This window comes from Drosophila gunungcola, unplaced genomic scaffold (genome assembly GCF_025200985.1).
Source record: "Drosophila gunungcola strain Sukarami unplaced genomic scaffold, Dgunungcola_SK_2 000001F, whole genome shotgun sequence".
Lineage (NCBI taxonomy): Eukaryota > Metazoa > Arthropoda > Insecta > Diptera > Drosophilidae > Drosophila > Drosophila gunungcola.
The window spans coordinates 123,225-411,582 of NW_026453197.1; the positions used below are offsets into that span (position 1 = coordinate 123,225).

Consider the following 288,358-nt stretch of genomic DNA (forward strand, 5'->3'; position numbering starts at 1 on the left):
CCTGTAGCTCCTTCCGCCCAAGGATGTTTGGGGAGCTGTTCGTGGGGCGTGGGACACATAGCCCGCCAGCCATCGCCCTGACTGTATATTTTTGTTATCCATCGGAGGACAATTTTGTCAGCTGCATATGCAAACAATTACCGCAAAATAAAAGGTAAACAAAATTACTTCCGAGCAATTTCGCGTGCAAAAGCATGACGCACACCCAGGACCTCCTGTTTCCATTTAACCACTCCACCGTCACGCATCCCTAATGCATGTGTCTATATGGCAAATTATAACTTTTGCTTGTTTGTCGAAGAGTCCGCGGTGGAACGCTGAAATGGCGATGGAAAAAAAATTACTTCCTAGAAAAAAATAAAGGGAAAACAGCAAAAAAAAGGTTGTTAATCCTGTTCATAAAGTTTGAAACTATGGTAATACTTCAACGGTAGAAAAATAAAAGGTGAGAGTAGAAAAAAGCTGTATCTTACTTCAACTTAAATTTAAGTTAATTTATAAGTCAAAAGCTTTGCTTATGGATACTCAATTTAAAGCTATGAATTGAAATAAGGAGATTAAATTTAGAGTGCTGAAAGGGGTACTGCTGGTCTAAAAATTTGACAAAATCGAAATTTTTTTTAACATATTCTGAATGCTTAGACTCTTAAAAACATTATCCTTAAAAGATTTTTTAAAATTCGAATTGTTTTAGGAAATACAGACGATTTTGTGACGTGGTGTCCGAGCCGTTTCCTAAACGTTAAACGCATTTTTCTCGAAACTTCTTCTTTTTGAGGTGGTTGACATGATATTTAAATTTCTACTGAACCGTTTACTTTGAAATTTGGTACATATCTTGTGTATACTACCCTCTATCGCGACTTGCTCGGACTTGAACAAATTTTAATTTAAAGTACAATATATAAAAAACATTTTTTGTTTTCAAGTCGTTTTGTTACTTAAAATAAATTTTTTTTTAATGTGGTCAACCCAATAACGTCATCTTTACTAATGAAGATTTGTTTATTTTTTCCTACAAGGGCTGTAATCATGTCAACCAGGACGCAGCGATTGTTTTGAAGACCCCGATCTAGAGGCCTGTATCTCGGCGAATGTTGTATAACAAATAGAAAGGATTATAATTTAAGTCAAACATTTGCAACGCAGTGAAGGAGACATTACCGACCCTATAAAGTATATATATTCCTGATCAGCATCACAAGGAGAGTCAATCTAGCCATGTCCGTCTGTCCACCTGTCCGTCCGTCTGTCCGCCCGTTTCTACGAACACTAATCTCTCAGTTTTAAAGCTATCTGCACGAAACTTTCCCAAAAGTTGTATTTCTATTCCAGGTAGTACATAAGCCGGAACAAGCCGGATCGGACGCCTATAGCATATAGCTCCCTTAGGAACAATCAGAAAAAAATAAAAAAATTATAACTTTGCTGTTTTTTAATGTTTCTTGTAGTTCTTCGACATATTGTAATGGTTAAATATTTCAGAAATAAGGTTTAAATTTCATGAAAATCGGACGACTATATCATATAGCTCCCATGGAAACAATAAAAAAAATTAAAATATATAAGAAATGTAACTTTTCTATTTGGTAAATTTTTTTAAAAATTCTTTTTGGCTTATTAATTGACAGTTTAGAATTTCTGTACTAATTTTATTAATATCGGAAAACGGTATCAGATAGCTGCCATAGAAACTTTCGAATAATTGAGCTGCAAAATAATCATAGCTTCAATGTTTTTAAACGCAAGTAAATCATAATTTTAATGTTTTCAAGTATATTTAATTTTTGCAATAGCTGCAAGGGTATATGAACTTCGGCTTGCCAAAGTTTGCTTCCATTCTTTTTTTTTTGTCTTCTTAAAATGTAAATAAAAACCATATAAATAACTGTACATTAAAAATGTTTTTCATTACTTGTTAATCTATTTAAAAAAAAAATCGCTTAAGTTCAGACTTCTAGACCAGAACACCCCCTTAAACCCGATTTTAGTTAGGCTCGTACAAAATGTAAACCTTGTAAGCTCGTCCTCAATAATTTACTTATATTAAGTAAAAGACTTGTGATATTTTTTCATTTGTTTTCGATCTATAGTTGTGAACAATGCTTTTGCCTGAATCTTTATCGAATTATTCCTTGTACTCTTTATATAAAAATCCGACTCTCTCAAACTGCCCACGATTGACTTAACAGTTTGAAAGTGGTCAATCTGGCAATATTATGCCTTGCGTTTGATTTAAAGGACCTCATTTGGCTTGCCAGTAAGTTTAATAGCATTAAACAGTTCCAAGCAATTAATTTATCCACTTAACACGCAAACTTAAAGTGTAAATATTGGTTTCTTTTGCTCTGGTTTCTTACTCCTTCTCTCTCTCTCTCTGTCTTGTTTCTCTGTCTCTCAATTTTACTATCTTCCATCTCGCTCACCGCAACCGCAAAGTATGCAATTATTATATGAAAAGAAATCGAGTAGAGAAAGGTTGGAACGAGTTACTCGAGTATAATTTCAATGGTGCCGCAATCGACTTTAAAAAGCAGTTGAAAGTTTAATTTTTTTCTCGCACTTTTAATGGTTTTTGTTGTAGCTGTTGGCTTTTGGGGTCTTTAATTGGCCCACACTCGACGGGACTTCGGATGCAGCTCACAGTTGGGCGCCATTATTATTTCCCTTGCATACCAGAAGGCGTTACCGTTTACCTCAGTCACCCCTTTTCGCCTTTTTCGGTTCAGTTCGGTTTGGTTCGGGCCAGGCCAATAAAATGTCTGAGTTTTGTCTCCATCTCCATCGTCTGGCCCCCTCCGAAACCCACTGTGTGCATTTATTCTTATCGGCTCCGGGCGCTTTGCCTTAAGGCGTGAATGGCTTGAAAAGCAGTCGAATTGTAAGGGCGACTTAGGGGTACGGGTGCCGGGAAAACCGCTTATCAGGCAAATTTCTCGCCCTGTGTTGGCGCGTATTATTGAGAAATTAAGCGCACAGCGTGTGCATTCACACAAAACACGTAGGAAAAAGGGGTCCTTTCTTATTTTCCAGCCACAAAACGGAAGTTCCAAGCTTCGCTATTATGTATAACCAGGCAGCATCATCAGGTGGAGCTTGACAAAAGTTGAGGCAAAACTTTAAAGATAAAACTGGAGAATGGAAGCGAGGAAAGGAAGTGTTATGCACATAGATATACATATATATATATATATATATATATATATATATATGCTGTAAAGTGATGGTCAAAAGACTATCGAGAGTGTTCTTCACCGTATAAAGTTATAAAAAGTTGCAACGGCTTAAAATTATAGATTTGAATTAGAAATCATTTTTTACCAGATTAGTAATAACTTTCAATCAATGCCGATTTAATTTAAAATAAGATCAGAGGCTTTTAAACAATTTAAAAAATATCTCCACGCATTTAATCGTCAAAGCTTTTTCAATATTTGATCTGCGTAATTTAATAAGAGAGTTAAAAGTGGCACACCGAAATCAAGCTTCTGATAAAGTCTTATTGAATAGACCAACAGCAACAGTAGTTTAGCCAGCAATCATCGATTTCTCAGCTTATACATGACTATTCGATTAAATTAAAAGGCAATCAACTAAAAGGGACTACTGTGTTCATTTTAAAGGCTACTTGCGGCGACCACCGTTAAAGCGGTACGAGTCCAAACACGGTGGCAAGGCAAATAAGTCACTGGCACTTAACGAGCGGCGCTGAAAAAGGATTTGTATAAACGGTGGGCGGGGTCGTAACAGGCTCTACAAACATAATCACTAGGCTCAGCAATGGCCGTAGGTGGCAAGAGGAACAGGGACGAGTGCAACTCGAAGTGCATGCAGCCCAAAAGTATGCAACAATTTATGCATGTTTACAAAGGCAATTTCTGCAACACGACGGTGGGCAGGTATGGCTGGTTATAACGGCTATATGGCTATATGTCTGAGTCCTGGGAGCGGCACCAGCAAACAAATGACCAGTGCCCACTGGCCAGGACTTTTTGGGACGGCCAGGGTTTTTGGCACACCGCAGAGCATAGACAAACATTGATCACTTACAGGAAGCCACGGGGACTGGACTGCACTGGCAACTACTGGCCATGGCCATAAGCCAACTGGCCATTTTGTCAGCTGCGCTGAGTTGCAGCAGCCGTCGCATGTTAATATCTGCCCCGGCATCCCAGTATCCCTATCCCCATGGTCCTGTATCCTGCCGAATCCTGTATGCCTGTATGCCGGCATCCTGGCAGGTCGTCCGAATCGGGGGAATTGCTCTTGGCCGTGGTGCGTCTATTGGTCAATGGATTAAAGCCAAATGTCCGCGTGGGAGAAGTGCAAAGCCATTGGTGATAAAAACTGCCGCTTGACAAACGTTCTTTTCTAATTGTTTGTGGTAAATTTGTGTAGCCTTTGCTCAACATCACATAACTACTATGTGAGCCATGTGTCAAATTAGTTTTAGCTTGTTTAGCACATAAGGTAAGTTCATTTTCCATAAAAGAAAGCAGGGAGAAATAATTTGAAAAGCAATAATTTTAACACACAAAAAAAAAACTCAGTTCGAATGTTAAAAAATAACAATAAGTTAAATTTTCAATAACATAAATCTATTAATGTTTTATTTTGAGTCATTCTTTTGATTTTTAAAGTTTTAAGCTAACAAGCATCTTATTAAGGCGTATTTTATACTCAGTTGTTCAAGATTCATGTAACAAAAGTTTGATTTCTATAACTACTTTTTATTTCGATCCGCAATTTTTTTCTTTTATAAAATAGACATAGCCCTTTGATTATAAATTAAAACAAACCAATTAAGGAAACACTGAAGAAAGAAGTTAAGCTTTGGCACCTTTATAGAAGGTAAGAATGTAATTTAAGGCATTTTAAAAATTCAAAAGGTTTAACTTGAAGTTAAGTTCGGCCTTTATCATCTTACCTTAACTTTATAAATTTTCAAGATATGACAAAGCAAATCATCAGATTGATTTGTTTACCAAGTCACTACCTTGCAACGCAAATAGATCACTCAGTGGCGTGAGTCATCATCATTTGGCAGTCAGCTTTAATTAGTTTGGCAGCGAAAGCTAAAAACACCCTCTAACCCCCAATCGCGAAATCCAGGCAAACCGAATCGAACCACTTGCCCTCTCAATTCGGGCGATCTTGAACCAACAATTTCCGCTGCCAATAATATTGGCAAACATTTTGGCGCAGTGTCAATTAATTTGCCACACACTCGCTGCTCGCATTTCCTGCCACCGCGCTTAGCCCACTCGACAACAAAACTGGCAAAATGAAGTTGACGTTGGGTGTTTGGATGGTTGGATGGCTGGAATGGAATGGAATGGAGTTCCCGCGCGGTGGTTGTCAGGTGTTTGGCATTCGGGTGTTGATGTCACTTGACGCCTTCTGTCGTGGCTTTCAGTTGCCCCTTTGACCCCGTTCCCTCTAAACTTTCCCTCTCTAGTCAGCTCGCCAAACATCCCAGCAATTGCTATTTAGCTGATTGTGCGGTTTCGCCTTTAAACGTCTGCGATTTAGCCCCACCACCATCCGCATCCAAGCCATTCATCTAAATGTAAATGGCATAAAGTGCATGCACTTAATTAATTACAGTATTTTGTCTTGTCGCTTAAAGTGAATTAAATTGAGATGCTGCTGGGGTTATGCTTTTGGGGCGGAGCATTCAGGGATTAAGCAAATTAATTAATTGAAATACTATATTAATAAATCAACCAAAAACATAGAATTACAGAGGATGCCTTTTCTTACAAAAAATAAAAGTCATAAGCGAGTTGGTTAAAGTAAAAAATAGTTCTAAATTCATCAGCTTATAGGATTTTAGATTAATTTTTACGATTTAAGCAGTTTAAGGAGCAGTTAAATTTGTTGAAATTATAGCCAACCTTTTGCATTTTAATACTGCAATGAAAAACGTTCACCACACAGAGAAAATATTTTAAAGTCAAGTAGAAAAACTTCAGATTCGATTACCTATTTAATTTCAATTTAAAATTTGCGCAGAATGTAATAAAAGTTTGTTGAAAGGATACATGGAATGGATTTTATTCTGATCGAAGCAAAAGTGCTACATTAAATTCCACTCAATGTTGACTTTAATTAAAACTGCACTTTATTAAAGCGGTCCATTGTTTACCAAATATGCAATACATCTGAGCATGTCAATATGCAATCGCTTCAGCAAATTTACCCGGAAAAATATGAACATTTATATAAATGTATCTGTGTGTTTATTTATCTGCCAACTGTTAACTTCATATTGTATTTTATTTATTTAATTCGATTCGTTTTCATTAACTTAACTCTCGCTTTGCCATCTGTCTAACCGTGGTTGGTACATTATTTTATTTTATTTTGGTACTTTGGATTTTTCGCTTTACAACGTTGGCTTTACATCAAGGCGGGGACAGGGGGACAAAAAGGACCCCGCACAGTTATGCAAATGTAATTAGTTGCATGACCGAAACCATAGAGCAATATTTATGGCACAGACTGTGCCGAGAAGTGAAAGCGGCCTCTGGTTCAGCGTAAGTCCCCCCCTCATTTCTCCATTTCCCAATTCCCCTACTCTGAACTCCTCCTCCGGTCATATGCAACTGTTGTTGCCGGTCGAGAGTATCTGCGAGATACTTTTAATTTTTTACGATTTTTGTGGGCAAGAGAGCTTTATGTTACCCTTTTTTTCCAGATCCCCGTGCTTCTTTTCCCTTTTTTATTCGGTGCCGTTTAGAATATTTCTCTGGTCTGCCCTCCTTGTTTTTGTTAATTTTTTATGGTCCCAGGGTCCAGTGATGGGACGGGTTTTGGGAAGGCAAAGGGATTCGGTTTTATGGCGGAAATGGCAACGCTTGCCACAAAATAAAACAAAAGATATTTGCAGTGCGGTGTGCGACGATAAAGTAGACTAGGTCGAAATAAAGATAAAATAGGCGAACGTTTTGGCTGCCCCAACACCATCCGTCGTTCCTCGAATTCCTCTTGTAATTGCTGTGCAGCTGAAAATCTAACAAAAAACGAGGAGTGTTTAAATATTCTCCCTGCACTTTTGCCATGCCTTAAAAGAAAACTCTTTAACAAAAAAAATGGGAGGGGGTGGCAAGCCGAGGTAAAAGGAAAACAGTTGGAAAGGAAAGCAGCTGAAAACTTTTGCCAGCCATTTGCCGGTGAAAATTGAGATTTATGAGTGCACCAAGGTGGGAGTTAGAGAAAGGGAACGAGACGCACTCAAAGCCGGTCTGCATCTATTTTGCTGGGTTTGTTTTTGCCAAGTTGGAACTTGGCATATTTCTCCATTACGAACGGCGCTTGCAAATTGATTTGATTTGATTCGATTTTGAAGTCGATAAGCCCACTCTTCCGGCCCGTATTACCTTCCTCCCCCTTTTGGTTTCCTTTGGCTCAGTTCCCCATTTATCCTTTTGCATCCAATCCACAGACTTGGAAGCAACACCAAGGTGAGGGAATTCGTAACTTCTGCTGCCTTCGAGCAGTTGTAGTTCCCTATCAGGACCCCTTTTTTTCCACCTCCCAGTTGATTGGCAGACACAAAGTGAAAGAGTGGGTCCAAGTGAAAGATGGGGATAAGCCAACAGACAAACGATTATGTAAATATCTGGCATCTGGTCGACGAGAGTGGCTGGAAGAGATCTTTTCTTTCCAGGCATGTACAGATTGCTTTTATTAATTAAAAACGCTGTCCACTTTTATAACAGCAGAGCGAACAGCTCTGAGAGCCTCTGAGACATACATTAAAAATTGCATCAAGAATATACAAAAGGATGTGGAATGGCTTCTTATTAATATCTTAATTTACCTTTTTGAAAAGTACTTACATATCCATTTTATTATTTTTTTTAGATGTTTCTAACACAAAAAAGATATAAAGTTATACAAACACCCAGCGACCTTTAATAACTATGTTGGCCAACAAAAATCATCAATACCAATAATTTATCTTACAGCATTTTATTCAGAAATTAAAACTGACAAATTCTCATTTTATTTATCACTATCCTTTGATTTTGGAAATTTAAATAAGATTTTAAAGCATTTCTGAAGTATTTGAATATGAATATAAAAATACCATATTTTGAGTTTGGCATCGTTAACTTAAAGCAACTGCGCGAATCATTCGTAATATACACGCAATTAAATTTGCATTCTAATAAGCATTGCTTTTAATGTTCACTTTATATGAATTATCGCACACACATCACCTAACTGAAACATCCGTGTTATTTTATACATTTTAATTTGGCAAATTTGTTTTGGCACCTATCCCTGTCGCACCTTTGTTCCTCTCGCTCTTTCCCCTTTCGAAAAACCAACAATGAGCCATAGCTAAATACTAAAATGTGTTGCATACTTTTGTACGGCGAACGAAAAATAGGCGCCAGACCACAAAATTGCTGGGCACACACAAACAGCCGCACATGCATTCCAAGCAGTAACACCAACAAACATCTGCAAAACCAAAACCCAGAGCGGGAACATACGGGTTAAGGGGATACGCGGCTCGCGATAATTATGTATGAAGCAATTATTTTGCGTGTCCAGCAGCAACAACCGCGGGCGGGCATGGCGGCTATAACTGTTTTGTTTCCATGTTTAGGGTTATTTGAGTGTGCGCACAGTCGAACTTCGTTAAAAGGAATTTAACGACAATTCACTCAAATAACATATTAAAATGAGAAAAAAAATGGTGTCAAAGAAATCACCGGTAAAGGTGTCTAAGAGTATGCTGTGAAAAATAGAACATCGTCTTTTGGAATAAATCCATCGACTTTCTTATTTAAAATATATTGTTGCATACTTTTAAGCGCCTTTTTATTCCCTTGCAGAGCGTATAATTTGAGTCAGAAAATTGCAACGAAGTGAAGAAGACATTTCCGACCCTATAATGTATATATATTCTTGATCATCATCACAAAACTTTGCTGTTTTTTAATTTTTTTTTGTAGTTCTTCGACATTTAGTAATGGTTAAATATTTTAGAATTACGGTTTAAATATCATTAAAATCGGACGACTATAACATAAAGTTCCCATAAAAACAATAAAAATAAAAAAAAAATTTATTTTTTTAATTTAACTTTTTTATTTTGTAATTTTTTTTAAAAACTCATTTTAACTTATTAATAATTCGGAAAACGATATTATATAGCTGCCATAGGAACTATCGAATAACTGAGCTGCAAATCATCATAGCTTCAATGTTTTTAAACATAAACATAAAACATAAAAGTAAATCATAATTTTAATGTTTTCAAGAATATTTAATTTTTGCAATAGCTGCAAGGGTATATGAACTTCGGCTTGCCGAAGTTTGCTTCCTTTCTTGTGTAAATATATTTCACAATTCTCTAAGAGATTTTAGTGGCTTTTTTTATATTTGCATCGGGTTTTTGGTCTCAAATTAATCTAAAAACCTCAAATTACAAAAAAAAAAAAAACAAACAAACAAAAACAAAATAGATTCGAGGTGAAATATGTTTATGTCGTATCAATACTAATAGCAAAAGTCGCTCGTTGAATAAAAACATTTTTTCAGATGTTCCACAATAACAACTATTTTTTTAAGGGCATTTTTAAATACTCAGTGGATTCCAAATTTTTTTTACTTACTAAAAAATTATAGGTTTAGATGTTTGACTGTGCATTTGTGTAGCTAATGGTGTGAGTGTTGTTGCTGCCGTTACGTGAGACCCACACAAATTGAAACCGACGAGACTGGCAACAATTTCGCTCCTGCTGCTGGGCTTACTAACAACAATCGCAGCAACAACATCGCATATTGGTTAAATGCCTGACTGACGTCTATAATTATAAAGGGCGCAATGGGTGCAGCAAAAACAATAATAGCGTTGGTGGCAGGGTTAAAAAACAACAACATTTTGAGCAATATTTGAGCACGTTTGCCGCGTCCTTCGCTTATCCAATCCACTTTCAACTCACACTCTGTGATTTACACAGGTCAAAAAAATAAGTGGAAAATATATATAATTAAGTCGCCGGCCCCGAAAGTATGCAATACAAAAACACCCAAATGTGTATATCTGTTGGTTTGTATTTGCCTCTTCTTATAACGTGTTTTTTGTGTTTTTGCCCGATTTTTACATTCTTTATTTCTCTGAAGGATTTTGAAAAAAACAAGGAATGTAAATCAGAGTTTATTGGAATGGAATTTATGGATACAAATGCCCGCTGTTAAATCTTTCATTTAAATGTACATTTCTTTAGTTCAATTTATAATATTTTTATAACTTTTCTGTTCAAATTACAAATAAAAGAGTTATAGGGCTTTAATCCGATTAAACTTTTTTTACCCTTATTTTTGAAAACTTTTAATCAAAAAAACAAATTAGTTTTATTTAATTGTAATATGGGTCAGGTGCTCGACAGTAAGTTGTATTTAGGACTATTTCAAATATCTCTCAGCAATTCAAATGCATTTACGAGCAACTCCAGATTGCTTTCCGACATTTTTGCAATGCCAGACATTACAGAGGACAGGATCCACAGGACCACCTCTGGCCGGTAGCCGTTTAAATATGTAATGGGGCTGTGGGTCAGCTGGCAGCGCTCCCTGAGCTGCTCAGGGTCGAAGGTGAAAACACATGACCCGCTCACTCACACACACCAAACTAATTAAGCTATTTATTAGGTTTGAGGTTAAGTTCAACGGCAGTTAGTTGCAGTCATTTGGTGGTCAGATCCGAGTTTCCTAGTCCATTCAGGAGCTGGCCATGTCAGAATCTCAAAATGGGATGGAAGGGGATTTGGGCGAGAGATAAAAAGAACTGCAACGCGCTTTTGGCTTATAACTTTAACTTGGTTTGCTGTCCTTTGAGCAAAGTCCCCTCTGCGGTTGGCATAAGCCACAGCCGAGAAACCAGCACCATCCCAATTCCACCCGCAAAACCCTTCAACGCTACGTGCACTTCATTAAAGCCACATAAATCAAGTCAAGCGGAGCGAGAGGAAAAATATAACAACAGAAAGCCATCCATTGACAGCACTGGTTGATTTTTCCTCTGAACTACCTTTTTCTGGTTAGTTGTCGGGACTTTGCGGAGGTGTTGATAACCGCAAGGTAGTGCAAATTCAACCGGAAAATTTCACATGCACTCGATGCAATTAAATGATATTGCCATTTCAGTTTTATCGACTGCTGCAACTTGGAAATCCCAGTCGCATTTACCATTTCCTACATAATTGCTTTCATTGCAATTCGTTTACATGTTCCAACAAGCCATGAAGGATGCAATATCTGTTTTTTGTTTTATGGTATTAACATAAAATGGTTTATACCGAATTTAGTTCTGTGTGAAAAAATATTCTCCTATTATGTGGTTAATAGGTATTAAATCATTTGTCAAGCTTTCTCCATCTAACAAGGCACAACGTTTTAATAATCCTTGTAACATGGCGACAAACATGACACTCTTTATATCCATTACTAAGTCCCAAGTCTCTCTGATAAGAAATGCTAAATTCGTTACCAAAAATGTCCAAATAGAATAAAAGACAAAAATGTGTAACTGGACGAGATACGAAGTGGCCTACGGCCGGATTCACGCCATGTTGGTAGCATTTTTCAACATTGTTGGTCGTTTTTATATTTTTTTGGTTACGTTGCCCTTTTTCCTTAATCAGCCAATGTTACTACACTGCTAATATAATAATGGAAAGTTGTTTAACGTATTATAAATGTCTTTCAAAACCAACGGCTTTTTTAAAGAAGGACAAAAAGTGTCCTTTTGTACAGGCTATACTCCTTTTAAACTACGAGTAACGGGTACAAAAACGTATGGTACTTGAATAACTGAATAAATTTAAAAGCCAAACATTAAAAATAAAAATACTGAGGACTTTTATAAAACTTAATAATTAATATATACTTTTATGTTAAGGGAGCTCAACGAAAAAATAAATAGGTACTTCGTAAAATGGACTTCCAGATTGAAAACATATTTTATGCTATATATTGCATTATTTAAAACACCTTTGTAAATTATTTCAAGGTTCTATCTATTTCTGTATAAGCCCCATTTACATAACGTCATTTAAAATTAGAAGCATATTTATTAATTGGAAGCTAAGACATAAAATACATCTTCAAATTTTTGGTATTGCAGTGTCATTCCCTTTGTTCCTACCCTGATTTCGCATGTAAATCTTTTCGCATTAATCCATCTTCTTGTTATTGCTGCTTGGGCTCACATAATAAAAAAGAACGGAATCCTTATTCTAGGGCAGGCCTATCCATATATAGGGTATGTAAGTGTGTACTTCCATATATCCGCACATGTTTGGACGTGGGGCTTGTCCCGCATATGTCCGCGAACGGCCATGGGAAAATAAAATTTAATATTAATGCACTTAACACTTTTTTCACTTACGCTGTAAAATTTATACATTCAGCCAACGTGATACAATTTTTGTCATTTTTTTAAAGCTCTCACACTTCTGGTGCACATAATTGCAAATTGATTTTTTTAATGATCATGTTGGGTAGCTCTCCAGTTTTTTACGCCAATTAATGGAAGAGTCTGTTCGAACTAATGCTAGTGATTATTCATTAAATAATGGAAATTGTGTTAACTAGAAAAACCAATATTAATTTATTAAAATTGTTATTCTTATGCCGAGCTTTTTTGAATAGAAGAACAAAAAGGTGATAAAAGTCTTAACATTACTTTAAATTGCATCTATGATAATGCAATATTTGTGTATATTGGTAAAAGCAAAAGTTTCATTTTACACAGCATTCTTTGGGGCTCTTTTTTAAGAGATTTAAATCACAAGTGATTTATGCCTGATAAGCTTGTCGTAACATTGGGTATATTATAGTCTGAAAACTGGACGTCGTCATTATTTCCAGCTATTGTTTTTTTTTTTTGTTGTAGTTGTGGTGCTCATTAAGGCCTTTTGGGCAAGTGATTAACACAAGCTGTTGCATACCCTGGGCGAAGGTTGAGAACACCAACTCCCCCACCAACACACCAACATAACCCAGAACAACAGCAACAGTAAAAAAATTAAGTGTTGCTGCCTTTAGGCTAACCCATTTCGGGTTGGTAAAATCGCAGGCGTTGGTGCATGAAGGACCGGGCCACATTTACATGTAAAAGAAAATTGCCAAATGAGTGAGGGAGAGTAGGAAAAAATTCTGGGTGTGAAATGAGAAAATAGTTGGGCAACGCGAACAATAAATAGCCGTAAGGTACAAGCACTGATTTGCAATTATATGAAGATCTTGTTGAAGGGTCGTTGCAAAGTTTAATGTGAATTTAAGCAAACTTAAGTACCCCTTTTACAATTAAAAAAAAAATCCAGCTAACTTTTGTTGATTTACCTAGCATACTTACCGATATAAAAGGTAAATGAAAGACAAAGAGTTCTTGAGAATTATCATCTATTATCTATTTAATCGATGCATGTTAAGGGGCTTCTAAAAAATAACCAAAACATATTATTTATCGGTATTTAACTAAAACTAAGTTATTTTCTTAGGTTAAATGGTAAAGTTTAAAAAAGTTTCTGCACATATATGAAAATAAATGACCACAGGATTTATACGTTGACAAAAAGTTTTGTCTATAATCCAGACTCTTTCACGTTTTCATGTACCAAAAATAAAAAAAAACAATTTGGAGAACATAAGCCCAAAAAAAACAACAAGATCAACCTGAACTAAACCTGAGCTCCAACACGAACACCGGGCTTAAACTTTCAATTAAGACCGATATGTGCTTTCACTTCATCGCCTCAAATCACATTTGATGCGAGTTTAGTTTACTTTATTTTTCGCTCTTTTCGTAGTGAGCACTTTTCGCATTGTTACCACGAAAACGAAAATAACAACTACAATCCCGGAGCACTTAAATCCCCATGTAATTACAGGCATGAAGAGCAGTAGAAAAAGAAGGGAGGATGTGGCTTTCAATACTGTCTCTCATTGTTTGGACTCCCATCATATTTACCATTGGATTTCATCTGGATTTTTGTTGTTGTGCTCTTGATCTGCTGCGGTTGCAGCTTTGCCTGCCGTATTCTTGTCTTTTAACCAGCCTCCGCTTATTGCAAATATTTGTGCACTAAATACTGCTGTGCCTAAAACTATATTTCCCAGCCCTCGCCGAACTTCTTTCTTAGTCATTTTCATTGTGGTAATTGTCCAAGTTACGCACATTAATGTCTATGGGACAAGGACATGCCGTGACTTACGCCAATAACTATTGCAGCCAAGAGAATAGTACCCACTTTGGTGTCATGAAAAAACAGAATAATGCAAATAATTGTATATGTTTTTTGTCTTTACTAAAAAACAAAATTGAATTTTAGGAATATTACTTTGATCATTAGAAGTTAAATACAAACTCTGTGAAAGAATAATAAAGGAATGATAAGGCATTTTTGCAGTCTAATTTTTTTGACGATGATCAGTTCTTTCGTTTTGACGGGCAGCAGAGCGGCGGCAGAGGACTTCATAACCTTCATAACTTCTAAAATAATTTCTCGATTTAGAAAATTGTTACTCGTAAAGTAGAAGGGTATATTGTATTGGATGAAAAGTATCGAACAGGTATAAGGAAGCGTTTCCGGCCATATAAAGTATATATATTCTTGATCATGATCAATAGCCGAGTAGATCTAGCCATGACCGTCTGTATGAACGTCGATATCTCGGAAACTATAAAAGCTAAAGATTTGGGACTTGGCATTTTAGTAGTCCTAAGCAGCGCATGTTTGTTTCAAAACGGAGCCGCGTCCACTCTGACGACCACAAGTCGTGAAAGTATGTACTGTCACTCTGATACATGTTAAAATTTAACAACAAATTTTAAAAGCTTTTATTTTAGAAGTTATGGCGGCCCTGCCGCTGCTCAGCCACTGATCGACCGCTGTATTGCCGCTGCTAGCAGATGAGGGAGAGATAGTGAATTACGGAACTGTTAGCGGGGAGCAGGGGTGCTGCACTTAGCTTCTAGTGTTGGCGCCATCAAAACTTCGTTTGTTTTGTAAGGAAAATAGTTAGATTGAAATTTGTTGGCTGAGTAACGGGTTAAATGTTATTGATAATGGGTTTATTTTACCTTTTTTCAACTTGACCCTAACCTAGATACTTAAAAAATTGTGCACCTTTTACTTTACCTATATAAGTTTTACGGACTGACTTTAATAGCCTTTAATATAGTTGGTGTTAGAAATATACGATTGATAACATTCAAAAAAGGTTTCTTTCTTAAAGCATTTTAATTAAATGTTTAATTTTTTTCATGTTTTGATAAAAAAAATTTCACAATTTTTATTTACCTGAAATTTTTTTTTATAGTTCCTCTTAGGTAAATAACTAAACACGCGTGTCAGGATTTCGAAAACAATTTAAAAAAACCGACAAATTTCATAAATTAAATGAAATAAATTATCGGTCCGATCGACTTATTAATATTTATTTATTAAATTGATAAAATTATTTAAAATGTGACTAAATAAAAAGTTTTCGTCTTGTAAAAGAATGACCAATATGTTTAAAGGTAAAGGTCTAAGTTAAAGGTTTAGAAAACTATGCAATGAAAAATAAATAAATGCAAGAGTAGTAATATCGATCGGACTTACCGAATAAAATGCATACCTTTTATAACCCGAAATATTTTATTTAACAAAAACTGATATAATTTACAACACCAATTTAACCGCTAACACCAATTTAACCGCAGCTGTTTAACCACTTAACTTCCCCCACTCCCATATCTATGGCTTTCCTTTTCCGTTGTTGTCCTGGTTGTTCGGGTTCGGGGCGAGTCAGCAGTCAAGTGGCTGTCTGTCTCCACTCAAGTGTCAGCAGGACTCAGGACTGTCCTCTGCTCATCACACACACTAGCACTGACACACTCGCACACCCCACACACACCCAAACACACACATCAACAAAAGGGGAGGGACACAAGCTGGCAGCGATCCAAGTGGAAAGAGGACTTTGTTGGAGGACACTGCGTGTGCCATTTTCACTTCCACTTCCGCCCGTGCACACACACACACCACCACACACACATGCACGTAATGCATATTATACATACATATGCATGAGTCCTTCACAATGTTGTCTGAACGCGAGTCCTGCGACCAATCGTAAATATTCTTAGGCCCTGTTTTGCTGCTTGATCCCTGGCCTCGGCACCGTCGTCGTCCCCTCGTTTTTCACCCGCCCCTCGGGTAAGTTGTGTAATTTTCCGGCTTGAAAACTTATCTCGCTTTATTCTGCTCTGTTCCAGATTTCTTTGTTATTGGTGTAGTTTTTGTTCCACTTTTCTCTAGTTGTCCAAGTTTATGAGAGCTAGAGAGAGCACAGTGTAATAAGAAAAAAAAGTCAATTGCAAAGGCATGAATATATAACAATAAAAAATTGAAAACAATTGGTAAAAATAAAAAATTTAATTTAAAAAAACAAATATCAATTTTTCTTTCTTTAGTTCACTAGTTGTTTTTAAATACATCAGTTTCCAAAAAAAGTATTCTCCAAAGTAGCTCCTTTTTCTTACAGGGTTTCCCTTTCACCTGACACACGAAGAAAACGCTTCATTAATCCTATTTCCTCGAAATCACACGCTCAAACAGGAAATTTCCCTGAGAATAAACTTTCCCACAATCACCTTGTATTGCCTCTTAAATCTTTAAAGCGAAACTCTTGCACCAAACTCGCTTAAAAACTTACACTCGAAACTTCATCTGCTTTTGCCGAACAAAGAGCAAACACAACACCGAAAAGAAGATCTGGCGCAGGACATGTGGGGGCGTCTGATATGGGGAAAAACGTGGAAAACCTGCGGGAGTGTAAGTGGGTGGGTGGTGGAATGGGTCGAAACGGCCACTTGTAAGCAAACTCAAAGCGGGGACGGTCCCAGTTTCAAATATCAACGACGGCTTCGGTGAGTGCTTAAGCTCATCTATCAAAATATTTGTCGTAGCTTAAGCGACGAAAAGTATGTTAAAAGAAACTTAAAAAAATATTGCCAAAGCAACAACCAGAAAAGTACAACAACGGAGAAATTAAAATAAACCCCACAGAACTTGACAAACGGCCGCGAGTGCTATAAAAAAGAATAAATCGGATCCCGGGTGCAAAGGGTTAATTGAAGATTTATGTTGTTAACTACACACTTTTGGATTCCATTTAAATACTTTTTTAATGTACCTTTCTATTTGAGGCACACTTAAGGCTTAACAGTGATGCAGGCATAATAATATATATATTTTACAAGAAAATAAAATTAAATTCTTACTTCACTTCAAAGCAGTCGACAATAAATCATTAAAATAAACCCTGAATAAACACTTTAAAAATTAGCTATTTTTTATTTTGTAGTATCCAGTACAGACAATTGTCGCCAACTAGCATTCAATTTAAGGAATCTGATAAATTCTTCGAATAACCAAAAACTATTAAATTTTATTTTGTTAATATTTTCACAAAAACTCTAAAATCGTTTTTTTATGTATTTTCTTAGACGACCATTTCTTGAACTAATCAAAATGTGTTGTACTACTTAGCTTTTAGCCATGACTGAGCACTTAGCACTGACTTCAACCAAGACTTTGGTGTAGATCTTTGCTTATATGGATACTTGCACGCGTTGACAACCCCAATTTTTGTCCGCGCTTTTTTAAATTTTCTCGAATACTGCATTTTTTTAGCAATATATAACTGAGTTAATTTTGTAATCCAAATTAGTAATAATTTGAACGCTTCTAAATTCAACACCGAGAGTAATTGTTCCACTCAAACCGCTTATCTTTTTATAAACTTTAATTAAATCTAAGTGTCTGAAACTGATGTTCGTTAAAAATACACAGATAAAAAGTAACAACTATTCTGCTTATACTTACAAAGTCTTAATATAATGTAAATTAAAGATAAAAAGTAAAAGCTATTCTGGTTATACATAATTAAACTCATAAAGTTTTCAATTATTTTTTATTGGGTATTTGCTCTGCAAAGTTTGCTGTGGTATACCAACTTCAATAAAGCCATAGCATTGGAGATTTTCGCACTTATCCGAAAACATTCGCTCAGTTCATCGCACATTTTATATAATAATCCCATCCATCTCAACAATTGCCTGCGCACGGAATTCCAAATTAAAATTTCACATCTCTTCTTGAGTGCTCTGTCTGCGGATCCGAATTCAATTGAAATCATGCCTGCGGCTCATATCTTTCATTAGCATTTTTAATGCCTGTTTAACCTTTGTTTATGAACCCCATCAGTCGATTGTTTCCTGCTGAACTTTTTTTCTCAGCTTTCAGCAGGCTACGGGTCTTCCGTATTTGCAAGTTAGCTGTCATAATAAAATTATTTCTATTTATTCATTTTGTTTTCATCGACACAGGCGTTAACAGCTTTGGTAAGTGTAATATCTTAACATACAAAGAACGGGGTTATATTAATATATGTTTTATAATACTTAATTGTATAAATATATACTTCTAATTAATTATTTTTTTCGATTTTATTCTTTCTGAATCAACAATATGTTCTGTACAAATTTCAATCTCAGTAAAACTAAAGTTTGTTTTTTTTGAAAACAAATTAGCCACCATTTTTTGAGTTAAAATCATGTTGTTCACTTTAAAGTTCTCAAAAAAAAAATTAAATAACACTTGATGACCCCGAAAAATTCAACAGCCTTAAAGTGGATAATCGCAAAAAAAAATGCGTTTTGTTCGCCTTTATAACCCTACCCCTACACAAAAATTAAAAATGGTCACGGCCTCAATTTTCTTTATATTGGACTTTAAAATAAAATTATATTAAATTCTTAATAATATTTCAGAAATCAACATGAGTTTTACTTTGGTGCGAAAACATCTAACCCAGATGGGGGTCCTTAGGCACCAAACTACTTTGGATCGTACCTATATACCCATGGCCGGTCCGCCCCGTTTTCCTATGAGTACCGCCCAGCGTTTCATTATTGGCTGCGGATCGATGGCCATCATGATGATCATTCCCTTCTGGTGCCTCTTCAACATGCCCCGTTGGTCCAGGATGCATCTGGGACTTCCGCCCTTGGAGGAGGAGCTAAGGGAGGAGCCTCCGCCGTCGGAGGCCCAGGAGGAAAAGGAAAAGGACAATGACAAGAAGGACAAGGACAAGGAGAAGACTAAAAAAAAGTAGATCCTGGACCACACAAATCGCACTCTTTTAAACGGTGACTTCTGAGGAACTTTTTACTGGGGCTTCAACATAAAAAAATAATAAAAGCAACACTCTTTAATTAAATTCTAGAAAAATATATTGTCCCTTACATTATTCACTGGACTTGACAGGAAAATTGCAACAGCAATCACAACCATAAACTATTAAAGTTGCAATTTAAATCGATGAAAGCAGCTGGCAATTTTATTTTGAATATAAAATTTAAATTTTTAAGGAATTACTATTAATGTTTTTTTAAAATTAAAATTCACTTAATTGTGAACGCACGTTTTTTTCTAACCACTCCACTTGTGACTATCATAAATTGTCGCCCTCATCGAAAGTGAAAGTGAAGATGTCTTATTAAATCATTTCTGCTCAAGTTGTGATTTAGTCGACTTGATTTACTTTGCGCCCCACCAACAGATCCGCTTTGATGTCTGCCCACCAATTAAGGATCCGCACCAGCAGCGCAGACAATAAACCATCCATTGTCCACATCCAATTAGCTGGCTGAAACACCTCTGCTCCAAGCCAAACAGAGAGCTCCTGTGGAACTGCTCTTCAGAAAACCACAAGACCATTTTCCACGGCTGCCGTCTGGCCTGCCACAAATCAAAATGCTAGAAACAACATACATACGAGTACGAACATACGAAAAAAAAAACTAAACGGCGAGAAAAACCGAAAAACCGAAAACAAGCCGAGGAAACCCAAAAAGCAAAGTGCCAACTTTCATTAAAAGTATTTTGCGCTCATTGGCAATGCATTCAATTGTGGACTTTTTGGGTCTTTTGGAGTGGAGTCCCATGCCAAGTTTAAGCCTGTGACTTGACTTTGACCACCTCCTGTTGTCTATGGGCCTTGTATCGCATCCAATCCTCATGATCTACAACACACCCGTGACCTTCTTTGCCTTCACTGCCCAAGAGGAGCCTCGCGGTACACACAAAAAAAAGAGTTATGTTAGGCTTTAAATACTCAAAACTAAAATGTTGAGATAACATTGTTATCTTATTTACCTTACCCTAAAAGTACAGAATATAATTTTTTTATATTCGCAATTGTAAGCCAACATTACATGGGACAATTTATTATTTTATTAATTATTATAATTATTTTATTTGTTACAATACACATTTTGTATGACATCCATAAATTTCTGTGGAAAAACTCTGTAACACGAAGCAAACAAAGCTTAAAAATTTGAATTACCAAAATTGTGTGACTGTTTTATTAGAGAGCTTCTTTAAAAAATTTAGTTTTAGTATCAAGTTTCCTTTACTACAATTTTCATTTTAGCTGTTATCTACAATAATGTTATTTCACAGCATATAAAAGTCTGTGTAAAAAATATTTCTGAAACATTTAGTTATAATTATTTTTTATTTAAACTTTATAAAAATCATCATACGATCATCAGTAAAACTTTAAAATTATTTTCCGTGCACAGAGAGAGACTCGAAAGAAAATCCAGAAACGGCAAACACTCGCACACAAAATTTGAAAAAGTAAAACCGTCGAAGGAAAGTGAATTTCTTTTTAAGCAAATCAACTTGCCACGCCCCCCATCAGCCCCCTGCCCCCACTGGGCAGCTAGGCCTGGAGATTCACAGATTTTTTTTGGTGAAATTTCATGTGCCATTAAACTGGTTCTGTCAGGCACTGGACTGTCGATCGGATTTTCTGTTTAGTTTCGGTTTCTGTTTTACTTTTGGGCCTGTGCTTGTGTTTTTTGTTTACGTTCGGCGACTGCAACTCACTCCTTGCCGCAAAGTGTTTAAGATTCTGAAGCATCACAACTTTACCATATCAGTACAACAGAATTTGTTAGGATCTGAAAGGATCAGTTAATACAAACTGTCGATTTTGTACTATTTTTAAGTATCGGTACCGTACCCTCTAGTAGCCGAAACCAATTACAGGGTATCCTGAGCATGTGCAGAGTGTGAATGAGGATTGTGGCTTCAAGTTCCCTTTCGTCATCGCCCACATACTTAGTTTTCATTTTTTTTCACCCAGCCATTCAAGTGGTATTTCAGGCAGCCCGGGAAGCTGCCTCCTTGGACTTCTCGTGGGCGTTGCAAGATCTCTTATTTTTTGGAAGGAACGAGGATTGAGTGGCGGCAGACACTTGCCACACTTGCCACACGCTGCGTTGCGTCAGTTTAGTTTTAGTGTGTCAGAAGCCGCAAGAAGAAAGTTGCCCCGGGTACGAAATCCAGCCGTTTTGATCCGGTTTAGTGGTGGCTACAGGTTCGTTGTTCCTTCGATTGGCCTTTTTTTTTGCTTTCTGCCGCCACGAAAAATCGTCGTCCACTTTCGGTCGCAATTAATTATGCGGCGAGCAGCAGAAAATGAAAGTGCGCTCAGGTTGCAAGTCCAGATCTTGGGTTCTCACTCTCTCTTTCTCCGGCTCCAGCGCATCCAGCGGCGGTGTGGTCGCTTTTTTCGAAATCGCAACAAAATGTCGATTTTTTTCAATCATTAGACACAAGGCGACTTTATTCCTGGACACAGAGAAAAAATAACTCAAGCATTTGCAAGAACTAAAAAGTTTTTTAGTCTTAGGTTTATGGTTTTTCAACTCAAAGTCATATTTTTTAAATTATTTGTAGGTATACAAAATGTCTGGGTAAATATATTATATGTACATATAACATTTTTGAGATCTAATTTCTTTGTAATTAAACAAACCAATGCCTTTCGCATATTCGGAAGATAATACCAATAATAATATATTATTTTATCTATAAGTCATGTTTGTTTACTTATTTTTAGATAGTATTGGTACTATTAAATCACCGTACTAAAATCAAATACAACATTGTTTTCTCTAACAATTTCTAAAAACAAAATATAAACTTGTTGCCAAAAGCCCTGTCTTTAACATATTTTACAGAATTCCTGGTGGATTGACAAACTCCGGAACTTAATAATATATTTTAATTTACTTCTAATATCAACAAAACATACAGAAAATAAAGTCGTAAGAATCATTTTTGTTTAAGGGTGAAATATCGAAATCGAGGTACTTCGCCGTTTTTTCTGTGTATCTCGAAAAGTGAGAACATTCTGGCAAAGATCTTCATTATCATCAAACGAGAACGCCGATATCCATGGCCAGAACCATCTCCATCTCCTCCACTTCCACCGATGGCTTCCCATCGAGATGTCGTTGTCATCGTCGAACATAGCGGCCCATAAAGAGTTTGCTTTATGCCCGCCGACCGACTTGCAGGTGGTCACTTAGTTTATAGCCGGGCAACCGCAAGATCGCACACCGATCCGCGCTGATTTGTTGTCGCCATTCCCGCATCGAAGATTGCGGACTAAAGCCGGTCTAAAGAGTTCTCTGAGCGCTGCCACTAAAATATTAACCAGAAGGAAGGACCGAAGCCACGATTACTCAGACAGATCCAATGTCAATAAAGTAAATTAGAAATACTAGAAATAAAAATAAAATAGAGTTAAGTTAAAATATTTGTATTTTTATGTTAATATAAAAAGAAATTAAAGATAATAGGATTTAAGCATTTATATAATGTTTGAAAATCTAACAATTTTTAATTTATACTATCTCACATCCAGGGTAAAAACAAAGCCAGTATAAATATTAATTACAAGTACAATACATTTTTAATTTCTTTTCTCTTATATTATTTTTTTTGTTAATTTTTAATTTTGAAAACATACTTTTGAAACGAAGACTTAAAAACTACAGTTAAATCATATGTTATCATAAATGGGTATTAAACAATTAAAAAGTCAATTCTTTTCTTTTCCTTTATTTTCAGGAAAAGATTTTAGTACAAATAAAAAAATATTTTTTATTGATGAGCAATTCTTTATTGACAGAACTGCCTGTTATGCCATTCCGTTTTGACTCATCGCATTGAGGCCATAACTTTTATTACCCCAATTATGTCCGCCCACACTTTTTTGACCATTTCCAGTTTACCCAGCAGATTCGGAAGAGAGGAAACCTAACTTAAATTTATCGGGCTGTCAACACGCCAACCCCTTTGGGGGCTACCGATCGATTTGTTCCCATGAAAAACTCATTTCGTCTGTGCGCTAATAAAAATTAAGCGCCAGCCAATAAACGTCGTAGACAATTCTGTTAAATAAATAAGAGGAAAAGCCCCAGCCCCCCACTCAAAATGGCAATCGATCGACGGCGGCGACACGATCAGCGGTTTTTATTTGATCTATTTGGGAGTGAGACGCGGAGCCTGTGACCCCGTCAGCCGAAAATTGGAAAAAACAATACAAGCGATATGGAAAAACTGTGGCATGTTTACCCAACATCAAGTTGCCTCCGAGTTGGAGCTCATAATCGTTTAGGACGAAACGCGCCAAATGCGGAGACTGCGGGTCGGGGCGAAAAGTAACTCTAGACACAAATTATATTAATGGTCTTTTGTTGTGCTCTACTGAAGATCGGGAGGTGGATCAACTGGATTTCTTTTGAGGGTTTCTGGGGGAGTGGAGTGTGGCATTTTGTCTCTGCACGAATCACGTTTTAGAAATTGCATTGCACAAAGGAGGCAGCCGAAATGATCAAGCAACAACTACTAAATGTGCCCAGTCGGAGTTACAGATGAACACCGAACAAAAATTAAATACTTTTTAACTCTATCCGCCACATGGAACAATCTACTTTATACTCTAAAGCACGTCTCAGTTTATTTCTAATGTAAAAGAATTTTCTGCGAACTTAAAGATTTTTTATAACAAATTTAAAAAAAAAAATTGTTTGTCAAACTTTCGTTTTCTTGTGACGAACGCAATATGTATAAGTCTGTACTTGTAACGTAAGGATATGAATAAATGAAGTTAACTAAATGAAATAACTTAAATTCAGCATAGTTTTTATAATATTCTAATGTTCAATAATATTCAAATACCTTAATTTTAAAATCATAAACATTGCAAAATTTTATATAAATAATTCTTTGAGAAAGTTATACAAAATATAGCATTTGGAATACAAAATATTTTATTTTGAAATTTCATGTATGAAAAAGTAAGCAAAATAATTTTATGAAAAAAAAACTATTTTATCGGATTTGCGAGGAACACACAAATGACATTTATAAAAATAAAACTAAAACTAATTAGTTAGTTAGTCTTTTTATGGAGTGGAATAATAAAAGAATCTTTCCAGATAGTTATAAAAACTGATGTTGAGGTAGACACTTGAAACACGCACCCGTCCGGCCCTGGAGAGTATGCTGGTGTTGTGGTCTCCAAATCCCTTGGAAAAGATCTTTCTGTTATTACCGGGAAAAATACAATTTTACCCATTTAAATTGAAAGGGTAAACTGAATTCAGACAAGAATCCGCACTATAGGTAGTTTGGAAGAACTTGGCAAAGAAATCAGCGATTTCAGAGTCAGTAGACGTCTCAATTGAGTTTAATCGTACAGATGAAGGCAAGGCGGAGTTTTTTCGCTTGACATTTACAAATTTATAAAATTGATCATTTGAAAATTCGGCTTTACACCGGTTCAAATACATACAATAGCATAGACTGTTAAGAACATCAAATTAAAAATAAGTTGGCTTGCCCGACCTTTTGTACTTTTTGGTAGTGTTTGTTTTGAGGTTTTTAAGTCTTTGAAGCTCGCGTGTAAGCCACCGAAGCCCTTATGTCTTGGAGGAAGACTGTTTAAAACGTTTACGGATAAAGAAAATTTATTGTAATGATAGGTCCAAAAGTCCATCAACAAAATTATGACCAAGATATATATAATCAAATGATCCCTGTCAGAAATAGAGAAAGAACAGATTTAATAGCAGACAAATTATGTTCAAAGATTATAATTTCAGATCCAGGAGGGATATAAGAACAGGTTACCAAAATAAATTGTTCATGTAAGGAAACTTTTTTATTTAAAAAAAAAATATTTAATTAAATATTAAACAAAAAAAATGTATTTTAAATAAAATATTTTAATTTATCTTACTAATTTACATAAATGAAAATTAGGTTAAAAAATATGTTTTATTTTGTAATTTCATGTACAAATATAGTTGAATTTACCTTCGCATTATTCTTAATTGAAAATGTCTTTCATTTATTTTTTTACTATAATGTCAATAGTTCAACTTACAATATAAATATTTCAACCACATTCATTAATATGACACTTAATCCCAAAAGGTATTCTTTCATGATTCAAAAGCTATCAACTGCCAAAATTTTTCTGTCTGTACTTGAAGTCTTTGGCTTGAGTCGGAATTAGAGAGACAATCTCTTTGGCTGTCAGGGCTTTTTGCGCAAGTTCTGGATGTGAAGAGCTTTTGGGCAGGCAGGCTGAGCTTAAGTGGCACTTAGTTTTAATACACTGCCCTACCGTTTAAATGGGCCGCGCTGGCTCGCAGGCAAATTGGAGTTACCTGAAATAATTGCATGAACACAAATCAGAGCGCGCCGCATAGGAATCGTTCTGCAATTTCGGTGATTGTGATTGCGGCTCTTCCGCCGATTCCGAATCTTATTCCGATTCCTCCGCTTTCTCCGGAGGTCTCTTGTCACGTCTACTTGAGCACGGCCCCCGAGTCTTCACTCTTCCCCCAATTATAGTTTCTGATATTTTAAGCCCCGCTCAGAAGAATGCCTTATAGCGAGCGAAAATAATGCGTATTGTGATCATTGAAGTTGGCTCAAAGAAATTAGAAAATATTACTTACTTCCCATCAGAGACATTCTTTTTGTCATTGGCGTTTTCTGGGTTAGCTGGTGTGGTATTTGGCACTTGGGTCAATGTGCCACATGTGGCACATGATGATGGGTTCCCAAGCAGCTCTTAATTACAGGTGGTTAATGTTATAAAAGGGGAAACAGCACACAGAATTAATTCACCCTAGGATTAATAGTAGGCGAATTACTTTGATTTGCATTTGCAAATTAGCTCGCAACTGAGACTGTAATTAGGAATATAAATATAAGCCACATTAAACCCTGCACAAAATTCCCACAATCGTAAATACAAATCATAATGAAGACATGAAAAAAATTGATTACCCGAGAAGAGCACGTACGATAATCATAACTCCGCCGCCCTTTTCACACAGTTTTCCCCTCTTTTTTTCTCTTTATTCTTCTGGCCAACTGCTTTCAAAGGCCTAATTGCATCACGTTTTTAGAGCAGCTCCACAACTGTAGGGGCACAAACATGCCGACAGAATATTACACAATTGTGAAGTGCCAGGAGACAACGGAGCCAAAGAAAAGTAATGTCCATTAGTTGCACTGCCGTGATTTCCACACGTGAGTCGAGATCCCCGCCCCAAAGCCAAAGTCAGACCCTCTGTATCTACTATATCCGTATCTTACGGGTTGACGGAACGCCTGACTGGCAGGTTTTGTCCATTGGGTTTAATGAACGCCAAGTCGGTGGCTGTGACAATAATAACAATTTCTGAGCACATCCCAAATAGCAAACAATTTCAGTTCCCTTACCTTGAGAATAAGAGTCAGGAAAACTAAAAACACCTTTCTTAAACCTGAAATTAAAATGAAAATTATTATAAACTGAATCAAAATAGAATCAGTTTTAAAGTTGTTTAAACTGATATTATTTTAGACTTATAATCAAATAATTTAATAGTCAATTTATACCAGTATTAATAAACTTTTCCATACAATTTATGTCAAGCAGATATGAATGAATACCTTAACCCCCTAAAACCAGTTCCACTAAAATCAGAATTTATGGTTTAATTGGAGAAATAACATTCATTTTTCTAAACACCTTTCTTGAGCCCGAACTTACTTGGAAATTACCTTACTTTAAGAAAATGTTATGGGAATGGAAATAAAATTGTTCATTTTTCCAAACCTTACTTAAACCTGAAATTGAAATGCAATGAAAATGGTTAATTGAATTGTTCTATAACTATTTGTTAATTTGTTTTATAAAAATCCCAAAAATGTTCCAATTTCTAGTTGCCAACTACTTAGTTAAAATACCTTCTGAAAGGGCTTGAAGTGCAACTCTTTCGTCTGCGGATTTATGCAACTTCTGGGCAAAGTGTCAGGCGCATCGAAGCGTTGCATCCTCTACAGAAATTGCAGCACCATGTGGCAACCATCATACGCAATCTACAGCAGCCAAATTTGGCCAAAAAGCGATTTCATTTACCTGCGTTTGACACACATTTTCCGCGCCTCCCCATTTTCGTTGGGTAGAACAAAACTAAACGCTGGCATTTAGACGGTGGAGTAGATGCAACTCTGGCCAAAAACGGATGCACATTTCCGGTGTAATTTCTTTGGGGGAGAGGTTTGTTGCATGACAAACAATGCTCAGAATCCACGCCCACCTACTGACCAGCCAACGTTGAAAGTCCAGCGTCTATATGCATATAGGCAGATATATGTGTATAACGCTGAAGCCGAGGAGCTTGGCAAAGTGCCACCCGCGCGACAAACGTAATTGACCAAAAATGCAACGCTTGGTTGAACCTTCCCAATAGAACAGCAGTCGTCAACAAGCAGGGAATGAAGTCAGGGGAGAAATCAGAAAGGTGACGATTTCCAAATGACCTGTAACCAAAAATAACTATCCTACAAAATTGTGTTTTTTCAGCATTTAACCCAAATTTTACAAATCATGCGCCAAAAAAATTGTTTTAAGCTTTTGTTTAGGAAGTCGAGATTTTGTTTGTCTACAAAGTGTTATGTTATGTCTACAAAGTGTATACAAATAACCAAGACAATGTGATTTTTTTTAAATATGTTTGAAACACCGATTATTTTCAGTACAAATAGTACCAAACCCTGCCATTTTCTACTTTCATTTTGGTTCAGTGATTTTATTGTGTTAGCAATACTAAGCTTATAATTATAAAAATACATAAGTATAAAGATACCCAATTTTTTTTTTGTACTTCTTAAGATGATCTGTGTTCAAATTATACATTAATAGGAAATAAACATACCTTCTTAAAAAGGGTAATTTAATATTGACGACAAAGAAAATATAGAAATTTTTAAACTTTAAACGACAAATATAGTTTTTTTTTATTGCAAAATGTTTATTACTTTTTTACAAACGTATTAAACATTTACAATTACATTTAATTTTTTACAAAAGCACTCCCCATAAAAACTCCAGTTTTAATTGACTTATTTCTCAGCCTCTTGCTGACATGCATATATGCCCCAATTTGCGGGGCATCATAGCTCCACCTATTCGCATTTGTTTCTGGCATTGTTTTTCGCGTGCACATTTTTTTTGGCTCTGGCCCGTTGAGTTCTGTGAGTTATTGTGAGTGATTCATGGGAGTCAGGTTCGCATATTGTGCGGAGAACAAAGACCGATCCGATCCAGCTGCAATATCCGACAGCAGTGGGTTGAAGTTCGCCACCGGCTGTTGAACCCGCTATCTATGCCATCAGATCTGGCTGCCTATTTGGCCAATAACTATTACTTTTATCGGGTGTAAGCCAACGCAGTTGTTGGCTAATTAATTCATTAGCGATTGGATCATAAAGTTGCGACAATTGCCGCGACTTGCTTCTGCGATTTTAATGACAATATCTGCAATGCGATGCGATCCGAGGAGGTGTCGTCATTTTTTCTGGCCAGCTGGGACCAGCGGTACCCTAGCGGAGGACACACTTTTTATGGCTATTCGATGGCGATTACGTGGGCAGGCTCCTCTCCTCGGCCAATTAATTAAGTCTTTTTGTTTTATTTCATTTTATTTTTTGCCAACGGATAAAAACAAGTCGTTAAAGTTTACCGCAGATGCCGATGATGCTGTAATAATATTGTATGCAAATCTCTCCCCCATCCAGCGAGTCGGCATTGATATAAAGTTTCAATTTACGGCTCATATATCATAACTTGGTCGATGGGCGGGGTGCTGGGATGCTGGGCCGTACTTATGGGGCTTATTAACTCGTAAAAATGCGCCTGTCACTGATCTTTTAGTTACAAATGTTGTCGGATGCTGCGAGGTTTTCCAGAGACCTTGAATCGGCGATCGGTGAAATGCCATCCAGATCAGTAACATCCTGAGGAGGTTTGCAATTATTTTTAAATATATTTATTCGACTGTTTCTGTTTAATATGACATGTTGTTTAATTTGTTCATAAATAACCAAATTTTTTAAATTTAGTTTAACTAACACAATCTATTTAAGCAAAACTTTTACATTTTCCAATATTTTACCTTTTTATTATGTTAATTTTTCTTAAATAAAAAACTTTTTTACTGTTATTTATATTTTCAGGCGTATGAACATACACTTTTTTCTACAATTTTCAGTAAAATATTAATACATATCAATATTTAACATTTTTTAATACATTTTTAAGATGTCTTTATTAATTATTTTTAGCATATGGATATAAATATGAAGTATATGTGAACTGCACTATATATATATACAATTTATCTGTACTGCACTTTGTATCCTAAAAATAAAATCAAATTTTCCCAATTCAACAAGCTTTACTAATTGCCGGATACATTTGGTTTACAAGATTAAGCTAACATTTCAAAGTCGGACACCCAAATGAAATCAGTAGCTCTCATTAAATGCGACTCTAACTAACATTTTTATATGAAGGTATATTTTAAGATTTTACCATTTCCGCCCACTCAAAGAGTTTTTTATGAGCAAGTGCGCCACTTTTGACCTTAACACAAATTGCTCTCGAAAAATTACCAAAATTAAAATGAATACAGTAAATAAATCCAACCAGAGCATTGACAAAGGCATAAAGCAAAAGCAAACGTTTCTTATCAGCATAAAGCAAAGACAGCGAAAACCGGAGTCAAAATAAAAAGCCAGAGAGAGGAAAAGAAAGAGCGTAACAAAGAGAGCGAGTGAGAGAGTGGCAAACAGCTGAGCGCGACTTTCAATCGGAATGGCGAGCTACAGCTGGGAAAATATCGATGGCCCCCAATTCGATATTTAGAAATAGTATCGAATACAAAAAATTTTTTTTTTTTTATCTTTGGCAATATAAAATTACGGCATAAAACGGAAAAAAATTATTTTGTTTTCATTTTTAAATTATTGGCATATAACTTTGCTATAGCATAATCAAAACAACAAAAAGTAAACGTAGCCACTCCATAGCTAATTATAAAAATATATTATTGAAAGAATAGAAAAACATATCTATGTTGCCTTTGAGATCCGAAAGTTTCTGTAGAGAAAGGGCTACATGCTCACATTCTTTGATTATAAAGATGCTCTCCAGGCCGATACAAATTAACCAGTTGCCAACCATCCTCCTCGCAAAAAACGCCGTTGGCAAAAGATTTTAAGCTGGAATCGGTCGGTGCGCACTAAGATTAAAGGTAAATAATATTAAGATTTATTAAGAAATCGACATACGGATTCCTAAAACAATTACCTACCAAAACTACAAAGGATCTGTGTGATGAGGTGATATTGCATATATTGCTGAATCTCCCCTATCGCATCCACGGGACTTGTGCTTCTTATACTGGCAATATTTTGTCCATTTTTGACCGCTAACATTAATAGTTTGCCACACGAAAACTTGAATTTCTATTATCCAATTTTTGCTATGTACCACTATCGTTTACTATCGAAACTAAAACCTCGATAGTGCTTCGAAGCCCAAATATACCCTGTATCGATACTATCGTAAGTGGCCGACCCAGCTCTAAGCTTAAACAGAATTTTCAAAACAAAAAAAACTTTGACGGAATCGGACGTGAATGCACGTCGCTGAGATTTTCACCGATTTTTCTCGTTTTCCTCCGAATTTCGCGTGTGTTTTAGCAACAACAGCAACTGCGAAATACTGGCACAAAACAAATCGAAAAAAAATTTAAAAGGGAATATAGTTGGAGAAACACTTTTCCTGGCACTTTGCTATAAAAATATTAGCGCAAAACAAAACGAAAGAAGTGCGATTAACATAGAAAAACAAAGATTTAAAATTACAAAAAAGAGCAAATAAAATAAAATAAAGCAAAGTGCGCGACTACAGTGCTGTGAAATTACCAACAAAAGCTAACGGCAATTGCGAATGCCAAATCAAAAAGTGCACACAAAAACGTGACGCCAGTTTTTCAATATTCTCGAGCCGAAAATCATGTGTTTTTTGTTGTACCTATTATACATGTACCCTTGTGTTTTGTGTTAAATGTAGCTGACGAAAAAAACAAAATAATAAATTGTGTTCGGCGAAAATCTCTCGCCTTGTGTTTATTATAAAATTCCCTTTAACCCGTTTTACCGCACACACATTTAAATAAAACTCACGTAAATTGCAAAAAAAAAAGGAAGAAAAGCGCAAACAAAACTAAAAACAAATCGCGAAATTTGCCTAAAGAGGCGAAAAAATCAATTACATGTTGACCAGTGCCGGATTTGTAGTGGGATCGATAGCCACATAATGACAGAGCACCAGGCGGAGGAGCAGGCGGCCGCGCCCCCGATGAAGGTCAAGGCCTCGCCCAACACACCCACCCCAAACGCAAAGTTCAAGGACATTAAGGAGGAGGGATTCTTGTCCACCTCGCCGGATAGTGCCAATGGCGATGCCCAGCTGCAGCAGAAAATGTCAGCGGATCAGCTGGCCATTATTTCCTCGAATGGCCTCCATCCGGAAAAGCAGGTGGTCGGCGCCCGCCCACTGATCCTCCAGGCCTTCCATCAGTGCTCCTCTCCGGAACAGTGCGTCACACTGCACAACATCCTGGACTCGTTTAAGGCCCCCCTCTCGGAAGATCAGGCTTGGGCGTTGATCCATCAATTCGCTGGACTCTATCACCAGGTGGCCGTTCAGGCCCATACTTGTGCGGCGGACTACGAGGCCTCTTTACCCACCGGATTCGAATTGCACTTCCATCGCGACGGCAGCGTTCACTTCTCCGGCCAGGAGCAATTGCCCCAGAAGGAGGAGCGCTTAGTTCAGGAGCGGATCCCCCAAGTGCAGGACAAGATCGAGGATCAGCCGGATCACAGCGCCAGCAGCAGCAGCGATAGCAATGCCATCGTCATCAATAGAGGTACGTAGAAGATAACTACAAAACATTGAGCTCCATGAAAAATGAATGCACTTGTTCGGTCACAGTTAGTGGAAAACTATGAAATATGATCTGAGCATTTTGAAAGCTAATATTCTAGTCTTAAAAAATTGCAATATTGTAAATAAAACTGTCAGTGCAATCACCAAATATTTAAAAAAAATACAATCATTTTAGACAAGAAAGATTTCAAATGTGGTGTAGTTTTCAATTTTAGTAAATCCAACTATATTTTGGTTCCATTTATGTAAAAACATTCATTTAACTTTTAGAACATTTCGTGAAAATATAAAACTGTTTTAAAAACCAAAGTTCATATTTAAAACTCAAAAATAATAAAGACATATAAAAAATATTAATATCATGATTAAGCTTGCTTTAAGGGAACACAATTTTATGTTTCATAAAATGTGGTTTTTGTTTAGGGAAGAACAACATAATGAATTCTAGTAATTTGTACATTTAAACAAAGTAATACCTTTTTTTATAATTGTATTGTTATAATATTGCTCTTATCAGAACGATCGCCGCACATAACTAATAATCTTTATGATCTCTGAAAAAGCGGAAAAGTTTTATTGAACATTGAAATGAAAATAAAAACCATTCAACAAGTTATTTCGAATTGATTGCATGATGAACCAAACAACCCCAAATGACAGATTTGCTTCGGTATTACACATACTTTTTCAAATGAATAGTTTCAGTTGTTAGGTAAAACTATTTTCTTATTTTTCTTCAGTGGCTTCCTAAAAATATATAAATTTTTTCTCTTTTTATGTGTACGGCCTGTCAGAGGTCAGTTGGGTGTTGACTTTAGATGCGGAGCTGTAACCGTGATGAAAATTGGGGCTGTGATTAGCTGGGCCGGAAAACCGGTTGAAATGATTCCCCTCCGGCCAGGGCTTTGTCATTTCGGCAAACGCTTTCATTTTCAGTTAATAAGCCACAGTTAACTTATTTTTTTCGGCCTTTTATTTTTCGATCATTTGCCGTGATGTGCGTTTCCGTGTGCCATCCATCTGACTATTGGCATCGCCGTGGCCATCGGAATCCCAGCGCTTTCCAAACAAACAACCCACACTATCCAATGATGACCTCTGCATTTAAGTTATGCAGCCAGCTTTGATTGAGTTTTTTCTCCACTTCACTTCTGCCTTCTGTCTGATTGCGTGCTGGCTTGGGAAAGTGTAAACGGCGACTCCCATGAAGAAGGTCCCATCTCAGTACCCAGTCCCCAGCGTTTTTCACTTTCTTTTAAATCTCTGAATGCATGGGAAAAAAAGTCGGATCATTTTCTGCCAGAAGTTAGAAAAATTTTGAAAGTCGATAAAGATTCATATATAGTATATGTTTTTCTGTCGAATGTTTATATTAAATTTTTTTTTTTTAATGTTAGATTTTTCATGAGCAAAACACACAGTGAAACAGAGCTCGTTTTTTGTGCAAAAAGATGGTAAAAACATAACGATAAATAAACCCAAACATTTTAGTAGAAACTAGAAAAAATATATAATTTTTTTAACTACAAATTTTGTTTTCTGTTTTATGATAACAACTTGCTCTTTCGTTTCTTACCCCTTTTTTATAATTGATGAGGGGTATTTTTTGTCTCCAGATCTACGAAACTAGAGAACGTGTCTGAGTCTGCCTCGCAGCTAATTGTTTAATCATTCGTCTGGGGACCTGTCAAAATACTGGCCGGTAATCTATCGGCTTTTAGATAAGCCACGTTAATTGGAGAATGCTTTTGTGAGTGGGTAGTGAGATGGGGATCTTCTTTCTCCTAGGTGGCCCTTAATGTGACTCACACAGCTTTTGGCCTGTGGCATTTACTGCATTCTACTGCATTTTTATATGCCTTCCAAGTAATGATCTTTGTATGGGCCTCTCTATTTGGCCAGGCCAACTCTCTGTTTATAGTCGGCTTTTGTATCAGCAAGGCCAATTAGTTAGCTCTTATAAGCAATTAACCAGGTACATGGCTAATCTTAAGGGCACGTAGATACAGGAAGTTTGTTGGAAATATTAATTACATTGTGTATCTCTGAGGTGAAAGAACTAGAAAAAATAGTTTCTAAAGGTAGAAGAATGTGATATTGAAAATTTGTTCGTGTATCAGTTTTTTTTAAGGCCTTAAGGGAATGTGTTCCTAATTTCAAAAATCTACTCTTGAATGCTAAAACTCTTTCTTAAATACTTTGACATAAGTTCTTGGTTTCAAAACCTTTTAGCATTGTTATTAAAAGATACACGATGACCAAATCTTCAGCTCAATTCACACATAACCTTTGTTTATATTTATCATCGGGATTTTCTTCGGGGCAAACAGAGATCACCTTGTAACACCTTAATTGCTGCTAATTTAGCAGCTAAAATCCAAGCCATTAGGTGGAGATATCGAAAGGTTTAGCCCCGAGAACCTCGAGAACCGCCAGCAGCGGCAATTAGACTGCTCAAACAAGTTATTACAGATGGTAGATGATGGTAGATGCCAGCAGACCCTAGCACCTTCTAATGGTTTTCGTTTGTTGGCTGCTTCTGTTTTATCCGAAAAGAATCGGTCATACAGTGGAACATTTTTGCAGGTTACATTTTCGTTTGAGAGGGGGCTTTGAACTTGCCGCATCGATTTCGATTTCGGTCTTGATTTCAGTTGGTCTCGGGCTCGGAAAATCGCGCTCCATCGTCTCCTGACAACCGCATCGCCAGGCGCAGCGAATCATTGATTGTGTTGAATTCCGCTCCAGACCCTCCTAGCCCTCGGAACCCATCAAAAACCATTGGGACCATGGAATTGGAGACGTGGGAGATGGAGCTTTTGATGGGAAAACGTCGACGGCGCCGCCGGGTCGCCGCGCCCTCTGGCGCCTCGATTAGGCGCGCAGCAATTTCCACCAGCGTTTTCCACATTTTCACGGGCTCCCCCAATAAAATTGGCGCTTGAAACTGTCAACACACAAACTCGCCATTACGTTTTTCATCAGGCTCTCAGAAAATTCGGCAAACGGATGCACAGCCGGTGTTTGTGGTTATTGAATATTTTTCCACTGGAAAATTCCGCCCACATATTGTCGAATGGAACCTTTTCCTCAAGGTCGTGGGTCATGCGCACTTGGCGAAAATCGGAAAACTCAGAATATGGAAAATGGAAAGGGACCAATTGTTGTGGTAGGTTCTCTCATTCCCAAGCAGCTGTTGATTGTGTTTTACCAACTTTTTTGTTGAGTTTTCTTTGAGATTCATCGCATTTAATCTGGTTCTTCCGTTTTCAAACACATTTCACCCGAATTAATCAAAGAGATCTGAAAGAAAGCTAGAAAAAATCCCTTAATGGGGCTCGAATCATCCGCTTGGGTGATGATATTTCATTTTCATGTCTATGACTTTCTTGTTTTCTCTGACAAAACAAACAACCGGCCGCTCAACTGGTTTAATGTTTAAATAATTACACTAAAACTTACCCCAACAACAGGCAACGCAAAATGCCCCGAAACTAGAAACCCAAACAAAATTATAACGAAACTAAAGCTCAGCAACAAATTGGTTCGCTTTTTGCTGTTCGCTGTTTGAGGGAAAAAAAAACGCTTGATGGTAGTATCTTTAATTGATCGGTGGGGAAATTGTGGCTAATTTTTGGTAAGCCCATGCTTATCTCTTTGTCTAGTAAAAGCTTCGGGTGGAGTCTAAATGAAGAGTTACCAAATGATAATTGTAATAAGCCGCCTATTAACTAAGCCAGTTCAATTGGCGCATTAAGCTATTAAACTTAAGTGTATTTTCAGATGTAGGACTTTTGAAAAAACCTATAATTTATAATAAGGTCAACGATTTCTTGCTAATTTAATTTTTGTATTTAACATTTAATATTTCTTGTTTTCTTTTAAATTATTTTAATGTTCTTATAAATTTTTTAAATATATGTTTTTGTACCCTTGCTTAGGGTATTATAATTTCAGTGAGAAGTTTGCAACGCAGTGAAGGAGACGTTTCCGACCCTATAAAGTATATATATTCTTGATCAGCGTGACCAGAGAGCCGATCTAGTCATCTGTCAGTCTGTCCGTCTGTCCGTCTTCGTAAACTAGTCCCTCAGTTATAAATCTATCTCCTTGAAACCAAAAGTTGTCTTTCTATTGCAGGTAGTACATAAGTCGAAACGAGCCGGATTGGACGACTATATCATATAGCTCCCATAGGAACAATCGCAAAAATAAATGAAAAAAATTATAACCTTGCTGTTTTCAATTTTTTTTTAGTTTTTCTTAACTTATATTGACTTGTAAGCCATTCGAAATTTCTTAAGTCTTGGACCATATGTTATGTTTATTTCAAATTAGGTAGCTGCCTGAAATGCATTTATTATAAACTTGCTGCAATAGTTTATGCTTTTTTTTGTAGGGGACCAACCACATGCTTTTGGTTTTCCGTGTTGGCTTATATATATATATTTTTTTTGACACATCATACCCAAATTTAATTGCCAGCTATTGTTGACGCTCCAGTTTTTGGGACACAATTAATATAATAATTTTTTCATAATGACAACAAATGACATAAGCACGACGACGAACCTGAACCAAATTTCCGAGACCCATATGCGGTGGGTTATTTATTTTTTTTTTGGTTTTGGTTTTTGGGCCTCTCCTAAACTTGTCCACCTGTGCAGTTTGCATTCGAGTTACGAAATCCGCTGACCATTGGCTGCATTTTGAAATGGAAATACTTTGTGTCGCCGTCGGACAACAGAGTCTCAACGCAAGTTCCCCCGAGACTTGTTGTTTGAAAGTGAGTCGCAGGCCCAATAAATCACAAGATAATCCAAATTGTGGCTCGCTTTTCCCTCCGTTGTTTGGATCACACTTGTGGGGTACATTGATCTGACGTATTGGGGCCTTACCTTTTCGAGTGACCCTGAACCGTTTGTTTACGCGTCAAATTATAAATACATTTTGATGCTATTAAACGCAATCGAAAACGGCAGAAATCGTTAAGTAAATGCGCCTTCGATAGAGCCACTTTTTGTACTCCTATCTTATCGTTTTGCCAGCATATAAACCCATATATATGTCATGCCGGGCGGTAATGCATGTGCTAAAGTATATATTCCAAATGTGTGTCGAGTGGCAGCCACATAAACAACTTGGACTCGGAGGGTAGACAAGCAAACTTGCTAAAAGGTTTGTTAACCCGTGTTTCCGACGAATGTGAGGAGTAGAAATCTACTCCATGGGAACTTGACTCTCGGATATGCGATAAAGCCAACATAACTTGAAAGAAAGTGTTGCCGTTTGATAAGCTCTACCTTTTGATATATTTGATATGGTTCTATTTGTGGAAGTTTATTTAAGCAAAACAGTCTTGTTACGGGGGGTCGGTTTCTAAACCGTATACATTAAAAAGTGTTAAAGAACTGTTTAGGTAGACTTAAGTGTTTATTTGATTGCGTGATTTAATTTCTATTTATAGGAAAATGAGAAGTAACAAAAAAGGGTACTTGACCCTAGGTGTTACCAATTTTTGTCCCATATATATGCGACTGCTTATTACAGATTTAGGTAAATCCCAAACTAAATCTTATTTTAACTTTTTGGTCGTTATATATAAGTTTACATTAATTCTCAATTTTAAATGTAACTGTTACTGTAAAATGTATTCTGCGAAAGATCACAGACTTGTTAAAGGTCGTCTTCGGCTTTGATCATTTGTTTGTTTTGTTTTATAAACCTTTTTGTTATTGCTAAATAAATCTAGTAAGGCATTGTAAATCATTTTTTGTTTATCGTCAATTCAAACAAACCACCAGGGCGAGCAGCTAAGATTTTAAAATCTAATTCTGTTTTCGGAAACCCACATACATTACTTATTTTTTTTGCACCTTCTGTTGCAATCGCTTAACCGTTTAATTTATGTATTCGTGAGTACATTCATCTTCAGCCGCCGATCCAATTTCGCTTGACACATTTACTGGGGGGCGTGGGCGTCTCTGGTTGGGGTAATTCACCTTGATGGCGATTTTCCACGGGGCCGCGATGACTGCGCAGGCGCAACTAAACTGTAATCGAGACTCTCGCTTTCTACGCGGCTTGATACCGCGCCTTGATGACTGTGAAATTAGATGGCAGTCTGCAGATTGGAGACTGAAGATTGAAGGCTGAAAAGCTGAAAAGCTGAAAGACTGCAGACTGCAGAGCGGTTTTATCGCTGTTATCATAACCGAGTAACCGAGCGACTGATTGACTGACTTCGACTACGACTCTGAATCGCTGCCAGAGTCAAACCTCTTTCACTTTGCATTTTGCCGGCACTGAAATTACAATATAAATTTATATACACGGCATATACGTATAGAAGAAACAATCTTTAATCAGCATTTACGCTTTCATCTTTCACATTTCTCAAAGAGTGGAAAACAACACCAACAACAGTGCCATAAACAACAATTGTTGTTGGTCCACAGCAAACAGTAACCTGTTGATGAGTTTGTCGAGATACAAAGATACTCAGATACAGAAACTCGGGGATAGCCGGCTATCTTGACGGGGTTTTTGGCCTGACTTTGGCTGCAAACTATTTTAATTTGGTGGCAAATTTGCATAGTCTGCATATCTTACGAATTTGTTCGCCTATTTGTCGTTTTTAATTTGGAATCACGAGCCATAAACATATAAAAGTTTTGCTATTTCTCTGGCGTGGACAACAGATGAAAGCAAGAGTGACATTAAAAGCGGTTCAGCACAAAGTTTGGAACCTTTGTGTCCACCCTATTGTTGAAAATTATTTTCCAGATCTTATGCAATGCTTGAACACATGATAGTGTAAAAGAATGGGGATCATGGATATTGTGGTTTTGGGGCTGATTTCGGAATGCCATTCACTTGATTGGAAATATGTTGGAAGGAATTGTTACTAAATTGTGGTCACAATCGAATTGTGTACGGTTTTTATTTTTGTGGGGAATATAAGTTGGTATTGTGGGTTTTCTTTTGATGTAAAATAGCTGCCATCAATTAAGTCCCAAAAAATATAGCCTGGGAACTTGGAAATATAGCTTTTGAGCTAATGATGTATGAAGTAACTTTATGGCATAAATTGTGGGAAAAATATTTACAGCTTCTGGAGATTAATGTTTCTTTTAACACAACAATTTTCCAGACTTGTGAGCTGTTTTACAAAAAATAGGATTTCTTATTCTTGTCAGTGCACCAATTCAAGGTCACGTTGACTAACATATCTTAAGTTAAATAAAAACCCCTTAAATTCGATTCTTTTTCTGTTATTACAAAATTTAGTTCCGCTCAACTATTAAGTAAGCGCTCCAAAAACCAACGCCTATAATTAAGTTAATTGCCATCTATCCATCATTTCCTGATTCATTATTCATCCGCGCTTATTAATTAAAGACTCGGCATGCACTTAAGTGTAACCAAAACAAAATCGAAATTAAGCAGAGGAAGGTAGGAAACTCATCAACAGCTCTTCGCCCGCATTTATTGATTGATAAATATTTTAAATATACTTAAAAATTTTGTAAGCCTCCATCGCCACGTGAAACGCATGCCAAAAAGACTCCGCGGTTGTAAATTATGGGTTAGAAACCAAGTTGAAAAGGCAGATTGAAAAATTTGGTCTTTAAAATGCCGACGATTTTTACATTTTAACGCCTCAACGGATTTCGCTTCATCTAATTAATTTTGCAAAAAAATCTGCATAGATATAGTATTTTTGCCTAGATTATTCATCATTTTCTATAAAATACATGTAAACAAAAAGCAGGCGAGTCAGTCTGCGGTTGCCGTTGACTTGCACATGACTTTCCTGACATTAGAAAGTAAATTGCCATAAGGCCACTTGGTCAACCATCAGAGCCATGCACTCCACCACCACCATCAGCACCACAAAAACCCACAGCAACATTTATAAAACTTTATTATATAGTTTTGTATTGAACCTGATGAAATGCAAGTGGAGGAGTACTGGGATGATGAGATTGCCTGCCGAGGCTGTGGAAGGCAAACAATTGAAAGTCAGGCCGGCAAAGTGCTTTGGCTTTATTATTATTAATTGGATTCGACGGGAGGAAAGTCCATTGTCTGACCCTGAGACTGGTTTCCCTGTACTTCGACTTTTTTTTCGCAATTTTTCAATCGGAAATGCAATTTTCTCTATTAAAATTCGAATGTCCACGCTTTCGAGCGGTTCCCTAACAATCTAATCTAATCGAAAATGAGTTCGCTAATTCCTTTTTTTTTTTAGCGACCAAAGTGCACAGCACCATGTGTATAGGAAAGTAGAATCCCATTCTCTTTGGAAACGAATGTCGAATAACCAATTAACCGACTCAAAATTGACGCATTGGTCGATCGGTGAATCATTTTGAGATAAGGCATTGTGATTTTCTTCCTTTGCGGTTATTGATTTTACACATACCCAAACGCACAGGAAAATAATCGAAATTGGACACATATAATATTAACCAGAATCAAGATGAGGAAACACATTTTTGTTATTTATTTCAACAAAAGTGGGAGCATTCACTTAGAGTTACCGAAGCTATTACCTATGTATATACATCCCATTTATTACTACCTTCTGCTAAATGGTTGGTGCATTATTTTTAATACTTATAATTTGGCTGTATTTACTTAAATGCAAAAATATAAAAAAAAACAATTATTGTTGTAAAAATGTTAAATTTAATTTAAGTAAATTTTTTGTTAGTTGTTTTTAAATGCTTATAAATATTTTGACGATTTATACATCAAAATGGATTTTATATACATATCTATTGATCAGTTGTTGAGATCGCTAATCTGAGCATATGGCAAATACATTTCAGCAGCTTTAAACCCTAATTATTCACAGATGTTTAGGGCGCTCTGCTGATCCTCAGTGAACTTTTAAATTGTAACGTTCGCAAACTAATTCAATAACGCTCAATCAAATACACATGTTCCCAGAGAAAAATCGTTACGGTTGTCTCATAAATCAAGCATTTATAAAATCCAAACTTGAGCAAAATTCTACAGCATTCGCAATGCGCACAGGCATTCTTTTCATTTGAAGCTCTTTGCTAAATGTCAATTAATTATTAACTGGAACCGCCTGCCTGCCTCGAAGCATACAATTTATTATTTAATTCATAAGTCGTGTCTCGTCCGCGTTGGAATTTCGGGCTGAATTTGCCTAAAACCCCACTCCTTTCTGCCTTCCCCCAGAAAGATACCTCCACTTGCATCATTTCCTGCGAAAGTGATGGACAAGCCAGCCAGAGACAAAAACATCATAATGATATCATGCTGGGCTTTTGAGCTCATCTCTTATTTTCGTGTGCAGCCATTTTTTGTAGTATTTTTTGGCTTTATTTCCGAAAACTGTGTTCTGGTTGTCTGACCCGCTAACTCCACTAACCTATGGTTAGGTCAAGAGTTTAATGCGGAACCAACACAATGGAGGAACCAAAAGAGTTAAGATCAAATGCCCATAATTCATGGGTTGTATGAATCACTCCGGGGTTGTATAGCTTCTTTCTCTCCGGTAGAAGTAATTCAATTACTACCTGAAGGTGAAGTGCGGAAAAGGTGTTTTTTTTTGTATGCGAGGAAGAACCAATTAGAGAATCATTAAGTAATTTTTTCAGAGTATATAAAATCTAACAAAACCATCTCTTAACAAGCTAAAAGCCAGAATCAACAGCGCCACAAAAGTTTTTGTGCTCCGGCGTCAACAGCTCCAATATAAAGAAACTAATTTTTCCCATTTCACTGGAACCAAATGACTTATCTAAAACTTTTAGTTTGCACAAACTTTTATGAAACCGCTACCTCTCGATTGCTATATCATTTATTAAGATCGGACTATTTTTTCCTGATTTCGAATATTGCGGCTATATAAAGTAGTCTCCTTGCGCACGCTTTCCGGTGCTCATCGTCACTATGTGGACGGCCGTCCACAGTGATTTAGTTTGCCGTATTGATTAATCAACAAATTATACATTTTTGTTTTAAGAGCACTACCTGAAATATTAAAAGCTCTAAAATAAGTGTAGAAGTAAACAACTACAACTGCCCTTATATAGCAAATCTGAATATTTTAGCATTAGACAGCGACAAGAAAGAAGAAATCACCAATTCAAAATATTTAAAATATTTATGAAAAAAGAAAACTGAATATTTTAGCATTAGACAGAGACAAGAAAGAAGAAATCACCAACTCAAAATATTTAAAACATTTATGAAAAAAGAATTATAAAATATTTGGTTGTTAAAAAAAAGTGAAAAAGGTATAAATATTAAAAGCTTACTGTGCAAGTGTTATCTGAACGCAAAAATCAAGTTGATTGCACTAATGTTCGACTCCCCTGGTGAAGTATTTATTGTGGGTATGGGTATTTAAAGTTTGGGTGTACCAACCGGTTGGTCAGTCACGCTTAATAAACTGCAAAGTGGAATTTCTGGGCCATGATATGGGGGGATTGGCACCCCCTTTTTGTCCCCTTTCTACCCCTATTTTCCATGGCTTTATTGTCGCAGCTTGTAATCAAAAGCCGGCCGGTCAGCAAATCAAACCGAAAACTGACTCGACTAGCGGCGCTGCTGAGTCAACTATTTTGTATTTTGTTGAAAATTGCATTTAATTGTTAAACAAAATGCCAGGCGCGTTTTGTGGCTTATATAGATATGAGTTATAATACAATTGCTCGAGTTGTCAATTGACAATTTTCCAGCCCGCACCTCCCAGTCACCAGTAAGTCACCTGTCCCAGTCCCGCTCCCAGTGTACCGCTCCCCGATCTGTCTGTCTGGACAACAAGTTTATGATTGCTGAACCCGTTTGCAAGTTTTGTTATTTGTTATTTCTGTTACAATTTCTGCCGTATTTTTTCTACTCTTTTTCCTCTTTTTTATGCTTTGGGTTTGGCCACCAAGTGCGGAAGTAACAGAGCCAAGAAAATAGAGATTCGAAATGTTTGCATATTTTAAAATGTAATTGGAAAGGTGAACAATTTCTGCTGTTGTTTGGCTTTCTGTTTAATTGCAATTGACTCGTTTATGATTTCCCGCTAACTGTAACCGAATTTATTGATTGCACTCGACGAAGTCTTTTATTAATTTACAATGTTTAATCTTCGTTTTGTTTGCTCAACAGCCTTCGACAACAACCATCATCATCATCATCACACGCCGCTAGTCGTTTCGCATAGAAAGGTGAGTTCTGCATGGATTAGACTTGATTTGATTTCTAGCATTTCACAGCTTTTTTTATTTGTGTACCCGAAGATTTAATGGATCGTAAAGCCTTTGGATATCGTTCACGTGTCCGTCGATGGGTTACTATTAAGGGCCCTTAGATTACAGATTAGAATTATTGGCCGTAAAGTTCACTCAAATGAGTTTATTTTGTTGGCATAATGCTGTCTTGTTACGGTTCCGGCTCAGACTTAAATTAAGCTATAATGATTTATGATAAAAGAAATGAGTTCTTGTCCAGCAAAGGCGATTTCAAAGAAGCGGAAAACTTGAAACAAGAACCGATAAATATCGTGTCATTAAACGCTTTGAGTGTCACTTAACTGCATTGCACTAATTAAAGCTCAGCTCACTGGTTTATAATAAGGTTTAGTAGTATTCTCAGGGAATGATTCAGTCTTAAAAAAAAATAAATAAATAAAAGTTCTAAATAAAATTGAAATTGCAAGATAAAATCAGTAGATGAGCTATAAATAGCAAAGGCTCTATAGAAAGCTTTACATTATAAGCACTTAGAAAAAACATACTTTTTAAAGCTTGTCATTATTTTGACAAGAAAGAAAGAAAGTAAATTACTATTGGAACTGAATGAATAAATTCGCAGATGAGCTATTAATAATAATAGCTGTATAGAAAGTACATGGGAAAAAATTACCCCAAAAGTTAATTATCATTGAGGCTATAAAAAATCGTCGTGTTTTATTCTGATGAGTTCTATTAGTTATACGTACTCCCCAGTCAGCGGATTTTCCTCGCTCTAGACTACTCCTCTCCTCTTTTCAATCAGCCCAAAAGAAAACCCCCACATGAACACCTATCTCGAAAGGCCCGAAGCTGACATCAAAATGAACAGGCCATAAAACAAAATGAGCTACAACAAGTAAGACAAGCTCCCTAGCATAATGTGTGAAAGTGTTGGCGGCCCAACAGCCACATCAACGATTTTATGGCAATTTTAGCAGATGTTCAACACACAGCCGCACATGCGAAAGTGTTTTTCTCTTAACGAAAAAAAAGCCCACGAAGAATGCACTTTAAGGTTTCAGTTCCCATAGGCCAGAAAAAGTAAAGAAACAACCGAAAAGCTACAGAAATCTTAAAAAGCGAGGCAAAATAGCCAAGGAAACGCGCAGGCGCATCGGTGGAGAATTCACATGATGATCGTTAGTAACCCTGTTTGGGGGCAGGCTTGAATCGCTGGCTAGGTAATTAAAACCAACTGCAGCAGCTAAAGCAGCAACAGGGCCAACTGCATTAGGCCCAAGAAGATCGTAACATGGAAGCGCCAAGTTTCTCCACGCCTGGAAATTTTTAATGTATCTTTTAGTTTGCCTCGTTGTTGTTATTTTCCCCTGCCATATAGATGCCGTTTTCAAGTAAGTGTTGCGGCCGTAGTGGGGTGTGTGTGAGAAATATGCATGTTTCACCGCTCAATGGAGGTCGCTCCTGAGATACCATAGCCATACTCATTCTCTACTATTCCCAACTCGCACAAGTCAATTCCATTGTCTTTGGAAATCATGAGAAGTTACTGAATGCATTCTTACCGCCTCGCTGGGGTTACCTTAAAATTCTAATAATTTACGGTCATATACAAGACCTTATTAAAGTCGGAGAGCACACATTCTTTCATAAATATGAAAAAAAAATATAAAAAAAATATGAAAAAAGTTGAGGAGAATTCTTCTTCTAGGTAAGGTTGCCGTTTGTGAAAAAATTGGGCTTCATTTGGAAAACAACTTGTTTTTATTAAAGACATTAAAATTATTACACTAGATATAAATATTTCAAATTTCATAATTCGTAATTTAAACATAAAAAACTTTGAAGAGGGTTGTGTATGTTTTTACAAAGAACAGTGTTGATAGGAAAAACAAAACAAAACATGAATTAAAAAAAAAAATTTATTGTAGTTTGCTTCTGACCAAGTACAAAATAGTTACGATTTTCTGTGGTGACTTTAATGTTTTCAATTGCTGTTACAATTTCAAAGATTAAATTAATTTTCTTATTTATTTCTATTGTATTTTTTATCTTTTATGCAAAATAATATTAAGTAAGACGCAATAAATACAGTCAATTTTTACCAATTAACTTCTGCCACCCCATCGTAAATCCCCCAAATTGCGATCCACTAAATCAAGGGGCACGTTAGCGGCTGAAACGAGCTGAAATTGGACTTTATTATACAACAATTGCAAAAATTACCCAAAGGGGGTGGTTTAGGTTGTCGCTGGTAAGGTCAGTCCTCCACATCGAAAAAGTGGGCGTTAAAAGTGCGACTGCAATGCGCAAAAATGTTCATTTGTTTGTTTAAAGCCCCCGACTACAATTTAAATTGAGTGGAAAAAACAAAAAACAATTGCCGGAGCCCAAAGACTTGAGATTTAAGAGTGACAGCGCGTGCAGTGACATTTTCCGCTTCAAACTGCACTTTAAGCATGTTTGACCTTTGTTTTGGGACCCGCGACTTGGGCCGCAGTCATTCCCATAGTAATAGCCATGGAGATATTTGCCCAAGTTGAGGTTATGCAATTGCCCAAAGGACCGACAAGCGATGCGGAACTTATGGCGCTTTGCTGCCTATCATATGACAAAGCAGACATCATCATTGGATATTATGCAAAGTACAAAAATTGATGATCACATATTCGCTAAGCGCGCTAAAGATAGAAAAGAGATATGTTTATGGCTACAAATTGCAGCTGGCAGGCAGCCCACTAACCGCAGAAGACTTCATCGCTTTTCCGGACTCGTGATCTGCAACTAACTGCTTGACTAGTAAAAAGACTAGCTGACTGACTAACTGACTGAATGACAGGCCGTCTGCCTTTCGGGGATGCGGACTAGGAAGTCGGTGGCAAATTTCTGCGGTCTAGCCCAGCCCACTAAGGTCGCCTAGAAATTTGTAATCCATATCCCAGATTGTGAGTCAATTTGTGATGCGCCTCGCCACACTCCACTGCGTGTGGGGGAAAATTGAGCAAAATGACTAAATCGAACCTTCAAAAGTACTACCTATCCCCATCCCATCCATCCATAAGATTAAATTTAAGGGCTTGGCCAGCTCTATTTGTTGCGCTTGCATTGCCATAAATAGCGGATCGTAGAGTTTGACGAGAACTTAAATTTTACAATGCATAGGGGGCATTTCTGTAATTGCTTTATGGGTTTCCGATATAATTTGGGTGCGCCATTTACCCGAGGGAATCCAAGTCGGTATCGGTGGCTTTGACGGCTTTTGAGACAGCCAAATAGGATTACTTCTCTTGACAGGCGGGTTTTCATATTTGATTTTGGCTCTCTAATTTCCTTTAATTGGGTTATAGGGGCCAGTTGCAAAATACTCAAAATAGGGCAGGGAATAATTAAGATGGATTTTGAGGAGTTAAGATCCCGGAAGACGAATTCGTAAGGTTGAATTTCATACTTTCTCAAGAAGCTCTAGTAATCATCATTGTAATTACTTTAAAGCACAAAACTGATGTCATAAAAAATATATTATTTGTTCCACAAATATTTTACTAGAAGACTTTGAGCAATAAAAGTATTGTTTTTAAATGTTACATGCAGCTATTAAATTTAATTGACTTAATTGAATATTCTTTGAAATTGTAGCTTTAGCTTTACGTGATACAATTAAACGTAGTTCTACTCAAACAACAAAACCCTGTAATTTAGTATACCACCCAAGGCTGTTATCTAGTGACTAATTAAACATCGCATAATTTAATTTCATTTATTTGCACAAGGCTGTGCAATTTTAATCTTCGTGTCTTTCAACCTCCATAGCTTATCTTCCCTGCTAAAGTCTAAATTCATTACACCAAACAAACAATTATTTCGTTATGAAACCACCTTTTGGTTGTCAGGGCTAAATGTCTCGTGCAAAGGGTTTTCATATCTCCAAAAAAATAGATAGAGCCGTGGCCTAAATTTTCATAGATATCGGATGACACACTGTGGGCCAGTGTAATGTAAATTGTAGCAGACTTCAAATTTATTTTCATTTGACCGGAAAATTGGGTAACGTCTGGCCATCGATAGGGATAAATATTTCACCAGTGAAGTCACAACCCGTTGATTGTTGAGTACTCCGAGCAAATATGAACTCCCAGAAGCGTGCACAATTATTTTCAGTAAATATTTTGCATGAAATGAGGCCCACAAATTCCCTTCTTTTCCGCCCCAAACTCTGAACCTATATCGCTGAAAAAAATAACAAAAACCAAACGAAATAAGTCATCGCTTTTTCAGAGCGTGAAGAGCTGGCCTACCTGTTCCATTTAACTGGCCCGCCCGTACTTTTATGGGTTCAGTTTGTCCCGGTGTAGTCGTACCTTATGCTGTAGTAGCAACAACAGCAGCAGCTACACCAGCAACACCAGCAACAAGCAACAGTTGTTGCCACTTCCACTTGCAACTTTAGGTTGTTGCTGCTGGTGCTGCTGCCGTTGGCTAGCTCCAAAAACAATGAGTCGCCTCTGGACTTGGTTGAGTGCCTCGCCGTTTGTTTTATGCTTCGTCTGGTTCTCTGGTTTTGGCTCTGGTTCTCTGACTCTGTCTATAGCTACGACTCTGGATCTTCTATAGCTACGCATTAATAATAGGCGAATAATGGTACAGTGAAGCAAGTCACTTTAAAAATTGTGTTCAAAACTTTTGCAAAATATTTTAGAATTCAAAAAATTTTAAATTTATTTGTTTTATAAGTTTCGGATCGAAAACTTTAAAAAGCAGCTTTAGTTACAAATAAAAGTACAAGATTTTCACAAGATCGAATACTTCTTTCCGATGTTTACCCTTCGTTTATAAATTAAATCACTATTGTAATAGGAGAAACTGTAACGCTAAGTACGTATATTTATCTTAATTTTTTATTTAATCTATGAGCGTATGTATGTAGTAAAATTGTGTAGTGTGAGATAAATGCTTTACTGTTTTTTTTTAATCTTTTGATATAATTAAAAAAAATATATCATATCAAATGTCAGAAACTGCATCCATCAATTATACTTTTATTTTTGTATCTCCACTGTGCCACTCGACGCCTGTTGGCTTTTCGCTTTGGTGACGGCGCAGGCACATCGCTCCTTCGGCCCATTGTTCTAGGGAATCAATCAATGGATGGCAGGCACAGCACCAGAACTGCCAAGAGAATGGCTATAGGTATGGGGATCGGATGGGGATTGGGGATGATGACCACGTTGATGACGATGACAACGCGCGCACGAAGTCAACATAACAGTGTCGATCAACTAAACGTTTTCGGGCCTGCGGATGAAGATGATGGCTGAACTGAAAAGGGAATGGAACTGGGAACGGGAATGGGATATGGGGGAAAGGTTTAAGAGGCAGCCAAGAGGCAAACCTCATGGCTCGGCGGAGCTGGAGCTACGGGATTGTCTTTGGCGCTGATTCTCTGGAGCAATTGTATTTACGAACGCCTGTTATTGCATGCACCGCCGTGCTTATACCTATACCTTTAGCATAATCACACTACGCGAAAAAAGCCATTCTTGAAATATACTACTTGCTGTTTAAATACCCCAGACTGTGTTCAGAATATTTTTAATAAATTTATTTTAAATTTAATATAAAAAAAAATTTGAATGACCTTAAAACATTTTTTTTTTTCGATTATATATTTGATGGCTTTTACGTTTAGATATAAAAAACCTACATTTGTTTTTTGTAAATATGCAAAGTTAATAGAAGTTCCTAAAAGATTTCTCAGAAGCAGATTTCTTTATATATTTTTTAAGTGCACTCCTTCAAACTTTAAACATTTGGGCGCCTAAACAAACATTCAATATTTGAATTGAATGCATGTCAATATTTGAAGCCTGCCGCCGTTGACCGCCCATCACCATCACCCCCTCCCACTCCCCCTTCCCCTTCTCCGATGACCGTTAGGCAAACAATGAAAAATTTAAGAACCCAAAATCCACGAGGAGTGATTCAAGTGCGGCCCCACACTCGAAATTAGAATAAATGCAGACAACTTGGACTAGCACTTGGGCTTCCTCTAAGGGAATGAAGCCATAATTCGGGGCTCTTTCGCTGGACAAACCAAACCCAACCCAGTGAATCCCATTTCTGGGCCTGCCAGTTTGTGGCAATGGACGTGATAAAGGACTCATTAAAACATCACTTCAATGGGCCGGCCCAGCAGCCTCCAAAGACGCAGTTGAGCTCCAGTCCCAGGCCACAGATACACACAAATGCCAGACACTCACTTGCTCAATTGCTCTGCCACTTTAAGGCCCCCAAACAAGACTCCAAAAGCGAACCAGTCTTTTTGTAATACCCTTTTTCCATTTTTTGGGGTAGAATGGATGGGCTAGAAAACTCAAGGGAAATTAGAAAGGGGTTCAGGTTTTTTAGGGTGCTTAATTTGGTCAAATACCCATTACAAGATATTTCAACAGCTAAATTACTAATCACAAATTGTTAAGATATAGGATCTTAGGTTACTGTGATGATCAGCGATGAACTCTGAAATGTAATTCTTAATGAATTTAATAGTGATCATAATAACCGCACTGCTTATAAATTACAAAAAATTTAGAACAAACCATGATATATTTTAAAATCGGTACTTAATAAAACTAATTGTTTTATACAGATTTAATTAAATAATCTTGAAAAAATGTCCTGATTTGTCAAAGCAATTAGTTAGGATCTGTCCATAAACCAATTTCTAATACATTTTCTTCGCCCTATTAATGAGTATCCGGAATTCGACAACTCCTTATTTTGAGCAAAATGGAAAGAAGACGCCAAACAAGTTGCTGGCTCACTTGGGAGAGTAACAGTTACTTTTCCTACATATATACACGGATATATATGTTCATCGTGTATAAATATATATATCTAATTTTTTTTTTGGGACCTGCCTGCATAGAGAAGGAGTCGGAGTTGCTGCTGCTGGCGTCCAGTTTGGAGCCCGTCATGGGAAAACGCTGGCAACTGGTTGCCAGTCACGAGTTGGTCCCGGCACCAGCCATTCTATTCTATTTGCCAGGCCCGACTTCTCTTAGTCAGGCTCGATTCATAAGCACACTTGCAATTTTGTGGCATTAGTGGTGTAGAGGTTGCTCTTACCGCTGCACAGGAAAAAATATGTTATCCTAGTTTTCGGAGGGTTAGAGAAATCTTCAGGTATATAGCAATAATATTTCAGGATGCTTGTTGTATTTAAAAAAAAAAACACTTTTAAAATCATAGATTAAATAAATTAGAAAAAACAAACACAAGATTAATACGTTACCAAAGATAATTCCTAAAATGAACTAGTTCTTAAATCGCATCTTCGATACAAATTATTTGTTTATCATACTTTTATTGCTTATTTTGGGAGGCAATGCAACTTCGTTTCCTTTTAGGTAGTTCTTGTTAGACAATTTTAAATAATTCTAAAATGTACAGATTTTTTTAGTTTGTTTTAAATATGTAATTAGACACTTATATTTCAATAAAAAACAATTCGTATGCCTCACTTGTACTGCCTTATATGGCACATGGTTTTGATGTCCCAACTGTTGTTTTTTATGCCACAGATAAGAACAATATTATAACGATGTATATATATTTTTTTCGACGTGTTTGCGGTCGTTTGATTTCGAGGGACCAGTTCAGTTCAGTTCAGTTGAGTTCTGCAGTCATGTGCGAGTATTTCAATTTCTGTTTTGGTCCGCCGGTGGTAATATGTACGGTACTTGAGCCAATTACCCAATTAAACGCCAGCGTTTTTTGCTATCTCACCGTCGAGATCGCCATCGCCATCACCATCACCATCGTATAATCACCACCCCTTTTAGATCCGCAGATGCCCAAATATTGATATATAGCATTTTGTAGGCTAAGGCCCCGTGGCCATTTCTTTGATTTGAGTCATGTTCTAGAGGCGTGTACAATTAGCGTTTTGTTTCGGGTTCCGTTATAATGCTGTTAGGGATTATGCTCCACCTCGCTCTTCAATATCCGAAAACTTGTTTATCGATTATTATCGATGCGTTGTTTGTCGGTCTGTTGTTGTGATTTTGTGACGCCTGGGTCTTAGGCTCTGAGTTCGATATTGATGGCCAATCTGCTGGTTCTTGCTGCTCATTGATTGCTGTAGGGCTTTGATCGCAATCTCCGATCTCTCCTTCTAAGCCTGTCTTTCAAAACGAGTGCTTGTGAGTGTAGTTGAAAAGCCTTTTCTAGGTGGCCTGGTCCAATCTTGGGACTCGAGAACTTACCGGAACTGCATTAAGCGTTTTGATTGAAGCATTTGCTATTAATGGATGGGTTGGGTAAATTGGGATTTGGCAAAAAAGGTTCCCAGGGATCCATGAGAGCACGAATGCGAGTTAAGCTCATTGATTGTCCACTGAGGAAAATGATCTATGATTAGTAAGCATTTTTCATTAAAATATGAATAGTTTTTTCAAGAATCTATTATCAAATTTTATCAAATTTTAAATTGTAAATCATAAAGCTAAAATAAAACAAAAAACTGGTGCCTCACTTACCTTTATTTTGACTATTTTACAGTGCTTTCTAAAAGGCTTGTGCAATTTTAATCACACCTCAAAAGTAAATTAAAAACAACAATTTTCCCTATTATTTGCAGGCAAAAAAATAAATATAAAAAACAAATGAAAATAGATTCTACATACACATTTATTCGCCTTCAATGATTCATGAATATATGAGTTGCTTCAAGGGTTTTCCTGGTATCGCTCTCAGTGCCCCACATTCTCAACTTAATTATTGTCCTATCAGTTCTCAACAGATCTTCATATTGGCCTCGTTCATCCATTTATTCAGACCAAAAGCCAGTCGTATATATTTATGGTATCAGCAACGAAAGAAACTAATGGGAAATTATTATTATTCACAAATTTAGCCGTTGCGAATCGTGTGAATTGCCGTTTTCTACTTGAACATAAACAATAATTGTAGCACCAGCATAGTAATATCTTGTACATAGTTATACATATATATATATTTATATATATAGAAAATTAACCCAGTTCGCACGTCTATGCCGAAACAAACAAAAGTTTCCTAGGCAAACGAGTCGGTGGCAACAAAAGACAAGAAAACGACGAAAGCAAACTCACCTGAGGCACAAGGCAACATGCACCTCAAAAAACAAAAAAGAAGGTGGAAAAAGGGGAAAGGTGGAAGGGCGGGGAATCAGCTGCCTGATAATCATGTCGACGGCTAATGGCAGGCGGTCTTAGCAAAATGTGCAAATATTATTTCAAGACAGTTACAAATACCCAACCGCACTTAAGACTATGCTCATATTCGCATTCACGTTCAGATTCTCATTCCCATTCACTTTCCACTATTTTTTAAGTGCGGAGACGACACCTTGTCTGATAAGCAGAGAACGCAATTATTAGATGACATGCAGCATGTGTGGCACACAGAAAAAAAAATAAAATTCTGCAGTATTGGTTTTAAAAGGTCGGGATGTGGATGTGTTATCAAAAATATATGTGGCTAGCTTAAAATATAAACTATTATTTGTTTATTTTTTTTATTAGCATGAAAAATTAACAAATTAAACCTGAAGCCAACACTAACTTTAAATGCTTAAAATGTTTACTCTAATGTTCTTAAAACGAAAAAAGTTCAAATTTATTTTACCGTGAGGGAAGTTTTTGAAATTACAAAGTAACTGGAATAACTCCTGGAACTTTTTACTGAACATTAATACGTTTAATCGAAGGCGGCAGTATTAAAACATTCTTATTAAATATTAAGACATTTTTACAATACAAAAAAAAAAGAAAAACAGCAGTTGAACTTAAAATTTTTAACTGACTTCAAGCGTGGAGACTATTTCCTATTTTTCCTGCTGTGTACCGTTCAGATTCATAATTCTCTCTTGGTTGTTCTACGCTCGTCTTGAATTTGGGTCAAAACATACATACTCATTGGCCTCCCCTGCCATCTCCTTATCACAAGTGAGATCCCCTTATGCCTCTGTCATCCAACTTGGACGCCTGGCAAAAGAAACTGGAAAATCTAAAATTGTATAACCTGCTCCCAGCCGGCCAATGTGGTTTCCTTCAACCCACTGGCCTGTGTATCTCGGTATCTGCGGCCATAAATTTCAGCCACTTTGATCTCGCCACATCGAATGTAAAGTGCTTAATGGGCCCGAAACAGTTGACCAGGCCGAGCAAACAATCAAAAATAGGAGAACGAGAAGCAAAAACCAAACCTTTTGTGTGGCATAAAAATTGCATTGTAATTTACAAAAATATTTCCAGTTCTCATTGTCTCTCTGCTGTCTTTTTATACATTTATTTTTCTTTTTTGTGTGAGCTGTGTTCCCCAGAGATTTTAATCGTTGTCGCCAGCGTCGCCTTGTCAACGTTGTTTAGCCCCCGATCCCTCCCTAGAAAAAAGAGTTCCGACCGTTTTATGCTGCTTTACATTGGCGTCGCATTTTTTGCCGATGTTGCTGCAGTGCTGCGATGTTGCTGCTGTGCTGTTGCTGTTGCTGCTGCCAACATTGATCACGACTGACCAGATAGGCGGGAGAAGTGGACAAGTCGCGAGAGCTACTTGTGTGCCGGCTGCCGATTGTCGTTTGCCTATATATATATATATCTCCTTCTATATATATACGTATTTATACACAGCATTCTTTCTATGGAAACAATTGCATAAAATGTGAATCCTGATAGCGACAGAAAAAAAGAGACTAGGAAATGCTCAAGTCAAGTGGGCAAACCACAGAAAACAGTAGGAGATCGCCGAAGACGACTGGCCACGAAGAAAAAGGAGTGGAGGGCAGATGGCCAGACAAGGAGTTTTTGATTCCCCCAGATGGTTAGCAGACAATGGGTACTCATAATGGAGGATGGCAAGAGGCCTGCACATAAATATAACAAACAGAAATTTGCGACTTGCAAGATAGCACATTATTCCGCTGAGAAAAGTGGTAATAAACTACCTCAACTGTTAGGAAACTGAAACCCCTTTTTTCTTAACAAAAAATATAAATAAAATTCAAGTTGAATTTTGTTTATGTTGGGAAACGTACATTTAATTTGTTTATACATTTAATTTCTTAAAAGGTCAGTTTGAGTAAATACCAAGACGTATTCTAAATTCTTAAATTAAAAAGTTCTTAAAGAAAATTATCTTTTAAAGGTACTGATTATTACACCGCCTTTTGTTATTCTATTTTTGTGCGTCCAAAAGAATTTTGAGCGCAAAGAATTTAAAAGTTTTTGTTGTGATTAAGGAAAACCAAAAACCAATTATTTGTAAATTTAATAATTGCTTCGCATAATATAATTGCTTGAGATTTTTACGTCCTATAGTTATTTGTTGATCAAAACATCAACCAACAATAACAAGACATATTAAAAATCACATTATTTATTATTCCTTAAATAATATAAGCGATATCATGTCCAGTCATTTTCATTACTCTTGTTTTACATAAAAATAATTTCCATGAGTGTTTAGCTTTACATAAGTTACCTTTAGATAATTTTACACAGAAATAAACTCGAGTACTTTGCGCTTGAGTGGACACTCGCCAATTGCAGCTGTGCCCCAAAGTGCAATCAAATATTCACACCTCAGCAGACAATCCTCCCCCTCCTTCGATTAATGTCGCCTGACTCAGAAGTTCTTGTTTAAAAAATAGTTTCCAAACTGACCCCAAAAAAGGCAAGGTAAAAAAATTAGTAGCCGATGAGAACCAACAGCTAGTATAGTGACTTTTCGAGCATGGAGTTGGGGCGAAAGGTTAAACTGAAAGATTGACAATGATGGGAGCGGGGGCGGGGGTGTGGTTTCGTGGGGACCCTTTGTTGGCCAAAAAGCGAATTGGAACTTTGGCAACTGCCTTATAATTGCCGCATTGCATGTCCGTGGTTTCAACTTTGATATTAGCCCGAGTTCAGGCCATGGGGAGTAGTTTCTTTTTCTTTTGGCGGTGAGAATATGCGGATTGGGAACAGGCGCACCCTCAACAAAGACAATCTCATTTATTCATACTGGATGTTTGCAAAGTGGGGACAACAACAAAAAAAATAGTTCGCCTTTGGCATATTACACTTTGCTTCATTTCAGTTTGCCATCCACAATGCACATTCCGAATCGAAAGATACTCGAAGCTCTCTTTTGGGTTTCCAGTTCTGTTCTCTCTGCTAATTGCATGAGAAAATTCACAAGACGGGACTTCAAGATGAAGATGGTTCCTGGTTAGAAGTTGCCTGATATCCACCTATATAGGCTGTAATTATGCTTTTAATTGCAAGTATGGTGATTAGTAGATGGGCTCTTTTTGAGGCTAGCATCTATTAATTTTTATAGACGTTAAAGAAAGTAAACTACTTCAAAAGAATAAAACTAATTTTGTTACGTGGGATTTTAAAGTCAGTTTTTTTCTGTTTAAAAACGAACCTGCTCCATTTTTTAAAACGTTGATGAGCGTGAATAATAATTATAATAATATTCAACTGATTGTTGAAATTCATCATTAAAAACTCAAAAAACCATTATTTGTTTTTAAGAAATAAAGTTTATTTCGTTAGATTTTTATTGATTCATAAAAACGTACTTTAATTGCCAATAAAAGTATATGCCTTAAAATATAAATTAACCCAATGATGTTTAATGATTTAGTTTATTATTAAATCAATATTTGGTGTATTTGGTATTTGTAAGTTTAAATGATTGATTTTTGGGTTTATTTACCATGTTTTATAATTGCCTGCATTAATTTGCTGTTCCGTGCCAGAGTATTATAAAATGGCATTAAATTTCCAATAAAATTTGGGTTTTAAATTACATTTTCACACAAAGTCTTTCAATTTTTTTCGCTAACTGAAGTTTTCCACTTCCTTCACCTTCACATAGTGTATTACCATCACCACCTCTTCCATAATTTTCCCATTAATTATATCTCTCAACCTTCAACGCCTGCAACTGCAACAGCAATCTGCCGTAGCAGCAACAGTGCAACAACCATTGCAGCTGCAATTCTTCGGCAGATGATGTAAGGGTCCTACTCCATGGAGGGGCAAAAAACGCTGGAAGCATTTAACTGACATTTGTTGTCAACCTCTTCAGTGGTGCACAGAGCCTCTGGTGGAAATGCCACTCGGCACTGCATTCAGTGCATCCACTGCTCAGCTGTCACAATGTTTTATCATTTAATTTCGACGATAAAAACAAATCTATGTGAACGTGTAGGGAAAATGTACCATGATGTGCATAAAGTGTGTGGGCGGCGACCCACACTCAGATTTGGATTGGAATCAAGATTGAGACGGAGATGAGCGGGTTCAGTGGCTGGGCTAAATATAACGCAACCGAATTATTATTTAACGACTTTGGCTTGGTTACTTTCGCTTTGGTGTTTTAACACCTTGTAGCTTTTTCGGATAGTGTTTTCGCCAACGCCAAAGTGAAAGTGAAACAACAGTTGACACTGCACTTGGTTGTTTGAAGTTGTTGCTGCTTGTTGTTGCACCTGAACTCTACAACTTCCCAAACACCAATAACATATATAGTATATATATATATATATATATATATATATATTTCTGCTTTTCTACGAAGCTCCGTCATGTTCAAACTCCAATTAGAGTTTCAGTTTAATGAACTGCTGCCTGAACAAGGTATATGAAATCCTCTCGTCTTGTCGATTTTTCAGGGCTTAAGGGGGTTGACTACATTACACGCTGCACATTTTTTTATGGCTCGTCGGCCTTAACCTTTGGCCCCCACATTCAATCGCATTTTGCTGTCGGCATTCCATGCCATTTTTCATCGCCTGGTAATTATTATATTTATTATTTTCCCGTGGGCTTTTTTATTATTGCAGATTATCAGCGAATTGGCGGAAATCGTCTACACCGCTTTGGACTACAACCTGCCGGAGGACGAAGAGTGCCAAATGTCACAGGAGCTGGAAAACCTATTTAACTTTATGACGATAGATGGTGAGAATAAAAATTATTATTATAATATCAGTAGCGCAAAAATGGCTTATAGTTTTGCCCTCATCTTATTTCTTATTTCTCTAAAATGTTCTACCCAAACTTATTTTGTGATTATAAAATGAAAAATATGCATAGACTGCATTTCTCACGATGACCTTGATTTAAGACAATTATCCATTTAATGATTTTGATTTTAGTAATTATCCGTTTTATTTTTGAACTTAAGCTAAATTTTCAATACAAATTAATTTCTACAATTGGATGTAAATATCTCAACAAAATGTATAAATTGTAAGTGATATAATAAATTATGAGGCTTAGTTTTGTTTTACTCTATGAGTTGTTATAATATTTTCTACAAATGCTGAAATGCTTATTTTCTTTGAGATTCAGATTAGTAAACTCTCGCTCAGAATAGCAATTGAGTCATTTGAAACCGGTCATCTCTTAATAAAGTCCCCCAATCGGGGCTTATTTGACTTCATTCTATCGGGGCCTTCCTTTCCTTTAAAAAAAAGGCCCCCGTTTATCGGTCAAACACAAGCGTCAACAAGATGAAGGTTATGTCGGACCGCGTGCCATGAATCACTTAAACCTTATGATAAATTAAACGAAGTTAAATTAAACTTTAAATTCCTATTTTTAAAAGTGGATTGAATATCGTTCATTGCAGAGACAGACGATGATTGCATTGACGAGGGCATCGACGAGGGCGACAAGCGCTGGGACGACGATTCCGAGGAGGAGCGCAACGATACCAAAGAACTAGAGCACATAATCGAGGTGGGTTTCCAATTCAAGCCGATTGTATCTGACATTTGCAATCTAGTCGTGTCATGATGTGCCAAAAAAAAAATAGCAGGCAAACAAAACAAACCAAAGCAAATTCGAACTCCCATTGAAGTGTGAGTCAGAGTTTTTCTTTATTTTTGTTTTGGGGGTGCGCCAAGATCTGACCTTTTGACCAGCTCCAATACGCTCCATTTGCCAGCTCTTATGACATGTAAATATATATAGAGCCAATGCATCGATATTCATCGGTGGGAAAACTGGTTTGGCTCACGTTACAGTTAACCAAAGCGAGCTTACACGGAAACACAATTTCTAAGTTTTTAAAACTGCGAAATGTTAATTCCCAATAGAGCAAAATAAAATTGGTTTGATTTCAAGAGATAAAAGTAGTCTCATTCATATTTGAATGAGTTTAAAAAAGTATAATATTGAAAAAAAAAATTATATTATCTTATATTTACTTTCTATTAAACTTTTAAATTTGTTTTACCAATTATACTTATAGTAATTATCAAAAATTAGTGGTTAAATCTACCAATACAAATGTATATTTAATAATATAAAGGGAAGGCCAAAAGTCTTAAAAAAACCCAAATTTTCTGTACTTTGTAAATGCTGGTAATTTAATTTTAAATAACATTAACAAATTAGTTTGACACATGAGTATCTTTTCGGACTGCAAAATAATAAGTTCCTTAGTACCTTATGCACATAATTCGATGACATAATGTTAGATTATAACATTTTATTACATATGGATCGTACACTGTCATGCAATCAGTTTTCTTTCTGTGCAGAAAAAAAAATAACTTGCAGATACTTGTTGTGCGCGTATCTATAACGCGGCTAACCGCAAACAAGCCGGATTCAGTCCGGGTTCTAGTCAGATACTAAGATTGCCGATGCCCGGCCGACCGACTGGAAAACAATTTCAATTGCGGCTCGATTGCATCGATATTAAATAACCGAAATAACCATAAAACCAAACGCTTTCGTAATCGTACGAAATCAGCCGCATATCTGTAAATCAGAAATCTGATTCGGAAACCGCCTTCAAACCGCTGCACTTGATTGCGCATCGGGAATTTTTCCGCGTTTTCAGGCAGAGCCAGTGCATCACCCATCCCGTTCGATCCCATCGAGATGGAGGATCCCCGATTTGGCAGTGGGGCGTGTGATAAACCTCACACCGTTGCTGATTGAGCTGAAGTCTTCGGTTCTGTTTGAGTGCTCTATGAGGGGCGGGGCTGGGTGGTTCTTCTCTAATGAGCCACTTTATAGAATTGACACATTGCTGTCAGGCAACAGTGAACACTGTGTGGACACCTGTCTTTTTTTCCACTTGCCTGACTTTTCTAGCACACCAACGAAAAGTGGAAAAGTATCTGCAACTAATATGGATAAATTAGCATTTTTCCAATGTCTGTGCTCTTACGGTTAGATAAGATTTGTTTTGGTGGAATAAATTGAGTTGGTCTATATACGAGATATGATTATCATGAATAAGAAGTGAAAGGAAATTGCCAAAGGCGCAAAACGTAATTAGCTTTGGTACGTAGAATTTATGTAAGCAGGATATCCGCAGATAGAAATAATCTTTTAATGAGTTCCCAGAATTTTTTGACTTCAAAAAAATGTAGTTAGCACAGGTATATAGACCTATTTATTTATAAAGTGATGATTACACATAGTGTTTTAGTTACCCAATTTTGCATTGGTTTGTTAAGACAACACACAAATATTTTAAAATATTTTACTAATGGTAATTTTAAATATAACCCTTTATAGACCTGCAGAAATCACATAAAAACCACCCTGCCGGAGAATCACTATAGAGCTGTTTGCAGAGCCCTCGTTACGGAGACCATAGAACTCCGTGTGTTTCTGCAACAGGTCCTGAACAATGGTAAGTACTCTTATCAAGACAACTAAGCAGACTGCCAACTAATTAATAACCTCAAATAGCAGGTGCCGAGAAGTTGATCAAGGCCTCAGAATCATCGACCACCACGCAACAAGAACTGGCGAAGCTGGGCTTCAACGACTGGGTAAGATTCTTCAAGAGTCCCCCCCTCCGTCCCCCACGCAAAACCCCAAGAAACTATAGTTATGTAATAGTGCTCCACTAATGGCCTACAGTGGCTAGCGACTCACGATTTGTTTGGCGCACCTCTTCGAGCCGCATTTTAACCAAAAACATATGTGCCATAAGCCATCATCATCATAATCATTATCGAAGAGATCACGAGCATTTGTGGCGGGGTTTTCCGCTCTGGGTTGGTACAAAAAAAAGTGAACTATTTCATGCATTGCCAAATGAAATTCACTTTTAATTTCAATAATTGGCCCGCGGTGGTCGCCTCTATTTTGGCCATCATCCTAATGAGTTCAACACCGCCGTTCCATATACACATAGTATATATTTTCTGCGAGGTATTTTAATGGGCGCATATATCATCTATAAAGTTTTGGCGCTTGCTGTGACCTTTAGCGAATATGTCGAGGCCGTCACAGGAGTTTGCCATCATCACATCGAGCCGCTATATCGCCGTCATCCAACCTCCGAAACTCATTGAGACACACACGCAAATTGGCCAGACACGCAAACCAAAATTCGCTCTTGTTTTTTGCTTCTGCTTTTTTCTTTACTTTTTTTGTGTCGTGAAAACTTATACTATAGATGGATTTTACCGTTCGAGGTGTGTTTGATTTTTTCAATCATATAGAAACCTAAAACCGTCAAAGAACAGTTGGCAAAATAGTTGATAATAAGGTATAATAGAGCGTAATGGTTGAGGGTTACTTAAATTCTTATGGTTTCAGATTTACATATTGGCATACCTTAAAAAATTAGTTCAGCTGGTTAGGTATCGATTCTGTTTTTACTCAGCAGATTTGGTTTAAAAAAAGCCAGGCAACTTTTATTTATTTATTAACAAATATAATTAATCATGAAGACTACAACTTTTAAAATTTAAATAAATATTATTATAAAGTAAATGAACACAATAAGATTTAAAAAAAATGATAACACATTAATTTTATATAAATATTTCCGTTAATTGTTCTGTTGTTAATTTGTTTGCTTAAATTATATTGCACAATTCCGGGAATGATTGTATTTATATGAACTGCTATTGATATAATTCAATCATTTTTGATATGTTATGGAGGGTCAACGGACTCTTCTAAAAATGTTATTTATTGGCTACCTAATGCTTCTAAAATATATAGTAATTTGTAGATCCTTTTAAATATATAACTCCACTGCACAAATATTTTTTGTACGCCTCACAGCCAATCGTTGCATGTCCGAAAAAAAACACGGCAAAAACAAGAAACCTTTGCGTGTGGAATAGACGACACATCATTATGCCATAATATTAGCTTATAGTGGAAGTGTACAGTATGAATACATTCAGATAATGAAATAGACCATAAATAATTTTCGCTTTGTATATATCTTAAACCCGTGAATTTGCATGTGCCAAAAGGCGGGGATTAAACAAAAAAAGGTGCAGCTACGGAATTGGCCAATTAATTGGCCAGACATATACAATATATCATATGTGCAAAGAAGAGTTGGTAAAAAGTCGAGTATGTTTATTTTGTGTCTGTTTTTTTGTTGTTGCTATTGCAAAACGTAATTTCAGGCCATTGTAGAGGGTTGATTAAAACCCGTCTTATCATTTTCTATTTCTTCGATAAGAATTCTCCGCCTCTGTTTGGTCTATTGTTTATAGGGAGAGTGTTTTCTTTTATTTCTTGTTCTCTTTTTTTGACTACTATGAAAGAAGTGTGTCTTTAGTCAGCGGTTTTTTCATGTTTTCTGCGAAGCCAACAGCCTTCAGAATGTCACACAGCCAACTGATTCTTAAAACACTTTTTTTTAGTGAGTTTACATTGTTTTTGTTTGGGTATAATTATGCTGGAATTGCGGAAATTCAACTGGTTCTGCTTTGGTGTTTATACATTTTCTTGATGGGTTTTGGACGTGTATTGCTGCTGTCGGGGGAAAAAAGGTTTTCCGAGGAAATCTTTCTTTTTCAGCAGACATTGAGTCTGTGTTTCGCTTAGCTGCATTTGATGATGTCGATGATTTGGTATGCTAATTTTTGTATCGAGACGATACCAATTTTGTACGCACATGGGCCAAAGTATTTCCACAGCAACTGAGATACATCCCAACTCTTGCGGAAGCTGCTGCCACTCAAAGGTGAGCTGATGTTGCTGCTGTATCTAATGTTGCTGTTGTTAGCGTAATTGAAGCGTGGCGCGGCATCTTATGTATGTGCAACATGGTGTCAAAACATGTGCTGCCATTGATGATTTCAGCTGGGGCTGAACTGAAATCGGACCCTAGATACTACTACTGTACACTCCACCTTCCGCCGCCGTTTTGCATGTTTAATGAGGTGTCTCAAAATGCATGGCCACCAATTGACGATGAACAGGAAGACGGCGCGAATGGAAAGTGAAATTGCGGATCACTGTTACATATTAGCCCCATTGTGTGCTAAATAGTCTTCCTGCCATCTCGCGCAGCTTTCAACACACATTACTCATACGCACGGTTAACGTGTCATGCCGATGGATTGGCCCCACACAGCGGGAGTCTAAATTATTGGCTAATTAATAAAATAATTGCAAATGTGAATTGCGCCTCCCACTCAATGCCGTAAACTCTTATTTCTTCCTGTTTTAAGCACGAACTGCAGCTGTGGAGGGCACTGCAAGTAGGTCCACAGTTCCAATGCATGTTTGTGATTGCCCTGTCCCCAATCTCCAACGATATGTCCCAAAAAACTGGTCTCTATTGACTAACCACACCTTTCCGAATCCACAGGCACGCTTCTGGGTGCAGGTGATCGACGAATTGCGGCGGGGTGTGAGGCTGAAGAAGAGCAACCACGAACGCACACCCATCGAATATGAACTGACACCCTACGAAATACTCATGGGCGACATTAGAGCCAAGTGAGTACAATCTTTTTGATCTATTATTGTGTTATCCAACAAAAGTTAAGTAAACATCACATAAAGCTGCATGAAAGTGACCAATATACACAATTATCAGTTATCATTTATATGTTATTACCTTATTATAGTTGCATGCAACTTTTTGAAAAATTTTTTTTTAATTTTTGCGGATGTAATAATTACGAATGTTTTTAATGTACATGTTAACGGCTAAAAATTGATTCAACTATATTTCTTAAAAATTACCTTTCTATTTTATGGTTTCCTATATAATACGATTTCTTTGCTTTTTATTTTAAATGTGTCATTCCTGATATAAAATTATAAACAAAAATATATTTATTTATAATCTTCTTTAAGGGATAGGTTAAGTAGATTTTGAGTTCTGATTTCCACGAACTTCCAAAAAGACGTTTTCGGAAAAATCGGTTTAAAGTTCTTCATAAGTGAACAATATGGTAGAAGGGCCGGTCGTTTAAAACGCTGTAACTCCGTTAGTTTTACTCGGATTGACTCGAAATTTCTACAGAATATTCTTAACATATGATTCAGACCAACCCCTTACTAAAGCCATTAAATAATTTTACTCACTTTGTGTTTTCAATTTAGTTGAAGTACTTTTTATTATTTTGAATTAATAATTAATTTAAAAAAAATTTGCTTGGAAATTAAATGTGAATAAAAAGGTTTATTTATTGCACAATTTAACTTTTAAATTAGAACATTTCCTAATGTTGCAAAAATGTTGGTCGTCTTAATTTATTTCTTTGTTATTTTAAAAACTATATATTTTTGTAGCCTACCATATTTTACCTTTTTCCAACGATAAATGAAAACAATGCTTAATCAGAAACCGCATCTAACCCTAATTTCTCTTCACAGAAAGTATCAATTGCGCAAGGTGATGGTAAACGGTGATATTCCGCCGCGCGTCAAGAAAGATGCCCACGCCATGATCTTGGAGTTCATCAGGTCACGGCCGCCGCTGAAGAAGGTGTGTAAGGCCCCCAATTCCAGTGCCACGGCAAATTCCAAATCCATCTGCACCGCCAGTTCCGAAAGCAACCTCAATTCCAACTGCAGTCCCCCACCATAAAAATCCCCATTTGCCGCTTGCACAGTGTGAAATATTGATCTTGTGGCTTTCCTTCCTGTCGATTCAATTTCATTTGTCTTGATCTCGTGACCATTTCTTCTTTTTTTGTACCAAAAGAATCAAATTGTTTTTCTTACTCAAAATAAAAATTATTGGTTCACCTTTCGTTTCTGTATCTGTATTTTCCCGGATCCAACAGGCAAGTGAACGCCAATTGGGACCGCCGCGCATGTGCGAACCGTCGCCGCGGGAGCAGCTGATGGAGTCCATCCGCAAAGGCAAGGAACTGAAGCAGATCACACCGCCGGAAGCGCCAACCCTGAGGCAAAGGAGTAAGTCATCACATTATTTATTAGCATATAATTATTATTTTATTAGCATACAAATTCCTACTCATAACTGGCAATATCTGATACATCCGGGCATGTATTATATTTGTGTTTTAGAACAACAAGAACATATTTATTGGCATATAATAACATAGTGTGGGTCGGATTTTATAAGAAATGTAAGTTGGTTTTATAATTACGAAACTTCATGATAGACCGAGAACATTTTAGTTTTATACTTTCGACTTTAAAAAACAATTTTTGTTGATTTTATAATTGCTAAACGTAATCAAAAATACAAAACCATATTTTAAATCTACATTAATCCAAGATTATATTTTCCATTTAAAGATAAAAATTCTAAACAATTGTTATAATTTTTTACAGTCCCTGATAAAAATATAACTAAATCCTAAACAAATTAACTAATGGGCTTCACTCTCATTGACTTTTCCCATGAAAAGCCAAGCCCATTGTCGAAGGGAAAACTTATGGATTATGCACAGTGCCAGCCAAAAATAGATGCCGCCTCTAATCTTTTGCGAGCGTTCATCGACTAAGTTTGGGTTCTGGTCTTGGGTTCCTTGTGTTGTCATCGTCGATTCCAAATTTTGAACGCCAGCCGCCCATAAATTGTGGTCGCACATGTGTGCTTATATAGACAACCGATGTCTCCTGCCGCCCAGAAATCTAGAGAAGTGCAGTGAAGGAGAGGTGCTGGGAAAAACTTGTTACTGGCAAGACTTTTTTCTGCACTTGTCGCTGGGGGAGCCCCATCGTCTGTCTGTTCGTCCGTCCGTCCTTCTCTTTCTCTGCCATGTTTGTTTGTTTGCTGGCCGGCCTGTTTGTATGTGTTTGCCGGCGCTGTGCTGTGCGCATGCTAACATAGATCAAAAACGGCAACATTTTCCAATCCCAACACGGAAAAAAATGAGTTCTAGTTAAACTAAAGTATTGGTGATAAATTTAAATAAGATTGATAATATTAAAAACAATACCTTATAAACAACAAAATATGTTGAATGTTTTTTAAAATATCAAACTTTAGGGCATAAATATTTTAATTAATATTTATAAAACTGTTAAAATAATAAGTATCAACACCAGGTTGGGATCATTCGTTTAATATACAAAGCATAAATTTTTTCCTGTGCAATCTGCATCCCGAATCCAAGATTGAAATCCCCAAACCGCTCTGTTGGAGGAAGCGTGCAAAATTGTGACACACAAAGATAGCGACAACGCGACGACAACAAAGACATTGCAACAACAGAAATAATACCAACCACATTTAAGCCAAGAAAATCCAAGAAAAACCAAGCACGACAACCTCATCTCAGACGAGGTTGTTGGCTATTGTTGGCTGTTTGGGTTGTTTTCTTTTCGGGGCCTCATGGCTGCAACTGCCAGCCAAAAATGAATTTTAATTCTTGGTAAAACTCATTGACGCGATTGATTATTGAGATGCATATTTACAACCGCCAAATTATATGACTTAAAAAAAGAGTAGATGGTAAGCGGGTTAAAAACAAAAAAAAAATGTTTCAAAATTATAAAAAAAAGTGCAGTACAGACAGCTTAATTAAATTTATAAATAATAATAATAAACAACTTTTAAAATAGATTTAAACAAATTCTAAAATGAATTCTAATTATTTATCTCGTTAGCCAACATCAAATTTTTCAACAACAACATTTTACATTTTACATGCACATTTTAAAGCCTATCTTTAAGGCAAAAGCTTAAGATTTGTGAAAATAAAAGCATACCTAGAGGATCTAATGCAGTGGTAAAAAAACATAGTAAATTCAAATATTTTGTACTCAATTTAAATTTTGTTCTCTTTGATTATTACAAAATTTAAAAATTTTGTATTTGACTATTTTTAGATTTTGATTTTAATATCTAAAAAGTTAATTAATTTCCATATTAAACTTAAAAAAATTCACTTAAAATAAATAGGAATTACTTTTAATGTTATGATTTCCACATCTATTTAAACATTTCAATACTAAATAATGAAATTTTTAATGCATTGTATTTATTATTACGATTAAATATTTAATTTAAATATAAAATTTTCAATTAAATAGTCAGTTATTTATTTTTACTATTCCATTTGTGTATCAGTGTGGATAAAATTTATAGTTTGTTCTTTTAAGAAAATTTAAATTGAACTCTTTTTTTAAAAAGGGAAATCATTAGTTTTTTTCCAACCTGACCCTGAACCGACCTCGACTTTCTTAGTTCTTGAAACTTTAATTGCCATATCCTCGAAGGATTTCATGCGCTTACTCATCTTCGAGTGGTGTGTGTCTTTGTTGTTGCGGGATCCTGCCGACGTCATCACCGAACGATGACGTATAAATCACCCACGCAACAACAGCGACGACGGTTAAGCAACTTTTTAGACGCTTTGAATGTCAAAACAAAACATTTGCGCTCTCTTTTTTGTGAGCGAAGCGCATGCGCGAACTGAGTCGAAAAGTGGGGAAGCTCGAGTTGACAGCTGCCACATTGCTCAGTTCCGTGTCGAGCTTCACTAGAGACGCCTCGTTGGCCCATGGGCTCTTCAGTTTTGTTATTCTATTCGGGCTAAGTGAAATTGAAAAACGAAAGCGGTGGCTATTAAATAAAATAAACAGAGTACTAGAAGAGCCAAAAAGTGACTTTCCCAAAGCTAAACCGCATTTAACGGAGCTGCAGGCTGGACAGAACCTTATCAACCCTCTCTGAAAAGAGAGAAAAGCGGTGACCCCACAGAGGGGTGGCTTCCCTTTTTTCCGCATTCGGTATCGATCCGAGTACCCCATGCAACCGTGTAGGAAAAGCGAAAAGTGAAACGCCAGTGGAAAATGTGCCAGGCTTAACCCATGGATGCCCGGCCAGCGAAACGCTCCACGGCGGCCGCCGTCTTCCGGTCGCATCATATGCCCAGGGAGTCGGATCTGGTGGACATTGGCAGCGATGCCTCACTGTACTGCGAGTCCAGTCAGACCACCAGTACCACTCCGAATCCCAATGCCAGTGCCGACCAGGATTTGGAGCAGCCACAGCCAACTCCTCGGGCGGCGCCGAGAGCATCGGCCTCCAATAATCCACCAACTCCCAAGCCCCGACAGGCCATCAAGTCATCAAAAGGTAGTCATCATCAGCATCTCAGACCCCCTCGAAAAGTACACAAAAGCCATTCCCCATTGTTGAATGTGCTCCACTTTGACCTGGTTTCGATTTCAGGTCTGCCCCAAAGTGGGCTAAGAAGTGGGTGGGGTTTCGTAGACCGTAGACCGAAGACCGCTTCCCCAAGGCAGTGTTTTGTGTTCAAGGAGCTACTCCGAGGCAACTGCGGTAATTGCCGTCATGATATGACTTCGATTTTAAGCTTCAAGTCATTAGAGCCATGAAGAAATATGGCCAAGAAAGAGTTTTAGATGTGGTGAAGGCTTAATACTCTTTGTTGTTGGCCAACATATGGAATGGCGTGTGGGAAATAAGTGGTTAAAGTTTAACTTACTTAAAAATAAATAATTAGAATTTGTAATTAACATTTAAAAGGAGTGTTAAAGTTATTTAAATGTAAAAAATGTAAGATAAACACTTTTTTTTATTATAGATTTTTAATTTTATCTAAAGTAATCACGAGTAATATGATTAGTATCTTACCCTTAGGCAAGTGTTATTTCAGATAACCAGTAAATAACAACAAATAAAACAATCCACAAACAATTAAGATAGCTTAATACATCTTCGACCTAATTAACCTTTTAAAAAATATTTTTTTTTTGCAAAATGCGTTAAATGCTAAAAAAAAAATAATAATTTGCTGAAGATTGAGTTAGATTAAAAAAAATTGTTCTTGTTTTTATCAACAATATATTTATATTTCAACAATTGTTAGTTCAATTTCTTATATTAATTAAGAGTGAATACATTTCTTTTAATTTTAAGTGTACGTTTTTGGTACATAATTTACTTTTTAAATTTTGAACTGGTCTAAAAAAGCACCACTCCAGTCTAGTATATATTTTTCTTGTCAAAGTCCAAGACAAACCAAATCGATAGAAACATTCGTGCTTGCCCCCGGTGGTCAGTAGTCGAATGGCCAGCTGGATCACGTAGCAGCTATTACAGAGGCCGTAAACCCATAAAGTTCAAGTCGAAAGACTTGCACGAAGGCGAAGCGAACTCTTCCGCTGCAGATATAAGTTCTCAGGCGTTGCACAAGCGGAGTGGGTTTTATAAGTAGAACCATTAAGTGCGTTGGGCTTAACGGCTTTAATGGAGTAACTAACTACCACAAAATGGAAAACAATGACTTCTTTTAACTTCGGTGGAAGCGAGAACCCAGTCATGTCACCTCTCATTGCGCAATGAGCGAGCAAAAAGGGTTTAAAAAAATCCGGTTTCATTACGAGTTATCCAGAGATATAGGTGCCTGCTCCATTGCCCCATGATATTCATTAGATAATCCAATCAAGCGCATTTTTCCCACCACTTTCGACTTATTGTTACACCGATCTGTTTTTCTTGCAGTGCTTCCAAATGCAAACTCCACGCTGTCACGATCCAGACAGCGGCTCATCAAAGTGGATTTCTCCAAGTTTCAGGTGGGTGCCATTGCATTAAATAACAGCCAAAGAAATCCTATTGACTTGCGTAATATATTCTAGGACGAAGATCTCTTCTACGATGAGTCCAGCATCAGCAGCTCCCACTCCACAGCGGCCACCCACCAGCACCACCATCAGCATCATCATCCTCACCATTCCGAGATGCATCGCTGCTCGCAGCCCAAGATGCCGCCATATCCATTCGGTGGCTACATGGTGCCCAGCCAGGCACGACAAGATTGCCGGGAGACGGCGTCGCTGATGCGGCCAAGACGCACAAGTGAGTATCCTATTCTACCAGAGTATTATGCAATATATATCTATAACCCACTCGGGCACTTTGGAGCACACGCCACTAGAGCACAAAGTACAAAAATCGGTTTTGATTTGTTTGTAATTCGAGAACCTTTTGGATGATGTTTTGGCTAAGCACCTTTCGGTTTTGGATTGGTTATTTTTACAAGTAATAATACTTTAAGGTCAATTACATAAAAACAAGTATCAAAAATAAAGAAAAAAAATCATTTTAAGAAAAAAATAGAACAACAAAATTGTCTTAGATATTTAAAATATTTAAAGGTCAAATTAAAAAAAAAATTTAGAAACTAAAATGTTTTTTTTCTGAAATATTAGCAATGAACAACTAAGTTTAAAAATATTAAACTGCCTTATTTTATTTTACCAATAAATAAATTTTGTAAAGCTTTCTCCAATTTATATAACTGTCCGCTTATTTTTTAAGCACTTGTAATTGTGTAATGCTTATTAGCTATAAACGAAACTATCTTTAATTTAGAAAACCGGTTTGCTTTATGCTCTAGCTTAAATGCCATGGCCAAAGCCATTGCCTTAAGTATCTCTCTAATTAATTTGGGTTTTTATTTGCAAACAGAAAGTTAAAAAACCGCAAGACAAACATAATCAAGTTCTACAGACTTAAAATTTTATTAAATGTCTTATGGTAATGAAACTAACTGTCTGTGATATGGTTTTAATTTTTATATTTATATTATTTTTATTTCTTACTTTTTTCCTTTCCTTCCACAACAAACTAAAAACAAAAACACAAACTTAATTTTGTCAAGGTATTTGATCGTTTTTCTGTGAACACACGCTGCTAGCTTATATCGATTAATACATTTTTATTATTTTGTTTGACGAAAGCGAAGCAATAACAAGATCGAGTGAATGATTTGTAACCAAAAACTCGCACTAAGAACAAAAAACCAGTAAAAAAAAATATTTGGTGTGGGCAGATCTAACAAACAGCAATTTAAAAAATTGGCGATCGGTTGAGGAGGCACTCAAGCACACAAAACAAGGCACACAAATATACATCAAATAATCTCGAAATATTTTGTAAAAACGAAAACAACCAAGTAAACCTAGAAATATAATAAAATCTACTGCAATTGCCTCTTAGTATTATTTTGTATGGCACTCCCAAGTAGTTTTTTCTTTGGTTCTAAATATAAAATTAAATTTCATTATTCGTATAAAAATAATGTATTTTCAACTTTGCCAAAAAATTACGCTTACAAAAAATAAAACAAACGAACAAAATAAAAATGCTGACTGAACTAATAATGAAACCTGATCAGTGGAGCCAGCAAGGCAGACGGCGCCTCCAGAAGAGCCATCCTTCACGGAGGACGAGTACCACAGGTTCTACGACACGGCCCTGGAATGTAAATATTTGCTAAGAGAATAAAACAAAAAAAAAATAAGATAATGCATTGCCATCTTGCATGATTGTCCCCCATATATTGGATCTCGAAATTGCATCAAGACGTCAGCCATAAAAGCATACACCACACATATATATAGCTTGCTTTTAAAATAAACATCTTACATTTGACATATACCTTTTCCCCTTTCTTTCACCTCCTTCACTGTCCACGTACTCGCATATAAAAAGAACTCATCCGCTCTGTTGACCCTGACTGACAGTCCTTTTCTCATCCTTTTCATTGACAGCCTACGACCTGGCCACTCAGTGCGAGTCGAGACGGGCTTCCCTGCGCCGCCACACCATTGTGGGATGCCAGAGCAACCTGGACGAGACGCACTCCATGCCGCCCACGCGGCCCGAATCGCGTCAATCGGACGACGTCAACAAGGAGGTAAGTCCCCCAGGACAATAGTGAGGATTTTATGGGGAATGGGTCGTTGTAACTTTTGTTTTATCCTTTACTAAATGAACACAAACATATCTGACTGTCATCCCTTGGGTTTTATTTCCTTAATTTTCTTTGAGGGGACAATATGCCTCAATATTTCAATGTCCCTTTAATAAATCATTGATGTCTCATGTATCCTTTTTATTTATTAAGTAATACATACTCTATGTCATAGGTTTTTGCAGTCAATATAAAAACTCACAAAATTATTGACAGATTTTAAATTATTTGGTAATTATTTTCCATTACTTTTTAATATACTGCTGGTAAATCTTGTTCTTAATTTAATTTCTGAGCTTGAGTAATTACATTTATCCAGATAAATTAATATTTAATATTCTGCATAATTTTTTTTAAAGACATTTATAATACTAAATCATAGGTTGTTTTAAATTAATAACTTAGTCGAGAAAACAATATTTAACCAACCCTGTAAACTGATTTAAAAATAAATTTTTTTTTAACAATTTGTAAATATATTACTGAAAAACCTTTTAAATAAATGTAATTGCAATAAATCAAATATATCTGCGCCCTAGGGTTTTATTTCATCTAAATTTTTTTGAGGCAACATGCTTGTATAATTCAATGTCCGCTAAATATAGGCCAATGTCTTTTATTTTTTTGAATTTTTTAAATTTTTCAAAGATTTTTTTAAAAATATGGATGAGCTTGAACCTAAAATTATTTTCTTAATTTAAGTATTTGCGTTTAATCAAATGTATTTCCTTCGCAGACGACCAAGAGAAGTCCTGCGGAGCTGACGCATTCCCATCCCTCAGACGAGGCCAATTCAACATCCTCGCTTGGGCCATGGAACAAGTCCTTCATGGATAAGCAGACCTGGATGGAACGGGGTGACGATCGCCTGTCCGTCACCCTTGCGGAGATCGTTCACATTCGTTCCGTCATGACCAAGGCGGAGCTGGAGGGCCTGCCGATGGACGTGCGCGTCAAGGAGGATGTTGAAAAGCGTCGCGTCTGTTTCTTGTGCCTCCGCACCCGCTTCTCGTTCTTCGGCCCGTGGGGCATCCAGTGCAAGCTGTGCCAGCGCACCGTCTGCGCCAAGTGCTACACCAAGGTTGGTTCTTTTATTCTCTCAATCTGGAGAATATTTGCTATATATTTTTTCTGGCCTTTCCCAGATGCGCATTCCCTCGGAGCACTTCCGCAACGTGCCACTCGTGCTGATCTCACCATCGCTGCTGTCCAGTCCGGCCAGCTCGAGCACCCCATCACCCTCCCATCACGCCCAGCAGGCGCACTCTTCGTCGACGGGGAACATTATGGATGACCAGTTCCCCAAGTCGCTGATCGAGCGTCTCCTGCGCTCCGAGTCGGAACGAAAGGTATCGATCTTGCAATAAAGCCTTCTCCTCACACATTACTAATAATCAATCCGTTTGCTCCAGACTCGCAGCACTGTGGGCAGTGCCCCATCCTCACCCAAACACCAAAGATCAAACATGAGCACGCCGGGGATCAGCGTGGGACCCGGAGCATCCTCCACCGCCTCCGGGGCCACTGGACAGGCTGTGGAGGCGTTGCACGACCAGGCGGCCATGTCGGCCTCCTATTCCGCGGCCATGCGACCTTCGGGCGTCCATCAGCACCAGAAGCAGCACTACAACAACGCCATGTCCCGTAGCATGGAGGGACCCCGCAGTCTGCCCGTGCACAGCCCAGCATATCGACCGCTCTCCAACAACAGCACGCTGGAGAGGAAGTGAGTTTCAGAACTTATATAATCTATACAAATAATTTTAAGCCAGTACATATTTTACGAATTACTGCTGAGTGGTTTTACAATTTCATAAATTTAATTTCCCTTTATTCTACACAAAAAACATACAAAATCCAAAATTACCTAAAAATTATCAAAATTACCTACATTTTAGGAATGATTACCTTGAAAGTGTCAGCATTAACTATAATGTCCTTACTTTATGGCCATGCAAGTCAATTTTTAACTAATTTTTCCCAAAACTAAAGTACATTTCGACAGATTTAAAGTAATTCTTCCTTAAATTTATATATTTATAATGTCATTTTGGATTTTTTTCTTACGTACAGTAGAATAAGTTTTATTCCAATATGTATACTTTATATAAATTTATTTAATCAGGATAAATTTCATAAAATATTGCTAAAGCGTTGGCAATTTTTTATATTGATCAAATTCATATTTATATAATATTATATTTTAGATATAATAATATTTAACTTTTATATAAATTTATTAAATCAGGATAAATTTCATAAAATATTGCTAAGGCGTTGGCAATTTCTTAGTTTTAGTCGGCATTATCTTTTGGCTTAACAGTTCGAAATTATTTTTGTCTTTTAAAAAAAAAAACCTCACATTTAGAGAGCGAATGTGTGTTCATTTGATTTCATGATAACTTCATTTGGCCATTTATAAACTAGAAACCTAACCTGATATTGAGAAACCTGCCCTAAGAGAAAGTTCCGCCTTGCGGGTCACATAGGATTTTTTTCGTAATTCTTTTTTCAAATCATGTCTTAAATGTATCTTTATCTTAAAAAAAGTTATTTTTGTTAATTTATTAATGTTTTTGACCCCGTGTACCTACAATTAATGTATAAACTTGTTTGACTAAAGAAACTATTAATGGATATTATCTATTAATGTCACTTGTTTAAAATTAATAAAAATATTTTTAAATTCAACAATACTGTTAATGCCCTGTAAAAGTGAGTTATTAAACTAAAATTCATCTTCCAGATCCCGCTTCTCGAGGGGCTTCAACCTGTTCTCCTCGGGCAGCCATCTGGCCCAGACGCAGGAGCAGAAGGAAAACCTGCGGGGCGAGCAGGTGACCGTGTGCAACGACTGCCAGGGATTGGTCAACGAAATCACCAGCTCCGTAAAGCAGAAGCGCAGCTCTGCCCGGAACCGCACCATTCAGAATCTCACCCTGGATTTGACGCCCGTCTGGAAGTAGGCGGGTAATCAATCGGAAAGAATCACACTGCAGTGCGTTTTTTGAAGACCGTGGGATGATGGCAACAGAGTTCCAACGACTGACTTTGCTCCATCGCTATATAATTAATATCATTGACTTGATGACTTTGATTGACTCATTAACGAGAACGGACATTATTTGATTACTGACCTGTTTGAACTGAACTGAACTGTTTGAACTTTTTCATTTTCAACGTAACTGTTGTAGGGCCTTCGAAACGCACTTGAATAATTAGCTATTTAGCATATGTATGGATTAGATCGACTGTTGTACACATTAAATAGAGAGCCTCAAGGAGCCTCGTTTGTAAATCATCATGTTAGTCTAGTTATTAAGCGAAGAAGAATACCGAGAATTCCTGGCTGAAGCTTTGTACATTTTCTGCCGGCTACAGAGAGATCCGCTTGAGCGCACCCCACCACATACTACTTATAAAGATGATAACTTACACGTCGCTATACATTATATTATCGCAATACGATGCCGTTGTTTGTAACTGTTTAATTTATGCGTAAATGTTGATTAAGTACACGTAATCATTACTCTTGTATCCGCGTATATCAAGTGCACATATATTCGATCTTAGTTGAATGCCCCGGCTCTTGCTCTCGTTAAAGCATGAGCGAAGTATCATTAATCAATATTCGCAATACAATCCCCAGTTCAGAGAATGGATTTCGGTTGTTGAACATAGTTAATCGAAAATGTGAAACTTTTGTGCTTGCGCAGATCTTTGTTTACCTTGTGAAGTTTTCGTTTTGTTCAAACCCCCATTAACTACAAAAACTACATGATAGCCTAATTTAATTTAAGTCGGCGTTGCAATGCGACCCAAACTATTCAGTTAATTCATTTAGTTTTAATTCTTGTGTAAGTGCGTCTATTTTGTAAGCGACTCTTTATAATTGTACAAGCTGATGATGCAAAGCAAACCAATAACAAAATCATTATTATATTATCTACTTGTAACTGCTACTATAGTTTTTCTAAACAGTTTTTGAAAGTTTTTGTTTCTCTTCTCTGTAATTGTAAATGCATTTAAGTACTTGTAATATTAAATTTTATGATTTTAAGTTCAATTCGCTTGCAATAATTTACCACACACCGAACACACAAAGAGATCGAAAACACACAAAACAGCAATAATAAAAGATAACAAACTAATTAAAGAAATGATGCTTTGGGTTTTACAAACTGATCTTTATTTTTAGCTTTCTTTTTAAGGAAACAAATGGATTCGTAGTCTTCTATGTAAAATAAATTAGAGTTCATCTCGTTATCTATGTAACAGACTATACATATTTTTTGGAGAATATTCTGTATCTTTTACGATTATTTTCGCAAACTACAAGAAAGCATATGTTATATAAGTAAGAGCTTAAAGCTAGGTCAACTAGATCTACCGAGTAACACTTAAGCTTGGTCTACACTGCCATTAAGGGACTCGGGTGGTGAAGGAGTTAGTCTCCACGCGACTTCTTATGACCATGTTTGTGGTCGTTTCCTCCGTGGCGCTTTCGATTGAATCGTTTGCCCTTGTTGCGGGTGAAATCGCGTCGCTTCTTCATGAACTCAATAGCCTTGTCGATGAACTCCTTCTCCTCCTCCTCGGTGGCCTTGCGCAGCGTCAAAGAGACCTCATCGTTGAACTTGAGCTGTAGATGTGGAGGGCAACACAAATGGTAATGGTTAATAATGATTTAAGATTTTAAAATGCTATGTGCTCTAATTAATGTATTCAAATACACAATTGAATTTATTCCTTGCATTCATAAATGCTGTGAAGGGCAAAGAAAACGGTAACATATTAGAATGTGTATTCTTTTTAATGCATTTGGGGCACACGCAATTGCTGTTAAAGGCAAAACAATTTTTATGGATACGTTATGGCGCGAGAAGTGATAAAATCTTTAAAACTTAGTTTATTGTTATATATTTATTTTGGGCACATAAAAGTATTGGTTTAACGACAAGCCATTCTTATAAAATGGCTTGTGACCTGCATGTTTGACTTATGGAGAAAAAATGGTAAGAAGTTTTAAGAGTTACATTTACTTTTAACTAGCTATATAAAAAAAAACACTTCTGTTTCACTTAAAAGAGAATGCTATACTTTTATATTTATATGATATAATGTTTGCTTGCTTTTACATTACTTTTTAGTTTACTTTTAACTAGTTGTATAAAAAAATTACTGTTCTGTTTCCCTTAAAAGCCCTGTTTTCTATGTCCCAAGAGGTTTAACAATTTGTATTTACATGTGCAGGAAAGAAATATAGTCCTTAATAGATACATTACATTCTGTTTACAATTAACTTGTTGCTTACTATAGAGAGGATACAAAATTACCTTTGCAAAATGGTAAGTTTAAAAATAAGTTTTTAATGTGTGGGAATTTTTGTTAAATGTGTATCTTAAAAATGCCATATGTAACCGAAATTAAAGAATTACTGACCCTACTATTATTGAAAGCCTAATTAAGGAACCTTGTAATCCCAGTTTTTGTAATCTCACCTTGCCCTCCTCACTCTTGGCGATGTACTTTTCGGCCGCATCGGCCTCTGTCAACCGCACGGAGCCCTTGGTTTCGCCCTTGGCGAACTCGATATAGGCCACCTCGAAGTCCTTGATCTTCTCGAATGCTTCGCGAATCTCCTCGCGGCTCGAGGTTTCTGGGGCACCCTCAAAGACCACAATGGCGTTCTTGGGCAGCTCGAAGGCGGGCTCCGGCTTGGCCTCCTTCTTGTTCTTGCGCTTCTCGTTCTTCTGGGCGTACTCCTCCTGCTTCTCCTTGAGATAGTCCACCTGCCACTTGCGCAGCAGCTCGCGATCATTGTAGGCCAACTTCTCCAGTTCGATGAAGGCCTTGGCCTGCTCCTTGGTCTCGAAGGTGAGGAAGATGCTGCCCTTGAACTTGTACGACTTGGTGGGCTTGTCGTAGTGCTTGCGCATGGTCAGGTTGACCACTTTCTCATGGTTGGCGGCGAAGTCGAGGAGCTCACTCATCGGCGAGTCGAGGGGGAAGCCCTTGGCATAAGCGGTGCGCTCCTGGATCTCCTTGCGCCGCTCCTCGTTGTGCTCCGGAATGGGACGCTCCGGATGGCGACGCAGACTGAGCTTATCTTCGCTAATCTCGACCAGGCCCTCCTCGGATTTGTTGAGGGCAGCCACAATCTCGGCAAGATCCGTCGACAGCGAGGCCAAGCGCTTGAAGGTAATCAGCACGGATAGTGGCACCCAGCCGTCTTCGTTCTTGCCGATCTGTTCGCGCAGGAATTTATCCCGATTGAGATTGGCATCGCCGAAATAGTACTCCACTTGTCGGATTATGGCGCGCTCCTGTTTTGAGAAGTCGTCGCCCGCGCCGCCGCCGCCGGATTCGGCTTCCTCGGCCGCCGGTGCCGGCTGTTGTTCCTCCTTGGCGTCGCCATTCTTGGACTCCGGCATATGTGGCTCCTCCTCCTGGACCTCCACACTCGGGGTTTCAGCAACTTCCGCCATTTTAGCTGTGAGTATTTCGCGCAGAAATGAAAATTAAACGTGCGGTGACTAAAACACGTGTGCGGTGGCAGAAACGAAATTACGGCGTTTCACAACACTGCGCGTAAAATGCTGTGGTAGAGATGCGCAAGCGGGAAACTGTGACTGCTACTATCGGCTCGGAAATATCTTGAAGTTATCTTGACTTCAGTTTAATTCTTCGCCGATTTTAATTTCTTTTAATTAAATTAATGGACTTATACAAATATTCCCAATTAATACATTTCAATGTTACCTTTTTCTTGAAATCCATTTCGTTTAGAACTTCAGAACTAACTAGCAACAGGCTAATTTTTTTTCTTAAAATATTTCGCAGTACTTTTTTTCGGTACTAATAGCCCCTTTCCACAGAGATCACTTCACCATGCGTTAAACGGAAGGTCCACAAGGTTTTACCGCTCCGAAAATTAACCAGTTAGTCCGCCGTTAAAATTTGACGGACTTTAATGTACTAATTTATGCGATAGTAAGTCGGTGTTTTTTCGGCGGAGGGTTGCGCCATCGTTTTTAACTTATGGACTTGGTGGAAATAGGGCATAAGCTGTTATGTGCTGTACGCGTTCTTAAATAATTTTTTCCCGTTTCCCAATCGTTTAGTTTTCCCTATGTCAGGGACTTTGGTTATATTACTAACTTCAAGTTAAGTTGGGGCCAAAAATATGTTTAATGCTTATCACATATTTAATGCTTAATTGTAGAATTAAAAAATATTTGTGTGCAATATTTTTATGAGTGATGATAAATTAAGAGTTAGTTTTAGAAGAAGTTAAGAATTTTCACAGAAATTGTACAAAAAATAGAGTGGAAATTAACATAAATGTGCAAAAACCCTAGTTAAATCGTCCACAGTGTGCAAGAACTGGAGTGAAAAGTTGACAGTGTGCATAAACTAGATTAAAAAGCTAACAGTTCGAGATCGTTAGAGATGGTAAGACATCGAAGATCCCTGCCGAACATCGATACGACCTATACTATGAAAACATCGAAACCGTCGATGCTGGCATCGATGTTCCTCCCATCTCTATTTCTATTTCTATTTTGGTCGTGCGCTGTGTTTTATTTATGTTTGCCATGGGTAAATACTGTTGTTAATTGTGCTGAAAAAGGTACACCTGGTAAACCTAAAAAGTGCTTTTGTCGATTGACCTATACAACAAACAATCGGCACCAAAGTAAACAAGTTTTTCGGAGTACTTGTGCGTGCATTTCGCATCGGCTAGAAAACAGAAAATCGGGCAATAAATAGTGAAAAGTGAGCTCTTTTTGGTATATTACTAATTGTGTACATAATAATAAGAGTGAAATAGCCACATAAGCAACGATTGTGAAGAAAAATTACTCACATATCTATTTTTGCACAACGAACGACAACGAACAACAACAAACGGAGCAACAAATGTTTGTTAAAACGAAGCGCAGCTGAAGGTGAGTTAACCAGGAAAAGGCGTTAAAATCCAATAGACAGCTTGGCTAGGAAATGGGAAAATGACTCAGGTTTTTGCATAACTATTGGTCTGGCCAAAGGTTCAGTGGCATCAGAAAATTAACCCCCACCGCACTGCGATGCGTCATCCAAATAGAGGCATCTATAGACATTCCCACTACATCACTTAACAGTGCGACCTCTTTAAGTCAAACTCTTAGGAAAGCTTTTCATTCCTAGAATAAAAATTTAAACCCTGCTGATGCCCAAGCAATTATTCTAAGTTGTTTTATTTACTAAAATTCTTATTTATTAAATGAATTTCCCTTAAATAGTTAGCTGGTTCCTAAATGTTAAGTTATATTAAAATGTTTCAACCTTTGCCAAAAAATTGATTGCTTCGTAAATAAAACCTTTGACTACACGAACTTTAGTCACCTATCCTTAAGTTGGTTTATTAATCGGTTAACTTAACAACTTTGACCAGACAAATTGGTTGTCTTTAAGTTTGTAAATTTTACCACGTAATTCTATTTTTGTTCCAATTAGTTTTATAAATTCAATTCTAGTTTAAAATATTTATTTTAAAATAAGGCAATAACAAGCTAAGGTTTTTATTTTATTGTGGTAGATAGTGGTTCAAGTTGCTTAATCTTGATTTTATGTTTTATTCGAATTTAAATTTCGTTCATCTCCAATGTTGATCCCAAAAAACATGATTAACGAACGACTCCAGAATTGTTCTTGTACGTTAAGTAGGAAGTTCTTCTGTATCTCAACACATTTCTTGTTCATCTTCCTTTTCCTCCGTGCATTTGGAAATTTGTTGCCGGTTTTTGGGGAAGTCTCCTATGCGCCGTCTCCAAGAGGTCGACAAGGTTCATGAGCCCGCCTGCATAATCCATTGGGTCAATATCAAAGGCTCCTACATGGCATCCATTTCCTTTCCTGTGGCAAGTGTTTGTTTGTTGCCTTCTTTTCGTCCAGTGCCATTCTTTGTGAAAACAAACTGCACTGCCGGTTTCGGGACCTGCCACCTGCCTTCAAACCCCAAAACCCCCCATTGGATCCACAAAACCAACAAGCATCTTTACCCAAACAATTTTGAACCGCTGCCAAGAGAATTTTTTATGAAAGGTGGAATGCAGATGCTTTCTTTACTTTATTCACAAATGAGGTCTTAGTTTTAGCTTAAGGCAAACACTAAGTTTATATAATATAATTTGTTACTCCAAAAACTACTGGGACAGATAGATTGTTTTTATATCTTCATAAAGCTATTCTACTTTGTTTTTTTTTTTAAATATATTTTGTTACATTTCAAAACTTTTAAATTAAAATATTAAACTTATTTGATTAAATTTAATTCAAAAATATTTTCAAATAATTCGAAACTGTGTACCTAAATTTTATGTGTACAATTAAATCGTATTCTCCTGCACTCGCTTCATTTCGGTTGCCTCGTTCTGCATTATTATTGTTATTGTTGCGCTTTAATGAAAGCGTTTCAGGAATATCTGTATGGCTATTTTCCCAAAACAAACCGCTGGCCGTCAATTCATGCGCCGGACTTTCATTCGTGGATGCTAAGGAACATCATTTGTTCATATTTCCGCTGTTGACCTCGTTTTTCGGTGTGTGCGTTATGAGAACTTCAGATCTCCTCCAGCTATGAACTCCCACTCGCTCACCTCTTTTGTGCGCCCACATCCACCGATCCACCGAAGACTTCCTCCTCCACCAAGAAGTATCTATAAATACTGGCGAAGCAATCAAATTATATTATGTCTATATATCTGAGGAAACGCATCTCAAGTGGTGGCAGTAGCCTGTAAATCTCGGTATTGACACATTGAAGGGGCATCGGCCGAGGTAGTAGTCCCTAAAAGCGATCCGGATCCGGCCGTGACAAGATAGAACTGCATAAATTTGGTTTGTCTTTGGCTCTGCCTTTGTTTGTCTTTTCCCTGACTTTGCGCCAAGCAAAACAAAAGCACAGCCACTCGATTTTCTCACATCTCTCGGCGTTGTTTACGTTTTCAGTTGCCCCACGAAAATAAACAGTCGGCAATTTAAGGTTTTCCCGTCCGATGCGACGTTTTCTTCGTCAAATTGCGCATTTCCGGAAGCCGTAGGACATTCATATGATTTCTGCCTTCAGCGAAAGATCTCTTATAACCAAGAGATCGCGTAAATTTAGCGAGCGTGGGCCCAGTGTATCTGAATCTGAATCTGTAGCTGTGTCTGTATCTGGGGTTGCACTATACTGCTGTGCGCGACGCCATGTGCAAGTTTAATGAATTAATTAAAATTTCTTGCGGTCGTGGCTTTTGATTCAATGGGGTATGTACATAGGTATATGCATGTGTGCATCTCTGTATCTGCATCTGCAAATCTGACCTCCACTTGCATTATTTGGAACACTGCAATCACAGCAGTGGCATCACCACCTACGGAAATTTGATTGCTGCCGGCCATGGACTTTTATGATTTCAGGGTCAGGCGAAGCGGTGAGGAAATGGCATAGATTTGGCTTGGCTTTTGCATTGTGATTGCAAAACGTATTTAAGCAGATATGTAATTCGATTAAAACTGTTGTACTAGATTATTCCATTTTGTAAGTTGAAGAATCCTATTATCTGAAAATGATATAGATTGGTTTCTTTACCAAAATGGATATAATTTTAAACCAAAAAATAAATCATATCTACATGAAAAGGTCTATAAATTAAAATAAAAATAAATCTTTGCATAAGATCTGAAAAGATATAAAATCTAAGCAACGTTGCCAAAGTCATAATCCTATTAAAACCAAAATTCCAAATTATTACTTAGATGACAACATGTGTATTATTTATTCTCGTAATCTGTGACAGAAGCCACATTCTATGGACATGTCTTATGAATCACAGGCGTATGGTATATAAACCAACAGGAAACTGAACGGAACAGGTGAAATTTTCAAAAATAATTCAGAAAGTGGTCTGACCAAGACCTACTAATATGCAGAAGTTCCCAATTGATGACCGAACCCGCAAACATGGAAGACTTCGCATCCAATAAGTATTCCGCATATATTTTGGCACAAATATTTTTATGGGTTTTTTCAAAACACAAAGCAAAAAGCATATAGAGGAACTTTTCTGCTGCTGCTGTCGCTTATTTCTCAATGAAATAAAATTAAGATACAACACGGTCCCCTGAAGTCCCCATTTTGGAAACGATGATGAAAAGGTTGTCCCCGGATCCATTTTTTTTGTCACATCTCTGTTGATTTTCGGTGAAAATATGCAATGTATCCGCTCGAAAACGTTCAGATATACTATGTGAAAATAAATTCCATTCTCTCACGATCCCGAGGAGAGTGGCACTTTCGGTTGCTGTGGAAAATTCGGCTGCCATTTGTCGCCAGTCTTTCTGTATTTTCCGCTTTTCTGTATTTTGTGTTCTGTCGTCTGGTCGACAGTTTCGCTGAAGCAATGAACGCGTGCGGTGCAACGTCTGAAAGCAGAAACGGCGGAAAACGGCAAATTTTCGATCAACAATTTATTGTTGAAAAAGTATATATCATTCTATATAACAGACTGTTTAGCGGGTAAATATATGTACTTCAGTGTCTGAGTGGCGAGTAGGCGACAATTTAAAGGCATTTTCTTTCGTGTGTGCAATCAAAACGTGACCTTGCCTCAGGGAAATTATTTTGGTCTAAATTCCTATGAAAATCGTCTGATTAATCTCAACAATTTTGGCGGTGTTTTCTCTCCCTATCTATGGAGCTGTAATATAATTATTCGGAAGGGCCACTATCGAATAGACAAATTTCCGTCTGCCATATGGGACTTTGCGAGTCGCCTAGATGTATATTTTCGGCGGTTTTTTATTTTTAGTAACCCAGCACAAAAAAAAAAGTGTTTTTGGCCAAAATAACAAACATGTTATTCATATTTTTGCTGTCACTCATTGCGGTAATAGCGCAAAAATGTGATTAATCTATTTATATATAGGTATATGGGTTCTACAAAGAATACAGAAAGTATATTTATTTTTTTGTCTTGTTTAGTGTAGTGTTTTTACCCTTTGAGATAAAGTTTTTTCACATGTGCTACTGGTATAATTTTTAATAAAATTAATAAACAATTTATTACTATGATACCGGTTTTTATCCCAATTCCAAAAATTAAATGACTTTTATTAATGACTCATTACTATTGATGAAGTCCATGTACCTTTTCCCCGTTTTTATTATTCGTCTATTTTCACGCTGTTGTCGCACATACACAAACGATAGTTTTCAGGGTGCTTTGGTACATTGAGAATTTATTGTAAGTGGCATTAACATTTTCCAATGTCGCTGTACAGTTCATGAGATTTCCGAAAATATTTTTTCATAACTGCTTCTTTTTTAAATGACTGATTTCATGAATCAAATGCACTTGCCTTCAGAATTTAGAAAAGCCCAACCCATTTCCGCCAACGAAAGTGTTTAACGATTACCATAAACATTCAACGATTTGCAATGTGTTGATCTCTTAAAGAATTGTTCGAACAACCCATAAAAACTGGCTCGTGAATATATTCAAACATGACATGGTCGTTGTTTATGATTTATATGTTGGCCTGTCCGGTTTTTCAAAATGTTTTTATGGCCCTAAGCGAAATGTTTTTTCTTTCGCAATAACTGAGTGATTTTTACCCAATTTTCGTAATGGCTTTTCCCTGCTTGTGTGACCTTGGCCATCGCACGAGTTTTCCAGTGGGCTAGAAAAGAAGGTCCAAAGGGGAGTCTCCGGTCTAAAGTGTCAAGAAACTTGCGCACGCCTTTCTCGACAGATGTTTTGAAAATAATTTCTTTTCCTGGGGGCCATATTTATTGCTTGCCTGGCAATTGCCAAAAAAAAGCTAGAGGAATTTCAAGCAGTCATCGCTGCAATAATGCGTAGGTGCTGTATTTAGAGAGATAGATAGATAGATATGTTGCTCACATATGCTATGCGTTCCATTGAGCAAATTGCCTGGCTGATATTTCAAGTTCAATACCTATTGCCTCGTTTCAGTTAAAGCAACCTAGTGCGGATCCGGAGCAGCCTTGAACAGCCCGACCATGGACCAGCCACTGGTGGTGCAGGCGGAGTACTCCTTCATGGGCAGCAACAACGACGAGTTGTGCTTCCAGAAGGGCGATCTCATCACCGTCACCCAGCGGGAGGATGGCGGCTGGTGGGAGGGAACGCTGAACGACAAGACTGGCTGGTTCCCCAGCAACTATGTCAACGAGTGCAAGGTGCAGCTACCTCTGGCGGAGACCATTCGGCCGCCGGAGGAGATCCAGGAGTACCGATCGGTGGTGCTCAAGGATCTGCTCGATTCGGAGCGAGCCCATGTGGCCGAGCTGCAGGGACTGCTCGAGAATTTCCTGGAGCCCATGCAACAGACTCAGATGTAGGCATTAGTGTATTAGCTGTTCTGTAATTTGAGTTCCTTACTGAATTTCTCCCCATGCAGTCTTAGCCAGGATGAGTACGCCCAGCTGATGTGCAACTTTGTGGAGATCGTGCGAACGCACGAGGATCTGCTCATACAGATCGAGGAGTGCAACGATCGAGTCGGCAAGCTATTCCTTACCAGCGCTCCCTTGATGAAAAAGGTCCACCAGGCCTACTGTGCTGCACATCCCAAGGCCATTGTCATATTGGACAAGTACAAGTGAGTCTTATCTTATGATTTTTGCACTGATAAAAGTAGTAGTAGTAGTATATCCAAGTACATATTTCATACTCAATTTAATTTTTTTCGCTTTGTTTTTCATTTATTGGCGTTTTTAGTTGCTTTAAATATGAAAATATTAAATTATTTCTCAGTAAAATAGTATAATTGCTATTTTTACCCAATATTTTCCACATTAGTAAAAAAATATAATTTTTATATGTAATTTAAATATCCGATATTACACTTTGGATTCAATAAGTTATTTATTCTTAATATTGCAAAACATAGTTCATTTTCATTGAAAGTTAAGGAATTGGTTTTTATATTTCGATTTAAAATTTGAATTCTATAAAAGAGTTCCGTTTTGTGTCATATTTTATTTCTTAACTATTCCATATCCTATTTATACATCCGTTTTATGTTTAATTTTTTGTTAAACCTAGCACAACCTAATTTGATAGATTGCTTGTTTTTGTTTTGTTTGCTTGCATTTATCGATTTCTAAGGAAAAATGTCTATTAATTATGATTTTCGGAATTGCAAAAACAGTTTATTTTGTTAATAATAATAAACAAAGAACGTTATTTGTTTTAAAAAGTAACTTAATACTTTGGCTTCTTTAAAATTATTTTTATTGACGATATAATCGCTTAGGCAAATCAAATTTGACTTAAGAGCACCTATCATTAAACTATTTTTAAACTTATTTATTTTTACCCCCAAGAGATGACTTGGAAAAGTACATGGAACGACAGGGAGCAGCTACTCCAGGCTTGCTTGTGCTCACTACGGGTCTATCGAAGCCCTTTCGCCGGCTGGACAAATACTCGGCTATGCTGCAGGAACTGGAGCGGCATATGGAGAGCAGTCATCCGGATCGCGGCGACACACAGCGGAGTGTGGCCGTATACAAGGACATAGCTGCCACCTGTTCGGCCACACGGCGCCAAAAGGAGCTGGAGCTGCAGGTGCTCACGGGGCCAGTGCGTGGATGGCAGGGCCAGGAGTTGAGCACCCTTGGCGACATCATCCATATGGGCAGCGTGGCAGTTGGAGCGGACCATCGCGATCGATACTTTGTGCTCTTCCCACAAACGCTGCTCTTCCTCAGCGTTAGTCAGCGGATGAGTGCATTTATCTACGAGGTATGAAACACAAGCATAATGAGGAAAAATCAATATAAATTATATTTACTTTAAACCACAGTGAACTTAGTTATTATCTCTTTAAATGCAGGGCAAACTTCCCTTGACCGGGATCATTGTGAATCGCCTGGAGGACACGGATGCCATTAAGAACGCATTCGAGATTAGCAGTCCTCTGATCGATCGCATTGTGGCTGTCTGCCAGGGTCCGAATGAGGCCAACAAATGGGTGGAGCTGCTCAACGCAAACAATCCCAGCCTGCCGATGGGCATCAAACGGCAACTGAGCAATCTGAGCAACTCCTCACTTGGTCACCTAAACGCCGCTCATGTAAGTAGTGTACTTTTATTTGAGTTACCCCTATTATCATTTCGTTTTGGCGACACTTTAAATCGTGAGCAGCTTAGTCAACATTTGGATTCACGGGGATACTGCACACGGTTCTCGCTCTGTGCCTACTACACGAGTCCTCCTGGTCAGGTGCGTCCACTCCGTCTGACTCTTCCACCCAGCAATTACCCGCCCACAGCTCCGTACGCCAATCTGAGTGCCCACTTTTCGAGGCTCGTGAAGGCGGGCGGATTGAGGAGTGCCATTGTGAAGATGCTGCTCTATCCGCAGGCTCGTCAGAGCATAGATCTCAAGCGGATTGCGCTGCGCAAGAAGCGCTGCCACAAGGCGTCCGCCAAGTTGAAGGATCTCAATGCCAACCAGGATTCGGGGCAGTCGGAACTAGAGCGGCAGGATGCCATCGAGTTGCCTACGGACTCGGAGAGCTACGATGATGACTTTGAGGATGATTTTTTGCATTCCTGCGACTCAGATCCGTTTGAATATGTGCAGTTTTACCAGAACCAGCGCAACGATTCCATGTGCAACTCCACGGGCACTTTTGTGGACCATGGCACGGCAGCCAGAAGGCACTGTTCCTCCATTAATCTCATCAAGCTGGATTCTGTGGACACGGACGAGGTATTGGCACACAACGAACTCAAAAAAGAGTCGCTAATTATAGGATCCAGGGCTCTGAGAGCCTTGGCTCGAAAGTCTACCACTAGGAATTCCAGCGTGCACACCTCTACGGCAACTCTGGAGTTGGGGCTGGGTGGCAGCATCACCAACTGTGTGGAGGAGGAACCGCCACTGAAGCATGTTCTGAAGCAACAGAGTTCCGATGCCAGTTCCATGTACGTGCCCAGGTTGGGCGGAGCCTTCACCGCCTGTGAGAACCTGGCCAGCATGCCCGATGATTTCAGCCGGGAGTCCAGTGTCCAAGAGCCACCCACTCCACTGCCAGCTTCGCCGACAGAACGGCACAGCATGCCCACCATATTCGTGGGCAATCGCTTTAATCAGAGCAAAAACACGGAGGTATATGTGCCTACGTGGCGCGATCGCCAAGAAATGCAGATGCAGAGCGTGGATGCAGAGCAGGAGGATGAGTTGCACTCCAGTTCCATGGATCTGCCGGCGGCCTGTCGCATTGCTCCGGATAAACTGCAGGCAGAGCTACTCTACAACTACGACGAGGTCTTGGCGAATCCTCCAGCGCTGCAGCGGGAGCTGACTCCCTTTCCGGGGCACAACCTCAACTCGGACAAAAGGGTTTCCCACAAAAGCGACAGTCCGTCGACGGGAAATGTCAAGGCGGATTCAAATCCCGCTGCAAGAAGCAGTTCCACCACAGAACTCTGCATCGATACTGCTTCTAAAAAGCGTAATCCACCGCCGGAGAGGAGTAGGGACTCCATTAGGCGGTGCATCAGCTATCAGTTCCTACAAATGTCCAATCGTCCGGATCCTCCACCACCGCCGCCGCGCAGGGATCCGGATCTCCACTTGGACACCAAGTGCCGCTGCTGCGAGAGCTCCCAGTGTCCCAGTCCGCGATCCAGTGACAGCGGAATGGCTGGCAGCTGCACTATAACCTCACCCGATCCTCCCAACCCGGAGTCTTACTTTCCCATGGAAGCTGTAGGCCAGGATATGCTGGATAACGTGGAGCCGGAGCGATTTGATGTGTGCGGAATGTTCAGGGAAAAGTTCCTTACCCCAGAGGCCACACAGGATGTTGTGGAACCACTGGAGGATGAGCAGCCTCAGCTGCCTGACGAACCCATAACACCCACCAACCGCAAGGAGGACTTCCACTGCATAAGCTCTGCCCAAGTGCAAGTGAACACGAGGAGTATATTCCTGCCCTCCAGCTCGAGCATGGATGAGACTAACAGGAGTGTCCCGTCCAACGATCTCCTGTTTAGCTCGAGTTCCACTGATCGACTGGGACCCCAGGCCACCTTCCGATCGGGAATGTATGCGCACTGGTGGAAGAAGGAGCGCCTGCCGCCGGAGGTGGTGCGCGGCATTGCACACGCCTACAACAAGAGCCTGCCCTCCAAGGACTCCAAGGACTCGGGATCGGTGTGCTCTAGCTGCTTCTGTTCGCTGGGGGCCAGCGGTTACAGCGAGGGTGCCCTGTACTGCTCGGTGTGCCAGAACTGCGCGGATTACTACAATGGCAGCACCACTAGCACCACCAATACGACGACCACAACATCATCCTCCAGCTGTCCATTGTGCAGCGAGGACGAGGGGATGATCGCCTCCATCCACGACTCCTCCTCACTCGACTGTCCCATTTGCACGGGCCGCGTTGCTTCCGGCGCCGAAGAAGGCAAGCAAACCGAAGAGTTGGGTCGCCGGCTAGGTGACCCAGGGGAATTCACTCAAATGGCTTCCCCGGTTCTCCTGTCCGGCGGCGTTTGTTCCGTGCACGTGTTCCGTTTGATTGTTTTGTAAATTCGTTTTGCTCTCTCATGTTTCTCACTCATGTCTCAACAAAAAAACCCTAATGCTCAGACCAACCAGCAACCATTTGGCCAAATGCAGCACGTCCAAAAAAGTCTCCATTCGCAACCACACAATGCTTCCTCATCAGCACATTGTTTGACTAACCCAGTGACCGATTATTGGGATCTCTTAATATCAAATAGAAATTTCTGCCAACAAGATAAGGTTTTAGAACTAGTATTCAGGGTAACATAATTTCTCTCAAAACAAAAGTGTTCTATATAAAAAGTTATTGTTTTAAAATTTTGTATAAAGTCTTGGTTTTGAAAGCCATCTTGATACCTTGAAAATTAGGCCTTAAATAGGAAGAAGATATAATTTGCAATAAATTTAGCTTAAAAAAATTTGGTCAAATTAATATGTGTAGTAGATTGAACGATGAGCTAACTTAAAATGTATTGTGAAGTTGCCAACTATACATACACTTACAAAATAACTGAAATTTAAACTATCTCGTTTTCTAATAAAGCAAGATAGATGTTCCCTGAACTTCAGAAATGTAGCTACCATCCTTTGTTTCTATGTTTGAGCTGAAATTTCATCTGTCTAAAAGCTAAACGAATTACAAAACATTTATCTAACGCTCAGCAACACACAAATTCGAAATGAGAATGTAAATTCGAAATCAAAAACCAAACAAACGCATTCAATTCGATTTGCTTGCTGCGCTTTGCTCGCTGCAGGAATTGCCTGAAGGACAACCTGCCTCCGCCTGCCGTTGTACGTTGTCCTTGCTGTTACTGATCCGCTGAGCCTGTTGACGGCGGACCACCCAGAGATTTTCTGATCACTTAACTATCTTTTAAGTTACTTAATAATGCTTATGTGCAGTAAGAATCCATATTAAAAAAGCTCTTTATGTCTGAAATTGCAGATGTCTCCGCCATCGAGCCACAGCCTGCTCCTGCCAACCGGCGGCCGTCCACCGGCCACGCCCAGCAGCATCCCGCCCAGCGGCAACAACAGCGGCGGCGGGAGCAACAGCCACCAGGGATCCCCGGCAACCAACTCGATGTCGCATCACAAACGGAGCCAATCGTTCAATCACCATCTCAGCTACAATCAGTACACGCCCACTCAGCCTCCACCACATCATCTGCATCCACAACAACCACCAAGTCTGCCAAGTCATCTGGGGGCAGCCGGCCCCAGATCAAGTTCAGTCCAGACACCAAGCAGCAAGACAGCAGCTCCAGTCCCGGCCTCATCCATGGACGCCAGTCCAGCAATTCAGGCAGCGGCAGCAGCAGCGGCGGCAGCGGCGGGAATGGGGGTGCCAAGCGCAAGGAAAGGAAGCACAAAGGGTGAGACATCGACCTCTTTAAGCCTTACAGAACCCGTGTCTTTAAATCAAGAAAATCGGAAACAAAAAATCAGATAAATCCCTAAAGTCAGCACCCCGGCTGTAGCAATCCAGTTACTCTTTAAACAAATTTGATATTCTTGTTCGCTCGCTGCAAACTATAAACTCTAAATCGCCATCTGATGAGAAAAACATACAAAAACACGACTGATTCTGTTTGACTTTAATTCCTAAATGTTGTCTGAAATAATTGTTCGATTTTGAAGATTTTTGTTGTGTCGATAAATATCGACCGCGCCAACATATACCGCCCAATAGAGTTTCGCGATTTGTAGTCGTTTGAGTAGACGTGGATTTTGAAATACATTTGCGATGAATGGGCATAACTGGAATCAGTATGCTTAATTACTAATCTGTAGCTTGTTTAGTTTTAAGAAAGGTATCAATGATTAATGCATATAAGTTATATTATTTAAAAGTACAAAATAATATATATATATGTAGATATATATTTAAATGTTGAAAAACGCTTCTTTCTTATACTTACATATTTCTCAAGGAAGAAACAGGTGTAAAAATTTTGTAAAATGTATTTTCTGTGTTTTGTTTTTATTTATAGTCCATTTTCGTAAATTTTGTTACTTAAGTTTTTTTTTTGAAAATTAGTTTTAAAGCGTACCCATAACCCGATTAAAAATATTTTTAGTCGGTTTCCATTTTTTTCATTCATATTTGTTCCACCTCTAACGCATGACTTTTATCTCCAGCTAACTGGACCATCAGCTGCCTGCGTCCCACCCCGCCTTTGCGGCCAAGTTTGTTGAATGCCACCAGTGGATCGGGGAACGGCAGCGGTGGCGGCAGCAGCTCCAGCAACGCCCTGGCCAGCTACTGTAGCGGGAGGAAGAACCAGCCCACCTACGAGGAGGACGCCCTGGTGCTCCGGGTGTTCGAGGCCTACTGTGCCGCCTACCAGAACAACGCCAGGAACACCATCCACTCGGGTAAGTGGCGCCGGCCATCCCAGATGTGCTTCATCTAGCTGTAAGGATTTCCATGTGCTCCCCGAACCAAGTTTGATTTTCATTTGCTGAAGAACAAAAGCTAAAAATTGTTAGCTAATCTGCTTATTTACCACACACTCACAAACACACAGCTGTACAATCCTCACACAAACACAGACTCACTTAAGAATCCAGGCGCTAAGAACAAACCATTTATCATTTTATTGGTTGGTTGCTTCACTATAATTTCATGATTTTTATTCATTCATAACAAGGCTCTGAAGTTGCACTAAACCAAGATAAATTTTCCAAATTTAACTGAAAATATTGTATTAGGCTAGTTAAACCATTAACTTTAAGCTTACAATGTAACCGATTACCAAATTATTTTTAAGAGAAACTATTGATTTTTAGTTGTATAAATTGGCAATTGATTTCGTTTTAAGATCCACAAACTCAACTCTGCAATTGGTGCTAAAGCAGCGCGCAAAGGAAAACCAAAGTTTTTTGCTTTACATAATGTCAATTATTTTGTACTATAATTATTTGTATTGACCAAAATGAATTTGAACTATTTTGTGTTTTACTTAAAATAAATACTGTTTTTGTTACCCCATTACCCATGTAAACTTTAGTTTAATTTATTCTTACCGCCGTTCGTTCCAACCCGCATTCCCATTCCTCGGACCAAAAACATGTTCATTTGGCTGATTTATTTTCATTAGCATTAAGCTTGCACATCCTGTACATATGTTGGATTTATGGTTGAAGGTTTTTTGTTAACCATTCCTGCACACTCATTCCACAGTCCTGATTCTACTCACACCTAATGGTATTAATTGGTTTAAAAATAGTCCATACACTTACTACTGGTAATGGTACTGGTGTCTTTTGTTGTAATCCTCTGGCCGCTTTCCCAACTCAGTGTCGTCCTCATCCTTGTAGGCAATACAATTCATTTATTCTGAATTCTTTCTTTATTCACCCTCTTTTCATATGATTGTTGTGATTGTCTCCTTGTTGGCGTTGTGATCTTTTCGCTTATAACCCTTATTTTCATTTGGTTCTGTGGTTTTGGTTCTTCATTCGTCCCTCCTGTTGTCGTGTTGTCGGTATTTCGTTTTTCCGTTTCTTCAAAACTCTTCATTTTTCTCTCTCTCTTTATTCCAATCCGACCTGATCCAAATCGATCTATATAGCCTTACAACCCTGGACTCCGTGTCTGCCCATCCGCGGCGGCAAGCTGAAAACGAGCAAAACCTTCTCGACCTCCAATCCACAGCTGCCTTTCATAGCCAATATCGGCATCTCACCCTACCTCAATCATCAGCAGCAGCAGCAGCAGCAACATCTGCAGCAGCAACACCTGCAGCAGCAGCAACAGCACACGCAGCAGCAAACTGGTCGTCAGCACTCCGCCGGCAGTTTGAACTCCTCGTTTATTTGGCGCGAGGCCAGTCCCAACAACTTTAACCTGTACTCCAGCTCGGTGTCTTCTTCGCTGAATGCCACGCCTGCGCAAAGATACTCCTTAACTGGAGCAGGAGCAGGGACAGGAGGATCACCCTCGATCAAGGACTATCAGAGGGCGCTGTCCGAAGAGAGGGCCACCAGGAAGTCCCTTAACCGCTTGAAGAGTGGTTTTGGTTCTGGCTACGATAACGTGTGCACCTCACCCCTGCTGCCCAGGAAGAACAAGCCTGCTCCGAAGTTGGTGGCCCAGCAGTCGTACCAGCGATCCCCGACCACCACCATAGTGAAGCCAAATCCGGCAGGACATCCGGGACTCTACGATCGGCGGTTGAACCGCTCCTTTGAAACCTCCACTTCGCATCGCTATGCAGGCTACGGAGCTGGTTACTTGATGAACTGTGGCGGAGCCCTGCGGACCAGCACGCTACAGAGGAGCACTCCTCAACTGGCTGGCGGGGAGCGTTCGGACGACAGCGACGTGGAACGGGAATTGCTGAGGAGCAATGGAGCTGCAACCTCAGCAAGTTTAGAACTCAATGCCGATGGCAGCAAGCGGCAGTCGGGCAGCTGGTGTTGCGGTAATTTTGTGATGAAACAGTGGCGCAAGATCAACCATCTTTGAGTCGGGGTTTTGGGGCATCTCATAATGCTGCCTTCATCAGTCATCCGCATCGCATCGCATCCGCATATCGCATCCGCATCCTGCTGCTCCAGCTACAGCTCCAGCTCCAAATACTGATACAGATATAGATGCTTTGCTTTGAATGCGCTCTGAGTGCAAGTCTTTATTGATTTTTAGTTGATTTTCTGGCTGCGCAAAGCTTTTGAATGCCCACGAGCCTTAGATTCTAGACCAGCGATCTATACTATAAATAATGTTGTAAGCGAATGACAAATAACATGTATTTGTTTTGATTGTCTTAGCCTTAAGCTGCGCCTTGATGTGTCTGCATTGAAATTCGCTCAGATGTCAGAAACTATATTTAAGACTTTTTAGGCAGCTGAGCGAATTACCTTGCGTCTAGAATTTGTGCTTAGCTTATATTGTTTTACCTCTAACTTAGCTTTACTTATTAATATGTAATTTGTGAAAAGACTTAGATGCTACTCGATAATTTGATAATAAGATGCTTACCACAGAAGTGGAATTTCGCAATTCGGAATTTTATAGACTTTAATTCAGCTTACAGAAGGCAGCCGAAACAGAAGGGCTTTAAATTTCCGTCCACGGCTTTAAAATTATATGTTTTTACTTGCCCATACGAATGTGGAACACAATTTTGCCATAGAATACACAGTCTAAACTGTTTACTAGAATATACCCGTACTTTTTATTGCATCTGTGTTTTCGGAGGACATCGACCTAGCGAGTTTTGTATTTAAATGTGCGTTACCTGCCAACTATCAAGCAATTAAATCAAAGAGTGTGCAATGTGTAATCAAAGAGTGCGCTATAAATGTTAGTCAAATAGCTAGATTCAGCAACTAAATCAAAGTAACCTACTGTTGTGCATTATTGACCCAAGAATAAACAAACTTATTTTGTAAGTGTTTTGTGAAAAACGTTGTCTAACCAAATGAAATACTATATACTCTACTATTAACCAGTTTATACGTTTGTACTGTAATTGAGTTGATTTTTGTCGACGAAAGAGAAAAAAGAGAGAGATAACTCAACGAATTGAAACGAACCATGAATAAAATCCTTTACAAGATGAATCTCCCTTTGTTTGTCTGTGTGGTTGTGTTTTGTTGTTAAATAATATAATAATAAGTGAAAATTATATACTTTTAAACCTTTAGGGTAGCGTAGAAATTTCAATAGCCCTAGAATGTTTTAGATAGACCCTTTTTATGTTTTCTTAGCAATGGCTTCGACTTATTAGTTACGCCTAAACATTTTACTATACTCGTCCACAGTCACATTTTGTACATATGCCATTAATCCACTCTGACCCCCTCATGATCTCTCACACACAACACTAACATATTCTGTTCTCTGTTCGATTTTCTTTTATCCACCGAAAAACATCAAAACAAATTGACAAGCAGGCCTAGAAAACGAGGACATGACCCCCACCCTGCGCCAACTGTGGACCGCCATCAGGCAGATGCAGCAGGATATGTCCCAGATAAAGCTCCAGATCAACGAGGAGCGCGCCCTGCGAGCCGATCTCCAGCAGCTGCTGATGCAGCACTTGGAGACGAGCAGCGTGAGCAGCGGGGCCAACACGCCCAAATGTTGACTATGCAAGTGAACCGGGTTCTGGAGGGGATTACCCGATCATCCGATCACCCAAACACCGAAACTTTACCCGCCGCCGCTGCTTTTAGCTTTAAACCTTTTTTTAGATACTTTACTTTGCATCTCCAAGGGGGGCAGTGGGTCAATTACCAAAAAATTATCTAGATATGGAATCGTATATGGATTGTATTTACCGAATTACTATATATGTGTATGTATATTTGTGAATGGACAATATGCCAATTGTGTGTTAAATTAATGAGCAGTCGATTCTAAATATTTTGTTTTCGTTTTTTTCTGTGCGATGCATTAAGGATGTTTGTGAAAATCTTGAAATTTACAAACAACAATTCTAATGTCAAAAAGTATTAAAGAAATAAGTTTACATTTTTGTCTGATTAACTATAAATAAAAATGTTTGTGTTGAAAAATGCTAAACTGTATTAACAACAAAACTTCTTGACAAAATTTAAAGATTGTTTTTAAATTTGTAAAGATTTGAGCAAGACATCCGTAATTAACCCATTTGATTTATTTATATTTTTTTATAACGGTTAGATTTAGACCCTATTGTAAACTTTTAGCACAACTTGCACTTTGCATAGATTTACGTATTTTAGTTTATAACTTATTTTAATGCAATTCTTAAAAGCTGCTTGTGTAAGTTATGAGAACAGTTAGTCCCAGTTTAGATCTATGTTTGAATGATAATTTAAAAATGGATAATGCAAAATTCTGAAAAAATGTGCCAATACTTTAGTAAGCTGCAACAAACAAAAACATCGCTCAAAAAAGTTGTATTTACGTATTATGTCTAGAACATTTATTGGATAATATATACACAAATGTAAAAGATTTAGAGGTTTTCATTGAGTTATTACGAGAACATTTTCGCGTAGCAACTGGCGATTGCATTCGGAACCCACATAAGCAGAACAGAACAGAAACCACTCTGGATCCTAAGAATGCCTAACGATTTAACGAGTCTAAAACAATGTATAACCGCTATCGCTTGTGTCTGACAATTTTGCTGAATAATTCGGAATGCCTGGGGATTTTTCTGCTCTGCTTCGTGCGACTTGAAAGAGGAAACCCATGTCGGACTGCAGGGGAACGTAATGAGATTGCAATCAGTCAGCGGGAAAAAGGCGGAGGCAGCAGCAGCGGCAGATGACGACAAATGAGCAACAAACCACGTCAAGAGCGAGCCACATTGTTGGCACAACAATTTCAGTGTGTCAGTAAGGATTTGAGAACAATGCAGGCTGACTTGGCCGGAATGTGTCACTTCCACTTCCTCCTGGTCGCTTTTGGGGCCGTGGAACAAACAGGGTGCGAACTAAACTTTGGACTTGCGGATGCGATGGCTTGCGGAAGTTTTCGCATGCAATCTCTCTTGCAACTTGGCAAAAAGGCACCTCCCACCTTCCCCTGCTTGTTGGCCAAAATTTATTGCAGCTGCTTTACTAAACGGTTAGATATTGTGGCACCTCAGCCCTGCGGCTTCACACTCCAATTTTAATCACAATCACTGGAGCGCTGCTCTTCGCCTGGCTTGTCTTTCATATTTTCTATCCATTAAATTATTAATAATTAGCTATTACTGGCTGCTTGGCAATTTATCAAGCAATACACGCGGAGAAAGAGGATGTTGGCGGCTTGGCTGGGGAGAGTCCCAAAGTATTAAAGCCTTTATGGCTATTTTTATTGCAAATTTATTCAACTGTATGGATATTTAGTTTCGTTCTATTTTCAGTGCAAGCATACCTGCTTGAGATAACCAGGGAAGATATAACACCTTGCATACATCTTGAAAAACAAAAGTGTATTTTAAGTTATTGAATAAAAATTTGATAATTTACATTTTTATGATAAACAACTGTTAAAATAAGGTCATGAAAATTATCTGAGCGGGAATGCCTTTAATGCCTTTTTATTTTATATCTTAATTGAGAGCAATTTTTTGAATTTAAGTATAAAAGCCTTTAAAAAATTGTATTAAAATGTAAGGGCCTCTTAACAAATTCGGATCGTTTTGAGATCATTTCTGATTGACCAATGGCAACTTTGTATGTAAAATAAAAAATGTAATCGTTTGAGCAAAAATCACACAAAATCTTTAGTAATATATCAGAATGGGTATAGAGTTCTCCCTTTTACATACTTCGCTTTAGTAATTTATTTATATATTTTTTATTTTAATTTACTCCTTGTGTATCGAGCTGATGCCCGTCCTTAGTCGGCCACTAAAATAATAGGCTTGAATGGCTAGGCAGGTAGGGAAAAATAAAACTGGCTCTGCACGAGAATTAACTCTCTTAGCCAGAGCCTCCTAAAGTAAAGTCTTAATTGGCCCACAGTCGCTCCACATAATCCATCTGGTTCGCGCACAGTTAACCCATTTTCAACACTAACCCATGGATGTTAGCATCCCAGTTCCATCTGCTGGTAACTCTGACCTGAAATTGAAATTATGGTGCAAGCCGCAATCTTTGCATTGGATATGTAGCAGTTGTGTTTTATGGCTTGTCTCATTTGGTTAACCATAGTTGTTAGTAGTTGAGCATATATTATTACATATTAATATATCCAAGCGTACTTGATGTTAATTGCGGGTTCTGTTAGCACATAAAAACTGGCAGTTTGAATTTGACTAAGGCTTTTACTTTTGTTTCACTTTACGGAGAAAATACCTTTCCATAAAGTTAGTCAACTATTATTAATTGCTGTAAACTATGGCTTGCAGCACCTTCGATTTTTTCAAGCATCCGTTCCAAGCTGGAATAAACTAATTACTTTAAGGCGGAGACAGTAAGCTTACAGCTAGATAATTTATCATGCTTAATTACTCGGTTGAATTCCTTCCGTTTATTGGGTATTCAACTAATTATTTCTTAGTATAATGATATACCTTTCCTAAAATTTTAAACGGAGTTCTTTGAATTCAAAACAAACCAAAGCACGAACTATTTAATCTTGATATTAATATTAAGTAGTAGATTAACTTTTACTGGTTCGCTTAGTAAATTATAGCTTGCTTTTAACTTACTTTTCTTTGCCAAGGTAATTAAATTACGGGTTTGGTCAACTGCACACAGAAAAATATTTATCTGCTTAAATTATATTAAACTATTTTAAATGATGTATTTATATTACATTGTTAAAAGGAAAATTTAAATTCCTAAGAAAAGCATATATATTTTGATTTCTAAAACTTTAAAGCCTGTTCCTTGATAACTATCAATAACGAGTTTTTTAACTTTGCCTGTAATTTCATAATTGTGTGGTCATTTTAACGGGATTATAGTTTTTACTTACCAAGTATTTATCTGGAGCTGCTTGTTTTACAGCCTCCTGATTATCAGCAGTAAGACTTCAGGCAGTCATTGCTCTTCATTGCTTGTGATTTGTGACCGAGATTGAATTTGAACATCTTAATGATGCTGTAAATGGCTAGAGACTCTTAAATGCACCATTCTTGCATGCAAAATGGCTAGAAGACATTAGCCATCAGCAGCCTAGAAACACTTTTCGAGGCTAGGCATACTGTGTGACCCACATTGGCCACCGCATATCCATCGTCGACAGCTCATCATCTCCGGTAATCGTAAATAGCGGTATGGAATCAGGAAAAGACAGAACGACCTATCATTGATACTCGTACTCTCATTTGCATGGGCATACGCAGCGTTGGCTGGCATCGATAGCTCAATTCGATCGGTACCCGTGCAATGCGATGCTTCTAACCCAATTCACGGGACCCGCTAAGTTTTTTCAATAGCTGATGCAGCTAGTCGATGGCTGCTTTAGTATATGCACACACTGAAAGAACAATCAACTTATCAAAAGTACAATATTTCGAAAATATATTCATTGCTGGTTCAAAGATGGTTAAAAATATTGTACAAAATGAAATATTAAAAGTGCTTCCTATTTAAATAATTATGATGAATTCTTGTATTTTTACGTTTTAAGAAAATTGGTTTCAAAATAGCAATTTGCTTTTTTTAAGTCTTTAAACTAATTTGTATGAAAAACAACCTAGATTTTAATATAGCTTAAAATTAAACAGCAATAGAGATATTTACATTGTTATATTCTTGAACATTTTAAAATAAATTATGCAAATAGGTTTAATTTTTTGACCTAGAGTGTAATTCTTTTATAAAAATCTTTTAAAACCAGTACAGCAATATTTGATTACTTTTTTTTATATTTTAAGGTGTTATCTTGCAAATCAATTTTACTTTTTTTTTGCTGTGTAATAATTCGTGGTAATATTTATAGGGCAAAACTATTAAAAAAGGTTTACCTGCCCACCGTGCTCTGACATTTGTCAGCAACAATTTGGTGTTTTTTTTTTGGCCCGAAGACATGCCACATTGGTTGTGGTGCGCTGGCTGAACGCTAACGGTCCATGTTCCATGTTCCATCTCCGGCATCATCGCAGGTGACCCTAATTACATTCAAAGCGAACGTGCCAGCTTCGGGACACATCGGGTATATTTATTATTGACTGGTGTTATTAATGCCCAACGAAAGTGCGGTTGACACCAACTTTCCGCACGCCAAAATTGAACAAATCAAGACAGTGCTGCAGCGTGGCGATTAGAAAATGTAAGCAAAAGAAAACATTCTTCATTTAAGGTGTTTATAATCAAATGACTTTAATTAATTTCATACATATATATGTATATGTATGTGTGCTTAAAATATATATACAAAATAATTTTTTTAAATGCTAAGTTAAATATTTAAATTAACTATTTAATCTTAAATATTAAACGCAATGAATATTAAATTTCTTGATTTATAATAAAATATTTTAATTAGTGTGGAAAATATTAGATAAAAAATTAAATTGCTTGATTTAATATTAAATTGTTTTAATTAGTGTAGAAAATATTAGATTAAAAATAGTTACTGTTTGATTAAAATTTATATTATGTTACAAATATTGTTTGGATCTTACCAATAAAAAGTAATTTACATTTTCACAATTTTGTAAGTAGACAAAAATATTAAAATAAGTAGAGTTAGTTTTTATTTTTTACAGCTTAATTATACAAATGTAATTGGTAATTCACAAGTAAAGACTGGAAATAAGTCATCACCACGGCGTCTATATGTGGGGCTTTCGAGCCGCTAGATAAATGATCGCGATGCAATTTGCTGCGCCTTTAATTGCACCTGTCTGCGCTAGCACGTCGAAAATTAAAAGCAAACAATGGAAACGTTGGAGGTGGCCATATCGCGGGTTTACAATGTATAATAACGGAATCTGTGCGTTGCGGGATGTGAAAAGCAAATGCGAAAAGTGCAACGGCAAATTGCTGTGCGCTAAGTAATCCCAATTCCCCTTTCCCGTCTTCATACTTTTCCACAACCACTCTATCGACAGCACTTTCATTTTCACGCTCACCCAACAACTCACTCGCTCACAATGGAGCTTATTAATCATATAATTATGTTGGGCTGTGTAGGGGCCTGATTAATGCGAGGTGTAGAATTAAGTTAGTAAAACGTTGGCAATGTCTGCTGTCTGTTGACGTCTGTGTTTCGTTCCCTTGGGCCCTCATATCATTTCTTTTTTATGGATCTTACGAGGTCTAGGGCTTTCTGGGTTCATGACTCTCGAAAATCGGACGCAGCGGGATGCGGCTTAAAGATTTGATAGTGAAATGGGCATTCTTTGTGGAGCATTGGGAGTGGGAGAGCTGATTTTGCCCTTGGTTAATGCAAAGTGAAAATTCTGGGAAAAGCTTCGCATGGGAAAAGTTCGAATTAGTATTCCTAAACAGTGGTTTTAAATAGTGGGATTCTCAAGTACGATTTCGTTGTAAAAGAGATTTCTTGTTAGATGAAGGAACAGCAAAGGTCTGCAATGAAATGATTTATTTGGGAATTTAAAGAACCCATTTAAAAAGATATAAATGGATGAGATAATTGAGGAAACTGACAAAAAAAATTTGAGTGTCTTGAGAAAAATTTGACTGATGCTTAAACCTTTGGACCCAGTCAGTAACGTGTCTTACAGACGTAATGATATTTGAATAAGTGTTTTCTTTATTTTTCTGCAGTTCTTATTCAATTGGACTAATTTACAGTCATCTGCTTAAAATTATTTTTGAATTTTGACCCTAAAATTCAGTTACTTGAATAATTTGAAAATAAAGGACATGCTACATGTCAGATATTGAAAGTTTAGGGAAGAATCTTAAGAGTTAAAAATATTAAGAGCGGTAAGTAATTTGTGTTTATTTGGACTAAAATTCCAAAGGGACATTTGAATGATTTTTAATAATTAAATATTGCAAAAGGTTTATTATTAGAATGACAAAACGTATTTTATATGTTACGAAACAAATTGGTATAATTTTAAAAGAAATTCCATAGAGTTGACATAATCGCTTTTCATTAGAAATTCACTTAAGTTGTAGATTTTGAATTCACTTGCCCATCACATTTAACTGAATCGAAATCATCCCGCTCGGATCTGCTCAAACTCATGCAATGTTAATTGTGCAGCTTTCGGTGATTATCTTTGAATGGCTCTCACAGAGACCCATTAGGTTATATGTATGTATAGCCGGCTTTATAGAAATCCGGCGAGTAGTGAGGAAAGCAACAAAGCGGCCCAAATGAGTTTCATCGGGCCGCAGATTTAATGGCCCAATCCCATTTAAGGTGGCTTACTACACTTTCGCCCTGCGCGCCCAATTCCGTTCATTTTCTTAGCTTTTTTCGCAATTATTGCGAGAAAGAGTTGGAAATTGCAAGCAAATAAAAATTAGTAAGACATGGCAAAATAAATAAATTAGGGAGAGAAGTGCGAGGTAGAAGCTCAAGTGGGCAGAGAGCAATTGTGTGGGAATCTGGAGCAGATTCAATGGGAAAATGACTTAATGCCGAGTGGAGGGTGTCAGGGAGCATGAAGCATGGAGCACGGCCACGAAATGGCACAGAGATCTCCCACCATTTTGCACGACTCTCGGCTACGGACTCCGGGGGCCCTGGATCCGCGGAAACTCCATAGCCAAGCGTCGGCAATAATATGCCGAAACTAACGGGTGTCGCATAAAAATCTGAATTAACTTAAGTACCCTCTCAGAAAATCACTTCTTGTTCCTTACTCCCTGTTTTTTAGTCATTTTCAGCCTCCACAACACCGAGAAAATTTGATCTTTCAGGAGTGAGTACCTTAGTTAGTTTTAAATAATTTAAACTATAAGCCTCAAGCAAAGAAACTAATTTCAAAATAAACAATATTTTTACTTCCCATGTAATTTGTATATAATGCAAAATTATTTTGAAAATATTTTATGTATTTATATTTGTATGAAATTTTACTGTTTATGCTTAAATGCACAATAAATTAAAAACTGAATTTATACATCTATTTTATTATGTTTCTTCAGTGTAGCTCTTCTCCACTCTGTTTTTTTGTCTATCTTTTGCTTTTGACAACGGTAAATTGAAATACGCAGTTGATTAGCAGGGGCGGGACCAGGGGGCGTGGCTAGTTAGTTTCTTCTGGCCATGACCGCCGTTGTTGTCACTCAGAATGGCCCAAAACGCACGCTGGAATTGGCCGGGCAGTTAGTTTCAAAGGTAAGCGCGTCAAGAACAGTTATGAGCTCCGAGCCAAAATGGAATGGCCATTCTGAGGAATGGGGAATGGGTATTGGGATTGGGATTGGGAATGGGTTGGCCATGACCAGGAATGGGCCAAGATGGGCTGCGGTGGGCTGGGATGAACCGCCTTGGGATGCCAGCCACTCGCAAAAACACAAGACGAGCACAAAAAGAGACTTTAAAAAGTGCTTAAAAATGCGCGATGGCCAAAAGCGATGCGATGCAAAGGAAAAGATCCGAAATGAAACTGGTATTTAAGCTGATTGCCTGGAGAATTTCATAAAAGCGGTGCTTTTACACATTCCAAGCTTTAAATCTTTAAATAAAATAAAAATGATTTACCAAAACAGCTGGAAAAGATTTGCAAAACTGGCCTTATTATAACACATTAACACACTAATGTAATAAATTAATTAATATTTTAAAGAATGATATAGTTTAAATTAAATGAAACTTAAACATAATATGTAAGCAATTTGGATTGTTTAAGAAAGGTTCAGTAAAAAACATACATCTTAGATTAAATAAAATAAAAAGGGAAGCAAATTTCGGCAAGCCGAAATTTATATACCCTCTAAGCTCTTGCAAAAATTAAATATTCTTGAAAACATTAAAATTATCATTTATCATTCCCTCTGCAAGGGAATAAAAATGTTTATTGTTTTGAAAAGTAAAAGTTTGTTGACTTAGGAGATTTAAACTTTTATTTTGAATATAGTCTTATTTCTTCCCCCAGTCGTGTATATCCCGCATAATCGAGGTTTAAAGGATATTTAAAGATGACAACAAAAAGGAGACGAGCTTACGCGTGTGACGCATTGCGGCAACGAGATTGCTATTTGGGATTGGATTGGGAATGGGCTGGTTACGGTTACAATAGTTGCAGTTGCAGATGTGGCTGCTGTTGGAGTTGTTGCGGCAACCGTTGCGCTTCGACTGCGGCCATGCATCAAGTTCGCTGCGAATTCTGTACGCCGCGGCGTCAGATACAAATACTGAACTTGATAGAGACATAACTTGCATGCAGCGATGCAGGAAGGCCAGCAACAGCAATGGACACAGCAGGTGCATATATCAAAGTGCACAAAGAGATTTTTATATATTTTGAGCATAGAATATATATTGTAAAATACCCCAAAGTGTTAAATTTCAAATACTAAAATATATTTTCTAACTTGTATGAAAATAACTTATGTACGAAAACATACAAAACTATATATACATCTTTTAGTGAGCCATATTATATTATATTTTCTCGCAGTGTGCAGCTATAACCACACTTGTGTCTGCAGTTTGTGGTTATAGCCTGGGCCTTTGGATCTGGGCCTGGCACTTCCACTTGTTATTCTACTTTGGTTCTCCTTTTGCGGTGCGTGAGGGGAATCTTGGCGAGAAATGGAAAAGAAAATTAACCAAACATCAGGTTTTTATTTACGCTAAATTATGTTCCAAGCATTTGTAGATACACTTTATAAGACACTGCATAATGGTTATAGTCATGCCATATTCACTGCGGCTTTGCAGAGTCTGGTCTGTCTCTCTTGAATTAAAAGGGCATTTTGCCGGTGATGTCATCAAAGTATCATAGACTTAAAGACCTGTTTCGAAAGAGTAGTTTCTGCACAATCCCATAACCATTCCGGGTTTATTCGCTTGAACTCAGTTGAACTTGTGGGAGCAGCAAGAGATCTCGGATTGTAAAAGTAATGTTTTCTTTTTTTTCTTAGGGTTAAGGGTTTTATTTCTTACATCAACTAGTTTCTCGGTATCTGCTCATATGAGGTTGCCAATCTATTTTTCAAACTAGAAGTGTGCTAAGTTCAGTAATACTTTTTGTCAAGTCAATCTGTAACTGCTAATTTTAAAACTTTCAGTGCTTCTTGACCTTTGTCACCTTGTTTATCTTTGAGGCTAGCCTTCTGTAAAAATATTAAACCACCGCCTTTAGTCTAACTAATAGTTGTTGGCAGCTATGAAGTTTAAGTGAACCAAAGGACTTTGAAGATGAGGAGAAAGTCACTAAATCCCGGGGCGATCTCGATACAGGGAGAAGAACTTGGCCACCTTCTGGCTGTACTCTGAATTCGATAGGATCTCTTGAAGGCCTCCGCAAAGGGCTTCTCCTCCAGAGTAAGCAAGCTAAGGGTGAGGCCAAAACCATTCTTCACCATGCCAAAAGCGTTACCGGGTTGATCTCCAAAAACTGGTAACGAAGGCATAGGTTTGCCATGATACTGAGCTTTCGTGATTCCTCCTTTTCCGGCATGATTGGAGAATAGCTTGAGATTGTCCAAGATGTCGTCCTGGGACAGCCAACGGGAATAGAGAATATTTTCCGAATTTCCGGCAGTTTTCTCCAGATCCTCCCATTTCCAAATGACCTTTTGTTTCAGTTTCGAAAGGACGTTGAACATCTTTTGCACTGTATCAGTGATATGGCTTTCCTGGACATTGGAACCTTGGCATTATTGGCATTTCCCAAAAAGTCATCCAGGTCCTTAGGCAGCACATCCGGTATCTGTATCCCTCCAATTTTAAAAGCTGCTGGAAGTATTGGGATGTATGGATCCTTGGCTGGCTCCATGGGAAGAAAAGAACACCAGTGATAAGTTCTTGAGGATTGCCGAGTACTCCGGCATGTTGAATCGTCCGCAAAGAGTTCCCTAATGAAAATAACATTTAGGAACTGGCATTTAAAAACAAAATATACTCACTTGTAAAACTTGGGATTCAACCTGTCTATTTGTCGCACGAAAATTACATAGAAAGACTATTAAGCTTTCCAAACGCTGTCGGAGGGACATGTGCCTATCCTTTTCTACAGGATCATGGGGATTTCCTATCAATAAGTTTAGCATCTGATTGGGTGGACCAGGGGCCAGAACAATGACAGGTGCATTCACCTTCTTAGCGATTCCCAACTGGTAGTCATTCATAAAGTATCCCGAGACTAGCAGGTCAAAATCATTGCCGTTGTTCAAGTAAATATCCTAACTTTCTGATCCTTCAGGGCATCTATCATCTTTCTTAACATTTAAGCAAACATGCTTATGCTATAAGTAAACCGTTTGCCACTTGTATTATTTTGTTTTGCCCCTATGCTGAGAGTTATCTGGATCAGGTTTATATTTTTGTGGGTCACTGTTGGCTCCAAAACTTTGCCAGCTGGCATAGAAATCATCAGATGTGAAGGACGAGGCTCGGAAATAGTCCAAGAATATTTGCACTTTGAATTTCATAAATAAAAGACGTAATAGCCAGGGCTAACAAAAAAATAAGACGGGGATTTTTAACCATTTTGAGCACAGAATTTCATTAGATTGCCAGCGAAAATTGGTCAGCAGGTCTTTATATTGATTTAGATAAGATTTACCCGCAAACTTTTCATGACACACTACTTAAGAAGGAGTATGTACTTTGTAGTGCTAGGTTGCGATAGATAGATTTATTTAGATAAGTATACTATTTATTGAACGTACTCTGTTAAAAAAAAAAGCGTAGAAAATCCAAATATTTTGTAATCAATTTAAATATTTTTTTTAACTTTAGTTATTTCAAACATTAATATATTAACATATGTTTAAATTTTCCATTTGACTATTTTCGGAATTGGTTTTAATATCTGAAAATTGTATTGAACTTTAATTCTATTTCTAATTCTATACCATTTAAATTCACCCATTTTGAGCTGAAAACAATTCCCCAATTTGACACCGATTTCTAGTCCCTCTGCTGGCCCAACAAAACCACACATAATTCATAATAATAATCATTCAAAAGTGCGACTGTCATTACCCCAGAAGTTGAGTTCGAAAACAAAACAGAAACGGCAGCGAACGGAGTCCGCAGATGATGGCTAAAAACAATGAGCCGCTTGTCGGCTGTTCCATTTTTCCATTTTGTGGTTCTGCCAGATCACGATTGCCCAAAAGATAACCCAGATTCTGTTTTGGGCCCAAACGGAGGAGGACCGTCATTTGGAAGCAATTTGCCGGCAGAATGCAGATCTGGGGATCTGACACGAATCTCGAGCTCAGGTCGCAAATAATTAGAAGTAAACCGGAGAAGGTGGCCCAATAATTACCCCTAGAAAACGCTCCCCAGCTGCGTTTTAACGTTAATAATACCCGGCCGGGCCAGAAAGAAAAATGATCTCGATATTTGGCCAGAAATGGAAACTTTCCCGAGGCAGTTTTACTTTCGTCTTCGTCTCGTCAGCTGCTCGCATTCTAATCCAAATCCAAGACAGCTCGGCGGCTCATTAACTGGTTCGGCTGGCTTCTTGGCCAAGATCGTTGGCCTCATTATGCACGGGTCCACGACTCCCCGGCGGTTCTCCACTGGTTCCCTGGAGTTTCCCCAATGGTGAATGCACCGCGTTATGCTCGGCCGCCATCTATAGATCTGGAGATCTCGCGGTCTGGAGAGTGCGTTCGAAAAGGGAAACGGAAGCCCAATCCCACCACAGATTTATGTATGCCACATGTTAATCAACGTCAAAACGCCACGGCCCACTGTGGGTGAAACTTGAAATTTGAGCAGCCGCCGGCGGTTGCGGTGGTGCAGCATGCTTGTAAAGGCCCATTGAAATGGGTGAAGGTGAAGGCAAAGGCTTGGACTTTGACTTGGATATGGTCGCCGATTCTTTAAGCTTTGCAGCAGCACTAACAAAAATTACTTAAAAATCTATCTTTGATCAAATATACATTTTTGGTTTTACTAAAAAAAGGGAACAAAAAATGGCTGAAATATGTCAAAATCCTGGTAAACAAAAAGGTGGAAATATATATTATCATAAAATAAAATACCAATTAACATAGAAAGCTTAATACGTCTTTGACAATTTTCTCAATAAAAAAATGGCTGATACCCAGTATTTTTTTCCTTACCCATTGACCATTTTGATTTGCCAATCAAATTAATTTGTGTATCTATTTATTGATTACAACTAACCAATTTTTATTCTTTGTAATTTTTGTATTTCAAAATATTATATTTGCTTATTTATTTTTTAAGTGCATTCTAGTTTGCAGATGAGAAAGTTTATTTATTTAGTATTTTGTTGTTTTCTATTTTGTTTGTTCGGCTTTTGCGCGCGCGATCTTAACGCTCACTTGGTTTTTGTGTTCTAATAATGCAAACAAAAGGCCAGACAAACCTTTTGTATCTGATGGCGATGATGATGATGAAAATCCCAACCTAATGGCTTTTCTATGCAAAATTCTGCGAGCCCCAAGTCCAGCACTTCAATCAAAAGTACAAAAAGAAGCACTTCGGAAGCGTTACCCTTGAGCTAGCAAGATTAACATTTTGCTTAAATATGATTACTTTCGAATGTTAAAAACGAGCCCCAATTATTGATGTTATATTTATATCGTCGCTTGATGAAATTAATCCGTAATGAATTTTAACATTACTAATGTCGAGAATAACAAAAAAATAAACAGAAAGTTTAATTTTTTTCATTTAATTTTTCGATTATTTATGGGAGCTATATGATATAGTCGTCCGACTTTGATGAAATTTAAACCGTAAATCGGAAATATGTAACTATTACTAAATGTCGAAGAACTAAACAAAAAATTGAAAAACAGCAAAGTTATAATTTTTTTCATTTATTTTTCCGATTGTTCCTATGGGAGCTATATGCTATAGTCGTCCGATTTTGATAAAATTTAAACCGTAAATCGGAAGTATTTAACCATTACTAAATGTCGAAGAACTAAACAAAAAATTGAAAAACAGCAAAGTTATAATTTTTTTTCATTTATTTTTCCGATTGTTCCTATGGGAGCTATATGCTATAGTCGTCCGATCCGGCTCGTTCCGACTTATATACTACCTGCAATAGAAAACAACTTTTGGGAAAGTTTCATGCAGATAGCTTTAAAACTGAGAGACTAGTTTGCATATAAACGGACGGACAGACGGACAGACGGACAGACGGACATGGCTAGATCGACTCTACTAGTGATGCTGATCAAGAATATTAAAAGAACGCCTTTCGCCGGGGTCTTACCGTGGGCACGTCACAACCAACTGGGTAGGGGGTTTTGGTTTTTGGATTTGGATTTGGATTCGGACTTGCACTTGGTATTTGACTGCGAGCCTCCTCTCCATGTTGGGCAACCTGGAACCTGCAACCGGCAACAATAACAAGTCGAGCCCCCCTTGACTGCAGTTTTATGTCTTGTGTCGGTTCTCCTGTTTCATGTTTTATTTGCCGGCTTCCGTTTGAGGCGGAGAACCTCTTAAAGTATAAGTGGGGAACCTTTAAGAACCTGGAGAATCTCGAACGTGCGGAGTTGACAACACTTTGTGTGCCACTTTCATGCAAATCGCCGTCTGACGAGCCAACGTCTTAACATAATTTCGTAATTCTGTTTTACGACCAGAAGCGGAAACACATTTAACATTCGTACTCTTGATGGAATCGTTAAGAACCTATTTCCTAAATTATCTTTCTGATGATGATGGCGGTAGAAATCTAAATTTTGGCAAGCTGCTGGAGCGGAAGTGGGAACTTGGCATCTATTTTTGATAACTCGACTATTGGCTGACTTTCTTTCCCAACTAAACTGAAGCTTGGGAAATACTTTTTAACGGAAATCAATCTAGGCTATGCATTTGTTTAACTTACTTCGCAGCTATAAATCTTTTTACTATCTTTTTATTATTAATAAAAAGCTGTCTGGTGTTGTAAATTTTTATAAGACCTGGTTTAGATTGTAGGCCAGCTAAAATTTTAAAGTAACTCATAAATTTAAAGTTATTTTTGAAAAATGTATATATATATATATATATAATGTATATATAAGGCTATATGGGTGCTTATTTTTTTTTAACACAATCCCTTAAAATCTACTGATGATAATAGGTAATAAAAAAATTTTAAAGAATAAAATAACTAATATGTGTAATATACTATTAAAATCGCATTGATTATCTGTTGATGAGTCTTTTTTATGTATGCCTATAAAATGTAGTAATAAGATAATAATGTCAAAACAGGTACTAAAGCTAACTCATTGTTTAAAATGTTGTTTTTAATTCATGTTATAAAATCAGTTGCATGTTCAGTTCAGTCATATATATATGTTATATATGTTCATTTGGTACGCATATATCTCACCTTTGAAACTTTGCCAAATAATACCCAGAAAATGTATTTTGTAGCTATAAATATATATTTTTTCTGGGATAAATAATTTATACAAAATTCGTAAGCCTAGAGGACTACATACTAATCCTGCTCTATGAGAACTTCCACTGTCCGCTCGTCCTCCCTCGTGATCCAAAACGCAATTGGAGTTAAAGCTTGGCCAGAGTCGAATTCGAGATTACAATTATGTAAATCGGATGATGCCAATCCCGCTGGTACCGTTGGGGTTTTGAGTTGGAAATCGCAGTTCCAGGATTTCGGGGGAAGTGGGGAGCGTGGCTATGCGCAGTCATCTTCAGCTAAATGGAGTTTTCTTTTTTATTTCCTTCGTTTTTGACATTCAGCAAGACAAGTGGGCATAGCGAGCTGGAAATCGGAGGACGGAGGCGGAACAGTCGGTGGAGTTTTGGGGGGCAGGAGGGAATAGGAGATGGGGCACCTACAAGGTGCACTGGTACTGCTGCTGCTGCAGAGCACGCGGCAGCGTTTTGTGCGGCAGGTGGGCGGCCAGCGAAGGGGCGGGGCTGCGGGGCGGTGAGCGGATTCGCTGGCGCTGCAGCAGAACGATGCAAATGCTGATGATTATCACAGATAGCGAAACGGTTACCAGCACGCTGCTCAGATGGGAGCCAATATAACGCAGAACGGCTGCACAGGAGAAAAAAATTATACAAAGAAAAATAAGAAAAAATAAGAACATTCAAAGATATAACAGAACATACTTATAGCTTTAAAGAAGCAGATTAGCAGTTACAAGTTTTTTGTACATATTTTCTTTGATATGTATGTTCTTAAGCACTAACAATTATAATTGCTATTATTAAAACAATGCGCCATTTTAATTAAATTGTTTGGCAGATTTAAATATTTTAAGACTTATGCTTTAAATATTTTATTGTAATATAGGAATATTGGATAACATTTTTGTTGTGTATTTGTATTGATTCTGATTAGTAAATATTTGTAGTAAAAATTTGGTCAAGGAAAATAATTAAAATAGTATAACTTATATTACCATCATCAAAAATAATTTGTGGACTTAAGACCTTTAAATATATATAACAATTCCACTAATTATTTTTCTTAAAAGGTTTGTCTAGATGAATAACTAAAAAATACAAAATTAACGTTCATCCTCAAAAAAACAGATTTAATATTTTCTTTCTCTGTGACCATACTGGCATTAAGGAATCACGATTGTCGCTGACAGGCCACTTACCTTCATCCTCGACGTTACCACCTGGTGGCGAGTCCACCTCCAGTGGCATCCAGGAGTCGTGGGTCTGGTCCACTACCAGTTTGGCGTACTTGGTGCCCACCACTGGCTCCAAATGATGACCCTCCTCCGCCGGCTCCTTGTCGAAGCTATTGACCTCGTTGAGGTTCAGAGCTCTGCCCTGACCTCTGGGCTGAGCAGCCAGCTCCGTGGTGGGCGGCTGGGTCTGCTCCACCACCGCCGCCTGTTCCACAGATCCAGAATCCAATTGGGAATCGGTCTGGGAGTCCGCTGGCTCTCGCAACACCAGCTCCGACTTGTTGACGTAGCGCATCTGGCGAAGCTCCCTGCCCAAACGCTGATCCTCGTCCGGCTCGAAGGGATCGTTGGGCTCGTAGGCGGCGGCCACTCCGTTCTTGCCGGGTACAGTGAAGCTTGCCCGGACCGTTTGCATGCCCGACTGATAGCTACAGACCACTACAAAGCTGAAATGAAAAAATTAATTTTGAAACATGATTTACTATTTGTTATATGCATTTTTGACTAAGTTTTACGTTTTTAACATATCAGAAATTGGGTGTAAAAGAAAGTATGTCCTTTTCTGTAGACAGGTTATTGCTATACATTTTGAAATTAAGTCATTTCTATTTAATCAAATATGTAGTGAAACAATGTTTTAACAATCTGTTCAATATGTTTTTAAACTAATTAGTTTTCTTACCGTCTTGTGCTGTGAGTGAAGATGCCCAGATTCTCCTGCACCGTGATAAAGGTCTCCACTGTATTGGTCTCTGGTTTAACCAAACTTCCACATTCTTTGTGATCGATCCTCATTGTGTACTTGTCCGCCGAATCACTTGCATCGCCCTTGATGCCACAATTTCCTCCATCCACGACAATACGTCCTCCAAAATATGGACCGGTCTCCACCTCGATCTCAGAGGCGTGTGGCAAGCACTGGGTGGCGTGAGCAGTGACTGAGACATTTTTAAAACAAATATTTAGAATATTGTGTACACCGCACTGGTGTTTAAACATTTTTTGAAGTGATATGCTAAAGTAATAATTTTTGACAAACTTAATAGAAGTTCCATTATACAAAATATTGTTTAGCATTTAAAATTCTTGACAATTCTTATAATAACGTATTAAAATTTTTCCTTTGATTCCATTTATACACTTTCAGTTTCCAAAAACCTGATAATCATTACAGTTAACAAATGTTTTTCTACAAATTATAATACCAAAACTTTTCGAATTAAAATTGAAATTGAATGTTTCCATCTCAGCCCCAATTATACAAAAATAGAAAGGAGAAAGTAAAGAAGCTTGATAAAAATAATAATTTGCATCTACTTACAGCCCTTAGTAGGTATGACAATGCTTTGACCAGGCAGGTGCCCCGCTCCACTCTCTATCTCATTTTCGTCGTGAAACTCGGCGCGGGCATTGGAACTTCGAGTACCGCCAGCCTGGAGGCGCCTCTGAGCCGCCGGACGAATGTGGAAACTGTATTTGGTGGCCATCCGCAAGTTGTCGACAGCGGCGGCAAAATGCTGCACCTGAGAGCTGCACTCAAAATAAAATGTTTTATATAAAATTACAGAGCAAAATTTCTTGTGTTAACATCGAGCAACTATTAGCTGATGTTGACACAACTCACAATATAAGTTTCTTAATTTTTTTCACCACTTGGGTCATTCTTTTAAGAACCGAAAACATTTTTTTAAAGTTTTTTAATAAGCCCGTAAACAAAAAAAGTGGATGTCAAAAAAGTTTCAGGCTAGGCAAATATGTGAAACATCCGTTTGGTTATATTCATATCTGTAAGATTATCGAAGAACTAAACAAAAAATTAAAAAACAGAAAAGTTATAATTTTTTTCATTTATTTTTCCGATTGTTCCTATGGGAGCTATATGCTATAGTCGTCCGATTTTGATGAAATTGAAACCGTAATTCTGAAATATTAAACCATTACTATATCTCGAAGAACTAAACAAAAAATTAAAAAACAGCAAAGTTATAATTTTTTTTTCATTTATTTTTCCGATTGTTCCTATGGGAGCTATATGCTATAGTCGTCCGATTTTGATGAAATTTAAACCGTAAATCGGAAATATTTTACCATTACTATATGTCGAAGAACTAAACAAAAAATTAAAAAACAGCAAAGTTATAATTTTTTTTCATTTATTTTTCCGATTGTTCCTATGGGAGCTATATGCTATAGTCGTCCGATCCGGCTCGTTCCGACTTATATACTACCTGCAATAGAAAGACAACTTTTGGGAAAGTTTCATGCAGATAGCTTTAAAACTGAGAGACTAGTTTGCATATAAAAATCGAAAGCAATTTCTACATGCCCAATTAAATAATTATACCCTTGCAGAGGGTAATATAATTTCAGTCAGATGTTTGCAACGCAGTGAAGGAGACGTTTCTACGCAAACTAGTCTCTCAGCTTTAAAGCTATCTGCAAGAAACTCTCCCAAAAGTTGTCTTTCTATTGCAGGTAGTACATAAGGCGGAACGAGCCGGATCGGACGACTATAGCATATAGTTCCCATAGGAAAAATTAATGAAAAAAAATTATAACTTTGCTGTTTTTTTTTTTTTTTTTAGTTCTTCGAAATATAGTAATGGTTAAATATTTCAGAGTTACGGTTTAAATTTCATCAAAATCAGACGAATATAACTTAAAGCTTCCATAGAAACAATAAAAAATTAAAAAAAAAAAACAAATTTTGAAAAAATGTAACTTTTTTATTTTGTAATATATTTTTTAAATTCTTTTCGACTTAATAATAATTTGATAGTTCAGAATTACGGTTTTAATTTTATTAAAATCGGATAACGATATCATATAGCTGGGATAGGAACTATCGAATAATTGAGCTGCAAATCATCAAAGCTTCAATGTTTTTGAACGTATGTATACGCAAGTTAATCGTTATTTTAATGTTTTCAAGAATATGCAATAGCTGCAAGCGTATATGAACTTCGGCTTGCCGAAGTTTGCTTCCTTTCTTGTTTTTTAGGACAAAGTATAACATTTTGAATCTTTTATTGAAAACCAAGTTCTTAGATGATGTTAAATTCAATGCAGGCCAATTTAAAATAATAAAGTCATTTTGTAGTTTTGTGTTGCAATCCCGTGGAGTTCCCTAAATGGCAGAACAACTTACCCTAAGGGATCGTGCTCCTCCTCCTGATCCTCCTGAGACTTTTCGGCAGTGGTGCCGTTCACCAATTTGACGCGACACCGCTGTGGGCCGTAGTTTTGCATCTCGCAGTAGAAGATCTGGAATGCCAGAGCCCGGGGCGGTTCCACATCGCCGCTCATATTTGTCGCGTTCACCTGGCCTGCTCTGGAGTTGGAGCTGCCGAAGTGGGAGCCGGAGTTGGGGCTCGAATCTGTGTCATGGGCCGTCGGCACGAATTCAACTTCCCAGGTCAGATTCACCGATTTGTAATTTGGTTCACCGGCAACGCCGCGTATCTCTATCGAAGGTTACAAAGGCATGAGTATGGGCAGCAAACGGGAAAACGGGGTTATAGCCAAGATTCGTGGCCATAGCACAGTGGCAATGGCAGTTGGAGTTGCAGTTTGAGGTGTTTCTTGCATGCAAATCAGCTACCACGGTTACTACAAGACTATACAAGTACTATAAGTGAGTTCGGGGGCAAGGAACTCGTTTCAGACACGCTTTTGGATTAGTTCTGTTTCATTCGTTCGGCTTGGTCGTTTTTGTGGCCACCACTTAGTGGCTGTGCCCACTGGCAGATCGGCAGAAGAAGATCTGAAGTGTGCTGCCAGTTGGAGTCCCCAGTTCGCCACTTCTCCAGCTGCGAGTGATGGGGGATCTGGCACAAAGTGTGACGAGAATTAGCCAAGGGGAGCTGGCAGTTAAGGTGGAATAAAAACTAGACCTGACTATGATGCTGGGCGGCTAATGGGATGGGGGGGATAACCCAGGAACTTGTGCTTCAAGCAGGAGCTTGAAATGCCTTTAAGAGCTTCAGTTGAACACACTAAAATGTAGCTTTAAATGCCGACTTGTTGGTTCATTGGAGTGCAGTAATGGTGCAATCTTCAAGGTCTCCCAGAACTTACCCCTTAAATGTGTAGCTTTAAATTCATACTTCAAATGATCATAATAAAATCAATAAGTATATATTAACTCTGTAATATTAATTTGTTACTAATTCCCTTCTGTTTATTTTACTTTAGTAGTATCCTTTAAAAACTAAATTTTTTCTTAAGCAAATTTTAATTATTGCAATCAAATCTAGTTAGTTAAGAAATCGAATTAACACACTAGTCATTTTACCTAACCTGGCCTGCATCAGTCCCTAAAAAATTTTATTAATACTTATTTTACCAAACTTCATAAAAAAAGTAAAAACTCAAAACAACACTTACAACTAATCATGTTTACTTATTTTTATTAGACTAAGTATATTTTTAGGAAAACAAGTTTTTGTCATGAGTCAATTCAAATTATAATAAATTAACTTCATACTACTTTCCCGAAAACAGTACTGGTAAGAAATTCATTTTTTTAATCTAACTTTCAAAGTTTTATCATAGTATATTGTTTTAAGGTGCAGTGTAATGGCTTTCTTCTATATATACTTGAAAATAATGTACCTGCCTCTATTTGGTAAATAAGTAATTACTTTAATTTTATAAGCAGGGGTTTCTTTAAGAGCTAATAAGCTAATCACTTTGAAGATTTCTAAACAGCATCAAATAAAATAGTAAAATGAGTTAAAGAACTCCCCTGGCGAGACTCCCAGCAATAAACCCCTGATCAATTACCCATTAATCTCGGCGCCGAGTCCTAGTAAATTTTCAGTTTTCCGTACACACTTAGCCCCGTTTTCCAGGCGATTTCCCAAGACAGCCAGCTTTGGTGACTTCTTCTGAGCCAGCAGAACCTTGCATAATCTGCAATTAGAAATGCCATTTGCCGCATCTCGGTGGTTTGAGTTGGCCATGTTGCCGATGCTGGCAATGTTTGCAGATGTTGCTGCTTCGTGTGGCTGTCTTTTCCATGCTTTTCCCATGTTGAAATCATTGACACCGATTTTGTGTGTGGCTGTGGATGGCCCGGCGGCAGCATTTTTAGGCGAATTTCGCACAGAGAACATGGAAAAGTGAAAATTCTGCAATGGCACAAATTCTGACATCGGGGCTACGGCGAGATGCCACTGCTGCTTTGCCAACAAAAAAAAAAAAAACGAAAAATGATTAGAAAATGCCACGGAAAATGACAGGCACTCCAATTGCAGCATCGCTGTGATTAATGGAAATATTGGTCTTGGGAAGCTTATCGATGACGGGGCACTAAATTTCGGATAGGCCATATATTTTGTGATCTGTCACTGCGATGTTATGCAAGAAAGGAAGGAAGTGGCTTAGAGATTCATTATTTTTCGATTGCAGCTGGGAAGTTCTGTAATAAAAGATCGGCCGTCAAATGGCCATTGCTCCCATCATTTGGCCAGATCAATCTTGATCTGTCACCGTTTGCCAAGGTAATTGCAGCGCTTTGGCTAATTCGATTAGAGAGAAAGAACCGGCCGAAACGTGTGTTTTGTGTCCAACACAATTACTGGCATTTTGCCCCGGCATAATGACACTTTTGCTCTCCATCGAAAATGGGCATCTGGGCAATTTCCGCTCTGCGGTTCTGGGCGTGCCAGCGCCCCCTTTTTAGCGGTCGAAAGGAAATGTCGGCATATTTCCAGCATGCCCACATGATTGGCACACAGTGCAGCAGAAAAAGCAGGACCGCCGGACAAGTTCGTTGTCTGAGTCTTTCGTTTGCCACCAAGGGCAGACGTAGCGAAAATACCTCAAGGAACATAACTAGGTTCAGGGAAAAAAGCGCTCCGATCGTGACCAAATGCAATTAGCCAGCCTTCAACTGACAAAGGCAAACAGGGAAATCGACACTTTTAGAAAATATGATTTTATATTCAATGTACAAAATCTAAAAGGTTTTTGATAAATTTAAATGCCTCTTGTACTAAATTTTGTGTGTTTGGGGCTGCTTTATATATCCATTAGTATTAATTAACAGACATCAATCTAAAATGTTGAGAATTTTAAACTTGAGATTTATAAATCACCAGCCTTATTATTATTTGCCTGCCATTTAAAAAAAAACTTTTTATTGTAACCAGAAGAAAAAGGAATGATATTGCTTTTAACCTAGCAGCAAGATTTATAATTTTAAATTTTTTTACTCTTTGACTTTTTATTGAAATCAAATTAAGATAGAGTTTTCAATATTGAACTTGATAGTTATCTGAGACTTTGTCTGATTACCTTGCTTTTTTTTACTAAGAATTTCAAAAATTATTTATTGTAAGGAGTTGAAAAAGGGTTGATTTTACTTTCCGTACTGAGATTTAAAATTTTAAATGTGTATTATACAAAAAAAAGTAGAATAATTTAAAATAGTCACTGAGATGACCCCTTTTCTATTTGCAATCAATTTTGATAAATATGGATATTTTTACCTTTATTACTCTATTATACTCCTTGATATTAACTGTTAGCATTTATTTTTATTTGTTTTCTGTGTAGCCTGCAACCCCAGACTTTAAGTAGCTGCATCTGCAACTCCAACTGGCCCTGCGACCGCCTGAAAATGTATTCCTTGGCTTATAGGACTCACCATATTTGCTGGCAGCCTTGGCATTGGCATTGTTGCTGCCAGCAGCAGATGTTGCTGCTGTCGCCATTGATGTTGCTGTTGCTTTTGGTGTTGCTGCTGCCGTTGCATTGTTTTCGCTGCTGTTCTTGGGCAAGCGGACTGGGGAGGCTGCCGGCAGCAACAGCAGCAGCAAACACAGCAGAAACATGTTGCAGCTGCCGTGGCCTGCCATTGATTTCGTTGACATTATTTTTTCGGTTGATTTATTTTAGTTTGCTATTTGTTCTCATCAAATGTGTGTCAGTCGGGAGTTATTGGGCGATTGGTCGTGAGGGAAAATGCAAGTGTTGCCAGGGGGTCACAAATAGTGGGTTGTTTTGGTTTTTTAGTAGTCTTTTAGTTAAAAATTTTTATTTCTTATATTTTTTCTCGTTTTTTGCTGGTCAGAATGTAAAGCTCTAAAAAAACAATTCTAGCTGATTGCCAAATTCAACTATTGTCCGCAAATAAATCGAATTTGTCACAGCACAAAAATCATAAATAGTCCAATTGCCGTTCAATTCTATAGCTCTGATTTCCAATTTTTCCGGCACACGAACCGCTTGCTTTAACCTGTGCCGCGCAACTGACTCGACGGGTTAAAGCCCGTCCAACATCTGGCAAAATCGGATCAGCTGTTGGCCATAAACGAAGTCGAAGTCTCAGCCAAAGACGAACCAATGCCAAGGCCGAAAAGAAAAGCTTTCGCCGGAGCTTTTGCTCTCTCTCTCTCTCTCTCTCTTTGGGGTGAAAATTTTGAAAATGGCTTTTCTTTTATCAGTGGTCGCTTATCAGTTGTCAAACAGCTCGGTGTTTTGTATTGTTTCGGAAAGGCTAAATTAAAAATCCATATGTCGGGCCTAGCTTTTTTCATAATTAAGGCGGCCAGGTTTCATACATTTCGTTGGCCTCGAGATCATCAGCTTTCCCTTTTTCTCCGAGCTCTTGTGGGCCATTGTCTTGTGGCTTTATTTTGCTTTCTTTGTTGTTGCTCTCCCCAGCTTGGCCGCTTTGATTAATGCTTAATCAGCAATATTATTGTTATTAGGTTTCTATAGCGGGCCAGGGTAACATTTTCATAAATTATTTGTCAGTCGCTTTGTGCCGAGCGCAGTAAATTATTAACTTGAACACTAAGTTTCTCTGCCACAAAAGATGCGTTAAAAAAAAATAAGATGTGAAGTGCGCAACGAGTGGCATAATGAGTATCTGTATCTATAAATAATTGTATAATTTATTGCATAATCGAGGGCTGTCATTGAAGGTAACTGGCTGACACCTAGCTTTTACAAATAAATGCGGCACCGGTTCAGTCAGTTTCTTAATTAAATTAAAAATAATAATTATAAAAGTTAGCAAAGCCTTTGTTTCTTACAGAAAGAAGTTGTGCATTTTGTACTTTGAATTTGTAACTTTAGAAAATAAAAGCTATCCAAATTTCAAAACGATAAATAATACTTTTTATTATTTCCTTTTTTTATACAATAGCAAAAATATACATTTTTTTTAAACATTTGTTTGTAAATATTACCTTATTTGTTTTATTTATAAACAAATTTGGTTTTTCAACCGTTTAATTTATTTTATTATTAAACAAGAAAGGAAGAAAACTTAGGCTAGCCTAAGTTTTTGAATTATATGAATTATCATATGATGCTATGATGACTTTCAACCCAACTATTCGATGGTTCCTATGGCAGCTATATACTAAACAATTTACAAACAAAAAAATTACAAACAAAAATTTAAAATTTACGGAAGGACATACGGACGGACAGACGGACATGGATAGATCGACTCTTCTAGTGATGCTGGTCAAAAATATATATACCTTATTGGAAATGACTACTTCACTGCAAGGGTATAATAAGCTTATTTAAAAATAAAATAAATTAAAAAATTCAAATAAAAAAAATTGTATATGTTAGCTTAAAAAAAAAGTAAATTGTGTAATTTTAAAACCATTTTGATTGTTTTCGTTGTCTTAAGTTTAATCGAAATTAATCAGGCTATTCTACCTAAAAATTTTATTTTGATTTGCCCTTTGAAAAACCCCAACAGTTAACATTTTTATTAGAAGTAATTTGCTGCTTATCGCCTAAGCTTTTGCCCCTTGATAAGGCTAACCATTTTATATGGCATAATTTCCATCGCTTCCGCTCCGAAAAAAAGTTACTAACCCAGTGACACGCATGGTAATTTCCTGTAATATATAAAATGCTCCTGTTCCCTGGCCACCCATTTATATGTTAATTAGATAGGTTAATATATGCGATGTGACATAAAGCCACCAAGTCTATTTTTAGCAGGTCAAGTCCAGAGTTTCATGAATTATTTGGTTCAATACAAGGTCCTGGCCACCTGTAACGTCAATGTTTCCAAGGGGAATACGAAAAACAAAATAATATTACAGGACTATACTTACCGAACATTAATAATGAAAGGCTACGCCCCAAAACAGAATGCCTCGAATCCATCAGGAATTGGAATCCCTCGACTTTCGTGCGCACTTGGCAACACATTCCACTAATTCTGCTAATTAAAAATTTAATGAGCCACTCCAAACTAAAAATACCGCCGACACGAAGCCCAAACAATTGGAACACCTGTTGGCCACGTTAAATCCTTTGACGTGTTTCCCATGGGGGAAGGATATCGTCTAACAACCCCAAAAAAGGGATTCCGGGCACAAATTAAAATGTGTTTTCTATCAAAGCAGTTAGTCTGCAGACCGCCCGGGAAAAGTGGGCGGTCAGCAGCTGCAGGCTGGCTATAAGACACCCGAAAATCAAAAGCGTTTTTCCCCACACTTTTCCATTTAGCTTATGCCTGAATGTAGGCAGCGAATGTCGTTTTTGTGCGGCGCATAATTGAGTGGCGGCCATCATTGTCGACGCCACAGTAAACGCAAACTGATTTGCATACCGCCACCAAGTCCAAGCCTCTGTCCTCATTCTCACTCTGGCTTTAACTTGGGCACCGGGCTCATGTCATTAGCAGTTTTCTAGGGGGCGGCGAAATTTACATGCCAACGCGTGACACACGCGGCGTATGCGCAGCGCTCTCCGTGGTGCGAGCGGCAAGTGCTGTTCCTTTGGCCTTATTCCGGTGAAATTTGTGCTTCCTGTTAAGGAAATTCTATCCGAAAATCGTTTTTCTTGCTCTTTATTCTTTTCACTGGGTAACAACATTTGGCCTTGGAGTTTTTACTTTCTTTTATGGTTTCTCAAGTTTACAAAACTTTTTTAATACCAAAAATAAATATCAATTATTAACAATTTTTTATCTTTATCTTAGATAAAACAATATTAACAATTTTTTAAAAGTTTTGAATTGGAATAATTATTGACAAGAACCCAGTACAAAAGTGAATCAATTCCGTAGACATCATAACTGGGAACTGAATTATTTCAAAATTCCATTTTTTACTTAGTTTACCTCATTGCAGCAAACAGAAATACAAAATTAAAACTTTATGTTTTGGCATTGCTAATACGAAAAAAAGGTTTTTGGCTGAATTAAACACACTTAAAATATAAATTCTGCTTAATAAAGAATAAACCGTATTCTTTTTTAGCTCTACATTTGATATCTGATACCATTTTCAAATATATTTTTCCAAAATTTTGGAAAAAAAAAGGACTACTTTTCCATGATAATTGGGTGCCCCTGAGTGAAAGTCCCATATGTCCCAATGTTCCATCAGCTAAGGGTTCCGCGGTATTGCTAAGAATACGATAAGCCTGTGTTAAAATTTTTTTTGGCTGTGTACCTGTGAATTTGGTGTAAAGTAAAAATAACCAAAAGTCGATGTTCAAATTGTGTATTTTCCGCAAAGACGATTTTTAAAAAATTGTTATTTCTAAAAAAAAGTTACCCAAATTAAAACTAAAGACATTTTTCTAGGCAAAAAAGTTTTATTTTTTCAAAAAAAATCTTAATCTTATTAAAGTCAACCATTATTTAAAAGAGTTTTTAAACTTTACCTGAAAGTGTTTAAATAAATAAACAACATTAAATAACTTATAGAAGTAGAGGTTTGGGTAACCTCTGCCATGATGTCACGGCGACTCTAATTCGAAATTAATCGATTAAAATACATTTTTGGCTTAGCGTATTTAAATTATAGTCTGAAATTTGTGTCGTCATACTACCCATTGTGTCATATATAATCATATCTTTAATCTTAATGATATCTTCAATTAGAGCCGTCAATTTTCGATTGGTGGACCTTTCTTAAATATATGTTTGACAGCACTGGTGTCGCCAGAGTCCTGTCTTTCCCTCGCCTCCTTTTCGGCCAGCTGGCAGTTGGTCGGGCTGCGATTGTTTGAGTTCCCCGCCTATGTCCTGCTGGCCCGCTGCCTGGATTACATGTCTGGGGCACATCAAACAAGCTTACTTACCAATGACCTCGCTAATGGCGAACACACAGCCACTCACATACACAAACACAGTCAAACACTCGCACACACGCACACATAAAATCGAAAAGGCAACTTTGTGTGCGTTCACCATGCTGTTGAGTTTACTTTGTAATTTTCGCTTATCTGATTTATTTTTATTTTCATTTTTGATTTTTTGTCAGCTGGCACACAATACAATCAGGGTAGCTTAAAATTGTTAGCAGTTTGAACAACTTTCGCCTTCCCTCTAAAACTCAATAATCAGAAGATGTAACTAAAAAGTATCTACAGACAGTAAATGCTTTTTTTTCGCAAATTCATAAGCAAACTTTATTTTTACTTATTTTTGAATGTGACTACAAATAAATAATTATATTTTTACATTTGTTTATATAAAATTTACTTTATTAAGAGGCCAACAAATTAAATTTTCAATTTTTCTATAGTTCTTTTTTTTGTAATTATGAAAACGATTTATCTCACATTTCATCAGGAATATGTTATGATTAGTAATTGAACATTTTAAAAATATTTTTAAAAAAATCACAAAAATGTAATTATTGGATATGAAAATTTTCAAAAAATTAAAAGCTTTCTTAAAGCGTTACCAACCTGCGCGTATGTTATGTTTGTCGAATTCTTTCTAAGAAATAAAAAATGCTGACGTAGTCTCCTTTCTGGATCCCGGCACAGTTAAAGTAATTGCCTAGCCACTGTCGCAGTCGTAATAAAAAAGCGCCTGATTGCGATGGCTTCCTTTTCTACCCACATTGGTATTTTAATGAACAGCCCGCTAATAACTCTGACAATATGTTTGATCATCATTTGGAGCACCCATGACGATTACTATTGACATCACTGTGCAGTGGCCCTTTACTTGCCCTTTTGGGGCAATAAAACAAGTGCACGTATGTGGCATTTCGATACTGTATTTATCTCATCATCATCATATAACCATTAACACATGCTCTAGGTAATTACAGTATACTAAGTTTAGTTAACTATTAATTAATTGGTCGAGCGCTGCTGCTTTGTGTATGGTTTCCGGGAATCCATCCATATTATCGCCAGTTGCGGGTGTTCTCTGCGCTTCAACGAAAGCAGCCCAAAAGTATGCTATTCAGCGTTTACATTATATTTAAATAATACTTGTGTGTGTGTGTGGGTGGGTGGTTGAGGGTGTTGATTGTGGGTGAAAGGTAAAGGTAAAGGTAACTACATATACATAACGAGGAGTATTTGTAAAAATAATAGTTACAAAACTTGTGGAATCAACGCAAATCAAATTTACATATCAAAGGAATTGTTTGTTACACAACTTAACAGTGAATTACGTGCTAAAGGTGATCACTAGACTGGTGCTTTAAAGCTGTGAGTATGTTCCAACAATTTTATTTCAAAATGTACCTTGAGTATTATAGATATGGCTGTAAAAGTCCCAAATGGGCTTAATTGTAAAATTTTTAAAAGTTTTCAGCCCGTATTTTTTGGTAAAAATTTGTATGAATTTTTCACTTGATCTTCCATAGATTAAGGTCTTAAAAGGATATTAAACAACGGACCTTGTTGCCCTTTATATTTTATGTATCTTTTTCTGTATTGGCATATTCATTATCTATTAAAAACAATGCATTTAAGCAATACGCTTAAACCGAAAGAAACGCAAAATAAATCATTAAGATAAATCAAATCCTCGCTGTCTCTGTACAAGTAATTTTTCCTCTTATAAATCGCATATATTTTCAATCAAACATTGTTTTGCCATACATTTCACGTTCATTTTTAGCACCAGCCTAATGAGTTTGACTTGCTACATTTTTGCTTCAGTGTGGGAGGAATTTTCTTTTTGTTCGTCGAGACCTGTGCAGGTTGGCCTCATTGTTGTTTAAGGTGTAAACTGGAATTTGCTTGCTATCAACTAAAACATTGACTAAATTTAATTGCACCTACTACTGCAGCCAACTCCCATGGCTTTCCATGTCCTCCCTCCCCCTTCGACTTTCTCCTAGCTGTGTGACTTGCACAATCGCAGGAGCAGAGGATAATGGAGATCCTCGTCGTACAAGGCGGAATCGGCCTTCAATTGGAGATGCCGCTGCCAGATGGTCTCGTTATACCGAGTGGCCAACTCCACCCGGAAGCCCCTGGCCACGCATTCGTCCTGGAAAACACTTAAGGTGCGTCCACGACGGGGGGCCATAATTAAGGCCGATCCCTCGGGGGCCAAATAGTACCATATGGTATCCACCAGGGCGGATCGGGCCTCATCGAAGAACAGCAATCGGCGCAGAGGATAAAGTCGAACTTGGCCTGTTCCGCCTGCGACCGGGCGCACTTCTCCTGCCATTTTAAAACCGAGCACTTGGTGTAGCAGCTCAGCTCGTTGAGGCAAACGGTTTTTCGCACATTCTCCACCGATATCTCATTGCCATCGGTCAGATGGACGGCATAGGGAGTGGCATATTTGGCCAGCATAAGCCCGGCCAAGGAGGTGAACCCGCCGCCCAGTTCCAGGATCCATTTGCCCCGGTAGGAGGCCACCTCGGAGAGAACTAGAGCGGTCAAGGCCTCCTCCGATGGCCAAACGCATATGTTGCCCGTGTTGTTGAAGCCCATCAAATCGCTGGCGGTCAGCTGACGCTCCATATGATGTATGTTCACCGAGTATTCGGAATCGTTCTCCAGCTGCATGCGGTACTTATACCAGTTCTCCGTCTTTCCCAAGCACTTAAGACTCACGTGATCCTCGAAGCTGTCCTGCCGGAGTAGATCGAAGCTCTTGAAGCGGCGCACAGAGGCAGTTTGCTCCTCGGTGAACTCATCGCTGGAGGAGGACACTGTCTCCTCGGAGTCCTTGCGCAGCACCTTGGCCAGGATCTTCCAGCGCTTCTGGGCGGTGTTCTGCAGGTTGGGCGTGGCCGGCGGTGTGGGCGGCATACAGGACTCCGTACTTTTGAGACCCAGATCCTCCAGTTCCGTGTGCTCCGGCATGTTGCGATTAATGTCCTTGTCGATTATGTCCTGCTTGTTGTTGTTGGTGATCACGGATGGCAAATCGCCGCCCAATCGAGCATCCAGCGTCATCTTTTTTTGCTCCTTGAGCGCATTCAGCGTATTGTCTATGTCGTATTGCAAAAGCAGCGATATGGTTGCCAGCTGTGCCACGCCCACTTCCGCTGACTGGTCGAGTTGAGTTTCCGTCGCCTTTTGTACTAACGCTACTGACATCTTACTTCAGGCCCAGTTTGTTTCACTTTCGCCTTCGCTTTCACTTCTCAAGTTTCCATTTTACGCCCTGCACGGAAAAAATACAGAACAGAGATTCAAAATTAGTCAAAGTTTTTAGAAAAGTTTTCATTCCGCTGTCTTTCGATTTTCCACGCCGCTTTGCGCCGCCCTCTTTCAGGCCCATTATTTTCCAATTATGAATTTTTAATGGCATTAAAAATGCAAATTATCCGACCATAAAAATAAAACAAATTATACGTAGCAGAAAAATCCAAAGAAAATCTCTGGCTACATTTGTGTCGACAAGAAGTCTATGAATATATGTAGACATGTGTAGATACCTACATATTTTATGAGTAACACATTTTGGAGAAAAATAATGGGTCGACTTTGTCTTACTGTTTTATTTTTCAGCAAATTTTATATCTTCAAAAAAACATCTCAAAAAGTCGTTCTTTTAACAGAAAAGAAAATCAAACAATTTATTTTAAAAAAAGAAGCAATTTTTTTTTTAATTTGTAATAAAACATATGTATCAGCTTAAAGAGGCTTATACTTGCAAATATATTTCATATTTAGAAAACAAATCTTTTCAATACGCTTTTAATAAAAATTGCAGTTAATAATTCAATCAAATATGTGCTAAATTAAACCAATCCCAGCGAGATCTGAAACAGATGCAAAAAGATTCGGAAAATACCCAGTAAATTTACGTATCAGCTGCCTTAGCCTTTATTGTTTTGATTGTTGCACATATTCACTCTGTATATTTTGAATTTCTGGCTGGACGTACGTATACATATAAATTCATCAAATTTAAGAAATTTTACAGCCCGTAAAGAAATGTTAATTGTGCTGACGTGAAAGCACAGACACAAGCAGATGGGAGATTTTCCAGCAGAAAGGCCAGCTCATTTCGTATTTCCCATTTTCCATTTCCCCTTTTCCACTTCCCACAGACATATGGAGTCTATCGTTGATAAGAGAGGGTGCTCAGTTCCGATTAAAGGTCTGTTTTTTTGCCACAAACCTGTCCATCTGATTGTGGGTGGTTTTTTTCGCTCGACCGATGACACCTGCTCTGGATTTTTTGGACCTCGTAATCACTGGCTGAGCAATGGAAATTCTAAAGAATTTATGTGTTTGCTCTCGGATTTGTTTTGTGGGGGTGATGGTTTTGCATAAAGAGTCTGGTGGGGTGAATATCCCAGCTTTGCGTAAATAAACACAATTCGTAAATATAAATTTATTGTACGAGAACCTAATTGATAAACAGCATTGTTGTGACAAATTGCTGCACTGTTTGCGCTTTAACTTATGTATCCGATTATAATTGCTAATAATTGTTAGCCATGCCAAGCCACATTAATAATAAGCGTTCATTTGGGTGCCACCGCAAATGCGTTATAATTACGCATCTAAACATTGACAGCTTGACAAGTTGATACACAGTTTGCAGGTGGACAAACATTCGGCATAAATATTTTAATTTTAATCAAAATGGCTTAAACAAATTTGTGTTTAAATCCTATTTAGATGGTGGTTTGTAATTAAGAAGCTTAAAGAAAACAAACTTCGGCAAGCCGAAGTTCATATACCCCTGCAGCTATTGCAAAAATTAAATATTCTTGAAAACATTAAAATTTTTAATTTCTTTTCATTTATGTTTAAAAACATTGAAGTTATGATGATTTGTAGCTCAGTTATTAGATAGTTTCTATGGCAGCTATATGATATCGTTTTCCGATTTTAATAAAATTAAAACCGTAATTATAAACTGTAATATTATTAAAAGGTCAAAAAAAAAAATTTTTTTTTAAATTACAAAAAAAAAAAGTTACAAATTTTTAAAATTTTAATTTTTTATATTTTTATTTTTTCCATGGGAGCTATATGATATAGTCGTCCGATTTTGATGAAATTTAAACCGTAGTTCTGAAATATTTAACCATTACTATATCTCGATGAACTAAAAAAAAATTAAAAAACAGCAAAGTTATATTTTTTTTATTTAATTTTCCCATTGTTCCTATGGGAGCTATATGCTATAGTCGGCCGATCCGGCTCGTTCAGACTTATATACTACCTGCAATAGGAAGACAACTTTTAGGAAAGTTTCATGCAGATAGCTTTAAAACTGAGAGACTAGATTGCGCAGAAACGGACAGATGGACATGGCTAGATCGACTCTGCTAGTCTGCTATGCTGATCAAGATTATATATACTTTATAGGGTCGGAAACGTCTCCTTCACTGCGTTGCAAACTTCTAACTGAAATTATAATACCCTCTGCAAGGGTATAAAGATTATTATCAGCAATAAAAATTGTCGTTTTTTATACATTTAATACCAGGTACTTTTATTTATTAAACCGTTTTTAAAATAAACTGTTTATTTAATCACTGAATTAATCTTAATAATTTAGACATCTTTTAGCCCAGTGTTTTTGTTACTTAAAACATAAAAGGTAATTTGTATGACTTTGATTGAATAAGTTATTTGTGATAATCTGCTTAGTTATTATTTCCATAAAACTGAAGCTAATTTAATATTTAAAACACCGAAAACCAACACCAGCTAATCTAAATTGACCCAATCTTACAGAAACCCAACTGAAGACGAAATTACAACTGAAATTGCCAATTCCTTGTCATTTCACTCAGTGTTCTCCATCAATTCCATATCAAATATTAACAACTTTGAATAAGTTCCACACGAAGTACCGATAACCCCAATGCCGGAAACCTGATTGCTGGCCCAATAAAACTTTCTCGGGCTTATAGAATGTTGATTTGCATTTGGCGAAAGAGGAGAACATGAATATTGAGCAGCTTCCCATTTCGGGAACGTGTTCGTAAGCCAGCAGCTTTGCCTATGACCAAAAGTTTGCCGCTAAAACTTCAAGCGAACTTTAAAGTCCGACAATAAAAACCGACAATGTTTACATAATGCCCCGGAAAATCGCGCTCAAACCTGCATGGAAAACTTGAGACATCACTATCCCAGCGATTAGCTTACTTTAACGGAGACGAGATGGAGAAAACCACTTTACCGTAGTTCATTTGCAAGTACAATATCGACATCGGGGGTTGCTTCAATCATTGTAAATTTAAAGTTTTTTACTCTGGCAAATTTCACCAATCCAATCCAATTCAATTCATTCAATCACTTGAGAAACTGGCAAAAAAGTTGTCAGAACAATGAGAGAAGAAAAGGTTTTTCACTTGCCACTCGTCGGGAAAAATGAGGGGGGCCGGTGGTGGGCGTTGCAAAACTCGGAAAAACTCAGAAGTAAGCGAAATGACTGACGTGCGTGTTGGCAACGCAATGTGCCAGAAAGTTGCGAAGGGGGTTTCCCCATTTTCCACGCCTGTTCTTCGCTTTTCCCCTCCCCAAAGTTTTACCCAACGTTATCGGATCACGCGAGTCTTTGTGGAACATACTATACTATATATACCCACATTCAAGTGATGAATGCCCGTCGCTCGCCGCGCTCATTGCTCGCATTAACTCCTGGAATTTATTATTTATTGCAATCTACTGTCACCCGAAATTTGCTCAGCTTTTCTTTTTATGTTCTTCTACGGTTTTTTTTGTTTATGATTATTATTTCGGCTATGACCTTGGGGCCAGAAGTGTCAACAGACACATGATTTCTTGGTATACAGACAAACAAACGCTTGACAAAGAGCCAACTGTGAAAAAAGAGTTATAAGATAACACAGACAAATTTATTTATGAATGACAGCCGCACGGGAGTTTAAGGTTTCTGTTCTTAAATTTGAAATTGGTATATTTATAATTACGTATTTTAAGAATTTAACAAAACATTTTTAATAATTAGAAAATAAAATTTTAAAGACAAACAGCTAAATTAAGTTAAGTCTGTTTAAAGAGATACAATTGTTACAAAAATCCAAGATTTAATCAATTTTTCCCCTACAAAACTACGATTGGGTGTTCCTGTCTGAACCTATTATTTTGTGTCTTTAATACTTTTAAATGAATTGTTCCTCTTCAAGTTTTTTATTTAAAAATAAACAAGACTGCCTCTGTGTTGAAATTATATGGCAAAGCTATCTGGCTAATAAAGCCATAAAGAAAAATAATAATAAATGAGAGGGTTTCCACACGGTTTAGTTGGACCATTAATCATCATCATTATTTCGTACTACCTGCAGTAATTACCTTCGGCACTCAGGGCGTATGCGTAATCTTCAAAAACTTGGAAACGCTTCCTCGTTCTCTTGCTCTGCACTGTATATTTTTCTCGAGCGTCTTAAACTTTTATTAGCGCACATAATCCCCACCGATTTACGAGCAACTAACTGTCTGAACTATCTCTGCATATATATGCATGTATATGAATTTATCCCACCGATTTGTTTACTGTTTACTGTTTACAGGCGTAAGTTGATTTAAACTAAACTTTTCGATGTTCGATGTTTTCTCAATTTTGACTGCAGGCCAATGCCAACGCATCGTTCTATATATAAAGAGGTTCAGATTTAATTTACGCTCGCATCTGGCTTTATTGTGCATTTCTTCCTCCATTCAATGCACATTCCCATTCAGAATCCTCGGGCGGGTTTAAGTAAGTGCAAAAATGTAAATAAAAATCCAATTTTCTTCCGCCTCGCCGGCCGACGGGTGTCCGAATAAAATATTAATTAAATTATTTGCATAGCACACGGTTTGGGCCTTCGGTTTCGCCACAGCACCACCACCACCCCCTCTCTCTGGTGTCCAGAAACATTTCCGGCTTGGCCGGAAGTGGCCGGTCCATGTGTCGCATTCCCATTTTTATTGCCTGTCACTCACTCAGTTTTCCGCTTTTCCCGCTTTCGGGGCTCGGCTAAAATAATATTTGTCGCTGTGGGAGAGCGTGTTTAGTGGGTGGTAATGGCTCTGTGAGTATTGGGGAATTGGAAAACTTTGGGGCTGTCGAGGTGAGCGAACCGCACCGCCAGCTCGTGACATTCACGTAAAGTTCAAGGGGAATTCCCAGTTCTGCAGCGCGGTGCAGCTGTACAAATTATGTGATTAGGTTGGTCAATAATGACGGGCTAACCAAATCGAGTGAGTTGCCAGAATGTTGTCAACGCCGAAAAGACACTGTATTTTAAGGGAATTTTCGATTCAAGTGGTTTATTGATTTGATTTACTAGAAAAATTCCCGGCTGAGCGGGAACCTTATTTTCGAATTTGCACTTTGGAAAATCCAAAAACGTCTTAAAACATTATTGACCTACGTCAAAACCTCTTTCATAAGTTTTCTATCATCTAAAATTTTTCTCCGTTAAATCTACAAAACCTTAAAACTTAATTCACTTATATCAGACTTCTTTAATAATACTCTCAGTATCTGGGATTGTCTTCCAACCATTTTTGATATTTTTTGGCTTTTGGCATTTTGCAGTCTCTTTGGAAATTGTGATAACAATTTAAGCCACGTACAGCTGAAAAATTTACATATTATGCCAGGACCATATGCTTAACCCTCAAACCCCTTCCCATCTCCAAATGACAACACAATTTTCTTGTGTGCACATGCAAAAAGCGCAAATATGTAAAACATTTTGTAGAAATAACTGAAGTCGCCAAGTTGCCAAACGGGCTAAGGAACCTTGGGGATTTCGACTTGCCCGTAGGAGGAGGATGTATTTCCCTGCCAGGGAGCTGGGAAATTATATTATCTACTCAAGAAATTGACCCCACAGGGTGGTCTTCTTCTGAGGTCCTTTCTCTTTGTCTTCGGAATCTTGTGCCATAGAATGGACTATTTTCCCAGCGTCATTGCCTGGCTCTTAATCATCACAGCGAAGGACAACCATTTTCGGCAGGCTCCACATTTTAAAAATAGCTGGCCGACGCCTCGATAACAGGCATTCAAAAAAAGACAACCTTGATAAGGACCAAGGACATACAGCACATCGTTAGCAGCTGGCATCAAACATAAGAAATCCGGCAAGAAGAAAGGGAAAAGGAAACTGAACTTCTGGTTAATCCACTTTGGCTTCCTCTCCCCAAAAAAAGGACACTCAAACAAAAAGGACACACTGGAGCAATTAGAAAGCACTTTTTAGTTACGAAAGGCAGCAAATCATATTTAGCAAAAAAAAATTTAATTTCGCCAACGTCTTGTTTCATTCACAAACAAAAATAAATAGACGCATCAATAAATAAACAGGCAAATAGTTTGCGCCATAGACATGCACACAAACATGGTACACACACAAGTTTACCAACACACCAGAGTACAAATATGCCGTCTACAATATGTATGGCTATATCTGCATGTACACTGTACAGTGAACACGTACGGATGTGTGGCATACGTATATTGTCATGGAGACAACTCTCGCTTCAACTGGCAACTCAGTCAAATGTCTGGAGCTCCTCTCGTTGAGAGGGATCTGTGTTGGTGGTTTTTCGGAGGAAAAAGCCAGCTTTGGTGGATTAAAAAGCTTAACAATTAATTAACAACAAACTATTCCACAGAATTAGATAACTACTGCCACAAAAATGTTATAAGAAACATGTTTGGCTTTTAAATGGAAAATTATTTTGTAAGCCTTAAATTTGGTCTTAAAAAATAAAAATATTTTTTGTCACTTTTAAAAAATATGCTTTAAACATATAAACATTAATAATAAAAATTAGATTTAGCTTAATACATTTTTTAATTTACACATTTGGTATATAATTGTTATTTAGACATGCTAAAGAAAGCAAAATAAAAAGATTAACTTGGTAAAAATAACTATAAATATAAAATGACAATACTAGTTATACAATTTAACCTTTTTTTCTAAAATACCAGTTTGATCATGGCAAGCATTTTCATAAACTTCTTGAATAAAATTAGGTGTATCACTTATATTTGAATAATTGTAAATTATGTATATTTAAGTCGCATCAGTCAAAGAAAACGTAGCGAGTAATTTGCTTAAAAAAAGAAACTATACCTTGTCATTTTTTATGTGTCTTTTTAATACAATTTGTTAAATAAAGTTAGCCAAGTTAAATCTTAAACATATAAAAAGCAAGTTATACGGAAAACATGCCAATCATAAATATTAAACGAAATCCAGCTGAGGAATCTAAGCGAGAAATGTGCTAAGCAAACATCATCGCAAGGACGAAGGCATGTGGAGGTGGCACATGCTAACATGGCACAGGGTACTCTGCCCGCGCTCTATAAATAGTCGGCAGCAAGGAGAGTGGTAGGGGGCGAGCCAGGGGCTGGAAAAAGTGAGAGGACTACCCGACAGGCATATCTCCTCAGGTACATCATACGCCGGCAGCCAGGCAAAAATGTGACGTGTGTCTATACTCAACTGGCACTGGGATTCTGGTTAAAGTTCTGCACATATATGTGGACCATTCACGGGGATGAGAATATATTTTGGTTTTGCTGGAAATGTTGCCTTACTCTTAATAGGTCAACGGTAAATATACTAATTTGTTTACTGCCAAAGAGAAGATTTTTACGAGTTTAAAGTAATGACACATTTGCAAAGCAAATATTTTTTCTAATTACAGTTTGGTAAACCAAAACAGACTTTCGTAGAATTTCTCATATTGTTACTTGGATAATAAATTTGTCAGACATTATCATTATAACTGGTTTCAAGCCATTTTAGCTTATCCATTGAATTCTGTTAAATTCTAAAGTGTCTTGATAATCAAGAACGTAAATCCAATTTTAATTTATTATAAATCGTTAAAGAAGGCAGACAGACTTCCGTTAAATTTCTCGTGAAGAGCCTTGGATAATAAAATTATCAAACAATTAAAATTTGAATTATAATTTTGTAAAAATGTATGAAAATAGAGAATACCTTCTCCATTTTATAATTTAGTACATTACATGTTGACACAATAAGTTTAACAAAACAAAATTAAAAATGTAAAAATTGTTGTGCTGTTTTTTTCACTTAAAGCGATAAATATGAGGCCATAAAGTTTTTTGCGATTGAAAGATTATACAAATACTAAAAGTTATTAATATATTAATAAGGGCTTGTTGTTATTGTAAGGTATCGGGTATTCGATACTGTTCAGCTGGGTTCCTGTTAAAGTACTCTACTGTCGCAGATGAGGAGGCCAAAGGATGCCAATGTTGTAGCGGGGACTTCCTCTGCGTGCCACATAAGTGGTCCTTTGCCGAATAAAGTGGTGCTGAGGGGGCAAGGGATGTCCTGGAGAAGGGGTGTCCTGAAGAAGGGATGTCTGCGGCGGAGGAATGTGTGTAACTGGGGGAGCCTGCCTAAATGCTTTCATCACTCAGCTGGAAAGGCAGGCACGCTCCACTGGCCGCACGCACAGCTTCCACCAGCAGTTCTCATATCGGGAGAGTAGATTCCGGAGAATGGCCAATGTAAACATCAGTCAAATATGGGGGAAAACTGAACAGTAGGGTCACAATCCCCGAGATCCCCAATTGACCACTGGAGTGGCATAAACTGTTACTTAAACTGAAAATATGTTTGCTAAGCAAACCTACTGGTGCTCCGTTTTATTGACAAATGATTGACTGCCGGGGCTTATCTTCATTTTGAGTGACAGTTAACTTGGTTAGCTCATATGTTATGAATGGCAGAGTTTCCTACTCCGATGCTGACAATGTAATACATTTGCCAATGGTAATAATATATTAGCAAATTGGTTTATTTTTAGAAAATCACTTCAGCTGTCGGCGATAATTTGAAGGTAATCGACGGGTTCGATGGTGATAAATACGATTGAATTATAGCCCCCTCGGGTTTCTCATTTGTGGGGAATAAATTTATTTAAAGCCTCGTGAACATATTTGTTGGCCTAATAAAAATGTGTAAGGCTCATGTTAAAACGACCCATTCTTTTAATGAATAATATTTTATAAGCTGGCAAGTACGGAAGAAATAAGGATTATATAAGCCGGTCAAATATATAAGATATGTTATTTGAAAATAAATGGTATTTTCACAGAATTTTTTTACTTTTAAATAATGCAAACTATTTAAGAGTAAACTATTCAAAAACATAAAAACCAACAAATTCCCAAAATTTTTACACGTGTTGGGTTAAAATGTGCACTACAAAATGTAAGGAACCAATCATGGTCAAAGCAATCATCTTTGGCATCTGTAATTGTTGAAATGGCCATCCGTCCAGGAAGCTATTACGTATTCCAACAGGCAAACAACCAACATTGGCCTCGTTACCATAAATCTCTCAATGCATATAAAAACAAAAGTGCCTTTTTCATAAATCAAATCACAATACAGAAATCTTTGCCCATTGAGGTTGCTGCCGCTGAGCCCTTTCATTGCACAATTTCAATTCAATTTATATTCCTGCTCTCATGTTTTTGTTGTGGAAAATAAAATGAAATATATGAAAATACATGTATGCACACAGGATGTTTTCTAATGAACTTTGACACATGCAAGTCGGTGTCCATGTTACCCCACCGAATCGCGTGTCCATGTCACAAGTCAAGAGGAAAAGGCAGCGGGAAAACACAATGCCCTGAGCTGCAATGAATGAAAAATCAGCTTGACGCATGCAACTTTTTTCCCATTTTGTGTGTATTTTTTTTTTTATTTTTCGAAGTGCCCTGAGGGGCAGCTCAAATGAACTTAACTGACTGATAGATTGACTAACTGAGGGACAAACTGATGGACTCACAGACTGCTGCACACCCAGAGACACAATAACTGGATCGAAGACGTTATGCTACCCAATTCGTTTTCATACTGCCTCTTCGGAGACAAAACAAATTTTTATTTATTTTGCGATTATAGTCAGATATGTTCACGGCACTCTCTTGAGTATGCAAACACAAGTGGCTCCTCATACACAATCGAGAAGTGAAAAATATGCATAAACTCAAGTGGGGCCATGAAAAATTCTCTTGTCTCTTAGATAGAAAAAAAATGATTTTAATTAGTAGCTTAAAGTGTTGTTTCTTTACCTTGCTTAAAATGTGCACATAAGCTCTGATTTTCAATTTATAAAGTGTAACAACTAAATATTTTAGAAAGTTTAGGAACAAAAATAGAAAAATGTGCAAGAGTTCTTTAAGAAATATTTAATTTCTTAAAATATAAAACACTTAATAAGCTAAGGGACAGTATCCATTGTAAAATATAAGGTTTTTCAAATATCGGCAATAGTATTTAATACATTCTAGTATTAATTATCTAAACATTAAACACAAATTTGTATATATTTATTTGAATAAACCTTATATTTCTCCTTGAAATATTTTTAGGATATGCTGCATAAATAACTAAATATGTAGACTTCAATTTTAAACAGTCTTATTTCTATAGTTATACAAAATCCAATTATGTATTAAATATAACACAAATGTTGTAGGTTTGTGCTAACCACTTTTCCTGCCCAACAGGAAAAAGGGTAGCCGCAGAAAAGCGAGCTTATCGCGAAATCACGCCCAACTGCAGTGAAAATAGTTGGTTAGTTCGTTAGTTGATTATTACATGTCCTGCTGCCACCGTTTCGCTACCATTTGGCCAAGGTTTTTGTATATTTGGTTCGTGGTCGACACTGCAGCTGGTGAGTTGCTTATCACAGCTTAATGGGTCACTGCATTTGAGTGAAAATTTTCGTGCTGACGCGGCGTGTGCGTAATTCCCCAGGATTACGTATACCACTAGATCCTCCGCTCGAGGAAACCCTCACGCAGTCAGGCTCACATTATGCAATCTTGGCAATAAAAATTCAATTAAGCTCGTCCTTGTAGAGCTGTCAAGTGGGGAAAGAGGAATGGCCGACTTTGCCGATAAATCACAAAATTTTCTAAAAGACCGGCGGCTGTGCAACAATAACAAGTTGTGACATGCTGTGCTGCCGTTTACGACTTTGATGCACGTTTTAATTATAATTTTGACGCCAACTGTTTAAACACAGTAACTCACACACACGCAACGATAACAGAACAACAACAACCAGCACTAATTGTTTGCATTCAGTGGGGGAAGGGGTGGGAAAAGCCAAGAGGAAAATGCAAAGCCCCACGTGTGTGTGCAGTGGCAATGAGAGGGGGGAATGGGGGATCGTAGCACAAAGGACTCGGGAGGACAATGGCCAGCGCACATGCACAGACGTTCCCACTCCGTTCAGAAGCGAAACATGGTCAGTCCAAGTCACGAAACCATCTAAAAATACACAGAGAAAATTCCAGGAAAACTCATACATTCAAGATTATATCTAAGTGCGAGTTAATACCTTCTTAAAAAGGTTCAGATTACCTAAATTTTCCGTGACACACCGTTTCTTTTTTAACTTAAAAGCCTATTATTATACAAGTATTAAATAAGTTTTAAGAACAAAGGTTGTGTTTTCGGAAAAGCTTTAAATTTAATAATTGTTTAGTAAAATAATAATAATATTTTCAAATAGTCGTCAATAAATCTTCAAGTTGGGCTTAGATAGACTATGTACACAGTAAAAAAGAAATATTTCAATTTAAGTATCTGCTCTTAAGGAATAAAGTATGTAATGTAGAAATTCCCAACAGACAATTCGCACACAAGCAGCAGATATTGAATGTTTAAAAACGCAATATATAATTGTTAGCACCTACTTCATTGTGCGTTGTTTGCATATTATCAAGCATATCACTGCCACTGAGCCACGTATAAAATATGTATATAATCCCTTTAATCAAAAAAGTTATAATAAATGTGGTCAAAAATAAATGCTCAGTTGGCATGATAAACCCATTTTCAATTGCTCACTTCAATGATTCACTAACTGATAAAATATAAATCAAACAAGTCAGGTCTATTTTGCTTAATTAAAATTAGATTAAAAAATTTCTTACATTTCCGGCTAATGATTAACAAAATTTATCAAATAAATGATAATTAAGTTGAAACACCAAAACCAATTTTTTTTTTTTATGGATTTTATTCTTCTTAAGTGGGAAGTTTTTATACCCTTGCAGAGGGTATTATAATTTCAGTCAGAAGTTTGCAACGCAGTGAAGGAGACGTTTCCGACCCTATAAAGTATATATATTCTTGATCAGCATCACTAGTAGAGTCGATCTAGCCATGTCCGTCTGTCCGTCTGTCCGTCCGTCTGTCCGTCTGTCCGTCCGTCTGTCCGTCTGTCCGTCCGTTTATATGCAAACTAGTCTCTCAGTTTTAAAGCTATCTGCATGAAACTTTCCCAAAAGTTGTCTTTCTATTGCAGGTAGTATATAAGTCGGAACGAGCCGGATCGGACGACTATAGCATATAGCTCCCATAGGAACAATCGGAAAAATAAATGAAAAAAAATTATAACTTTGCTGTTTTTTAATTTTTTGTTTAGTTCTTCGACATATAGTAATGGTAAAATATTTCCGATTTACGTTTTAAATTTCATCAAAATCGGACGACTATAGCATATAGCTCCCATAGGAACAATCGGAAAAATAAATGAAAAAAAATTATAACTTTGCTGTTTTTTAATTTTTTGTTTAGTTCTTCGAGATATAGTAATGGTTTAATATTTCAGAATTACGGTTTTAATTTCATCAAAATCGGACGACTATAGCATATAGCTCCCATAGGAACATCGGAAAAATAAATGAAAAAAAATTATAACTTTTCTGTTTTTTAATTTTTTGTTTAGTTCTTCGACATATAGCAATGTTTAATTATTTCAGAATTATGGTATAAATTTTATCAAAATCGGACGTCTATAGCATATAGCTCCCATAGAAATAATAAAAATATATAAAATAACTATCTAATAATTGAGCTGCAAATCATCATAGTTTCAATGTTTTTTTTTAGCACATACTCAAGTAAATCATAATATAAATGTTTTCAAAAGTATTTAATTAATGCAATAGCTGCAAGGGTATATGAACTTCGGCTTGCCGAAGTTTGCTTTCCTTCTTGTTTTAAACTATTTTTTTGAAAATAAGCTTTAGAATACGGTGAACACGTTTCGTTCTAATAACCGAATTACTTGCAATTTTAACCACATGTTCACTGGAGTAGTGCCTCTTGTCTTTTTTATATTGTTTTTTGTTTAGTTGTTAGAAACCATAATAATATAAAATTTGGGCAAAAAAATAGACGTGAGATTTCATGTACACCATTAAGGCACCTAAGAAAATAGTCCTGCGCTTTAAGGCGCAGTTTTGAATATTTATACTTAAAACTTTTTTTTTAATACTTTAATATATAAAGGTTTAATTTAATTTATTGTACGAGTAATATTTTGTTAGGATCCGGAAAATCGGCCTGCTTTTTTCCTTGGTAAATTAATGATGGTTAATATCCGTATTATGTTAAATTATGTCGTTTTTTTTTTCTTAGATCTAAATACAAAATAAAATTTGCCCCATGCTTAGTTAATAGGATATATTAATTAAAAATGTATACATCAGAAATGTTACCTTTCAAGGGCTCATTTATGTACTACATTTTTCGCTGAGTGCATTAGGGCAAAAGGCGCAACTTTTCGACATGTGACCGTGTGCCGTCTGCGAATAAATGAGAGTGTTTTCGGCGACGTTGGCGGCTTTGCCATGTGCCCCAATCGATGGACAGGATGTTGCAGGGGCGCCGGGTGTGTGTTAGATTTATAGCCCCAAAGCTGTGGGGCATGGCGTCCATACCCCCGATTTTTGTGAGCGAGTGGGCATAAGCGGTACTCAATTAATACTCATCAGCGTGACATTAGTGCCATTTGCAGCCAAGAAAGAGAAGCCCAAGAGACAAGGACAAAGCAGTCGAACACGTGCATATGGCCAATTGTTTGGCAGTCTGGCAGGAAATAATGCCACCAGTCAATTCAGCTCTCAATCACGGCTCATTTGCCGAACGTCTTATTCAGCTCATCAACAAATCGGGTCCATAAATCTCTTTCAAGTGCTCGCCTCATCACCAACAGACATTCTTTATGACGCTCTGAACTTTAAACAAAACAAATAGAAAACGTTGTCGCTCTGAGCTACGTTTTTATGGCAGAAAGAAAATTAAATGCGACGTTTTGACTTTAATTAGGCCATAAAATGGCAAACTACGAAAGTTAAGCGGTGGCCAAAATCAAGTTCAAGGAGTAAATAAGCTCAAAGCTTCAGAAAGGAGAGGAAAATAGGGAAGCCAGGCAGTTGGCTTGGGAAAATTTGAGCAAATGGGAAATGCCTGCGAGTCACTAAGCGTAAATTAAATGTAATTGAAAGCGATTGACAAATAGAATTGGGGATTGGCAGGGCGAAACGGAATTGCAATTGGCTTTGGTCTAAGCTCAATTGAACTCTGAAGTCAGCTCGAGATGTTTGCCGTGAATTGGAAAGGAATTAGTTATTTATAAACAACGAAAACCTGACAAGAAGCTAACGAAGAAATTTACTTGATCAAAAAGATATTAAATGTGTCACAGCAAAAGCAAAACCAAGAAAACGGCCTTTGTTTTGTAATTTAAATTTAACAATTCTCATTTGGTACCAGTAAAATGAATAGATTTATTTATAGATTAAAATGGATTTAGCTAAAATATAGCAATATAGCAAAATGAATGCAAGAAATGTTTAATAACAAACATTTCAACCAAGTAATAGTATTTCAGCCAAAGCTTCCTTTATAACCCTCAAATTTTTAAATAATAGCAATGTTATATTTTCCGCTATTCTGCTTTTTTAATAACCCCAGAGATCTCCCTCAAAATTTTATTTTGTTGACCAACTTTGACAAGACAAACTTTTGGATGCAACCTTTGGCAAGTATTAACCTTAGAGTTTGAAAGTCTGCATTGACCTTTCGAGGACTTTGGCTAACAATCAGCAAAACAAAAGAGGGCTAGTTTCCATTTCCGCAGTTGAACATTTTGCAGACAAATAATATTTATTTTTACCACGGCGACCTTCTGTTCAGCTAAGTCAAAAGTCAACGGGAGTTAGATAAGTTTTATTATGTTTGGTTTGCGATTGATAGCAGGCCGGCCTTTGTGCGTTTAAGATAAGATCCTACTTATCATTGGAAATATTCAAAAATCAAATGCCAAATGCTGTTGGTTGCCAAGCAAAGTGATTTTTGAGTTTTCAGGGTATGAAAACTGTTCAAAACAAATCGACTTACAGGTCATAAAATTTTTAAAACTCAATGAACGGCGAAACACACAAAACATTACATTTGCATACAAAAATGTTTACAAGAAAGATTTCAAAAATCATTTACCAGTCAAAAATGTTGTTGGCGAGGCAATTAAGTCGAAACGAACTCCCAAGTGCTTAAGATATGTTTTCTTTTGATAAATGTATTTAAAACTCAGCACTTAACACATATTTAATCATTTAAGTCGAACTTTTCATGTACGAAATGCTTGGCATTTATTCAATTTTCCTTTGATGATTTTCTTCAACAATTTTTCAAACCACGCACAATATTTTCCCACAACACACGCCTTGAAAGCAGCAACAAATAATTCGGTGAGGGCTCGCGTTTTCCGCCCGACCAACGTTGCGTATGAGCGACGACGACAAACTAAAGCACAAATTAAAATCCGAAAGAGCGAGCATATGGGTTGCATCGAACATGTTGGCTGGCATGACGAATACGCTCGAACATGTTGCGAGCGTAGGTGGGCGGGGGTGCCTTATCACAAAAAATTAAGACAAAGATTTAACGCACTTTAAACGAAATAAGTCAACAAAACGGGCCCCAAAGGGTGAGTTTCTGGTACCCATGGGTTAAGAGGTTACGGGGTTAAGAAGGCCAATTTCATTATAGCCGTTGAAGGCAATTACAGCTGCTCAGAAAACTATTTAAGCCAAAGTCGCGGCTGCGACCAGCTCTTTGCTCATTTTTCAACAAACTAAAAGAGCATCTGCCAAGGGCTAGCGAAAAATAATAACGGAGATATATTTAAGGAATCATAATTAAACCCTCATCTCAAGTGGGTAATATTTTTGGTCAATTCCAAAAAAAAATTTATTGAAGTTATTTCATGCATAACAGCCCGTGACAAGGAAACTAAGTGGGAGAAGAAAATGGACATTACGCAAAATGAGGATTAAAATTAATATCTTCTTTTTGTTTTATTTTTTATAAAACAATGTTGAAAATTAATAAATTAATTAATTGAAAAAAATTATAATTACAGATTACAAATATTTAAAAGTTTTAAATCCTGTATTCTTTAAAAACTACACTGAAAAAAATGTAATTGTAATAAATTGATATCTAACAATTGAATTCAAAATTGTATTTATTTATTTTATCGGGAAATGAAAAGAGGAATTGACTTCAACTGTAGTTTAAAAAAGATTCCCAGAGCTTCTTAGATTTAACACAAAAACGGATATTCTGCAAGAGCATCAATATGCATTTCTTGTTAAGAAATCTAGCTTATTTGTTAATGGCAGTGAGAAAAGCTGCCTGAAATTAGGGAAATGAAAAAGGTTCCAAGATTGCGTGGGATCCTCGACGTGTTGATATCTCTTCTTTCTGGCCAAGTTCTTATGAGTTACTTGGCTTTTGTAGCCTTTAAATGATTTTCCATTTGCACATTTCTTGTTTTTGTTCTTGCCGCTCGCGTTCATTCATAAAAAAGAAGGTGAACACGCTTGTGGGCGTCGGGAAAGCGTCGAGCGATGAGCGTGGAAAACGGAAAACAATAAAACGCGAGGGCAGCGACGCGACGTCGACGTCGGCAGACCAGACAGGCAGGCGTGCTAAGTGAAAACGCTGGGGTGCGGAAAATGCGGGGCTGTTGGGCGTAAAATCTTGGGAGTGGGCGGAAATCTGGGGTGCGGGGGCACCAAGTTTTTTGGTCGTTCGCAATTTTCACTCTCGTTGTTGTTGCGTCTCTTACTTTTCGCTTTATTTATATTAATACACATCGCATTCGTATCAACGAGTGTGTTTTGAGCTTGGGAAATCTTTGTCTCTGTGTGTGCGTCTTATTTTTATTTATTTTCTTTTTATTCAACGCGTCTGAAAACAAAACACAAAGCGAGCAAAAAATTGAACGCCGCATATTTGTTACTTTTTACTACAAACACAACCGAAGGAACAAAAAGATATGTTCGAACAACAGAACCGGAAAAACGGAAACAAAAAACTTGGAGATCTGCAGGAAAGCTGTTATCTGCACCAAGGAAAATTTTCATTTCGATTACTACCTAATTTTTATAAAATATTTAAAATTGAAAATAAATTTTGTCGAAAGAATACTAATATATAAAGCTAAACTAATGGGATTAAACTTTTTTTAAATAAGTAGAAATAATAAATGGGAAATCATTCATAAGCAAGAAAAGCTTAACAACTTAACATAAAATATTTCATTTCATTTCAAATAAAATGAAAGCTACTATTTATTTTTTTAAATCGATTTCATTGACAAATCAAATCTATTAGATTTTTATTGTAATACCATTTTTTGTTAGGTGCGACAAAAATAAGGAAACCCTCCCAAGTTCTCTTACTGTCGCATTTGTGTTTTATTTTTTTTATAGCCAGCGGGAAAAAAAAGAAAAAAGAACGAAAAATGTCAACCCAAATAAGAGGGAGAACGAGCTGCTAGTCGATAAGGTCGTCCAAATCAAAACACACACAGACTCGGGTTAGAATTGTTAGGGCCAAAAAAAAGCAGCACATATAATGGAAAAGAAAGTCCTTCCCCAAAGCCAGGATAGGCTCAAATTCCTGGCTGGAGCTTAAGTTGTTTTCCCAGAAACTCTGCAAACCAATGCCGTGATTTATATTTGTCATTAGCGGTTTTTTCTGAATATTCCCCCGAGGAGCCGAAACCGAATTGCTTCATTATTGATAAGGGTCAGATTAGCGTCATCAGATCTCAAATTTCAATGGGAAAGAGCAAAAATTTACATTCGCAAACTTTTTCTTCGTTCGCTTACATAAACACCATTTTTCCCAATTTATTTTATGCCAAAAATTGTTCGTTTATTTTTAAAAGCAACGAAGAAACCCGCAATTACAATTATCTATGTGCAGCGCAAAATAATTCATGGCTCATTTGCAGCTGCACCTGAAGGCTTATTAAAACATGGCAAAACAACCCAAAGTCGGAACCCAAAAATCATCATACTATGTGTTGTCTCCTGGCAGCCAAGATAAAACACACAAGCGGCGAAATGAAATAATGATACCGAGCGCACAGTTGGCATTTTCGATTTGCGTCAACGTCGCCGGCCGCTGTCAGTGTCCGGAACATGGACGAACCCAACCCGAAGCAGTCACATACCCATTCCCTATCCCCATTCCCATCCCCGAACCGAACCAAACCGTACACCAAATACCACACAGCCAAGGGAAGCTGCCTGCTCATGTAAAATTGATGTACAAGCGGTCCCGTCTGGTCTGCATGTGAAATAATTATTAATAAAAATAATGTGCCATGAAATGTTTTCGTTGTCGTCCTTGCCGATGCACTTCCGCCACGCCCCCTCTTTTAAGAGGGGTGGCGGTATAGGGTGGCGGTGGATGGTGGATGGTGGATGGTGAATGTTTCTTGGGTAATTAACACTCAGCGGGAAAGCTTTGGCCAAGTTCAGTCAGCTGAAAGACTGGCCCGGGACCCATTACGTAAGCCAAGTCACGCAGCGCGTCTTCGCTTTTATGGCATTTGAAGAAAGTCGGGGAGTTTGCTAAATGAAGTTACTTAAAGAGTTAAAATATCTGCATTGTTCTATTTTTATTTAACACTTTGGCTTTGCAAGCAGCCCCAGTTATGAATGCAAAAAGCAAATGACTCAAAGTTTAAAATTTTTACTAAGTTGAATTTACAATCTAGACACTGAAAAATTCAGTTTCATTTTTCTGTTTTTGAAACCGGGTAATTTTTTAAAAGATATTTTTTAACAGATTGAAATACCTTGAACAACTCATAATCTATAAATTATGGGAATTGTATATATTTAAAATTGGTTTATGTACGACGGCAACCTATTGTGAAACTTTAATGAGTTGTTAAGAGAAAGCTTTTTAAAAACTTTCATCCCAGAATTAAAAGATTTGGGCTTTATTTTAACAAAAAAATAAAGATTTAAATGAATCAAAACCTTAATTGCCAATTACAAAACCATATAAAATAACAGCGGACTTTCTTCATGTAAAAATCCAGGTTTACTACACAACTAAAAGGAAGATACGCATTTTCCTAATCTGTTTTTTTTTTTTTTTATCCTATTGTGCTTTGCGCTAATTATGGCATTTTTCTTGCTAACAATTACTGCCAAATGCTTGAAAGCACATTGGGCATTAAGTAGCTGATTACCCAACCCCGAGCAGACGCCTTCCTTCGACGCCATCAGGGTGATTCTGCTTTTCAATTAGCCACGAATGCGATTTTAAATTTAATTAAATCGATTATTTTCAAACGGGGCAGTATAATTACATTTTATTTTGCATTAATTGCTGCCGCCTTCTGCCGATCGGCTAGGCAAACATTTTCGCTTCGCATATAACTTTTATTTATATTTGAAAACTTGGCACAGATTGTGCCACACAATGTGCAGTGCATGACGCAAGATGTATATTTTTTGGTTTTCGGTTTTGGCAGTCACACGAATACGAACGGCAAACCAAATGAAAATTTAGCTGCATTGAGAGCATAAGATATTTGCTTTTGCTTGTATTGGGTTTGCAGTAATTTATAGGCACTTTAATTACTTGCAAATGAATGGCACATATGTTCGACGCAGTCAAAGTCCGAGTTGCCCATACGCCGCGTTGTTCGCCCCGCAAAAGCGGTGGCGAAGATTATAAGAGAATAAGTCATAATTATGCGAATGCGGTTCATAAATATCTCGGACAGCCCAAAAGCCAAAGGGAAGGGGCAGGTGGACTAGCGTTTGTCGTGTGTTCATTAAATAATATCACGAGGGATTTTAGCCGTGAACAGACGCAAAACATAGATACCAGAATACAGAACATACAAAGTCGCAGACGTTTGCCGAACATATTTAATGATTTTATCAAATCAGTATGGTAAATATTTTCCAAAAGATAATAAAAATTATTGGTGCGAATGACTTTAAATGACTTTAAGAAGCATTAAACTCAGCATCAGTTTTTTAAAATGAAAATGTAATATTTTCTCGTTTGACGGATACAAACATGTTTAAGAAAGAAGCCTTCTTCAAGGGTATAAAAACATAGAGCTCTTGAATTCCTCTTTTTTTTCTTGACTAATAATAAAATATTTTAAAAATTAGAAAAGAAGAATAAAATCTTTTTTCTAATTTATAACATTTCAAATAGCTCGGAAGTTCTTTTGAAAACAAACGTTCCAATTAATCGATAAGCCTTTAAAGGCACATATAAGCACAGACAAGTGAGCCCCAAAATTAAGTTGCCTCTTCAGGCTGATCGTACACACGTTAATTGTTAAGAAAATAAGACAAGTTAAAAATGTTTATTTTGGCAGCACTTCTGTACTACTTCCTTGCTAATGTAGGAGATTGGGATCCCTCCTTCGACTTAACGCCTAAGACGGACTGCAATACCGTCTAATAGGCACAAGATATTTTAGCTTTGAACAGCATCCATAAAAGAAAGATGAAGGCAAGGATGTTCTTTTTTACTGGCTAGGCATCAACGATCGAGACACTAAAGGCGACTATAAGTCCGTGGCTTCTGGCAAGAAGCCCCTTTCTTGATGTGGCACAATAAACCCACACCGAAAAATATCGCTGTGTTTCTTTCTGTAATGGCAAAATGTCTGATTTAAGTTGTGATAAGAAATAACCTTTTATTTGCCTAAGAAAACACAAACAATTCGACTTATTTTCTCCTTGTTCTTCATCAAATATATATATATAAAAAATAAGTACTAACAACTTAACTAAATAAAATTGTATATATTTTAAGTATTAACTTAAGTAGAAAATATAAGATCAATTTACAAATCGTACTGTTAAGAAAATTATAATCAAGCATTTTTAGTTTTTCAGTCGTACTTATTTCATTCATCAACTGGGTAATACAAAATATACTACAATTTAATGTTTGTCGGGATAGATTAATTCCCAAAAAACTGGACTCTTATCTGTCTAAGTTCCTTGATAGGTTGCCTAGTTCCAATTGTAGAGGTAAACCAGGTTAAAATAATATATAACAACAAAATAATAGCAAAAGTCGATGGCTGGGAATTTCGATTGAAAATTACATTATATTTTATTGATAAGCCCTTTAAAAGCGCAGATCAAGCTGATCTTACACTAGTTTAGAAGCAGCACTTCTGTAATACCTACATATTATATAGCTCATTGGGAACTGTTGAGGGTGCGATTTTTTAAGCTCGTTAAGAGGTGTTTTTGTTTGATTATACTAACACTTTCATTTATTTTGATATTTATTTATTTAATTTTTTTCACTTCCTAGCGCCACAAGTAAGATATTTTAATGTTTAACTTTAATTCCAGGTAAAACTTGGAAGCCTCATATTTAATTATTTTATTTTTAAAATCATAATTTGAAATGCGAATATCTTTGTGAATTTTTTGAATGGCTAATGTTTTTTCTTTTAAAAATAATTAAACGTTACTAAAAGAATTGTTTATATATATATATATACAGCTCAATACTCAGTATCATAAAAGATAAAAAAGTAGCTTTTTTTTGTTTATTTGTTATGTCTTATGCACAATTTTTAAGGTTTGTCTATGTATGTATGTACATTTCCTATTTTTCGATATCAATTTTCCAGTATAAGGCGATGCCTTAAAACATCTTTCCGCACCTAGACCCATAAAATAAATAACATAAATCCACGATATGGTAAATACGAAAAATGTTGAACGCGACAAACGGCGGCAGCAAATTAGTGAACCAGGGGCACTCGAACTCGTACACACAGCGATGCCATAATTTCGATGCCCAGAAAGTTGGCAACCAATTCGCGCGCTGTTCTCAAGTACCGTTCGTCGCCACGCCCCCATTCAACTGCCCCTGCCCCTGCCACGCCCAGCGCCCACCGCCCACCGCCCCCCAACCGAGTGAAGTGCTCGAATGCGGCTCGTACTCGAAAACATTTTTTTGGCGCTGAGCGCCCCATTGAAACTGTTCATGCCATAAACTTTTGCAGCTCGAGTTTTCGCACACATTTATTTTTCCCCCTCTACGAATATATTGGTGTGCTGGGCATTGGGCAATGCATTATAAAATATTCAATAATAATAATCTTCGCCTTGACCACGACGCATATGCTGAGTGCCAAAATGAATTCTTTGGCTGCTTTCCCCTTCAAACAGTCTCAAAGCACACGAGTGTTTGTTTTATGTAAAGAATAGAAAGATGGGTGAAGAATTGGCTAAAATTGATGACAAATAAATAAAAGTAAAAATAATATATTTGGCCTGGTGGCGTATTTGGTTACATTAGCAAAGGATAAAGTACTTTTATTTATTTATGCTTTTTGGTAGCAAATATTAAATTTGATTTACAAAGAAATATAAATTTATAGGCCAATTTCTTAAAATCAAAAATGTAATACTATAAATAAATATTTGACTACTGATTTCAAATTGTATACTTATAAATTATATTAAATATTAAATCATTATTTTAATTAAAATGCGTATTAATTTGAACGATTAATATTAGTATTACACCAATTAATGTTAAAAAAATATTATATTTAAAATAGTTCCTATTTGATTTAAACACATTTTATTTAATCTAAATATGGTTTGAAATTAAACCAAATTTTCATATATTAAATCAATTCCGAATATAGTCAACTGATAAATTTTAAAAATTTTAATGTTTCATAAAATATGAAACTTTATAACTAAAAAACCGCAATGGATGAAAATCAAACGGAAAGTATTTAAATTGAGTTCAAAATATTTGGATTTACTACTTTTTTTTATCAGTGCAGTAACCCCTCATTATTAAGGTTGGGCATTGTAATAAATTGGTTTACTGTGATTTTTATTCATTTTTTCAGTTTTAAACAGAAATGTGTTGAATTTATAATGTTAGTCTTTCATTATTGGTTTGCCATTTTTTTCATTTTTTACTGCCTGGGGGTTTTCTTTACTTTAATTATTCAGTTATCTTAACAGAAACAGTAAAAATTCATTAGTTTTAATTGATATAAATGTAAATTAATTATAAATACTTTCATGTTTAACATATTTTGGTTGGTATTTCCCATTTCCGCAAGTAAAACATGTCTAAGCTTGTAATATTTTCATAAACTTATTTTATTTCGAATTCCATTTTTCTTGAAAACAGCTAATTCGTAAATAATAAAATAGAAGTAAGGCTCAAAAAAACTATATTAGTGGTTCAAAACTTTTACTTCACGTTTTATAAATATTTTAATTTCATTACATTATTTTTTTGGATTTCCTGATCATTTGCTTAGCATTTCTTTAGTCAAAATTTCTTTAATTGAGAATTGATTGTCTGAACTTTAAATATAAAATTGATCAAGAAAAACACGTCGAGTTCATTGCCTGTTTTCGGAAAAGTTTCGCAATAAAAATGCAAACGCATTTTGTTGGCTTTTGTAGTCTGCATGAAATTGATTAATTTATTTTTATGTTCGCATGTTTGTATGTTCCGCTTGTTATCCATTTGCTTTTAGCGCCTTTGTCAGAGCACTTGAAATGCTTTTGTGATATATTTTTTATATCAGCCAGACAGCATCTAGCCGTAGATTTATGTGTTCTCTATATTTCTCTATATTGTATACAGTATTTCGAGATCTGTGGGGGCCAGCGGACAGTTGGCCATCAAATGGACGGCCCTTCGCTTCCCCCTTAACGGCCACAGTACTCATCATATTTCAGTTTTCTCAGTTTACATTCAATTTGCTTTCGACATTCGCCAGCAATGGTGTTTGAGCCAAAACATTTGGTTTCACTTTGCGCATAATTAACTTTTGCAGTTGCCGGCCTTTACAAACACATTCAATTTGCTTATTTATGTATTTTCAAATGATTATAAATTCAATAACTTTTGCTCTCAATTTGGCAATTCTCGGGAATTATCATACAATTCTTGGAAAAATAAATAAATCTCTTTTATAATGCGTTTACGCAAAATGAATGGTAAATTTAAAAAAAAATACATTTCCAACAAAATGTAACAATAAGTATAAACTGTATAAATTTTAAAATCTTATCTTGTTTTACAAGGACATAGTGATTTCGGTTTCGTAGTTACAATAAATGCAAATAATTGAAATGTTACAAGTTAAAAACCTTTAAAATCAAAATGGTATGCTTTATCAATTATAAGGAAACTATTTACCAAATACATTAATTTTAAAAACTGCGTAAAATTTAATTTGACAAAGTTAAAATCACTAAAAAATATCCCTTTAATTTGGCAATTGTTTGTTCTGTTCCAATTGAAAACTTTTCTTGTTCGCTTTCCCTTAATGTGCCACGTTGCGTATGAGTAATGAGCAGCAGCATTCGATTTCGCGCTCTTGAAACGATGCCAAGCGTGCTCAGACAATAGACCATTGAATGAGAAAATGGCGAGAGGAAAAGCGGTCGGAAAAAGCAGCATAGCCAGACACAGACGGAGTGACGGCGATGAAGAAAAGCCATTGCCAAAATAGCAAAGTAATTGCAAATCGCCAAACTCTTGCAGTCAGAGCCAAGGAATGTACGTATGTGTATAAATAATTCGGGACCTCCTGCCCGAGATATATTTATAGTTCTATCTATATACACGCAGATTGATATGGTTTCGCACTCTGATTTTCGGCAAGCCATTTGTTGTCTGACGTAGGATGATATTTGCTCTTTTGATTACGCCTTTGCCCCATGGGCGAAGCCAGACCCAATTTGTGCACGCGTGTGCACCTAATTGTAGGCAAAGTGCACTCCTCCTTTTTAGTTACTTAAATGTAATTGCACACAAGTGCAATTAAACAGCTTGACGCATGCGGCACAAATTTCCACGCTTGGGAAAACCCCCAACGAGCTGCCAGGTCGCCGGGATCAACAGTGCAGCCTGCTTGGCAATTAATTCCATTAAGTTTTGTACCCCCATAGCATATTTATACTTTCAACAATTCAACAAAGACTACTCCATTACTTTTGCTTGATTAAATCTTTTTTAATTAATAAATAATATTTAATAAATGTACTAATTGATACCATATGGTCTTTCACATTTTGCAGTCCTGTTTAAAGTGATTAGCTATTTAATCACAAAATATATATTTCCTTTCCGCCACTTAACGAAATATAATCTATTTTCTGTTTTTTATAAAGTCTTGTGCACCATTTATATTGATATTTTTACTATTCTAACAAACTAAACTGTCCATCAGAGGTTTTAACGTATCATAAATTTGATTAATATTTAAATAATTGGCTATAATTCCCAAAAATTTTGTAAACTCGGCCGAATTCAATAAATATTTTTGTGTTTGAACATGGCTATGAATATGGTACTGATATTTTCTTCTTTTCCTATTTCATTTGATTTTTGTTTTGGTTTTTTTTATAAGCAATTAATTGGCACCACTGACATTCTCCGAGGAAGAACCACCTCCTTGGCCGCTTCTGCACTTTGTCTTCATTCATCTCTGAGCAGATTCGCCTCCAAGTCGTAAATTTTAAATGCTTTTGTGGGTCATTGCTGCCGAGATGGCAAAACCCGGGGAGCGAGCATTCAAACGAGGCGAAAAGCGCAAGAACAAGACGTAAGTTTGATCTGAACTTTTGCCAAGCGAGTCTTTTGAACTGCTGCATCCTCTCGGCTTTTCCCGCAGCCTCCCTCCTTCGCTGCTTTTCCTGCCAGTCGAAAGACGAAGAAAAATTTATGCGCCTGGCTGCGCCGGTCAGCGAAATGGCGCCAAGGTTCAAAGCTCCAAACAAAGGTTGAGCAAAAAGGGGCAGGGCCACTTAGTGGCCCCACTCCACTGGCCACATGATTGAGTTTCGGCCACCGTCGTTGTTTTCCCTCGCCATCGCTTGTGCATTCAATTTTATTGCAAATTGTTTGCAACAGTGTTTGAACTTTTGTTCTGGGCCGGAGCCCTGTATTTTTGTTTTTCGGCCATGCAAAACATGTCCCAACAGCCATAAAAAAAATGTAGCTGCACTGCAGCCTACCGAAGGGCAATGGGATACGCATACACGGAAAAGGGGTAAAAGCGGAAAAGTGTTTGCCCATCACGTATACGAAATGTTTTACGTTCAAGTAACAACTACGAGGGTTGCGAAAAAAATTCTGGAGGAATCTCCCAGTATTCTGTATTGCCTTTCATTGCATTAAAAGCATGGGTTCTAAAGTTGTTGATAGACTTGCTTAAATATTCATAAATTAAATTCACAGGAAAAGTAAGCTCAATGTGAGCTAACCAAATAGAGGTTTACAAAGTGAATGCTTAATTTTTATAATATTTAACAGCTATTGTCAATAAACTCTAACCTTAAGTTAAAAGTTAATTTTTTGTAAATATTTTTAATAAAATTGTTTTCTTCCATTAAATTTTAAAAAAATATTCGATTTTTTCCCTAGAAGTTTTATTTTAACATTTTTAAAGTCCTAATGTAGTGACTAGCAAAACCACTGTATGTACAATACACTCGTTTACAAAACTTTTCATGCTAGGAAATAACTATGCAAATAGTTAGTAAAGGAAATTAAATTTTATCTGTTCAAAAAATATCGAATTGTCGAACTAATACTTTAATAAGTATATATTATCCAACTTTTCAATTTTTAATCAAGACCGATACAGTTCCGATGGAAACCTAAATTACTGCGAATATATATTCATCACAATCAATCTGCCTTAAACATTATCAAGCTGATTTCTTCAATAATTATTTCTGAGTTCCTCCACCGCATAAGCAGAATCAGAATTCAAATGACTTTACAGCCCTCGAGGAGCGCGCCAACACAGACACATGCACTTATCGCAATTTCTGCTGCAATTATATACTTGCCAAAACAATGGCCACGAAATATAGAGAGAAATTCGCAAATTTACAGACAACTCAGGAACTCGGTGCTCCAAAGTGCAAACCACGCAAATGTTCAGTTTGGATTTATTGTTATGCGAAACTCTTCTTTTTATGTGTATATAAATATATGTTATATATTTATATGAGCCCCTCGAGTGCGCGAGTGTATTCGTGTGTGGCAATGCGGCGAAATGTGTTACAATTAATTTGGCACACACGGCGTATGCTGAATATTATTTGGTCTCTGCAATCGAGTAAATCCGCGGCAATTGGCAATTATACAAATTCTCTTCGCAGACAATTGCATGTGCAAAACAGACCAGTGGGCGGGGATAGGTGGTGTGATGGGGCGGACCGGGGTGGAACAACCATCCATGGCCATGGCTGATTGATGAGTCGACCTCCAATGATGTGACAAAGTGGAAGCATTGAAAACGTCGGTGGCCACCCATTTTGCCCGAGCTGATTCGGGGTTAGGTCAAAGGTCTGCGGTTGCTGAACTTTAAATGCTGCACCGACATTTGCATTTGAGCTTTAAAACTATCAAGTCCACGATGGATGGATGCATATGAATTACTGTCAGCTTACAGTGCACTGAAAGAGGATTTTTACATTACTCATTTATTATTTGTACAGCTGCAAAATTAAATATTTCTTCCCAAATAAACTAATTATTAAGAATTTTTTTCCTTGTCCCTTACTTAGATAAATTTAAATATATAAACTTCAATTCAATACGAAATTGGTAAACCAAAAATTTAATTGTTGATTACCAAAAAAACCAAAAAAAAACAGACAGAATTAAAGTATAAGTATTAAATAAAAACTTAATAATATAACCTCTATACTTATTAGTTTCATTTCTATACTGAAGTCTAAAACTGTAGTCTAGGGCCTTTTTTTTAAACTTCTTGGTATTGACACTTATCTTATTGAGAAATTTGTAAAACCCAAAGATTAAAATTTATGTAACAACAGTTTGTTTTCTAAGACATTTTTTGTTTGGGTGCACATTGTTAAAAAATAAGTACATTTTACGACAAATACTTGTATATAAAGAAATATGTACAAGTTTAATTAAAACATCAAACATGAATGATATTTAAGGCATTAAATAAGTAAGAAATATTCCACCAACACCAAAACTAAGTTGAACAAAATATATTTAAGGTACGACCTTGAACTAGAGCGAATTATGTCTAAAACATCGTTTTAAAACTTAAATTTTGAAACAAATGTTCCGTGCTTTTTTCCAGGTGCACTTACCTGTGTGTCAACAAAGAAGGGAACTATTATGGCAGCATAAAGGACCACCAGGGCACCGCCTCCAATGCCGATGATTGAACTAATGGCCACCAGCTCATGGAGCAGCGATGCGGGGCTTGGTTTTATGAGGAGGATGTGCCGGCAGGTGTCACAACAATGGGCGCACGCTCTTCGTTTATTCCAGAATGCTACACATACCCTAAATTCCACGCTGGGAATCCGGATCCCGGCCAGAACTTCAAACGCTTGCCGGGCGCTTCGTTTATTTACACAAAACTAGTTTATGCCCGAAAAGCACCATTCGCAGGCACTTAACAAGCGCTCCCGTTTATTATCTTAATTATTCCCAGCGTTTCGGCGGCGCTCTTTGACGCACCACTAGAGATTCCGATTCAGATTCGGATTTGGTTTTGGACTCGGGTCCGTATATCTGGGTCCGAGCAACTGCACCGTGTGAACAGGAGGCGGCAACTAAGCAAACCATGTCAAAATATCTGGGTGCTCGCTCATAGCAGCGCCAAATGCACGCCAACCGATTTGTTTATCCATTGGCTGCGTGTGCGTGAATTTGTTGGTTATTAATTGCAATGAATGGTACCGGCGTGGGCAGCTTTTTTTTTTATTTTTGGTTGTTTCTCTCTGATTTTTGGGTTCTGGTTTTTGACGGCGTCTAGCCGGTTCTATTTTAAATATTTAAGCGCCCTCTGGCGGATAACGGTCTGATTACGATAGTTTTTGTTAGATGTATCAGCGCTTCTCAGCACTGATTTTTTTTAAAACAAATTTAAAGTAACTTTAAATCGATTAAATAACTTATAAACAACTAAACAATTAATTTTTAAAGTTGGCAATTAATAGATAGCACTTATGTGTTGGGGAAAAATCTCTTTTCTGAATTACATATTTAATTCTGCATATCCTTTAAGCTTATTTTCTGCTGTTTTGCTAAGAAAATACTTTGGGAAGAGAAAATCATTACAATTAAACAACATAATTTGGATTAACTCAAATATAAGTTTTAAAACTAACTACAACAATGCAAACTAATGAACTTAAGTAGTGTTTGCTGCTTATCTACATTAACTTATTTACAACTTCCTTAATGGGAACTCCTCCCTGAACCCACTGCTATTAATTAATCACCTGACAAGGTGCCACATCCTCGATTTCCTCCCCGTCCAGCGCCTTAATCTGGCACTGGCACAGGAACTGCACGATCTTTCGCTCGGCATTTGATCGCTCCAGCGGACTCAGGCCGTCCAGCAGCATCTGAGCCTTGGCCAGCAGGCTGTTAGCCGGCGTAGCACTTCGCTGTTCCCGCTCCTGCTCCTGCTGCTCGTGCTGAATTTGGGCCTGCAGCTCTCGCGATTGTTGCAACACTGTCTCCATGTTGGCTATCACCGTAGTCAGTAGTTTGTCGGAGTTGGTAGCAGGCGGGGCAGAGTCCTCTACGAGGGAAGGTAGCTCCTCCACAACGGGATTCGCTCTGTCGATGGTTTGGGTTATCTCCTCGTTCATGGCCGGCGTGGTGGTGGTCACCTGCAACTGCTGCGATGCCTCCAAGTCCTGCGCTGGAGTGGCTTCGCTGAGGATAAAATCGTATGGCGTTGCCTGCTCCGCCTCGGACAGGATCTCGATCTCCTCGTCGTAAGGCAGCTCCAGATCGTCCTCCAGTTCGTCGTTGTCCGTGCTGTAGGGATAGTCGGCGCCCCATATTTGCTCGCCACTGGAGATGACCATACCATCCTGCTGCTTACTGGGATTCACCGATGCATTGCTTGCCTTGGGTGGTCGCCCGCGCCGCTTGATGTTCTCCAAAATTAGCGGAACTCCCTTACGAAAGTGTCGACCCAGGAATAGGAGCTCATTGAAGTAACGCCAGGTGATGGGCGTGGCCTGGTTGATCTGCTGGCTGCGGTATTCCCGGGCAAAGCGATCGCGCAGCTTCTTCCAACGCTTGTAGCACAGTTCCTCTGGGGAATTTAAGGCTTTTTTAAACTGACTATTCCCATTGACAGCAAAAAATCTCACCCGACACATTGAGGTTCTCGGAGATTTCGCGCCAGGCTTCGTTTTTGGCAGCCAGGTTCTTGGAGACCCTGATCTTGTGCCGGTCGTACAGCACCGGATGCATTTTGACCAGCTCGATAAGCTGCTCGTTCAGCAAGTCATCCTGGCAGTCCTCCTCCTCCTCGTCCTTGCGCCGCTTCTCCTGCTCCATGTCCATTTTTGGCCGCTTCTTGCGCTCCCTTGGCTCAAATCGCATTCCGTCCAGACTTTCGTTTCTCGCTAGACCTTGTTTGTAGTGATCCTTGAGGAAGAGCAGACGCGGAAACATGTCCCAGTAGGTGGGTTCGTCGGGACGCTCCTGGAAACGACGGAACTCCTTGCCAAAACGATCGCGAATGCTCTTCCACCGCGTAATGCAAGCCCGTTCGGAGGCACCCAACTTCTGGGAGATAGCCTTCCAGGCCGCATCCTTCTGGGCAGCATTCTTCACGCTCCTGGCGCTGTCCTTGTCGTAAAGGATCGGATGGCTCTCAATAAGTTTGATCAGCTCGCCGTCGTCCATTGATTTTCGCAATTATTTGTTATTATTTATTTTAGACGATCTGGCAACCAGGCGGGAAATATCGATAGCTGGTTGATTCAAGCTCCACCTCTACAAATAGCGTAGTCTGATCGGGAGTTCATCTGTTAATGCAGACTTTGTTCTTCAAATAGTAATTTAAAATATTTAGATATTGTTTCTATATGGAAAAAAAATAAATATTTGTATGCTTTTTTTATATGAATTTATTTATATCTCCTTAAATTAATTAATATTTTTATTAATAATATTTAAGAAATTTGATAATTTTGAAGGCTGAATGCAATATCAAATTTTTTCATTATCACTACTCAGATATTTAAACAACGCAATATATTAGTATTAGGTTTTGATAAGAATAACCCTTCACCATCGATAGTCGCAAAGTCATCGGTGATTCGATAGTGCCATTCATCCATCTCTATTGTGCGACCTGGCAACGCTGTGTGAACGAAAAATACGGCAGCGTGCTCCATTTCCACCCACGTTTTGTTATAATTAAATAAGTATTACGGTCTAAGACCGATTTTCCACTGCACCCGCAGCGCAGCGAAATCCAGGCGATTGGAAGTTGAAAGTTGGAAAAAGGAAAGAACGGATTTTCTTGCAACAGCGAGTGCGGCTGTGTGCGTGAGCATTGGAATTCGCCTCTGTGTGTGGAGTGCCTGTGTGTGTGACGGACCAAAAAAGCCGACATCAGCGCCCATTTTTTGTTGTTGATTCATTAATACGATACGCCCGTCATGCGCCAGTATTGGTGAGTTGGAGCAGCTCGCCCCATCTCACTCTCACCCAGCGGCGGCAGTCGAAGAAACAGTTACCGCAGAAAGAGCGCAGGGAGCGGCAGAAGAAGAATCAGCGGGAGCAGTCAACGTCATAAAATTTGTCACCGCACTTTTCACAAAAATAACAGTTGGTAAACCGCCATGATCCTGCTGGAAATCAATAACCGTATTATAGAGGAGACGCTGCTGGTCAAATACCGTAATGCCCAAGCAGGGTAAGTTTCAATTTTCCAGTCCCCAATTTCCCTTCCACCATTTTGGTTTATCTACTGCATTCCCCACCGTTATCACCATCGGCGTTGTTATCAGCTTCGTTGGCCCCTCTCACTCGCACCCGTTCTCCTTGCGGGGAACCAATTTCGGGTGTAGTTCCAGCCTTGGAACTTGGAACACTCATCGCTGCAGCTCTCTCCCTCCCACACACGAATTCAAGTACAGTGCTCCCCCTTCCCGTCGACCGCATTTGTTAATTCATTACAGCTCGTTTATCGCATCATTGGTGCATCATAACTATATAACTGACTCATCGCCCGAAGCATACAAATCAAAACTACTACTGGAACTCTAAACATCAAATAAGGTCCCCCAGGTCTACCTCTAACCTAAGACATCCGCTATATTCGACATTTCAAAAACCCGAATGTGTACAATGACAAGTTTTGAGAAGTTAATACCTTGAAAGTGTGTCAAGGGATTCGAGCTACGATAGTTAATCATTTAAATTAGCGACACGTTCAGAAGTCACGTATGTTATACTCAAAATATTGCTTATAAATAAAAATTTTTTTTTTCAAATTAATGTCAGATTTCAAAAATATCTTTGAACTTGATATAAAATACTAAAACCCAGGGAGCAAAAGTGGCAGACTTCGGCTATCTTTCCATTTGTGTCTCAAATGCTCCAAAATTAATTTTATAAGACGAACGGCATCCTGAATAATAAATCATATTATAACAGATGACTTGAGTTGGTCTACAATAGCCCTAAAGGAAATATGTCTAAAAAGACTTTCTCACGAGACAAAGTTTACATGTTAAATATGATATCGGGGCATATTGTTATTTTACCTTTGACCTGAATATTTAATTATATTAAAGCAGATTACTTGTGTTTGTGTGCAGATTAATTACTATAGTTACGATACTAACACGTTTTTCCAATAATAATAATAATTGTTCGTTTTAATCATCCTGGGCATTCTATTATAATGCTAAGGATAAATTTAAATCGTACACAATATTGCTCTGATATATTTTTTGGAGCAAGTGTCATTTTTTTTACCAATATTATCCAATCTTTGTCTCAAATGCTCCAAAATATACTAGACAGACGAATGGCATCCTGAATAATTATTTATACTACAACAGATGACTTTAGCCTTAAAGCTCTCCATTTCGTGTTTCTAATGTACGGAATCCTGTGTGGTTCTTATCAGAATTGAGAAGTTTATCGGGAGCTATTTTATGGCATAATTTAGAATTTTTCTCTAATTTCTGTGTGAGTTTCTCCCCAAATTACAAATGTATTTAAAATGCAAACTTAAGTCTGTATAATTAATCAAAATGAAAACAGATACATCGAGTAAGCATACATTTTGTTCAAAACGCAAAAATTTGTTGTGAATTGTTTGTGTGATTCTTTGTTATTGGTTCGTTTTTTAAATATAATCAAGAATAAACGGGTTTTTGAGATAAGATATGGTGGGGTGTGGAAGCATGACTAATAAGCAATCGATCTCATACGTAATGTTTTAACTCTCTTTGCAGACTGAAGCCTGAATCGATAGACATAAGAATAGCAGACTTTGATGGTGTGCTTTATCACATTTCCAATGTGAACGGCGATAAAACGAAAGTTCGGGTTAGTACTTCAAATAATTTGTATTGTAATACCCAAACTTCGCAACATTACTTACTTTTCTTGTGTTCCAAAACAGATCAGCATTTCGCTTAAGTTCTACAAACAACTGCAAGAGCATGGAGCCGACGAGTTGCTGAAGCGTGAATATGGCAGTCTGCTCACAGACACGGAAGAAGGTCTGATCATGCTACCACAGCTCAAGATCGTCTTTAAAAAAAGTTAACTACTCTGTTTATTTCAGGCTACAATGTTTCTGTACTTATCAATCTGGAGGAGATTCCCGATGACTGCGAGCAGATTGCAAAGCGAATCGGACTGCTGAAGCGAAACTGTTTCGCGTCCGTGTTCGAAAAGTATTTTGACTACCAGGAGCAGGGTGAAGAAGGCCAAAAGCGAGCCGTAATTAATTACCGCAACGATGAGACTTTGTAAGCTCGAAAAATAGGTCAAGAAATTAAGGATTGGCGAATAAACTATTTTCCTTTCGCAGGTATGTGGAGGCCAAGCCCGATCGTGTCACCGTCGTCTTTAGTACCATTTTCCGGGACGAGGACGACGTCATAATCGGCAAGGTATTCATGCAGGAATTGAGGGAAGGACGACGAGCCTCGCACACCGCGCCGCAAGTGCTCTTCTCGCACCGCGAACCGCCGCTGGAATTGGCAAACACGGACGCCAGGGTGGGCGACAACATCGGCTATGTCACATTTGGTAGGTTAAAAACACATTTTGAAACTATTTCTCCGAATTCGATCTTTAATTCTAACTCAACAAAAATGAAATATTTAGTAATAAGTAATGTTTTAAATCAGGTGGTCTGGAGCCAAAGTTTACATGTTAAAGTAAGATTTCCTTTTTCGTGTCTACAATGCTCCCAAATCAAATGTGTCGTTAAAATCATCTTGGAAATTCTATTATATTTCCAAAGATAAATACTTCCGTGGACAATTGTGCAACAATATATGCGTGGGAGTCAAAGTGGCATTTTTAAAAACTAACAATTTACCTGTGTCTCAAATGCTCCAATATCAACTAGTTAGACGAACGGCATCCTGAGTAATCAAACATATTATAGCAGATGACTTGTGTTCGTGTACAATAGCTCTTTTGTTTTACCCAAGCGAACTTATATTTTTAATGGAGACAAAGTTTACATGTTAAAAGCACAAAAATCTTTTTCGTGTCTACAATGCTCCAAGAACAATTGTTTCGTTAAAATCATCTTGAAAATTCTATTATATTTCCAAAGATAAATACTTACGTGGACAATTATGCAACAATATTTGCGTTGGAGTCAAAGTGGCATTTTTAAAAATTAACAATTTACCTGTGTCTCAAATGCTCCAATATCAACTAGTTAGACGAACGGCATCCTGAATAATTAATTATATTATAGCAGATGACTTGTGTTCGTGTACAATAGCTCATTTGTTATACCCAAAAAAAAACTAAGATTTTATACGGAGAAAAAGTTTACATGTTAAAAGCATAAAAATCTTTTTCGTGTCTACAATGCTCCAAGAACAATTGTTTCGTTAAAATCATCTTGAAAATTCTATTATATTTCCAAAGATAAATACTTACGTGGACAATTATGCAACAATATTTGCGTTGGAGTCAAAGTGGCATTTTTAAAAATTAACAATTTACCTGTGTCTCACATGCTCCAATATCAACTAGTTAGACGAACGGCATCCTGAATAATTAATTATATTATAGCAGATGACTTGTGTTCGTGTACAATAGCTCATTTGTTATACCCAAAAAAAACTAAGATTTTATACGGAGACAAAGTTTACATGTTAAAAGCATAAAAATCTTTTTCGTGTCTACAATGCTCCAAGAACAATTGATCGTTAAAATCATCTTGAAAATTTTATTATATTTCCAAAGATAAATACTTACGTTGACAATTATGCAACAATATTTGCGTTGGAGTCAAAGTGGCATTTTTAAAAATTAACAATTTACCTGTGTCTCAAATGCTCCAAAATCAACTGATAGACGAACGGCATCCTGAGTAATCAAACATATTATAGCAGATGACTTGTGTTCGTGTACAATAGCTCTTTTGTTTTACCCAAGCGAACTTATATTTTTAATGGAGACAAAGTTTACATGTTAAAAGCACAAAAATCTTTTCCGTGTCTACAATGCTCCAAGAACAATTGATTCGTTTGAATCATCATTGGCAATCTGATATTGCATCGGATGATTTGTTTCGTGCACAGTTTTGCAATAATTTATCCTGAGGAGTCAAAGTGGCACACTTAAATAAATGCCTTTAATTTGTGTCTCAAATGCTCCAAAATCAACTGATAGACGAACGGCATCCTGAATAATTAATTATATTATAGCAGATGACTTGTGTTCGTGTACAATAGCTCATTTGTTATACCAAAAAAAAAAACTAAGATTTTATACGGAGACAAAGTTTACATGTTAAAAGCATAAAAATCTTTTCCGTGTCTACAATGCTCCAAGAACAATTGTTTCGTTTGAATCGTCTTTGGCAATCTGATATTGCATCGGATGATTTGTTTCGTGCACAGTTTTGCAATAATTTATCCTGAGGAGTCAAAGTGGCACACTTAAATAAATGCCTTTAATTTGTGTCTCAAATGCTCCAAAATCAACTGATAGACGAACGGCATCCTGAATAATTAATTATATTATAGCAGATGACTTGTGTTCGTGTACAATAACTCTTTTGTTTTACCCAAAAAAACTTAGATTTTATACGGAGACAAAGTTTACAAGTTAAAAGCACAAAAATCTTTTTCGTGTCTACAATGCTCCAAGAACAATTGTTTCGTTAAAATCATCTTGAAAATTCTATTATATTTCCAAAGATAAATACTTACGTTGACAATTATGCAACAATATTTGCGTTGGAGTCAAAGTGGCATTTTTAAAAATTAACAATTTACCTGTGTCTCAAATGCTCCAAAATCAACTGATAGACGAACGGCATCCTGAATAATTAATTATATTATAGCAGATGACTTGTGTTCGTGTACAGATTTATTACCATAGTTACGATGCTATAACGTTTTGGAGTAAAAGTGGCATATTTTCCGGCTTTACTCCGATTTTGTGTCTCAAATTCTCCAAAATCAACTGATAGACGAACGGCATCCTGATTAATTATTTATATTAAAGCAGATGACTTGTGTTTGCGTACAATTATATTACTGCTGCTAAAAATATCATATTCATGAAAATTATGGCTTGTGCTTTAAATACCAAAGACAAAGAACAGAAACATCCTGAGTGATAGTGTATTTTACAACAGACGACTTGTGTTCGTCTACAACATAATCTAAACTTTTATTATAAACCCATTGCTTTTCAAATGCATAACTGCAACATGTTATTTTTTATTTTTTTTAGTGCTCTTTCCTCGTCATACCAACAAAGAAACAAGGGACAATACCATTAATCTAATTCACATGTTTCGAGATTATTTGCACTACCACATTAAGGTGAGAACTGTTCAAATCTTAAAGTACCTCACATACTGATCGTAAAATTTTTTAACAGTGTTCAAAGGCCTACATTCATTCCCGCATGCGTGCAAAAACTTCGGATTTCCTCAAGGTGCTGAACCGTGCAAGACCAGAGCCGAAAAACACAGAAAAGAAAACTATAACGTGAGTTGTGGATTTTCCATAATATTGTCTAATTTAATAACACCATTTATTGCTTGCAGGGGGAGAACTTTCAAGCGCATCGAATGATGTGTGCAGTATATTTAGTTGTTTTTATATAAATATAAAAAATAAATTGTGTACTAAAATGCAAAACCCGGACATCATTTTGGTCAAGCAGTGGAAAATCCAACAAAAACTAAACAAGATAACAAAACAAAGTATTCCAATACAGAACCTTAAGGCTAAATGTAAGCTCAGCAGCATAATGAACAAAGAATTAATAGTTACGCGTTAATAATTGAATTGTATGTGTTTTGTGTCGAGTCAGCCTCAAAGTTTGTGTCTCCGTTGTTACAGTCATGAGCCGAGTCAGCATCGCATTTTAAACCCACAACATAAGTGCAACATGAAAACTTATACCATGTCAGAACGAGCAACACGACTAAGGGATGCCACCAACTTGTTATATAGTCGCAATGGAGGATTCATCCACGCAATTAGCCTATATGTGTAGAAAACGCATTTAAAAACGTACTGCATATATTAACAAACCTTTGATACATAAATCTAAATTAATAAAAACCAGAAAATCAAATTGCAATATAAAATATGCCATCTTTTATTTATAGCCTTAAGGTACTGTCTACTTTTAGCTATTTTTATTTATTAACTTTTATTGCGTAGATTAAAAAATTAGGTTACTAACAATTCGCTTAAGGATACAATCTCCGCAGCACAATACTTTAACAGTTACGCATCAAACACATTTTAAGGAGGCACTTAGATCTTAAACTTAACATTCTGCTTTTCATTCATGCTCTCCATGCTGGCCTGAAAATTCAGATAATCGCTTTGGATGCGGGCACAAACTGAAAGGAATGATTAGTTAAAAACTAATTTATATCTAAGGAAACACTTTCGTTTTGACATTTTTGACTTGTGCTACTTACGTTGGCAGTGTTTTATTTTTTTTGCGATAAAGAGTTTGCTGCTTAAGTACTTCCGATAGTTTGTACAGTGTGCGGGTGAATTTACAGAGCCCTTAGGGATCATCGTACTGTTCCAATTTGATATAAGCAAGTGCTATGATAGAGAAGCGACGGGCGAGATGGATATAGAGAGTGAGTAATACGCTAGGCACTGGGAAAAAATCGTTCCAAAGTCAAATAAAAGGTTTAATGATTACTATTTAATAAGTCACTGAAGGTACTCTGGATTGAACCAGCTTTAAGGCAAAAATAAAATATTTTTAAAAATTTTATTTATTTTAAGTCGCTGCTGAAATCTTAACAGCAATTTAACTATGTTCTTTATGAATTCGATCTTAATTGAATCTTTTTTTTAAAAGAAAAAAAGCCCTTTAAATAAGAATTTGAACTGAATTACTTTATCGGAATAGTTGATGTTAAAGAAATATATGGAATTATGGAAATCAACTGCATGACTGTTTTGAAGACTTAAACACACTTTTTTTAGTAGCTATTATTTTTTAGCAGGCTTAAAATTAAAGTTTTCGACGGATTTTTATTGATGTTTATTTTAAAGCAATTGGTATAAAAAATTTAAAGTCTTAATAAAATTAAAAAAATGAATGGCAATGAGGCCTTTCTAACTAAAGTAATATTTAAAATTAAAGCTTTAAAAAATTATAATATTATTTTAAAGCAAACACAGTTCAAAAGTAAATTCGTTAAAAACAAGAATTCTAAGTGACTTTAGATCTCCCATTTTTCCTCAGTGTGGGATTAACTAGCGTGCAACAAGAGGAGCCAGCTGGAGGAGTCGTTTATCATTTTGTATATACAAATGCGTGAGCTCTTGTGGGAGGGAAATGGGCGGAGATGGGGGTGGCGGTGGACGGGGTGAGACGGTGGAGCACCAGACAGGAAAAGGGCTTGGCTCGCATTAGGGTGACAACGAAACTGGGACACTTGGTACACACAGTTAGACCTCTACGCGGTGTGTATGCTTGTATGTAAGTACGGTGATAATGAGCAGGTGAAGGAGCAACTTTCTCACCCTTCTGCAGATCCATGTCGTCCATTTCGGAGTTCTTGATCTGCTGCAGCTTTTCACGGAACTTCTTAGTGATCTGTTTCCGCTGATAGTCCGCCTCTATTTCCTGTTTGGTGCGCGGAATCCGGAAGCGAATGCAGCAACAGACCATAATCACTAAACGATCGGTGTGGTTAAAATGGTTTCCGTATTTCTTTTGAATTCTCTACTCACTGATTAACATTAAAATTCCAAGAACGGCAGCTATAATGTGCCACACTCGAAAGCCCGCAATGGCCTCCTTTTCCAGCCACACTTCGCGCGGGTCGATGTCAAAGATGTCCGTATCGTCGTCCATTTTCCGCCTGATTTATGAGCTCTGCAAGGTGCTGGAACCGCCGAGTTGCTCGCGAATTACGTCCGGCTGCCTTGCCAATCCAGTTCCGACTGCTGAACTGAACCCAAGAACTGGCTGGATTTGGCCTGGCCCACCGAATATGTTGGTAAGGGAGGCGCGGCCCCACACACTCCTTACAAAGAAAAAAAAATAATTCGTGGGTGGTTATACAGGCGGCAGCAAAATGGCCAACTTGTAAAATAACAAACAAAGAAGCCATCCCCTCCCGTGGACAAATGAACGCTGGAACGTGAAAAGGTAATGATAGATATTTCACTGGATGCAGGGAGGGGCTCCATTACAACAAAGGATCTTTAATTTATCACTTAAGCTTACTGATCGCATTTCCAAAATCGCGGTTAAGTAAACTAATTGCAGACGAAAACATTTTAAAAAACTAATTTAAGAATATGGTATTTACCTTAAAACTTTTTAAAAGATTTAAATAAATCGAATGGATACTTTCACATACCTTTAAAAATATAAAATCAAACCCCATTTGTTTTGTGTGGCACCCTCTTATAATTATAATCTTTTCTATGCGAATAAACTAATAGAAAACTAAACTAAATAATATTAAAAGCAGAGGATAATTAATAAGCTCAAAAGCTATAGCCTTTCTAATAATATTTTATTTATTTTTTGGGGACTTTTATTTATTTTCTTCATCCCAGTGCTAGGAATGCTCATAAAATGTCTTCTTTTAGCAATCCGTCCCTGTAGATATTCGTCCATTCTGGATATGAATACGAAAATGACAACAAACCCGACTCGAATCCAAGAAACTGGGCGCGGTGCCGCGTGCCTCAGGATAAAGACCGACTCGCTTTACATACCGAAAGGATCGGGGACGCAGAAGGAGCTGGGGCATCGGGGAAATGGGGTCGGGAGAGTCCTCCCCCAACAAAGGACAACATGCATATGGTTAGTTAGATTAGACGAGGCATGGCCACCTACTGGTCACACCCAATTGTTTCGGTTACTTTGCCCGCTCACTGAGATGGTAACTGCAGAAGTCTGGGCGGGACTAGAGGTGCCGGAATGTTGCCTAATGACTGTGACATTTTGGGGCTGGCGTCGGGAAATTTGTGATTGCAATTACTCCAGTTGACTGAAATAAATTGGTCTTTGGTCTTCGAAAACTATATTATAAATACTTCCAAAAAATTAAAAATTTATAAAATTAACCGGTTACACAGATAATACAAACACAACAAAAATTAATGTACACAATGATATAATGATATAAGTAAAGGAAAGTAAAATATGTAACTTTATTAATACCCAATAGGTATTAATCTTGAATGACATTTAACATGTTATTAAAAATGACTAAAATTTATAAAATTGATTTTTAATATTTTTACTTTACAGATAAAACACAATTATTTTCTGTAAAATAACATTGAAGTATTATAATCCCTAACAATTAAATATTTGTTACATTTAAATTAAAAGGGTGTATTTGGAAGAATTTAAGCTGCAGATGTTCAAGTGTTCCGACCATATAATACCCGGTACTTAGTTTACAATAAGTATTGCATACTTTTCGGCAGCTGTTCATGGCGATTTCATCCAAAACTGGATCACTTAAAATTAATTTTTTTAACTATCAACCACATCAATCTCTTGATAAATGGTGGTCATAATCATTGCTCCAAGAAGAGATCATTTTGTTTATATATTAATAAAGAGTTGAGTAATTATGGACCTGCGATGGCATTTGGAAACATGGACGGTGTCACGTTAGCCCTAACCCGTAATTATATTATAATTTCCGCCCATTGCTTCCGCTATAAAAGGTTCATTTAGCAATCTGTTCGCAGGCAAAAATGTTACGAATTTTACTGATTTTGGCTGTAGGAGGAACCAGTATCCGGGCCGCACGGTACAAATTGGAGTTTGAGGATCCGAACATCTTCTCGCCGTGCATTGACGGGCCTCCCGGTTCTATTGGCATTCCTGATGCCTTCAACATGGACAATATGGTGTTCGATCTGGACGAGGAAGGCGTTCATGTTTCGGGAAATCTGACCACCAAATGGAATTTTCCGCGCACTGATCGCATATCCGTAATCTCAGTCCTTCGCATCTGCGAATCACAGAGGACTCAAACATTTTTCCCTTTCAGTCCGAGGTCCATATAATGTATTTAAACAGAGGCACCTGGGAATCGACCATTTTTAACATGCACACGCCGGATTTTTGTGCTGCGATTTTTAACGAGAATCTTTACTGGTTTAAATATTGGTTTAAAAACATTGAAAACCGCGAGGAGATACAAGAAAAATGCGTGGCAACGAAAGATGTAAGAATGTTTATTTTATTGCCATCTTTTAGTTATTTAATATATTTATATTTCAGACCGTTTTAAAACTTTATCCGTTTGTTTTGAATTTGATTCTGGAAAATATACGTATCCCGGTTTCCCTTGGACGCTATAAAACAGTGTTCACTCTTGAAGCATTCGACGAAAGTGAAAAACGCCGCCCGACATCTTTATGCTTTGAAATAAAAGGCCAGGCCGCGAAGATGAAAGACTAATATTGAGTTACCTAATGATTTAAATATATATTCCAATACAATATACATTTTAATTAATCTATGTGCAATATTCCAACTTTTTCCTACACTTCAAATTTATTGAAGCTATCAAAGGCCCTTTTTACTGATATCTCTCATAAGCCAATTAGAGATTTATTCAATTGTTTTCATGAAAACTAACATTTTAAATAAATAAAAACAAATATTTAATATTAGCAATTGTTTTTTATATCGTTCATTAATCGTTCTTTAATAGTATTGTTTTGAAATTTTAGGGGCGAACTCTATGCTTAAACTTCAGTATTGAATCTCATGAGATTTTTAAAACCTTCTTTGTGTTGTTCTAATATCCCTCAAAAATTCTAATTTTTAAAAACACAACTCCACAATGTTATGTAAAATAAACTTTTGAGAAATCGTTACTATTGAATTAAATTTGAATATTGAGTAAATCGAAACTAAGGGCTTGTATTTAAGTGTTTTAAATAATTAATATCCGGTGTTAAGTTTATAGCATGCATTGCACACTTTTCAGCAGCTGATCAGCGAAGTTTCAATACAAATAGTCTTGAGATTTTAACAGTAAGCTGATTAGTAAAATTTGGCTTTGTGTTTTCATGATAAATGATGGGTATTTATTCTGCTCTAAGAAGAGATAGTTGTTTTATATAATAACAATAATAAAGGGGTTTGGTGATTGTGAATGTGCGATGGAATCTAGAAACATGGACGGTGTAACGTTAGCCCTTACCCATAATTAAATAACATTTCCGCCCATTTGCTTTCGCTATAAAAGGTCGATTTGCTATCGGTAGGGAGGCAAAAATGTTTCGAATTCGACTGATTCTTACTGTGTGAGGAACTAACAATTGGGACGCATGGTACAACTTGGAATTTGAGGATCCGAACATTTTTCTCGCGTTCACATTTCGGAACACTTCACCTCGAAATGGAATTTGCCGCGCACTGATCGCGTCTCCGTAATCTCAGTCTCTCATAGATGGGAATCACATATGATGTAATGTATTTCAACAAAGGCACCTGGGAAACGACCATTTTTAGCTTCGTGACGCCCGATTTTTGCTCTCCGGTATTCAATGAAAAACTGTACTGGTTTAGATATTGTTGTAAAAAAAATTATGAACCGCAAGGATATTCAAGAAAATTGCGTGGCAATGAAAAATGTGTCTTATACTGCATTTAATTTCAGACCGTTTTCAAATTTGCAATTTAAGGATGCATATATGAAAAACATAGGTATCCCCGTAAATTCAGGACGCTATAGAGTAGTATAAGAGTTTCAGTTTTCGAATGGTTAAAATATTTTATACATTTCTTATATTTCAGAGTGCGAATTTGGTCTCAACTTTAATTTCATCGAAGCAATCTAAGTCCCTTTTTAATATCATAGCGTATTTGGATTAAATAAAAATTTATGAATGCAGGTCACTAACAACCTTATCAGAAAGCCTTGTTTTAAATGTAAATATATTTTTGTTGTTCATTCTTGTCACTAATGTAACGTAAAGAACTAAAAGTGTATCAGGTTAAACATTTTAGTAATAAAAGATTTCTATATCAGTCATATTTTCGAAATTTAAAATAAAATTAATAATAAATGTAAGTTTAATTTTTCAATATATTTTTTTTAAAAATAGTGTTGTATAACTGTTATTTTCTAAAAAAAAACGTCACGAAATAACTTTTGTTATTGAAATTTTTATTATAATGAAACAAAGATGTACATTAAAATAAATCAATCTGCATTGTTTGAAAAAAGTTATTCATTTTCCTTCAAGGACTTTTAAAAAAAATAAATATTTTTTTGGTTTTAATTTTACCTAACTAATTTTGAAAAAATGAAGGCGTCTGTTTTTTACAAAGTAGGTATTTGAAATTTTGAAAAAGTGATTTGTCAAAATAGAACTGTCAGGGCTAAAGAATGATGGTGCCCAGTTTTAAAATGTATTTCTGTTTAAAATATGAAGAAATCAAGGGAAATTTTAAAAAACCGTTTCATGGCTATCGAAATTGGGGGCGCCACATGGCAGGACTACGTCCCAGGTGGCAGTACCCGAAAACATTCACAATGGAGCTCCGAGAAACACTCGCTACTTTTTCCGGGGCATGCGCAGGACCCATTCCCGTTACCCAAACGAGTGGGGCAGCACTCATTCACCTACTCATTCAACAAAATATGTGCTATCCCCGAATCAGTTTCAGTTCAGGCTCTCGTTCGGTGGCACATCGGTGGCGCTCGTCGCAGAATAAGGCATGCAGAGAAAATCTAGAATGTAGTAGTTGCTGGAAAAAAAAACAGAAGGCAGCCAACCAACCAACCCAAGCAGAGGAAAACTGGGGGAAAATCGAATAGAGGAGATACTGAAACGGATGGCAGCGTATATAGTACTATCCTCGCAACAGTATTATCCTCGGATCGAATCGAAATCAAATCGAAATCGAATTGAATCGGGCACGGGCCTGTTTGTGAGTGTGTGCGTGTGTGTGAGAGTGTGTGCGGAGTACATATGTAATAGGGCCATGAAGTTTTATTGAAAAACGAGGCAGAGACAAGGCGAAAAGGCCATAAGAATTGGGCCCGTAGCCCCCGAAAGCCCCGACACGCCCCTTTTCAAGGAAGGAGTGTGTGTAGCTGTAAAAAATGCCCCATGCAAAAAATGTGGCCATGTGGCTCCGAATGGGAGTCACCCGTTTGCAGCTGAAAAAATTCCCAAATCACAAATCTGTTGAGCAAAAATCAAGGAGGGCCGAGTAAAACATATAAATATATGTGTATGTACTATATATATTTTCGGGAAAAATAAGCAAACATAAAAAAAAAGGAAAAAAAAAATCATTTACGGTAACAAAAACAAAACGCTGTGTGCGAAAATCGGGCCAAAATGTGCGAGCGTGACCGTAAAGTGCGTGGGTGTGTGTGAAAGGTGTAAAAAATGTACATTCTGTGAATTGGCCACATATAAAAAAGAAGAAAAAAGCGAGTAACGAGTGTAGCGATAGACGTTATATTTAGAGCCGATTCGTAGGTTCTTGTCTTTGTTGCCATTTTGTTACCGCAAAAGTAAGGCAAATACGTAGGCCCCAAAATGCCAAGAGATCTCGACTCCGGCTACTCCGATTGCAATTCCGATTCCGTCTCCGTCGTCACCGCTTCCGACTCCGGCGATTCCGGCGATTCCGGATTTGGCAATATTCCCTGGCAGAAGCAGCAGCAACAGCAGCAGCATCAGCACTTTTACCAGCATACAACGCGCCCACCCACGCTGTGAATCGCGAAACGCGAATTGTGAATTGTGAACCCCCCAGATCTCTTCAGCACACCTGCAAGCGCCACTGCAAAACTGCAATTAGACGCATATTATCCACAAATCAATAATAATCACCAAATCAGCAAAGTAAGCACCGCTTTTCGTTTGTTCAAGCCACACACGCCAAACATAAAACCGAATCCAATCAAGCCCCAAAACCAGTGTAAATAGAATGTACACTCGAGCGCTTTTGTTTTGACCGCCAAACGCTGCACGCCTATCGCCGCCAAATAATCGATAATTCGATTGACACGCGTCTAGATTTGCAATAAAAGCAGTTTTTCTTTTTTTACTTTAAAAAGTGCCATTTATATACATTACATTATTTTATATACATTATTTTATTTTGATTTACAATATATAAATAAAATTCGTACAGGCTAGCGACATTTTTGATATGGCCTTTATTAGTGAGTCAAATTACGAATATTACTATATACAAAATAATATAATTTTTAAACAAACTTAGTTTTTCTTTTTTAAATATTTTTTATTTAACTTTGAATAAATTCTACAACTAACGTAAAGTCAAGTTTTCGATAGTAAATGTGTCGACTTGTAGACTTTAAATTAAAAAAATAAAGAAGTAAAGGTTTCTTTTAACAATAGAAATTTTCCCAACCAAATTTTTATGGACTTTCTTAAGAAGTTTTCTTGTAGGGGTTTTTCGCCATCTACGGTTTACCATAGTTGTTTTAATAAGATCATTTCTCCCTAGCTTACTTTTATCGCATGCTTTTGATAGACTAAAAACTCTATAAAGATAAAATTTTCTTTTAAAATATGAAAAAAGCTTTTATAAAATAAGTAAAGTGTCCGGAAAATTTACAATTTTAATGTTTTTTTTTTGTTAGAAAACATAAATACAAACTATTGTTGAAAAATCATACAATTGTATTTGTCAAAATTTCTCTTCAATGTACATTTACACCTGATAATAGCTATAAGCAATAGTAAAAAAAACGAAGAAAATCCAAATATTTTCTTCTCAATTTTAATATTTTTCGCTTTGATTTTCATCCTTTGCGGCTTTAATTATTTTAAACAAAAAAACATTTGAAATGCTTAAACATTTTCATTTGACTTTTTTCGGAATTGATTTTAATATGTGAAAATGTAATTTTAATTTTAACCATATTTAACATAACAAAAATACTTTTAAATCAAATAAGATCTATTTAAAATATTATATTTTCCATATTAATGAAAATATTAAAATATAAAATCAAGATAATTATGATTTAATATTTAATTTAAATTAAAATTTTTCTAATCCAGTTTTTTATCAGTGTACAAATTTATACATTATGTGCCAAAGTAATGTGGTTGTGTATATACATATATCTAGACATATTTAAATGATTTTTTATTTATTTATGCAAATGTTTTGAAGCTTTAGCGTCCTGTATTTGCATATTTGAACAACAAAGCCTGTTACTTTATTTAAAAAAAATGGAAAATGGCTCATAGTTTTGTCAAGATTTTAATTTAAGTTACTGATATATATAAATTGATATGATAGGCATAAATTTATTTTCTTGAAGTTATTTGTTTAATTTTCTATTTATCATTAAGTAAAATATAAATTAAATTAAAATTTTAAAAGCAAAATAAAAACTTTTTTTTAGCTGGTAAACGTTTCTTAAAATGTCTTAATATCAAGTTTATTTATATTTAACTAAATGTCAAAAATCAGTTTGTCCACAATTTTCACTATTAAAACTAGCTAAATCGTTGGTTTAAAACTTGTGTTTTAGGCAGTTGATTTTCAAGGAATATTATCAATTAAATCACGTTTGGTTTAATTGGGTTTTTGGATATTTGCATATGAACATCTCTGTAGTATATTTGTAAATTACTTTTTAAAACTTATTGTCCTAGTACTAACTACCTTCGACCAATTCCACGTTTAGCGCTCCTCCCTAGTACTCTCTCCCAGTTCTTCAGATAATCTTTAAATAGAGAGGAAATTTTTTTTAACTCTCTCGGTTCGAAGTTTTCAGAGTTTTCGCATTGTGGTTGTAACACAAGTTTGGTGACTTGTTGAGCCATTTCCTTTGGTTTTTGGTGTGGATGGTGTGTTGAATTTTTCAATGCTCCAAAATTTTGTTTTTGCTTGCGTTGAAGCTATAGAGAATTAAAAGGGGGGTATGTGAAACAGTCGTCTACCCAGTCAGTCATATGGTCTTTGTTTACAAATTTTTAAAATGATTTAGGGTTACTCTTTTTAAAATTAACTGCTGAAGGTATATGTACTTATTAATATTAATATTAAACTAAATGTTTTGGCAGACATTTAATCTTTAATCCATGAAAACCACAATTTTTGGCCTTAAACTAGTCGTATACTCTATATATTTTTTATGGTAATTTTTTTCCCTCTTTCACTCCATTTTTTTAGTACATTTTTAAGATGTTATTATGATATCCTGAATTAACAAGTTTAAGTAAAAAGTATTACAAAATATATGTAAAAATTTAATTAACTTTTATATATCTTGTAAAAATAAAATAAATTGTTCAGTTTTATAAAACGGGTTAAAAATTTTAAGTGCGCTCCCCGACTTGGGAAATTTTCTCCCAAATTCGGACTTTTGGAGAGCAATGAAACCAAAAGAGGCGGTTGTAATGAAGTTTGAATGAAAAACGTAAATGCACATTCCACTTGTGTTGGTGCACATGTCATGTCTAAGTGTATGAGTATTGGTTGACGTCGAACTAACGGTCGCGATGTGACGTCACATCTACCACAAGAAATTAAGGGAAAAATCTAAACCGTACAAATATCTTAAGCAAATTAAACTATTGCAATACGTTTTCTAAACATTATAAATGCTTTTTGATAATTGATACTAAAAACTTTTCGAATTTAAAATTTTATAAATATATTTTTAAACATAAATTAAATTAAATTTAAATTTTGATGACCAAAAGATTTATAATAAAAAAATCGCCCTAAAGTTATTACAATATACTATTTGTTATAGTGAAACTTTTATAAAAATGTGTGTTCTTTACTTTTTGTTTAGATTTCAGTTACAGTATTATGAAACAGTAATTTAAAACAGTAATAATCTAAGAAAAATCTATTTAATAATAATAGTGACAAATAAATTAATAGATTTGTTAAAAATACCCAAACTTCTTGGAGGGTAAAAATTAAATACCAAATAATTTCAAAAAGCGCGCGAGGGTGAATTTCTTTTTTAGGAGCCCCTACATCTGTGCTCTTCTGTCGCAAGCGTGGCTTATCGGTTGACTGAACCTATTGCCGTTTTCTCGCACATTTCACCTCGGGATCCAATCATATGTTCAGTGCCAACTTGACGTCGAACCAACGTGACAGCGCTGTGTGTTCGACGCCAAGAGTCGGTGGCTCTATAAAGGTTACTCTCCCCACAAGTCACTCGATGCGTTCTGAAGGCGGTCGTTTAACAAAACAGCAGACTCGGCAAATTAAATGTAATTAATGCAATTTGGGCTTTATGCTTACGTGATTCGATTCCCGATTTTCCCCGGTTCAAAACGAAGCCAATTTCAAGTTCTCCCAAATTTTTGGTGGCTCTGTCTTTTTTTTTTAGAGAATTTCGCGTGTGTGCTGTCATCAGAACTTTCATGGTGTGCGTGTATTTGTGTTAAATAGCGTGGTGGAAGCTCCACCACATTTGTTATGTCAATAATTAGGAGAACAAAAAACGCAAAAAATGCGTTAAGGTGTTGATCCAAATATATAATTTGTTTCCATGTTTAACTTTTCTCCAAAAAAAATTGATTTGGCAATCACATGGAAAATTGATTTTTGCCAAATGCGCGAACATTTCATGTGTTTTTTTTTGTTTGTATCGGTTTTTTTTGTTTTGTGAATCCAACTGGAGGGAGCGAACTGTGTGTTTGCCAGTCCAATTGGATTATGCCCGAGCCGGGCTTTGTCCAATTGCCAGATTCTTGTTGGCGCTGTTGTCTCCTCTTTTTGAATTACATTAAATATTTAAAGCATATGCAAATTTGAACAGTGGCCCCGTAAAAGGAATAAAGTACCTTAACCTGGCCGCGGCCTCAACGCGCTTCCCACTGTAGTTGCTGTAGTTGATGTGGTTGTTGTAGCTGTTGCTTTGCCCCCGCCCCTGATGACACACCTTCGGTTTCTCAGTTTATTTCAGTCTTCCAGAGATGAGCGCACGCTTTTCAAAAGACCTTTATTTTGAATATTTTCCTGTACAAACATAAGGGATGTAACTAAACACTATTATTAAACAACCATTTTTTCGTTACTATTTTTGGGGCTAGTTTTTAGGGCTAGTTTCATATATTTATGATAGCAGTTCGACTGCACATAAATTAACATGTTTTTAACTAAGAGTGTTCTTGTGGCTTGAAAAACAATAATGATTTGCATTATGTCTCTTACTAATTTAAGGTTACCTCTTACACTTTTCTCTATTTTTATTCCGTGCTCAATTTTTTGTGAAAATATACATATATAGCTTTTCTGTTTTGTTTATATATGTAAAAAACGATAAGTTATCCACGAATGATTTTTTTGGTGTACGAAACAAAACTAAATTAAGTTACCTTAAGAAAAAATACATTAAATATATTGAGCAGATAATCCTTGTGTTCAGCTGAATGGAAAAATAAATTTTAGTACAGTTAGCTTTTTAAGCTTTAAATGGATATTTGACTTATATATAAAAGTTCAGTATATAAAAAATGCCAAGAGGGTTGTATAAAATAAATAAAACTTGGAATTAGATCCACCTTCAGAAATACATATGTTACTTCTAGGTTTCCCCAAGAACAATCAATATTGTACGTGAAGGTAATGCTTTTCCTGAGCTTTACGCCGGAATAAATTGAGAAGAAAGACTGCCTAATCCAGATATTGTAACCCCTCAGCCTTGCCCAGCAGCTCATCTCTATTTGGCAGCTTTTCCCCTTTTTCCCAACCGCCTTTAGTGTCGTGTAAATCGTTTTGTGTGGTGAGGGATACCTCTTCTTTTTTTGGATCCGTGTGCCTGGGCCTTTTTTTGTTGCTTTTTTGTTTTTTTTTTTTTGGTGTTTTACTGCTTACCCAAATACCGACACCCGAAATCACTCACACTCGTAGTGGTTTTTGCTTTGCAGCAGCTGTGGCTTCCAATCTTCATGTTCCCGTTCCGTTTTCCTTACCCATTTTCCTCCTTTTTCCCGATTCAAATGCATTTCGATTGCTTCGTTATGTGTGTGTGTGTGTGTGTAAGTGCACTCAACTTGCGAAATGTGAGTGTATGTGTGAAGAAAGAAGTATTCTTAAACATCGTTTTCCTTGATGCCATGTGTCTGCAATGGGTGTCTATCCAGCGTCGTCTCGTGTCTTTTCCTAGCTGCTGTTTCCAATTCGCACGAACGCTTTCCCGGGCCAACAATCCCATGTCCTTGTCGCCCCTTTTGCCCCGCCCCCCTTGCACCGCCCCCTTTTGTCCCACTTCGGCCGACACGTGCTCATTATGCCGCCTCACATTTTACTCCACTTTTCGACTGTTCGCTGCCGTGTTACTCCTGCTGCAGAGTTTTTGAAGCTGCTAAAAATATATGTCAGATAAAATAAATTCCGTTTTTTAAACTTAAAAAGTACAAATGTAGTTTTGTCATTAATTTAATTATTGAAACTGAAAGAAAAACAGAAATAGAAAAAAACTATCACTATCACACATTAAATTGAATATTTATATCTTTATTTAATAGTGTTTATTTACGTATTTTAAACCCAAAAGTAATTTTAATCTAGATTTTAAGTTTGCCGTCTTTTTACAATAAAAAAAACCAAAACATGTTGAAATGAAATACTTTGTCATTTTTCCTGTAAATTAGTTTCAATATTCTATTTTACTTTACATAAGGCTCAATTGCGCATTTTCTAATAGCTTCCTGCTTAAAAAAGTAGTACAAAATACTACAAGCTAAATAATGTTTTGTTTTTAATAGCTTTAGAGCAGTTGTAGCACTAAAATGTATCAATAAATGCTTTTAAATTATTTTTCCCAGCATAATTAAATAATTTTTAGGAACCACGGTATTTAAAAACTTTTGTATTTTTTTGTACACTCATACGCAATGTATGTAATATCTCCCATACGCAGTGGGTAACATTGCATAATATGTAGTATTTCTTGTTTACTTTGAATACAATTTTATAATTTTATTAGTTTGTTTATATTTCAAAGTGCACACTAAAACAAACCATTTAGGGTAGTGAAAATAAACCCCATACCAAAACATTTGGAGCAGCCTGCACTCTACTCCGCACATGTTTTGTGGGGTCACCTCTGGCATATTGATAGCCATAGCAATCTTGTTTGCTGTTTGCGCTTGGCAATTAAAAACTTGTTGCTTGTGGGCTCTCGCAATACTCGTACCCTCGATTCTCAGTACTCCCAGTAGCGTCAACTAAATGAGATGCATCCACATACAGCCAAACAGAAACAAGACCGCCTAAACACTAATATTTGACTTATGCGAATAGTCCGAGTCTTTAAAACCATAAAAGGTTACTCGGGAAAGAGATCGGTCTTTGTTTTTTCTTTATATATAACTATCAGTATTTTAATTTGACACAACAAACAACCTTATAAATTTCTTTGGTCATTTGGCTTAGCGAGGTAAACAAGTACAAAATACATGTGCGTTTTAATATTGGTATCCAAAAACTAAGGTATTTAAATGCACAAGTAGGTTATCGATTACTAACAAACTTTTTTTCCATCTCTTTCTATTTTTCAGTTGCTGATAACGCAAACAAGTGGCAATAACATAGAAAAAATTAAACGGGCTAAAAGGTTTGAAAGGCCGAAAAAGTGAAAGCCAATTCAGTAGTAAAACCAGTGCAAAGTCAAAAACTTGTGGGAGTCGAGTGCTAGTCGTCCTCGAGTCCTTGAGTCCTGCCAGTGGTGGTGTGCCAAGTGTGTTAAGTGTGCAAAGTGTGCCAGGTGTGCTAGTGCGTCCGTGGATAACAGATAACGGATACCGGAGAAGCCACAACGTCGTCCACAAAACCATCGACGTCGACTGCCGCCGCCGCCGCCGCTGCTGCTGCTGCCGCTGCAGGATCGGGATCGGGAGCGGGACCAGCATCAGGATCAGGAACTGCTCCACCAGGCCACCAGAGGAGCGGCGCACGCAGCGGCCAGCGACGTCGCAGTAGCAGCAGTAATCCACACGCCGGCACAACGAAAGCGACCAGTGGCAGCGGTGGAGCTGGCAGCGCCGGCGGAGGAGGAGGCGGTGGCGGTGGAGGCGGGGTCAAGCAGAGCGTCAGCCGGAACAGCAATATCCGGAGCAGCAGCTCCAACAGCACCATGGCCTCGGCCAATCACCGGGGTGGCGGCGGGCGCGGAGGTGGAGGTGCCGTCGCCGGAGCCGGCGCTGATGGCAACGCGATCGTCGGGCTGCAGATCGGCTCCGCCTGGTTTCAACGCAAGATCAACCTGAGGCCGCAGCACCGCGGCGTCCATTTGGTCACCGAGGAGATCCTCCGACAGATGCCGGAGCTGGCGCACTTCTCCGTGGGACTATGTCACATGCAAAGTGAGTAGTATTTGCTTTGCCCTTTACTAAATAAAATATAAGTTACAAACCAAATGTGGTTTTCTACAATATAAAACAATACAATATACTACGAAAAATCCACACAGAAAGTAACGTTTTTAAAATCAAAACTCATCCGTTTAAGAATTCAACATCATTATTTATAACCGCCAAAAATTGCCAACTTCATTCTAAATATTTAATAGCAATCTATGTTTTTAAAAATTGTATTTTCACAGAGAAAACTACCAAAAGGTTAAATACAAAATATATATATCTTGAGCTTGATGTAGTGTTGAATAACAACGAAACTACGCTGGTTTTCCTATATTTTTTTCTCAGATATCTATATGCTTTATTTATATAAAAATAAAATAGTATTACTAAAATTGAAAAAAATTACTTTTAAAAGTTATTAACGGGCAGCCAAAACTTATAATTTCCAGTGGCTAAATGTTTATACTCTTTCACAACATTTTTATTTTATTTTGTTGCATTTGCCTTGAGCTGGGCAATTCTACCTAAAAATATTAGAGATATATATTTATATAGATTTTGATTTACTTGAAAAGCCAAGATGTGCCGATGGCTATAATATTCATATAGTTAATTTGAAACGCTAACTGAAACTGACGTTTAATATAACTAAGCCGACAAGTATAACAAAACAATTGGAAATGCTTTTATATGACTTGGGTTCCAATAGTTTTTACTTTCGTGATTCAGCTATATATACAAAAATATCAGCTATATATACAAAAATATATTTGATCTTAATTTAATAACCCTATCTGTCCTAAGGGAATATATATGAAAATAAAAGAAGCGTTTCGATTTCATAGTTTCAGAACTAACTTAACATTGAATGTTATTTTCTGGAATGATTTGAATTACAATGTACATATTACCTAAATCCAACCACATCCCAATCTGTTTCATATTTTACATAGTTTTTTGTTATTTTTGGCGGCTTTTTAACCCAATAATAATTATAGTCGTAGTTGTCCCAATAGTCATCATAACCATCATAACCATCATAATCATCATAATCATCGTAGTCTCCTCTTGATTTTTTTAGGCATTCTAAACTGTTTTCATTAACAATGACTTCCTTCCTTAAATTGGAAAGCTTATACGCGTTTTCAAGTGCGTTTTTCTGCTTTTGGTAAAATTTAACACATTTTTTACCTCTTCTTTTAAGCGAATTAGGGTTTTGATCTTGTTTAAGCGCTCCGTAATTTTGTCCTCCAATTGTTGACGCTTCTCATCGTATTGCTTAAAGCGAAACAGTTCCTCCGTTTTTGTTTGAAGTTCCGCTGCATTCCTGGGAATAATATAGTAAAGTTTTTCTATCCACTGAGACAGTTCCCTGTTTCCAGTGGCTATTTCTCTATATTTATTGACAATGTTTTGTAGCTGCCGTGTAACTAGGGCATTATTTTCCTCAGTTAATTGAATACATATTGCTGGAATGGTTATTTCGTTTTATTGGCTTGTAAATCTAGGGCTTAAATGTACTCACACTGGGCAAGATTTGCCAATAGGATTATTGCTATGATCTTCATCTCGCTAAATAGAAAGGCCAAATGCAACTTACGTTTTAAGTGAATGATATTTATAAACTTAAAATGTTGAGTTTAAAGTATGGCCTTACAGAGTGTAACAAAACAATTCGGCAAGCTTAAAAATAAATACAGCCAGTTTTAAAGCAACATAAAAATATTTAAAGCGAATAATTTGTAACTAATTTGAAATAATGTGTGATTCCAACATTCAATCGGTTGTTTAATTTTTCAACATCCTGGCTTCCATTCACTACTTTGTGGTTTAAAAGCTTCACGATATATTGTGTTTCATAAATTATTTACTTTTATTTCGCGGTTGGGGCTGTGGTACAGTCATTTAGTTCATCTACGGCCCCTCTCTCGTCGCCTTCCCAAGTGATTATCCGAAATTCAGGGCTCAAATGTCAGTTAATCGTGGGGAGCAGCTGGAAAGTCTCTTCTATTTTGTCTGCCACCTCCTCATTTTCATGGCATCCATCTTATTCTATTCGCTGCCAATTTATACACTTCGAAAAGCCTTTTTCACGAAATAATCCACATACTACATACTCGATCCGGAAAAGCCAACCTTTAGGGTATTCAAACTCTGACATTGGGAAAGTTTCTTGGCATTACATTTTCTTTGTGGGGATTGCATTTCTCCGGGGGAATCTCGATATGGCCAAGGCGTTTGCATTTAGTTGAAAGTTCAGTTGGACAAACAGCGAAATGTAGAACTTGCATACCAAATCAGCACAAATTGTCGTTGGATTCAGCAGAGGAGCAGCCAAAACTTGCAGGACTTGCAGGATTTGAAGGGGCTGCTGCCTCGGCTCATTTGTATTAGCCCCCAGTAACTGGGTTAAACTTCACAGATAAACTGACTGACTTGGCCTGGTCACTCCTTTGTGCCTTTTGCTGGAACCCCAAAAATTGCGATTGACATCCGAAAATAGTCTGACTTTTGTGTGACCAGAACGTGTGGCTGTGACGATGACCCACATTTAGGTGGGGTTCTCTAAAATTAAAGCGGAATGGAGGGCTTGGGCTTGTTAGGAAACTCCGGCTTAAAATGTGACCCTTTAAAGAGATTGCCATATGTACCTGAAGACTTAAAGTGTCGCTGAAAGGACAGTTATTTCTCATTTAATTGTATAATTTTATTTTAGTAATTGCCATACTCACCCTAAAATATGGACTAACTTAATTTTTGAAAATTGTATTTTAGTTTAATTGCATAAAGGCAATTGGAGAAGTCAAAGTATTAGTCATATTTTATGTGTGTTAATAATAACTGCTAAGATGCTAAAGTGCAATATGCCGCTTGACAGGATGTCCACACACTTTTCAGACGCCATGCGATTTGAGTCCCTGTTCAAGTTTTATATTCCACTCCATGGAATGCATTCGAAATAATCTCCGGATTGCAGTTCCTCAAAGTATTTCTTTTTGTGCGCTGCCACTGCTGCTCTACGCACACTAATTCTCTAGTGGAATCCTCGCGTTCAAAGTCTTCTAACAGAATATACACTGGAAAAAATTTTTAGCTAATGGTAAATGCCCATCTATTATTTCTCATTTTTAAATGTCTTTAATTAAATTTTTTTTTAATTATTAATATAACCTTTGGATAGAATCCCTTAAAAAATTGTAAAGTAAACAAAAAATGGTGTTAATCAAATCTACCAAACTTTCAACATTGAAAAGTTCCCTAATTGTAAACGGTATAAATACTATTTGGTATATTAATTACAGCTGGAACTGTTTAATTGTAGCTAACCTTTATTTTGTCTCAGTGTAGGCTAGTAGGAGAGTAAGACGATTAGGAGGCAGTGCAAACAGAGAAACAACCTCCGTAGCTGGCTGCCTTGGAGGCAGCTTTTTGTTGACAGTTCGCATTACAATGCCAGGACGCGTTTCTCCATCCTGCGGCTTTCCGTCCTCCTCCCACTCTCTCCGTCCTGCTCTGGCCCGGGAAAATAAATAAAATCGTATCATAAAGCGCCAGTTGGGAGGGGAAAAAAAGGTGGAGGGGTGGAAGAGGGGTTTAGCTGGGGGAAGTTGGCCTGACTAAAGTGAAAAGCAATCGTCGTCTTAGTCGCAGTCGTCGCTCATGTCTGCATGTCATGGTCTGTGGCTATGGCGTGTGAATGCTCGAGGCGAACTTTTTCAGCACCCCCTTTTCTTGAGCACCCCCCTGGTATTTTCTACTTCCCTGCCAGCACAGAGTGCACAGAAAAAAAACTTTTTAAACTTTAAAAGTTTAAGGTGATTTGTCTTGTTATTTTTATGAAATTCTAATACACATGTTTTTAGTATAATATATTTTGTATGGTTTTAAATAGTAGATGAACATTATAAATTGTATTCTATAATTAGGTTTGGCATGGGCATCTACAGAGAGAAAACAGAGCTCTCAAATTCGACGTTTTAAGTGCAAAAAGACAAAACATTTTAGTTACAATTAGGAACAGAAATGTTTGCATCAAACTTTTTAAAATATTTAACCCTGTTTTTTCATCCTACAACTTTTGCTACTTTTTTCTGTGTAGAAAGATTTATAGTAATTAAAGTATTTTTAACGTTTGGCGTTAAAATTTTCGTTACAAAAATCCTTTTAAACATTTGTGTGTTTTTACGGTATGAAAAATTAGGTAAAGGTACTGTTAAAAAAAATATAATATATAAAACATTAAAGCTACTTTTTTTTTGTGCTGTCATTTTTCACGGTACCAATTTTTTGTAATTGTGTGCCCCACACAAATCGTCTCAGCCAGCACATTGCAGGCAAGTCTTTATTATTACGAACCTTCGTTCTCGCTCGCTCTTGTTTTATCCTTTATTTTTTCTGCCAAATCAAAAGCACGTGTGTCCCTGTCTCTTGCCCCTGGCAAAAGCCCCCCTTTCGCCATCCATGTTGTGTGCGTGTTTGTTGTCTGGGGTGCTCACTGTACGTGTATTGTTTTGTGAACTGTAAGCGGAATCTAATTGAGGTCAAGACATGTTTATTGATTTTCTTAAAAGGACTTCCTAATTAGACACACTTTACTAAGGGAAGCTTAACCCCCCTTCCGCCCCTTTTCAATGCAATAAGAAACAGAAAAAAAGTAAATAAATGCAAGTAAATGAAAGGCGACTCACCGCTTTCCCCCTTTTCCATCTTTTCCATCGCAAGGAGAAGCACAAAAAAAGTTAATTTGAGAGAAAAAAATATTTCAAAGCTACCTTGCCATATGTTGTTGTCTTTTACTATTGACCTCAATAGCCCCCCTTTCCCGCTGCCGTCCCCCTTTTGTTTCTATGGGGAAAGCACAAGCAACTGAGCGGAGGAGGGGGAAAAAAGTGGCCAAGAGGACACACAAATCACAAATATACAAAAATATAAGCCAAATGTAAAGGTAACTTGTTAAACACAACAAAAAGTAATGGAATGCAGGGAAACGCTAAAAATGCTATATCCACCCGGGTTTCGGCTTTACCACCTGAACCAGGCAAATATTTCCCCTTTATGTCTAGGTTTTTTTTTGTTTTTATTAATATTCATATGTGCGGCAGAAAGGTCGTCCGCTTATAGAACCGAACCCAACTTACCACACAATGCCCCATTGGGGCGTCCGTAACCCCAATACAAAAGGGAGCTCGGAATCACCATATATATATATATATATATATATATATTAGCTATTGCCAGGGGGCAGTTGATGATTTGTTTGGGCTCTTTCTTAATCCTATATTTAAAGGTTCCATTCGAAGGAAAGTCCAAATTGATAGAAACGCGATTACCAAACCATAATGATTTATGTGGTCCACCCCGCATATTCGCTTTTTAATGAAGAACTTTTTATAAAATATATTACACGGTACTTATAAAAAATATCTTAGGAGACACTTAAACTAACCATAATTCTTCGTTTCGTTAAGATAAAGCATTAGAACTTCTGGACCATTACCTATCACTATCCTATCCAACCTATCACTTCTCTATATTTATTAGGGAAGCACATTATTAAAGCGTCCAATTTAAGAGTTCGCAGGTTCTGTTCAAGGCTGCCCTGTCCGACTTCATGGAGCCGTAGGAATTAAGGGTATTAGTGGTGGGAGGACCGTTTTCGACAGCAATTTGCTGCATAATCGCAAGATCATATAAATGGCTCAACTTCAATTTATAACCCGAGCATATTTTTCAACCAAGCCGAAAGGACTTCTGTAGAGTGTCCTTTTTGTGCAGGAGCAACACCAAATAAATCAACAGCCAGCGAAAGCGAAACCAATTGGGGGTGGCTTCAGGGGGTTCTTCTTTGGAGTCGGGAGTTTTCGGAGCCCTTAACATTAGGGATATATTTGTGTGGGCGTACTCGGCCATTTCTCTTTTCGCTTTCGTGACGACAGGGAAACTGCGAACGAGGAAAAAACAAAACGGGGGAAAATGGAAAAATGGAAAAGGAAAACAAATCGTGCCATGTGTGTGTCATACTTTTGGGCTTCCGTTTGTTCTTTATTCTTATTCCTTTATTCTACCATTTCGGCTCCTTTAGCATTAAAATTGCCCGCTTATGAACCGCAAAATGCTGCGCTACCCAATAAATCAATATTATTTATGCAAAACGAGCACGCCAAAGGTTTTTGGTCCGGCCTGTGGCCCGCTTTTCCGATTTTCCAATCGTATCGGGGTGTGCTTGAACTAGTTTTATTCCGTTTTGTTCCGGCCCTCCAGCACCTGACACAAAAAAAGATGGCGGGAGCTGTATATATGTGTGTCAGTACTTAGTTCTTACCAAACCACAGATTTCTCACAGTGTTCTCTGATTTCTGGCCTGCAATCTTGGGATAAGCGAAAAACTCAACGGCTATGTAATAAGAAGGTTAATGAATATAAGCATTCTCTTCAGCCTCACATTATGTAATTCACACACCTACCGCACACTCACGTGCTGTTTAGAGACCAAGAGCGGTGCACACAAAAATGGGATCACAATTATAAATATCTATGAAATATATGTACATACTCCAGAAGAGATAATTTGTTTGAATGAAAAGGTTTAGTTTAGGTTATGAAAAAGACTTTTGGTTTTAAAAAAAAGTTACTTTAGGTATGTTACTTATTTTTAAATAGGGCAGTGAAGTCATTCGCATTGTTTTTAGCTGAATCTTGTATTTGGACACACCATTGCGAATTTGTAATGGTTGATTTTTAATTTTCCCTTTAATTGTATTTTTAAAAGATTTGATGTATCAAAGGATCTAAAGCTTTTATTTATTATCTGTGAATATCCCATGAAAATGTGATTTACGAATGATCCTTGTCAACTAGAACGTTGACCGCTGCTGTGCGGGCGTAACAGAGTCTGAGTGCGTGTTTGCATGAATATATGAATGAACACAGCCAGCTGAGCTGAGTCAAGTTGAGTTGTGTCGAGTCCATTGTTAAACACTGGGGTACTCCTCGATGCGGTTATATATATGCAGATGTGCGGGCGTGTGCTCCCAGCTTGTTTGTGCTGTCAGAATGTTTGACTTTGTATAATAAAAAGGCCTCTTTAAAAACATTAGCAACTTTTGTAGTGCATAAACGCCTGCTACATGTACTCCAAGCTCCCCAATGCCACTCCCACTGACACACACAGACAACTAAACAACTAAACAGCCGGCCAAAACGTTGCCACCTGCTACTTAACTATGCGTACTACACTGAGAGAAATTTTAAAATTAAAAAGAAATTGAAATTTACTTCTTGCTTGACACTTTCATAAACAAATTGATATTAAGTACTTTGGAAATTCCAAGGAAATGAAATCCGTTTTCTCAATTTATAACTAACTTTTTAGTTCAAGTTTGGATAGACAAGTCTTATTCACATGAGTATAAGTTGAAAAACTCAATGCTTTGTTAACATTAAATAGTCTGGTTTCCGAGCTAAAACTATGTCTCTTAGTTTGAATGGTGATTTTTCCAATCTAAACTACGATTTAAAAGTAAAACGGTTTTACAAATGAGGAAAATTGATCAAAAAAATAGTATAGTATATAGTATAAAATAGTATAACTCTGTTTTTGTTTTTTTTTTTAAATCTGTACATACTCTAAAAATTATGTAAACCATTATTTTCTCCTTATTCAATATTTGTTTTGATTTTTAATTTGTTTATTTCATTTGCTAAGATATATTTTTAATTTTTTTTAACATAAGAAAACCTAAAGTAGTACTAATGTTTTATATTATAAAAAACGGGTAATTCGCGTTAAAATAAATGATTTCCTTTATTCCAAACTAACAAGAAATGTTTTTGTCAGCGCATAAACGTTTATTAGTGCCCTGGGCTCTTTGGCAATGGCTGCCATAGGCAAACATAGAACCCACTGAACGCCTTCACCTTCCCTTTTTCCTGTTGGAGACCACAAAGCCCATGGCTAAATCATATTAGAGGCGTCCTCCGCTTGGCCACCGGCTTAACGCTCTGGAGGAGCCTTTTAACGCCTTCTGCCTCCCGCGTTCCATTTTTGTTTGGTGCAATGGAAAAAATGTCAGTCGAGAGAATTCCGGGCGGATGCGCCAGTTGGGCGGACTTAAAAGCAGGGGAAACCGAATAAATGTTACACGGAATGCGAGCGTGGAAAGGGGGGGGTTTTTGGGGGCGGTGACAGAGACAGGGACAACTCCAAATGCCACTCAAAAAAGGCGCATCACAGACACACAATTACGTTTAGACCATTATTATATTTAAAATGGCGGTGATAAGGGGCACTCGCAGAAGGCTTATCTCTAAAAAAAAAAGTTACAAATTTTATAAAATGTGTACTATATGTTTTACTGGGAACTCGAAAGTGAAGAAATGACAATTCTTGAACATATTTTAAGGAAGGTAGTAGATGGCTTTCATGTTCGTTTTATCTTAATATCGTTTGAACCCTTTGATTTTAGTTTAAAGATCCCAAGCAAATAATATAAATATTTAAAGCTAATTAGGATATAAAGAAATAAGTTTTAGTTCAGTTGTTTTGTAAATGACCAGAGGTATTGAAAGAAGTCCCCAATGAAATTTCTTTGAATTGATTTTCGGTTGGAATTCGTTTGGAACAGATTCCTTTGGCCCCCCATAACACAATTAGTGATCATTTTTCTGTATGTGAAAAATGTGCCACCATCGATATAGATCATGTTTTCAGGCTAACCTCGACCCATTTCCACTCTCGTTCCCAATCAAGTCCCATCCTGCACTCAATTTGCAAATTTGGTGTGTCTCTCCCCGCGTCAAATGTCACTTTGGTGTTATTTTCATTTGCATTGTCCGAAAGCCTAACCCACTACTACCCAGATTTCTCCATGGGTAATATTTAAATTCCTGATGCCATTTACACATGTTCAACATGACATAATCGCCTGTGAAATTATTTAGAAAGAAATTGGGTCTGGGTCGTTATGCGTTTGCCACCACCGCATCACCCCAAAATCAGAACTTGGACATGGGTTTCTATATCTATATCCACGTTTTAAGTCTCTGCTCGGGGCCCGGAAAATTACATCTCAGGGATTTGATAATAAACTAATTTTCGCTTGGCTTCTCCAGCTGCCAGCAGCTTTCTCATTTATTCATGAATACGCAATTAGTGTGCAAATTCAAGTGTTTCTCGTGTGTTGACCGGCTATTTGAATATATACATTTCCTATCTATGTATTATTGAAACTAAATTCGTTTGGGGTAAAATGTCCAGTTTTAAGTCGACTTTCATTGAATCGCTTGACATTTTCAGTGTTGGCAGTCTGCCAATTGCGAGCCCGCCGAAAATGTAAGCAATTATTGTTTAATTTTCAACTCCAAACATGCTCGTGTTTTTGTGTCGGGTCATCTCATAAATTTGTTAAACAATTTCATTTGAACTGGTCAAACAAATCTGTTTCTGTATGTGTTTGATTTTACACGGAATGAAACTATCTTAACATCAATAAATAAAAAAACTGACCTTAAATCAAGACAAAAATGACAAAATTGATTTTTAAAGTTGATGTAAACATGAATTCGATAAGAATTCGGATTTGTTATTATTGATATTTCATTCTATTTTTTTCAGGATAAACAATTTTCGATATGATAATTTATTCTAATCTAATTTATTGGCTATTTGTTGCATTTTCCTTTTACTGAAAAATAAATTACTCACAGAAACATATTATTGAAAGGTACTACATACTTATATTCTTTTGATTATTTAACAGGTATTGTTTAACAAACATTTTATAAAACTTCTGAAATTGTATCTAAGCATTTATTTTAGCTTATACCCTAAATGTAAAAGTTATCCTAATACGTATATTATTTTATTTCAAGATATAACTTTCGATTTGTCTCAATAAAACGAACTTTTAAAACCGAAAGTTGTTTTATGGAGGTAATTTCTACAATATGTTTGTGTAGGTATAGCTTAAGGCCTTGAAAATGAAATGATAAAGAAAACAAATAATTATATGCCATCCAACTTAACACTATTTTACAAGATGTTTCGAGCTTGACGCTTAATTAAGAGCCAAAGATCCAAATTTTCCGTTCCGCACAGCTGCATAAATTTTTCGAAATTCATTGACTTTTACACTCGGGCCGATTGAACATACACCCCAGTTAAATTGGCCAAATCATATCATGTCTTGTCATATAAGTTGTAAAGGATTTATGATACCTTATCGAGCACATCGAGCGTGGGCCCCCGGCAATACATTTTGACTAATTAGCGTTACAACTCAATTGGAAATGAATGGAGCTCCCTAGCCAACGCCTCGACGTGCTGGTCTAATAACCGGGGGGCTAACCATTATAAAGATTATTATTAATCCCACCGACAACTAATTGGCTTTGTATCTGCGCTTGTTTTGCTTTCAGTTCTTCACACCTCGGCGAGTTTAGCGTTAAACGAAAGCTGGGATCCAGACGTCAGGTGAGTAGTTGGCTATATAGGCAATGCATTCTATCTTAACAATTGCCTTGCAGAGACGACATGGAGATGATGTTGAATAAAATAGTTCCCGAAGGCTTGCCCTACAGGCATTCGTGCGAGGGACCCGACGATATGGTCAGTATTCGGGTGACTTCGGCAAGCCAAAGTTTATATACCCTTCAAGCTATTGCAGAAAAAAATTCCTTTGCCATGGTTGCTATATGAAATAGCCGTTCGTCGAAGAACTAAAAAAAAAAATTTTAAAACAGCAAAGTTATACTTTTTTTTACATTTTTTTCCTATTGTTCCTATAGGAGCTATATGATAAAGTCGTCCGATTTTGATGAAATTTAAACCGTAATTCTGAAATAATTAACCTATACTATATGTCGAAAAACAATTACAAAAATTAAAAAACAACAAAGTTATAATATTTTTTTTTATTTTTTTTTATTTTTTTTTCCGATTGGAGCTTTATGCTATAGTCCGATCCGGCTCGTTATGACTTATATACTTCTTGCAATAGAAAGAAAAATGTTGGAAAGTTTCATGAATATAGCTTTAAAACTGAGAGACTAGTTTTGGTGGAAACGGACGGACAGACGGACAGAATTCAGAATTCAGAATTACGGTTTAAATTTCATTAAAATCGTCACTGCGTTGCAAACTTCTGACTGAAATTATAATACCCTCTGCAAGGGTATAAAAATTAAAAAATTTAACTTTATTATTTTGTAATTTTTTAGAAATTCTTTTTGATTAATTTATAATTTGACAGTTCAGAATTAGGCTTTTAATTTTTTTAAACTCGGAAAACGATATCATATAGCTGCCATAGGAACTATCAAACAATTGAGCTGCAAATCATCATAGCTTCAATGTAAACATACACGCAAGTCAATCATAATTTTAATATTTTCAAGATTATTTAATTTTTGCAATAGCTGCAAGGGCATATGAACTTCGGCTTGCCGAAGTCTGCTTCTTTTCTTGTTTTTTTACTGTCTTTAGTTTGTGTGTAGTGTGTATTAAAAAACACACTTATTAAAACTAAACTTTCTTGTTGTTTTGGGTGTAAAACTGAAAATGTTTAAAAAGAGGCCTACTAACCAACTTAATCCAATTGCAGCCCGCGCACGTGAAGGCCTGCTTCCTGGGCAGCTCCCTGACAATCCCGATAACCGATGGCAAACTGTCGCTGGGCACGTGGCAGGGCGTCTGGCTGTGCGAGCACCGTGACCAGGCCGGATCCAGGAAGCTGGTGATCACGCTGACCGGATGTCCGCGCGAACAGGCCCGCAGTCCGCTGTCACCCGTCTCGCCGATCGCCAGCACGTCCAGTTAGGGGCGGCCTCGCTCCACCCGCGACAGCCGGTAATCGCGGGGGAGCGACAATAATGCCATCATTTCGTCGAGGCGGCTGATACTGCAGAAGAACTTGGCTAAGGCGACGGCCCAGCAGCGGGCGGCGGCGGTGATTGCCGCCGGCAGGGGGGGATTGGGTGGGCGCATTGGTCAGCAGGATGCACTGGCGCCACCCAGCATCCCCGGATTTGTGGAGACGAAGACCGGCCGCCTGCTGCTCCGCCAGCAGCTGCACCTCAATCTCAACCTGAACGTGCAGGAAACGCTGCGCGATGGCGTCGATATCGATGATGTGGACGAGGATGTCGACGAGGACGAGGACGAGAACCTAGAAACCGTCACAACAGTGCCTCTTAACAATGAACAACTTAATGCTAAGGTCACAACCACAACCACATCCAGTTCATCAGCAGCGAGCAGTGCGTTAGCTAAATTCAATCGCATCATTGACTCCACTCTGGAGCGGCCAGCGGATTATGCCACCAGTCTGCCCAAGTTAAGTAGCGCCACCTTGCAGCAGCGCTTCAACCTGGCCTATCCGGAGTTGGTGACCCAACAGCAACAGCAGTTGCAGCAAAATCAGCAACAGTATAGTCTAGAGCAACAAATGGGTAAGTTGCAAGTTAGTTCGCTGTTTCTCGGTGATATTCATACATCTCAAATTAAGAATTATTGAGATAATTTTCTATTACTTTTCTAGATAAATAAATAAAATTGTACTCTGGTACAAAAATTAAATTATTGCCATTTATAAAATCATTATATTAAATACAATGCACACAAAAGATGAAGGATTTAATATTAAATTATTTGTAGTTTTGTGCTTTGGAGCTGACTTCATTTAAGATAAATGGCTTCAAGAACACTTTCAGACAACGTTTTGTTTTGTAAATTACTCGCTTCTTGTACTAAAGTTTGACATAATCATGTGATCTGCTAAATCTGTGTCTAGTAAAAATTTATGTTCAACTATGAAGCCACAATCGTATTCCAACAATTTTCTGTTATAATGAGAATATTGTCAAAAGAGGCGTTTAAAATTAATTAAACTTTAACTTTAAAGAACTTATCTTCTTTTTTAAATAAATTTTTTATTTAAGAGTACCGTCATAAGTAGATTTTCAAATAAACTGTTAAATATAAAATGAAAATGTTTCAAATTAAGTTTAACTGCGATACAGATTACTGTATAAATAAGCATTGGTTGTTTTTCTAATCCCTTGAAATAATGTTTCTTGAAGGTATGGGTCACCAGCAACAGCAGCAGCAGCAACATCTGCAGCTGCAACAGCAGCAACATGATGCGACCAAGCAGATCAGCAGCCTCCAGGGGAACCCCAGATTGGATCGTGGAACGGGCGCCGTTGCCAACAGCACTCCATTAACACTTCAAGCACCCAAAACTCCAGCAACGGCGACGGTGGAGCAACAGCAGCTGGATCCGGGGAATCCCCAAGACGACGAAGACGACGTCGACGAAGAAGATGATCATCCCCACCACGACGAGGATAATCAAACGAAACGAAATGATGTGCATTATTTGTTGAAACAGTTGAATAGTTTTAGTGATATAGAAGAAATAGAAATTGTTGATATGAAGCAAAGAGGTCAGCGTCCGCCGATGGCCTCCAGTTCATTGGCGACGATGATGCCGCCGCCATCGCCGGCCCCTCTGGCCTCGCCATCCACTCAGTCCCATCGACTGGGTCCGCGGTTCGCCTCCTTGGGCGCCTCCATCGGCGAGGACAGCTCGCAGCTCCTGCCGCACCAACAGCACCAGTTCGACGACTATCTGTTCGAGTCCTGCCACTACCTGGAGACAAACTACTTTGCCGCCACCTACCGCACTGCCATGGTCGAGAGCAGCTCCCACGAGTTCCGGCCCTCGACCAACAGCAGCTCGAACAGCTTCGAGCTACACGAGATGCAGCCGCCCAGTGTCATCTGCAAGGCGGGAGCACCGCCATCTCCCCTGGTCACAAGTCATCCTGGTCATACTGGTCATCCCCCGCCGCGGTACCAGTTCGAGTACCAGGCGGAGACCCGACTGACCACCAGTGGCGTGCAGACGGAGCTCACCGTCGAATCGCTGGCCAAGATGAGCAACTGCAGCGCGAGCAGCTCCTCCTCCCAGTCGACGAGGGCTCCCCCCTTCTTTCGGTGCTGCTACACCCCCATCGATCGCTGGCGGGAGAGGAGGCAGCAGCAGAAGAGCTCCCCCGCCGCCCAGCCGCCCAAGGACGTCTGACACTGGGCGTGGCAGTCCACTCGGAGATCCAACATGTGCCTGGCTAATTTACTTCGGGGATGCAAGCCGGGGAAAACTGGGATGGGTTCGGAACTTACAGACATGGTTCGGTTTATTTAGTTATTATTTATTATTTGGCAAAATACAACCACTAACTTAAACCCTCTTGAATTGCAGTCAGTGGTCCCAACTAATATTTTACAAATTTAAACTAAAATCTATAGACCTCAGACCAGGATATTTTTAAACATAGTTAAAATCGAATACCTTTTTCTTTTATTTCAAAGAATTAATTTAAAGATAATAAATATTTTTGATTCTTGGCCCATTATAATCTTATATTAATATTAATATCTGTAATATATATTCATTCACTACTAATTTTCTTTATTTAAACTCCAAGCATTGTAAATTGTTCAATTTATCTTTTTAATCTTTTTAATTAATTAATTATTTTAAAACCAAGATCGAAATAAACTGAACCAATAGCCTTTATAAAATGACAAAATTAAAACTAAAGCGGTTTGCATCCCTGTTATTTTGGTCGCTGTTCTCATTTGCGATATCAACAAGAGATTCCATTTCGATCGACAGTCGATACACGAATCATGAATCCCTAATCATGCGAAGAAACTTCATTATTGTACAATTTATATATGCTAAAACGTAAACAAGAAATGTTAGTCAACCATTTTTTATGAACACACCAGCAACACACAGACACTCGCACATTTTTGCAATACACCAAAGTAAATGATTTGGAAATTTGTATAAATACTTGAGAGCTGTTAAATGTTTAGCAGAAAACTTTGATTTCTGCCAAACTACTTATTCCAATTAAATTTAACACTTTTCCGGGACCTTGAGACGCCCTTTATTGGCAATTAGCTAAATTCTCTGCTAAGCATTTAAGCATTAAGCTAGCCTCAACTTAGGCCTAAAGTTGTATTCGAAGATGTTTCAACAGAAGAAAATATTGTTAAAATTTATTGAAAACGTAGTCAAGGACGTGGGCTGGGGACGACGCGAGAGCTTGTATAGTAAGTTGATAAATAAAGTAATTGAGAATCATGTTGATAGGGGTCAGATCAAATAGATGAAAGGCGCGCACGCCGGCACTTTTGTTTTTTTAGATTCTAGATTCCTTTTGCTTTACCTGGTCCGTTGGTTTGTCTATGAATTCAGCATTTAACTTAGGAAATTATCAGCGTGCGCGTGCGTTCACCGATCCCCAAAAACGGAATGAAGCAAAAAAAAAAAAAAAAAACAAAAGCAATTGTTACTGCGTTAAGACACTATTCTGTTGACCTATCATTTAACCACTGGTTTTCTCGTTTCGTTTTGAAAGTTGAAGCTTTTAAGGAATTGTTGTTAGAGCACAAGAGATACTGGCTATACAAGCAAACCAAAAAATACGAAACTATCCAACTCTTAAACCAACCAAGAGCAATATTAGTTTTAAATCAGTTCGGATTTGTCAATTTTGTTGAGAACATATGCAAGTAAAATACAAATACATCAATATATCACTAACTTGAATAAGCCTTGAGATCACGCTTTGGTTTTTCGGAAAATAAATATATATACGCAATTGGAACACCATCTGAAACTGAATTTATTTCGCCCACAACAAATCAAATTTCCGCTGTTCAACAATGAACTGAAACACGTCTGGTTTCAGGATCTTCAGCTGAGTTCTTCCAACAGCAAGTGTAATCTGAAAGGGAGAATCGCCACAACAAATGAAAACCAAACAAATGCCTTTTACATGCCCACACGTACACTAAAAAGAAAGAAAAAAGTAACCCGAAAATGGTAATCATTGTTAGTCAATAATGCGCTGAGCAACATGCAAATGCCTGTAAATCACAAGCGAAGCGAACTAATTTACTTCAAATATATATCTCCACGTTGATTATGTTAATCATTAACGAATGGCATAACAAATAAGTTGTTAACAAACGGGCTAATAGCGTTAGAGGATTACCTATTGTTGTATGTTTTATTCGAAGCGCACGAAATTAATAAACATTAAAGTAATCGCTAAGAAAGGCGAAACCAAAAAGACAACGTAGCTAAAGTGAAATTTTTGTAAATTTTTTGATATGTGATGATGATTTGGATAAACTAGAGCCACAGAGAAAAGAATAATTACCTTAACCTAGCCATAGATATTTAATCAAATTAAAATGAGTAGCGCAAATGCCAGTGAGCAAAACCCAAGGAAAGCTAGCTAAATTCTAAAAAGGATAACCGGAAGCATCAGTGGCCAGTTGTTATGCAATAATCGTAGTTTCGGCCAGCCGATGCACCAATCAGGGTTCCTTCCGGCGGCAGGATAATATATATACACATATTTAGTATATATATTTAGATCCGATCCAGTGGGAACTGTTATTAGCAATATTGAATACTCAAGGGCAATTCAATTGTGTATTAACGACATGGATAAATCTGAATAGCGAACGCATTGTAGGAGCCTAGTTAAAGAACCCCCAGATGAGATATGAACTCAACATGATCAGATTGAAATGAATACTAAGTGTAACTAATCGAGTAAGTAGAAAATATTCAATTGTACATAGCACTTCATTTACAATCACTTGATTTGTTTGACTGGTTTTGATTCAGACAATTTATGCGTTACCCAAGGAGGAATGTTAGGGGGAGATATATTACCGACACGAGTAATCACACATGAAAAAGCTTTAATTAATTTAATTACCGAAAAGAAAAAACAAGAGAACGTACTACGAAATGTATTTAACAATAATCATTTTTGATATCATTCCCATTGGTAACGGATTCCATTGTAGATACCTATTGAGCAGCCAGTAATTTATTAACTAGTCCGCTAAGTCGTCAATGTCGCCTATTGTGAGTTCTATATATTGCATCAGATAATACAATAACAGAGCATATAAGCTGTAAAACCAAACAAACAAGGCAACTAGTTAAATAACAGAACCGAAAAAACGGCCTAAAACACTTGAAAAAAACCATATACAAAAATACACACCAGACCACACCACAACACACACCAACACACAACTCGAACACTAAGCTTTTATAAAACTATTTAACAAAAATATATATATACTATGGAAAATAATAATCCTGCCAAGTAAAATTCGAATACCTGCTTGAAGAAGATACACCCGCTTTTGCTAAGAAAACGAAACAAAACAAAACAAAGATTTAATAAAGAAGAAAAAACGAAACGAAACCAAAATAGAGACAAGATCTAGAAGAGACACTATGGCTAAATACGATTTTTATACTTTCGATAAAATGATTTTTTATACTAAACGTAAAAACTCTTTGAAACGGAACACGCGCAAGTTGCGGACTTTTTGGGGTATCGATTTCAGAATCACTTTGATTTGAGTCAAGGAAAATAAAGGTCATATTATAGTTATATATATATATATATATATATATATATATAATATATATATATATATAATATACGTACATTATATATGTAAAACCCTAACTGCAACTATGGAACGAGAGCACAAATTTTGTTGAACAAAGGGACATGGCCGCAAAAGCAGAAAAGTGGAAAACAAAAATCAAATACTGACAAAACAAAAAAAAAAAATCGTTTTTTAAGTCCAATTCTCAACACACACACTCAAACACTTACACCGACACAGACACACACACCCACATGCAGCAACATAAAAAAAATATATACTAAATATATAAACATGTATGTATATATTTAGCTAACAAGTAAATAAACAACACCCGCACAAATCGCTCACCTAAACGAATTACGATTTAAATATGCTTTGTATTCTCAAAAAGCGAAAAACCGATGACATGATCCGCAGTTAGCAAAACAAATCTCTAGCAAAAATGTCCACAAATTTAGCCTACGACAGCGATTTTTGTATGAGCAAAATATTTGTAAATATATATTTCTTGATTTTATCAAAAAAAACACAAGAATCATTCGACAACTTTAGTTTTATCCTAATTGCAACCGAAAAAAAACACTTTTTTCTATATCTACCCAGATATCGAGGTACATAAGCAAGAGCATACTTTAAATGGAAAATTATACCAAAAGTAATGAACAATGTCAACTACAATAAATTAGCAATGTGGAGGCGGCAGGAAAGTGAATGAAATTAAATATTAGTGCAATAATTAACAAATTATTCGGTATAATTAAAATGGAATACATCTAAGTAAACGCTTTGTAAAATACATATAAACAATTTATTAATGAAAAAATGAAAATGGAAAACAATAAAAACGAATAAAACCAAGAGGAAAATGAAACACTATTGAGTAATAAAAAGCGTTATGCATTGACATTGACACACGTGATTCGATATCTCATCTTATAAGCATAAATCAATAAGATAACAATAAAGATAAATTAAAGAAAATGCAAAGTGAGGCTCTATACTTCTTTAGGTTTGTTCTACTTAACAAATTACATTTATTTAACATTAAAATTGGCATTGTTTTGTGTTTAAATTTCACAGATACCGCATGGGATTTTGAAATCAAGAAGTTCTTAGCCTAATTAAACAGGACACTAGAAATTACGGCTGCTGCATGACAGTGCGAACATATTTAAGGACATCTGGATTGGACAGGATATGCATGTGGTCAACGCCCTGGAGGGCCAATGTGTTTATCGGAGAGCTGGTATAACCCGCCCAATATTGGCAGGCTCGTAAAGAGCGTTGATTTACAGTCCCATCGCCCAGACCCATTATAAGCTTTGGCGTTTCCCCGGCAATAGCCGACTTTTTGTACTGCAATCTGTTGGTTTAAGCAAGCGTTAGTTTGGTTTTCTTTCCACACAAATATCTAAGCTTACCTCTCCACTGTGTCTATGCCATCGCCATACAGACAGTGCAGCTCCACATCGGGTGGACTAAAGTTTCGGCTGTATTTAATCGTATCCTTGCGCATCTCCCAGCCCGTCATGTAGTCTATATCGTTGAAGAACTCCTTGAGCTGTGCCATTGTATAGTTTCTGCTCGGGGTCGTGGCCAGAACCTCCGATGGTTTCCAGAAGAGCGGCGACGGCAGGAGCCAAGCAGTGGATGGGTGTGATATCTGCTCGGCCTTAAGGATCTTCGCACTCAGAGCAAACGAGTCGAGATCGTCGCCCATGGCGAACACCTTCACTGCCTTAAAGCTGCCAGCCCAAGCTCCAGCGAGGCTTATCATCCTTTTTATGTATTTAGCCTTCCACACGACTGTCTGCTGCTGCAAGAACACGAGGGTCATGGGACTGCCCATGCTGTGCGTGATAAAGGTGACAGCCGACTGATTGTTGGCCTCGTAAGTGTCCTCCACCAATTGCTTGAGATCGATGAAGAACTGCTTGTTTTCATCTGAAACAAAAAATTATTACTTTTTTATGGTAAAATTTTTAAATTTTCTATTACAAAATAAGTTGAATTAATTAAAGCTCACCGATAAAAAAAGGAATTTTAAGAGAGCTTATCAAAGAATATTACTGAATTATCACACTTGTCTGTATTTTACTTATATTTTTAATACTTTGGGCATTTTCAATTTTTTAAAGAAACATCCACTTTTTTTACATTAAGGCAGGAAATCTGTTCAGAGTTATCAAATTTGTCATTTCCTTGCAGAGGATATTATAATTTCAGTCAGAAGTTTGCAACGTAGTGAAGGAGACATCTCCGACCTTATAAAGTATATATATTCTTGATCAGCATCACTAGGAGAGTCGATCTAGTTATGTCCAACTGCTCTTCTGTCCGTCCGTTTGTCCGTTTTTACGCAAACAAGTCTCTCAGTTTTAAAGCTTGAAAAGCATTAAACTTTCCCAAAAGTTGTCGCACAATCGGAAAAAAAATATAAAACAAAATGATTTATATATATTACATACTATTTTTTGTTAGTTTTTCGAGATATAGTAATGTTAAACATTTTTCAGAACTACGGTTTGAATTTCATTAAAATCGGACGACTAATTCATATATCTACCAATCAAAACATTAAAAAAAAATTTTTTTTTTTAAATTAACTTCTCCACTTTTAAATTTTTTAAAGAAAATTCTTTTTGACATAGTAATAATTAAATACTTCATAATTACGCTCTTAATTATTAAAATCGGCAAACGATATTTTATAGCTGCCATAGGAACGATCGAACAATTGAGCTGAAAATCATCATAGCTTCAATGTTTTTAAACCAGGCGTTGTAAATAAATACATATGTACCCTTGGACTTTTGATATTTGTGTATTTCTGTCCAATTTGTACCTAAATTTGTGCTTAGACGTTTTATCTTTCAAAATAATCAAATTTGAGACTATATTACTGCAAAACATATGCTAAAAACATGCAAAAAAAATTTGCAAAATGAGCAAAATATATGCAAAATGAGCAAAAAATATGCAAAATATGCTAATATATTTTATTGACAAATTTAATTCTACCTGTAAAGTATAAGAAAGGGACTTATAAAAAAGAGTTTTTGATTATTTTTTAAACAAAGATAATCTTGTCAAGTGAAAGTGAGTAATTGAATAGAGTAAATTAAGATACATACAAACGTGAAATGCCGAAAATCAAAAGACTTAAGCCAAATTTAATTGAAAATTGCCTAAACACCCTGCCAGAAAATTGCTTTATAATTGATTTGAACAAAGAAATTTGTACCACTTGTGAAAAAAGGTAAATATTTGTTTGCACCATGCCTTATTGTTCAATTTAAAGTATGTTCTAATGAATAATATGTTTAGACCTTTAAAATTTAAACATATACGCAAATAAATCGAAATTTAAATGTTTTCAAGAATATTTTATTTTTAAAATAGCTGCAAGGGTATACAAACTTCGGCTTGCCGAAGTTTATTCCATTTTTGTCTATATTTTAGTTTAAATAATAAACATTATTGATAATTTATGCATTTTAAAATTTGTTGTATGTATTTATCAGTTAATATATAATAATAAATATTATATTAATACTCTCTGAGAGGGTATAAAAAAATGTTTACTATCTATAAGATGAACTTACCCGGCGCTTTGCGGAAGTCGTAGGGTGCTCCATGGATGTTCAGTTTGCGCACATAGCCCAGATCCACCAGCACATTGGCAATGTCCTTGAAGTAGGCTCCGGCACTGTTTTTAGTTGGATCGATCCACTCGACGACCTCCGGATTGCCCCATCCGGGAATCCTCGTTTCCACACCGGGCGTGTTGTGGGTGGTCCTGGTGACCTTGTCGTAATACAACTTGACATTGTCAATCCAGCAATAGACCATCGGAATGACCAACTGCTCGAGATCCAGCCAGAGATTATACCAGTCGTGGGTCTTTTGGCAAATTAAATAGGGAGCGCTGGACTTGTTTAGGCGCGCATCCATCTGAGAGCCTCCATCGCCGGGAACTGAAATATGTATAAGTCTCTTTAAAATCAACCTGACCTTGCCAAGTAAAAATCAATGGGCTTACCAAAAATCACGGGCGATAGCTTGGGTTCAGGGGGCGGTGGAGGAGGAGGTTCGTTTGACCTGTGTTTTTTGGTAAAAGGCCAGGGCCAAAAGCATTCGCCTAGACCCAAAAAAGTGGCCAATAGCAGCACCAGAAATATTCCCGATTTGAGCCTCATTGTGCGATGTGCAAAATGCGATTTGCAGGAGTGACGACTATGGCTTTAGCTTACAGGTTATCAAATCGCTTGATAAAAGTCTCTGCGTAAACAAGTGAATCAGCCCACCACAAAGCTTTACGATTATTATTATTCATTTAAATAATGCTTTTGTTGTCTGCGCAGTTTCAGCTGATATTTGACCTTTAAACTCTATTTGCGGAACTTCGGGGCTCGCATTTCCCGCTGAAGAGGTCGTCACGGGACCCAATCATTTATTTAAACAAAGGAATTGATTTCACGAACATGTTATTGTTGCTTATCTTTATGTTGTTGCACAGTTTGTTATGGTCAGCGTTTATTTTTTTGCCTTTCCTGCATTTTCTTAGTGTGGCCAGGTGAACAAAATTGTGGTATGGAGATAAGATAAGTGATCTGTGAACTGGTCACGGACTAAAAACACCTGTTAAGTAAACAAAAAATGTTAAAATAAGTTATTTTTAAAATTGCAAAGCTGTTTCATATAAACTTGAATTAATAAGAAATATAGGTGTTGTTAATGGCTAAGTATGAATAATAGTAATTTAAATACAAGGTTATAAAAAAATATTGTACCTAACTACTTTGAAGTTCACACTAATTGTGTTGATATATTTATATTGACCCAAATAAGGTACATTTTACCCAAAAATTGAACTTAGATAACCGCTGATTGGTATAATTATACCCAATTATTAAATATGTTACGGCACTATCATACACACTATAAACCGTTTAAAGGTATTAACCTAAAGCTAAGTTTCTAGAAAAGTTAAAACACATTCTTACTTGGGCAATGTACCTAACTACGTTGCTAGGTACAAATATTCAAACACTAGTTACCGTTACCGTTCACCACGGTACTACCCCCATCACTAACTTATCGATTAGCCTTTATCGCTGTCCGATTGTTTCGTAAGCACACCACTAGGCGAAGCGCGACCGGCAAAAAATTGTTTTTATTTTATATAGCTTTTCCAGTCAAAGCCGGACCAAGTTGAACCCAGATCGCAATGCAGGAGTTCTTCAGCGTGTTGCTGCCGGACGTGAAGCGGGAGCTACGCCGCGGCATCGTCGAGTGCTCCAAGCGGGGTCTGCTGCACAGCACCAAGTGGCTGGCGGAGATGCACCACGGACTGGCCGACGTGCAAATAGATAATGAAGCTCCGCACGACGATCGCACGTTCAGCGAATGCCAGCTGGAGGGGATTGCGCCGGCGGAGTACAGTGACTACTTTCTGGCCAAGAGCTACTACGATGTAAGGGAGTACGATCGGGCAGCCCATGCGGTCAGGAACTGCGAGTCCAGTGTGCCGCGCTTCCTGCACTTTTACTCCACGTACATGGCGCGAGAAAAGCGCCGACTGGACTCTACCACAGATCAAGCGAATCTCCACGAGCCCAATCAGATGCGTGACCTCGCCGATCTGCTGGCCACTTTGCGCATGGAGTACGGCAAGAGTCGACTGGACGGCTATGGCATCTATTTGTACGGCGTTGTCCTTAAGGCCCTGAATCTCAACCAGGCCGCTGAGCAAATGCTCATCCAGGCCATCAGACTGGTGCCCATGCTGTGGAGCGCCTACCTGGAACTATCGCCGCTTATCATGGAAAAGAAGAAGCTGCTTAGTCTGCAGCTGGGTGGGCACTGGATGCGGCACTTCTTCATGGCCCACACTTACCTAGAATTGTACCTAAATGACGACGGTCTTAAGATCTACGAGGATCTTCAGGCGTCAGGCTTTAGCAAGAGCATCTACTTGATTGCCCAAATGGCTCTGGTCTATCACAACAAGCGGGATGTGGACAAGGCGATCGAACTTTATCAGGCACTGCTGGAGAGTGATCCCTACCGCCTGGACAATGTGGACACCTACTCCAACCTCCTGTTCGTCAAGGAGATGAAGACCGAGATGGCCCAGTTGGCGCACAAGGCTGTGAGCATCAATAAGTATCGTCCGGAGACGTGCTGTGTGATAGGTGGGAGTATAATTACATAAAAAACATGTATTAAACTAATGTACAATATAATATTTTGTACCCCAAGGTAACTACTACAGCATACGCTGTGATCACCAGGTGGCTATTTCATACTTCCAGCGGGCCCTTAAGCTAAATCCCAAGTATCTGGCCGCCTGGACGCTGATGGGTCATGAGTTCATGGAACTGAAGAACACAAATGCAGCCATACAGAGCTACCGAAAGGCCGTTGAGGTCAACAAGCGGGACTATCGCGCCTGGTACGGGCTGGGCCAGGCCTACGAGATAATCAAAATGCACTACTACAGCTTGTACTACTTTAAAATCGCCCACCAACTGCGTCCGTACGACTCCCGCATGCTGGTTGCCTTGGGCGAGACATACGAAAAGCTGGACAAGTGCGAGAATGCGGTCAAGTGCTATTGGAAGGCCATCGATGTGGGTGATATAGAGGGCATAGCCATGTACAAACTGGCCAATCTGCACGAGAAGCTCGGCGATCACGAAACGGCGGTCCATTGCTACATCATGTACTGTGAAGACGAGCGGGCGGCCACCGATAAACAGAGTCTTTACCAAGGCTTTATTACGCTTGCGAATTATTACGAAAAAAAAGCGGATTACGAAAGAGCTGCCTATTACGCTTACAAGTGTCTGGACTCCGATGATGTGAGCAGAACTTTTTTTTTTGGTCAGAAACCATAATTTAATTAATCAAATTATTCAAATTTTTCAGCGAAAAACGGAGGCAAAGGCATTGCTGAAGACAATCGACTGGAAGCGCAATGCTGAGTGGCAAAAGAAGCCCAAAACTTCTGCGACAGTGGCGAATGCAGAGACTAGTTCCGAGGATGAAATGGAGTGGGAGCTTCAAGATGTTCGTGTACGTGTGCCCTTCACCTCCATAGCAACCACGACGACATCAACAACTGCGACTGCTGCTGCAGGGTCAAGTAGCAGCTCGTCGAACAGCTTGCGTCCGGGTAGGTCCGTGGCCGAGGGAATGCGTCGATCGCAGGCCAACAGGACGAGCCTTACACCGGCTGCTAGCAGTACCACAACCACGTCCGCAACGGCAGTCACAACAGCCACTGAGGAGACGCCTGGCCCGTCCAGCGGCACGGCAAATCCTCCGGAGCAGCCGCCCTCGGATGATGCCAGCTCAATGGAGATTTCCAGCGTGTTCATCGATTAGTTAAATACGATCCACTTGTATAAATTGCTCTTGTTTTATGCATTATATTGAAAATCCAAGTAAATATACTAGTCGTATCAAATTTGATCAAAAACTATTGGTTCTACACGCGAATTCGTACGAACTATCATCAGTAATTAATTGATCAAAATGTAAATTTTAAAATTCATTTAAAAAGTCACTGTATTTCAAAAATAAGATAAAACCTTTAAAATTTTTTAATGAGTTATATTTGGTTTACAAGTTTAAAACTTGATCAAAAGCAATTGGTTCTCCACGCGAATTTCTACAAATTTTCATCATTCATTAATAGATTCATATGTACATTTGAAAATTCATTTTAAAAAATCACCGAATTTAAAAAACTAAGATAAAACATTTTAAATGCAACCAATGTTAATCGAATTTTTTTTAATATTTAAAACTCTTGGCTTAGAAAAAATTATCCAAATAATAAAGATTTTGATTAAAAAGAAAACACATCTATTACAAATTTTTAAAAGTATTACAAATTGCGTTGCGTCGTTTCGATAAATTGATAATTAGATTAAAAACAATATGTACTCATTCTTCGGCTTAAAAAAAGCATTTACAAAATACAATTCCATTCCAGAAACCTTGGATAAAAAAATTTTAAGGCACCAATGTTTACTGGGCCATAAATGAGTATTGTAAAAAAGTTCTTATTATTCAAAAACTAGTGTTAAATAGGCTTGAAAAGTATTTTTAAAAATACCGATTTAGATTAAAAAGTATTTATTGAGTAAAATTTTTCAAAGTGTTACAAAATAGATCATGCATCTATTTAATAGATTGTTCATTAGATTAAAAATATGTACTCATAATTTCCAGTTTTTGATTACTTCGGCTTTAAAATAGATGCATTACAATATGTTTCGATCTCAAAACTCTTGGATCCATCGTGCTATGATTTCTGCCTCCTTATTGCGGGCATCGCGCACTGAAGGCGGATCTGCAGGATCGCTGTGGCGCAGATCCAGGTGATGGGCTCCCTCCGGCAGAATGATGACGAAGACCTTGTCATTGGGGGCCTGCAGCACACCGCCACCGCTCCAGGGATCCAGCAGGCCATTGCTGAAGATGATGTTGGTGACAGCCTCCAAGTTCCTGCCGCCATACCGTAAAATTATGTCATATGGCTTGGGCGTGAGGCGATAGTCCTTGTAGCACTTCTCGGCGTGCTCCTTGAAGTTCCAGCTAGAGGTGCGGAACATGGTTTCGGTACCGTTGGAGCAGAAAGGCATCACCATTTGGTTGCAGGACTGTACATTCCAACCCGCTTCATCGGCGTTCGAGGTGGCGGATATATCCAGGCACTTGGAGGACCCAGTGTAGTTGGTATAGACCGCCAACGCACTGGACATGGCGTGCAGTAAATCCCCGTCGCCGGCATGCAAGTCCTTCAGGTAGTAGCACACCTGCCTCACCGGATAAGCCGGTAATGGAGCCAGGAAACTGCTGTTGTACGGATAGTTCACCATGGCCAGGTTGCTGTAGACCTCGTCGATGTAGCCCAGGAACTTCTTCAGGTCCGCATCGCTCTTGAGGGGACTGCATAGGTGAAAGGCATCAGATATCTGCTTTTTGCCCGCATCATTCCCGCCCAGCGTCTCAAAGAGTTTCCACGACTTGGCAATGTTTACTGTACAGTTTGCGTTGTAAGCATTCTCGAAAACCGACGTAACAATCCGGTAGAAGATGTCGCAATCGGTTATACCGGGAAACTGGAGAATGGGTGCCGAGGCGGCCAGAGCTCCGGTGACCAAATGTGGATACTTCATCCGGAACCAGGCGGCCAGCATTCCGCCGTAGGATCCCCCGAAAGCCACCACGGGCATCTGGCGATCGCTCCTTAAGAAACTGATCAACATGGCGTAATCCTCCAGGGCCTGTTCCACCGTAAAATATGCCAAGTGCTCCGGCATGCTGGTGTTGAAGGTGGAACTCCCGAAGGGCAGGGACTTGCCATAGTACCGATGCTCCGCGAAAATGACCAGAGCATTCTGCTTCTCCGCCTGCTCCCACAGGAATCCGGTGTTCTGGGCAAAGAGTTCGATGTCCCCCTCGTTGCCCGTGTAAAAAAAGATCGGAGTGCGGGCATTGCTCTTGTCCACGAACGAGTCGTTGTACAAATACCGGATGTTGAAGGTGGCGTTGATCAGGAAACTGAAGTGATCCAGAGGCACCTGGAATTCCTTGATCTCGTACTTGAACCTTTGTTCGGACTTAGAACCCGTGATCAGGAGGATTCCCAAAATCGCCGACAATGCAGCTCGCACTATAAGTTCTCCCATTTTGGGGGACAATCAGAATCAGATGACCAATTGGACTTACAAGCTTCTCAGTTCGTTATCTCTAAGCCGGGCTTTATATTATACTTTATATATTTATACAGTGTTACCAGGTGGCAATAGTCTATGGACCCAATATTTTTTGATACGACTTTAAAAAATCAATTACCGTACGTTTTAAAACTTTTTTTAATTAAATTAATTTTACAATGTATTTAATATAAACGTTTCATCTCAGATTTTTATAAAAAAAGATAAGGAAGGATTTTACATTCCGTTAATCTTCATCAATTATGTTTGATTCAGTAATAAATTACAAATTTGTAACAGATTTAAAAACTACATAACTCAATAGATACAGTTATGGGAAAGTTTTCATTTTTGTATCCTACTATAAAAACTTCCAATCTCTCGACACCTAGAGTATGCTAGAATAAAACTTAATTAAATTAGGTTGAAAAATACGATTATAATTATTTCTATACCATTTATTGGTCTTATTGAAAAATTTAAGGAAACGGTTATTTCTAGGTTGACAAAGTTAGAAATTTAAATACTTATATTAATGTACCTAAATAACTTGAAAAAAAAATGGAAGAGTACAAAATAACCTATACAATTTTTAAATAGGTTCAGGCCTTAAATAGGTATTTCTCAACACTAGAGTGTGTTATCGATAATTATTGCCAAACAACACAGCTGTCCTGTACCGGTTTATTTTGATTTGAGTTTGATTTTGCTTGTCGTTTTAGAAAATCTAAAAACAATGGATGACAATAGAAGGAATCAAATTACAAGCTTAATGTTGCTAATGAAAGATTACAACGATCGATTTATGCGGAACCTATTGGAGCTGCAGAAACTGGAAGAGGATTCGACCAAGTTGTTGCTAGTACTTGCAGAGGAAGATCCCATCGAAATACCATTCAAACGGGAGGTATACATAATTAAATTTATAAATAATTATATAAACTATAAATCATGAAAACATTACAGCACCCGGATGGTAAATTCTGGGAGCGAGATGTCCCGCAAAAATCTGATGACTTCTTCAAGGATAATTTTCGCATGGAAAGGGAATACTTTGATGAAATTGTGGAGCGTTTTCGAAATGTGGGAATAAAACAAGAGAACCCGAATGCAATTGCATTAGAAAAACGCATAGCTATAGCCCTATATGCATTGGGATCATCAAAAGACTATCGCAAAGTGGGCAGATTATTTGGAATTCCCTCGTCGATGGTACCAAAAGTCCTGACTGAGTTCTGCAGATTTATCTGCCGCGTTTTTTCCTCGGAGTACCTGCCCCCAGAGTTTCTCACCCAGGAGAAACTGGACGAATGTGTCTCGGGATTCGACGAGCTAGGCTTTCCTCAATGCTTCGGAGTTTTGGGTAAATGACTGTTTATTTTCAGATATATCACAGTGATTTGTAAACATTTTTGCAGATGGAACACACATTGAAGTACGACCACCCATCGCCGATGCTGAGGATTATTATAACATGAAAGGATGGTATTCTACTATACTTATAGCATTAGTAGATCACAGGTAAACTTCTTATTTAAATGTTTTTATATACCCAAACTATTATATTTATAACCGCTTCTAGAGGAAGATTTCTATATGTAAATACAGGCTGCCAGGGTCGCTGCAGCAAGTCGCAGATATATGAAGCCAGCACCTTGAAGAAAATGGTCAATTCAAGTGATATTCTTAAGCCAATTCAAAGACTATCGAGGAAGTCGATGTGCCGGTGCTTTTGGTTGGCGATTCGGCCTTTCGATTCTCAACAGCCGTCATGAAGGCCTACCCGTTTGAAAATAATGGGCAAGAGAATGAAATTATTTTTAATGATGCCCATTCTAAAATCAAGAGACTTGCTGAGAATGCCTTTCGCCAATTAAAATGTCGCTTCTCCCGAATTCATAGGGGACTTGATAATCGCAACCGTAAAGCGCCGGGAATTATAATAGCCTGTTGTATATTACACAACTTTTTAAATTACAAAAATAGCGATCTTATGGATAATTGGAAAATCGATGATAGCGATCGTGCTCAGCCCGAGGAAACCGACAGTTTCACTGACTTGTTGGCAGCTCCGGAAACTATGAGAAACGCCATTTCATACTTTATCAACAAGCAGCCGGAAAGATAATAGAGTGAAATAGGATCTACATATGTCGCCGTTGTGAAATCAAATATTATTTTTATATTTTAACTATTTTAGTACGTACAAATAATACTCTACTGGTTACTTTTACATTAAAAGTAAATTACAATTTAATTTAATTTAATTGTTACAAAATTGAGAGGAATTTAAATGATTTGAGTGCTTAAAAACGGTCTAAGTTTTTTTTTTTACCGATATGATTGAAATGATACAAAAGATTTATCACAGAATGCTTCATGTGATTACATTCCAAAGTTTTTTACGAAAAGGACCCATAAGTTCTTAATTAAATATTTTGTTTTTGGTATTACGCACACAATTATGTGGGCTTTTCTAAGCATATCTGCGAACTTCTTTTGTTCGTAATAGCTTAACAGTGCTATAACTTGTCCAGCAATTGCTGATGGAATTTCGCATTGGCCTTTTCCATGCGCATCATGGTCTTTTCAAGCCTCTCCAAGGAATTAAGCCGCCGACTGGCCAGATCGGTCAATTCCTCCCGCATTTTTTTCAGTTCTTTGTTGCGTTCTCTTGTGGCCTCCAGTATTCCTGCTTCGAAGGATGTCATCTCTTCCTGGGAATGTTTTTGCCGCTTGTAAGGTGGCGAAAAGGGCGGGTCATCACAAGGGGATCCCGGATTTGACATCATCTCCAGAGTGCGCTCCCATGATTCCCCACCATCGTTACTTGGAGCACCGTTATCAATGTCATTGTAATCCAAATCGTCTTCTAAGTACTCCTCTATTCCATTTTCTTCTGCAATTAAATTTGTGTTTCGGATGTCGAGACTGTATTGAGCATACGGCTCTGCTAATAATAATATACTATCATTTTTAAGACTACCTGTGCTTTCTTCTATTAAAGGACCGTATTTTAGTGGATTTATTCTGCCAAGAATGCGATCAACTCTTTCAAAGTGCCGCCAAGTCGACTGTACTTCTTTGCGCTCTTGTCTGAATTTCAGGAGTTATTAGTCCTTTCGAATAAACAATTAATATTGAAGGGTACCTACTTGTATTTTCTGGTTATGTTGTCCAGTTTTGTCCGCACATCCTTCATCTCGACTCCAATAAACCCGGCATCATCCAATTTTTCCGCCATAGCCCCGCATACAATTGTGCTCTTTTGACCAGCCCGCACAGACGCAATGTTCTCCTCCCACAAATCAAATAGTAATGATTCATAGTATAGGGACCATGAAATCGGTTTCCGTTTTATATAAGTCATCTTAATTTAGTGCTATTAATTTCATTTGATTTGCAAAATAAAAGCAAAACAAAGTTTTGTTATTTCTTACAGATGTTATTAGGGATGGACCTTTTACAAATATCAACTTATCGGCTATCGACTACAATTTGGTATTAAAATACTTTAATTGATTAAATACATGTAGATGTAGAAACATTGTATAATTACAGTATGTCAAACACCTAAAAGAACACAGCAAAATAAAAATATATTATGAGTAGGGTGTCAAATAAAAATCTCGGTTAAATTGTTTTTTTTGTCTTGTACAGTAAAATATAAACGAATTTCAAATTTATTTTAAAGCAGCAATATATAAAATAAATTATGATTTAAGACAAAAGTTTTAGCTTTATTCAATGAACACTGTTTATGAACATACGTTATTTTGGACTAGTTACAAAATTAAATGAAAAACGACTTCAACAATTTTTTTGTAAATTACTTCCTTGGCACTGGATGTTCCGTAATTTTTCAAACCATTTACTGTTTTTTAAACACCCAAAGTTCAGCCACTGTTATTAATGGAATACATTTTTATATAAAAAGTGTTTTAAATTATTTATTTTGTATTTTGTTGTATTTTATTTCTAGCTCGCCGAATTTTTTTGTTACACCCTTTAAGCCGCTACTTAAAAAATCAAATTTTATATCCATTCAATATTGAATGTTAGTTTCAGTTAGCGTTTCTACTTAGCTAGATGAAGATTATTGCAATAATCCTATTGGTAAACCTTGGCTTCAGTGAGTACTTACTAAGCCCAAGATCTTTCTGCCAATAATATGATTTAACTCACAGCCTTAGGTAATAAAAAACAGAAAAGTGAACAGGTTGCTCAGGAAATACGAGATATTGTAAATAAGTATAAACGCTTTTCCACTGGAAACGCTGAACTCTATCAGTGGGTAGAAAAACTTTACTCTAAGATAAACACCAGACTTGAAATAAAAGAGGAATACCTGTCAAAATTTAAAGAATACGACAGGCGCCGTCAGTCTTTGGAAAATCAAATTACTGCGCGCATAAACACGATCAACCGCCTAAATCTCTTGAATAAAGGAGGTAAAAGATGTGTTAAGTATTACCAGTTTCAGAAAAGTGCACTCGAAGGCGCTTATAAGTTAACCAATTCTAAAAAGGAATACATTATAACCAAAAATAGTTCACAATGCCCAATTAAGTTTATTAAAGAAAACTATGATGATTATTTTTGATGTAATATAACACATATATCTTAAAAATGTACAATAAAAAAATACAATATTTGTAGTTGCTTGCATTTTATAAAAAACTGTAATGCATAGAATTTGTAATTTGTTTAATAAATTTGAAAATTAAAAGTTATTTATCAATATTTTTTTACAAGTTTAAAATAAATCTTTTTCTTTCAATTTTTATAGCTAAAATCAAAATTAGATGTTTTTTTTTATAAAATTGAAAAAAAAATAGTTTTTCCATTTTGATTATTTATAAAAAATATCTTTTGTACGAATGGGTGTACTTCTAAAATAAAATAAATAAAAATATTTGTGATCTATGATGAAAAACCTTACATGTAAAACATCACATGTGATTGAATGAATGACTGAATCCTTAGTAATTCATTAAAGACATTGGATGTCTTTGATAAAAGATATGTCTTTTATATATCTATAATGCAGATCATAAATATTAATTTTTTTGTAAAACACTTGTCTGAATTTCAGAGGTTGAACCAATGCTCAAAACATATTAGCATTCAATTTGTACTTTCAATTTTAATATTAAAAATTAAAAAATTAATTTAATTTTTCCAATAAAAATTTAAAAATAACTCATGTTTTTAATTTTTATAACAAAAATTAAAAAAAATAAAAAATTTACAATTTTTTGTTTTATACGTTTTCTGAACATTTTTGTCGTACTCCAATATTTTAAACGAATCGGACTTTCAAATATACATAAACTCGTATTTATCTTTTATTGTTTATTTCGTTTGGCTTAACTTTTTTATACTTGTAGGTTTACACATACGATGGTTTCTGTATCGTGGGTGCAACTATATATATTATCTATTACGTATAAAAAAATTAAATAGTTGCAGCTGATTTTTATACAGCAGGCACAAGAAATCATTTTTTCATATAAATTGGTAAGCTTAAAACATAGATTCAAATTAAAACTAACTAACTAACTAACGGCTTTATTTGAGATCTTCTCTACTAATACAATAACCATTTTTAGACTAGAATAGTTGAGTAGTGAATAAATAAATTAGACAGTATATTTTCTCTTTTTTTTTTATAAAAAAAAAGTTTAAAATTATTGGATTTTACCTTTTGTTGTATTTTAATTCTAGCTTGCCGAATTGTTTTGTTACACCCTTTAAGCCGATACCTTAAAATTCAAATTTTATATCCATTTAATTTTGAATGTTAGTTTCAGTTGGCGTTTCTACTTAGCGAGATGAAGATTATTGCAATAATCCTATTGGTAAACCTTGGCTTCAGTGAGTACTTACTAAGCCCAAGATCTTTCTGCCAATAATATGATTTAACTCACAGCCTTAGGTAATAAAAAACAGAAAAGTGAACAGGTTGCTCAGGAAATACGAGATATTGTAAATAAGTATAAACGCTTTTCCACTGGAAACGCTGAACTCTATCAGTGGGTAGAAAAACTTTACTCTAAGATAAACACCAGACTTGAAATAAAAGAGGAATACCTGTCAAAATTTAAAGAATACGACAGGCGCCGTCAGTCTTTGGAAAATCAAATTACTGCGCGCATAAACACGATCAACCGCCTAAATCTCTTGAATAAAGGAGGTAAAAGATGTGTTAAGTATTACCAGTTTCAGAAAAGTGCACTCGAAGGCGCTTATAAGTTAACCAATTCTAAAAAGGAATACATTATAACCAAAAATAGTTCACAATGCCCAATTAAGTTTATTAAAGAAAACTATGATGATTATTTTTGATGTAATATAACACATATATCTTAAAAATGTACAATAAAAAAATACAATATTTGTAGTTGCTTGCATTTTATAAAAAACTGTAATGCATAGAATTTGTAATTTGTTTAATAAAATTTGAAAATTAAAAGTTATTTATCAATATTTTTTTACAAGTTTAAAATAAATCTTTTTCTTTCAATTTTTATAGCTAAAATCAAAATTAGACGTTTTTTTTTTATAAAATTGAAAAAAAAATAGTTTTTCCATTTTGATTATTTATAAAAAATATCTTTTGTACGAATGGGTGTACTTCTAAAATAAAATAAATAAAAATATTTGTGATCTATGATGAAAAACCTTACATGTAAAACATCACATGTGATTGAATGAATGACTGAATCCTTAGTAATTCATTAAAGACATTGGATGTCTTTGATAAAAGATATGTCTTTTATATATCTATAATGCAGATCATAAATATTAATTTTTTTGTAAAACACTTGTCTGAATTTCAGAGGTTGAACCAATGCTCAAAACATATTAGCATTCAATTTGTACTTTCACATTTAATATTAAAATTTTAAAAATAAATTTAATTTGTCCAATACAAATTTAAAAATTATATGTTTTTAATTTTATAATAAAAATAAAAAAAAAGAAAATAAAAAATTCATTAAAATTTTTGTTTTATATGTTTTCTGAACATTTTTGTCGTACTTAAATTTTTTTAAACGAATCGGACTTTCAAAGATACATAAACTCTTATTTATTTTTAATGTTTAATTCGTTTGGATTAACTTCTTTATACTTGTAAGTTTACACATACGATGGTTTCTGTATCGTGGGTGCAACTATATACATTATCTATTACGTGATAAAAAAAATTAAATAGTTGCAGCTGATTTTTATACAGCAGGGAAAAGAAAACATAGATTCAAATTAAAAACTAATACTAACGGCTTTATTTGAGATCTGCTCTACTAATACAAGAACCATTTTTAGACTAGAATAGTTGGGTAGTGAATAAATAAATAAGACAGTATATTTTCTTGGAAGGAAAAATTTAACTTGGGAACCCTGTTTAACGTTGGCATTTATCATAACAATTTGGTACCGTTCCGTTTGATTGAGCCCACATAGGCACACACTTGGTTACACGTCTTTGAGTAGTTTATTTTGCAGTCAGTGGCTAGTCGAGTGTATCCGAGGGCATAAGCATAATATTGGGTTAACATAATTGGCATACGGTAAGGGAAATGCCCTGCCATAAGATTCTTTGTGCTTCAGTTCAGTTTCAACGATCGGCTCATATGGAATAAAAATATTTTCACTTACAAAATACTGTGACAATTTTGTGTAATTAATTGTGTAAATGATTTTGGGTATAAGCTGAAATTGCACATTTATGGGCACACACAAATCAATTCATTCGGTCCCGCGAGTTTCGTGCATAAATTAATAAGCCAAAATGTAATTTCGTTTTTCGTGTGTATATTGATATATAAATTATCATAAAAACGGCGGATAATTGAATTTCGAGTGGGTGGTGGTGGGTGGGATTTCCGAAACCGAAGCGCTGATGTCAAAACGAGCCCAGCGGAAACGGAAACAAAGCAGCATCAAAAATGTCAGCCGTTGCAATGAGGTCAACCCCTTTTTGGTCCGCCGGTCAGTGGTGTCACATAAAATATCCATCACAATAATCATCGTCGGACTCATGGCGAGATTATTTTTCATTTTGTGCACTGGTTCGCCTAATTGATTTCATTTTTTTTTGGTTTGTTAATGTCAAAAGAAGAAATAATAATCATTGTGGCGCTAGTTGTCCGACTAATTAGCGTTCAGAAATAATTGATCAACGGTCCGTTGCGCCGCTCTTAAGCTTTTCCTCTAAATGGGAACTGGTTGCAGTTGCAACTTTTCCATTAGATTTATGCGCTCAGCAAAAAGGCAATAAAATGTTTGAAAATCAGGAGACGGGGGCAGAACATTCGAATGTGAGCGGCACAAGCGTAAATCAATTTGATTAATTATTTGGCATTTCGTGCATTTGATCCGTTCTATTTGGATTTGACATAAGTGTTGTTTATATTTCTTTATCGGCTTTTTTAATGCTTTTTTTTTTAAATTATTATTTAAATTATTAAAATCTCCCGTCAACCTTTGCAACATTATTTTATAGCTTAACCAACTTTTTTCATTGCTTAATTTCAATGGGTAGTCAAAAATGACTTAAAAAAAGGCAAGCACACCTATTGAAATATAAAAATATCTGAGCCTTAAACTAATACTAAACTAAACTATTTGCCGATTTCTATTCAACCACAAGACAACCACAAGCCCACTTAATCAATTTTTTTGAAAAATGGGATGTTAAAATTGAAGTGAACTGCAAATTCGTATATCTTTCATCAACAATTTTGAAATCATCAACACAACAAGTTTAAACTACCTCCAATTATGGTTTTTATACCCTTGCAGAGGGTATTATAATTTCAGTCAGAAGTTTGCAACGCAGTGAAGAAGACATTTCCGACCCTATAAAGTATATATGTTCTTGGTCAGCATCACTAGCAGAGTCGATCTGTCTGTCCTTCCGTCTGTCCGTCCGTTTCTACGCAAACTAGTCTCTAAGTTTTAAAGCAATCTGCATAAAACTTTCACAAAAGTTGTCTTTCTATTGCAGGTTGTATATAAGTCGGAACGGGCCGGATCGGACGACTATAGCATATAGCTCCCATAGGAACAATCGGAAAAATAAACAAAAAAATTATAGCTGCAAAACATCATAGCTTCAATGTTTTTCAACATATACGCAAGTAAATCATAATTTTAATGTTTTTAAAAGTATTTAATTCTTGCAATAGCTGCAAGGGCTTGCCGAAGTTTGCTTTCTTTCTTGTTTTTATATAGATTTACACAAAAAGTAATAATATTTCCCTTAGTATCAGAATAAATGACGCCATTTAACTTGCATCATGTTAATGAAGAATCATTTTTCATTTCCGACCGACTAACTACCGAAATAGGAATATTAATGCATCGGTTTATATCAAAGAAACGCCGGTAAAATTGCAAAATTAATGATGCTCGTGTAAATATGAGGCAATGCATATTTCATAACAAAGTGCCAAAGCTTCAAAAAACATACAGAAAAAGAGACAGACGGTGTGAAAAATAAACGGGGAGATGGCGAACAAACATTTAACTTAATGGGGCGTGTCTTTATTGTCCGCTGTCTGCTCGCCATTGTATTCATGCATTATTTATATTTTATATTATGCACTTTTTTATTACTAATTTTTATTATTTATGAACATAATAAGGATTATTCATTTACAAATACAAGGCATCCTAAACAGAATATTATAAAATTATTATTATCACATAAAAATGTAATTTAAACAAATGTAAAATTGCTTTCTTCAGAGATATTATAAAATATATGATAAAAATATGAAAAAAAATCATAGAGATCTGTGGTACAATAAAAAAGTATATTATTGTTGTACAACTTATAAAGTTATTTTAAATCGCCAGATTTTTTTTGTAGAGCCCCGATTAACCAATAACCAAATATTTATTTTAAAGAGCATGTTAAAATGCTTAAAATTACATAAAAATTAACATTTTCGCATGATGCTTTATGTTCTTGTGGCCTTTGCAATGATTGCTTACAACTCGCAATTTTTCATGATTTTTATTATTTGCTCTCTGTTTTCGCCATGCGTTTTGCTGTCAATTGTCGAATGGATGCGCCTGTGATGCAGAAATTGTAAAACAAAAAGCATATCACAATTCGAGTTGCAATAAAATTTATTTATTAACAATTTATACTTTATGCCATTGCTGTTGTCTGGACACATCCTGTTTTTGTTTTCCCTGTTGAAAAAGCTTTTTATTTTTCTCGCACTGTTAGGTTAGTTCGACCACCGTCAATTCGATTGTTTAAAGTGCAATTTTATGAAGCGTTAACAGGGGGTTTTACATTTATTCATGTAAGCCCCGCCTCAGAAAGGTTAAGTTATTGTTGATGTGTAGATTTGACAATTCATTGAAGCAGCAAAAATGCAATTTTATGGAAAATTTGTTGGGCAATAGCGTTTACTAGCGTTGGACAGCGGAGTTAATTGGAAAACGTAACAAGAAAGTCGAAACACGACCACATAAAGTTCCTTCCCTCGAACAATGTACGTTGGCCACGCCCTCACGTTCTTTGTGCTTTGGAGATCTGATAATTTGCCCATTTTATAGTTAGTTGCATTCGAGCATTTGGGGACATTCGGTTTAATTGCTTTTTTCCCCTCCGTTTTGCATAATTAGAATTTGATAAAATGTTTCAGTGGCTCCCAAAATGCAACCCACTTCCCTCACTTCGCCCACTGGCCACGCCCATTGCATGTTGCATGTGCTGACTTGCTGTGCAAATTCGATTTTAATAATTGGAATTTATCTCTGATCAAATTTCGTGGCTGCTGAAAATGCTTTTCATGGCACTGAGAACTAAAATTGAAGAATAAAAATCTAAGATTTTGGTATAAAATACATATTGATTAACTGGTTCATAATCAATTACTTAAGGTAAAAGACATTAAAATAGAACTGTTCATATAAAATACCCTTTTTTATCATTCTGGAAATTTTGGAAATTTAATTTATATTTAAAATATTTATTTTTTTTGTAATAATTAAACCTCAGTCGAATGCTGGAATATATACAACTTTTTTGTTCAGTACATTATTAAACAAAGATTTCAAACTATTGCACAATTTTTTTTAAAACGAATTTTGAACAATTAAATAGTTTTATTTTGTATAGGTTTTTTATAATAAATATAATGTAAAATGTTCTTTTCATTTCACAAATAGTTTAAAGATTGCAAAAGTACATGTTTTTCTAAAAGAAAACGTTGTTAAATCACTTAATTTTCTCTTATATCAGTGTATTTATCAGTGTATTTCCAGCCCAGCATTTCCCACCACTGCTCGCACCCAGTAAATTAAATTGGTTTTAAATGGGCCAACGATGCGTTTTTGCCCAGCATCGATTGGCGTAGATTGATTTGGCAGTTAACAAACATTTCTGGCCGAAAAACATCAAAAGTTCGCCTGGGAAATAATTTCAGCAATTGCCATATCTGTATCCCTATCCCTGTCAGCGCCTTGTAGAAAATTGCCTGGCAAGTGGAGCTTAGCTGTCGAGCTGATCGCATTTTGAGCTGGCATCCAACCAACCAGCCAACCCACCCACATGCCCAAGTCGTCTGCATTTCCCTGGCTGACTTTTCCGCTTCGAATTGCCCTGGAAATTGTATTGACAGTCGTCTCTGGCTTTTCCTTGTACGCTCCTTCGGGTTCCTATTTTTCCGCCAGCCAGCCTCTTTATTTGCCGATGCGACAAATTGACAGGCGAGTTGGAAGGGGATGTGGCATACGAATTTGTTAATAATCTGGCATTTCTCACATGGCAGGCGTACACTTCTAAGCGGGTATGTGTCGGAGTTTTTGAGACGAGCCATGAATGCAATTAGTCCCAGAAGTCAGGGCACTTCAAAGAATTTAAATGGAAACCAAGTTTTTTTTTGAAACAATCATCTTGGGATTTTAATTTCGAACTAAGACCATTGATATTTCCTTCTGCGTTATATTTTGTTTCACGAATTTATAAGCGAATAACACATTCGATTAAATAGATTTATTGCAACTTTTTTCATCGAGTATTTTTCCCACATTTCTCTGCTAAGCCATTAATTAAAGCTGGCAGAAAAAATATAAACTGAACTAAAATTGCCAATAACTTAAAATGATTGATATGTTTACAGGCTTAAATTTAACATTTATTTTGCAAGTCAAAAATAAAAAAATCGCTCATTTTTCGCTCCGGCACCTGTAAATTATGATTCAATTAATAAATTCTCGTTGTGAACTAATTTGAGATCCCAAAGGATGAGAGTGCTTCTTTGAAGTGAAAATGAAAAAGATGTTTATGCGTTGAAAATCCGTTAAAATCCGTAAAAAGCTACAATAAACTTTGACGGCAGGAAAAATCTCATGCGGTTGTTAAAATTTTCGCCATGGCACGCGTTGAAACTGGGGAAAAGCTGTGGAAAACCCAGGGAATGACGAGGAAAAGCCTGCTCCACCGGGAACTGAGCATTCATTTTTTATGTTTATTGTCGCTTATCGCTCGCTAGCCAAAGGGGGCGTGGCTCCAGGGGGCACGGTGGGCTGTGGGCGGAGGGGGGCGTGTCATTAGAGTCACGGCGCCAAGATGAAAAAGAGTAAACACGGCTATGAAAAAACGTTAACAACTCTCTTGGGGGAAAAGGGAGCATAACAAAACGCATTACACACACAATCTTTCAGTCTGTATCAGCGTGTGTGTTAGTGTGTAACTTTATTAGCAGTCTCCCCTGCGGTGTGTGTGTGGGGGTGGGGGTATGGGGGTGTGCCGGTGTGTGTTACCTTGTCAAAATTATGAAAACGACAGGGTATCTCGTTCGCATCTGCACCTGCCCGCGAAATTAGTTTGCTTATCAGATTTCTGCACACAGAGATAACAACCATTTTTTGTGGATGGTTTTATCGGAAGGATCACAGCCAATATTTGGGAGAAATAACTCAATTTGACACATATCAGTAAGTCAATATATTTAATGATTAATTTAAACAAATATCGAATTTTGACAGCAATAGAACCACACCGAAATTGTGGTCAAAAAATAATTAAAGGTAGGTAATCAAAATACAAAAAGTTATCAAAGGTTTACTTATCATAAACAATAAGTATACTTTGTGAATTTTTTTTGAAAGTTATCTATAAAATTATTATTAAAAGTGTTGTTGATAAAAATTGGTACGACAACAATAAAGAAACACCGTTTTTTTTATCAAGAAAATATATCAAGAAGACTAGATAAAATTCGAATATACAAAATTCTGTTTAAAGTATCATATTGCAATTATATACTTTCGATTAATAAATTATTTATGATCACAGGCCTAATTTGTAAAGCCAAACCAATCCCTTTTCTAAAAGAAACTTTCAATTACCTGGTGCATAATTCCAATGCAAAATTCCTTGGTTCACATGAAATATTCAATTTCGGGCAAGAGGAAATCCCAGTTTTTTTCATATTTTTGCAAATGATGCCAAGGAATCTCGGAACGCGTTCGCACCTCGCCAGGGTCATTTAAATGCAGATTGCAATGAGCAGTCTGTCCACTTGAGAGCCGGCATTTGCATAATGGCGGCGACACATTGCAGCGGAACCGGAAACCCGAAGCCGAACCTGAAACTCCTCCTCGACGGGGGAAAACGGGAAAAGGGAAAATGGGGAAAGGGAAATCGTGGCAGTTGCAGGTGCTCGGTCGTGTTTATGACTACTTGAGATTGCAGGGTTGTCGTCGGGGTTGTCGCCACCGCTGACGTTACCAAACGGAAGCCATCGAGTATTTTGGGGCCCAGTAGCAAATGCTTCTCATTTGAATGCAACTGCCATAAATAAGCTTGGGCTTTGAACTAAAGCAAGTGCGAAAATGCCTCCAGAAAAAAACAAATAAAAGTAACAAAAAATATTTTAGGGCAAGAGTGCTAACTGCAGCTATAAAAATATATAAAAAATCAATGGTTACTGTTTGTTTACACTTACAATATTTTAATTATTTTATTATGCTTAATATTGCCATACATTTTTGGAATTAAGTACAGTATTGTTAGGTAACGTTTCCAAGCTTCTACTAAAAAAACAATGTGTTAAATATTCTTTAAGACTGAACAAAATATATTAAAAAATAGTTGGCTCTGCAGTTAATACACACGTACACATAAAATACAAGCGATTAATTATATATTTTACAACGTCAATTTATTGATTTCTTCTTAAGACATACTAGTAAGTTTTATTCACAAATAAAGGGCAATGTACTTTACCATATACATTTTCTTTAAAGCTTAAATTCAAAATTCAGTGACATATCTAAGGACTAACATATGAGGCAGATCCAGGGATTGGACCAACTAATTTTATTCCACCTCGACGTAAAATTTTTGGTAAACGTTGATGCTTTTATTATTCTTTAAAAATGCACTATTTTTGGAACTAAAATAAAATTTCTCTCTGGTCGAAGTTCAATTTTGGAATTTCCCGAAATATTTTCACCTTGCAGTGGTCCATGGACCTCTGGCCTTCTCCCCATTTGCCACTGTTGGTGGAATGTTTATGTTGCCGCATCGCACGGAGGAAAGGGCACGCACGGAACTCTTCGACCCCAACGTCCAAACGCAACACACACATATGATGGTGTCGAAAGGTGCAGCTGTGACTTTGGGTGGGGTAGTTGGGTGATAAGTGGGAGTTACAAGGGTGGAGGTTGGTAAGTGGGTGGTGCTTGGGAGGTGGTGTCAACCAGTTCCACTTATTGTGGGACGAGGAGTCTGGCAGCAGCTGGATTGCCTCCTCGGTCACTTAAACAAATTGTAAAGAATTTTTTTAAGTTTCTACAAGTGCATCTATAAGAAAATCATTCGTACTTAAATGTTCTACAGTTTGAAAGATTTTCTTATTAAAAAAGCGTACGGAACTCATACATTGGTTACTATTAATTGTAAATAAATGACCTATTTACAAACACAATATTTAAATTATAAAATAATCTATATAGAAGCCAGATAATAATGTTAAGTAATATAAGATTGAATAAATAGTAAAAACAAATTAAAATAGTTAGTTCGAAAAACAAGCATTAGGAAAAGCTAAACATACTAAATTGAATATTTATAAAACAAATTTATGTAATTTAATTTTTTAATATGTTAAGTCCGTTTTTTCCGATTTGATGGTAAACAAAAAGATTTAACATTCAACATTTAATTTCACAAAATGATTTGATAAATATATACACAATTTTCAATGTTCAATTAATTCGTAGTGCTTTTCTACAATCATTTATTTTATCAGCTGCCAAAATGTTCAAAGCTTTATAAATTGAAGCAAAAAGGGCTTAAAAAGCCAGCGATTGCTGGAAGCATTAAAGTTTTTAACGAGAATAGGAACAAAAATATATATTTTTCTCACACCCATTTTTTTGTAGTGTTGAAATTGGTTCCGGCTGAGCTTTTGTTGCTGGTGTGGCATAAATATCGTTGCGGTTGCACGTGAAAATTGCATTTGGCCAGCAGCATTTGGCTGCTGTTCGGATAGTTCCACTTGAAGCGGAGTGGAGGACATCGAGTGGGCGGTGGTGAAAGTTGTGGTGCTGCGCCCTTACACGCTGTGCAAATTGTGGACTTAAATGTTTATAAGGCACCACCCAGAAACCACCGCCCATCACCCGACCACCGAACACCACCCACCTCTAGACCATTTTCGGCGTTTGTTTATTAAGCTTTTCTGGCGGAGGAAATAGAAAACGAAAAAAAGGTGTTGAATGCCACTTGCTGGGGCTGCTTTTTATTGCCATCGCACATCTAAGTGCAGCAGCTGTAAAATAAATATATATTTTTATTTTATCCCCCCAAGCCCTGGCCAATTTCTTTTGCTTTTATTTGTTGTAGTTGGGGGAGGATATAAATTAAACGCATTAGAGTAGGAAACCGCAGCGATTTTCGTTTACTTTTTTCCACCGGCATTAATTCGCTTTTGCAACCGACAAAGGCACTTAACGTTCTCACTCCCTTTTTTCGCCCTTCTCTTTCTGTATATCTATGCCCCGTCTCTTTCGATTCGAAGTGTATACAAAATTTAAATAAGAAACAAATCGAAGTAATGGCCAAGTCCCCGCATACCTCTTCGATTTCTAGCCAAATGCCAAATGCTCAACTGCTGTGAACGGCAATCGAGAAAAAAACTGGAAAAGCTGGAGAAATAAGAAATTCCGATTCACATAATGAAAAAATAAAGGAAACCGAAACTCCATTGAAATGAAATTCATTGAAGCATTTTTTTTGGCTTGGCAAATAAAAGGTAAAACAGAGAATTAATGACACGATACTGTTGCTTATCAAACACGTTTTTACCTGTCAACAATATTATTCAAATGTTATTCAAAGACAGGTGCAATTTTTTTCCAAAAAAAAGAGTACAAAAGAGCATAAAGTTATTTAAAACAAAAGACAAATCATAAAGGGATTTTTACGATTAACAAAAAGCTGTGAATAATATAAATATTTTTTACTATCCATATAAATTAAAACGAAATAAAACATTACCTGCAGTTGTTGCACCACATTCAATGTCAAAATCTATATATTTTATTACAGTTATTGAAAGTAAGCCAGCAAATACATCGAGAAAATAAACTCCGTTTATTTTTTTCGAGCTACTGATTCGATAACGTTGATAACCCCCGAGAGTCGTTCGCCTGGTTTCCGTTTTAGTGGCGATGGAGCTTAGGGCCAAGCTCTTAAATAGAATGACTAACCATCTTAATCACATCACAGACACACAGGGATATGTGCAGCAGCTGGGGGAACTAAACGCTCGCCGACATTTCGGCAGCTGCCAGTTGTTTGCCACTAAACGCTTACAACCAGCGAAAAATGCGGAAATTTTCATATAATCAAATGGCAGCCAAAAAAACGTTTTGTGGCCACGGGGCGGACGTCTTCCTTTAAGTTTTCCTACCACGGCTCCCTTCTGTTAGCTTTCGTTTTGTCTTGCACTTTGCATACAAAGTACCATTAACTACTGGCATCAGTTTTTTACAACACAGCAGCAGCAGTTGATGGCATGGCGGTTTTTGTACAGATTTCCTTCTTGGTTTGCGGGCCGAATAAGTGAAAGGCAAGTTGACCAAGTGGCAAGTGCTCTGACCACAAGTACTCCATTTGGATTGAAACGGATTTGGTTTAATGTATCTACCTAACAATTGTTTCTTAAGAGCCACGCAACAGATTTTTATTAACATTCAATAGATTTTTTTAGATTCAGAACAACTACATAGAAGTTATTTAAAAACTATATATGGTATTAATGGTATATATATTTTTTAAGCAAGATTTAAAGAAATTTAAATAAAAAAACAAAAAATACCACTCACGTATTGCAGTATTGATGATAAAATGCCATTACCAATAAGGAAACAAAAATATTGTTAATATTTGTAGAAATCTATTTTAAATCATTGTCTACACTATCTATAGTTAACTTAATATTTTCTTAGTTAGGTGAACATTTGGCTTGGGTATTTTATATTGGAAAAACATTTTATTCATGCTAAGTAAATAAAACTAGGTCTGATATGAAAAATAATTAGATTTATTTTATAACCACTTTTTAATTGTTTAATTTAATTTTTGATACTAAAGTTCATCTCAAAATCTGTCTATTAGTTGATGGAGATACGCTCGGATTATCGATGGGATCTTTGTGGTAGTCATGCTGTCCTCCACAGTAGCTGTGCCCAAAGTAGAATCGGAATCAGGCTTTGTTGTCGTATCCTCTGAATTATTGTAAAAGAAGCAAAAGTAGACAACCAAAGCTACTATGACTAAAACACCTAAAGTGGAGAAGACAAAAATGCACAAACACTTGAGACCCAATTTGCAACAGCTGAAAAAGGTGATAACACTTAAAAACCATAGACACTTTGAGACAAAAAATGTAAACTTACCAACATAGAGAAGTTCCAACTAATCGACACATTATTGCTCTGTACGGAAATTTTTTCTTTACAAACAAATATTTTTATAAACTTTTTAAGAAAGAATTATGAGTGAAAACGCAGAGGGATACTTGGCATATGCTCGAGGGTGAAATGACATCAATTTTGTCATAACAATTCGAATACTTTGGTCATAAAAATGATAGCTACACCCCCTCCAGTTCGTAGGCATATTTTGGCTTTCAAGCAAATTATATTTTATGCTGTTTTCTTACAAAATTCGGTCCTTTATTGCCGACGGTACAGGAAGTGCGATTAAGGGTTGTGGACCTCCCTCAAATTGTCGTCGAGGGCAGCAGGAGAGTTTACAGAAATAAAAAAAAATGGAAAAAAAGAAACATTCGAAGAAAAGTTAAGGAAGAAGGCTGGAGCAATGGTCTTTCTTGTCGCATAATCGAAATGTATTTCGGCTTTTTATTGCACTGCCAAAGGTAAGTTGGCCTTCCAAGACAAAGGGGGGATGTAAAAGTGTGGACCTGGGTTTTTGTGCGGGGCGATAACAACATTTTAACGCCTTATGGTCCATTTTGGTAAAAGTGCCGATTACGCTCAGCTTAACCAGAAATTATGACCTCTGAGCCGGCTGGTTTGTGTGGAGGAACTTTAAGCTGAGGCAGGTCTTTGTCTTTATTTATATACGTGGAGTACGAAAACTCCAGGGATAAAGTGCGGATTCGCACTGATTAGGTGGCTGAATATTTTAAGAAAAATCAACTGAAGCTATTTTAAATGAATTTTAAAGCTATCACTGATTAGATTTTATATATGTGCCCTATTTATTTGACAGGAAATTCAATAAAAAAGTACTACCTCTTGTTGAATTAGCATGTCTGATTTAGTTTTTGTAAAACTAAATTTTTTAAATTGTATTTTAAAATTTTATTCTAACATGCAAAACATTATTAATAGTTTCTTCTATTTTTTAAAAATATTTTTTCCTCCCATTAGTCTAATTTTATTTGAATGTGTTATTTTTGAGGGCGGCTTTTGTACTCTGATACTTCGCTGACTTTCTTTAACAATTTTGAACATGTAAAAGGTTAACACATATTAATATAAAAAATTTAAGCAAAATTCAGAAATAAACTGATTGTGTTCGAGCTTTATCTTCTTTATGGCTCAAACTCACAAGGGCTTTATTCTATCTTCCGTAAATGCTTCAGCAAACATTGGTTAGCCCTGATAAGCTTTTGATTCATTCAGCAGCATCTAGGGCTGTTGAGAAAACTTTAGCATCAATTACTGTGCTGGTCACGGCTGTGCTTTATGTGGCAGCAACGGGGCGTATGCGCAATTTATTTGCATATGATGACCGGCATTGCGTAAAAATTAATGAAAGGCAATTAAAAGCATTCGGAGAGGCAATAATAAAATGTAGGCCAGAAACAAATAAAACGCTGCTCTTTCAAAAGTCATCAGAGTCAGTTCGACTCCAAAATGTCAACAGCAAATAAATATTGTTGGGAATTTGTGAAATGCACAAAATATGGCCATTATAATCGAATGATTTCATTTTGTGTTACTTTGGTAATTTAATGCTATTTGTGAGATATATTTATGCCTATGAAAATTGAATTTAATTTTGTATTGTTTGTGTGCGTTTTATTCTCCATGTTTGTGGCAATGTTTTGTTTTTCGGTGTGTTTATGTTTGCTGAAAGTTAAATTGAATTTGTTTTTGGGTGTTGCGGATTTCTTCGCAATCAATTGCCATGACAAAGGCTTCTAGTGCTGTTGCTGTTGTCGCTTCTGCCTGCAGTTTGGCTTGCATTTGTCGAGTGGAAATGCTCTATTATTGGGGGATATGGCTTTTCTTTAAGGTTTTGATTGTTTGGAAAAAAGGGTTTATAAGACCTTCTGACGAAAAATATCCCATGTGATAATTTCTTATCAAAAGACTTATCAAAAAATTTAAATAATTCGATTTATCCTTCAGCAACTTAAATTTATTGATGATTGATGAAGAAATTGTTTTTCAAACATAATAGCAAATAAAATTTTTATTTATTTTTATTTGCTTCTTAACTGTCGATATTTTATTAAGATAAAAACCTAAAAATAAACTGACCACAAATTGCAAAAAAATATTTTTACATAAATACGAATAACATACTTTACCTTAATTAATTTAAATTAATTTTAGTTTTGTTTCATGCGATTTTATTTTAATAATTTGTCTAAAAGTGAATCAAAATCTGTTAAGGATTTATTGTTTTGCAAAATATCCTTTACCTATGATCAGGGTAACAGATGTTCGTCGTGCTCACACATTCCTGCTGCAGGCTTCGGTTTTTATTCCCGGAAAAAGGAAAACGGTCTGTGGACAACTGTTCGCCGCGCTTGAGAATCTTGTGCATTATTGCGATTTTACACGCTGCTGCACTCGAAAATGAAACGGACAATAAGCTCCACTTGCCCGCTGCCGGTGCACAAGGGGCGTGGCAGCTGCGGCGGAAAATGCAGCATCCACGCCAGCCATCATTGCCACTGTCCGCCGCTAAAAGCTTTTTGATTATGAAAAATGTTCGAAACATATGCTCCAAATGACTGCGAGGCGTGCGAAGGAGGAAGTTTCCCCGTTCCTTTGATGCTTTTTACAGTGCATCAGAGAAGTATACGAATTACGTACCTAGGATATATGTGTTTTACACGTACTGAACATTGTGTAAGTAAGCATGTTTATTTCGTTGCAGCTATGCTGGCTTTCTGCGTACTCGTCTGCGTCCTCGTCCTTTTTCTTGTCCTTGTGTATTGTGTATTGTTTATTGTGGCTTTGCAGTTTTTTAGTTGCCGTTTCGAGTGGACGGACTCAGCTTGGGGCATAGTTAATGGTTGTTCCATTTTATTTTAAAATTAATAAAGTGGCCAAGCAAGACGAAATGGCAAAATAAACTTTGTTGTCGTTTCGATTTCCTCTTTGCTGCTGGCGAACAACTTTCAGCAAACTGTTCAAGTTACAAATGCATTTTTAATAAAAGCTCTGATTTATGGGGGATTTTGCGGCACTAGAAGAAAAAAGATACAACTTATGGTGCCAATGTGATTGAAATTTCATATTACATTGCTAAGCACATATTTAAAAAAAAAAGATTCAAACAAAATTATTGTGTTGGTAATTAAAATGGTTTTCAATATTTTTGTTTTATGTGTATACCTTTTTTTTAGAATTGCCTTTAATGATAATTATTATCTTTTGTAATTCTTTAATTCTTTAAGATAAGTGTAAGCTATTGTAATTTACTTTCTTATTTCCATAAGTCCATTGTTTTAGTAAAATGACTTTGTATATTATTTCAGGTCATTGTTTTATAAATTTAAGACTCAAATAAGTGATCCTAAGTTGACGAAAAATCACTGTCGCAACAGAAATAATTTGAAAATACAGATTCAAAGACAATAATTTTATACAAAATTCAAAAAACATTATTTTATTTTTACTTTTCCCTGCGCGACAGTAATTCCTCGTGGAGTTTTCTTCAGCCCACCCACATGGTCGACTCTAATAATTTCCAATTTTCGTATGATTTCCCCACATGCTGCGTTTGCCGGTTGACAGCCTGTTCATCATCGAACACATTTGCCACTTAGTGAGCAATTAGGTAGCCGAGTGTGCACGGATCATTATAAATCAGCCAAATTCCCTTCCCGATGCGTTGGCCATCGGATTGGATTTGTTTGCCCGTGCCCAGAAAGTGCATTAGCCTTTGTCTAGGCGGAAGACCAACTCGGAGATGGGCGACATCCACCAGATCGAGACACGTAATCGTAGATGCCAAGAGAACTCAAATTCAGATTCAGGGAGATACATTTGTTTCTGGTATTTTTAGCTGCCAACGCAGAGATGCTGTGAGTGAAAGGGAGATGGGGAGCAAATGATCGTCTTATGATATTTTTAAACGATAAAAACGCTGCAGCGGCGGAGTCAAGTGCACCTAGTGCTGCGCTCTGCATTGGCATGCAGATGCAGTTGCCCAAACATCGGACCAAATGAAGCCATTAGCCGGCGCGGAGTTGTGGTATAATTATAGACACAATCGCCGGGAGTTGGCTCCTCACTCCGGACTCCCCACTGGTGATCTCGAGTTTCACGGATCTCTCTTTTATATTCGGTGTCAACCTAATGTGCTACAGGTCTGAAAGTAAATATTTGATGCCCCTAGTGTACTATTGCTATGATTTATACTTTGTTTTATTTACCAATCAAATTCAGGTTTTTTTTTAATTTTAACTGTGCGATCAAATTATTTTTTGTTGTCTCCATATTCTAGGTAATTTATTTTAAAAGTAGTTTCAAATATAGATTAAACTCAGGGAAAACCTATTAAAAAAATCTTAAAGAATAGTTCAAACTAACTAAAAGTAAGTCTCTAAACAAGTCTCTCTAACTAAGTCTCTAAACAAGCGTTTAAAGTTCGAACTCTTTGTTGTTCAGTAGTATATTTTGATTAGCGTTATAGGTTCAACTTTAATACCTGCAATCTGTTGTTACATTACACAAAAACATAAAAGAGCTTTAATTAATTTTTGCTTAACGATCAATATATAAAAAGTCCTTTAAATTAATTAACTCGTTTATTTTTTTATTTGGATTGAGCCTGAGATAATTATATAGATTATTTATATATTTTCAATATCTTTAGTTTTCTAATTTAAAGAGTTTCCTTTTTTTTCTAAGCAAAAATTGAATAAGGATTATTTAATTTTTTATTTTATGAGAGGAGGGTCAATTGTTGCCATAGGCTTTAGTCCATGTGTCGCATTCGCGTTTTCCAACAAAATTTGCCAAAGTTGCAAGTGTCTCTGCGGCTTGGGGATTCCCGTCACGATTTAGCATTTTTCATCAGCTCAGCGATTTTCATGTCACGTTTGCGCTGACAAAGTTTTGCGCCCCGAAACCTTTGCCCTTATACTTACAACTTGTGCTTATCCTGGCGCGAAGTTTTCGCGTCTCCTGCGGCCATATAACTACTATACTGTACTATATATACGTATTTATATAGGTATAATTCCGGTATTTGCTCCATCTTGCATGTAGTTTGTTTGTTTGCTGTTGCAAAGTTTGTCAGCTTGATGTTTAATTGTTATTTTGTGTCCCTCAATGTGTATTTGTGAGAGTATGGGGCAACTTAAGGTTGTCTGATTTCATTTCAAAGTTGTTCACCAAAAGTTGTCAGCTGTCTGAATGGCATAACTTCGGCTCAGATTAAGCCATTCAAAGGCTCTTAAAGTTTACCAACTATTCCGATTTATTTAATTTGTATTTATATACTCGGGCGTAATTTAAATTTGGGTGCTGTATTCAATATCTAAATGACAATGTTATTTCAAACGTTTCTGACGTGAAGCGCATTGGTTTGTGTGTTGTTTTCATATATATTTTTTATCTCATTTAAATATATTCCGAAATGTTTTTTACGTTTCTGTTTTTAAAATATAAAATTTAAAAAGGTTATTTCCCAGTTGCTTGCGATGGTAAAATTTAAAATTAAATCTTAAAGACTTTTTTCGTTTCTAAAGTTCAAAGTTTTTCAATTATAAAAACATTTTTTCATTCATTTTGAAAGTTTAAAATTATAATAAATCGGTATTTCATTTTCAAATGAATTACAAAATGAATAACCATTTTTCTCTAAGAAAAAAGACTTGTATTGGAAGATCCATGAGTATCTGCTTTTGTGTCTGTAAGCATTTTTGTATCTGTATCAGTTGTTTAGTCATCCTCATTTTGTTGCTCTATAGTTTTCGTATTAATTCCTGTTTATGTGTGCGAGAACTTAACTAGCAGCGGTCCAGCAACAACCACCGCACACACAGACACATTGGCTCACTGAAATGTAGCTAAATCCACTTGCGAGCGATTTGAAAGCGTTATTTATTTGTGGCACAAGCGACCATATTTCAAATGGCCACCGCACCACCGTACTACCGCACCACTGTACCACCAAGCGGTGCCGCGTCACCGGCACCACCATCGCAATCGCCAAGTTGAAAAGTCGACAAAAATACACGCAGACATCGCACACTCATATAGCAAGTGGAAAACGGTTTACACAATTAAGCTGATCGAATGGAAAATGCTCTAAAAAACGTATATGTTTTATTCAAACTATTTCCTTAAAGCTCTTTTTCTTTGCTAAAAATTTCTTAAATATGTTGTAATGTAACATTGTTCACATCCTATGTATGTATATATTTTCATAAATTTTATACAACAAAAACATAATGTATTTTGAAATCATTTATTTCAAAACTGTAAGTGCTTCAATTTTCTAAAAACTAATGCGAAAGAAATTGTCTAGAAATATTATAATAATTATTAAAATCTCTTTTGTTGTTTTTGTGAAAGTTTTTCTTCAATTTTTATGCGTGCCGTTTTTAAGGCGAAGTTTTTGGCAAAAACTATATATTTTGTTAAAAAAGACTTTGGTTTCCATTTACAAAAAGGGTTAAAACAGTGACCTATTTGCGAAGACATCATTTCATTTCATTTCTGAAAGTTGCTTTTAAATAGACTTTTATGTAGTATTTAATGTTCCAAGTTTGCTAAAAAAATATTTAAGTAATTTAGATTTAAAATTAGTTATCAAATAAACGTAAGATTTCGGTTCTATTATTTTAACGTTTCGACAAAAAATTAAAATGTGATTATTCATGACTGTAAACAAGATGTTATTTTCTGTTTCTATTTTTGCTTTTAATTTAAAATATCATTACAAAGGGTCTAAAAATAGTAAAATTCCTAAAAAATTTTTGTTCACGGATCCTTTGAACCCCCTCTTACCATTAAAAATACCCCTGAACTTTTTCGCACTCGCTGCTGCTTGTAGTCTTCCCATTGTTGTATTTGGGTTCCTATTTTACCTTTTTTCTATATTTGTTGGTTGTGTTTTGGTTTTTACAACTTAACGTGTGTCGCACAAAGGTGCACTAACTGCCATAGTGTGTGTGTACCTCATATCACACGCTTGCAACGCTGCTGTTGGCTCTTGATATTTGGCTCAGACTGAGCCACGCCCCCTCCTTCTTTCAGCCATTTTCGACCGCCCTTTTCCCTTGTTGTTGTAGTAAATTTATGCGCTTTCATTTTATGAAAAACTTTTGCAATAATTTCTCAAAACGTTTTTGTGGTGAATTGAAATGCGAGAAAAACATTTTGCGGATGGCGACTAAAAACTTGAGAAAAACCTTGCACCCTCACACACACACAAACACTGGCACTCACACCAACACACACATGTGAGATGAAACTAATACTTTAGAAGGCAAAAGCCATTTCTTAAACACACACTGAATCACTCAAAAAAATTATAATTTTGTGACGCGACGTAAGTTTTTTAAAATAATTTCCAAAAGTATTTGTCTTTTAGACCGAGAGTTGATATATTAAAAAGCTTTAAGAGGGTATTTTGGCCTAGAATCCTTCATTTTAGACATTTTTTCAAGTAAGATTAAAAAAAATGAAAACATTTGTGGTATCCATTTTAAATGTTTTTTTTTTTTGACATTTTGAGAATATAAAAAGAAATAACAAGAAAAAAAAAAGGCGAGATACATAACGGGGGAGTGGGGGATCAAAAAAAAAAAACGGTGCGTCCTGGTTGACATGATTTCAACAAATTTATTTATTAATAAAGATCGGGGCTCCATCTCCGAAAATATTTCGAATTTTAATAAATCTTTTTATGGTCATATTTTTGAAGGTCTAAACATTCCTAATATGCAAAAAAAAAGATTTTTTTCAATTTTCTAGACCAAAACACCCCCTTAACGAGTGCAATAACCTGAAAAACAACCCACAAGTATTTTAAAAATTAAAAACATTCTCAAAATAAACAAAAAGATGTTAACCCATTTTTTTTTTTTTTTGGAACTCAAGCTTTAAGAAAGTCAAACCTTGAGTATTTATATAAAAATAGAATAAAATATTAAAAAATTTTTTGGGAATGATTTAATTCAATGAACCTGTTAAGTTTATAATTTATGTATTCAAGGGTTTCAATATGAAACGTTTTAATTGTTTAAGATCTTTATTTCATTTTCTTTTGTCGAATAACCTAACAGTGTAAGTATTCTCACAGTGCATCCCAACAAGGAAATACAATTTTTTTGTTTTGTGCATTCGGTGCCACGCCCCCTCAAAACGCTAAACGCCTCCAGGCGAAATGACGTTTACAACGCCTGCCAGCGAAAAAGTTTTCGCATCTTTTGCCGCTGTCGGTCTTTTGGACCGGAGTTTGGGGTTTGGTCTCTGGGTCTTGGCCAAACTTAAATGAAAAGTTTTGTTAAAAACTTTTGCACGCTGGAAATTTCAACGCTTCAATGGGTCGCGGGTTGGGGGAGAGCAGGAGGTCTAACTGACATAAGATTGTTTTTGGCCGCGACTCCATGGCCAAAAGTCAGTTACATTTCCTTGCCAAAAGGAACACAGCCAGTGCGAACGGTATCAATTTTGTTATTGCAGTTGCTGACGCTTTCGACTTGCACTTTGAAATTATTTACCTGAGTAAACATTTGGTATTTTAATTACGCATCTCTGGTGGCTGTTCGCTGGGTGTTGGTGTGTTGGTTACCCGGCACATAATTGAATTAACACACAATTTACGCTACATTGCGCAAACTTCACCTGTCACTGGGTCTCCCTCACAATTTTCCCCTCAATGTTGGGTTGGGTTCAGGTGTGTCAGGTGGTTCTACGTTTAGGTAGGACTGTCGTCGTATATCAGAAGCCTTATGGCAAGGCTTCCCTTTGCTTTTTTACCTGTAAATTATGTCTTAGCAAGTTTGGTAAGTCTTGAAAGTTGTTTGAAATATGTTATTCGAAAGCTTTACTTTAAAGCGGATATGTATTGATTGCAGAATATCGATTATATAAGATTATAACATGATTACTTTGCTTACAATAAATGAAAGCTGAACTTGCCGGCCTCAGATAGTTGCACAAATTTAATCAATCTGATATTCAGCCAATGTCAATTGGGTTGGATGTTGGACAGAAATTACATATTTGATTCGTTAATTGCTATTGCATATCAAATACAACCGAGAAGCTGGAAAATAAATCACAAGAGCTGTTGGAGGGTCGATTTTATGTTCATTGGTCAAGATAATGAAAATTGATACAGCTGCAGATAGTACTACTGCATTTGCTAGTGCCTGATTTACGATTTGTATCTGCAAACTTGCTTTGCGTTTCGTTTCTTATTTTTGTGTTTTTTTTTTTTTTTTTTTTTGTGAAATGTCTTGTAAATACATTGAAAATGCCGCCACTTGAGTTCATTCATACCCAAGCCAGACATCGGCACATGCAATAATACGAGATATATGTGCCTATTCGGCCAGGGACCCAGTACAATTGCGGGCATGTTGTACATGTGTCTGCTCGCCGGGCTTGACTTCCACGTATTTGCGAGATGCCAGTGAAGGAGGGCATCAGCATCACATGTGGCTCATCTCCGGCTCATCTCTCATCTCCAGTTCTCTGGAGTAGGTAGCCCAAAGTCGAGCGGACTGGGCCCTGTCCATGCCATCCAGGACTGCTCATGTTGAGGAGTGTGCTACACATGTAAGTCGTTACAAGGATCAGATCCGAAGGGGATGGGAAAGGAGCTTTCTTCCATCCGTAATAAGGTAGGTATTTATACCCTTGCAGAGGGTATTATAATTTCATTCAGAAGTTTGCAACGCAGTTTGTATGTCCCTCTGTCCGTTTCTACGCAAAACAGTCTTTCAGTTTTAAAGCTATCTGCATGAAACACTCCAAAAAGGTGTCTTTCTGTTTCAGGTAGTAATTAAGTCAGACTACTTTAGCATATAGCTCCCATAGGAACAATGAAAGGAAAAGGAAAGGAAAGGAAGGAAAAAAGGAAAAAAGTTATAGTTTTTATATTTTTTCTTTTGGATATAGAATTGTTTTAATAATTCAGAACTACGCTTTTCATTTTATTCAAATTGAAAAACAATATCATATAGATGCAATGGTAACGATCGAAAAATGTATATACTCATATAAATCTAATAGTAATGTATATAAGCTTCGGCTTGCTGATTTTTTTCTTCCATTCTTGTTCTTTATATGAATTGCATATTTGACCTGTATTAGTCTTAGTTTTATAGAGTCTTATCTGTTCTGTTATAAAGATTTATAGCCAACTATAACCACGAGGTTTTCACCTCGATTTATGTAAAGTTAAGTAACATAAAAACACGAAAATAGCATAAACTTCAAAGAAGTTTACTAAAAACAATTTAACATCACAACTGGTCCAATTTTCAAGAATTTGTATAAAGCCATCCTAATACTCAACTTTACCGATAAACTTCGATTTATTCACTTCAAACTCCTATTTCTAAATCTTAAAGCTTACGATACTTCGACTCGTAAATTCCCTGAAATTGTTTGTCACGTTTCGCACATAAAAGGATTTCAATTTTCCAATGTGACAAAAAGGCATTTGCATACGGCAGCCAGCGTAGCAAATAAAATCAAATTTTATGTTGGACTCAAAAAAATGGCAAGCCAAAAAAGTAACAGAAAAACCAAGATTTTGCCAGCTGTCATTTTGGCTCGGCCTTTTGTTTCTCGTATTTTTATTAACCATTAAATAAATTAAATCAACTCGGGAATTTAATTGCCCTCGTAAAAGGAAATAACTTTCGAATGCCAAAAGGAAATGGGAAAGTTTTTCGACGAGCGTCAAAAATATTTCGGATCGAATGAATATAAATGCGTCGGCATTTCTTAAGAAAATGAATATATAGAAGTAAAGTCATTTAAATTGACATTTAACTGTGTGAAAAATTATTGTATAATTTCTAAACAATTATCCCTTAAGTTTTTGATTTTTTACAATATTTTACTACTAATTTAAGTTTTTTCCGAAAATATTGTTCAATTTAAATGCCTAATAAAGAAATGAAAATTAATAAAGCAACAGATAATATAACGATACTTCCTGATAATATTTTTATTGACATTCTAATAGCGCAATTGCTTTAAAAAGCTTTTCTCTTGTGTAAGCTGCGACAATAATTTAATTCCCTGACTATTTATGGCCATTTGTTGCTTTTTATTTTACGACTATTAACTGTCAAGTGCATTGATTTTCCAACCCCAAGTATATAGAAATATTTGCGATCATAAAATTCTGGCTTGTATGCGTTTTTATGGTCCATTCTAATTCTCTATTTTTATCTGTATCTGAATCTGCATAAGTGGCATGTCCCGTACTTCTTAACGAGATTTTTTTGTAGACAACAGTTGGTGGCTATGTTTTTATGGCACAACAGCCACAGAAATTCATCAGCCCAACGACATGCTTCCATCCTGGGAGAGGTTGTATAGTATGTTGGCTAGGCCAGAAATACATTTCATATATGTACGTACGTGGCAGACGTAACACCAAAGATGAGTAAAAAACTACGTACGTTATCTACCAAAATCAGAATCAGCATCACAATCAAAAGAAGACAAGGAAGAAATTAAATTGCATTTGTGTGTTCCAACTGGAGAGGCCATGTCCTTCCGCCCTCTTACCCCTCAACTCTCAAAAAACCCTTCCCCCAACCCAAAGATTGCTGTATCCATGGGATGCATCTATTATTCGTGTGCATCTGTGTGTTAGTTAAGCCCTACATTTGCACATTAAAAGGCGAACTGTGTTCGGGTGTTTTGTTCCGTGCAGTTTTGCGCACGAAATTGCAAAGTTCCTAAGCCCTTAAAAGGTCTGTTTAAGAAAGCTCAAATATATTTCTATGTTACATGGCCCTGAGTCAAACAAAAGCCATATGAATTCTCTTAACATTTGGGGATTCTATTTAGGGAAGCAGAAGTAAGTTCATTGGTGCTTCGTTTTTTCCTTTTGCTAAGCTTCCCTATGAGATTTTTCGTTGACCAAAAGATAAAATGGTAATTTATTTTTTTAATTAGATACAGTAACACATCTTTAAGCTTTTTTTTATTTTATTTACATTTTTAAGCTTAAAATAAATGTGTTTCTATAGGTACACTTTTCGCTTAGAACCTAAAGTATTGTAAATATATCAGATTTAAAACATTGGTACTTTTTATATGCATTTTCTGTACTCTTATATTTTTTGAAAAAATCATAAGCTAAAAGATAATAATAATATAATTACTATTTCACAATTTTGGTTTTTATCATAAAGCGTTCAGAAATATATCATATAAATAATAATATAATATTATATTATATTGACGATACCAAACATCGATATTACCACCCCAACTCTATGTCTTACTGTTCAAATTCCAAACAAGTTGTATGAAAATTATATAAATAGATAATGAACAACTTTTAAACTTGTCTAATAGTTGCTTATCGAAAAATGTAAAAAAAATTTAATCAAAAACATAAGATATTCCATTACCCAACCATTATATCTCCCCCCATTTTCGCTCATTACACAGACCCAACGAAAACGCCCCGATTTTAATTGATTTCTTCCATGGTGAAATCGATCTTCGACGATCGGCCAATGTATTTTCCGACCCAAACCCATTAACAAAGACCAGAACTGTTTGCTCGAGTCTTCCACTTGTCGGGAGATGGAACGATTCTCGGCTGGCCCGTTGCCAAATGTGTGTATATAGAAAGTAATTAAGCAATTTCAACTCGTTTTGACATTTCCAAAAATATGTCAACGAGTTGAGAGAGTGCGAAAAACATAAAAAGCACTGACGAAGAAATGGCAAGATGATGCCGATGGCATTTGCCGGGTGCCCAGTTTGCCTGCTTGCCAGCTTGCTAGTTGCCAGTTGCCAGGTTCCTCCGACCGAATACATAAGTTCTATTGCCAAGAAGCCGAGCCAGATAGTGTTATTTTTATGCCGGAGGAGATGCCATCTAGCCAGCAGTTCGACGATCGGGCGGCCTTCCGCATATATACCATATAGCCAGAGGTCTAAGTATAGCCGGGACCCGATCTCCGCCAGATTTCTGCGCCTGCGCCGTCCTCTTGGAACGGATCATCGGATCGGATCGGAGCAGAGACAACGCACCGAGAGTATTTTCGGCCAGCTATGTACCCAGCTATATGGCCATATATATGGAGGCAAGTCAAGAAGACGAGACAAAGCTATAAATATGTACATAAGGAAAGTTCCTCAATCCGATCCGATCCGAGCCGGTACAGCCAGCGAAATATACAAAAAAAATTGAGAAACAGAAACAGAAACACAGAAATAAAAATAAAAATACAACTTAAAATGAAAAGAACGCAAACGAGGCGTCAGCGGGCCGAGCAGCGCCCAGAATTAATTTGAGAATATTTTTTGCATCCTTTAGTGCATTACCGATTCTGTTGTCGACCCGTTCAGATCGGCACTAGTCCGGCCCATTCCTGCCGTATTATTTATATAAACACACTTAAATCTAGAAAGTCAAAAAAGTCACCCCGTGTGGTGCTTTATAAATATCCTGGAAAAAGATTTCTGAAAAGAAAAAATGCATAAAATTGTGTGCGCAGTGATCCTGTCGAATTAATAAGTTTTAAAGTTACTTTAACCTCCGAAAGCAATCGAAAACTTTCAGTTTCTTCGAGAAGGCGGGCCAGACTTTATTGCTATTTATGGAGAGCATCGGAAAAAGCTATAAATATATAACCGATCCCAACGGAAAGCGTACCGAAGAATTTAAAATCGCTCCCTGGCCAGAATGTGAGTGTGCGAGTGTGTGTTGGCGCGAGTGAATAATACTCACTTGCTCATCGCTATTTTTGTGTTGCGGAAATCTGTATATAATGCCCACACTTATATACGTCGCTCTATAAAAGTACATTCGCTGGGGCAGAGTAAAGTTCAGAAGAAAGTTTTTAACTTTTTATTTTTAAAGCCGAAAGTTTTTCTTTAACATTTTTAAAAACATTCAACAAAATAAAGTGTTGACTATTTCAGAGCTTTCAAAAATTATATAACATCTGTAGGATAAAATAAAACGAAAAATAAATTCAAAATTAATAAAAGGCAAACTAGAAATAATGTAAGGCATACATAGTTTTATAACATTTAAGGTAGTGATACAATTTTGAAAAAGAAAAAAAATCACTTTTAGCAGTTCTATTAAATGGTAAATGGTTTTATATTATAAAAGCGAAATAGTGCTATATTATTAAATTATCTTGATATGACCACCAAAATAACTTGACATTTTTTTTTAAATGGAGCACACGTAAAGTTACAAATGTTGTCTGAATTAGTTTCTGTTCTAACTTACAATAAACAGTCATTAAACGAACGTATTTTACATTGATTTCATGCCATTTTCTGTCTGTAATCGAAAAACTGAATACATTACACTTGATTATTTTTAAAATTAACATTAAGACACTCAATGCCGGCAAATGCTATCTGAGAGGTAACATTAACAATTCTACCAACAGCTCGTTAATTAATTATAATTAAAATATGCATCATTATTGGCCATAATATCATTAAAATAATTAGTTACACGACACAAGCAGATTTTTTGAGACACTTTCACCCCATTGATAAATTGATATAATTCAATGAAAGTGCATAAAAATGGCGTACAGTGCATTAAACACAAAGGCCGCTGAACAAATTGCTAATTAAAATGCACAATTGCCATTTCACCTGACACGTTAACGATTTTCATTACAATTCGATTAAGTTTCTTTGCAGCGAGTTTTAAATGTTAATTGCAAAGAATTTTTCGACAAATTCTCCTCCTATTGATGCTCATTTTTATTTTATTTTAATAACCTTTTAGCAGAATTTTGCTCTGCTGTTAATTTGATGTGAATTTGTAATTAAAGTTGTATATTTCGAAATATTTTCAGTGTGAAAAGGAAGCTTGAGGAATTATAACTATATATTTTACTGCATTTTCAACAAAATATGTTGTTTTAGTTCAATTCAGCATTCAATTTATAAATTTATACAATAACATATGAAGGCAACGTTCAAGAATGAAGAAATATATAATATTTAAACAATAATTTAACAAAAATTCAAACGTAATTTAACATACATTATATTATAACAATGACAATAAATTTTTTTTTATTTTTCATTTTTAAGTACACTTAAACAGAGAATGCTGTAACCTACATAGTTGTTCAATAATTAAAAAAAACACCCTTTAGTCTACCTTTTAATGGAATTTAATGCATGTTTAAATTTAAGAGTTAATTTTTTCCAAAGTATAGAGTTTGTTTTTAACAGAAAAAGAATAGAAAGTGGTTACAAAAGTATATTACTGTAAAATTATTCCCCACTGCCACTGCCAGGAGCTCTCCATATGGCTTTGTGGCAAACATTTGACAAACTTATGCCCCGATATTTGTTGTAAAAACACACTCGCACACATGGCCGCTTTTCCAGCGAGCGGTACACTTAAGGCGGCCTGGGAAACGCCTGCAATCTGCTGGCCGCGAACTGCAGATTGCATCCATGTGCCCGCCCAACTCAACTCTACTCGACTCGACTCGACTCACATCCTGCCCATCGTCGGTTTAACTCAGCGTGGGTATTTTGCCGCTCCGGCTGCTTCAAGTAGGTAAAAAACAAAAATATGAGAAAACACTTGGAACATATGTTGTTGGGCTTGACCTGACCCTGCCTTCATGTGTGGGTCTCAGACTCCCGATTTAAATTTAGGAACCTATATAAACGCGTGTTTACACTGCAGCCAGAACACAGTCGCCGTCTTCAGTTCGCGCCGTCAACTCCTCCTCGATCCGATCGACAATCGACAATCGACTTTGACTCTTCCAAGGAGTTTCAGTTACTATAAGAGTTGTACTTTTCGTGCGGAATTTGCCTCTGAGTAAAAAAAAATCGTTCAAGTCGTGGATTGCTGGCTAAGGGATGAGTTGGTGTCCCAGGCTGGCCATGTGGCGCAAAATATGCGCATAAAAAAGTCAAACAAAAAGGCGCAATTTTATTACGGCCAACCCACACCAAAACAAAACAAAAGCCAACAAAAAAAAACCAAAAAAAATATAAGAAATAAGACAGCAAAAAGTTGATGAATTTTTTGTGCAGGCGCGTGAAAGATGCAAAACAAAAAATGCTGGAATAACAACAACCAAAACAGATACCCCAGTTGTATCTGAAAAAGAGGGGCATTTGTGGGGTGCTCCGCGGGGGTTTCGCAGTCACATATAAACACACTTCAGTGAGCTTAAAAATTGCTTTATTGCAGTCGGACTATAAAAACGCACGGCAGCGAACACGGCACAACAAACCAAAATAAAAAAATCAACATAAAAAAAAGTAGGGAAATAAAAATGAAAACTCTTAAACGGAAAACAGGAAAAATTTGCATGCCACAAAAATAAGCATAAGGATTTGCTTCGCACAAAGTAACAGCAAAAAGGAATTGCCCAAAATGCAACCACAAAAGACTCTGTGGAAAATGTTTTGCAGTTTGCAACTTTTTTCGCTGCAATTACCGTCAGTCGTTGTCATTATTCAGCAGATTATATGGTTTTGCTTATTCCGGACCATCATCGGTAAGTTAGACAATGCAATAAAAAGAACTGTCCAAGTGAGTGCCACTAAAAGTTAACCGGGGGGTGAAAAAAGAAAACGAAATAACATAATAAGCCTTTGAGAGTTCCATGCTTCCTTGCATTCAATAGTATATATTCAAGCATATGGAATGTAAAGAAGTATGGAGCGAAATCTGGCCAGACATCGAAGTAGAGTGAAAACATAAAGAACGAAAGTGAATGTCAAACAAAATAATGAGCATGCATATGTCTTTTGAAAATAAATAAATTTCTTTAAGGTACGACATGTATCTGAACCATGGATAATGTTATTCATATTTGAAATTTAGTTTAAATCGTCATAAAAGAAGAAATTAATATTCACATACGTTATGTAGTATTCACATACGTTATGTAAAGTCATCTTTTATTTGAATTTTTTCAGTGAAATTCAATATGTATATTTTAATATTTTTCAAAAATATCAAAGTATCCACTCCATACGCCCAATCACAAAAAAACAGCCAACAAGGCGTAACATTACAATCCAAACACAAAAATATTTAATATCTCTAAACCACCCACATAGCCAATAAAACTAAAAAAAAAAAACACACGCAAACAGAAAAAAAAGGGAAAACCAAATGCGAAATAAATATTAAACATGAACAACAATTTAAATACTTTGCTGATGAAAAATGCAAGTGAGTCATGTTAAAAATAGCAAATACGTAAGCAGTAGTAAAGCAACAAACATTTGAGATATTTCGAAAAATATTTTCGTATATTTGAAGAGCACACACACAAGGACCCCGTGTGTATAAATATACAAATGTGATTTTGTGTAACGCGGATCGCATTTCGCTGTGTGTCCGATGGGTGTTTAAAAATAAATTCATTTTGGATTCCGGGCGTTTAGTTAGGCGGAGTACCCAGACCCGGTATTAAATATCCGCCGGGTTTTAGACACCTTAGATCCAGTTCGAATTGCAGTTAAGCACCGAGTCCGGGTCGCACAGTAAGCCCCCAGAACATGTGGATCCATGTGCGCCAAAGTGGATTTACCAACTTGAAATTATCGCCGGGCATGTGGCGCCATCCAGCGGAGGCGGTGGGCGGCAGCGGCAGCCACGGTGGCTATAACTTAATGCAATTAATATGCAAAATCGTGACACCCTGCAACTCCGGGCAAAGACGACGTGCACAGCATGTGCAGAACGATGCATATGGCGTCCCCACCGCCGCCCTCGCCCTTTTCCATCCATTTCACATTTCACGGGAACGCTTTCCCCGGCGTTTCCCCCAGCTTTCTCCAGTTCTGCGGAGCGCATTAAGAGCAAAGGCAAAGTGCGCTAAATTGATGAGCGTCACGTGCGTTTTACTCAGTCGGTGCCGCCGCACTTTTTGCAGCGGTGTCATTCGACGTTTGTGGGCGTGGCTGGCATCAGTGATGATCGGGCCAATGAATTGGGAGGTACCGAGGGGTTTGTCCAGGAATTTCTACAGATATTTCTTATCAGTGAATAGTAAAACCAAGAAAGTAGCATTAAATGGTAGCAATAACATTTAACATTTAGAATACATTTTCAACATTTTTTTGTGTCTCATCAACACATTTGTAACTTATGTTTATCGACAAACCCTTTATAACAGATAACAGATACGTTTAATAAGATTTTTAGATCATACTTTTTTTCGATATTTACTATTTATATATGGCCAACGAGCAGGATGGTTAAAAACATTTTTAAAGTATTTTTTTAGAATCTTTTTTTACTTTTTTGAAGTTTAAAAATTTAATTTTCACGTAAAAAAACAATTTTCAAATTTAGAAGCTAAAGTGAAAAAGTAAATGAATTCAGAATAGTACAATGCGCTCTTTGCCAAGAAACTTTGTATATGTTATATTTGAATTTATTTCATGGGATTAAATATATTGTATATTTAACATCTCTTATATTTTGTAATTGTTAGGAACGCTTGAAGTATTTCATTTATGTATTCTTAATTTTACATAATTTTCACGTTCATGAACTTGCTTTTGGATCACTTATTTCCTTAAATTTTATATTTGTTAAGTTTTTATTATTATTAAACTAATTTTTAAATGCCTTCTATTTTTTAAAATTATAAATTATTTTCTAACCTTCTTCTTTTGTTGCTAAGACGTCAATTTTTGCCATCACTGGCAGCTGTTTTTTCCGCTGCCCTTGGATCTCATCTCATCTGGTGGCACTGGAGTTTGGAGCTGCTCTGTTTGTATTTGCTGTATGGGGTATGGGCTGCCTTGGAAAGTCGTAAAAGTAAACAGAGCATGTGGTGTACTCCGTAGTAGTATGCCGTAAAACGCTTAATTTTTTGTTGCCCTTGGTTCGCTTCATTCTGGCAAGGTGAGAAATATGGCGCACTGGCTGCCATCGCAACTCCTTTTGCCCTACCACACAATATACACAATACATACTATTCGTGCAGGGAACTAACTCGGCATACTTTGAGGTGTTGCTTAAAGTTGTCGAAAATTTACTTAAAAACCACAATAATTTGACCCACATTGCGGGCCACTTACTGGCCCCAGGCCATTAAGTATTTTGATGGCAGCCGCAAAATAGCAAATTAGTTTCAATTAAATAATGTTGTCGCAATTTAGAGACAGGGGGGCAACTATGTACACACTTGGTTCATGCATAACGCAAATGGTGGGAGCGCCGCAAGGAGCCACATCGACATCCTTGCCAGTTTTGTCCTCGTCGAGGGCCCAGCATGTCCACGCAATAACGATTGCGGGACATTAATGCCCATAATGTCCTCATAATTACTGCCCACTCGCCCCTCCGTATCCTTGGGGAGCTGGAACATTCTGTCCGGGCCGGAGACCGAGGTCCCAGGTTCCTAGATCCAGGACCAATGTGTTGACAGTGTCTGGCCTGTGCAATTTGCATTTAATGTACGTATTGTTTTATTAATTTTGAGTGTTCTCATTAAAACACACACAACATTTATGAAATTAATATTTGTGCAAGGTAAAAATGGTACCTGCTGGCATTCGAAATGCAAAAATTTAAAATTTATTTTTTAAAAGCTCTGAGGTTTACTATGAAAAAATAGATTTGAAAATGTATACTTCTGTGCGATTCGTTTGAGCTTATAAATTTAAATGGGGATGTGGAAAAAAACAGAAAGGACATTTAAGAAAAAGGGACAAGCTTGTGGACGAATGAACAGATGATGTTGCATGAAGTATGTTGAAAATTTATAAAGTTTTTCATCTAATTCAATAAAGTAAACATTTTTTCCAAATATTCTTTATTAAACTTGAAAGCTTAATAATATTAAATTTAAATGAACATCATTCGATTAGTTGCGTTGCTCGAAACTTAAATAACAAAACTAAGTTCAAATTTAAAAATAAAATGTTGGATTACTCTTTATATTTGCTTTACGTTGTCTGGCGTCTATCTGCTTTCTTACCTGTGCATATATCAATGTTTCTATTACCCGAAATCATTTATGTCAGAGTTCACATGCATAAATTAACAGATGCATGCATTTGATGAAATTTAGCATGCATCTGCCGAAAAAGGCGGAGGCACCACAAAAAATTTAATTAATATTTATTACGCACATTTTGGTTGATTTGGTTTTGCACTTGGTTGCACTTCTCCCACGGACTAGACACGAACATCGAAATGGACAGGGACATGGTTACACCCAGATGAACATCGACATCCATGTTTCATGGACAGCTTGCATAAATATTTCGTTGGGACAAATAGCAAGTGCTCGACAAACGTTACATGCAAATAAGTTGTACTCGAATACATATATTTTTATTCAGTTATTTACTCAATACTTGTTGTCCTTCTGTCGCTTTTTTAATATTCGAGAAATTTGCATTTGGTTTTGTGGTTTGGAAATTTGCATAAATCAATTCGAAATTATCCACTGCAACCGGTATCACATTTCTAATTATGTTGATGGCATTTTTAGTTTGTTTAATTTATGCAAATGGAACGAAATATGTGCGTGTTTGCAGGAGTCACTGATTAATTGTTAGTGGCGGGTTAATTATTTTTTATAATAGAGAAAAATAAGCGCCGGGGTCACGGGTCAATGCTAGCACGCAGTGCGCCAGTAATTTCCTTTTGTTGTTCAAGTGGCAATTTAATTAAGCTATTTAAAGGCTCTAAATATTAGCAATTAATATTAATGTGACCGCATAAGCGCTTGCGACAGTTTACACGATTTAATTATAGATTATGGCCGGCTAATAAATTATTTAGCAGGTTGCCTCAAAGTCTGTGGTATTTTTTTTTTAATTTTTAAAGAATTTGCAAATATACGGAGAAAGGGTCTTTGGGTCTTTAAAAGGCTGGTCTAATAAATTTAATATTGAATCGTTTTATTCTTGCACAAAATTTAAGCCTCTTTAGTGCATAGTTTTAATTTTTTGGAAAAGTTCTCCTGTTTATTCCATACATTTCTTACAATCGTGCTTACAGAATTTTTGGCGCCTTGATATGCTATGAAGTTTAAATATATCAACTTACTCTTGTTTGCTTTTCGCCCTAAGTATGTTAAGGAATTATAGAAATAGATTAAAACAATTTTAATTGCATCAATTAGAAAGGATCTTGTTAAATTTGACAAGCCTTTACTACTACTACTTTATTATGAAAATTTACTAAAAGCATCTCCGGCAAGTAATAAATTTATAATGATTAGCAAAATGTAATTTTAGTCATTTCAGCAATTTAGTCAACACTTATTGAAAATTGATTTCAATCAAAAGTAAATGCAGCAGTTTGATTTATTTAACCAACGCTTAGTTTTTTGTGCCTACAGTGGTGGCTTCAATGAAATTCAATATGTTTACCACGAATTAATTTAAAGATTTCAATACACTTTTATACAACTTTGGGATAGTAGTTATGAAATGTTTTGATTGTTTCTTTTAACCAGACTTAATCTCAAATACTTGCATACTGCATCTGGAATCTACTTATCCTCACATCTCTTGTTTATATGCCAATTAAAAGGACTCTAATGCTAATGCGATTTGTGTCTAACAAAACGATATTGTGCAGTGATTACGCAGCACAGTGTTTCCTCTTAATTGGAATCATCTTTTAATTGCCATATTAAGCACGCTCGATAAGTATACGCAGTGTTGTACTCACACACGCACATTCCCCCCTCCCCTCGCATCCTGCACATACACACATACAGAATGGTACGCAATTATGCATGAAGACGGCATTTAGTTGAAATTGATTGCTCACCAAGCGGAGACAGCTCTAGTTGAAGGCCAAGTGCCGAGAAACACTAACCCCAAGCATTCGATGCATCCTTTGAGGACATCCAGGTGTTGAGATGTGTTTGCCTTTGTGCCTGCTTGCGTATGCGTGTGTATCTGTGTGTGCACTCAATTAAGCATCTTGGCCGACACAAACTCACAAATACTGACGACCTGGCCTACACACATTTCCCGACTGCACATGACAGCCACTGGCTCCGTTAATTGATAAACTTGGTTTCCTAAACTTTTCTGTCGAATTGCCAAATATTCTGACAATCGGACATTTTGATTGCACAACTGCGAGCAACTGAAATTGAAAAATATGATCAAACAGCGATACACATATTTTATGAGAGCACAAATGACACATTTTCACATGTTGGTTTGTTTGGGGCTAAAGCCCATCCCATTTACTATGGTAAATGTGAAGTAAAAAATTAAGTATTTAAAAACAAGAATTCTTAAAAAACAAAACAAAAAACATGGTTGGCAGTTATGCAATTACTTTTACCATTAATGCTTGAGATTTTGTAGAAAACTATTGATTGTAATACATGTTATTACTATTCTTTTAATTATCTTAAATTGAAATATTAAAAAATATTAGACAAATTTTAATAAATAAAAACCCAATTTAATTCCTTCACATTTTCTAATAAACTGCCTTAGCAAACTTCTGATTCATTTATTCATAAATGGCTGTAAAACCCAAAGAAACTTTACCTCTCAGCTTCAATTGGAAATAAATCGAAATGCTTGACCCAAAATCCAGGAGAAATTCCATTTATTAATGCAAAATTGGAAATTTGTGCTGTGTTTTTGTGTGCGCACACGTGTGCTCTGGTCGAAGGTCCTGCAGAAGGCAATATCCTTCAAGGGCTCAATTTATTACGATTTTTATGCGGAGGGCGTAAATCAAGAGCACAAATGGCATGGAATTAATAAATGAGTCCACACGTGATGAAACTTTTGGCTCTATTTAATTTGATTATTATTTTTCTCAAAACATTTCTCTGAAAAGGAAACAGAAGGAAAAACCTCAAGGGGCAGGTTTACTCATAAATTTGCTTCCATGGACGGCACTTAAAATTTATTTGCTTGTTTTATTTTGCAGCCCTTTCATATTTTATGTTAATTAAACTTGTTGCCGTGTTTTTGTTGCAACTTGAAACCAATTACGCAGGATGTGAGTGGGCGTTCCCATACACTGACAGTCTGTTATGCTGCTTAATTCCTTAACTCTAACTCCTGGCTGCAGCTCGTTACTTCGTTACTTAGTTTTGACATGATGTGCGGGGCGGAAAAGCGGGGAAAATCGTGGCGCACGGGGCGCGCTCTGCAAAGCGTGAAATAACTTCCGTTGCAAATTTCATTTTCGTTGCACACATTTTTTATTCACACAAAATGAACAATGCAGACACATGAGATAGGAGAGGGCAAGTGTGTGTTCAGGTCCTTTTGTATATGGCAGCGTTCGCGTTTCAATTTGAAAGTTTGTTACCCCTTTTGGCAGTAAATGCGTTTTAATGAGCTTCAAATTATGACGGCAACTAAGCTGGGTATCACTTTACATACTTTAAGCTGCTTGAAATAAGAATTCAACGGTTTTCGAAATAGAAAATAGTAAAGATTATATACACAAACAAGAGAGAACGCTTTAGTAAGTATTCCTCCTACAAAACAATCGAAGTTTAGGTGGCGCCATCTACCGAACTGCATAGGCAACACAAGAAGCTAAATGTTTACAGTTCAGAGAACTTCAAAACCACATAACTTCTGAAATATTAGCTTGATTTTGGTGTCTACCGATAGATTTGAGCAAAACACACACGCAGGGACAACACATGTCTCAGAGCGACGTAACAGACGTGTCTGCGATTTGTGGACGTTAGAATGGGCGTGGCTCCGTTTTGAAATAAACTTCCGCTGCATAGAAAAATCTCTATCGTTTGTAGTTTCCGAGATCTCGACGTTCATACAGACGGACGTGGCTAGATCGATTTGGCTATTGATCCTGATCAAGAATATATACACTTTATATGGTCGGAAACGCTTACTTCTACTTACTCTACGAGTGGAGTGTATAAAAATTAATTGTTCATTAATTTTTTTGAGAAAAGTTAATCTTTTAGACAAATCAACCTTTTTATAAGAATAAAATACCTGAAAATGCCTGAAATACCTTTTTGCGTAGTGTAAACTTGATTATTTTAATCGTTAGATATATGTTTGCAATTATTGACTTAAAAAGGTTATATTTTAATGTTCAACATTTGTTATAATCCAAAAAATGGTTTATTTCCATAGAAGTTGGTTAGGCTCTAGGCCATAATGAATTTATTTGTAGAAGGGTTGAATGTTGAACAACTTAAATTAAAATGACTTTGTCAAGTTTTCATTTATTTTTGTTATTTTTCAACATTTTACCAGGCTTGCAAAGTTACCGCAATGGAAAAAGAAGTGCTGTAAATAATTTGAATTTAAGACTATTTGCTGTTGTTTTTGATGTTTCCCCCCGAAGTTTGTAATTATTTTCTTACTCCGTTTGCCACAAGTGTGAAAATCAGCACAACTTTTTCGTGTGAAGCCATTTTCCTTGTTTTCCCTAGATTTTCGTTTGGGTTCTTTTTGGTTTTTGTTGTGTTTTATTTTTATGTTGCCCCAGGACAGTCGCAAAAAGAGAAGCAAAGTTTTTTATGGTTGCACAAAGTTGGGTAAGGGTTGGGCTCAGCTTAGTTCCGTCCATTAAAAATGTATAGAAAATAATTTAGTTAAATATTCGGTCAGTGGCTTGCAGTTCTCCAACCATTTTTCAATTTTATAAGAGTTGAGGTGAGTTGGAGTTGGTTTGGGTCTTGGATAATCCGGTGAAACTTTTCTCTCTGCTCGATTGGGCATCCCACCACCAAAAGACGATCAGCTGGAAGGGGAAAACCCACCACCAAAATTGGGTGGTATTGTGTATGTTTTTCTTATAGAGAAACCTCAGAGAGAGAGGGAGAGAATATTCTGGGGAAAAAGAGTGAAAGCGCATTGATAACAACTGCGGCTTGTCAAAAACCGGTTTTACAGTGTACACCAAATAAAGGTAAATATTTAATTACATATTGCCTACACGTATTTTAACATATATTCAGTTTTTAATTGCAATAGTTAAACAAATAATTTATAAAAGTTCCTTAGAATGTATCGTTCAGTATTTTGAGTGAGCCCTGTACTTTGAAACTTGTTTGTTTATCGCGGGTCTGCTGTCTGGTTTCCGGATTTCCTATGTTTAGACTGCACTGACCGATTGCAGAGTTCACACGTCACGTGTTCACGTCATATTACTACTAAATATAAGAAAAAAATTTATAAATATAAATCATGGCTACAATGGATGATTTTTTTAATAAAGTGCAACGAAAGCATCCCACTATTCTTGATGACTTGAGGGCAATTTTCAAAACCTCCCAGAGTGATTCACCGCAGCGATCAATAACCCTGTCTCAAATACGTGGCAAGTATTCCCCAAAATCGTTGCTTAGGTAAAATCATATAATTTTTAATTGCCCATTGCAGCTGCCTACAGTCAACGAACTGGCGAGGATTTTCCCGTCAAGGGAAGCACGCGAACACAAATGTGTTTCGTCCTGACAATCCCTTATGTCGCCTGTTTTACCAGCCGAATTGGCACATTGCGATTTTTCACCTTTGATGCAAATCAGGAATAAGGAAGGAGATATACCCATATCTAGTCATTCGCGTGCAATTTTCGTATACATTTTTCATATAATGCAATACTTTTATTTACAAAATAAACACCTAAAGTAAAGAAGATTTAAACAATGAAGGCATTTTCATATACATTTATTATATAATGAAATTTTTAGGGTTTATATCACCTAGTTTTGTGTTATTATATTTATTGTTTTATTTATAATCTACACCCAAAGAAAAATAATGGTAAATCCAAATATTTTCACTTTGAAATTCATTTTTTTTGGTACTGCTTTAGCCCTAAGGGGTGTTGAGCTTAAATCAAAGTGTGTTTCGTTTCTGTTTTTAAGTATAGAAACCTGTAGTTTTAAACTAAAAACAAGAAAGGAAGCAAAAGCAAGCCAAAGTTAACCTATAAACTTTGGCAAAAATATTGAAATATTATTGAAAAGATTTGAATTTCGATTTATATGCGTATATGTTTAAAAATAATAAAGTATGATGATTTTCAGCTTAATTGTTCGATCGATCCTATGGCATATATGGCATATGATATCGGTTTCCGATTTGAATAAAATAAAAAGCGTAAGTCTGAACTATCAAATTATTTCTATGTCCAAAATATTTTTTTTAATTCAAAAAATAGAGAAGTTAAATTAAAAAAAAAACAAGAAAGGAAGCAAATTTCGGTAAGCCGAAGTTCATATACCCTTGCAGCTATTGCAATGTTTTCAAAAATATTTAATTCCTGCAATAGCTGCAAGGGTATATGAACTTCGGCTTGCCGAATTTTGCATTCATTCTTGCTTTAGTTTATTTTAAGTATGTTTATGTTTTGAAGAACAATGTTACCTTCAAATATTTTAATGTTTAATTTTACTATGGGGTAATTTCAAACTGATGATATCAGCATTTTGAAGTTCTTACACCACTTACATCAAGGCCTCAGCAATTCAAATTAAATTAAAAGCTAGCACTGCAACTGCATGGGCTATCAAACCCAAAAAGAAGAATATTTTTATTTCAAAAAGGCAATATCAAGCAAGAAAAAGTGTTCACTTATGGTTTATGGTTTGGTCACTCATGGGCTTAAAACTCAATAAATTAAATGTATAAATGCCCGTATAGGTAACATATATACTTATGCATATACACACCCAGAGAAATATCATGGTAAGTCCAAATATTTTTGCTTTTTACTAAATACTTTCGGTACTGATTTAGCCCCGAGAGGTTGTTGTGTTTGAATCGAAGTGTGTTACACTTTAATATTTTTTTTTTAGGAATGGAGAGATGTAGTTTTAAATTTAAAAAAATTGTAATCTACAATTTTTCTTTTGGATAAACCAATTAATTATATTAATAAATACATAATCATCTTTTATAGCCATTGAAAATTTATTATGCGTCGACTTAAATAAATTATGTGCACTTCCGCAAACTTTTGCTCGGCCAACGCCGAAAACTTCCAATTTCAATTTAAATGCCATACGCTTCTGGTTTTTGCTGTAATTTGGGCCATGGCTGAAATCAAACGGCAACGACAAACAGCGGCGGGAAAATCGGAAAACCTCAATGCAAACAAAGGGACGACGACGAGTGACAGCTTGTTGTTGTACGTATGCACATCAAATCAAATGTATTTGCTGCGGCAGCTTTGTGAAGCAAGCAAAAACGAGAAAAAGTGGAGCAGCCAAGGCAAACAACTAACAAACCAGCAGAAAACAAATGAATTCCGAGGTTGCAGTTTTAGTTTGCAACTGGAAAGTCGGGTCACGCAGTCGCTGGACCCAAAGCAAAGCATAATGAAACTAAATACCGGGCGAAGGAGTAAAACCTCAAAACAAATTCATTACGGAACTACACCTCAGGGGGTGATAATTCGATTCAGCGAAACTTTGGTGATTATTTATTGCTTCATGCAGCGACTCCGAGACTCTGACTTTGACTTTCTCCCTGTGGTTGGGTTCTGGGTTTTTCGGTGGGGTTTTGTCTGGTTTTTCTGGTGGTTTGGCCCAGGCCCCTTGGTGTTTTGCTGTTGGTGTCATAAAATGTTTTGTGGCCCAAAACTCGGCACTGGAACTCATTATTTTGTTCATTAACACTTTTTTTCCGGATGTGTTTTGCCCTTGTTTTTGTGGCTAGGGTATAAAAAGTTAGGATATGGTATGCCAGTGGGTGGAATATATTATCTAATAAAGCAGGCAATTTTTCTTTTGATAAACTTTGGATTACACTGGTTCAAACAATATAAAATCAGTAATGTTCTGCTTTAAAAGTTCCATCTCATCCATATTTGTAATAAAAACACATAACAACAATGTTTATTAAAATACTTTTATAAAAACTAATTTTATTTCTGTAATATTAAAATAATAGATACAATACGCATTTAAATTCTTTAATTTGTATTTTATTATTAGTTTCTTACATGTTTTGAAAATATCACGGGTATTTAGAAGTCCGTCAAGAAAATAGTTGTCTATTTACTTATTTATGCCCCGGTCCTGGACTTCTCGTCTCTTGATGTGGATTTCCTCCAGGACTATCAATTAAATTTTCGAATCTGACTTTGTTTACTTGTGCTTTTGGCTTGCCCATTTTTTGTTTTAGCCTGGCAATTTTTATTTATGTACCTTAAAATATACATTCTGCAAATGGTTTCAAGTTTATTTTTGCATACAGTTTTTGTTGTTCGCTTTTAGTTTTTCATGGACATAAACATTTTTTATGCTTCATTAAGGTTTTGTTTTCGCTTTTCCTTTCCGTTGTTGTTTTGTTTTTGTTTTGTTTTGGCTTTTTTGGGCCGACTTATCAGTCGCCAATTTGAAATGTTGTTAACTTTTACTAGCGGCGGCTTTAACTCATCAGAAGGGGGCTGTTTTTGGTTCGCAGATCCTTGACTTTCTTGGTTATGGCATTTTGCTGAGTTATAAAATGCTATCGAGGGCGCAGGTTTTTATGTCTCAGGGTCAGATAAATGTGTTTATAGCGTAATCTTTTATTTCGGCTCTTTTGGTAAATGCGTTGGGTCCACATCCACAGCCACATCGACTGCCGTTTAATTTCTGCGGTCTTTTATTTCTGCGACCCACTGAGTTGGGTCGACGGCTGAATAGAATGTTTATGACATGCATACGCAGCGTGGGACGTAGTTAGGAGAGATTTGTCGTGGGATTAGACAAAAAGTTAAGAGGTGGTCATTAAGCAGCCCAGGCCGTTCCATATATTATGCTAGGAATTAGAAAATTGAGCGCACAGATAAAGGCTCGGACATTAATTAACAGAAACAGATGAAAGTTAAGGGCTTTTGGCAGGAAAAGGAATAATTTCCATATCATAACAATACAAAATAAAACAGAAGTATTGAGGGAAAGTTACTTAGCCAAAGAAACAGATAACGAGCTTATCAATAAACTGAGAAAAAATGCCGTTTATAACAGTAATGTTATATAATTGAATAAAATTAATTTGCTAAAATTACTCTCGAAGTAAATACTTTCTTAAGCATTTCTTAAAGATACTTAAGTAACATGCTTAACAGTCGCATGTCCAAGTGATTTCCATATAATCGATATATTGTTTAGCCAATAAGAATTGTGATTGTGAGATAAAAACATATTGGTTGAATTCTGAAAAGAAGAAAACAGAACTTATAATCAAAATTCGTGTTATATTTTGCCCTACATACAACTCCCACTGCTGTTTAATATTGGGCAGTAGAAAACTTGTAACCGAAGATGAAAAGTTTACATTCACAGCAAATTTAGCCAGCTGGCAATTGCTGCGAAGTGTTTATGGTGGCTCTGCTCCTTCGTCCCCATCCTCCCATCAGCATTCCGCTCTAATCGCTTCTAATAACGCACAAAATTGAAAAACTTATGCGATATCATTGGGGACTCAAGTCGCACGACAAGTGCAGCTGCCCTGAGGGGGGATTCCCCAAGAACTGGACCCGACAACTTGTGACAACTTAAAGCACATGAGGCAGGGTCGGCAAAGTAAACAGAAGTAAGGACACAAAAAAGGAAGAAGAAGGAATGCTATGGTGGAGTTATTCGACCCTAAGATACCCAAGAAATTTCTAGAAAAAAATGTAGTACCTATTGTAGGAAAGCTAATAGCAACTAAAATTAACTTTAGGCAAAGAACTGAACTAGAAAATTGTCAAAATTACCTCAAGTTGGAGCTATCTCGGATACTTTTTAGATATCTGATCTTGGTGGAAGCATCGTACGCGGTCAGCAGAACTGTCGATAGAAATCTATCAGCGATTAGTGATCATGTTGTGCTGTTGAATACGCCTATTGTTTTCAACCTCTTAGATAATATTTTTTATATACACCCTCTTAATACATACATATACAGTATATTTATTATAAATTAAAGTTTAAAATTATAGTTAATTATCGAGACAACAGGTTAAGACTAACACTTTTGGATAAAATAAATAAAATAGATAAATACTCACATATGATATAGAGTTAATATGTACATTTTGTTAGGATCTAAATAAAATCTTTTCAATTTGAACCCCTTAAAGAAATTTATTGTATACCCCTGAGCTCCGAGAGTACAACGTATTCTAGAGGAAAAGCGGTTAAGAAAAAAATTAAGTAACAGGAGGAAAACTGTCATGATACGCCCGTAAACATGGCCAGCTGGCCAGGATTGAGCCGTCGGATTGGTTCGGTTCGGTACGGTTTGGTTTTGTTTGGTCGGGTGACGGTTCAGTGAGGGTGTCCTGTCCTGGTATCCTGGTATTTGCTTGGCTCTGTGTGTCACTTTGGAAATTGTGCAGATTGTACATTCGCAGGGCGTGCGGCGTCTGTTTGTTTTAATTTCTCTTATCGGCAGGCAGCTGCCTTGTGTGGCCCACCCACAACATTCCGTGCTGGAAAAGCTCCTTTTCTTTGCCATCTACTTGGGAGCGGAGCTGAGCTGAGCCCCTTCTGCCCGGACTCCCCAGTGCCATACAATTTTAATTGCACAATGGCAGGTCCTTTTGTTTTCTAGCTGCAATTTTTTAAAATGAATTCATGGCCTGGCCGGGTCTTCGGGTTATTCTGGCGCTCTTTTGTTTGACGTCTCTAAGTCCGTAAGGAGTTGGCCAGGCCGAGAGTGAGCTCGCTGGCTGAGCAGCCAGCTATTTAATTGAAAGTTGCTTTGTGACTCCGCCGGGTAAGCTAATAAAATGTTTAACTTTGATTTAGTCGAGGGATTTCTAAAATGAACGCACTTAAAGTTGTTTTAGCGACTCACTTGGGCTGAAATACGGTCATTATTTATTATTACCTTAATTTTTAAGTTTAAATTTCTAATTTCCAGCAGCAAACGAATTTTTTGTCTCTACCACATCCATTAAAATTAAAGCTTTGAACAGCATCTTTAAATTTTATTAAACCATTTTGATCGCTTAAACATAAATTTTGAATATTAAAAGGTCTTATTTTGCCATTAGCTATTAAGTTAAATAATGGAACAATGCAAGAAATCTAACAAAAATTTTGATAACACAACATTCATTTTAAATTTAATTTCTCTCCACCAAAATTTTTTAAAACAAATAAAAAAACGATAGCTTTGAATTTATTTAAACTCTGGTAACGAGTACAGCCACTAATCACACCTTAAAACATAGATTTTAATAAATGTCTCCTAATATGCATCAATTAAGTGTCATTTTGCGCCCACCCATTGCCGAAGTGTGTTATTTATCAATATTTTAAATTTCAATAATTGTTTTCCCAGCCCACCTGCCCGCGATTATTAATTGGCCATCGTATGTTATTTTAATTATTACTTTCAGCACCTTTTTGCCACAAGAAAATCAGGTTAGGGGTTGAAGCGATTTGAATTATGATCAATTAGGCCAGCCACAAGCAAGCAAAATGGTTTTTTGAGGTGGGACAATGATGTAGGTGTGGTGGGCGATGGGCGTTGGGTGGTGGGTTGTGATTGTGATGTAAGCCATGTGGGCGGGGTCATGTGTCAACAGGCGGACTGCACTGGATTGCGGTTAGTTGCATGTGTGTGTGTGTGTGTGTGTGGGTGCGTGTGTAATGAGGATTAATTTGTTAAATTCCATGGCTTATAATTGGCATTGGCCAGACCGCGAGGCACAGCAAAGCAAATCCGGCAACTGGGGCAAGTGCAAAGTGTAATTATGTGGTCGCTTGGTCAGCCGTAAACTCAGATTTGTTTGCCAGTGCTCGTTGCACTCAGTGTGTGCTTTTTGGCCAAAAACTCAAGCGAGTCTTAGCAAATCTTCATGGCTTAAGCCGCAGCATTGTGCGGACATTTTTATGGCACTTTTATGACCGCCGGCTGGCAAATAAACATAAAAGTAAGTGGCATTATTGTTACACCTTGCTAGCACTCGAGAGCCACAAAATGCATACAAAAATTAAGTTTGCAAGTTAGATAGGTTGGGAACAAACTGCAGGCTCGTAGAATTTTACATGCTCTTTAAGTCTTTAAATACAGTCCTTATTGGACTGATTAATAACTATTTTTACAAGTCAACTAGGAGGAGAAACTGATAACTTTATAGAGATCTAAATTATTTGAGATTTTCAAGAACAACCAACCCCTTGTAATTAATAAAACTTTAGTTCTGTTTTGCTTCACCAACCATATAGTAAAGCTTCCAAATTTTATACTAAGAAACGAAAATAATATTTTAAATATTAGAAAAATATATGAATATTTTCAATTAAATAATAAAAAATAATCTTTTGATAAACTTAACATAATAATTTTTAACAAAATACAATAATGATTGTTTTTTCCTTTAAAATGCTCTGTTTTATGCAGGCTTTTTTTTATCTCAACTGTATATAGAGAAGCTAAAAAGCTAAATTCCTAAGATAAACTCTGCCCTAAAATGGTTTTATCCGTGAAATTATTCAAACAGAACCCCCAAAAGCGGGCAACTTCCAACATGGCTAGTGTCATGGTAAAAGTTTCTAGTTTTTGTTGCTACTTTCCTATTTATTTTTTTTATATTCACAACTTTATCCTTTTTCGGGGCGAACGCACATTGCAAGCATTTTCCACGGGAAAAAGACAGAGGAAAAATATATATATACAAAAAATGCACGTAACTTTTGAACCATTGTTTTCTTGTAAATGGCAACCGGAACCAACAAGCGATGGGCTGGGAATCGGGCGGAGACTCATGGACCAGTTTTGGCCATAATCCGCGCCGCCTTATGTCGGCAGCTGTTTGGCTCAGTTTGGGTGCAACTTTAAAGCTGCAACTTTTCGCCATTGCCTGGCTTAGATGATGGCAATTTTTTATTTTTTCTACCAACTTTTGCCTTTTAAGTTGCTGACATTAAATTCCTTTTGGGGCCAAGAATTCTGATCCCATTCCGGCATTCTGTAATTGTGCGTATTATGCGTGTAATTGGCATTACCATTTCCTTCCAGAAATTAAACTAATGAACTTTTGTAGGGGGGAGTTCTAAACATCCAAAATGAGTTGAGTTGAATAGTTTTGGGTGTTTGTTGATTGGAATTTCCATTTTAAATGTTTGAGAGGGTATTGGAGTTGAAAGGCTAAACGGCTCATGAATGCATTTTGTTTGTCGGTTCAGTTAAACAGTTTTAAGGCAAATTATGCAATCTATACAGCTATGTATTTTTTTTCGGTACGAAGGATACTCTCATTTTAAAGTCAATTATAAGAACTTGCATTTATTTTCTATATATACTGTTTTAAACAAAAATAAATATTATTAATTAATAATCTTTTGGATTAACAAAAATGTAGTGTATGGTATTTTTGAATAATTAAAACATAAGTTAGTTTAGTTTAAAGAGCAAATAACGAGCTGATAAATTACATCAGTCATTAGTCAGCAGAGCGATGGTAAAAGCATTTGTCAAATTTTATGCCCCGCTCTTTTACCCAAAATTGCTTTATCATTAAAAGTGAATGGGCAACTTTTGCCAAAGGTCCGAGTGCCGAGTTTTGTTTCCGCTTTACAATCCTTTTTATTTTTCTTAAGTTTATACGGCCAACTCGTTAGCTTTGAGGCAGTTGGTAAGTTCAAGTTGTTGGCTTTAATAATCCGAGCATCAACAGCCGGCAAAAACTACTGGCTAAAACAAAACTTCCCAGCAAAGTTGCAGGGCAGGAGGCGCTAGGACCACAAGTAACATTTGTAAAATGCACATTTAAAACTCGCAAACACACAGAGCAGCTAGCCGAAAAAGGATAATAAGAAACGCCTTCTTCTTTCGCCTCCTGGCTTGACTTCAGTAGCAGAGCAGTGGAAACTTTTCAATTTATTGTTAAACTTTTGCACTGAGGCGCACAATTATAAAGTGTCATTTAGTGCCGAAGGATGGGGACGGATGGGGAATTTGGGGGAATGGGGATCCCAGAATCGGTACTGACAGGGAATTATGAAGAGTGTTGGCCGCCCACCGACCGCTGACACTTGCGGCAGGCCACTTCCGGTGGCAACCGGCGGCAACCGGCGGCAACCGGCGGCAACCGGCGGCGGGCAGGGAGTACATTGTCCTGGCTGTCATCATCGTCCTCGACGTCCTCGTAGTCCTCGTCATCCTCAACGACCTCGTCGCCGTTGGACATTTTCGGCTGCCTCCCTGCTAAACTTGCCACTCAAGTGCAAGCCAGTTTCATGCGGCGCATTCAAGAGCTGTTGTCGCTCCTTGTTGCCGGCAAAGTGTCACAAACACAAATAGAGAACGCTCCGCCGCACTTGCTCCTGGTTCTCGGCCAGTTTCTCCCAGGGATTCTGCTGCCCCATCTCCTCCTCCTGCTGCTCTGTGATTTACAGCGTGCGACTTTTATTTGAAGTGGGACATTCATTTTACGCTAAAGTGAACCTAAATCAACACCATTGCACAAACACAAGCTCACGGAAGCCTCGAAAATTTCGACTTCTGGCACTGGTCGAGAATTGTAATTAAGATTGGGCTTATATCATGACTTAATAACGAATAGGTATAACTTGTTGGGACATTCAAAAGTAGCAGTCACGCTGTAGAAGTGTTGTGCAAATTTATAAGCAAGTTTCATGTTTCAGTAGTTAGATGTTACAAGGGAACTTAAATAAAGCTCTCTCTTCTGTGAAAACTTTTAAACTGCTCTAGACAACTTGTTTTGAGAAATACATTATTAAACTATCATAGGATATAATAAAATAAGAAATAAAATATTGCAAAGCCCATATAACCACTTAATAAGTTCACAAAATCTATAACGATTTGGAAGAATATCTGGTTAACTATAACTTATTAAATTAAATTATTTAATTGAACTTATTTATTAAAATAAATTATTAATTAATAAAGAGATCACAGGTTTTCCTCCCAATTCAATTGACTTTACCTAGTAGCTTTTTATTTATGATTTAAAGTGCCTGAAGTTTCGCGTTGCCTTGAAAGTCGGTGGCCAAAGCTGGGAGGCGTCTCTTGTGGCGACGCTTGATTGAAATGCCTGGTAGGCCAGGCAGTGAGCCCTCCAACTCCTTCTTGCCCCGAGCAACTGCCAAGCTGCTCCGCACTTAAGTTGGCTTAATTAGTTTTTGAAAGTTATGCCAACGCCGGCGCTTGTGCCGCAGCCACGCCCACTTAATGCATTCGGCTTTTCTGCTGCCTGCTTTTGGCCCCAAGTGATAGCTTTGGAAAATTAAAAAAAAAGGAGGGCGAGTAAGCCAAAGGGGCAACTCGGCATTGGCGTCTTGGGCCGGCAACCACAACAGAAGCATCCGGCCAAGAGCGATGGCGATACGGGGGGATGAAGGCCAAGTTCCGCTTTTGACACGGCATACTTGGCCCTCAGTTTCGCTGCTCCATCAGCAAGCTATCAGCCAGTGGTTACAGGGTACCAGTGGATGAGCGAAAGAGTATCTTTAAAAAGATGGTAATAAGACATAAGGGTATGGTAAAAAATATACATACAAATTGTTACGAATTTAAAAGGTGATTATATATCCCTAAAAGTCATCCATACATTTTGTTGGTATAAAAATAAACAAATTCATTTGTTTGAGTAAACCTTTTAAATTAAATACACATTTATGTATTAAATTGTTATATTTTAAAAATCGACATGTATAAATTCGTAGAGGCCATAGCTCGTTCGTTACGTTTCTGCACTTGTTGACTTGATTGTATTTTGTTGTTTCTCTGGCATTTTTCTTGGTCTCACATATTTTTCACAGCCACTGCAGTTTTCTCGCAATTTTCACATCTTATTCCAAAAGTTTTTTTTGTTTTTCATTTTTGTTGTGCGCCATATTTAATTATGGAAATTTTGCAGCTCGCCAAATTTGCATAAATATTGAGTGCCTGCACTGGGAGTTGGCTTTATAATGAAGTTTGATTGCCCTGCGACTGCGGCGGAAAATTGCATTCGTTGAAACGCAAACGAGCAAGCCACGAAAAAGTGTGAATCGAGTTATGGAAAATAAAAAGAAGAAAAAGATTTTTGATTATTTTCTATTATTATTATTAATTTTATTTAGTAACATTTGTATTAATACCATTTGTCATTTACATAGTCGGACAATGTTATGTTTGGTTGTAGAAGTACACTTAAACTCACAAGGTTTATGAAAAAATTTAAAAGGTTTCTAGAACTATGCAATCAATTGTTACGAACAAAAAGTTTTAACAGAGAGCATCACCCTTAAGCCATTATCTGTTGAAGTAAGCCGTTGCTAACGTGTTCAACTTTTTTTTAAAAAAAAAAAACCTAAAACTGATAGCTAATTGTTATTTTTCAATTAATCTACAAAGGTAGTCCAACACTTTTCGCATTTAAAACTGATGATATCGTTATCAGATCTTAACAAAATTAAAAGCGTAATTCTGAACTGTCAAATTATTAATTTGTCAAAAAGAATTAAAAAAAAAATTACAAAATAAAAAAGTTAAAAAAAAAAAAATTTTGTTAATATTTTTGTTGTTTCCATGGGAGCTTTTAGTTAAAACCGTAATTCTGAAATATTTAACTTTTACTATATGTCGAAGAACTAAAATAAAATTAAAAAACAGCAAAGTTATAATTTTTTTCATTTATTTTTCCGATTGTTCCTATGGGAGCTATATGCTATAGTCGTCCGATCCGGCTCGTTCCGACTTATATACTACCTGCAATAGAAAGACAACTTTTGGGAAAGTTTCATGCAGATAGCCTTCAAACTGAGAGACTAGTTTGCGTAGAAACGGACGGTCAGACGGACAGCGGACGGACAGACGGACATAGCTAGATCGACTCACCTAGTTATGCTGATCAAGAATATATATACTTTATAGTCTCCTTCACTGCGTTCCAAACTTCTGACTGAAATTATAATACTCTCTGCAATGGTATAAAAAGGGTAAGTTGCCTTTTAGTGCGACGTCTTCCGGATTAAAATATACTTTACATTTTATATTGATTTCTGTAGCACCTTTATTAATTTCTAATTTCTGAAAAAGCCAATTAGTCATGGGCAATATCGTATACCTCCTTTTGGTTTCTCATCCATCCTTCAAAAAGGAAGCGAAACCGAAATGCTTTTATGCCCCATGTGGCAGCAACGAGAGCTTCACACATTCAGTTCCAATGAGACTCATTTTGCGGTGACACACGACACTCGCATCGGATGGCAACGCCCGACCAGCCCGTAAACCACCCACAATCCTGGCTGATCCTGGCCAGAGTGGCTTTCCGGCTCTTTTACAGCTGAGCGGTTACACACAGACACACTGGGAGCCACAACCGCAGGAGGGATTCGGGCGAGGGGACTCGGAGGGAGCCGGACTAGAAGGCCAGAAATTAACTTTACTACTGACACCTTGACAATATTTTCAACGACAGCAGCTGGCAGACATTAAATAGGCAACCGCAGGACGACCGAGAAGCACTGGCTACCGAGCACATGACATTTGACATTGCGTGCATTGCATAAGCTTAGGCCCTGGAATAGACCAAAAACTGGAGGCTGGGCTGACAACTGAACTGCCCGGAGAAAAGGAAGCCTCGATGCGATGTTGATTTTGGCAGACAGCGCGCTGAATTTTCAATTTTATTTGCAATTTCGGTTTTTCCTTTATTTCTGCTGAGCCAGCAGAATCGTGGAGCGAGATTGCCGCCGAAGCGGGCCAAGTGTCAAAGGTGTCGACGTGGCAGCAGAACGGCCAGTATAGCCAGAACGTGCCTATGGCAAATGCGGTTAAGAGATTTAACAAGAATTTTTGACAGTGGAACTTTATCACCGTCTCCATTTAAATTATAATAGTATTTGGCGTTAATAACAAAAAAAAAGAATTGAAGGTCTACAAAGAAATCAAATTAACAGTTAAAAAAATAAAAGAAACAAGAAAGAAAGCAAACTTCGGCAAGCCGAAGTTCATATACACTCATAGAAATAATCAAGAATTTCGATGTCAATTCAAGAATGAACGATGTCAAAAGTAGGGTAAATTCGAATTTTTTTGATTCAAGAACGAAAGGCTATATTCAAGTACGAATTATTCAATCCCGAAGTTCTACATTTAAGAATAAACGTCAACAGTCCAAGTACTCAAAAGTGCTTGAAGAAAGTGCGAAAAATTCTTAATGCAAGTATGAAAGTTTCTTAACTTAAGTTTTTTTAAAAAATGTTTTTTTGTATCTTTCTTTTTTTTTCTTTTCTCTTTGACTTCATATGAAATTTGAATGAAAGGGAATATGATAAATTGTTAAGTAAAGGGAACAGAAAAGCAAACCTTATTTATTTTACTGCAAGTCGGACCCAACCGGGATTCGAATCGAGGCCTTTGGATTCGTAGACCCATTAGCCGGTTGCGCCACACTGCCATCACAATTTACTGTTTACTACGCCCGTATAAGAATTCGAATCAATTTGTTTCTATCAAATAGCTTTTATTTGCTATACTTTTGAGGTCAACAAGATAAAAATTTAAATAAAAGAAGAACGTTTGAAAAAAAAAACATAAAAATTAAAAAAAAAAAATTGATAACTTTGTCTGGGATTTGAGCTCGGGTTCTTAATAGCTTACCCATGTTCTTGTTTTAAATTAATAGTTCTTGTTTTTTTTGTTAAATTAATTATTTTTAATAGAGTTTACTGTTTTTAATAATTCTGATATTATTTACAAACACTATAAGCAGGGATAAAGCGAAAAATATCGTTTTCTCTATGTATTAAAAAAAACATTTTAAAATATTATTATCAAGTATGACCCGTACTTATTCTGTACACGTTTGCTCTAAAAATTTTAAGAATTATTCGGCCGATTTTCAAGAACGTTCGTGCTAAAATTATTCGTTCTACTTTTTTCTGGGTGTACCCTTGCAGCTATTGCAAGAATTAAATACTTTTGAAAACATTAAATTTATGATTTACCTGCGTATATGTTGAAAAGCATGGAAGCTATGATGATTTGCAGCTCAATTATTAGATAGTTATTTTATACATTTGTATTATTTCTATGGGAGCTATATGATATAGTCGTCCGATTTTGATGAAATTTAAACCGTAATTCTGAAATATTTAACAAATTCTATATGTCGAAGAACTAAAAAAAAAAATTTAAAAACAGCAAAGTTATAATTTCTTTTTATTTATTTTTCCGATTGTTCCTTTGGGAGCTTTATGCTATAGTCGTCCGATCCGGCTCGTTCCGACTTATATACTACTTGCAATAGAAAGACAACTTTTGGGAAAGTTTCATGCAGATAGCTTTAAAACTGAGAGACTAGTTTGCGTAGAAACGGACGGACAGACAGAGAGACGGACATGGCTAGATCGACTCGCCTAGTGATGCTGATCATGAATATATATACTTTATAGGGTCGAAAATGTCTCCTTCACTGAGTTGCAAACTTCTGACTGAAATTATAATACCCTCTGCAAGGGTATTAAAATATAAATTAAAATTTAATTAAACAACAACATTTGTTAACAAGAACTGCACCCAACCTTCGATGTTTTCCGGACAGCTTATAAGTTTACACTTGTTTTTCAAATATGTAGCATACAATTTGTATACAATTTAATATACATACATGCAAAATGAAGTTTGCATTGCATTTATTACATTATACTACCAAATACAAGGAAAATTTAATTTAGTAAAAGCTAGTAGAAAAAAAAAGAAAGTATCCTTTAGTGAAACAAACTTAATTTTATCAATTTTTGATGCAGTTCGGGGTGGAAATACATTGAGAAGTGCGTTCTTTCCTGACTATCAATTTCAGATGCAGCCGGCAATCGGCAAACAAATTATGTTAGCGATGATATCAAGTGAAAAATTATCTGCATATTCAGTTTGCAGCGTTACGAGCAGCACTGGCTGCCCTTTGGATGCATTCATAAACGAATTGGGCTGCCAAATGCTGCCGGATGATGTGGATGCGAGTCATGAATCAGGATATTTTGAGTGGCTGAGTGGCTGGCTCTTCCGACGGCTCATTCATTATGCCAACGTCAGACGCTGGTCGGGGCTCTTAAAGTATTACGCAATAAGTTAACTTTTTCCAATATAAAAGCAGCAGAGTGCCAGTGGCAGTTGGCAGTTGGCGAACTTGCCTGTTGCTCGACTACTGCATCAAAGATGCAGCATATTTATTTTGGCTAGGCATCCACTTTTGTTTTTGTACATTTCGGATAAAGTCAAAGCGTTGGCTTACGGAGATCCTGAATTTGGTCTTGTGAAGACACTCAGAAAATTGCCGATATATAGTATACATTTTTGGTCGAAAAATAAAAATTACTCGAAAAATTCAAATAAACATAACTTTCATAATTAAAAAATATAATTTTTGCACATTAAGATTGTATAATTATTGCCATTAATACAAGTTTCTATTATTAAAATTGTGTTATATATTTAACAAAATTTAGCGTCAAATCCAAGTATGCAAAATATTCTACATATACTGAAAAAAACAATTTTCAATTTACCAATAATACAAATTATTGTGTTTTTTAAATTTAAAGTCATAACTCTACTTCGGATAATATAAAAGTATTTCAAATATACTGTTAGTATATGAAACCAAAATGTTTTTACAAAATCACTATAAATAAATAAGTTTTGTGTAAATATATTTTTTATGCTTATATCTTAATCTATTTAAGCACGTGTGTGCAAAGTACTAAACTTTTTTCCGCGTGTATTCGTCCCCAGACTTTTCTGCATAAGTGATTGCCGACAACGTGGCGTATGTGTAATTTGTCGTAGCTAGTGCCACTGAAGCACAGCTGCTCTCAACTTTGTTACACTGCGGACGGAGACAGAGAAAACTGCATTAAATGCACATTTGTTACGCAGCACAAATTCTCAGTTTCTCTCCTTGTATCTATTACGATTTCTCAGTCGCAGGGAGCACCTGCATTTCACAAAAATTCTTTTCTCGTCTCCGTTTTTGTAAATTGGCAATTTATTTCAATGGCTGCAACGTCAATGGGCTAAACATTTTGTGGCAAATTCCCCCTTTATCGAATTCACACAAAGCGACACTTTTACACATCACGAGGCAGCTGTGAAACACGCCCAATTGTGGCATATTTTGTGAGGAAACTAATTTGAATTTTCGGCTGCAGCTGTATTTTAATTTAAGTTTATTTGCTTGCCAGTTGCCAAAATCAATTAAATTGATTAGAGAGAAGGTTAAATGTTAATTTAATGGCCATTAAAGCTACATAATTGATTTTGTCAACCTATCTCTGTACATTCTGTTGGATATTTCACTCGATTTTCTGTGGAGTTTACCAGCGGATCATAAACATGGGATTTGCCCGCGGCTTGAGCTAACACAAAACAATGCATTTTCATTTGGAAACCACGAGTGTGGTCAAAGCATTTTCCCGATGAAAGCTCCTCCACAATTCTATCTCATAGCCGCAGGACCATCTCATTATCCGCACATACTGTTCGAGGGACGTACGAGCATAATGTGCATGCATTAGTCATATATCTGGCACACGTTTCGTTCGGTGAGTGTGTGTGTGTCTATGTGAATCCTTGGGGCGTCAAACTAGAGTATAATGTGGAAACGCACGCGGAAGAACAATAAACTTAAAACGCGGGTCTAATTAAGAAACCCACACCCTCCATCCCCTTTAATCTTTCAGCCAGCGGCTGATCGGGTAAAAAACTAAAGCAATTTAAATGAATGGTCGAAAGATATGTGCAAAAAAGAATTGGCTTTAAAATAGCAAGAAAAAGGGTCAAAGCATTTTTGCTAGACATCAACAAAAATACATTTACTCATTATCAGATTTAATATGTTTCGCTTTGACTTAGTTATTTAAAAAATACATATTAATTTTCAAAAATGTAATTTAATTAAACTTAAATTTAAAGCATGAAAAACAAATAGGACCCATTTAAGCCCAATCCATTTTCACTATTAAATCTTATATTTTAATATTGAATAATGCCAATTAATACGCATTTTGTTAAATATATATTAATTTTATAATATATAAAACTAGTATTTTAAGTAATCAATTTGCGAAACAAGACTTATAATGCTTAGGATTATGAGCAAGAAAATCTAACATAATTTTTTTAGTTTCTTCCATGCTTATGTGGCTGAAAATTTTTGAAGAAGTTGGAAAGATATTATTTTATTTATTTTGAAAAAAAAAACCAAACCTCTTTTAGCTTTTCTAGGTATATTTACTGATTATATATTGGCAGCCTGTCCATCCCAAAGCAATAAGTAAAGTTTGAGGCTTAGAGATCTAGGCCGAGTTGACAATAATTCAAAGTAACGCGAAGCAGTCGCTAAACTTCACGAGCTCAACGCAACTTGTCTCGTAATTTTTATTAATTTTACACCATTGGAGGCTCAAAAGTTTTTACATTATTTGGGGTTCTTCCTGTTTTTTTCCTTGCTTTTTTTTGCCAGGCTTAGCGGCTGCTTACAAGAGCCTTGGCTTGTCCTTCGGGGAGGATTCTTGGGTGGAGGCATTCGAGGAGTTGGAGGTGGCATAAGAAATTATAATAAAAACTTTGAACTTTTTTGTTGCCGAAGAAGAAACATAAAAAATTGTTCTTTTACTTTTGTGCTACACATAAACGGAAGTGGCGGGCTGGGGTCCATTGTGGATTTCCGTTTTAATTAGTCGGCAGGCACCGGAATCTTAATCTGAATCTGGAACCGAATAAGAATCTGCATTGCAGACAATGCCTCAGGAAGCGGAGGCAAAAGTTGCCATTGCCATAACTGTGAAATGTGCGTTGACAAAAAGTTAAGAAAGCGAGCGAGCTGCGGTGTAAGAAGTCCTGGAAGAGGACCTTGGCTTATCTCGCTGACTTTCGTCTTGTGCGAGTGTGTGTGAGGGCGAGGGGCGTGGCAGCGGGGAAGTTCAAGTGATGTGCATAATTTAAATGAAAATGTCATCGCGGCTTTCGCCAGCCCATTGCACTCGACTCATACTCCTTCTTCCTTTTCATCGGTCTGCATTTTCATTTTCTCTGAGTGCGATGCATGTGTGTTAGTGTGAGTGGTGTGAGTAAGTGTGTGTGCAAGAGCGCCGGAAGCAGGAAAAAAGCAGGATCAAAAAAGGGGCAAATGGAAAGCCCGAAAAGTGCACTGCGGTTGCCTCAAATTGAGTTAAATGAAGCGACTTATAAGAAATGAGGCGAGGACACAAAAATGTCCTGGGAAAGTGGGATTCAATAAAACTTGAATATCTATCTGGAAGTAAAAAATAATTAAAGCAAGTTAATCAGGTGATGATAACTAAATGAAATGTCATATTAGCTTGATTAACTTTGCCCAGAATATGTAACTTTAACATTTAGTGTTGGTCAACTGGGAATTTTGATTTATGCTTTTGTAAGGCTTAATTTAAGAAGATATTATAATTTATTGGATTGAAGATATTGTATCGTTAATAAATTTAACTTTTAATTAGTTAATTAGTTTCAATCTCAATAACAAAAGTATGCATTAATCAAGCCATGGTATTGAATTATAAATAAATAATTAATTTCAATCTTATTAATAAAACTATGTTGCTGCACATATGCAGACTAATGTGAATTATTATTATTAAAAATATTTATTTAACAAAAAAACGTTTCTGTTTGCTTGTAAATAAGACAATGCAACCAAACCATAATTGACAGAAATTAAAAATTATTGAAATTTTGTTAACGGAATGCAATACAAACATTCGCTGAATCAAAATGGAAACTATAGAGCAAAAAATATTAACCAGTTCCTGATTTTCTGCAAATATTTCCGCAGCATTCCCTGACTTCCCATAACTTGGCCCAAGTCCAATCAAATGAATAAATTTGCAAATATAAGTTAAGGACCTGGCGCAAAGGGTGGATAAATGGGGAGATGAACTTTTTAAAATTGCGTTAAATGTTGATCCATGGGAAACGAATTGACGGCCCAGTCAACGGGCAGAAAATATTTAACGCCATTTTTATTTATGACATAAATACGGCCCGAACATATTTCATGGTCCGCCCGAGCGCGAACAAACTGATAGATACAATGCATTTTCGAGTGCTGTTCGTCCTTTTTTTCGTCCCTTTTCTTTTGTCCCGACGCCTGCAATCAGGCCTCCCTGAGGGCTTACCAGGGGGCGTGGCGGGACAGGATGAGCGGAATGCATTTGATGAGCGCCTGTCAATGCCAAACAACAAAAATGCGGAGGAAAGGAAAGGCGATCGAGGTGGCTGGAAGCCAAAAGAAAAATGCTAAAAAATGTGCACGATGGCTTCGATGGCTGGGCAAAAACGGGTAGAGGCAGATAAATTTATATGCAACCACACGGACAGGAGCACACAAAGCGACTACATACAGCCGGAGATACACCTACATGCATAAGCCCACATAAAGCACTCAGGGAGCAGAACGGGCCTGCATTTAACAATTTATCTGCAGCTGTCAAAATTAAAACCCCATACGGCTCCACAGCTGGGCGAGCTTCAAAGCCATAACCATTGCGATGGACGTGGGTGTACGGGGGCGTGGCGGCGGAGGCGTGGGATGCCGGTGCAGCGAACCCCGACGAGTCAATACCCGTGGCAATCCGTGGCCAGCTTTCGTCCAGGACACTCAGCACACTTAAACAAATTATTGGAATTTTATATGGTATTTTTAATTGTTCGAAAAGGAAAGTAGTACGTAAAATTTTAGAAAATTATTTTTAAAAATGCATTCTAGATAAACAATATTATAACATCTCATATTTTTTAAAATATTCTTTTATAATTGTAATATTACTAAAAAGATGATATAACATAAACTTAAAAGCTTGGTATCAACACTTGAAATATATAGGGTGAAAACCTGGAAAGTGTGCCACCTAAAACTAAAAGGTCAGATTTTCATGGAAATTGTTTTGCATTTTGGGCTCACAACAACAAAAACGAGAAAGAAGCTAACTTCGGCAAGCCGAAGTTCATATACCCTTGGAGCTATTGCAAAAATTAAATATTCTTGAAGACATTAATATTATGATCAACTTGTTTAAAAGCTATGATGATTTGCAGCTCAATTATTTGATACTTCCTATGGCAGCCATATGATATCTTTTCCGATTTTAATAAAATTAAAAGCGTAATTCTGAACTGTCAAAGAATTAAATAATCAAAAAGAATTTCTAAAAAAAAACTACAAAATAAAAAAGTTAAACTTTTTTAAATTTTTTTGTAAAATATTTTTATTGTTCCCATGGGAGCTTTATATTATAGTCGTCTGATTTTGATGAAATTTAAACCTTAATTTTTAATTATTAAATTTATGTCGAAGAACTAAAGAAAAAAAATTAAAAAACAGCAGAGTAATAATTTTTTTTTTTTTTTTTTTTCCCCGATTGTTCCTATGGGAGCTATATGATATAGTCGTCCGATCCGGCTCGTTCCGACTTATATACTACCTGCAATAGAAAAACAACTTTTGGGAAAGTTTCATTCAGATAGCTTTAAAACTGAGAGACTAGTTTGCGTAGAAACGGACAGACAGACGGACGGACAGACGGACATGGCTAGATCGACTCTCCTAGTGATGCTGATCAAGAATATATATACTTTATAGGGTCGGAGATGTCTCCTTCACTGCGTTGCAAACTTCTGACTGAAATTATAATACCTTCTGCAAGGGTATAAAAATAAATTTGGGGTGGTTTTGTGAGTTTCAAAGTTATATGGAAGTTACAGTGGTTTAAAAGTCTACGTAGTTTACTTTTTTGAAACTTACTCTTTATTTAATAACTTTTAATTGAAAAAAACCTTTTTTCGTGTGTAGTATTTATTTCTTGAATTCAGTACTGAAATTAGTAAAATATGATAATTTTGTGTTTTGAGAATGGTTATTTACATAATTTAATAAGGCATTTCCAGCTGATTTATTAAGTACTTTTCGTGATTTTTCAAGTGCACTCCAGAAGTCATCTGCAGGCGGCATTGGATTTAAAAAGGGAAGATAAAAACGCAGAGCAGAAAAAGAAAGGCGCGGAGGCAAGAAAAGTGCAGCTCAGCCCAAGGGGGTCACACAATAATGCCGGTCACAGGATAAGCAACCAGGAGCAGGAGCAGTCACACACAGACACTCCTACACTCACACCCACACCCACACACACATAGACAGACAGACAGACAGTCAATAGCAATGCCGTGGACTGTAGTTGACTGTAAAAAACGGAAATGGGGCAATCATAAATTTACACAGATATGCAAGTGCCTCGGCCCTCGGTTTGTGTGTGTTTCAGTGTGAGTTACTACAAATCCCTACCAACCAACACCGCCCACTCAACCTGATTTCCAGCCCACACCGACTTCAAACAACAACAAACAAACGGAATCGAGCAGCGGAGCAACAACCACAGAAAAGAAAAGTCCTGGATGGGCTTTCAATTGGCGATGGTAAAACTACCCTAACCAAGAATGTGAAAAAAATGAATATATTGTTTTTAGGTAAAACAAGTGTTACTTAACTCTTTCGATGCCTATTACTTGTAATATGTTTAAATATTTGTTGGTATTAATTTTTTAATATAAAAAAATCGTTATCATTTTGAAATGTGCCAAAATATCTTTTAATGTATTTTGCCAAAATATCTTTTAATGTATTTTGGCACATTTCAAAGTCCTAAAATTGTAAGATACATTTTGTTGTAACATTTTTAAACTTCAACTGAATATCGCATCAAAATATATATTTTTCTGTATAAGAAAATACTTGTAACGATTTATAAAATTATAATATTTCTAAAAAATTTTGGAAGTGTATTTGATGAACTTTTATTTTATAATGTTGAATTAACACATTCCAAAATATACTTATATACTTAATTTGGATAATTTAAGTCCCTGTTACATTTGTGATATGCTACTTTCCAAATTTTTTATTTTAACAATAACTTTACAAATATTTATTTGTAATCCTAAAAATTTTTATTATTGTAAGATTTAGGAAATCGGGTAATTTTGAGTAACAGTTTTTGGTAGTATTATTTTCTATAAACCAATGTTTTAGGCTTTTGAATTTTAAAGTTCTAAAGCTTTAACAGGAACGCATACCCAATATTCAATTAATAACTGATAATTCCAATCAATACATATTTAATGGAATTCGAGAATAGTTTCCTATCTGGCATTTGGTTTGAAATTATTCCAGGAATTCATCTCGAATTCCAAGTTTTGGACTCTCGTTGAATTCGGCTGGCAAATGGCTAACGTATTGGTGTGTGTGTGTGTGTGCGGGGGCGTGGCTCTGTGGGTTTAGGGTCGGGATTTGTGTGGATGGTATGGTTCAATGATGGGAACGACTTCGATTTAATGCGAATGCGATGCGTTGTCCGATGGCTGCCCCTGAATGGATTTGGCTTCGCCTTTCCCTGTGCATTTCCCTTGGCCATTCCCCTTCTGCATTTTCTTCATCCACATCCACATCCCCATCCAACCATCCATCCATTATTTTTTTCACTCTGCGTTCGCTGAGCTGAGATTTGTGGTGCGGTGCAAATAGATTTCTAGCGCAGAACATAAATAATACTCACACAAACACAGTGGCAGTGGCCCATTCAAAGGCGAGTGCGTTTGTGTGCAGCAGTTGATCCTCTTCCTCTGAAACCCAAAATCCAAAAAAAAAAATAGAAAAGGGACCAGAAAATTCTGAAACCGAAATCAAAGTGTTTGCATTTGTGGAAATCGCACACAAAGGAGAGAGGCAGAGCATTTAGGGCGTAGTTGGGAATGGGCGTGGTTTTGCATGCAAATTTCCCCAGAACGCTGGCAAAACGTTTGACATTTGCCATTTTGCCATCATCCCCACTGCCAGATAATGTGGCCTCCATGGGTCTTCTTCTGTCTTTCTCCGGCGTAGATCTCTCCGCCTGTCGCATTTTTTTTTTGGCATAGCCTGGCATAATGATGGGCACACTGCCTGTTTTTGCTGCCTGTCAGCAGTGTGATTTGCATTTTCCTATTGCCTGGCCACATTCTTGTCTAGCTTTCATACTTTTCTCCATTTTACCCAGAAATTTATGCAGCCCAGCATTTTGGCCACTTCCTTTTCGGAGGCAACATTTTGCACTTCATTAGTGAATGGGGCCAGGTGTAATTAGTACCTGAAGCTTGGAATTTATTTTTTCTGTAGGGGATCCTGTTGAAACTAGGATATGCTAAGAAATCAGCAAGCTCTTGCAAGTAATACATCGATAATGCAATTAATCTTTACTTTTCAATTGATTTTAAAATAGAGTTCTAACCGTTTTTAATTGACTGAGAATTTAGTGTTGCCATATAACGGAAAATACAACTTACCAAATAGCTTTTGTAGTCAAATATTAAAAATATAGTATTAAAGTAAACTTAACACGTTTAAAATTTGTATTTTTATGTTGGAAGAAGATAATTAATTACCTGCCTATGTGAAAGTAAATTGAAAGATGTAAAATCACTTGCAACACACAGACGGCGAAATAGAAAAATTAAATCTACCATCTATACAATCGCAGCCATCCCAGCATCCTTCAGTCTCCATCTCCAGATTGTTTGAAGATCTCATAACAAGTTTTCGGTTCAACTCGAGTTGACTTGAATTGCACAGGCTGCAGTCAGTTGAAAATTCCCAAAAGTGTTAAATTTTTTACCGAGTCAGACAGAAAGTCCAATGGGGTTGGGAATGGGCTTGGGGGACCGGGAACCGGAGTCCTCTACAACTCTCTATCGAGGACTCTCATCTACAGCTCTTGGTAATCCCCAAGTGCTGCTGAACATGAGAATAACACACGTAATGCATATTTAAACATTTGCTGATAGCAAATGACAAAGGTGGAGCAAAATTCCGGGTAACAATAGCAGGCAGGTAAAGGTAACCCACAGCCACTCAACCCACCGATACAGGAGTCGAGCCGATGGAAAACAATGACAACGATGGAGGCTAGTTTGCGGGGGCTTCCCCAGAGTTGGGCAAATGTTTGGCCAACTTAAACCTTAATCAATGCAAAAGTTTCTGGCCTAATCGCTCTCAATTATTCAAGTGAAACGTGGCATTTAACAACTACGTGAGTGGAGGTGGCAGGTGGAGGCCCTAACGAGGCATAACTTTCGCTCTTTTAGGTGGCAGAGGTGGGCGTAGCAGGTGGACCGAGAGGGCGTGGTCCTGGCATTAAGTATAATTTACCTTACCAACGTCTGGCGCTACTCAACGCAGCTCAGCTCCGCTAAAGTGGTGGCCAAAACCACATTTTACTCTTTTAAGTGCACGCAAAAATATTTCTATGTTTTTAGGGATAATTAAAATGTAACCTAAATTATGTTATGCGTCATTCAGGCGTATTTCTATTTAATTATTGTGACAACATTTTTTTTATTGCAAATTTGTACTTTTTAAGTAATTTTAAAAAGGAGAAAAGGGTTTTTAATTGAGAGATAAGACTCAAAAACAATTTGATGTATACTTTCTTTTAATATATTAAGTTATAACTAAAATCGGTTATCCGTAGCTCAACCGCACTTCTGCATAATTATTATGACAAAATATTAACTTCTTGTTTTAAGAATATAAGTATGTAAGTAATAAATGGTTTAAATTCATTGTCAAAACGATAAGTAAGTTATTCACCATAAACAAATACATTTTCTTTAATTTTGATAAAAAGTTTTTGAAACAACTGAAATCTTTCAATAATTGATACATATATTTTTAAACGAAAACTGTTATACTCATTATATACACATAAAATCTTCAAACTTAACATAAAAAACGTAGAGTTGGACTTAGAGAAAAGCATTGAAAAATTAGATAATAGGACACACAATCGCTTTAACTTTTTTAAAAATTTTAGAACATAACTAATTTATAAATTATTTAAGTGTAAACTCAGCCGGGTTAATAATAATGATATTTAAGTTGAGTGGGGGCGATGCACACAGTCCGGAGAAGCGCAATGAAAGGACAAAGTTGCTAACGGAAACGGAAGCAACTACACAGAGTCGCTCATTCCGGGCATTCGTGTATGTGTGTGTGTGTATAGGTAAGCCCTCTGTAACCGAAGTCATATAGCCGGTTTAGCTTGGCCGAAACTGTAACGGGAATTACACAAAAAACTATTCATTGGGAGAGGTAAAAATTGAAAATTTCCCAACTTTACAGCTGAAATCGGGGGGGTTTTAGGTTGGACATATCCGCCATACATATGTACGAATGTATTATATCTGTGGTTGAGGCCCGGCCAGGTGGAATGGTCCGGGCTGATGATGAAAAGTCAGGAAGTAAAGTTTTACGGTTCACATAAAAGCTGAAATGTTCATACAATCAGCATGAATTATAACTCGGATGTGGATTAATACTGGCTCGAAGTGGGCGAGTGAGTGTGTGTGGCTTACTGACAAGCCTGCTAGCCTTCTAGCCTGATTTTGTTGCTGAATCAGACCCTACATCCCATACCGATCCGCTCCCTTCACCTGCAAAAAGTTGAGATTTGCAGCGTTATGCGCTTTTGATTTTCCTGTAATTAAAACTAAGCTGAGCACTGGTGAAAGTTGGGCTATTGAATGCAGTAGATATGTACATATAAAGAGGTTGAGTACCCAAACAAAAGGTTGTGTGTGGAAAATTGTATCATGAAAATCTTAAACCAAATTGATTGCAAATAAATAACTTGAAAAAAATAATAAAAATAAAACAAAAATGTTCCGAAGTAAAGCAAAAAAAAAGCAAAATGTACCATATATAAAATATCAAATTATTAAGTAAAATTGTAAGTCATTTTGGTAATTTTATTATTAAAATCAAAGAATATTATAAATTCGATGAAGATAATGGCTTGTCACCTTCTACAATCGAGTCTCCAAGTTTAAACAACTTCGATTGTCTTAGGGAAACACATAATAAATAATACAGAAGTAACTTCTAACCGAACTTGGTAGAAAAACAATCTTTGTTCTATAAATATTCAAGGAAAAGATTTCTGTAACACAGAGCTCCTCTATTTTACTTAAACCATAAATCCCAATATATACGTAAGCTTAAGTTCACAGAGTCTGATTATAAACACGCCCAAAAAGCGTGGCCCATTTATGTTCAAAGCTCATAAATTAGCAGAACTGCGTTGACATGGCACTCGAGCAGAATGGAAATAGAAAAAAATTTGGCATCAGCAAATATTTGCAGCACGTTTTCGTTTACATATCAACTTGACAGCTCTTGCATTACGATTAAGATGTACAGCCGGAGAGTCGGACGGATCCGGAATCGGGGAACAACGTTATCAACACCTTTGGGCCACACACGCAAGATGGGGGCGTGGCTGGGTTTTAAGAGGACAGACAGGCCAGCATCCAAGTCCAAGTCATGGACGAGATTTATGTGTTTTGCACGACTGTGCGACAATAAAACAAAGCAAAACAAAGCCAAACACAAGTTGCGATTAGAGATGGCTCCGCATAGTTATGACTCAAGGGGTAAGAGAAACGGTGTTTCCAGTGCTCCTTTCAAGGCATAAATATTAGAGCTGGCGCTCTACAGCAGAACGTGCCGAACATCGCATCGAATGCCAAATATTTTGACGTATTTCAGTGGGTGCGGTTGCCCATACCCCGCAGACACAAACAATGGCCATTATGGTCGCAAATGGTAGAATAACAAAATGGTTGATCCAAAAGGGGTAGAAGTTTCGATGCCCTTAAGTTCCATCAATATTCATTTTTTATATTTTTTCCATAACAGCAAGCATGTTGTTGGTAAAAAAATACTACCTTGTTATTTAATTTAAGGTTTTCACATATTCGAAGCATTTTTTTCAAATTTAAAAAAACAAGCGTTATTTATTTTAAAAATAAACATAACTTTTATTATGCTTGAAATAAAGAACCATGTGTAATAATCAGTTTGTAAGCCCACATATGAACTATATTGTTGAGTTTTTGAAATGTTCGATATAAAGAGATAACAACCACAATGATTTTACTCAATATTTTTACATTATCAAAACCAAAAGCTATGACACAAATTCGTCACAAATTCATATTTAATAAGTAAATACTATGACCTGGTCGAATATACCCCATCTAGCTCCTGTAAATATAAGTCACCTTCGCTGGCCAGTCTCGATGGCCATTGGAACTTATATTTATGAGCGGCAATCGCGAGTGAGTTCCTGCTGAGAGATGCGTAGGAATTTTGCTTTTGGTTCGTTAAGATTTACGAGGCAGCCACACACACCCAAGCATACAGGAAAAGGAGATGGAGGGCCATAGCACGTCCTGACTTTAGAAATTAATTGGCCCAACTAAGAAATTCGAGAGTAAACGTCGTGCTCATAAGTCCTGGCGTCGTCCTGAGATGCGGTTTTTTCCTCTCGGCCGCCGCTTTTGCCTTCGCCCCAGACAAAATTAATTTGTTATCCTCGCTTGTTTAACGCAGCTATAAATTATGATGCCAAAGTTTTTGGCCACTCAACGAGCGGCAAAAGCACGGCGACTTTTCACCGTGGCCGGCCACGTCGCCTTGGCAATTATTAGCTTTTGTTACGCACACTTTATCACTGCTCACGTCGATATGGGGTTCCACTTCCCTTTTCCACTGAGAAAAATAATACAATGGTAAGGAATCTGAGTAAGTCAATTAATAGGTAAATTATGTATATAATATTCTATTGTAAATACATAAAATTGTATGTTATTGAATTTATTTCAATTGAATTCAGTTTTGTTGATTTATTTATTATTGTTTCGCCAACGGTTATTTTTCACTGGGTATTTAAAATACAGGATAGGGTTTTTTTAGAAATTATAAACTTGATCTAGAAATTAAAAATTCTTTAAGAATATTTATATAAAAACCTTTATTTGGGCTTACGTTTAATCGCAAATTTGGTAAAAGTGGTATTGTTATGGCGCAAAGCCCTGTAAATTGGCTAATTTTTTGCATGAAAATCTTTTTTTACAAGAAATATTTATATGCCTAAATATTTCCTAGCATGAAAAGTTTAGTAACTTATAAGTTAGTTTAAAACTTTATATTTATTGTATATTGATAGAACACAATTGGAGCCGTAATATAAAATACAGCATTTATTAGTTTACAACTTATAAATTTAAATTATTTTCTTAAGATAATTTAACTTAATTTGATTAATTATTCTTTTTCAGTTTAATTTTTTTTTAATGTTGTGCATTTACAATATTCAGCTACTTATGTTTTCAGTGTTGCTGTAGGATATATATGGGCCGCGTAATTGGTGGGCACGTTAATCAACAAAGGAGAGGGCCCAAGGACAGGCCTCGTCCTCTTCCATGGCCAATTAGAGACCCATGACCGGGCAACGCCTCGAAGATGGATGCTGATGAGCCCGAGATGCTCAAATGCTGAAATGCCTCGATGCCTCAATGCCTTGCTCTCCAGATGGCCAACGGGCCGAACATAAATCCTTTTCGGAAGCCACTATTAGCGCTGTGTTTAGTGAGCCCCCAGCTTGATGGGCATTGATTAGCTCCGATATGCCGGCTATAGATTAGCCATGATCTATGTTTTAAAGGTAAGCCAGGATTATCTTACACATTAAGAGAGATATATTGGAAAAGAACCAGAAATCCTCGATATTAAGATACAAAACATATGAATTCTTTTCAGAGTTATATCGTAATAGCGGCTTAAAACATGTAATATTTTATAGATTGCGGTAAAAAATATTGTAATTATAAGAATAAAATTTCAGCATAATTAAAACTAGTACGTATGTTAATGAACAATGTTTTTACGAAAAAACTCTGAAAGGAATCCATATTATATATTATAAATTAAAGTTCTTATTATAAGGTTTTAAGATTACTAAAAAAATATACATACTTGTCAAGTTTTATTAAGGTAATAAAAAACAAGACTTTAAATTTAGGGAAAACCGTTTTCTATGATTATTGAAGTTATTTTGATTTATTTTAAAGGCAAAGCTTGCTGTTAAATGCCTTATTTGGGTTGGGTGTCCTTTAAAAGTTGATGCAAGCCCAAAACCAAGGGTTTAAACTTAAAGATGCGATTTCCATTTTAAGCTTCAGGTAAACCAGCATATATTTTGAGACCTCTAACACCGTTTTGTACCTCATCCCCCGCCAGGCGTATATTTTTCCCAGCAGATTGAAGCCGATCAGGTGCCATTTGTATTTGGCGCGTTACTGCTGATTTTCCACCTGATTGCCCCAACTTATCCAGCTCGTTTTAAAAAACAGATAAAATTTCCTTAGCTGGCTACAAACGTGGTTGGTTCAACAGCACCACCCACCTGCAGCACCACCAACTAGCAGCACCACCCACCGCACCACCCATTAACCGTTGGCATCGTTGTCGCCTTGTTAATTAAACGCCGCACACACCGCTGGTAGAACGCTGGATCTGGATGCGATGCGGCATTGCGCCTCGATTGCGATTGACACAATAAATTGTCAATTACAGTGCAATTACGTATGGAAATCGCTGGCGTTCTCTGTCCGCCCACTTTTTTGTCTTCCTCTTTATTTTTTGTGTCCCACGGGTAGGTGAACAACAACAAAATATTCGTCTATGGGATAAAAACAGTGCCCACCTTCAGAGAAAACCCGCCGCTTGATTAAATCGATAAAAATCGAGTCGCCGTTTAAACGCAGTTCCAGCGTACACAATAGAAACGTGCAAATATTGTCGAGGTTTTTGTTTTTTTTTTTTGTTTGGGGAGGGTTGAGGGGCACATGGGACGCACATTTAAAAACGTTCAAACGTTATCAACACACAGCCGCGTAAAATTCGGTCAACATGGCAACGTTTCATTTGCATTTTCGCTGTGGTTTTCCATCCGAAAAATGTTTCAGAAAATATTTCTAGGGGTATTGTGAAAAGAGATTTTCTGAATTGTTCATAAAATATGTTAAGTAATAAGGTAGCAAGCAAATATAGTCTTAAATTAAACGAATGGATTCGATATCTTTTGTTAAAATTAAACCAAACTTTAAATTTGTGTGTAGAAAAATGTTATTAATATCAAACAATAATTAAGCAATCCCTACAAAATTTAAGACAAAGAACATTTACTATATTAGGTATTTTGTGATTTAAACAAGATTTTTTCGGTGAAAGAAAGTCAACGTAATATTTTACAAAAAAGATCAAGATAGTCTCCAGAAAATGTTCAATAATTTCCGGGTAAGGAAATTATTTTAAAAATTGGTTAAACAAACTCCATCGATGTAAAATTTACAACAAGTGCCTTCAGGCCACGCAATGTGTCGCCCATGTGTCGAATTTGTCTGTCCTCCAACAACCCTCCGCGTGTGTGGGTGTGTATTTCCGTTTCCGGTTCGTTAATAGAGTTAGTTGCACATACCGCTAACTGCAAAAGCAATAGCTGCGAAAAATTCGACAGTAAGCCAATGCCAAAAATTTGCATCTGTGTGTAAATGGAAGGGGAACAGGTTCTGTGAAATGGAAATGGGAATGGTAGCGAAAACAGGCGTAGTAGTTACACAATATGGATGCAGTACGAGGAGCTCCAATGGCAGCCACTGGTGGCCACTGTCACCACGGCCGAGTGGCCCTCTTTTATTCCCTTTTTGGCCCATCCTTTGCTGTTGTTTTCGAACAGGACGGGATGTTATTGTTGCTGCATCGTCCTGTGAACATTTAACTATTTTTGCAATGGCGTTAATTGGAAATGGCAATTTCATACGCTCCCAGACAGACTCGGTCTTTTTCTCTTCTACATAGGGAAAAATAAAATGTTCTTGCAGGAATTCTAATGCGATTTGCAGGTTAATTAATTAAAAAATTGTAGATCATCAACGAAAAATGAAATTATTTAATATTAAATAAACAGTTTAGTATGAAATAGGTTAATTAATCCATTTGATATTGCATGTGTTGCAAAATAGTAAATTACCAATATTACCATTATTGTATCAAGATTTTTTTTCCAAAGTGAAAAATAGTAGAATAATAAAATCCAAGTGGAACAGAACAAAATATATTTAACATTGAATAAAAATATAAAACAAAATTCATTATTTTGTAGCCTTTATTTGCTATGTCTTTCTACTGATTCTTACTATTTTTCACTCCCTCCCTCACTTTTTTTTCTTTCCCACTTTTGTCTGCACTTTGTAGTTTCCCTGCCAGCTTTTTTTGACATTTTTTATTTTATGGCATTTTTGCAACTGCGGTACACACAATCAGTGGAACACATTTTCAAGGGGAGCGAACAGTGCGCACAGTATAGTTCGATCGGTTGGCGAATGAATGAATATAAGCCATTCTAAACATTTTTAGTTGATTGAAAAATTGTGCAGTTTGCTGGCAATTCGAGGGCCACATGAATGAGGGTATTTGTGTGTGTGTTTCGGGTTTTCCTGCTTTTGGAGAAAAAAAATAAAGCTGCATTTAATTGGGCAAAAAATGGGGGATTGGAAAATGCGCTGACAATGTAATCGATTTTTCGGCAATTATGAGGGAAGGGTAAATGACGAAATCTTTACAAGAGATGGTTGAATGAGTCCAGCGGTTATGTTTCATCAATGGTAAGAAACCCTTGGCAGCTTATAAATCTTAAAAAAACACAAGAAAGGAAGCAAACTTCGACAAGCAGATATTGCAAGAACAAAATATTCTTAAAATCTTTAAAATTATGATTTACTTCCGTATATGTTTAAAAAAATTGAAGCTATGATGATTTGCAGCTTAATTATTCGATAGTTCCTGTGGCAGCTGTGTGATATCGTTTTTCGATAAAAATTAAAAGCACAATTCTAAACTGTCAAATTATTAATATGTCAAAAAGAATTAAAAAAAATTACAAAATAAAAAAGTTACTTTAAAAACAAAAAATGTTGTATATTTTTGTTTTTTCCCTGGGAGCTATATGATATAGTCGTCCGACTTGGATGAAATTTAAACCGTAATTCTAAAATATTTAACCATTAGTATGTTCCGACTTAAATATTACCTGCAATAGAAAGAAACCTTTTGGGAAAGTTTTATGCAGACAGCTTGAAAACCAAGAAACTAGTTTGCGTAGGAACGGACGGACAGACGGACGGACTGACGGACAGACGGACATGGCTAGATCGACTAGTGATGCTGATCACGAATATATATACTTTATAGGGTCTGAAATGTCTCCTTCACTGCGTTGCAAACTTCTTACTGAAATAACAATACCCTCTGCAAGGGTAGAAAAAAAGCAAACTGTACCTACTTTGCTTATACTAATACTTTAAGATTTCAGATTTTTTTTACCTTTATTTTAAAACGTAAGCCCAAAAAATAAAATTTGTTTAAAAGTTGACTTGACAGTAGTAAGTATTTCTTTTTTAAAACCACTGCTAATCAACTAAAATATTTTGACTTAAAAAAGGCTAAATTAATTAAACTAGTTAGCCGCTAGTCTGCAGTTGAAAATGTTCTCTGAAATTCACCTGCAAATGCCATTTATAATAAAATATATTTTATGTGTGTATGAGTAATTTGAGCAACCACCGAACCAACCAACTAATTAAAAAACTACATTAGCAAAAATGTTTTCGTGTTTTTGCCAGTGCGAAAAAAGCAGCCAAAAAAAAGAAATTAGAAACGTAAAGTGAATTCTACACACGTTGCGCAATAACAAAGTGAAAAATGAATAATGACTTTGACAGCAGGAGTCGGAGGATAACAAGTGTAGGTGTGTTGCTTAATGCAGTTAAGCAGTGCGAATGCAACAAAAGCCGGCAAATCCTAAAGGATCCAGAAACCATGTAGGGAAAGAGCTAAAGTAGGAAATGCAATTTGGAAATTGAAAACGATTCGAGGGGGCCATCCACTCGGCCTCCCACTCTTTGCTGTTTAACTTTTGCAGTCCCAAAACTCATTTGCATACGATTTGCTATAATTGAATTTCGCCAAAGGCGGCAGGAAAAACCTTCGCCTAGTCCTTCCTCTATCTATCCATCTATGTGTATCTCCGGTTCTCTGCGTAGTGTGCTAGTTTGGCTAGCCCGCAAAAAGTTTTCCCGCTTTTCCTCCGGCACAAGACAAATGTGCGTAAACAGCCACTGGGGTGTGTTTTTCCAAGCGGCGGAGGAAAGGGGGAACTTTGAAATGAGCCAGGACTGTGTCACTGGCTGATAACGTTTAATGGATTGCTGGGGACTCTCAGCCTGAGACAGAGGCAGTTTTTGTTTATTTTTTGTCGCCTAGGCCGGGCAATGAAGACATTAAAATATTAATGTGCAGCATAAATCAGCAGGGAGTGTGGGAAACTAGAAACAAGTCGGCAGGGGAATAGAAAAGTTTTTCAACTGAAACGGCAAATAAAAAAGGTTGGGTCATTCAATTTTTGTAAGCTCACAACTTTTAATAACTTTATTTTCTTATTACATTTAAGGATATTGATTAATTCTTACAAGTGTGAATTTTGTTAAAAAGCTAGTGATTTTTGTGGCACCTTTAATTTTTTTTTTATTTGTTCGTTAGTATTGTTTTGGTAAGTTAATTTTCTTTTCTACAAAACAAATATTGGGTATGATGTACATACACCCAGAGAAAAATCATGGTAAATCCAAATATTTTCACTTTGAATTAAATATTTTCGGTACTGTTATAGCCCCCAGGGGTGTTGTGCTTAAATCAAAGTGTGTACACTAACACACATATATTATAATATCGATACTTACACAATACAAATAATTATACAGCACCAACATACGATACTTTATGTTTATATTTTTTCTGGGTGTACTTTTCTGTCAGTATTAGCGGTTTCTCGTCTCAGAACTCAGGCAAACATTTGATTTTCTTGCAAATTCCCAGGAAACCGTGTTTCTTTCTGCCCCATACAAAAATATCAAAAACTAAGCCAACACTTTTCGGTCTCTGACAGCTCTGAGATATGCAAAGGAAAGTTGACGAGCAGCCCGCAAACTACTCACACACGTTCAGTGGAGTGCGCCATCCCTATACCCATTCCAATGGTTTGGTTGCCAAGTCAACAAACAAATTAATTACAGTCTGTCTCAATAGTTCGCCACATGTATCTGGGAGCCACACTCTCACGCCTTTCGCCTGTCAGCAGAGCTTAGCACGCTTTGACAAAATTAAATGCAAAACTCATTATGAAATGTTAATAGCAAGCTGCTGCCTCTGGATAGTAGTAGTAGTGGCTGTTGTTGCTATTGCCACAGCTTTTGTGGTTTTACAAAACATATTAATTAGCATTAAATAATTAAAATATGCCTGCCGCTTAACGTCATTCATTTTAATCAGTTTTAAGCCCTCGCTGGTTTTTGCGGCTTTGAAAGCGGGGCTCATTAAATGTTAGTTATTAAAAATACAGTCAAATAAGTAATTTAATAGGCTCCACTTATTTGCATAGCATATGTACTAGCGCGGCTTACGAAGCAATTGCTTTTGATTTAAGAGTTTGCAGTTGAAACTGCAAACAACACGGCGTAAACTTAATTAAAATACCCTAGGGGTGTACGCGTTAGTAGATCTGCAGTTCAGACGGAGATTTAACAACTGTTTATTCCGGGAAAAAGCTGCAGGGTAATTTTCCATACAAAGCAACGGAATCAATTAGCCAAGTGTTGTGAGAGAAAACAAAGGGAGAATATTTACCTTAATATTCAATTTTGTTAATGAGCCCAAAGAAGGTTGATAGATATTATTGTACTATATCTAACTTATTTTGATTGTTATTATAGTGTGCTTGAAAATATTGTTCCTTTATTTAATTATTTTGTAAATATATTTTTAATTTAGTTGTATTTAAACTAAAATTAAATTTGTAACACATATACATTCTTAAAAACATCCCTTACTTACTGTTTAAGCTTTGAATTAAACCACAGTAAAAGTACAAAGAAGTGAGCAAAAAATGCAGCGAATAATATTGCTTTGATGTTCCATCGACAATGCATTTTATTTTATTCAATCCATTTTTTTGTCCAAAATGTTAATTCCCGCCAGCCCCCGCAGCGGCTTTGTTGATGGCCGAACGGCAATTTGTTGTTTACCAACAGTGCGAGGCATAAATACAAATTCGCATGCGACTACGGCGATGTGATTGCCTCCCGGGCACTTAGTCGTATTGGTTTGGATTGGTGTGGTTCTGTTCGGTTGCCTGGCAGCCACAGCCGCCAACTGTTCTGGGTTCTGGGTCGGATTCCCACTCCGATTCTAGCTCTGATTTGGTTTCTGCTTCTGCAATTTGCCTAAAAGTATAAAAATGGCATGAAAACTCACAGCTATTGTTGCACAGGCAAGTGGTAAACAAATATGCGTGCCAAAAAGTGAGGGCTTTAAGTAAATGGGTCGGCCACATTGGTATTGGTATGTCCTTTAATGTGCATTTGTATGTAAGGAAATATATCATTTACAAATGTGGGTATAAAAATAAAACAAATACCTTAAATAAGTTATTTAATCAATAACTCTTATTAGAATCTTGGCTATTGAACATTACTTAGGCTTTAATTTAAAAATAGGATATTAAGGGTTTTTTTTACTCTTTTATTCGTAATAAAAAATTGTTTATTTACGCTCATTTAAGCCTACGATACGATTTAATAAGATTTTAAAATTGCATACGGTTTGGTGTATGCTCAAAAATAATGTCAAGAATAAAAAAAGAATACGTTTTCAATTAAAATTACGTATCCTGAAATAAATTAAAAATTAAAATAAAGTGCAAAAAATAATGTGCAAACGTACGTTTCAGCTTTAAACAACTCAAAGGCTTATCCACCTGTGAAGAAGACTTTGTACCTCAACTCGGAGTCGTTGCAATCGGATTGAAAGAAACATTCGTTTGTCACGTTCCACTTTATTTAGAATTTGTTTTCAGCCGATGGCAAAAACAATTTAAATTTTGTCTCTGCTGGCACACTGCTAGCAGCGAACAAATGAAAATAAAATAAAATAAAAATGTCGAAGCGATGCTGATGTCGTTCGCGATGCCAGAGCAAATCGAAATCAAATCGAAATGTAATCGCGCGCACCAAAGCCAAAGCCGAAAGCAATCGCATTATCGCCACATTGGCGTGAAAGTGCCACGCCCCACGTCCCATGCCTCCTTTTCCACGGTTAACCCTCACGCACAACGCGCACATATTTAACCCCCTCCCCATCGCCCCCGATATTTATAGTCAGCTCATATTTATGGTTACAATATTTGCCTTTAACCGGAAATCGATGAAATTTTTATGCCTTCGGCTTGGCGCCCTTTATTTTATTTATGTGTGCGGCTGTGTGTGTTTGGCACAAAAATATTTGTTGTGGTGTAGGGTTTTTCCATTTCCAACCGCAGGCCAAAGTATTTGCACTCGGCTTGATTTTCCATTTTTTCCCCGCTCTGTTCTCCGAATTTAGGCAATTTAGCGGCTTAGCTAAATCGTTTTTGGTGCTCATGAATTTATACGTTTTGTTTGTGCAGCGCATGCAAAAATTCTGACATATTAATATGCGCAGGAATCGCCCTCCTACCTTATTTCCTTTATATATAATACATATATTTTCCCCTTGTTTTTCCAAATGGGAGTGGACCATAAAACTCAAACTTGTTTTGTCCAGAAATGGTCTGTGAGGGCGAAATGCTGCTGGCCGAAAATATTTGTATTGTTTGTCATTTTAGTGGGATTTACGAGGCCAAATTTGCGGCTTGATATATAAGTTTTTTGTTGAAAATTGGACACGCCTCAAAGTTATAAGCTTAGGGTCCATTTTCCTTACATTTGCATTACGGGAGAGAGGACTGCAGGTTAAGACTGTGTTTTTCCGCATATGCGTACTTTATTAGACTTCAAAGTCTAAAAGTGTAAGAAAAAGCTTGTTTAAAAATGAGAATTTGATCTTAAGCTTATTACATAAGCCTTTAAAAACGTTTTTTTGTTTTTTTTTTTTTGTAAATTAAGAAGTTTTTACATAAAAAGCATGATAAAAACCGATTTCGTTTCAAGGAACCTTAAGTGACCTATGCAAAATAGTAAATATATTGGTTTTGGTTTGCATTTTTTTGTTTTACTTAATTGGTTTTGGTTATCTTTTAGCTGAATACACGTAATCTTTTACCAAATACCTCTTTTGTTTCGAATTCTATTCAAAGCCTAATTGGAATTTTGACAAGTCAGCAAATGCTTATATCGTTCATAATTTACTTAACCCTTTTCATGCGCCTGTCAGTGACAATTGAAAGCTTTCAAAGCACTGCACACAACACAATTTCCTTGGCATTGTTAGAAATCATAGAGTTAACTCGCTGTGAAAACGCTCTTTTTAGCCCATTTTCCATCTTTCTGGTTATTGCTGTCTCACAATTATGTGACAATTTCAATGATTGCTGTGGAACGCTGAAATCTCTGTTGCACTTGGCACACAAAATAATGACAACCAAATTGCCGTCACGTATTAGAGCTGTATTTATAGATTGCCAGCCGCGGCGAACAATGGTGAGGGTTTTCGAGCGTGAATTGGAACTCCCGACTACAGAACTGCAGAAGAATGCAGCATAAAGTGTCCAGATTTCAGGATCAAGCAGTCAGCTAATGGCTCTCCATTCGATGAGGATAATCACGCTGCGAGGCTGAGCTCGATGATGATGATGATGATGAATGGTTCGCTTGTTGGTTTGGGGCCAAATCCAGGACCTGGCACGTGCCCTGCTCCTCCTTGCATTGTTCTTGAGCTCCGCTTCCGAACTTGCCGCAGTTATATTTCATATTTCACATACAATAAGAAAAACTTGAAAATAAATGGTTTCAATAGTTATTCTTTGTTATTTAGGGAAGTTTTTGTGTGAATATGCTGTCAAAAGCTGTCAGATTATTGAGTCACAGATAGATAATTCTGTTAGAATTCGATTTTTTTATATATGTGAAAAATTTCGCCCAACACTATATTTGTGACAAGATAAATTCAATTAAAATATTTAAGTTCTATCTATATATAACCAAAAAAAATGACAACAAAATGTATTTAATGTCTAAAAGTTATAATTTTCTTATTTTTCTCAGTGCATTGGCGTTTTCACAGCTCAATTCGTTGCAGGTTCGCTGTCCCTCTTGCAGTAATCTGAATTGCTTTCCCACTTTTTCATGGCTTTGGCTCCGTCTCTGGCTTTTGGCTGCAATCTTCAGCGCAAGAATTTTTACCTGCATGGAATTTGAAATCATGTGGTGATCCGGGCTTCCCAAGGAATGGGACTCCCGTGGTCCTGGGTCACGTAAGCGGTCTTACTTTGTCACTGGCCGGGGCGGGCCCAGTTCAATCATTTACTGTCATTTACTGCCTTAGTTACCTGTCCTGTGGCATCTTCCAATATTGGAAATGAAATAATAGAGGGAAACTCTAGCAACTTTAAGCACGAGTGCGCTCATTTCATGTGTTCCACGGGAGTTCCACTTCGCCACTACCTGACTGGCATGGCCAAGTAAATGTCACAAATCCATACAGATAAATTGATTTTAATTGCAAATAAACATGCGTATATTCTGGATATATAACGTGTTTTGCTAAGCATAACAGCATTTGTTAAATTAATTCGTAGGTACATAAATAGATTACATGGCTGTTACTTGCATACGAAACCTTGTTTTTTAAAAATATATAAAGTAAATACACGGTGGTTAATTATTTTGGTTGCGTTTTTGGTTTTAAAAATTATGTGTCTGACATTATTCAGTTTTAAGAAGCATAAACTAATACATATTATGTATGTTTTATATGCGATCTCTGACAATATTTTTTATAAAGTAAGACGTATTTGTGAACAAAATCTAGAGTCCAATTTATTAAAGTTATTATTTTTACATTGTTGATTTTAAGTTAATTATTTTAACAAATTAAAATGACTAACTAAAAAAGATTGAAATAGTTTTAAGAATCCACTCTTTCTCCTTTTAACATAAAAGGCTGTAACAACTCAAGAATCTTAGAGCGTAGGTCATTTGCTAGTGCTGGTACAAATATAGTAAATATTTGCAGGGTGCACGCGACTTCAACACCCTTCTCCCGCTTCCTGTTTTGGATGACATGGGTAAATTTAAATCCACGACAACTCTTTGCACTCCGAGGACAACTCTTTGCGTTGCCAGACGTGCTGATAGCAACGCATCCGTTTGTCAGGACATCCAACCAGCTGCAGCCACGCCTCCTCCGCCACTCCACTTTCGCCTGCGCCGCCCACGCTTTGTTTGAGCTGTGGAAATGAATTTCTAATACAAAAATTGCATTGAAAAGTACTACACTGCGACGCCTTCTGGTCGCTTTTGGCCTTAGCCTTAGCGTCAAGGGCTAACAATTGTTTTGGCAAACGTTGCCAACACTTGCGGGGTTATAAGTGGAATGAGTTCAGAAATGGGTGCTGGAGCTGGAGCTGTAGCTGGTGGCTTCAGTACGCATATGGCTCCAAGGCCGGAAGTGGTTCGCGTGTGAGCCCCCGCGGAGAGAAGGAGCTGCAACCAGAGCAGCAGATCTTGGCTCCTTTGGATCCTTTGGCTGACTCGTTGGCCCTTTGCAACCATTTTCCTCCCTTCGACTTCTCACGGCACACACTTCACGCTGGGCATGCAAAATGCACGTCTAATACAATGCAAAATGCAAAACGCCAAGCAAACCAACAAAAAACAAGAAGACGGACGGGGTAAGGAAGTGGATTGCGGTACAGTCACAAAAATTGGGCTTTGCGAATTTTTCGTAATAACTTTCCTAACTACTAAGATTTGAATAGATATTAGGCCAAGCTAATTTTCAAAAATTTGTTAATATGAATAAGTTTGAAATTTAAGCTCGATTTTTAACCTTTTCAGTGCAAGAAA

General features: G+C 36.9%; 20 protein-coding genes across 33 annotated transcripts; 9 read left to right on the forward strand and 11 right to left on the reverse strand.

The window, feature by feature from the left end:
* The first annotated feature begins 18,308 nt into the window (after window positions 1-18,308).
* LOC128262748 (uncharacterized) lies at window positions 18,309-19,335 on the forward strand. Its single transcript, XM_052997231.1, has 2 exons — window positions 18,309-18,418; window positions 18,848-19,335. The coding sequence occupies exon 2, from the start codon at window positions 18,856-18,858 to the stop codon at window positions 19,189-19,191; it is 336 nt and encodes a 111-aa protein (XP_052853191.1). The 5' UTR covers window positions 18,309-18,418; window positions 18,848-18,855; the 3' UTR covers window positions 19,192-19,335.
* Window positions 19,336-30,903: 11,568 nt separating this feature from the next.
* Window positions 30,904-75,599, forward strand: LOC128262745 (protein spire). 6 transcript variants are annotated; one of them, XM_052997223.1, is made up of 17 exons: window positions 30,904-32,230; window positions 43,396-43,454; window positions 57,355-57,472; window positions 58,146-58,255; window positions 60,053-60,170; window positions 60,233-60,312; window positions 63,111-63,241; window positions 64,127-64,238; window positions 64,540-64,672; window positions 69,204-69,277; window positions 69,341-69,560; window positions 70,882-70,968; window positions 71,258-71,403; window positions 72,197-72,541; window positions 72,606-72,809; window positions 72,873-73,186; window positions 74,207-75,594. In XM_052997223.1, the coding sequence occupies exons 1-17, from the start codon at window positions 31,615-31,617 to the stop codon at window positions 74,424-74,426; spliced, it is 3,087 nt and encodes a 1,028-aa protein (XP_052853183.1). In that variant the 5' UTR covers window positions 30,904-31,614; the 3' UTR covers window positions 74,427-75,594. The 6 variants fall into 6 exon arrangements, with proteins under 6 accessions (XP_052853183.1, XP_052853182.1, XP_052853184.1 ...); XM_052997222.1 differs by having other exon boundaries at window positions 60,230-60,312; window positions 74,207-75,593; XM_052997224.1 differs by lacking the exon at window positions 70,882-70,968 and having other exon boundaries at window positions 60,230-60,312; window positions 74,207-75,592.
* Window positions 75,600-75,626: 27 nt separating this feature from the next.
* LOC128262747 (la protein homolog) lies at window positions 75,627-78,051 on the reverse strand. The gene is made up of 2 exons (XM_052997229.1): window positions 76,962-78,051; window positions 75,627-76,102 (listed from the first exon to the last, which is right to left on the reverse strand). The coding sequence occupies exons 1-2, from the start codon at window positions 77,946-77,948 to the stop codon at window positions 75,908-75,910; spliced, it is 1,182 nt and encodes a 393-aa protein (XP_052853189.1). The 5' UTR covers window positions 77,949-78,051; the 3' UTR covers window positions 75,627-75,907.
* A 945-nt stretch (window positions 78,052-78,996) lies between these two features.
* LOC128262744 (rho guanine nucleotide exchange factor 7) lies at window positions 78,997-95,992 on the forward strand. Of its 5 annotated transcripts, XM_052997219.1 has the most exons (9): window positions 79,004-79,412; window positions 84,465-84,849; window positions 84,913-85,113; window positions 85,841-86,261; window positions 86,353-86,592; window positions 89,987-90,416; window positions 91,183-91,419; window positions 92,619-93,470; window positions 94,945-95,992. In XM_052997219.1, exons 2-9 carry the CDS (start codon window positions 84,512-84,514, stop codon window positions 95,136-95,138), a joined length of 2,913 nt encoding a protein of 970 aa, XP_052853179.1. In that variant the 5' UTR covers window positions 79,004-79,412; window positions 84,465-84,511; the 3' UTR covers window positions 95,139-95,992. The 5 variants fall into 5 exon arrangements, with proteins under 5 accessions (XP_052853176.1, XP_052853179.1, XP_052853181.1 ...); XM_052997216.1 differs by lacking the exons at window positions 92,619-93,470; window positions 94,945-95,992 and adding an exon at window positions 86,665-88,936 and having other exon boundaries at window positions 78,997-79,412; window positions 91,183-91,323; XM_052997221.1 differs by lacking the exon at window positions 92,619-93,470.
* An 8,799-nt stretch (window positions 95,993-104,791) lies between these two features.
* On the reverse strand, window positions 104,792-106,069 carry LOC128263362 (UDP-glycosyltransferase UGT4). The gene is given in 9 exon segments (XM_052998389.1): window positions 104,792-104,871; window positions 104,874-105,233; window positions 105,236-105,323; window positions 105,325-105,416; window positions 105,419-105,435; window positions 105,487-105,543; window positions 105,545-105,764; window positions 105,767-105,967; window positions 105,970-106,069. Coding segments are annotated over 9 exon segments (1,215 nt in total).
* Window positions 106,070-109,938: 3,869 nt separating this feature from the next.
* LOC128262746 (uncharacterized) lies at window positions 109,939-118,557 on the reverse strand. Its single transcript, XM_052997228.1, has 6 exons — window positions 117,842-118,557; window positions 114,338-114,653; window positions 112,511-112,719; window positions 111,872-112,127; window positions 111,154-111,635; window positions 109,939-110,582 (listed from the first exon to the last, which is right to left on the reverse strand). Exons 1-6 carry the CDS (start codon window positions 118,065-118,067, stop codon window positions 110,374-110,376), a joined length of 1,698 nt encoding a protein of 565 aa, XP_052853188.1. The 5' UTR covers window positions 118,068-118,557; the 3' UTR covers window positions 109,939-110,373.
* A 4,617-nt stretch (window positions 118,558-123,174) lies between these two features.
* LOC128261459 (calmodulin-lysine N-methyltransferase) lies at window positions 123,175-153,864 on the reverse strand. The gene is given in 3 exon segments (XM_052995174.1): window positions 123,175-124,542; window positions 124,545-125,560; window positions 153,683-153,864. Coding segments are annotated over 2 exon segments (1,221 nt in total). The 5' UTR covers window positions 125,494-125,560; window positions 153,683-153,864; the 3' UTR covers window positions 123,175-124,270.
* A 17-nt stretch (window positions 153,865-153,881) lies between these two features.
* On the reverse strand, window positions 153,882-156,309 carry LOC128261458 (uncharacterized). The gene is made up of 2 exons (XM_052995173.1): window positions 155,714-156,309; window positions 153,882-155,655 (listed from the first exon to the last, which is right to left on the reverse strand). Exons 1-2 carry the CDS (start codon window positions 156,252-156,254, stop codon window positions 154,814-154,816), a joined length of 1,383 nt encoding a protein of 460 aa, XP_052851133.1. The 5' UTR covers window positions 156,255-156,309; the 3' UTR covers window positions 153,882-154,813.
* Window positions 156,310-156,677: 368 nt separating this feature from the next.
* On the forward strand, window positions 156,678-162,724 carry LOC128261844 (actin-related protein 2/3 complex subunit 2). The gene is made up of 8 exons (XM_052995746.1): window positions 156,678-157,272; window positions 158,825-158,918; window positions 158,995-159,094; window positions 159,160-159,346; window positions 159,409-159,629; window positions 162,312-162,403; window positions 162,462-162,571; window positions 162,631-162,724. Exons 1-8 carry the CDS (start codon window positions 157,199-157,201, stop codon window positions 162,656-162,658), a joined length of 906 nt encoding a protein of 301 aa, XP_052851706.1. The 5' UTR covers window positions 156,678-157,198; the 3' UTR covers window positions 162,659-162,724.
* Window positions 162,725-163,261: 537 nt separating this feature from the next.
* On the reverse strand, window positions 163,262-165,295 carry LOC128261845 (transmembrane inner ear expressed protein). 3 transcript variants are annotated; one of them, XR_008268294.1, is made up of 4 exons: window positions 164,801-165,274; window positions 164,591-164,743; window positions 163,522-163,654; window positions 163,262-163,440 (listed from the first exon to the last, which is right to left on the reverse strand). XR_008268294.1 is itself a non-coding variant. In XM_052995747.1 (3 exons), exons 1-3 carry the CDS (start codon window positions 164,922-164,924, stop codon window positions 163,352-163,354), a joined length of 366 nt encoding a protein of 121 aa, XP_052851707.1. In that variant the 5' UTR covers window positions 164,925-165,295; the 3' UTR covers window positions 163,301-163,351. The 3 variants fall into 3 exon arrangements, 2 of the variants coding, with proteins under 2 accessions (XP_052851707.1, XP_052851708.1); XM_052995747.1 differs by lacking the exon at window positions 163,522-163,654 and having other exon boundaries at window positions 163,301-163,440; window positions 164,801-165,295; XM_052995748.1 differs by lacking the exon at window positions 163,262-163,440 and having other exon boundaries at window positions 163,490-163,654.
* Window positions 165,296-166,795: 1,500 nt separating this feature from the next.
* Window positions 166,796-167,642, forward strand: LOC128263363 (uncharacterized). Its single transcript, XM_052998390.1, has 3 exons — window positions 166,796-167,035; window positions 167,095-167,271; window positions 167,328-167,642. The coding sequence occupies exons 1-3, from the start codon at window positions 166,796-166,798 to the stop codon at window positions 167,505-167,507; spliced, it is 597 nt and encodes a 198-aa protein (XP_052854350.1). The 3' UTR covers window positions 167,508-167,642.
* A 6,666-nt stretch (window positions 167,643-174,308) lies between these two features.
* Window positions 174,309-195,675, forward strand: LOC128263058 (uncharacterized). The gene is given in 6 exon segments (XM_052997718.1): window positions 174,309-174,456; window positions 177,596-178,399; window positions 188,813-188,867; window positions 188,921-189,002; window positions 189,997-190,843; window positions 191,474-195,675. Coding segments are annotated over 5 exon segments (2,220 nt in total). The 5' UTR covers window positions 174,309-174,456; window positions 177,596-178,170; the 3' UTR covers window positions 192,481-195,675.
* On the reverse strand, window positions 178,835-180,023 carry LOC128263059 (uncharacterized). Its single transcript, XM_052997719.1, is given in 3 exon segments — window positions 178,835-179,599; window positions 179,602-179,865; window positions 179,922-180,023. Coding segments are annotated over 3 exon segments (603 nt in total). The 5' UTR covers window positions 179,965-180,023; the 3' UTR covers window positions 178,835-179,303.
* A 1,223-nt stretch (window positions 195,676-196,898) lies between the features above and the next one.
* Window positions 196,899-200,483, reverse strand: LOC128263062 (phospholipase A2 group XV). Its single transcript, XM_052997723.1, has 4 exons — window positions 199,945-200,483; window positions 199,508-199,879; window positions 197,324-197,846; window positions 196,899-197,265 (listed from the first exon to the last, which is right to left on the reverse strand). The coding sequence occupies exons 1-4, from the start codon at window positions 200,099-200,101 to the stop codon at window positions 197,043-197,045; spliced, it is 1,275 nt and encodes a 424-aa protein (XP_052853683.1). The 5' UTR covers window positions 200,102-200,483; the 3' UTR covers window positions 196,899-197,042.
* Window positions 200,484-201,014: 531 nt separating this feature from the next.
* LOC128263060 (cell division cycle protein 23 homolog) lies at window positions 201,015-203,511 on the forward strand. The gene is made up of 3 exons (XM_052997721.1): window positions 201,015-202,099; window positions 202,167-202,768; window positions 202,836-203,511. The coding sequence occupies exons 1-3, from the start codon at window positions 201,133-201,135 to the stop codon at window positions 203,292-203,294; spliced, it is 2,028 nt and encodes a 675-aa protein (XP_052853681.1). The 5' UTR covers window positions 201,015-201,132; the 3' UTR covers window positions 203,295-203,511.
* Window positions 203,512-204,027: 516 nt separating this feature from the next.
* On the reverse strand, window positions 204,028-205,704 carry LOC128263061 (lysosomal Pro-X carboxypeptidase). Its single transcript, XM_052997722.1, has one exon. It carries the CDS (start codon window positions 205,607-205,609, stop codon window positions 204,197-204,199), a length of 1,413 nt encoding a protein of 470 aa, XP_052853682.1. The 5' UTR covers window positions 205,610-205,704; the 3' UTR covers window positions 204,028-204,196.
* A 571-nt stretch (window positions 205,705-206,275) lies between these two features.
* Window positions 206,276-207,853, forward strand: LOC128261849 (uncharacterized). The gene is made up of 4 exons (XM_052995752.1): window positions 206,276-206,543; window positions 206,603-206,999; window positions 207,055-207,157; window positions 207,219-207,853. The coding sequence occupies exons 1-4, from the start codon at window positions 206,373-206,375 to the stop codon at window positions 207,409-207,411; spliced, it is 864 nt and encodes a 287-aa protein (XP_052851712.1). The 5' UTR covers window positions 206,276-206,372; the 3' UTR covers window positions 207,412-207,853.
* A 158-nt stretch (window positions 207,854-208,011) lies between these two features.
* Window positions 208,012-209,115, reverse strand: LOC128261850 (uncharacterized). 3 transcript variants are annotated; one of them, XM_052995756.1, is made up of 3 exons: window positions 208,792-209,115; window positions 208,623-208,732; window positions 208,012-208,532 (listed from the first exon to the last, which is right to left on the reverse strand). In XM_052995756.1, the coding sequence occupies exons 1-3, from the start codon at window positions 209,004-209,006 to the stop codon at window positions 208,159-208,161; spliced, it is 699 nt and encodes a 232-aa protein (XP_052851716.1). In that variant the 5' UTR covers window positions 209,007-209,115; the 3' UTR covers window positions 208,012-208,158. The 3 variants fall into 3 exon arrangements, with proteins under 3 accessions (XP_052851716.1, XP_052851714.1, XP_052851715.1); XM_052995754.1 differs by having other exon boundaries at window positions 208,605-208,732; XM_052995755.1 differs by having other exon boundaries at window positions 208,012-208,535; window positions 208,792-209,113.
* A 14,088-nt stretch (window positions 209,116-223,203) lies between these two features.
* LOC128261852 (protein midgut expression 1) lies at window positions 223,204-223,742 on the reverse strand. Its single transcript, XM_052995759.1, has 2 exons — window positions 223,577-223,742; window positions 223,204-223,515 (listed from the first exon to the last, which is right to left on the reverse strand). The coding sequence occupies exons 1-2, from the start codon at window positions 223,606-223,608 to the stop codon at window positions 223,278-223,280; spliced, it is 270 nt and encodes an 89-aa protein (XP_052851719.1). The 5' UTR covers window positions 223,609-223,742; the 3' UTR covers window positions 223,204-223,277.
* A 24,815-nt stretch (window positions 223,743-248,557) lies between these two features.
* Window positions 248,558-249,243, forward strand: LOC128261851 (uncharacterized). The gene is made up of 2 exons (XM_052995757.1): window positions 248,558-248,894; window positions 248,957-249,243. Exons 1-2 carry the CDS (start codon window positions 248,762-248,764, stop codon window positions 249,106-249,108), a joined length of 285 nt encoding a protein of 94 aa, XP_052851717.1. The 5' UTR covers window positions 248,558-248,761; the 3' UTR covers window positions 249,109-249,243.
* Window positions 249,244-288,358: the final 39,115 nt, after the last annotated feature.

Bases quoted from the DNA above. Each gene is read 5' to 3' on its own strand.
- LOC128262748 (XM_052997231.1), top strand. From the start codon at position 18,856: ATGAGTTTTACTTTGGTGCGAAAACATCTAACCCAGATGGGGGTCCTT.
- LOC128262745 (XM_052997222.1), top strand. From the start codon at position 31,615: ATGACAGAGCACCAGGCGGAGGAGCAGGCGGCCGCGCCCCCGATGAAG. The intron at 64,673-69,203 runs GTAAGTCATCAC...TTTTTCTTGCAG, and splicing joins GCCAACCCTGAGGCAAAGGA to TGCTTCCAAATGCAAACTCC. The intron at 73,187-74,206 runs GTGAGTTTCAGA...TTCATCTTCCAG, and splicing joins AACAGCACGCTGGAGAGGAA to ATCCCGCTTCTCGAGGGGCT.
- LOC128262747 (XM_052997229.1), bottom strand. From the start codon at position 77,948: ATGGCGGAAGTTGCTGAAACCCCGAGTGTGGAGGTCCAGGAGGAGGAG. The intron at 76,103-76,961 runs GTGAGATTACAA...CCACATCTACAG, and splicing joins CCAAGAGTGAGGAGGGCAAG to CTCAAGTTCAACGATGAGGT.
- LOC128262744 (XM_052997216.1), top strand. From the start codon at position 84,512: ATGGACCAGCCACTGGTGGTGCAGGCGGAGTACTCCTTCATGGGCAGC. The intron at 85,114-85,840 runs GTGAGTCTTATC...TTTACCCCCAAG, and splicing joins GTCATATTGGACAAGTACAA to AGATGACTTGGAAAAGTACA. The intron at 86,593-86,664 runs GTAAGTAGTGTA...AATCGTGAGCAG, and splicing joins GTCACCTAAACGCCGCTCAT to CTTAGTCAACATTTGGATTC.
- LOC128262746 (XM_052997228.1), bottom strand. From the start codon at position 118,067: ATGTCAACGAAATCAATGGCAGGCCACGGCAGCTGCAACATGTTTCTG. The intron at 112,720-114,337 runs GTAAGTTGTTCT...TTTTGAGTGCAG, and splicing joins GAGGAGCACGATCCCTTAGG to CTCTCAGGTGCAGCATTTTG. The intron at 110,583-111,153 runs GTAAGTGGCCTG...TCTCCTGTGCAG, and splicing joins TGGTAACGTCGAGGATGAAG to CCGTTCTGCGTTATATTGGC.
- LOC128261458 (XM_052995173.1), bottom strand. From the start codon at position 156,254: ATGGACGACGGCGAGCTGATCAAACTTATTGAGAGCCATCCGATCCTT. The intron at 155,656-155,713 runs GTGAGATTTTTT...TAAATTCCCCAG, and splicing joins CGAGAACCTCAATGTGTCGG to AGGAACTGTGCTACAAGCGT.
- LOC128261844 (XM_052995746.1), top strand. From the start codon at position 157,199: ATGATCCTGCTGGAAATCAATAACCGTATTATAGAGGAGACGCTGCTG. The intron at 159,347-159,408 runs GTAAGCTCGAAA...TTCCTTTCGCAG, and splicing joins TACCGCAACGATGAGACTTT to GTATGTGGAGGCCAAGCCCG. The intron at 162,572-162,630 runs GTGAGTTGTGGA...TATTGCTTGCAG, and splicing joins ACAGAAAAGAAAACTATAAC to GGGGAGAACTTTCAAGCGCA.
- LOC128261845 (XM_052995747.1), bottom strand. From the start codon at position 164,924: ATGGACGACGATACGGACATCTTTGACATCGACCCGCGCGAAGTGTGG. The intron at 164,744-164,800 runs GTGAGTAGAGAA...CCGATCGTTTAG, and splicing joins TGGAATTTTAATGTTAATCA to TGATTATGGTCTGTTGCTGC. The intron at 163,441-164,590 runs GTGAGAAAGTTG...CATTCCTTTCAG, and splicing joins CGACATGGATCTGCAGAAGG to TTTGTGCCCGCATCCAAAGC.
- LOC128263363 (XM_052998390.1), top strand. From the start codon at position 166,796: ATGTTACGAATTTTACTGATTTTGGCTGTAGGAGGAACCAGTATCCGG. The intron at 167,036-167,094 runs GTAATCTCAGTC...TTTCCCTTTCAG, and splicing joins CGCGCACTGATCGCATATCC to TCCGAGGTCCATATAATGTA. The intron at 167,272-167,327 runs GTAAGAATGTTT...TTTATATTTCAG, and splicing joins AATGCGTGGCAACGAAAGAT to ACCGTTTTAAAACTTTATCC.
- LOC128263062 (XM_052997723.1), bottom strand. From the start codon at position 200,101: ATGAGGCTCAAATCGGGAATATTTCTGGTGCTGCTATTGGCCACTTTT. The intron at 197,847-199,507 runs GTAAGTTCATCT...TTTTTGTTTCAG, and splicing joins CGACTTCCGCAAAGCGCCGG to ATGAAAACAAGCAGTTCTTC. The intron at 197,266-197,323 runs GTAAGCTTAGAT...TTAAACCAACAG, and splicing joins GGCATAGACACAGTGGAGAG to ATTGCAGTACAAAAAGTCGG.
- LOC128263060 (XM_052997721.1), top strand. From the start codon at position 201,133: ATGCAGGAGTTCTTCAGCGTGTTGCTGCCGGACGTGAAGCGGGAGCTA. The intron at 202,100-202,166 runs GTGGGAGTATAA...TTGTACCCCAAG, and splicing joins GGAGACGTGCTGTGTGATAG to GTAACTACTACAGCATACGC. The intron at 202,769-202,835 runs GTGAGCAGAACT...CAAATTTTTCAG, and splicing joins AGTGTCTGGACTCCGATGAT to CGAAAAACGGAGGCAAAGGC.
- LOC128263061 (XM_052997722.1), bottom strand. From the start codon at position 205,609: ATGGGAGAACTTATAGTGCGAGCTGCATTGTCGGCGATTTTGGGAATC.
- LOC128261849 (XM_052995752.1), top strand. From the start codon at position 206,373: ATGGATGACAATAGAAGGAATCAAATTACAAGCTTAATGTTGCTAATG. The intron at 207,000-207,054 runs GTAAATGACTGT...ACATTTTTGCAG, and splicing joins TCAATGCTTCGGAGTTTTGG to ATGGAACACACATTGAAGTA. The intron at 207,158-207,218 runs GTAAACTTCTTA...AACCGCTTCTAG, and splicing joins ATAGCATTAGTAGATCACAG to AGGAAGATTTCTATATGTAA.
- LOC128261850 (XM_052995754.1), bottom strand. From the start codon at position 209,006: ATGACTTATATAAAACGGAAACCGATTTCATGGTCCCTATACTATGAA. The intron at 208,733-208,791 runs GTAGGTACCCTT...CCTGAAATTCAG, and splicing joins AACATAACCAGAAAATACAA to ACAAGAGCGCAAAGAAGTAC. The intron at 208,533-208,604 runs GTATATTATTAT...TAATTGCAGAAG, and splicing joins AGGTAGTCTTAAAAATGATA to AAAATGGAATAGAGGAGTAC.
- LOC128261852 (XM_052995759.1), bottom strand. From the start codon at position 223,608: ATGTGTCGATTAGTTGGAACTTCTCTATGTTG. The intron at 223,516-223,576 runs GTAAGTTTACAT...CACCTTTTTCAG, and splicing joins GTTGGAACTTCTCTATGTTG to CTGTTGCAAATTGGGTCTCA.
- LOC128261851 (XM_052995757.1), top strand. From the start codon at position 248,762: ATGGCTACAATGGATGATTTTTTTAATAAAGTGCAACGAAAGCATCCC. The intron at 248,895-248,956 runs GCAAGTATTCCC...TGCCCATTGCAG, and splicing joins AACCCTGTCTCAAATACGTG to CTGCCTACAGTCAACGAACT.